The 288,358-nt window shown below is 44.9% G+C and overlaps 2 protein-coding genes and 3 long non-coding RNA genes across 18 annotated transcripts; 3 read left to right on the top strand and 2 right to left on the bottom strand.

Moving 5' to 3' along the window:
- Nucleotides 1-24,460: 24,460 nt before the first annotated feature.
- On the top strand, nt 24,461-53,434 carry LOC309605587 (small acidic protein). The gene is made up of 5 exons (XM_082341680.1): nt 24,461-24,675; nt 29,626-29,709; nt 50,112-50,172; nt 52,128-52,237; nt 52,967-53,434. Exons 1-5 carry the CDS (start codon nt 24,613-24,615, stop codon nt 53,195-53,197), a joined length of 549 nt encoding a protein of 182 aa, XP_082197806.1. The 5' UTR covers nt 24,461-24,612; the 3' UTR covers nt 53,198-53,434.
- A 411-nt stretch (nt 53,435-53,845) lies between these two features.
- Nucleotides 53,846-67,758, bottom strand: LOC309605627. The gene is made up of 2 exons (XR_014231452.1): nt 66,903-67,758; nt 53,846-55,423 (listed from the first exon to the last, which is right to left on the bottom strand). It is a non-coding gene; the product is annotated as an uncharacterized lncRNA (long non-coding RNA).
- A 4,167-nt stretch (nt 67,759-71,925) lies between these two features.
- Nucleotides 71,926-279,988, bottom strand: PLEKHA7 (pleckstrin homology domain containing A7). 14 transcript variants are annotated; one of them, XR_014231391.1, is made up of 28 exons: nt 279,846-279,986; nt 279,653-279,729; nt 279,500-279,557; nt 155,360-155,443; nt 142,115-142,226; nt 141,239-141,343; nt 138,735-138,807; nt 137,233-137,333; nt 133,445-133,620; nt 120,008-120,478; nt 111,038-111,560; nt 110,186-110,272; nt 107,516-107,569; nt 97,740-97,808; nt 97,484-97,564; nt 96,410-96,559; nt 95,742-95,843; nt 90,625-90,733; nt 90,231-90,457; nt 86,323-86,511; nt 86,113-86,230; nt 84,147-84,250; nt 83,390-83,590; nt 80,413-80,571; nt 78,094-78,227; nt 76,781-76,923; nt 75,833-76,101; nt 71,926-73,314 (listed from the first exon to the last, which is right to left on the bottom strand). XR_014231391.1 is itself a non-coding variant. In XM_082341396.1 (28 exons), the coding sequence occupies exons 1-27, from the start codon at nt 279,929-279,931 to the stop codon at nt 75,224-75,226; spliced, it is 3,894 nt and encodes a 1,297-aa protein (XP_082197522.1). In that variant the 5' UTR covers nt 279,932-279,986; the 3' UTR covers nt 71,926-73,319; nt 75,214-75,223. The 14 variants fall into 14 exon arrangements, 12 of the variants coding, with proteins under 12 accessions (XP_082197522.1, XP_082197523.1, XP_082197524.1 ...); XM_082341396.1 differs by lacking the exon at nt 75,833-76,101 and adding an exon at nt 75,214-75,324 and having other exon boundaries at nt 71,926-73,319; XR_014231392.1 differs by lacking the exon at nt 75,833-76,101 and adding an exon at nt 75,214-75,319 and having other exon boundaries at nt 73,301-73,319; nt 279,846-279,985.
- Nucleotides 204,335-227,385, top strand: LOC309605645. Its single transcript, XR_014231471.1, has 2 exons — nt 204,335-204,534; nt 205,865-227,385. It is a non-coding gene; the product is annotated as an uncharacterized lncRNA (long non-coding RNA).
- LOC309605804 lies at nt 243,753-265,041 on the top strand. The gene is made up of 2 exons (XR_014231551.1): nt 243,753-263,416; nt 263,677-265,041. It is a non-coding gene; the product is annotated as an uncharacterized lncRNA (long non-coding RNA).
- Nucleotides 279,989-288,358: the final 8,370 nt, after the last annotated feature.

Raw genomic sequence — 288,358 nt, 5'->3', positions numbered from 1 at the left:
TTATACTCCATTTATAGTTATTATAAAATATTGGCTATATCCCCTGTGTTGTACAATGTATCTTTGTAGCTTATTTTATATAGAACTTGATTCTACCTCTTAATCCCCTACCCTGTATTGCCCCTCCTGCTTCCCTCTTCCCACTGGTAACCACTAGTTTGTTCTCTATATCTGTGAGTCTGGTTGGTTTTTTTTGTTATATTCACTAGTTTGTTGTATTTTTTAGATTCCACATATAAGTGATATCATAAAGTATTTGTCTTTCTCTGTCTTACTTATTTCACTTAGCATAATACCCTCTGAGTCCATCCACATTGTTGCAAATGGCAAAGTTTCATTCTTTTTTATGGCTGAGTAGTATACCATTGTGTGTGTGTGTGTGTGTGTGTGTATAATATATCACATCTTCTTTATCCATTCATCTGTTGATGGACACTTAGCTTGCTTCCATATCTTGGCAATTGTAAATAATGCTGCTATGAACATTGGGATGCATGTATTTTTTCAAATTAGTGTTTTTGGGTTTTTTGGATATTCCCAGGAGTGGAATTGCTGGGTCATATGGTAGTTCTATTTTTAGTTTTTTGAGAAACCTCTATACTGTTTTCCATATTGGCTGCACTAATTCACATTCCCACCGACAGTGTACAAGGGTTCCCGTTGCTCCACATCCTTGCCAACGTTTGTTATTTGTGTTCTTTTTGATGATAGCCATTCTGACAGGTGTGAGGCGATAGCTCACTGTGGTTTTGATTTGCATTTCCCTGATGATAAGTGATGTTGAGAATCTTTTTATGTGCCTGTTGACCATCTGCATGTCCTCTTTGGAAAAACATCTATTCAGGTCTTCTGTACATTTTTTAATTGGGTTGTTTGTTTTTTTTAATGTTGAGTTGTATGAGCTGTTTATATATTTTGGATATTAACCTCTTATCAGTCATATCACTTGCAAATATTTTCTCCCATTCAGTAGGTTACCTTTTCATTTTAATAAAGGTCATATATGACAAACCTACCACTAACATCATACTCAACAGTGAAAAGCTGAAAGCATTTCCCCTATGATGAGGAAGAAGACAAGGATGCCCACTCTCACCACTTTTATTCAACATAGTATTGGAAATCCTAGCCACAGCAATCATACAATAAAAAGAAATAAAAGGAATCCAAATCGGAAAGGAAGAAGTAAAACTGTCACTGTTTGCAGATGACATGATACGATACATAGAAAATCCTAAAGGCACCACCAGAAAACTACTAGAACTCATCAGTGAATTTGATAAAGTTGAAGGATACAAAATTAACACTCCAAAATCTGTTGCATTTCTATATGCTAACAATGAACTATCAGAAAGAGAAATTAAGAAAACAATCCCATTTATCATCACACCAAAAAAAGTAGGATACCTAGGAATAAACCTACATAAGGAGGTAAAAGACCTGTACTCGGAAAACTATGAGATACTGATGAAAGAAACTGAAGACAACAGAAACAGATGGAAAGATACATTGTGTTTCTGGACTGGAAGAATTAATATTGTTAAAATGGCCATACTTCCCAAGGCAATCTACAGATTCGATGCAATCCCTATCAAAATACCAATGGCATTTTTCACAGAACTGGAACAAATAATCTTATAATTTGTATGAAAACACAAAAGATCCCAAATAGCCAAAACAATCTTGAGAAAGAAGAACAGAACTGAAGGACTCATGCTCCCTGACTTCAGACTATACTACAAAACTACAGTAATCAAAACAGTATGGTACTGGCACAAAAACAGATACAGATCAATGGAACAGAATGGAGAGCCCAGAAATAAACCCATACGCTTATGGTCAATTAATCTATGACAAGGAGGCAAGAAAATACAATAGAGAAAAAAGATAGTCTCTTCAATAAGTGGTGCTGGGAAAACTGGGCAGCTACATGTAAAAGAATATTAGATCATTCTCTAACACCATATACAAAAATAAACTCAAAATGGATTAAAGACCTAAATGTAAGACTGGATACTATAAAACTCCTAGAAGAAAGCATAGGCAGGCCACTCTTTGACATAAATCATAGCAATATTTTCTTGGATCTGTCTCCTAAAGCAAAGGAAACAAAAGCAAAAATAAACAAACAGGACCTAATTAAAATTATCTTCCATTTTTAAGCTTTTCATGTAAAAATATCTTTTTTTTCCTATTCATATTACAAACTCCTTAATGGCAGGAGTTGTTCTTCAAAGACCTGAACATTTCCCAGAGTTTTTATATCCAGCTGAGCATTAGCGCTTAATAAATATATGTTGAATAGACCTAACTGATTCTGCCTTGGAGAAAATAACAGAAAAGTATTCTAAGGAGAAGTTGCCTTGAATCATTATTAGAACAAGGTAGGAGTATTCACTAACTTAAAAATAAAATAAAATACAAACATAAATATATAATATACATATACTTCCAAAAGGAAGTCTAGTTTGATCTGAATTTCTCAGTCCCAACCAACCCATGGTCTTTCCTTAGCATATGAGAATTCAAGGGATTTCCCCCAAGCTAATAAATACTGGGAGTTCTCTGGACTGGCAGCACTAGCCCCAAGCCCAAAAATAATCCATTTGACCAAAGCAGATATCAACTTACATGCTTGTGATAGAATGATATACAGTAGGAAATCTGGATTATAGGTTATACCTATAATGCCCCTTGACCACTACAGAAATCAAGACCATTTGAGCACCTAGATTAGTGCTGTACAACAGAACTTTCTGCCATGATGGAAATGTTCTATATCTGTCTAGCCACTAGCCACTTGTGACTATTGAGAATTTGAAACATGGTTAAGTGAGACTAAGAAACTAAATTCTGAATTTTATTTAATATTTGTTAATTTAAATAGAAATTTAAATAGCCAAATGTGGTTAGTGGCAACCAAATTGGATAGCATATACCTAGATGTTTTGATTTCCTTGAAAAAATTTTTGATTTTTTTATAAACTTGATTGTGAGTTTTCTAACTTTGTATACTATTATTCTCTTTCAGTTAATTACTCATTATGCTGTAGCTTTTAGTGTGAAGTTTACTTTAAAAACACAGCATGCCTCAAAAAACTAACCAACTAAAACTGAGACCTAGAGAGTTACTTCCCTAATGTAGAGCAAAGACAAAAACCTATGTCTTCTATTACAATTTCAGAGCACTTCAAACTATATCATACTATGTTATCATCTCCTACATTATAAATTCTAAATAGAGAATAAACTTTTCAGATGTGACATATATTTTTTTCCCTATTATTGACTTTAAAACACACTTATCTAGTTCCTAGAGTTAGTCTATAAATTTAAATATTTAAAGAATTTAATTATTTTAAAGTGTTTATGAAATGAAGAAAATATTTTATTAATAATTTGAGAAAATTCACAAATGATTTACAAACTAATAAAAGAATTGATGGATTATCTGTCTAATTGTATTTTTTATTATAAAATATCAATTACATATGCTAATGTTCATGCAATTTTGCTAGCCACTATATATATTTAAAACAAACTCCCGAATCCTTATTATCTAAGATTTTATATTCTAAAGAAAAGCTTCCATGTATTTTTTAAAAACACTATGCTGGTGTTTATTAGAAGAGATAATTTCTCTGAAGTGCTTTAACCCTTCTATGAAATAGAGCCTATATCCCTGTACCAGCAATTAATGAGTATGCTACTTGAGGAAAACACATTGACTATGTAAATTGTTAAACTTACTCTATATGACTTTCTGAGTCAGACCATTGGAAAACACTTCTACAAACATCAGAACCTTCCTCTTACAGACCTTTTTCCAGTCCAAGGACACTGGCTAGCTCTGAAGTTCAATCACTTTTTTCCACTAGTATCCTTCGTTCCCTCTAGGCATGGAGAATTTGGAAGATTCCCTATTCCAAGCCCACTGGCCAGCCTTCTTGTTTTCCTGAGTCCCCAATCTTCTGAAGGTGTTTGATGTCCCAGACACCTTCAGAAAGCCTGTGTTGTACTGTAATATTTTATGAACAAGGAAAGAAAAATCCTGAATATTGGATTTTACATCTCAACTGAAACAGTCCACGTCAAAGAAACTACCTATGCAATAAACATATATATAAAATTCTTCTCCATACATCTGTTTAAGGAATAGGTTTCCCTTGAATGTTTAGCAAATAAATAAATAATAAATAAAACAATTATTATAAGGTCACAAATGGCATGAAATTTGAATTTACTTTCCTGCAGCATTAAAAATATACCTTATTTGCTTATGCTTTAATAAGTTATAGAGTGTGTCCATAGAATGTGTTACTACATGATCAAATCACACTGATCAGTGTAATATAATACATGGAAAATATATAGTTCACAAATATGGATTAATGACCATGAGGGTGTCACAAAATATTTCATATGTTAATGTTAAATGATTAAATTATACTTGTAAGCTGGTCACTGTAAGATTCTCTGAACACCTGGTAATGAAACATTTAATTATTTTATAACTGCCAGAAACATTCTTTTAAATTTTGTTTGATTAAAAAAATGGCTGGTGAATATTTTTTATGAAAAAAATTATTCAAGATAGAAAGAGACCTCTGTGCCAGGTTCTAGCCCAGAGGAATTTTTAATTACAAAGACTTATTTAAATTACAAAGGCCTTTTTCACTTTTGAGTTTCTCAAAGTGTTTCATAATAATATAAACTAGAAATATAAGCTGGAAAGTAGAGGGGAATGCTAATGGAAAGCTTGAGTGCTATAAAATAAACTTGATATACGTTTGGCTTTTACTTCTCCCCCCATCAAAAACAAACTTACTTTAAAAAATGTATCTGTGCTTAGTTGTTTATTTCATCGTTTTTATAACGTGCTCAAACCTGATAGCTTACGCTTTAAAATTTTACCCATGGAGCATCACTTGTGAATTATAACACAGAGGAATTTTAATTTTGCTCAAAAGTATCACTCTGTGATACACCTTGCAAATAGCTGTCATACAACTATAATTTTTCCGTTTTTCTCTCACCAGCAGGTACTCAGTAAACACTTGTTGAATGAATGAATAAATCTCAATGAAGTGCCTTAACTTCTCTTGCCAATTATATAACTTCCACTTTAACCTCTCACCTTTAAACAGTTCCCATGTCAAACCAACAAGTCTAATTTGCTATGGAAGGAACCATCAGTTTTACTCAGATTGAAAGGAAATAAACAGGTTGTAATACTGGAGAATGGGAAGAGAAGATCCAGAATCTCAGATAACCTACAATCTATATGTATCCTTAAATTCCTACCACTTGAAAAGGTAAAATAAGAGAAATCTTATACGCATGAGTGCTTGGATAATAAAGAATTCATTAAAACTCTGACTCTAATCCAACTAATATCTTCAATTTTACATGGAGAGAAAAAGGGGGTAACATTTAGATTATATTACATTGTTTAAAAGTACAACTCTGTGACCCAAACTGATCACCTAACTTCAATAAACTAAATTCAGCCTCTTATTTCTATAGATAAGGCTCAGAGATAGCATGTACTTTGTTTTTCTAAAATTATAAACTTTAAATTGTTTTAAATTAAACCAATGAAACATTTTATTCTTTTTGATAAATTATTTAGCTGTTTTAAAATACTTTTTCTAGTCTTTCAATTTATAACATACCATTATAAAACCATTTTTTTCCTACTACACCTGGGTGACCATAATTAATTATTCCAGGCAAAAATCCTCTTATCTGTGCATTGATTCTTTGTCAACCTCACGGTCATTCCTTTTTCCACATTACTGGTTTATTTTGCTTCTGGGTTTTTTTAGTTTCAGAAAGACAAAATACACATTGGTGAACAAATGTATCTTTCCATATACTATTACCACTTTAAAAAAACAAAATAATTCAATAAAAGATGGTTCTTCGTGTTTACATCCCAGTTCCTTACTCTTTCTCAGTACTCCAAAATAAATGCTAAATGAAATCCTTAATTTGGAATTTCAGTTTAAACACTCACAAATTGTGCAAAGTCAGTGTTTAAAGTAAGTCACTTTTTCCATTTTTTGTTTCTGCCCTAAGAAAAGAGATATAGTTAATTTTAAATGTAAAACGTTGTGCACTATGCAAATCATGTCTGTGTGTCTAAGAAAATAACAAACTTAATGAGGAATGTTAAAAAAAATCAGAACCCATTAGTTTAAAGATACATAGGAGCAGCCAAAGATGACAAACACGCATAAAATTCAAAACAGTGGGAAAAGGGAATAGGCACTGAAACACATAAATCAGTGTTTTGAATTCTTTTTCTCTGTGGGTATAATTGTACCTTAGTTTCTTATAATGATTTATTGAGGTAAATATTCTGTATGGTTTAACAGCTACAGCTTCAAAGTGTCAGGCACAGGCTCTCCTTTATTCATGAGGCAGCTGAGTATTGGGATGTGAATTCACTTCTGTATTCTGGGACTTGGCAAAGTTTGTTTTTAAGGTCCTTATAAAGAATTCATGTTGATGCAGTCTATTCAAATGTGAAAAACACTGTGCTGTAATGAGTGAAATAGAAAATCTTTACAGTAATTCTAGAGAAAAAAGTAAATAAATTGAAATAAGCCACACAGAATTACTTTCAGCAAAGTAAAAAATGCCCCTGAGTTCATTTCAACCATTTTTTCAGGTTTAGGGATGCCTATAAACCCCATCATTGGATGGGCTACTAACCTGGATACTAAATCTAATATCATACAAAAAGAAAATGATCAGAGAGAAATACATTTAAGTCTCAGTTTGTAATATCCACATAAGGAAGTCTTGAGGGTTGATTTTCAATTTGCACATGCTATTGCTCTGGGATTAAGGTCTAAACAACAGAAACCAGTAATAACAGTTGCACAATAGATGATTAAAGTTACCATATAGCAACTTTATAGTTTGGAGGGGGAAATGAATAATTTACCAAAAATATTTCTTTTGAAAGCATCGTGCCAAAAGAAGTTACACATGGATATTTAAGGCACAGAGCCCTATCTTGGAACTCATTGATCTTATGCTTGTCTATGCCAAGATTTTGGCAGGAAATTCAGATTTTTGCCAAGAAATACATGTGCCTTAGATGTATAAGTTCAGCATGCAGTGGAAATTCAGCCTTCCTGGACAGTGGTTCTCTGGTACATGCATACTCCTACCCAGAGTGGCTTTATGATTCCCCACAAGATTGTTTCCCAGTTTAGGGGTTTAGATGTCAACTAAAAGAAAATTTTAAAAAACTTTTTTTTTTGTAATGAGATTCTCTCATTTCCAGTTAATATAAACTAGGCTTTCAAATTTTGTTCAATTGAGAGAGCATTTCACATTATTAGAGAGAGATGACACTAAAAAGTGGCTTTGCTTTTTCACGATTTTTCCTTTAAAATTAAGAATTACCTAAAAATTCTGCCTGCTAAAAGCCACTCATTAAATTATAAACTTTTTAGTTATCCTCACAGAGTCTAACATAGCCATGCCTGGGGTAGATGATCAGTAAATAAGGACTTAAATCAGATATTAGCTTATTAGTTTAAAATGGCTCTAAAAAAGTGTTACTTTTCAAATGACATCTTTTTTTTTTCCCAGAATAACTTTTTCACCCAAAAACACACTAAATAAATATACCATAAGACGTGATATTTTGATATTATACTTTCAGGCAAAAATACTCACTAGTTTACTGAACTTAACAATTTCTAGTCAGACAATATCATCTGGAAAATTCTGCATTGTGTACCATGACCCAAAATGTTCTGCCTTGCTAATGAACAATGAAGACGTAGCATCTTGTAAAACTCTAAAAGTGTGCCATATGTTCATATTAAATTCATGTGAAGACGAGATAATTATGAGCCCCTAAAAGGCTAAAAAGTTGATGGGGAAATGGTACAGAAAGAACATACCTTCCAAAGAATGAATACCTCCTCTTCCACCAGCCACCATCCATTATCCATTCTTCTTCTCCTCCTTCAACAAATACAATAAAACTTTATTATTTTATAGTTTATGTATAATCTACATTTATTTGCTTTCAAATGTTATCTATCATTTATACAAACTTGTTTTCATTGTTCCTCAAATAATATATTTTTTTAATTTTTTTTTTATTTTTTTTTTTTACTTAATTTATTTATTTATTTTTTGGCTGTGTTGGGTCTTCGTTTCTGTGCAAGGGCTTTCTCTAGTTGCAGCAAGCGGGGGCCACTCTTCATCGCGGTGCGCGGGCCTCTCACCATCGCGGCCTCTCTTGTTGCGGAGCACAGGCTCCAGACGCGCAGGCTCAGCAGTTGTGGCTCACGGGCCTAGTCGCTCCGTGGCATGTGGGATCTTCCCAGACCAGGGCTCGAACCCGTGTCCCCTGCATCGGCAGGCAGATTCTCAACCACTGCGCCACCAGGGAAGCCCTCAAATAATATATTTTTCTATCTGTAAAGAGCCTGGGTATCTTGCGTTGGGATAATACATATCATAATTTTTACCATTAAAATTAATGGAAATATTTTTTATTTTATGGCTTTTCACTAAACAGCAGAATTTTCAGAAACAAATTAACATCTTTAAGCAAGGGATAGGTATACTCTATTTAAATTTTCAAAAGGCATCACACACCTAGAGAAGAAAGAAATTAGTATCAACTGAGTATCCCAGATTTGTCAGGCACAACTCCAGGTAAAGACATGTTAGTTCATCATGTACTTCACAAGAGCTGTGTGAGAGAAGTATTGTTATTCCCCTTTCCGAAGAAAATTGAGACTCGATAATATGAAATGAAGTGTTCAAGTTCACACAGATAGAAAGTAGCAGAGCCAGAATTCAAATCAATTGTTGCCAAATCCAGTGGTCATTTCTCTGTGCTCATCTTACTTGCATTTCTCGTCAGCATTCAACACAATCAACACCTCCTTCCTTCTTGAAACACTGATCTCTTCACCTATGAATACCATACTCTCCTGGTTTATTTCATCCTCACTAGCCACTACCTCTTAGTCTCCACTGTTGAATCTACCTCTTCTACCTGACTTGTAAGTTCTAGGGTTCCCCAGACCCAGGCCAAAGTCCCCTGAGACTTGTCTCTTTTCTTGGAATAGTTCACCCATTCCCATGGATTTAAATACTATCCTTACGCTGATGACTTCCACATATGTATCTCTAGCCCTGACTCATACGAATTTCAGATTTGAATATTTAATTATCTACTCTGTTTCTTGACATCATCACCTAAACATGTCAAAGACATTGAAAACTTATTGTGTCCAACATAGAAATCGGAAAAGAAATCATGATACCTACTCACCCAAATCTGTTCATCTTCCCCCATCTGAGTAAAGAGAAATTCTGTCTACCAACTGTTCAAGTCAGAAACCTAAGAATCATCTTTTATTCCTTCCTTTCCATCATCCCCAATGTCCAATCCATCAGAAAGTTCTGCTGTTTCTAATTCTAAAATATATCTTAAATTTTTCTACATCTCTCCATCTCCACCATACCACCTTAACTCAGGTCCTCATTATTTCTCAACTGGACTGTGCAAAATCTTCACTTCTACTCAAACCTCCTTAATCCATTCTTTATATTGTAATAAGAGTTAGTTTCTTAAAACATCAATCAGTCTTCTGCTAAAAACGCTGCAAAGGCTTACCATGGCACTTAGGATAAAATCCAAACTCCATAGCATGATCTACAAAATCCTGCCTATCCTTCCAACCTCATCTTATGCCATTCTCCTATCTTTTCACTACACTCTAATTCACAATGCTCTTCTTTCAGCACCCAGAACACACTAGGTTCTTCCCAGCCTCAAGGCCTTTTCAGATGCTGTTCCCTCTACCTAAGACACTTCCCTATTAATTTTAGCTCTTTTTCCTCCTTAGTCACAACCTCAAAGAAACAGTCCCAAACCACGCTGTCAAGAATCCCTTGTTTGTTTCCTTATGGTACTTATTAAATTTTGTAATTGTTTTATGTACTTGTCTTTTTGTTGTTTACCAAAACAGAACATAAGCTCTATAAAGGTAGAGACTAATTAGTTGATTGATTTATATTGTTTATTAGTATTTCCAGTGCCTGGCACAATATAGCTCTCAATAAATACTTGCTGAATGAATGAAAACCAAATGTGTCTGATTCTAAAACCAATATTCTTTTCACTATATCATGCTGCCACCTTAACGGATCTTAGAAATTATCTAGTCCAAACTTCTCTTTTTACACAAGTAAAAACTGAGATCCAGAAAGACAATTTATTTACCCAAGATCACACCATAATAAGTGACAGAACCACAATAACTCCAGGCTTTCTTACTTCTGATTCAGGCTTTTTCTTCTAGACCACATTGTTTTATGCAGATAGCCCCATCCAAAAATATGACTAAGAAGTTTTCCACAAAGTGGCCAAAAATACCACTAAAAACTTTTGCAACCATTTACAACATCAGATAATGCAAGAAAGGAGTAGATATACATCTATATATTTGTACACACACATACGTATATAAAATAGTGGTACACAAAGCATTGATTGTCAAAATCTTTTACATAATTGTTTTTGTTTTTAAAGAAAAATTTGAAAATATAGACAAATGGTTCTCTATTTTACATTACATAAATCACTTACTTCACAATATAAACAAAAAGTTTTATTTCATATGGATAATACATCTAGAATAAACTTTCTTAGGGAATCATACTTTGTCCCTAAAAATTTACTGTAAGTTTTCCCAATAGCCAGTTATTCTCTAAAATTCATTCAAAATATAAAATTCATGTAATTTTGAAACTAAACAAGAAACTAAGCAAAATATGCACAGTTAGTAATAACCACAGATAAAAGAAGAAACAATCAAACCCAGGAATCCTATACTGCCTACTTCTGGAATCTAATTTCTGGTTTGAAAGCATTTAGCCATATCTCTACCTACGCAGTTCATGAATCAATGCAGTCTACACTGTCACAACTACATACTACCTCCAGCTCCTTCCACTCCTCCAGAACCCAAATCAAATAGCTACTAAACCATCTCAAGCTGCGACTGTCACCTGGTGACTGATGGAGAAAACTTTGATCCAACTTTTCTCACCAACAACTTTTACTTCCCTACTAAACACAGAGTATCAATACTCACTATTCTGTCTACTTGTGTATATATATTTAAATTTCCATGATAAAAATTTAGAAAAATTAAGCTCTATCATTAACCATTTAGTCCTTAAAAACAGCTTTGTCATCATCTACCTCCTTCCTCATCTTCTAAAGAATTCTACATAATTTTTCAAAAGTATTAAAAACTATAAAATATAAATCTTTTACTTTTAGCATTATAATAGTATTTATTACTGCAAATGATAACTATTTCAGCTATATTACAGTTCAGATAGATTTATGTAGGCTATCCTAGTGAACAAGACATTATTTATAGCATTGTTCTCAAAAAAACAATCTGCTTCTATGGAAATTTTGTTTGAGTTCCAACTTCCCTAAAGTTACTATGCTAAACTTTCAAAGTTTGTCTTAGTCCATTTGGACTGCTATAACAAAAATATCATAGACTCGGTGACTTAAAAAACACACATTTATTTCTACCAGTTCTGGAGGTTGGGAAGTCCAAGATCAAGGCCCCGGCAGATTGGTGTCTGGTGAGAACCCACTTCCTAGTTCATAGATGGCTGTCTTTTTGCTGTGTCTTCACATGGTGGAAGGGTCAAGGGAGCTCTGCCCTCATGACCTAATCATCTCCCAAAGGCCCTACCTCCAAATACCATCACACTGGGGATTAGGTTTCAGCATATGAATTTGGGGGGACATAAGCATTCAGTTTACAGCAAAGTTATTTTCATATAGTCAGTCATGTCTATTGTTTTTCCCTAATTAAAATTTCACAGTTATTATATAACCTTTGTTATTTACCTACCAGTTGCTCTGAATGTTGTATCTCTTAGTTTTCTTTTTTTTTTTTGGCTGTGTTGGGTCTTCATTGCTGCACTTGGGCTTTCTCTAGTTGCTGCGAGTGCGGGTTACTCTTTGTTGCAGTGCGCTGGCTTCTCACTGCGGTGGCTTCTTTTGTTGTGGAGCACTGGCTCTAGGCACGCGGGCTTCAGCAGTTGCAGCACACAGGCTCAGTAGTTGTGGCGCATGGACTTAGTTGCTCCACAGCATGTGGGATCTTCCTGGACCAGGGCTCCAACCTGTGTCCCCTGCATTGGCAGGCAGATTCTTAACCACTGTGCCACCAGGGAAGTGCCTATGTCTCTTAATTTTCATTAGGTCTTTTTAGTCCACCAAATGTCTCTCTTGCTGCTGTTCATTAGTATGCAAATTACTTCAGAATATACTGGACTCCTATAGGTTCAAGGTTCTGATTTAAAAGTTGTCATTTAAACTCTGGCAAAATAGTCCTGTTGGAAAAGTTTCAAAAAATAAATTTCAGTGGTAGAGTTCAGAGCTCTTTCTTATGCACTTTAGAAACTCAAAATCCTATATCTCAAACATAAACTAACAACCCACTATTAGTATACATTATAGTGGAATATAGCTAAAAGCATGAGTTAATAATATCAAGTTTGTACAGCACTGAGCACTCTCCCATTCTATCATGGAAAGCGCCAAACCTGTGCTGTCCAATATAGTAGCCAATAGCAACCTGTGGCTTATTGGGCTACTGGAAATGTGACTACCCCTAACTGAGATGTGCTATAGTATAAAGTACACACTGGGGACTTCCCTGGCAGTGCAGTGGTTAAGAATCTACCTGCCAAGGCAGGGGACACGGGTTCAAGCCCTGGTCAGGGAAGATCCCACATGCTGCAGAGCAACTAAGCCCATGCGCCACAGCTACTGAGCCTGTGCACTAAAGCCCGCGAGCCACAACTACTGAGCCCACATGCCACAACTATTGAAGCCCATGCGCCTAGAGCCTGTGCTCCGCAACAATAGAAGCCACCGCAATAAGAAGCCCGTGCACCACAACAAAGAGTAGCCCCTGTTCACCACAACTAGAGAAAGCTGGCACTCATCAACAAAGACCCAATGCAGCCAAAAATTAATTAATTAATTAATTAATTAATTAATTAAAAAAAATAAGGTACACACTGGATTTTCGAAGACTCAGTATAAATAATGTTAAATATCTCAATAGTTTTTATATTGATTGCATGTTGAAACAGTAATATTTTGGATATACTGATTTTCATAAAATTCATTATTAACATTGTTTCTTTTTACTTTTTTTAGTGTGACTACTAAAAATTTTAAATTACATATGTGACTCATATTTGTGACTACTTTTTATTTCTATAGTACAGCACTGGCCCAACTGTAATAAACAGAGTTCTACTGTACCTAAACTGTTTATCCCTCCTCCTCTTACAAAAAACTAAATTCTCCTTATGGTGATGATGATCATTATCATGATCATGGCAACACTTTAAATTTTACCACGTTCTTTCAAATACAACATTGTATAAAAGAAGCTAGATATAAAATTATACATACTGTATGGTTCTATTTAAATAAAACTCAAAAACAGGGAAAATTAATTTATGTTCTTAAAAGTCAAGATAGCTATCTTTGGGAAGGAAGAGAAGGTAGTAACTGGGAGGGAAGACTTAAGGGGCACTTAAAATATTTTATTTTTCTTTTTTAAGTTAACCATTTTATTTATTTATTTATTTATTTTTGCTGTGTTGGGTCTTCGTTGCTGCGTGTGGGCTTTCTCTAGTTGCGGTGAGCAGGGCCTACTCTTCATTGCGGTGCGCGGGCTTCTCATTGCGGTGGCTTCTCTTGTTGCAGAGCATGGGCTCTAGGCATGCAGGCTTCAGTAGTTGTGGCACACGGGCTCAGTAGTTGTGGCTCACAGGATTTAGAGCCCCTGGGCCAGGGATCGAACCTGTGTCCCCTGCATTTGCAGGCAGATTCTTAACCACTGCACCACCAGGGAAGTCCCAAAATGTTTTACTTCTTGACCTGGGCAGTGGCCACATAGATATGTTCATTTTGTGACAACTGAATTATATACTCAGAATTTGTACACTTTTCTGTATATCTATAGTATTTCCATAAAAAAATTCAAAAAATAAAATTCTGTGGTCACACTAAAATTTCATTTTATATTACTAGTTAAATTAAGACATCATCTGAAACTTAGGAATCTTTTTTTTAAATTGAGATTTGCTTTTTAAAGAGGATTTTATCCTTAACAATACTTTCACAGTTTTTAAATTCACAGAATTACAGAGCTTTGCAGATGGAAGAAAAATAAACTAGTTTGGCTCTAAGAGAGTTTAGGTGACATGGCCGTGATTAAATTGATAGCAGTGATAGGACTAAAATTCAGAACTTCCATACTACGTGGAAGGACTTTAAAAGTTTTTAAGTAGAGTTAGACTCCATTAGAGAGACTTGGAGTCCCTCTATAATCTTGATGGTTTATAATGCTAAACAGACAAAAACTACAAGTCGGTCGTTCATTCTTCCTTTTCTGTTATAATAAAATAATGAATTAATCATAAAACAAGGAAGGAAAGTCATACTCAGCCATCTGCTGAGGAACTTTATAAGAACTAGCAATCCATGTCCTTTGAACATTTTTTTAAAAACTTACTCTTTATGAAAACATACAGAACATTTGTGTTCAACCAAATACTGTATTAAAAACAGAATAGTCTCAATGCACATTGCCTCTTTCTCTTTCACTTTTGTAACTTGTGCATAAACCAGTTTAGTAGCAACAAAATCAGAAAGTGTTGATTCCTGCTGGAAATGCAGCTACATTTGAGCTACCAGCAATTCACAAGATTCAAGGCTATAACCACTTATTCTCTTTGTTTCCTTCAGACTTTGAAGCAATTCTTCCTCTTTGTTCTTTCTTTTCTCTTTTTTTTCTTTCTTTCTCTCTCTCTCTCTCTTTCTCTCTTTCTTTCTTTCTTTCTGTCTTAAGAAGAAGCCATTCTTCTGGATCAGAAATTTAAAATAAGCTATGGTAACATCCTTTATGTCTGGTCTTTTCCTGTTTAATCTCTTTTTTTTTTTTTTAACTATTTTGTTTGGGGGGAGGGGAAGGAAGGAGAGTTCTAAGAAAAGCTTTCATAACAGGTTCAAAAGTATAAAAGCCATTTCAAGCTCCAGACATTTGTAGCCTTTATTTCTATAGTCCTTGAAAGGGCTTTTTAAATGTTAACAGCTAGGATAGGACTGCTTTACTATACTGATTTTCCAGGCTTCATTTCCTTTGTAGTCTTGGGTTCTTCCCCACCCTTAAAATCCCCCAATAACCTCCATGCCAGCTTCTTTTCTAAAATAAAACAAAAACAATTTAAAAAAAAAAAGATTTCATTCATCATGGTAATGTGTATAGGCATACTTCTGAGATCCCATACAGAGTGACCATCTCTCGAATATAGAGTATTAAAATATTTTTGCTTTAATTTTTTCTGTATTTGGTGCTTTCATGTGCCTACTTAACATCCTTTCATTTTTAACGTAATGACATGTCACCTGCAAAGTTATTAGAACTAAAATTGCTGACAAGAAGCTTTGTTAGCGCCCTCTCCTTAGAAATGCTGAAATACAATCTTCAAAAACTAAATGTCAAAAAGGTGCTCATTTATATACCCTTAAGTTTAAAAAAAAAAAAAAGGCTTAAATCATTTAAATCAATACGGGATACAATCTTATGCTATTTTAGAAAAAAATTAAATAAACACAAAATATAAGTCTGAAACACTGAATTCCAAAGTCATAACAGTTATTATTTCTGGGCGGTGAGATCATAAATGTTTTTAATTTTCTTCTTGCTTATGAATATATTTTAATTTATCTTACGTGTACATGCATTGTTTGTAATAAGGGAAAATGCTACTCTTAGTTTAAAAAACAAGAGCTGTTTTAATACTTTCAGCACATCATATGTGTACTTCTTAAAAATTCATATACATATATGCTCACATTTAACTATTTACACATGCATTTTATAAGTAGTTAAAAATTCTAAAGTATAATTTCCAAAATGGTAAAATCATGACTCTCATATAAATACAAACAACAAGAACAGCAATCATGAGTTAAAATGTTAAGTGTCAGGGATTTTATTTAACATATTAACGAGGAAACCAGTAAGAAGTGAAAATCAATTCATAATAGAATCTGACTTACAGAGATTTATATTCTCTACTGGAAAAAAATTGTTTTGCATTGCCAAGAACAGGAATCAATTACATTGTTATGGGCAGAAAACATCTGCATTGTTTTCAGTTTTCTACAATTTAACTTTTATCCCTACAGAGCTGTAAAATAGCCTAGTCAATCAAACATGACAAAAAGTACACACTCATATAGAATCAGATAAACCCTCTAGAGCCCCTAAACATTCAGCATTCCCTTGAAAAGAAACCCAGTGATTTTTTTTTGTCCATTTCCAAGTCTTTGACAAATTTTTCTGATACATTTTACTAATTAGTAAACTGAATTAAAACTATTACAATTAAAATTTTAATTTCTTTAATTCTCTTTCTTATGCATCCCCTAGAAATGTTTAGTAAAGTGTGCTGAATTTAATGTGTATATGGTCAAGGTATATCACAAAATATTTGAGGTAGTACAAGCTTTAGAAACTTCAGACCAGTCTAAATGATAAAACATTAATAAATTATAAAACATCATGAAATACTGATATACAAAATAGGAAAAACTGTATAAAGAAATGATGAGTTGGGGGCTTCCCTGGTGGTGCAGTGGTTGAGAGTCTGCCTGCCGATGCAGGGGACACGGGTTCGAGCCCTGGTCTGGGAAGATCCCACATGCCGCGGAGCAATTGGGCCTGTGAGCCACAACTACTGAGCCTGCGCATCTGGAGCCTGTGCTCCGCAACAAGAGAGGCCGCGGCAGTGAGAGGCCCGCGCACGGCGATGAAGAGTGGCCCCCGCTCCCTGCAACTGGAGAAAGCCCTCGCACAGAAACTAAGACCCAACACAGCCAAAAATAAATCAATAAATCAATAAATAAAATAAAATTTTAAAAAAATTAAAAAAAAAGAAAAAAAACCAAGTGTTGATGACTAGTCCTCTAAAAAAAAAAAAAAAATGATGAGTAATTCAATATAAAATCATAGTCCCAAACACAAATGTCCATAGAGACACAAGCTGTCAAATAAAGCATGATCAACTCTGTTTTTCCATCGGTAACTTTTCTAAAGTTGAGAAAATTTTAAGGGAGAAAATCTTAAAACTGAGAAAATTCCATCTGCTGAACTAAATTCCCCTTCTCAACTAAAAAATGATTTTCATCATCTGAGTATTACAATGGAACAACTAAATCCAAATCATAGAAGCATAGTTTGACTAAGTATTTCAGTGACACTCCAAGGTCATATAACTACTTAGATATTAAACAATACTTGCTGTTATACAAATTATAATTCACAGTAGTCCTACCTTACATAAAACATAAAATATCATAAAAACATAAACATAAAAATATTTTAATAATTACTGGACATGGTAATGAATGAAGTGATTAACTACTAGACACAAGCACATTGAAGGAATCCTTGATTTTTTAGATTATTGTCTTGAAAGAGAACAATTATTTCTTGGAACTGAGCATCACAAATTTGTAGGAAATTGATTATTTGCAAGTTTTCATTCAATAAATATCCTGTATGCCATGTGTGAATTAACTCTACATGTAGCAGCATAACATAGTGATTAAGAACATAAACATTACAGCCAGAGCAAGCCATCAGCTCTACTGTTTTTAGATACATGATCTTGAGCACGTTATTAACCTTTATATGCCTCCATTTCCTTGGCAAGTTACTTAATCTGTATATGCCTCAATTTCCTCATCTGTAAAATGAGATATTAACATATATAAAACACTTAAGGAAGAAACTGGGCACAAAGGAAGCATTACCAACATGTTTGTCAAATCACTGGTTCTAAACATGTGGTCCTCAGACCAGCAGCAGCATCCAGAAACTTGTTACAAAACCTTCTGACACATCACAGTCCTAACTGATTAAGAAACTCAGGTAGGGCCCAACAATATAAGCTTTCACAAAAAATCTTCCAGGTGATTCCAATGCGCACTAAAGTTTGAGAGCCATTGGTGTAAATTAATAAGATTTTATCTCTTTCTCTCTGGACTTTAATACAATGTCATTCATATACATAGCCATTGGTATACTTGGTGTTTTGCACACCTCATTTTTTATCACAAAACATCTCAAAGATTTGGTTTCAAAACTGAAGGTAACTTCACATCTACTAGGATAGTTATAATAAAAAAAACCAGATAATAACAAGTATTGCCCAGGCTGTGGAGAAACTGGACCCTTCAAACATTGCTGGTGAGAATGTAAAATGATGCAGTCACTTTGGAAAACAATCTGACAGTTCTTCAAAAAGATAGCCACTGAGTAACCTCATGACGCAGCAATTCCACTCCTAGACATATACCTATGAGAACTGAAAACATGTTCACACTAAAACTTGTACATAAATGTTCATAACAGCATTATTCATAATAGCCAAATAGTGGAAACAACCCAAATGCACATGAAGTGATGAATGAATAAACAAAATGTGGTATATGACACAATGGAATCCTATTCAGCTATAAAAAGGAATAAAGTACTAATACATGCCACAATATGAATGAACCTTGAAAACGTTATGCTAAGTCAAACTTAATCCCAAGAGACCACATATTGTATGATTCCATTTACATGAAATGGCTAGAATAGGCAAATCTATAGATTCAGAAAGTAGATTTGTGGTTGCCTAGGGCTTGGGGAAGTGGAAGGAAAAACTGCTGATGGATACATGGTTTCTTTAGAAGATGATAAAATTGATTGTGGTGATAATTGCATAACTATGACTATATGACAAAAATATTTAACTGTGCACTTTAAATACGTGAATTATGTGGTATGTGAATTATATCTCAATAAATCTGTTATTTAAAAAGCCTAGGGCTTCCCTGGTGGCGCAGTGGTTGAGAATCTGCCTGCCAATGCAGGGGACACGGGTTCGAGCCCTGGTCTGGGAAGATCCCACATGCCACGGAGCAGCTGGGCCCGTGAGCCACAATTACTGAGCCTGCGCGTCTGGAGCCTGTGCTCCGCAACAAGAGAGGCCGCGATAGTGACAGCCCTGCGCATCGCGATGAAGAGTGGTCCCCGCTTGCCACAACTAGAGAAAGCCCTCGCACAGAAACGAAGACCCAACACAGCCATAAATAAATAAAATTTAATAAATAAATAAATAAAAAGCCTAAAGGCTATGCCAAAATGTTATTGATGGAAAATATTTGTAAAATAAAAACTGATGCAATAACAAAAATCGGTACCTAAATCCTAAATTATATTATCCTGAAAGTGAGGGAGGGAAGAAAAGGGCAAAAGGAAAGGTGTTAAATTCTTCACACATTTGACAGGGGAGTCAGGAGACACTGAGATATTGTTTTAATCTTGATTAGAGTAAAAACTAAAGTTTTTATATAAAAACTATAGTTTTTAAAAACTATAACCATTAATAATATTGAAAACAAAATGTATATCCTCCAAATTAATAGAAAAAAGAAACTAGAAGGATTTACATTTAGATGTTAACTAGTTACCTCACAAATATGGCACTATGAGTGATTTTTATTTCCTCTTCATTTTCCACATTTTCTACAAAGGGTTGTTTTATCTTCGTGTAAGTCTGCTTACCTTTGTGACTCTGACTTTTTTAAAATCTAATTTTATTTACTTATGTATTCACTTATGGTTAATTTTTAATATGCTAATAGATTCAGGTAATTTAAAATTCAAAAGATACAAAAAGGATGGTGAAAAGTCTTGCTGTTACCAGTGTACTCAGCCCCCAGCCACCACCACAAGCATGGAGTCTACAAATAGTAGCAGTTACTTCTTGGGTATCTTTGTTGACATATTTGATGCACATATATTAATTCTTTTCCGTCTTTTTAATACAAATACAGTGTAACATATACACTGTTTTGTATCTTCCTTTTTTCATTCAACAATATATCTTAGAGATTGTCCCATATCAGTACCTGCAGAGCTTCCTCTTTCTTTTTAATGGCTACATGGTAGTTCACTGCATGGATTACCATAATTTATTGAGCCTCATATTCACATACTACTTTTATAATTGGCAAGAACAGCAAAGTGATTTTGGAGAAAAAACTATCTATCTTTTAATCTCAGGCTCTTCTTCCTCATTCTTTTTTTTTTTTTCCTTTTCCAAGTAACTGTCTTCTACATGTTCACTGGGTGAATGCAATCACTCTACTAGTTTGCCCATCATATCTAGATGGGTGATTTCCACATTTATGGCTCTCTCCTAACTTTGAAGCCCATATTTCTAACCGTCTACTAGACAACTTCACTTGGTATTCCACTAATATTTTAAATTTAACATGTCTAAAATTAAAAACTTTTTACCACATAAACCTGCTCCTCTCTCACCACATCCATTCATATATTAATACAATAAAATTTTATTGAATCATGGCTTATACACAAGACATGGTGCTAATCTTAGATCCTATCCAAAAGAATCTTACAGCCTAGAATAGCCAGCAAGACATATATCTTTGTTCATACCTCTGTGATAGCACATATATTTTTGTTGTAAATAGTGATGACAGACTAACCAAGATAAATAAAAGGTAGCAGTAGAAAATAACATTGGAATGGATGTTGAGGTCAGAATATAGACCCTTAATTATAGGCTTAATTATATCAACTTAAATCTGTATAAAATGGAAAGCTCCAGAAATTTTTGAGCAGGAGAGTGTCTACATTCCATTTTCAGATGATGGATCCGGCCATGATGTGTAAAATGGATTTAACGGGGGAACTATTCAAGGATGGGAGAAGGATATAATAAATCTATTAAACAGATGATTTGAACCTGAACAGACATAGTGGAAGGCTGAAACTCAAGGCTTTGATCAGGCTGGCTTTGATCAGGCTACAGAGTTTTGTCTCGGAATATGATACTTTTGTGCTTATCAGGTTTCAGTCACACAAGACACTAACCATTCCCAAATACATGCCCCACCCTGGCTCCACTGTTTTCCAAGGCCTAGCTCAAAAACTTTTGAGGAAGAATTTCCCCTTTTCCCTCAGCTAAAATGAACTGCTGTAACTTACTGGTGCCACTTAATCATTCTTCCCCCACCAAGCTGTAAACTCCTTGAGGTAAGGGATTACCCATTATTTACTCTGGTTTTCCAGAAATTTAGCATACTGCCTGACACATACTAAGCACCCTATATAAATGTTGACTTATACTGGCACAGTGGAAAATGCATGGGTTTTTGGAGTTTGACAGACTTAAGGACTCAATCCCAGCTGAGCCATTCGCTCGGTAGCTCTATGCTTATGGGCAAGTATTTAACTTTTCTTAAGCTTCATTATCTATAAAATAAAAATTCTTGCAAATTGTTGTGAAGCTTTGAGATCAGTTATTTAAAAAGCACCTAGTAAAGTATATAGCACATAGTGGATATTCAATATATAAGTTATAATAATGGCTCCAGGAATTTTTTTTAGTCTCAGGTAAAACAGCAGATTTTTTTGTACAGAGCTTTTATTTCTTCTTTAGGTTTGTTAACTATGTTCAGTTATGACTCCCCTTAGTTGAGGAATATCAATGTATGCACTCAACAAACATTTATGAATGCCTACTACATGCTAAGCATTGAGTATACAAAACTGAGGAAGGCATGGTCTCTATACTCAGGAAAATTATTTTAAAATCCTATTAGTAACAGGGTCTCCTCTCCTTGTCTTTATTTTCCTACCCAAGAAAGAAGGAAACTGCAGAGTTTCTGGGCCTTATATGAGATACAACTCTGTTACATTGTATAATTTCATATTTCCTATATTAATTAAAAAAATATTAACTACCCTGTGGCAGGCATTGTTCTAGAAGATACAGAAACAAAAAAAATGAAGATGAAACAGTTACAATCCTGAAAAAGGTATTTTAGAGTATCTTCTTCTTGTTTTTAAAAACAAGTTAGATCGGGCTTCCCTGGTGGCGCAGTGGTTGAGAATCCGCCTGCCAACGTAGGGGACACGGGTTCGAGCCCTGGTCTGGGAAGATCCCACATGCCACGGAGCAACTAGGCCCATGAGCCACAACTACTGAGCCTGCACGTCTGGAGCCTGTGCTCCGCAACAAGAGAAGCCCAGATAGTGAGAGGCACGCGCACCGCGATGAAGAGTGGCCCCCGCTTGCCGCAACTAGAGAAAGCCCTCGCACAGAAACGATAGACCCAACACAGCCAAAAACAAATAAATAAATAAATAAAAATTAAAAAAAAAACAAGGAAGAAGAGTATTACCGAGTTTTTCTGCCACATATGCAGTTCTATTACACTGCATAATTTCATCCTTACCTATAGCCTTCTGTATATGAAACTGAATAAAATCTGATGAAACGATCCAGATTTTATTATCTCCTGCGTTACTTCTTGGATTTTAATCTTGTTTTATGATAACTTGAAAATTTAGCCATCCAGGTACCAACAATTCTGGTGAAGAAATAAAAGGTCACTAGCTCATTAAAACTTTCTGGACTTTCATCAGTTAGTAAAGTTATAACTATTTACTAACTACTAACCTTACTGATGGCCCTTTTTAATTTCAGAATTCTTTCAGAAGTCTACATTACCTATTCAGCCATCCTATTTGTTCATTGATAACAAAAGTAAGGATTCTAAATTATATATATTATAGTCTGTCAAACCCTTTGAGTATGAACTGTAGTCCATCCTAGAAAATTCTGTAACTTAACTGTACGTCATTGTAGTTATGATAATAGAAATTTGGTAGAATCATGGAGTTAGGCAAAATATTATAAATAATTTAATTAATAGTAAAGAGCAAGCAACCACTTCCCAAAAATACCTTTTCTCCTCATGGGTTTACTCTTCTCCTCCTTGATTTAAGGTTTATTCTTACCACAGAACTAACTGATAAAGATACCCTTGCTTGGTTATAATATATGACCCTACCTTAGATTTTTAAAAATATTATCCTAATTAGAATTGTTATTCCTTTGCTTCCAAAATAAAAGAGCAAACTTTGAATACATGACTGCATAAATTAAAGAACTCTCTTCCACTAGTCACAGTTCTATAAAAGATTCAGTGATCATCTGAAATCTAGGAAAGTAATACTATTTCTGCACAGGCAGTCAAACTAGAGTAATTGCTGAGATCAGAAGCTAATAGTTAAGTAGTTTCACAGGCTGCTCTCAGTACCAAAATGCACTCTTCATCTGTATTGTCTGTAAAGACTGTACTTACTTTTGTTTTAAAACAAAATTAAAATTCTGAACAAGGTCAGAAAGCTTCAGAATAAGTAAGGAAAAAGGAGGTTCAGGTTCAGGCCTAGTTAAAACTTCAGATACCTTGACACTCCATGAATTAAACTCCAGTATCCTAGTAATACCTATAGATTCAGTGCTTTCTTTCTGACAGTTGTTGGTGGGGAGAGGGGAGAAGGGGGAAGGGCTGCTTAATGGGTATTGACAGTTCCTTTTGGGGTGATGAAAATGTCTTGGAAGTAGGAAGAGGTGACGGTTGCACAGCACTGTTTATGTACTAAGTGCTACTTAACTGTACACTTTAAAATGGTTAATTTTTTATAATGTGAATTTCACCTCAATTTTTTTTTAAAGTATCTCTTAAAAATAAAAGAAAAAGATACAGGGCTTTTTCGCAGAGATGGACTTCACTTTGCTAAGGCCCCCAAAGTACAAAGCCTACATACCAGCAGCGAGGTTGAAGAGGGTCACTCCCACTTCACATAAAGCCGCGTAGAAAGCTTACAGGATTCCCTCAAATGAACCCTAGTTACAATAATGGCCAATTAACTGGCATTTAACACCAATATGAACTCATTTCAGTGAGAATGAGAAAGCGGGAAAACGTTTGTCGGGAGTTTTTTAAAAGCTGCCCCACCGATTTAGAAATCACCTACGAGCTATAGCGAACACCACGGGAGAAACGGTAGGAGCCATATTTTTTTCTGAACGGTTTTTGTCTTGCGGTGACTGTACTCGTGAGGATTCAATAAGCCTCAAACATTACCTTTAAACCTAGGTGCTTAACTATAACGAATGCATTTGTCAATGGGGCAGCGTCTCACAGGGAAATGCGAAAACCCAGCATAAGCCTCTTTCTGTAGCGACGAAGCTTGAGCCCAAAGCTCACCGCCATATCCACCCGCGGAAAAGCTCCCTCCACCAGCCGAGAAAGGCGGAGCTTCGGCGGGCACTCCCGCCACACAGCGCGAGCTGCGCTGCCGGGCTTCCTGGGATTTGTAGTTTTAGTCAACCCTCCATCTCCTTTGTTCAGGCGGTATGTGGTGAACCAGAAAACTACAACTCCCAGAGCGCTCCGGGGTGGAGAGCGCCCGCGGCGGTGACGACAGTGGCGGAGAAGACCCGGAGAGGCTCTGCATTGTGGAGTGGCGCTGCTTGGGCTGGTGGCAGACTGCAGGCTGCTGGCGACGCGGTTGAGGAGAACGGCGAGTGGGTTCGGCATTTCCCGTTGGGGTCTCCGCAACGATGAGTGCTGCCAGAGAGTCCCATCCGCACGGGGTGAAGCGTTCAGCCTCCCCAGACGACGATGTAAATAACAATGGCGGAGTGGTGGAGGGTTGAGGCCTACTAAAGGCTGGGGTAGGCCGGGAAGGGTAGATGAAGACGGAGGAAGCGCCTGAGGTGACCTGAAGGGGGAGGGCCGAGGGGGAGGACCCAGAAGAATGGGAAATATCCCTTTTTCTTAATTTGAGTTGGAATGTTTGAAGAGGTCCACACGCTAAGAGCCGGATGCCTGCGTAGGAAGGGGAATCGAGGAAGGAAATCCTGAATGGTTGAGAAGTGAAAGAGCTTAGTCAAGGGACCATGTTTGCCTGTTCGGGGGCTGATGAAGCTTCTTTATGGGGCCTTTATATTCAGTAGAAACGGCAAGATCCTCCCTGTTTTAGGCTTAAAATGCTCCTGTGATAAAGTCAAGATGTTCATGCAAATTTGGACAGATTTTTCTGGCCGGGATTATTTTTGCAATGTACTATTAAGAGTTAAGCTTAACTGTACTAGTAAGAGTAAACCAAGAAAATATTGAACGGAAAAATGGTACCAGGGGAATAATTTGGTACTGGCGCACCGTGCTGAGGCCTAAGACGTTGAGACGTAGAAGCCCGTTTCGATGTCAAGTACCTCTCTTCCCTCTCCTCCCTCCCCCTACAGTTGCCAGTTTAAATTGCAAAGCATTCATTCCTTAAAGTAAACCATTAAATATTTACTGCTGCGCCAGGTGTTGGGAATTCAAAGATGAATAACTGTGGTGTTTATCCTAGGCCTTTTGTGTATTTGTACTAGCTCCTAGCGCGGTGTTATGGACGCTGCAGTAACCAGTAAACGTAAAACTAGGTCCTTCATACAATGGATAAATGCCATGGAAACGTTGATGGGGAAATGGGGGGGGGGCGATGGAGAGGTCATAGTTAAGAGTGATGGAGGGAGGACATCTAGTTTTCTTTAGGTTGTTTAAAGCGCTGTCAGTTTCTGAATGTGTAGAGTTTATTTTCTATAGTGCAGTTGAGCGCCTTTCATAATATTTTACTTTGCGAACCATAAAAAGCTTACTGAACACTGTTAGTGCATCAGTTGTAGCAAATGAGATGATGTTAAGACTCATCCTTCTTTGGGTAAGTGGTGGGGTTAGGTCCAGAATAGTAAGGCTCTTTACTGAAATTGATTTTAGCTGTGCAGAAAGATTAGTAATCAGTAAAGATTTGGGGGTAAATAGTTATATAGTGAGATTTATTCATTCCCGCTGTTCCTCCCTACAACTGGCTTTGAGATCTTTTCTTGTTAATATGGTAGGCCAGTACCTACCAGGAATGTTATCTAGGCTTTTGAGTAACCTGGGTGCCCTTTTAAAAACTATTACATTGTTTTCCTCCTGGTATTTAACTGTGACTTGATTGCTAGAATGTCAAGCACCTGTTTTGCTAGAATCAAAGAAATAATATTTTAGTTTGACAGAAAACTCTAGGTGATATTAGGTAATTTAACAAAGTTAAAGGGATTGAGTAATTAAATCTCTACAGCTTTTGATGGGATCAGTTTAAACTAGATGACCTTTAAGACCTTTTCCAATCCTATAAGCATTCCCTTTGAAAGAGGTGGTTACAGTTGCAATTCAAGATTAGGTCCTAGGACCTTAACACATTATCTGAAAAGGATTATGTTGCTAATTCTATATTTTAGTGCAATACAGTAGTAACTTGTCCCTTGACAGTGATTTTTTTTTTTTAGTCAGTTTCTTTAATATTAATTTTATTTTTGTTGGTAATTGGGAGTTATCTTTAAGTGCTTGTGTTTTTAATCTTTTAAGCATAATATATATTTTAATAGATTTTATTTATTTATTTATTGGCTACGTTGGATCTTCCGTTGCTGTGCACGGGCTTTCTCTAGTTGTGGCGAGCGGGGGCTACTCTTCGTTTCGGTGCAAGGGCTTCTCATTGCAGTGGCTTCTCTTGTTGCAGAGCACAGGCTTCAGGAGCGCAGGCTTCAGTAGTTGTGGCACTCGGGCTTCAGTAGTTGTGACTCACGGGCTCTAGAGCGCAGGCTCAGTAGTTGTGGCGCACAGGCTTAGTTGCTCCACAGCATGTGGGATCTTCACAGACCAGGGCTCGAACCCGTGTCCCCTGAATTGGCAGGCGGATTCTTAACCACTGCACCAGCAGGGAAGCCCCAGAATAATACATATTTAAGTTTTTAAAATATATGTCTACGTTTAGAAAATCAACCAGTTGTAGTGTGTAGTTTGGTCAACAATTTCTAATGAACCTCTGCATGTAAAAGATAATCAAAGTTTTCTTTGCCCACTGACCTCACACATTTAATGGGGGTAACAAATCATTGAATCCAGTTGTAGGAAAATGCTGACAATGGTAGAAATAAATTCTAAGAGTTACTACAGTGTGTACTGAGGAGGAGGTAAATTGACTGCTGTTCTATAATAAAGGTATTAAGGATGAAGCCAACTTAAAAATGGTTTCATTGGTTTGATTTGAGGGGAGAATTGAAAGCTATCTTTCAGGAAGTAAGAGGAATGGGGAGGTTAATTTTAGTAACTGGTGGAGAATCTCTAAGAATGTATCAGGCACCCATGTGCTTTTTAGAATGCAGCACTTGAGCAAGGTACTTGCTACTCTATGCCAGGTCCAGGGAACAGTGATTTAGTGAGAATCAGAACTTAAGCTTCACTGGTACTTTGGTTTTTGGTTTTTTGTTTTGTTTTGTTTTGTTTTAACTATATTGAGCCAGAAACAGTTAAGAACTAACTAGTCTATGAAAAAATATGAACTGTCAGATGGAAAGAAGTAGAGATTTGGAACTTAGGTAGCCAAAATCATGAGAGCATGCCACCAAAAGGAATAACCATAAGTGGGTGTCCAGTATGGTACAAATACTTCAACTCTCATATGCCCAGGAGGGATGGTCATCGTTGTTTGATGTATGTATTATTCTATTAGTCTTTTATGAATAATATTCAGGAGTGAGAATAAAAGGATAGTAAAAACAACTTTATTAGAAATTTTGATATGAACTTAACCATAGCAAACCTAGTTTTCTTGATTTTTCACTATATATATATATATATACCCAAAATGTTTAGCATTCTCTGAATATAGCTAACAGCTTATCAGTTGTCATGTGTGAAACTGAAACATATAATTTCAGATTTCAAATCTGTTTCTAATAGATTTTAGCTTTATTTTAGTTCTTGGATTTGCATCATCAAAATATGATACTTGAAGAATTTTTTTGAAGCGTTTTCATTGCTCATAGTTTTGTGTCAAACGGGGTTTGTCTTCTTTGCTCTGTAATTGCAAAACATTTTCATTTTTAGATTATAAACTCAATTAGAATGATCAATCCAATGAATGTTTTCATTTCTATATTCCTTCTAGTCACCTGCCCTCAGCATTTGTCCACTTACAAACCATATCAAGTAAATTTTGGTGTACAAATATAAAAGATGATATTAAATAGTCACATACCTCTTTAGAAAAATGGGATGGTCCAGGCTGTTGTTGCAATATTGCAAAATATTGCAAGATGAAGTTCTTCCTGTTGAATGGCTTTCTAGATAAAAGTACCATATTTTTTTTGTCTTTTTTGTCTCTCATTGACTCCCGGGTTGGAGAAAAGTTATCTAGTATTTCATCATCCAAAAACTCATAGTTTAATTGCAGTTAAGTTTGCCATTATCATTAGTTTAGACACTACCTGTCATTTTGCGTTCACCTTGTTATTTGTCTAATAATTGTGAAATGCCTCCTGTCAGTTTTCAGTTTTTTACTCGGTTGTCATTATGAGTAGAAATTAAAATTTTCAACAAAGAGAGCTAGAAGCATACAACAGAGGGGTGATGTCTTGAAAGATGATGCAGCACTTTGGACAACACGATGAGAAAGCTTTTCTACCACTTTTCTATCTTACTATTTTAGTCATTTTTAGCATATTTTGAAATGATTAATGAACTATAATGAAATAATTCTTAAATTTGTTTAAATATATAGGGGAAAAATACCGCTAGGATTTCATAGTATATATTAGATTTATAAAAGGGTTCAATAGACCCATTTGATAATTACAAGATAAAATGAGTTTTATTCTATTCTTTTTAAAAAAAATTTAGTAAATTTTCTCTTTGTTCTTTGGAAGACCTTTAAGTAAGAATAAAAGTCCTAACAGGGACTTCCCTGGTGGCACAGTGGTTAAGACTCTGCACTCCCAATGCCCGGGGCCTGGGTTTAATCCCTGGTCAGGGAACTAGATCCCACATGCATGCCACAACTAAGAGTTTGCATGCAGTAGCTAAGGAGGCAGCCTGCCACAACTAAGACCAGGCCCAAACTAATAAATATTAAAAAAAAAAAAAAAAAAAAAAAAAGTCCTCACACTTCAGTCCTTACAAATAGGGAAACTGTTCAAAAAAGAAACTGAAATTGGGTCCAGTTGACTCTGATATTGTATTGTTCTTTAGAATATCACTATAGCCAGAGTTTTAAGTTCAGTTAACAGCTGTAGCAGCCTCCTGGGTTCAAAGTATTAGGTACCCTAGGGCCCTGCAAGGCTCTAAGGCAGTAGGTCTCAAAGTGTGGTACCCTACATCAGCAGCATCAGCATCTCTTAGGAATTTGTTAGAAATGAAATAAATCTTCAAGCCCCACCCCAGATCTGCTAAATCTGAAACTCTTGAGGTGTAGCTCAGCAGTTTGTATTTTAACCAGCCTTCCAGGTAATTCTTATAGTATAAACTTTTGAAAACCAGATCGCTGGCTGCAAAAGAACTAAAGGAATTTCCCTTAAGGTAACAGAAAAGGAGTATATTCTAATTCGAATATTATGCATATGCTTAACTTCCTAAGCAAGAGTTGAGTCCAGTTTATAGTGAAAACTGACAGGAGGAAAAAGCTTGGGATTTACTGGTAGACTGTAAATTTTTAAATATTTATTACTATGCAAAAAAGATTAATTGGCTAATTTCTTTTCCAGCTTGGATCTAGCAATTGGGAGGCAGCAGACTTAGGTAATGAAGAAAGAAAACAAAAGTTCTTGAGACTTATGGGTGCAGGAAAGGTAAGCATCAGACAGAATACGTTTTTATCTTTTCTGTGAAAATAATGCCTTTTTTTATGTATGTTAAGTGAGAAGGAATGGATACACTTGGATCCCGTGTTACTGTTCTGCATGACTACTTTAGGCTTTCGGAAATATAGCTGACCTCACTGAGCTGCTTCTAGGATTCTCAGTGCCACTGGGTGGTAATGTTTAGAGACTGCATAGAGAAAAAATTTGGTTTGAGGAGACTCCCGTGGAAGAAAGAAAACGTGGAAGTTCATGACTTGCCATCTGTTAGCCTGATAATTTGATACAAGGTACTTCTGGGCAGACCATTTGGTAGGTCTTTCATATTTTATAGCTCCTTCCAGCCCTTGAAGTAGTAGCCAAGGGAATAGCCTTTGTCAAAAACTTAATTTTAAAAATGTTCAATATATTTTGAAATCTTTTTCAGTTCGATTAACGTAATAGAAGATATAAAATATAGGGGCCAGGAAACATCACCTGTTGGAAAAAACTCTTGTTCCTAGCAATTAATTTTTACATGCAAATACAGTGATCTCTAAATACTGATTTTTTTGTAAGCAAGTACATTTATTTTCCTAACACTGTCCCAGTAGTATTTCTGCAAACCTGATGTGGAAGAAAAAGGAAAACTTTTTTCTCTTTTAAGCTCTTTAGAAAGAAGTTCTGCCCTTTGTTTTTGTTATTTATGTGGGAATGCATTTTACCAACAGCTATTGACTACTACATGCCAGGCACTGTACTAGGTCCTGGATGGGGGGGGGTCACGTAGATCAGTAACGTAAGTTTGGAGCTGTCATGTGCTGGAGGAAACTAGATAATAACAATATAGAATTATAATTGCTGTGGGAGAGCTATGCACATAATGCTGTGGAATCAACAGACAAGGGAAGCTCACTCTGGCTTAGCAGCACAAGAAAGCTTCCCAGAAATAGAATTGATCTGAATCTGAGGGGATTAAGAGTTAGCCAGACTAGAACAGTGGATTTGGGCATAGGGAGATATCATGTAAGATGTTAAGACCTATACAAAGGAAGCATTTGTATAATATCACATTAATCCAGATTTCCCAATAATTTGTGATTTGTCATAGAAAGTAGTCTGAAGTTTCTCTTGGTTCATGCAAATAAAAGATTTTGTTAAGGATATATAAAGTAATAGTTTAAGGGTATGCTCAACCTAGTAGGATCACATTTCTTTAAGTACCTAGGAAGAACACCCTAACATAAAATGTATGAAATTTTGCTACCAGTAGTCAATTGTATCTCAATAAAACAGGGTGGGGGTGGGTGGAGAACAGATTGAACAATTAAAAAAAAAAATTTGGCTGCCGATAAATGGGCATAGCATATGTTAAATTCTTTGCTAACAAGGGCAAAGATCATAGCTTTGATCTTTTACGTAGGCTGTTGAGATTTATACTGTTTTGTGGCCCCAAAGTACATTCCTAATCCTAGCCACTGAGTATTCTATTGGTCACAGGGAGAACCAACTGAGAAAGTATGATAGACCAGTGCAATACTATCATCTTAGAATAACTTGATGCCATTATGTATATTCAAATCTTGTTATGAGGTGTCTTCTGCAATCTAAAGGAGCAAACTACTGAATTGTTGATTGGCTTTTGTGCTAATAACATGTAAGGCAATAAGCATTAATGCTTGAACCTTTTCAGGAGTATCATCTTTGGGTATGGAGAATGTGTCATGATTTCACAATAGGGTGATTTGTTATTTACTATGTATCTTCACAGATAATTGGTTAAGATTGCTTTGCAAAGTCAAATTTAATCTCACTTTCACTCAGTTTTAGTGAACAATTTCCCCTTTTTTTCAGTTGGTTTTTTTTTTTCTTAATTGAGGTATAACTGATTTACAATGTTGTATTAGTTTCAGGTATACAGCGAAGTGATTCAGTTATGCATATATATAGATAGACAGATATTCTTTTTCAGATTCTTTTCCATTATAGTTCATTACAAGATCTTGAATATAGTTCCCTGTGCTATATAGTAGGACCTTGTTGTTTATCAATTATATATATATATAGTAGTTTGTTAACCCAAAATTCCAAATTTATCCCTCCCACCTCCTTTCCCCTTTGGTAACCATAAGTTTGTTGTCTATGTCTGTAAGTCTGTTTCTGTTTTGTAAATAAGTTCATTTGTATCATAATTTTTAGATTTCACATATAAGTGATATCATAATATTTGTGTCTCTCTGTCTGACTTCACTTAGTATGATACTCTCTAGGTCCATCCATGTTGCTGCAAACGGCATTATTTCATTCCTTTTTATGGCTGAGTAGTATTTCATTATATGTGTGTGTGTGTGTGTGTGTGTGTGTGTGTGTATATATATATATATATATATATATATATATATACCACTTCTTCTTTATCCATTCACCTGTTGATGGACATTTAGGTTGCTTCCATGTCTTGGCTGTTGTAAATACTGCTGCTATGAACATTGGGATACATATATCTTTTTGAGTTAGTTTTCTCTAGATATATGCCCAGAAGTGGGATTGCTGGATCATGTGGTAACTCTACTTTTAGTTTTTTAAGGAACATCCATACTGTTCTCCATAGTGGCCACACCAGTTTACATTCACACCAACAGCATGGGAGGGATCCTTTTTCTCCACACCCCCCTCCAGCATTTATTATTTGTAGACTTTTTGATGATGACCATTCTGATCAGTGTGAGGTGATACCTCCTTGTAGTTTTGATTTGCATCTCTCTAGTAATTAGTGATGTTGAGCATTGTTTCATGTGCCTGTTGGCCATCTATTTGTCTTCTTTGGAGAAATGTCTACTTAGGTCTTCTGCTCGTATGTTAATTGGATTGGGTTGTTTTTGTTTTTTGTTTTGTTTTGGGTATTGAGCTATATGAACTATTTGTATATTTTGGAAATTAATGCCTTGTTGGTTGCATCATTTGCAAATATTTTCTCCCATTCCATAGGTTGTCTTTTCATTTTGCTTATGGTTTCCTTTGCTCTGCAAAAGCTTTTAAGTTCAATTAGGTTCCATTTGTTTATTTTTGTTTTATTTCCATTACTCTAGGAGACAAATCCAAAAAAATAATGCTGCAATTTGTGTCAAAGAGTGTTTGGCCTGTGTTTTCCTCTAGGAGTTTTGTAGTATATGGTCTTACATTTATGTCTTTAATGCATTTTGAGTTTATATTTGTATATGGTGTTAGAGGATGTCCTAATTTCATTCTTATGCATGTAGTTGTCCAGTTTTCCAAGCACCACTTCTTGAAATTAGTGGGTTTTTTCTCCATTGTATATTCTTGCCTCTTTTATCATAGATTAATTGACCATAAGTGCATGGGATTATTTCTGGGCTTTCTATCCCGTTCCATTGATCTCTGTCTGTTTTTGTGCCAGTACCATACAGTTTTGATTACTGTAGCTTTGTAGTATAGTCTGAAGTCAGAGAGTGTGATTCCTCCAGCTCTGTTCTTAAAATTGTTTTGGCTATTTGGGGCCATACAAATTTTAAAATTATTTGTTCTAGTTCTGTGAAAAATGACATTGGTGATTTCATAGGGATTGCATTGAATCTGTAGATGGCCTTGGGAAGTATAGTCACTTTAACAATACAGAGTCTTCCACTTCAAGAACACGGTGTATCTTTCCATCTGTTTGTGTCATTTTTAGTTTCTTCTATTAGCATCTTATAGTTTTCACAGTACAGTTCTTTTGCCACCTTAGGTAGGTTTATTCCTAGGTATTTTATTCTTTCTGATGTGATGGTAAATGGGATTGTTTCTTTAATTTCTCTTTCTCATATTTCATTGTTAGTGTATAGAAATGCAACCAATTTCTGTATATTAATTTTGTATCCTGCAACTTTACCTAATTCATTGATGAGCTCTAGTAGTTTTCTGGTGGCATCTTTAGGATTTTCTATGTATAGTGTCATGTCATCTGCAAACAGTGACAGTTTTACTTCTTCCTTTCCAATTTGGATTTCTTTTATTTCTTTTTCTTGTCTGATTGCTGTGCCTAGGATTTCCAGTACTATGCTGAATAAAAGTGGCAAGAGTGGGCAACCTTGTCTTGTTTCTGATCTTAGAGGGAATGGTTTCAGCTTTTCACCATTAAGTATGATGTTAGCTGTGGGTTTGTCATATATGGCCTTTATTATGTTGAGGTAGGTTCCCTCTATGCCCACTTTCTGGAGAGTTTTTATCATAAATGGATGTTGAATTTCATCAAAAGCTTTTTCTGCGTTTATTGAGATTGTCAACTGAAAAAAATGCACAACCTAGAAGTTGAGAATTATGTTTTATTTGGTGAATTTTCTGAGGACTTAAGCCTAGAAGACAGCCTCTCAGATTGCTCTGAGGGACTGCTCCGAAGAGGTAAGGGAGGAACCAGGATGTATAGGAGTTTTGCAATAAAAACCGGATAGTTGGAACATCAAAAGATTACTGTTAATTAAAGAAGCTGTTAAGGGAAACCAGACATGTCAAGTTAATGAATTTAACACTTTTCTACACGTAGGAAGATGCAAGACTGGACTCATTGAAATCATTCCTTTGATTTGCACCTTAACTATCTAGGGCCAGTATCCTTCTTTTCTCCATTCTGAATCCCCACAGGGTGCACGGTTGGGGGTAGCTGTAGTGGCTGCTGGTTTGATGGCTGCAACATCCTTTGTTTACTGATAGGGCAGCATTTTTCATTCACAGTGCTTCCCCTTGATCATAAATTCAACCAACGTTTGGGAGGCATTTCATGACCAATTTTGTCCCACAGTGCTAGGAAGGCTCATTCCTAGATCGGGCGAAGATTCTGTTGATAGGCCACTCAAATTTTTGGATTAGGACCTGTTAATAATCTAAAATTCTCTGGGTCACCTATCTTACTAGTCTGCTATGATCTAGAAAATGTTTTCTCTTGTTGCTTCTTTCCATACCGAGAGTTGAACTGTTACAGTTATCCTGTGTAGAGTTTTTTATATACATATATATATATTTGCGTGTGTGTGTGTATATGATCAATTGTTTCAAGACCTTTAGCCATCATTAATTTTTTTGGAGACCTGGTTACACATTGGGTAAGAGACAATCTTATAAACTAGACAGGATAATTAATATAGTCAGTAACATTAATAAGGTCATAGTACAGCAGAGAGAGACACAGAGCATAAACAATTCAGGAACAAAGAGAACAAATTAAAACAATGATTAATGGATAACTAATAAGAACCTGCTGTATAAAAAAATAAATAAAGTTTTTAAAAAAACAGTGATTAGTATAACTAGTTGTAATCTGGTCACAGTAAACCATCAAGTCCATAGGAGAGCCAGGTGGAGAAGCCAAATATGGAAGGATCAGGTAGAGAGGAAAAAATATGTTTTATTTTTGTTTGTAAAAGAATACTTGATCAACTTGTAGGTCATAGCATAATAGAGGAAAAGTTTTTCTGGAAAACAAAGAGGAAAAGCCAATATATTTCCCCGAAAAAGTCATAAAGTTATAAATCATATTTATAAATTCATTCAGTCCCATGTAATTCCTGTTGATTTGGATGAAATAGTCAGGTTTTACATTAGTTTTGTCATTTCTTACAACATGACATTTCTTGTCATACCAGTTCAGTGGTATGATCTAAAAGTTATCAGAAACTTATATTTGTTAAAAAGTCCTTTTTATGAATCTTCTTGAAGATCTTCCTTTTATAAAAGCATCAGAATAAAACAATGACTATTTATAAATGACAGGACTTAAAATGGCATGGTTAAAGATCTGATTACAATGCAGTTGACAAGGAACTTGGATATTTCGATAATAACTAGAATTATGATTGATAACATTATACCAGGGTATCTCAGATTTTAGTAATTTCATATAAATTTTGGAATATCTGTATTAATGACATTTATACATACAATATAACATAAGGTTCATCACTAGTTACTTGGCAGTGCTTTGCAAGTATTGGGTTGGCCCAAAAGTTCGTTCGGTTTTTCCACAGGCTGTCTCTAGTAGCGCTTAGTTGTCTTTAACTTCATTCGAAACAGTTTTGTTAGATTGTATTGTGACAGTTGTCATATCAGTGTGCATTTAAAAAAAAAACTTTATCAAAACTGGTGAATTTTTGTGTAGCCATTTTAATATTGAAGATGGAAGAAAAACAACAATTTTGGCATATTATGCTTTATTATTTCAAGAAAGGTAGAAACGCAACTAAAATGCAAAAAAAGGGGCTTCCCTGGTGGCGCAGTGCTTGAGAATCTGCCTGCCAATGCAGGGGACACGGGTTCCAGCCCTGGTCTGGGAGGATCCCACATGCCGCGGAGCAACTAGGCCCGTGAGCCACAACTACTGAGCCTGCACGTCTGGAGCCTGTGCTGCGCAACAAGAGAGGCCGCGACAGTGAGAGGCCCGCACACCGCGATGAAGAGTGGCCCCCGCTCGCCGCAACTAGAGAAAGCCTTCGCACAGGAACGAAGACCCAACACAACCAAAAATATATAAATAAATAAATATTAAAAAAAAAATAAAATGCAAAAAAAGATTTGTGCAGTGTATGGAGAAGGTACTGTGACTGATTGAATTTGTCAAAAGTGGTTTGCAAAGTTTTGTGCTGGAGATTTCTCGCTGTATGATGCTCCGTGGTCAGGTAGACCATTTGAAGTTGACAGCAAACAAATCAAGACATCAATTGAGAACAGTCATTGTTACACCACATGGAAGATAGCCTACATAGTCAGAATATCCAAATCAAGCGCTAAAAAATCATTTGCACCAGTTTGGTTATGTTCATCGCTTTGATGTTTGGGTTCCTCATAAGTTAAGTGAAAAAAATCTTCTTGACCATATTTCCACATGCGATTATCTGCTGAAACCTAACAAAAATGTTCCGTTTTTAAAACAAATTGTGACGGGTAATGAAAAGTGTATACTGTACAATAATGTGAAACGGAAGAGATCATGGGGCAAGTGAAATGAACCACCATCAATCACACCAAAGGCTGGGCTTCATCCAAAGAAGGTGATGTTGTGTATATGGTGGGATTGGAAGGGAGTCCTCTATTATAACCTCCTTCCAGAAAACCAAATGATTAATTCCAAAAAGTACTTCTCCCAGTTAGACCAGCTGAAAGCAGCACTCGACGAAAAGCATCTGGAATTAGTCAACAGAAAATGCATAATCTTCCATCAGGATAACGCAAGACTGTGTCTTTCTTTGATGACCAGGCAAAAACTGTTACAGCTTGGCTGGGACATTCTGATTCATCTGCCATATTCACCAGACATGGCACCTTTGGATTTCCATTTATTTCGGTCTTTACAAAATTCTCTTAATGGAAAGAATTTCAGTTCCCTGGAAGACTGTAAAAGGCACCTGGAACAGTTCTTTGCTCAAAAAGATAAAAAGTTTTAGGAAGATGGAATTATGAAGTTGCCTGAAAAATGGCAGAAGGTAGTGGAACAAAACAGTGAATACATTGTTCAGTAAAGTTCTTGGTGGGACTTCCCTGGTGGTCCAGTGGCTAAGACTCCACACTCCCAACACAGGAGACCCAGGTTCGATCCCTGGTCAGGGAACTAGATCCCACATGCCCCAACTAAGAGTTCGCATGCTGCAGCTAAAGATCCCGCATGCCACAACTAAAGATCCTGTGTGCCACAACTAAGACCCAACACGGCCAAATAAATATTTGTTTATTTATTTATTTATTCATTTTTGGCTGCATTGGATCTTCGTTGCTGCACGTGGGCTTTCTCTAGTTGCAGTGAGGAGGGCCACTCTTTGTTGTGGTGCACAGGCTTCTCATTGCGGTGGCTCCTCTTGTTGCGGAGCACGGGCTCTAGGTGCATGGGCTTCAGTAGTTGTTGCTCGTGGGCTCTAGAGTGCAGGCTCAGTAGTTGTGGTGCACGGGCTTAGTTGCTCCGCGACATGTGGGATCTTCCCGGACCAGGGCTCGAACCTGTGTCCCCTGCATTGGCAGTTGGATTCTTAACCACTGTGCCACCAGGGAAGTCCCTAAATATTTTTTTAAAAATAAAGTTCTTGGTGAAAATGAAAAATGTGGTCTTTTGTTTTTACTTTAAAACCGAATGAACTTTTTGGCCAACTGAATAACATCATACCAGATAAGCTAATTAGTTTGACATTGCTCTCTGAGGTGTCTTGGTTCCTTTGAAGCATCCCAGAGTTAGCTGGAGGTCAAGAACTTTAGAATTTGATATTTGGGAAGTTTGTCAAAAATATCAACACTTGGTCGAATAGGATCATATGTCACTGTGAAATAATACTTAACCACAGTGACAAAATATTTCAAAAGCAAATATAGATCACTTAAGGGCAAAGAAAACTCACACAATCAGTTGTCAAAAGCAGTGTTCTAAGAAACCTTTGTTCTTTCAACAGAGGAACCAAATCCAGTCGTGTACCAGCCTACTTTTAATAACAAAATCCATTTACGTTATTACATTCATTTTGAGTTTAGTCAGTACTGACCGTGTATAAAATTCTTTTCTCAGGGTTCCTTTTCCACAATCCTTCCATCACTTTCTATATCCGTATTATTTTGTCTCTTACTTTTCTCATCTAGAAACAACTAGCTCTAGGACAAAATTATTTTCTTTTCCCTTAACAAAATGCAAATCCACTCCTCATACCTTCTTTGTTCACAACACACTTCTTAATTTTCTAGTGTACTGAATTGTTTTTCTGTATTATTTCTAGTAGCTTTAATTTCATATTTAAATTAGAATTCTCAACCCTTAAAAACTTTGATTTCTAGTGAATGCTAAGAAGTAAGCAATTATGAACTGTCTTTTATATTAGCATTCTGTAGATTGGTGAACATAAATACCAATTTTTATAAACTTTCATCTCAATTCTGCCAACTTTTACACCTTTGATGTTAGTTTCTCTTAGGACCCAATCAACAAGTCTTGGTATTACAAGGAGTCCTAGAAGCTTTCCTTTCTTTTATTCTCTGACCATTTTATCTATTTTGTATAAAAGGCTCTGGGGTCCCCAGTGAGGGGTTGAGCCAACTGACTCAGGCCATTTTGTCAACTTGATTAATTGGCCTAATTGTTGCCCCAAGTAATTGTTGGTCAGGTACCTCAGTGTAATTTTCTTCCACCACTTAAATATATATATTTTAAACAGGGGTAAATAGAGCAGACTTGCTTGGGGTCCTTTAATATTGGGGACCAATACAATGGAGGGGGGGGTTTCCATTTGGCCCATTGAACCTTAGGTAATGTTGTATCAAAACGTTTTGTTTAATCCCATTAACATTCATTTCATTTATCCCATTTTAAAATAATCATTTATCTTAAGATTTCTTTATCCATTTAGGATAAGTTCCTTTAAAAGGTTTACGTTGTGGGGAAAGAGTCTCTAGACTTTCCCTTTAGTTTTTTCTCTTATTTTTCTGTTAATCAACCTAATTAATATTAATTATTCTGATGTTTTTATTAGCATGTGTAAGATCCATTGAGGGGAAGCAGAAACCACAATAAGGTTTCCCAAACCAGTTTTTTTGGTTTGTTTTAAACTAAAGGAGTTCTTAGGTTAACCATTATATATTTTTTTCCCACCTTTAATTTTTTTTTCCCATAGATATCAATAAAACACCTGTTTATAATGAGAGTTCTCTAAAAATTTACCAATTTAGAAGATTCTCCAATTTAAAGGATCTGTCATTTGTCCATTAATGAGATCTATGTTAATAGTGACTTAAACCAATAGGATGCAAGAGGCTTCCCCACAGGAGAGTGTGAAGGATGCGACTTAAACAGATCGAGAAAGTTTACTCCCAAAAATAGTCTAAGAAAGTAAAGGCCCTCACTAAACAGGCTGACACAGTGCAGGTTAAGATGGCAAAAATTCAGACAGAAGCCTGCTCAGAATCTCAGTCTGTTCGATTGGCTGCTAAATGTACACCATATGTGTGCCTTTTGGATGACAGAGACCAAGTGCTCAGAACACACACACACACACACACACACACACACACACACACACACACAGCCTGAAGATCAGATAAAACATTTACATCTCAAAGACACAGGAGGAGGAATGCAAGTTCCCCCTTGAAGGGCTTTTGTTTTTTTAACATCAGAATTCTGAAAATATGTTTTTATCAAGCCAACTTTTTCTAACATAGCTGCGTATACGATACAAGAGCTCCATTTAGTCATTTTCAGGGCAAGATTTCCTTTATTTAGTTGCAGGTATGAGCTCTGTACGTACATGAATCTGGCTGGAGTGTTAGTTGGAGGTTGGCTTTCTGACACCCCTCATTTCTCTGAGAGAATCTGTTTCCCATTTGACCTTGAATTTCTCAGGCATAAAATTTTATTAGTGCACTTTTATCCTGACACATTCTTGTCAAGATAGCCAATTTGAGGAAAATGTCAGGTAAACCTCTTACCTAACCAACCGTTCAGTTGAGACTGCTCAGTATCTTTCAAACTGAGGAAATCCCAGTGTCTTTCAATTGAGTTACCCTAGTATGTTTCAGCTAGCGGGCACTTTCTCCCAGTGTCTTTCAGCTGGGCTCCCCTAGTATCTTTCAACTAGCAGGGGCCACTCCCCAATATCTTTCAACTGGGAGCCAGGTACCTATTAGACACCGCCAAATAAAACTCAGGATCATCAGCCGGTAATCGGGAAATCCAAGAACCAGGAGAGACTCACCCAAATTCATCTGGACTCTCTGCGGAGCCGGATGGGCACAACAGGCCTCTGCTGGTACCAAGGCCCCAGTTCCTTGTAGAGTTCAGGCAAAGGAGAGACGTCTGCTCTGAGTCCCTTCCTGGTCACCAAAACTGTCAACTGAAAAAAATACACAACCTAAAAGTTGAGAATTATGTTTTATTTGGCGAATTTCCTGAGGACTTAAAGTCAGCCTCTCATATTGCTTTGAGGGACTGCTCCAAAGAGGTAAGGGAGGAGCCGGGATATATACGCATTTTGCATCAAAAACTAGGTAGTCGAAACATCAAAGGATTACTGTTAATTAAAGAAACTGTTAATTATGGAAAACCAAACATGTCAAGTTAATGAATTTAACACTTTTCCACCTGTGGGAAGATTCAAGAGTCTGGACTCACTGAAATCATTCCTTTGATATACACCTTAACTATCTAGGGCCAGTTTCATGCTTTTCACCATCCTGAATCCCCTCAGGGTGCACAGTTGGGGGTGGCTGCTGGCTTGATGGCCACAGTATCCTTTGTTTACTGATATAGCAGGCCACATTTCTCATTCACAAGATGATCATTTGGTTTTTATTCTTCAGTTTGTTAACGTGGTGTATCACACATTGATTTGCAGATATTGAAAAATCCGTGCATCCCTGGGATAAATCCCTCTTGATCATGGTGTATGATCTTTTTAATGTTTTGTTAGATTCAGTTTGCTAGTATTTTGTTGAGGATTTGTGCGTCTATGTTCATCAGTGATATTGATTGGCCTGTAATTTTCTTTTTTTGTGTTATCTTTGTCTGGTTTTGGTATCAGGGTGATGGTGGCCTCATAAAATGAGTTTGGGAGTGTTCCTTCCTCTGCAGGAAGTTTTAGAAGGATAGGTGTTAACTCATCTCTAAATGTTTGATAGAATTCCCCTGTGAAGCCATCTGGTCCTGGACTTTTGTCCGTTGGAAGTTTTTAAATCACAGTTTCAACTTCAATACTTGTGGTTAGTCCCTTCATATTTTCTGTTTCTTCTTGGTTCAGTCTTGGGAGATGGTACCTTTCTAAGATTTTGTCCATTTTTCCTAGGTTGTCCATTTTACTGGTGTATAATTGGTTGTAGTAGTAGTCTCTTACAATCCTTTGTATTTCTGTGATGTCAGTTGTAACTTCTCCTTTTTCATTTTTAATATTGATTTGAGCCCTTTTTTTCTTGATGAGTCTGGCTAAAGGTTTATCAATTTTGTTTATTTTTTCAAAGGATCAGCTTTTAGTTTCATTGATCTTTTCTATTTTTTTCTTATTTCTGCTCTGATCTTTATGATTTCTTTCCTTCTATTAACTTTGGGTTTTATTTGTTCTTCTTTCTCTAGTTGCTTTAGGTGTAAGGTTAGGTTGTTTGAGATTTATCTTCTTTTCTGAGGTAAGCTTGTATTGCTCTTAACTTTCCTCTTAGAACTGCTTTTGTTTCTTTTCTGTTTTTTCTCATTTTGTTTACTTATATATTTTTTTATTGAAATATAGTTCAGTTACAATGTGGTGTTACTTTCTGGCGTACAGCAAAGTGATACTTTGCTGTACTTTATATATATTCTTTTTCATATTATTTTCCATGATAGTTTACTATAAGATACTGAATATAGTTCCTGTGCTATACAGTAGGACTTTGTTGTTTATTTTATTTTTTATTTTAATTTAATTTTTATATTATATTAGAGTAAGGTTGATTTACAGTGTTGTGTTAGTTTCAGGTGTACAGCAAACTGATTCAGTTATAGTTATACATATATCCATTCTTTTTCAGGTTCTTTTCCCATATAGGTTATTACAGAATATTGAGTAGAGTTCCCTGTGCTATACAGTAGGTCCTTGTTGATTATCTGTTTTATATATAGTAGCATGTATATGTTAATCCCAAACTCCTAATTTATCCCTCCCCTCCCACCTTTCCCCTTTGGTAACCATATGTTTGTTTTCAAAGTCTGAGAGTCTGTTTCTGTTTTGTAAGTAAGTTCATTTGTATCATTTTTTTAGATTCTACATATAAGTGATAGCATGTGATATTTGTCTTTTTCTGTCTGACTTCATTTAGTATGATAATTTCTAGGTCTATCCATGTCGCTGCAAATGACATTATTCTTTTTTATGGCTGAGTAATACTCCATTGTATATGTGTGCCACATCGCAATATCATATGAGATTTCTCTTTCTCTGTCTGACTTACTTCACTCAGTATGACAGTCTCTAGGTCCATTCATGTTGCTGAAAATGGCATTATTTCCTTCTTTTTAATGGCTGAGTAGTACTCCATTGTTTACATGTACCACATCTCCTTTATCCATTCCTCTGTCGATGGGCATTAGGTTGCTTCCCTGTCTTGGCTATTGTAAACAGTGGTGCAATGAACATTGGGGTGCATGTATCCTTTCGGACCATGTTTTTCTCTGGATATATGCCCAGGAGTGGGATTGCAGGGTCATATGGTAGCTCTATTTTTAGTTTTTTAAGGAACCTCCATACTATTCTCCATAGTGGCTGTACCAGTTTACATTCCCACCAACAGCGTAGAAGGGTTCCCTTCTTTCCACACCCTCTCCAGCATTTATTGTTTGTGGATTTTTTGATGATAGCTGTTTTGACTGGTGTGAGGTGATCCCTCACTGTAGTTTTGATTTGCATTTCTCTAATAATTAGAGATGTCAAACATCTTTTCACATTGGCCATCTGTCTGTCTTCTTAGGAGAAATGTCTGTTTAGGTTTTGTATTGCTGTATTCTTTTAGTTTTCACTTGTCTGGGAAATTCTTTATCCTCCTTCTATTCTAAATGATAATCTTGCTGCATAGAGTATCCTAGGTTGCAGGTGTTTCCCTTTTAGGACTTTGAATATATCTTGCCACTCCCTTCTGTCCTGCAGTGTTTCTATAGAGAAGTCCGCTGATAGACTTATGAGGGTTTCCTTGTAAGTAAATCTTTTTCTCTTGCTGCCATTAGAATCCTCACTTTAACTTTTGCCATTTTAATTATAATATGTCATGGTGTAGGTTTGCTTGGGTTCATCTTGTTTCGGACTCTCTGTTCTTCTTGTACCTGGATATCTGTTTCCTTTTGGTTTGGGAAGTTTTCAGCCATAATTTCTTCAAATGCATTTTCAATCCCCTTTATTATTTCTTCTCCTTCTGGGATCCTATTATGTGTAGATTGACTCGCTCTATTTTATCCCATAAGTCTCGTATATTGCTTTCATTTTTTTTTCACTTGTGATTTTGTCTGCTGTTCTGATCGGGTGATTTCCATTATTCTATCTTCCATATCACTTATTTGTTCTTCTGCATTATTTAGTTTGCTATTTATTGCCTTTAGCTCAAGTTTTGTCTTGGCAGATGAGTTTTCTAATATTAATTGGCTCCTCTTTATAGTTCTAGTTTCTTGTTACAGTGATCTGCATTTCTGTTGATAGTCTTTGTTAATTCCTTTAGTATTTTTATTACCTTCTGTTTGAACTTGGGGTCTAGTAGACTGGAGAGGTGTTTCATCATTTGTACTTCTAGGGGATTTCTCTTGTTCTTTTAGTTGGGAGCAGTTCCTGTGTTTCTTGATTTTACTTATGTTTCTCTGACTCTATGACTTTAGGAGAAACAGTTATCTACTGTGGTCTTAAAGGGCTGTTTTTATGTGGGAATGTCCCTGTGTAGCCTGAATGAGTCTAATATTTTTGGTGCAAAGGCTGTTTTTAGTATGGATGACTGCCACGTCTTTCCTCAGTGTGTGCTTGCCCTTATCCCCTTGATAGGGGGTGTGATTGGTGTTGTGGTGACCAGAGCCTGCACTGGATGTTGAACAGGGGTGTTGGAGTAAAAGCTCTCAGATCTGTTGCTAAAGTGCAATGTGAGGTAGATGGGACTGGAGTGCTCCCACTGGGAGAGGAGCCCCTGGGTATTCCTCCCAGGAGCTGTCCACTGGAAAGTATGCTCTGTGATGTCTCCTGTCACCTGTCATGAGTACTCACAAAGTACACTGTTGTTGGCACTGCTTTTGGCCCCGCTTCAGCTGTGGGAATGCAGTCAATTGGCCCAGATGCCCTTCAGGCGCAGTTATCAGAAAGCAACCAGTGCATATCTGCCGAAGTCAGGCACCAGGACCCACCATAATCGGGCACCTGGACCCACCATGGGAGCTACGGAATTAGCCCAGACCCCGACCCTTCCTCCGCATGCACATGCCTACAAAACCCACAGCTGCTAACTCTGGACCCCCCCTAACCACAGAAGCACCAATAATCTGCTTGGATGTCCCCCAGGTGCTGAGCTTACAAAGGCACCAGAGGCATAAATCTGCCAAAGTCTCAAAGCTGCTGGCTGGACACAGCTCATATTTCAGCCCCACCTCTGTGTGTAGGCAACCACCAGGGCTTGTCTACTACCAGAGCTCATAAAGTCAGAGTTGTGCCCACTGTGAGCACAAGGAGAATGAGGCTGCTGTGGTGGGGTCCTGACCCTCCCTTCATGAGCACATTACCAGTGGGGCTTCTATGGTGGACCTAGGCATCCTGCCCACACCTTGTGGCCCGGGCCATACTCCAGTACATTTTGGCTGTCTCCGCGCAGTCAACCCCGGTCCTCTCCCCAGGTCTGTCCCCTAAAGCCTGAGTTTTAGCACCCAGCCCCCTCGCACCAGCAGACACACATCTCAGGCTGGGGAGTAAGTAGAGCAAGGTGGCCAGGACCATCAGTGCTGGTCTCTTTGTTCTGCCTGCCTAAAGCCGGTTGCTGCACTCCTCTGAGCCAGTGAAGCTCACTTTCTGTCCTGGCTGATTTTTCCCAGCTGGTGAAGGGGGTTCCCAGGGTTAGAGAACCTTTCCTCTTACACAGCTCCCTCTCCCAAAATTGTTTTGGATTTGTTTTTTTTAATTTTTTTTTTTTTTTGGAAGTGTAGAGTGATTGATTGATTGATTTTTGGCTGTGTTGGGTCTTCGTTTCTGTGCGAGGGCTTTCTCTAGTTGCGGCAAGCGGGGACCACTCTTCATCGCAGTGCGTGGGCCTCTCACTATCGTGGCCTCTCGTTGCGGAGCACAGGCTCCAGACACACAGGCTCAGCAGTTGTGGCTCACGGGCCCAGTCGCTCCGCGGCATGTGGGATCTTCCCAGACCAGGGCTCGAACCCGTGTCCCCTGCATTGGCAGGCAGATTCTCAACCACTGCGCCACCAGGGAAGCCCCCTTGGATTTGTTTTTGTAGGTCTTTCACCTTTTGTTCTCTTCTCTTGTGATTCGATGACTATCTCTAGTGTTGTGGATAATTTTGTGTGTTTATCTATTATAAATTTTTAGTTTGTGGTTACCATGAGGTTTTTGTAGAGCAGTCTATATGTATACGTGATTGTTTTATGTTGCTGCTCTCTTAATTACAAATGCATTTTTTAAATCCTGCGTTTGTACTCTCCTCCCCTCACAATTACTGTTTTTGATATCATATTTTATATCTAATTGCTTTGTGTATCCCTTAACTGCTTATTGTAGATACAGATAATTTTTCTACTTTTGTCTTTCAACCTCCCTACTAGTTTGCATGTGGATTATTTCCTACCTTTATGTTTGCCTTTACCTGTGAGCTTTTTCATTTCTTAATTTTCTTGTTTCTAGTTGTGGCCTTTTCTTTTTCACCTAGATAAGTTCCTTTAGCATTTGTTCTAAAGTTAGCTTGGTGGTGCTGAATTCTTTTAGCTTTTATTTGTCTGTAAAAGTTTTGATTTCTCCATCAAATCTGAACAGGAGCTCTGCTAGGTAGAGTATTCTTGCTTGTATGTTTTTCCGTTTCATCACTTTAAATATATCGTGGCACTCCTTTCTGGTCTGCAGTTTCTGTTGAAAAATCAGCTGATAGCCTCATGGAATTCCCTTGTATGTTATTTATTGCTTTTCCCTTGCTGCTTTTAATATTCTCTCTTTTATCTTTAATTTTTGTCATCTTGATTACAATGTGTCTTGGTGTGTTCCTTGATTCTTTGCACTTCCTGGACTTGAGTGACTGTTTCCTTTCCCAGGTTAAGGAATATTTCAGCTATTATCTCTTCAAATATTTTCTCAGGCTTTTTCTTTCTGTTTTCTCTTTCTGGGACCTCTTTAATGCTAACATTAGTGTGCTTGATGTTGTCCCAGAGGCCTTTGAAACTGTCCTCATTTCTTTTCATTCTTTTTTCTTTTTTCTGTTCAGTGGCAGTGATTTACAGTACTCTGTCTTCCAGGTCACTGATCCATTCTTCTGTATCACTCAGTCTGCTATTTATTCCTTCCGGTGTATTTTTCATTTCAGTTATTGTATTTTTCATCTCTGTTTGGTTGTTCTTTAAATTTTCTAACTCTTTGTTAAAAACTTCTAACTTCTTGCTCTGGCATCCATTCTCCTCCCAGATTCTTTGGTCATCTTTACAATCATTATTCTGAACTCTTTCTCAGGTAGATTGCCAATCTCCAGTTAGTTCTTCTGGGGTTTTATCTTGTTCCTTCATCTGGAACATATTCCTCTGCCACATCATTTTGTCTAAGTTGTTATTTGTATTTTTATGTATGTGGTAGGTTAGTTACATTTCTTGACTGGAGAAGTGGCCCTCTAGGATGTGTCCTATGCATCCCAGCAGTGCACTCCCTTCTCGCCACCCAAGCTATATGCTCTAGAGTCTCCTCCTAAGAGGGCTGTGTGGGTCCTTCTGTTGTGGTGGCCTGGCTATGTGGGTGATCTGGTGGGCTTGGTTGGCCCCTAGTCTGGTTGGTTGCCAGGCCCTGCCTTATGCGGATGCTGCTGGCTGCTGTTTAGCAGGCCCTGGTCATGAAGTGGCTGCTTGCAGAACCCTAGGGGGCCCCAAGGCTAGTGCTGGCTGGGTGGTCAGAGCCAGGTTCATGAAGACTCTGGGGCTGTTGCCCACCCATTGGCAGGTTAAGCCAGATTCTGGGGACAAGTGGGCAGTCAGAGCTGGTTCCTGGAGTCTGGCTGCAGGGCCCCTGGATCCCAGAGCACATATAAGATTTGGGGTTAGGAGGTGGTTCTTGACACAGTTGGTTATGGGGTCCAGGGTGTCCTGAAGGTTGCGTTGGCCTGCTAGCAGGTACAGTCTGGCCTGCTGTGGGCAGACTTGGTCCTTAGTCTGCGGGAATCATATTTTTCTTGCATCTGGTGTCTGCCCCCTGGGTGGTGAGGCTGCTCTAGAGGCTTGTGCAGGCTTCCTGGAGGGAGGGGCTAGTGTCTGCCCACTAGTGGGTGGAGCTGGGTCTTAGTCCTCTCATGGGCAGGGCCATGTCTAGGGGGCATATCTTGAGGTGGCTGTGGGCTCAGTAAGTCTCTGGGCAGCCTGTCTGCTGAGGGGTGGGGCAGTGTTCCTGCCCAGTTAGTTGTTTAGCCTGAGGCGTGCCAGCCCTAGCACCTACAGACTGTTGGGTGGGATAAGGTCTTGGAACTAATGAGCCAAGATGTCAGCCACCAACAGTGTTCCCCAGTATTCTGCCATCAGTGTCTGTGTCCCTAGGGTGAGCCACAGTCCCCCCACCACCCTGCGTCTCCAGGAGACTCTCCAAGACTAGGAGGTAGGTCTGGCCCAGGTGCCCATCAAATTACTGCTTTTACCCTGTGTCCGGGTGCATGTGAGATTTTGTGTGTGCTCCCTCGAAGAGTGAAGTGTATTTCCCCCAGTCCTGTGGAGCTCCTGCAGTTAAGCCCCACTGGCCTTCAAAGCCAAATGCTCTGGGGGCTCATCTTCCTGGTACCAGACCCCTGGGCTGGGGAGCCTGATGTCGGACTCAGAACTCTCACTCCTGTAGGAGAACCTCTGCAGTGTAGTTATTCTCCAGTTTGTGGATCACCCACCCCAAGGGGTATGGAATTTGATTATATCCAGGTTGTTGTGGTTCCTTCTTTATGTCTTTAGTTGTAGAAGATCTTTTCTGGTGGTTCCCAGTCTTTTTCGTCGATAGCTGTTCTGCAGATAGTTGTGATTTTCGTGTGCTCGTGAGAGGAGGTGAGCTCAAGATCTTTCTACTCTGCCACCTTGGCCAGTCTCCCAAACAATTTATTTCTTTACCTTGTGAAATTGATGCCGAAAACTCGGCCTCTGTGCACCAGTATGGAATTGAATCTCGGAGACAGAGTTTTGGGTGAAGTAGAAGAGAACAGCTTTTATTGCTCTGCCAGGCAAGCGGGGGACACAGCAGACTCAGTGCCTCTCAAAACTGTGTGTCCCAACCTGGAGGGATTTGGTGAGGAGTTTTATAGCAGTGGTTCAAAGGCAGGGTTGCTGATAAGGATCAGGGTGTGTGCAGGGCCTGGCTTCAGGTGGTCTGATGAGTTTCTGTGACTCCTTTAATCTGGCCTCAGATGGTCTCTTGAAGAGCTTCTCTGGTTCCTTTAATCTGGAATAAAGAATGCTAACATCTTACATTTGTTGGGGGTTTTCATTCTGTAAAGAACTCATTGTTATGTGTATCCCTTCAGGCAGAACCAGGACCCTATCCAAAGGCTACACTGTTGTTTCTTTTTTTTTCTTTAGTTTTTTTGTTTGTTTGTTAAAAAAAAAAGTTAAAGGGAAACCAAATGGAAGGAGGCTGTTTTTTTTTTTCTTTAGTTTTTTTGTTTGTTTGTTAAAAAAAAAAGTTAAAGGGAAACCAAATGGAAGGAGGCTGTTTTTTTTTTTCTTTAGTTTTTTTGTTTGTTTGTTAAAAAAAAAAGTTAAAGGGAAACCAAATGGAAGGAGGCTGTTTTTTTTTTTCTTTAGTTTTTTTGTTTGTTTGTTAAAAAAAAAAGTTAAAGGGAAATACACTGTTGTTTCTTGACTGCTCCTCCCTTGTCTCTGCATCACCTCCCTTCCCTGTTTAGCAATAGTTCGAATCTGCCCTTTGGAACTCAGGGAGTGTCATGGAGGCTGGAGTCTGTTCCCTATAAACAAGAAACTGGGGACACAGAAAGGCTTCCATGCCCAGGAGCCCCACAGGCTCCTGCTCGGTTTCAAAACTAAATATGAACCATGAAAAGTGGATTGGAACTGATAAATTGAGAGTAATTATGTAAGCTGATTAGTTGGTAACTTTGAGTGAGATTTATTTTTATGTTTTATAGAACTACATTGTTTTAAGTTCTGTGCTTTTTGATAGTTTGAAAGTGGGTGTTTATTGTAGTCAAAAGTAATGAGCTAGCTATTTGTGGTATGTTGTTAAATAGTAATGGTTATTTTTATGTTTTATATTTTAAATTTCGATCACTTTGTTCATTATAAATGTATTATTTTTATTCAGTTAAATAATCTCATTTGCTTTCTTTCCATGATATATGCCTGAGACATCAGAAAGAGAAGGTGGAAAAATTAAAGCAACTCATTTAACTGGCATTTTAGGAAAGAAAATGTTTAGATTGATCCACTTTTCTAGCTATTTATCCCATTTAAAATTCCAGCTTGACCTCTACATACTTTCTATCCCCTTCCTCTGCTTGGTTTATTGTAATTACACTGCCTTCAGACATACTATAATTTACTTACTGATTTTGTGTCCCCTCCCCATCCCTATCCATGCAAGAATGTAAGTTCCATAAAGACAGGGATCTTAATTTAGTTCTTTTTCTTCACTGTATCCCATAAGCCTGGAATATTGTCAGGCACATAGTAAACACTTAATAATTATGTTGAATTAGTGGTCTCAAAGTCTAATAAATTTCCTGCCTTCTTACAGAAAGAACATACTGGTCGTCTTGTTATAGGAGATCACAAATCCACATCTCACTTCCGAACAGGTAAGAAAGTAAAATATAATTAAAGTGGAGGTGCTAAATTTGGAATATGAAATATTTGTACATATTTTGGGATATTCTAGCTTCCGTTTATAATTGTTGATTAGTTCTAATGACTAATAAATATTAGAAATATATGTAGTATATGTAAACATGTTACATATATCATGTAACAGTTAGTATATACTGTCATAAAAGATTTGAGAGTATATATACATCAATATGATATTCTAACCAAGAAACTGACCAGTTTCTGTCTTCATTTTTACTAACTCACAACATGTAGTATTTTAATTGTAGTGAGGTTTTATGCCTCATCTTGCCAACTGTAGTATCTAGAGTTTACATGTATTTTGTAAATTATTTAATATACAGTTATAGTTGGCATATTATACTGGTTTTTAGTTTATTCACTGAGTTTTGCTCTGAAATCTTTGAAGAGTATAAACTCATTGGAAAGCCTGAAGAAATTAATTTTTCTTTTAATTTTGGGGAAAAAACTTTAAAAATAAAAACTGAAAATGAATTAGAATTTGGATTTGAATTCAGTCTGCTGAAGAGTAAAGTTTTATCCCATTTAAAATTGGCCTTAATCTTAGACATTATTAATAACAGGGCATAATGACCTAGATTTTTTTTTTTTTTTTTTTTAAGGAAAGAAAGTTTTTTTTGTTTTGTGTTTTTGGTTTTTTTTAAAATTTTTATTTATTTATGGCTGTGTTGGGTCTTCGTTTCTGTGCGAGGGCTTTCTCTAGTTGTGGCAAGCGGGGGCCACTCTTCATCGCGGTGCGCGGGCCTCTCACTATCGCGGCCTCTCTTCTTGCGGAGCACAGGCTCCAGACGCGCAGGCTCAGTAATTGTGGCTCACGGGCCCAGTTGCTCCGTAGCATGTGGGATCCTCCCAGACCAGGGCTTGAACCCGTGTCCCCTGCATTGGCAGGCAGATTCTCAACCACTGCGCCACCAGGGAAGCCCTGACCTAGATATATTTAAGAAAACCTTTAATTATATCATTTAAATTAACTTTATACTGACCTAGAATATGTAGCACATTTTAGAAATTAGTATGCGTTTTATATTTCCAGTGTTGAACAGTTATTTCAAATTGATTTGCACTTCTACAAAAGGCAAAAGAGTCCCTGAGCTTTGGCAGAATAGAAATATATTTAACTGTTGCATTCATTCTTTTAAAATATGAAATTCTTCTTATATTTACAAATTAAAATGTCATGTACAGAAAGCTTCAGTGGTATTGGTAATGTTCTACTTCTTGGGTGGTAAGTTTATAGGTGGTTGTTTAGTATTCTGCTTCATGACATATATAACAGAATATATGTTAAAAATAATTTATATATCAAATGTTGCATGGTAAAATTACAAATAAGTTTATGTTGGTGCAGTAAACTGATATGCAAAGAAAGGCATAAAGGGAAGCCATTCCAAGGTCATTTTATTTAGCCATTCTCTGAACAGAATTGTGTGCCTTTTCATTATTTCTGTTGAAAGACAGAAGCTTTTGTTTGTTGGAGGATTTTTTCTACATGACTAGGAGGAAACCTTCAGGAGAACCATTATCAGACTATAAATAAACTAAAACATCATGCCCAAAGTTCTTAGTAATTAATATTTATAATATGTAAACTTAAGCAGTTCTGAGATTCCTGTATCTGGTTTGAATTATTACATGGGAAAAATTGAGTTTTTCATCTTTAATAAACCAACTTGTGCTTCAGGGGGTTGGTTACTAAAGAAGTAATCATAAATACATCCTTCAATTATTTTATCTATTGGGTAACTACCTATGGTTTATAAACCCATCCACAAAATTCACTGTAAAATTAGTCACAGTTAGAGAAATCAGCCCTGAATATAATAGCATCTGTATTGTGGGTTTTTTGTGTAATCAAATATTTTTATTAATTTGACTGAAACATAATCAAAGTACACTGGACATACAGGGGAAGAAGACAAGAAAATTAATGAAGAACTGGAGTCTCAATATCAACAAAGTTTGGACAGTAAATTATCAGGAAGATATCGACGACATTGTGGACTTGGCTTCAGTGAGGTAGTAATTACGTATTTTCATTAAGTGGGAAGATAATTTCCAATTTGATTATCATTTATTTGTGTTAAATTACTCTAGCAATCAAGAATCCTATGTAGAAAGCTTTCTTTATGCAGTTACTTAAAATATTTTTACATGCCAAACTAGGTCTTTGTAGATAATGAGAATAGATATTTTTGAGAGTTTTAGAAATGTGTTTTCTGATACTAGCTTAATGTAAATTCTGCTTAGATAAACATTAGGGCACATCTTAAGTAGGCATGAACAACATACAAGGTACATGAAATATTTCATGTAAATACAAGTTCAGGAGAGTTTTCTTGGTTGTTTCCTACGTCATCTCTTTTCATATAATAACTATTGGTCCATTACTCCAAAGTAATGTAATATGCAAAACATTGATAACTTTAAATATTCCCATGGATCAGTGGTTAACTTGCCTTATTTACTTAAAATAATGTTTTCATCAGGAAGATAATAATATATTATTTTCAAACTAGGGGGGAGGGGAGAAGGTGTGTGGTCTTCAGAGCCCTTTCTTAAACCAAAATCCTACTCAGGTCCCAGTGTATAAAACACATGGAGGTGCCCGAGTCCTCATTTCTTCCCTAGGCAGCCTCTGATCTTAAACTTAATTTAATGGCTAGGGAGTGAGACAAAAATTTTAGGGTCTTTTCCAGTTTTTTTACTGGATAATGTATTTTAATAGCTGTTGATTGATGTTTTTAGGTAGATGATCATGATGGAGAAGGTGATGTGGCTGGAGATGATGATGATGATGATGATTCACCTGATCCTGAAAGTCCAGATGACTCTGAAAGTGATTCAGAGTCAGAGAAAGAAGAATCTGCTGAAGAACTCCAAGCTACTGAGCACCCTGATGAAGTGGAGGATCCCAAAAACAAAAAAGATGCAAAAAGCAACTATAAGATGATGTTTGTTAAATCCAGTGGCTCATAACTCCCAAACACTTAGTCTTTGTATTAAAAGTAAGCCTTATTGTTATAATGCACAGTGGAGGACTGCTTATAGAGCACAGACCTTTGTATTATAATTTTTAAAAAGGCCCTTTTAAATAATTACAAAGAGTGTTTGCTTTCAGATGCCATGGGTTACACTTTTATGGGCATGACTATAACCATTTTTGTAAACAGTAAGAGTTGTATAAAATAAGAAATAAATACAATACTCAACTTCCTTTCATGTTAGCATCATCAAACTTCTAATACTACCTTTTTACCCCTTCAAATACAGTTATGGGGGAAACAGTATTTTTTGTGTGGTAGCTGTTTATCTTTTTTTGTTCCTTCATGTTTCTCTCTTATACAAGTTTATCTGGTACTGTGATGTGTCCATAAAAATATTCTTTTATTATACTCTCTTATAGTAGAACCATTCATGGATATTTCTGCTGCCAGTAACAATCTAAATTAATGCTGGCAAAAGATTAGGTACTTAGTTTACTCTTACTGAATCAGCTCTACTCTTTTGGACCAAAGCAACATGAGAGCAAATACTTTTCACACCAGTTAGGATGGAGTTGCAGTTGTCATATATTTGGAGTGTTATGATCGCAAGCAGTCTTTACATAATTTGAATGACACTGTAAGAGTTTTGATAAAATTGGCCAATTTTTACAGAAGAAATTTTTTCTCTGATCATTTGGTCCTATCTATTTAGGAATATGTAAAACTGGATTTTTTTTTTTAAGGTAATATGTGACCAAAGTTAATTTTCTTCTTAACACCTAAATAAAGAGAAAGCAGTTTCTCATATGTGGTTGTGATACCTTTATCCTCATTGTCTGAAAATGAGGAATAGGCTTATTGAACAAGAAGCTGAAACAAGAAATTCTCTTCATTTTATCCCAGTGCTGTTATCCTGATTATCTAATTACAAAAAGGAGTATTGCTATATGATTTTATCGCCACTTCTGTTGGAGTAAGATCTGACTGTTATTATGTGGTTAATTTGTACAGCAGATTAACACAAACTGCATTATGGGCTAGTCAATGATCTTTGAGTAATTGGGTTCAAAATCTTAATGTTTAATTGACATGTTCAAAGACTTTGAGTTAAACCTTTTTGTTTGCTGAACTGTTACACATCTAGATACTTAAGTATATGTTTAATGTGTTGGATTTTTTTTTTTTTTTAATTCCTGTGTCATTTTGAAATTTAGAATGTTCGAGGAATGTAGCAAATAGAACAAGTGATTTCTGGATTATGCAATCCATCCTGAAATTTTTTTCATATATCAGACCCCCAACATTTCATTTTTTCTTATTTCTCACATTGTTTTATAATAGGTGCTACACTATATAGTAAAATACTGAGTCAGTGGCTAGCAGAATGTGTAACATTTAACAAATAGTATCTGGTTTAAACAAGTTTGGCTTTGTTCAAATTTCAGTTTGGCCACTGATTGTCAAATAGCTAGTCTGTAGGGTTGCTTATTACAACTAATTTAAGTAGAAAGTGAAGACTGATATATGTTTAAGAATGGAAGAGGGAGAGACCAGTATTATGTTTTAAAAGGTATTTTTATCAATTTATTTAAATATGCTTGGTTATTTATAAGTCTTGGTTCTTATATGTAAATAGAAGAGCCTCCTTCTAAAATAACTACACTGGAAGACCTTTTTTCTTCATCTTCAGAGAGAGAAATTCTCATTCCAATTCATATATTATTGGACATTAACAAAATTCAGGGTTGGAATAAATTTAGGTCTGTTGGTCCATGTGGCCTAGTGTCCCAGCACCACATTAAATATCATGGCTGTCTTTTAAGCATGAACATTGGGTTGGTTTTTGTTTTTGTTTTTCCTTATCAAATTGTGTGTGTGTGGTGGGTGGATTAAAGGAAGAGAGATGCCATGGCATTTTGATATCCCTACTGAAGTACCAGAAGGGAAAACACAATTTTTTTTGGTGCAGTGAGACATGCTATTGAGGGGAAAGTTGAGTGGCAACTTTTTCCTACTATTGATAATTTCTTACCTGAAATACACTTCTCCCAAGTGCTTGACTATACCAGTGATCCAGTGATCTTTCTATTGTAAAGGTTTTCAGGAACACAGATTCCAATTTTGTGTGTATTGATAGGTAAAAATCCTCTTCTCAAATCTAATTTTTTAAATCCGGATGAATTGCAGGTACAGAAGAAAGTCTGAAGTGATTGCTGTTCTGATTAAACAACAGTTTGAGAGCAGAAAGATAGGTCATATTCTTTCAGTAAATTTTGAGGAAATAAATTGCAACTACCTGGTTGACATCAGTGGCCACTTACGGGGCTTTAGTTCCATTACTCTGTCTCCACAGCAGCCACATCTTGGCTACTTTTAATATCCCAAAACAACCTTACCTCTGAAATCACAAATGTAGAAACCTCACCTCTGACCATAACAGTTGTATTCCTTTACACAAGTTCAAATCAGGTCATTATCTGTCTGTTTTCACCAGTTCCATAAGCCCTGTCCAGATTTTTAAGTGATATGTCAATTCAGTGTCATTGTTCTCAGTATCCCAAATAACCCTCCCCAGTGTCGTAACCTTTCTGGAAAATACAGCCCTAGATGTATCCAATTTACTATGGATTATTTCTGGTGAAAGGCCACCAACTGTACAAATCAATATTACTAAGTGTTAATTAACAACACTGCATGTTATCCTTACTGTTTCATCAACTCTTTTCCTGCTCTTAACTGTTGAAAACCCCTGTTCTCAAACTTGTGACCCTCTCTTTTCTTCTTCACTCTTATGTCCTTGCGTTCTGGCTTACATTAAAGAGATTTTATCAGGCAGAAATTCCCTGAACTTCCACCTAAATTGACACCTGTGGAGAAGTGCTTCAGTGCTCTAGGTGACATCCCAGCTCTGCCAACTTAGTGATAAACTCAGTGACCTTGGGCATAACTAAATCTGAGTCTCCTTTCCTCATCTATAAAATGAGAATATCAGTAGCAACCACGTTGTATCATTATTGTGAGAATTAGTTGAAACAGGTAAAAAGCTTTATTTAGCACACTGATAAAAAACAGCTCAGTAAATGCCAACTACTGTTAACCCTTTGCATCATCTTGTGAACCTAGAACTTTTGATTATCTTGTTTTAGGAGTCTTCAACCTCTCAGTCTGTTGATCCTTTTTTTGTCAACATTTCTCCCCAAGTCCCTAGGTATTTCACATCTTTTTTAAAAGATTTTTCCTAGATACCATATGCTTTAGCTATAATCCTATCTCCATTTTTCAGTATTCAGTTTTAATAATATTTCTATTACTGTCTGCTTCAGTACCATCCCCTTCCCCCTCAATCCACTCCAATATAGCTTCTACCCAACTTTTTTTTTTTTTTGTTTTTTTTGGCTGCGTTGGGTCTTCATTGCTGTGTGCGGGCTTTCTCTAGTTGCGGCGAGCGGGGGCTACTCTTCGTTGTGGTGCACATGCTTCTCATTGCGGTGGCCCCTCTTGTTGTGGAGCACAGGCTCTAGGCGCTCGGGCTTCAGTAGTTGTGGTTCGCGGGCTCTAGAGCGCAGGCTCAGTAGTTGTGGCACACAGGCTTAGCTGCTCCGCAGCATGTGGGATCTTCCCAGACCAGGGCTCGAACCCGTGTCCCCTGCATGGCAGGTGGATTCTTAACCACTGCACCACCAGGGAAGCCCTACCCAACTTTAATACAGCTGTATTGAAAACTACTTCATCAAATCAACAATTCTTATTTTCCTAAACCATATTTTTTAATTCATTCCTTGCTTGACCTGATAGCAGTGCTTGGCATTGTTAGCCAGTAGTCTTCAAATGAATATACACTCCTGGGATACATGAAGGGGTTCAACAGAATCAATTTCCCGACACTGTACATTCATATGTATTTGTTCTAAATTGATCTCTGAAAACTATTCCTTTCACTGTAACCCTTCACCCGTTAGAAAAAAGGAAATACCGCTCATCCATCCCAAAACTCACTGTGTTTATTCTAGGGAGTAAAGCCTCCAAACAAAGGGACAATTTGAAACGTTGATGTTACGGTCTGAATGACTCCTTTTGCAAGTCAAACTACATTTACTGAGTAGTTTCCAGTTACATGCCCTCAATAAAATTGGTAGAGAACTGAATTGTCAGCTGATTCCTTAGACATACAATTTGAAGAAAGATCCCTATGATATTTGGCCTAAATTCCAAGAGTTCAGAGGATTAAGTGATGTTTCTAAAATCTATTACTGACTTCATGTGAGCAAGGTTTCTCAGTGCTTTGATCTATAAAAATAGAAAATAGAAATTTTCTCCTTTAGAAGCTCCAATTATGTGCATGTTACATCTCCTATCTCCATGTCATTTTTCTTTATTTTTATGTTTTCTCATTGTGATTGAGCACTGTATACTCTATCAATCATTCCAATTTTGTATTCATTTTTATGATTATTATGTAATTTTTTTCCTTGAATTCTGCCAGCTCATGTTTCTTCTGTTTCCTCATATCCTCTTGTATTTCTGATGTCGGCACTTTATCGAGATGTTAAGATACTAAGGTTGTCATGAGATCTTTGATTATAGTTTCCAACGATCTCTTGAGGCAACATTTTTCTGGTGAGTGCTCTTCACCTGCCATGTATTTTTCTTGATCCTTTTCTATTTTAATATCCTCCTCCAAAGCCTGTGCCAGTTTTTTTTTATTGTTTGGTCAATTGCAAATATTTTCTCAGCACCTACTATGCGCCAGGCACTGTTCTAACCACTGGGAATACAGCAGTAAACAAAATCAGTCCCTCCTTTAATGAAGCTTACATTCTGATAGAGGGGAGACAATAAACAAATATATATGATTTGTGATAAATATTAAGAAAACAAGGTAAAGGGATGCAATGAATAATAAAGCTAGGGGCAACAGAGGGTTGTGAGATGAGTTCAAAGAGATAGCAGGAATAAGATCATTAGAGTTGTGACATGAACTTTGGATTTTATGCTAAGGAGAGTGAGAAGACATTGGAGAGTTTTTATTAGAGTGATATGATCTAACAAAGCTGTAGGGAGTCAACTATGAAAATGGAGAGCACAACTGTGAAATTATTGCAAGATTCTAGGTGAGCACAGGGGCTCGGACTAGGGTAGTCATAGTGGAAGTAATGAGAACTAGATTCTAGATTGGATGTAACATATGAGAGGAGTCAGAAATGAGCTCCTGGAAGAAAGGAATTTCTGTTTACCTGGATGGGGAAACAGATGACTCGTCTTTTAAATGAAGTTCTTCCCAGGTGTTTGCAGGGTTTTCATGTAGGGGAAAGGTCAAGCTGGCAGAAAAATTTATCATGGTCCAGAGTTATGTGTGTGAACCATTGTAGCCCTGCCAGTGAAGATCAGATGCCAAAGGGCTTTTCACACCACAGGGGCCCTCTTCCCTGCTGCTCTAACAGACCTGTCCCACAAATAGCCTCACCTTAAAGAAGACACTAGCTAGGTTTCTCAGATCCTGCAGAGGCAAGCATAGCCCCTGTACTCTCCTTTGACATTTACTACTTTTTCAACTCTTTCACCCATTTTAGAGTTAAGAGTTTCAGATGTCTCCTAGTTTTGTTGAAGCTGGAGTCTGAACTTCCTTTTCTCATTCTCCTTATTGCTTCTGGGTGATTTTCAAGAGAAGAGAGAAAGGACTTAACTCTTCTGTCTCCAAACTTGGAAGTACACATTAACTTTTAATACCCAAATTACTATGCCTTGAACCCCTACTCACTTGATTTCTGAACTTCAGCTACTTACCCCACTCTCAGAAAGCATTCCACAATTACTACGGGCCTGAGAAAAAGCAAAGGAATACCTCCCATATGCTCCCCACAAGATACGCCACCCACAGTTACCCAACAATGCCTTCCCTCTTCTCCCCAACTCCCAAAACCTGCCCTCAAAGCTGGCCTCAAGTAGCCTAACTTGCACTACTGAAAATGGTGCCTCTTGTGCCAGTACCAAGATGTTGCCTCCTAAGGCTTTTTCATATGGAGACACTCTACCTGCCGGTCTTTTCAAATTATGTGAAGCCATTTCCTAAAAGATTGTTATATTAGAAGTAAGATCAGTCCTGAAAACTGAGGCTCACAGTTAATGTAGTAAATACGAAACTTAGCTTTGAGCTTCCCAACAGCCAAAGTCAAAGGAACACACACCTGTGTCTCTAGTTAAACCGGTGATGTGCTTTCTTTCACAAAGCAGGCCATTGGTATTAAGTTTCAAGTGGGTCTTTCTCGTCTGGAGTACCATCCTTAGACCAATGGTTGTCAACCAGGAGGGATTTTGCCCCACCAGGGAACATTTGGCAATATCTGGAGATATTTTTGCTTGTCACAACTGGGAGGTGCTACTGATATGTACAGGGTAGAGGCCAGGTATGCTGCTAAATATGCTACCATGCACAGGACAGACCTTCACAACAAAGAATTATTTGGCCCAAAATATCAGTAGTGTTGAGATTGAGAAACCCTACCTTTAGACCCAGGTAAGATGGGCTCCTGCCTTGGGGCCTATGTGTTAGAAAGCCCTGCATATCACAAATAGGTTTTTATCAAAGAGCATGTGGGTGCCTCAGTCACTCAGAATTTGCCACTGAGGACTAGCATAATGCAGCCTATAACCTTAAATATTTAACCTTGTAACCAGGAAAATCCTCCACGTCTTTTGCCCTATGTCCTTGAAACAAAAGGTGGCCATGTCCCAATTCCATGAAGGTTTGTGGGTTTTGTCACTGCTAATGTCAGAGACAGACACTGCTTCTTAGTACAGGGAAATTCTAGTGGCAAAAGCATTTCAGTAAGAGAAATGCTAGTTGATTTGTCAAATCCTTTTCACATGGATGTAATGGATTCTTGCATAATATACTGTTTCCCAGGAACGGAAAAAGAGAGTAAAAAGGGCTAGAATTCATATAATTGGAGTCCCTGAAAGAGAAAAGAGAGAGTATGGAGAAAATCAATTTTCAAAGAGATAAAGGTTAAGAATCTTCCAAAACTGACAAAAGATACCCACACGTAGATTTGAGATCTACAAATCCTAAGATGGATAAAGACAAAATCACATCTAGGCATATTACAGTGAAAGTGCTGTGACCCAAAGAAAAGAAGAAAACATGTACAGACAGAGAAAAAAAAAAGGACACGTTAAGGGTGCAAGAATAAGACATTTAACTTCTCAACATAAGCCAAAGAAGCCCGAAGACAATGTAATGATATCCTCAAAGCACTGAAAAAAATAATCACCAATTTACAATCCTATCCCAGTGAAAATACCCTTCACGAATAAAGGTGAAGAAATCCGTGTTGGCCAACCCATATAGGGCTTCTAGTCATTGAAAGGGAAGCACACGCATTGAGTCCCACATTCCACCCAGATTTCTCCCTGAGATCATTTTTCAACCACAGTAAAGGAAACAAGCACAAACAGGTGGCAGACTCGCTGGGTGGAAGAAACAGACAAGCATTCAGGGCTGACAAGAGATTGCAATTTCGAGGGAAGAGTACCAGAGCCGAGAGAGCTGTAGAGCCCCCAAATCTACATAAAGATACTCCCCTGGGTCCTTGACTGACTCCTAAGCTGTACACAAACATAGTGAGACTAGGACAGTCTATCAAAAAACAGCTCAGGCTCTCACAGCCAGCAGCTTTTGGAATGGACAATCCACTTCAGGAGGAAAAGTGATACCAAATATTGACCTCATGCTTCCTATTTTTCCTCCTTTCCTCTGGATCTTGGCTCCATAAATTTTCACAGCTTTGATAGCTCTCCATTGCCTTCAAATACGTATTTTCAAAAATATTTTAGCCTCCTTTTCCATTTGTTCTCAGTAGGAAAGTTGGTTCAAAGCATCCTTGTCTACCATTGCTAGAAGCAGAATTCTTTTATTTTTTTCTATAAAATATTTTGTAGAGAAATATTTAAAGGTTTAAATAAATGAATTTATCATATTCATAGATTAGGACACTCATATTGTAGAGATGTAATTCTCTCCAAAGTAATCTACATGCAATGTAGTCTCAATAGAAAAAAAAAATCCAATGGAGGATGGGGAGTAAAACTTGACGTTTCTTCTAAAATTTATAAGGAAAGGCAAAGACCAAAACTAGCCAGGATAGTTGTGAAAAATAAGAACAAGAGAGACACATTGCTTTTCCGTGTGTCAACACTATAAAGTTCCACGAATTAAAACAGTGCGAGGGGCTTCCCTGGTGGCGCAGTGGTTGAGAGTCCGCCTGCCAATGCAGGGGACACTGGTTTGAGCCCTGGTCTGGGAAGATCCCACATGCCGCGGAGCAACTGGGCCCGTGAGCCACAATTACTGAGCCTGCGCGTCTGGAGCCTGTGCTCCGCAACAAGAGAAGCCCAGATAGTGAGAGGCACGCGCACCGCGATGAAGAGTGGCCCCCGCTTGCCGCAACTAGAGAAAGCCCTCGCACAGAAACGAAGACCCAACACACCCAAAAATAAATAAAGAAATACATTTAAAAAAGAATCTTAAAAAAAAAAAAAAATAGTGCGATATTGGCACAATGATAGACAAACAATGGAACAGAAAAAGAGATTCATACGTATACAGATACTCGATTATGACAAAATGGCACTGTACAGCAGTGGAAAGGAAATGATAGATCCTTCAATAAGTTGGGCATCTACGTGGAAAAATGAAACCTGATGCCCACTTTACACCTTACTTAAAAACCAGTTCCAGGTAGATTGTAGATCTGTGAAAGGCAAACCAAGAAAGCTCCTAGAAAATACCAGAGGAGAAGATTTTTATGACTTAAGTACAGGAAGACTTTTTGAACAAGATGCAAATAACCACAAACTACAAAGGAAAAGACTTACACACTTGCTTACCTTAAAATTAGTGATGTCTATTCATTGAAAGTCACTGTGAAAAGACAAGCCCGAATGGGAAAAGACATTTGCAATGCATATCATCTATAAGAGGCTATGTGTCAGATATTCCTTGTGCTCCACTGCACATCCTCTTGGCACCCATTTTATTCTAGATATTACTGCGGTAGGATCTCATTTTAGCCACACCTCTCACGTGATGCCCCAGGGCTTCTTAGCTGCCCCAGTGTGGGCTTCATATGGGAATCACTCACACATGTGGGATCTGGAGATGTGAAGGATTTAACACCCCATGGGGAGCCCTTGGTCAAGGGGAGGCCCTTCAGCTAGAAGATAAATGCTCTTCTCTTTTATAACACAGGTGGGTAATTTTGAGGAACATTTTACATGGCTCTTCAGAAGGTCCCAGTGAGACTGAGACCAAGTTTCCCACAACAGTGACCAACTTGAGAAGGCATGCTTCTATTGGTTTCCCCTCCTTTCCTTTCTACTTCTGTTCCTTGGATCATTTCCCAAATTAACTCTCTGCCTGCAAGCCCTTGCCTCAGGCTCTGCTTTCTAGGGGTAGCCCAGGCTAAGACAGGCTTACATCTAGAACCCCTACAAATCAACAAGAAAAAGATATATAACCCAACGGAATAATGATAAGAGTCCTGACAGGTACTTCACAAAAAAGGAAATCCAAAAGGTCAACAAACATTAGAAATGTTTGTTGCTCAATATCAATAATATCAGGAAGATGCTAATAAACCTAATTCATACACATTGAAAATGGCTACAATAAAAAAAAAGTCTTGTTGAGTATATTAATTATCTATTGCCATGTAACAAATTACCCCCAAAACTTAACAACTTAAAACAATAAACATTTATCTCAGTTTCCATGAATCAGGAATCTGGGCTCTGCTGGGTGTTTCTGGCTGAAGGTCTCTCACAAGGTTGTAATCAAGGTGTCAGACAGGGCTACAGTCATCTCAAGGGTTAACTGGAGGCTGGGAGGACCCATTTCCAAGCTCACTCATGTGAGTTCTCAGCTCCTCACTGGCTGTGGGTCAGAGACATCTGTTCCTTGCCCTGTGGGCCTCCCCACAGGTTAGCTCACAACATGGCTTCCCTCACAGTAAGCAAGTGAGAAAGCAGAGGGCGCCCAAGACAGAAGCTATAGTCTCTTTGTAACCTCATCTTGAGAGTGACATCCTGAACTTTGCTGTACAGAACACAACATTGTAAAGCAACTATACTCCAATAAAAAAGAAAGAAAGAAAGCAACATCCTGTTATGTTCTGTCACATCCTATTCATTAGAAGGGAATTGCTGGCTCCAGCCCACACTTGGGGGGCGGGGCTTACAGAGGGTGTGAATGCAAGAAGACGGGGATCACTGGGGGCTGTCTCAGAGGCTGCCACCACAACGAGGATCTGAAGCAACTCACATATTCATGGTAGGAGTATAAATTAGTACTACTTTGGAAAACAGTTTGGCATTTTCTACCTAAGTTGAAGATATGCTTACTTTATAACCTAGCAACTCTACACCTAGGTATATACCAAAAGAAATATGAGTGTATGTGGATCAAAAGTTATGTTTAAAAATGTACATAGCAGCATTATTTGTAATAGCTCCAAACTGGAAACATCCAAATGTCCTTTAACAGTAGAATGGATAAATACTCCTCGAATATTCCTACAGTGAATACTATACAACAGCAAAATGAATGAAACAGTTACATGGATGAATATCATAAACAATGTTTAGTGAAAAAAAGCCTGGCACAAAGGAATGCATTATTATTCCATTCTATTATTCCATTTGTACACATTTCAGAGAATAAATAAAACTAAGAGTATCTGATGATGCCTGATTAGACAGAAAAACTATAAAGAAAAAGCAAGTAAGGGACTTACCTGCTGGTGCAGTGGTTAAGAATCCGCCTGCCAATGCATGGGACATGGGTTCGAGCCCCATCCAGGAAGATCCCACATGCCACGGAGCAACTTACTTAAGCCCGTGTGCCACAACTACTGAAGCCCGCGCACCTAGAGCCCGTGCTCCGCAACTAGAGAAGCCACCGCAATGAGAAGCCCGTGCACCGCAACGAAGAGTAGCCCCCACTCGCTGCAACTAGAGAAAGCCCAGGCGCAGCAACGAAGACCCAACGCAGCCAAAAATAAATAAATAAATAAATAAATAAATAAATTCATTTTTTAAAAAAAGGCAAATAAGTAGTAACAACAAAAGTCAGGAGGGTGGTTATCCTTCGTGGGAGAGGGAGGGCCTACTGAGCAGGAAGGGGCACCAGCAGGGCTTCCTGCATCCTAGCAAACTTGAATTTCTTGACTACGGTGGTGACTGCAGAGATGTTTGTTTTCTGATCATTTACTGAGCTGTGTGCTGTTATTTTATATACCTTCTACATGTATGTTACGTTTTACCATAAAGAAAGCTTTCACAAAACTACACACATACCCACATCCTATTATCCAATTGTGCACAAAAGGGGGCCCAGCAGAGGGCCTGGCCTGAGGTAAGCGCTCAGTGTATGTGAGCCAGTATCCATTTCCAGGACCCCTTCGGGTGGGAAATCCTGTCTGCCCCCTCTCTTTGACCATGCCAGGCCCTGGAAGGAAAGAAAGGCAACAGGGCTGTGCCTCCTGGAAGCCCTGCCATTTGCAGCAGGGTTTGGCCTGGAGGGGCCGAGGCCTCTCTACCCGTTAGAGGGCCCAATCTTCTCCCACGTTCCCAGCAGGAGGCAGGAGTGGGGCTGGCTGGGGGGACCTCGGGCCAGGGGTCAGGGACCAGGAGCCCTTTTGGAGCAGTCACTGGAGCTCAGCTCTAAGACAACCTGCCTGCCCCACGTGACTTCAGCGAGAAGACGCAAAAACCCTCTCTAACCACCTCCCCACACCCCCCGCACACACACACACACAGAACTTCAATGAAAAGGTCAAGGGAATTTTCCTCCCCTGTAAGTGGAATGAATCTTTCTTGGGCCCAGAAAGAATTATTTATCAGGTGTTCGTGGCATTCCGAGTGCCTTTACAGGGCCCAGCTGTGCTCTGAGGCACAATAGACAACTTTCTTCCTGAAAGCTGGGTTTACAGGCCAACTTCAAAGCCCACGTCCTCAGGGCAGGGCATGAGACTCCAGTGTGGGAACTGACATCAAAGGCGCCCGCAGCACAGGTTGATCTGATGTCGAGGTGGACAGCCGCAGGGCTGCCAGGGGAGGCCCCAGAGGACTCGCCTGTCCTCAGCCCCTGGAGAATTCAGGGAGGCAGCCTGGTGGTGGCATGGCCCTGTGAGCCCAAACTTCAAAAGCCCTGGGCCATTGCGTTACTTGCTGCAGGCAACTGTCTAAAATGGCAGACGGATGGTGGAGGGCAGAAGACTGGGGTGGGCGATAGCAGCTGGCCCCAAACCCGTTTATCCTGCCGAGCCGGGGAGAGGAGACAGGGTTTAAATGTGGAAGGACTACCTGGAGCCTTGCTGTTCGTAAGGATCATACATGAGGGCAAACCAGCACGGTGACCACTGGTTGGGTGTCCCTGCCAGGGATGGCGCTTAAGGATGATCTCCTTTAGTCCTCACATCACCCATGTAAGGTAGGTGCCGTTATTCCCATCTTTCAGAGAAGGAAACTAAAGCTTAGGGAGGTTCAGTGACTTGCCTAAGGTCAGAGTTAATAAGGGTGGGTTTGCATTCCACAGCTCCTGCTCTTACCTACTACTCAAGAAACTTAAAAATAGGGTACTAGGGATGCTCTCTGGGGGCTAGAGTATAAAACATGCAACAGAGCAGAGAGAGGCCAAATCATCTGAAAAAGAGAGAAGGCTCCCTGGGCAACAGCCCTTGACTTCTTTCATTCCCTCATTCATTCAACAAATTATTTCTCAGCACCTTGTGGCAGACATTGTTCTGGGCACGAGGGATAATATAATGAACAAAGACAATGCCCTTTCTCTTAGCAAGCTTATATTCCTGTGAGGGAGACAGGCAATAAACAAGTAAACAAAGAATGAGAATGTGGTATGTGTTAAATAATTATAACTTAAATGTAGGTAAATGAGAACTTATATGCCATATTTATTCTAGTGCTTCCTATGGGGCCAGGAACCATGCTTAGCATTTTCTTTTTTAAAAACAAATCTTTTTCTTTCTTTCTTTCTTTCTTTCTCTTTCCTTCTTTTTCCTTCCTTCCTTCCTCCCTTCCTCCCTCCCTCCCTCCCTCCCTCCCTTCCTTCCTTCCTCCCTTCCTTCTCTCTCTCTCTTTCTTTTGGCTGCGCCGGGTCTCCTTTCTATGGGGTCAATCTCCTAAAAAGGGACTGGCCAGCCATGGTCACAGAGAAAGGGGGCACCTGAGGGTCAGTGCCATCTTATTCTATCCTGAGAGAGGAAGCCCTGCTCTGGAAATGTGGGCCCCAGGTCTGTGGAATGGGGGCATCCTGCAGTGGAGGTGGGACCTCGGGCTGCTCAGTGTGCTGCTCAGTGACACCAGGATTCCTCAAGACTGGTCCTGGGACTGCCAGGCCACCTTCCAAGGAAGACTTGGCCCCTGGAGCAACAGGGGTGGGGGCGGGGTGTATGGCAGCGAACACAGTAGCTTGGCAGTTGGGCTCTCACTCAGTTTCCGCCATGCGTCTCCCGAGCCCTGTCACTGTGAACATAGCCCTGAGACAGCCCTGCTCTTGGTGGTGACAAATCCAGTTTCTGAGCTGCAAAGCCCGGGGACCAATGGCCAGGTTAAGTGAGCCAAAGTGATGCCCCTTCATGGGATCCCCAGGCTGTCCAATCATGGCCGTGGGCGCAGCTTACCTCCGCTGAGCTGAGCACCTCCTGCTCACCAGGCACTGTGTTGGGCGCTTCCCCGTGGGTCTCTCTTCATGCTGTCCATGAGCTCACTGTCCTCACCACAGGCAATGCTACTTCAAGTGACCCAGAATCCAGGCCCACAGGACTGTCTCCCCCCCCAACCCCATCTCCTCTTCCCAGGGTAACAGCAGCCAATGCAGTGCTTAAAGGCTCTCTGGAGTCAGATACAAGCTCCAGCTTCAACTCAGTCTCTGACTAGTCACGGAACCATCATGGCTCAGTTTTCTCATCTGTAGTACGGGGATCATGATACCTACAACCTGGGTAGGCTAGATTATGCAACAGTAGAAAATAAAGCCTAAAATCCCAGGGGATGAATACATCAAAGTTTATCTCTCACTCATGCGAAGTGAGCCGTGGGCCTCGGGGCCTCTGCTGGGTAGTCCCCTTCCAAGTGGAGATTTAGGACCAGTCGGCTTGCATCCTGTGGTTACTCCATCCAGAATATGTGGCTCCCAGGTGTCCACTACAGGGGAAGAGAAAGCTGGGGCGACTGCACTGGCTCTTAAATGCTTCAGTGGATGTAGGAGAATGAGGAAGGAGTCCTGTGGTAGATAGTCTCCAAGACGGCCACCGTCCATCCCCTCCCTCTGCACGTGCACGCCACTCCACCCATCAAGGGGTAGAATCTATTTTCCTCTCCTTTAAGCTGGCTGGCCTGTGCCTGGCCTTGGTCAAGAGAATGTGGAGGAAGTCACCCTGTGCCAATTCCAGATCTACGCTTCAAAAGGCCTGGCAGCTTTGCTGCCCTTGGAAGCCAGCTCAGGTAAAAACTCCAACTACCCTGAGACCTTCACGCTGTAAGACGGAGCAGCCACGTGGGGAGGCCGTGTGGAAAGATGGAGATGCCCAGCCAGCTCCCAGCTCCCCAAGCCATCCCAGCTGGGGTGCCAGACATGTGAGTGAAGAAACCACCCTGGACACCCCAGTCCCCCCTCACCACATGGAGCAGAAGACCTGCCTAGCTGAGCCCAGCCCAGGCTGCAGAATCATAAGAAATAACAAATTGTTATTTGGGGTGAGGGAGGAGGAAACATAGAGAACATGTCTGAGCCCCACAGACAGGAGACCTGAGCAGAAGCTTGAAGAAGTGGTTCTCCCCAGGGCTCTGGGTGAACCGGAGCACACAAAACCTGCCTGGGACCCGAGAGACACAGAATTAGGGAGCAAAAGTTCTCCTACGTGCGTGCAGACTGCAGCCTGGGCTTGGCCGGGGAGGACTCGCGGTGAGAAACACTCATCAGGCACTTCGAGGGTCTGCAGCGCCGGGAGAGGGCTGTGAGCTGGGCAGGGACGGTCCCCTGGGGCGCAGGCAGTGGCTTCATGGTTTGACGACATCCAGGAGCTGCAAGTGGAAGAACTGCAGCTTGAGAGGCCTGTGGTGAGCTCACGTAAGATATGCCTGGGGACCCCAGAAATGACTGGGGAGACATGGGCACAGGACCTTGACCCTCACTGTGAGCAGATGGGGGCAGCGGCCATGAAACCTGAGTTTTTACTGTCAGTGGAACTTCACTGGTGTCCACTGGGTAGTGTGGCCTCAGGAAACACAGATAACAGCAGGAAGGCCCGAAAGTGACAGCCAAAAACACTAATTTCAGAGTGTATGTGAGACACCCTTGGGGGCTCCCACAAGAGGCAGGAGGAATCTGAATGGGGCTGGTGTCCCCATTTGTGGGCAGAGAAGACTGGGTATCTTCTACCATTTGTTACTGCGATTCTGACCCCATTTTGACCTTCCCAGGCCAATCTTCTAGGCTGGAGATTTGGCAAGGACACTGAAAGGATTTTGCTGAGATGCCCGAGTCCTGGGTTCTTCCAGCATAGGACCTGATTTTCCAGCTCCTCCCTGGGGTGATTCTGCCTCTGATCTCGAATTCTGGGTCTAGAAAGGAGGTGCTTTCTAGATCCAAGGGGCCTCTGGAGGCAAACAGACCCTTGGAACTCATTCAAAGGTGGCGGCTGTGTGCCTTCAGTGGGCCAGGAGAGGCCCCTTGTGTGGAGGGAAAATGTGACTCTGGATGCTTCCAAGGGCCCAGGCCAGGATGGCAAGAGGGACCACTGCTGTGGCCCACACACAATCAGCAAAACGTCCCAAGACGTCAAATCAGTTGAGGATTGGGATGCAGCTCAGGGCACAGCAGAAAAGCCTCTGCAATCGTTAAGTGATGTCAAGGGCTGAGGACAGTGGCAGCTTCTTTTCTGACTCTGAGACCTCAGCCAAGGGGCTGTGCCTCTTATCCCTTCTCAGTTCTAAAACACAGTGTAAGAGAAAGCGAGTGGCTGAGTAAGGAGCCCCTTATTCCCAAGGACAAAACCCTCGCCCATGGGAAGGGGCCCCTAGCAAGTACTTCTCAGCTCTCCACATAAAAGCCTTTGAGAAGCTCAGCTGGGAAACCTCCTCCCTGTCTCCTAAGCTGTCCCCAGTGAGCTCAGAGAGATCCTTTCTGGGGTCTGTGTGTGCTGCTCTGCAGGCTCGGCCTCTCTCCCCAAAGCTTAGCCCTTCCTGGGCTGGCCTGCACCCTCCAGCCACGACCCGCGCCCTCCACTGTGTGGGCACGTCCACCCCACGGGTGCCCTCGCTCCATCCTCATCTGCATTTAACATCCCTTGTTGGGCTGTGGCAGAGAATACTCAACAGACTCGTATTAAAAATGCCCTTTAAAATTCAAAAGCTTTGAACTAAAGAAATACCTCGAGAAGTTTTCATGGAAAGTTCAGTTCCGCTGGTTCAATTCACTACACTTAGATGCACCTTTTCAAATAATAGGAAAAAAATGTAACAAGGTCAGACCCAATCAATATGCTTGTTCAAACAGAATTGCGGGGACTGTGATGTGTGCACATTTTGTACTCTGCCTTTGTACCCTGCCACTCGCTCTGAAGAAAGGTTTCTTTGCTCGGAGAGCAATGAAAGTGGTAGCCTTTGGAGTAGAGATGGCAAAGCAATGGCGTGTTTACCGGGCCGGGAGGGGCTGCCATTTTCCCATCCCCCCAGCCTCATCTCTTTGTTCTTTTTGTAACGGCACGCAACCCACACGGGCAAAGTCCCTCATGTGCCCCAGTGTCTGATGCTGAATCGGAAGCAGAGGGCTCCCAGCATTTGCCTGCCTCGTCTCAGAGATGTGATCTGTGGATTAGACAAATAATTTGCTGCTTCTTTCCCGCCCTTGGTGCGAACACAAAAGGATTTGCCATAGAGTTCTGTACCACAGCTGGGGGAAACTCCCAAAGCCTAAAATGGGCTCTTGTCCAGCTGAGTCAGGGTCCACATCCACTCCACACCCCCATGCCTTCCATCCCCAAGCTGACCTTGGGCAGATGGAGGTTTCCCTGGCTTTAGGCTGCAACCTACAACAGCCAGGAGAATTCTGGAGAACCCAGCTTAAGTGAAGGTGGCCAAGGGGTCAGAGGGAGAAGGGACTAGTTGCAGATCCCATCCCCCGAGCCAGACACAAAGGTGGGCAGAAAAGTGAATGAAAGGGAGCAAACAAAAGGCCTGCTTTCAACATCCGCATCAGTCTGGGCACATCTGCCTCACATGCACTCACAAATGCACACACATCTCAACTTCAATCATTTAAACAACGCCCTGGACATGTTGAGAATCTGGGCAGTTCAGAAGGGTCAAGTGGGCATTAGGAAAAGATTATTCCCAACCCCTGTTAATACTAGATCCTAAAATGTTCTTGTTGGTTCTTGCTAAAATAAGATAGACATCCTGGGCTCGACCGGGACCTGGGTTAAAGTCAGGAACGGACGTCAGCAGGGGTGCAGAAGCATGCTCACGCTCCCTCTGCTGACTGCAATCCCATCGTTTCAAACTCTGCTCAGGCCCCGTGGGTCCCGGTAAAGAAGCAAAGCCGGAATCGTTGGGCCACGTGGTGTTTCCCAGTGGCCCCCCGCCTGGAGGGTCCCTGGTCAGCCAATCCTCCGCAGATGGCATCTTACCTCAGGTAACAAGTCCTCTCCAGGGGGCGGAGAAGGGGGCCGGGCCACGTGCCTGCTCACACATGACATAGCCGGAGGGTGCCTCTTCCAGATCACGCGTGCTCTTCGTGAAGTCTGAGGTGAGGGCCTGTCACGCTCTCTGTTTGAAATTTGGGCCACAATTCTTACAGAACAGGCTACCCCTCCTCCCGGCTGGAGTGGAGAGAACAGTCAGGAGTCACCCTGGGGGGAGGGGGGGGGAGGGGGGCCTCCTGTACCTTTTTTCTTGCCTTGCACTCAGTTATGGACAAACCCTCCTCCCCACCGTCCCTGCCTCCCTTTCATCGGTTATGGAGATAGCTCCAAGTAATGCTTAAAACCGGAGAGTATTTTTCATTTTAAAATTCAAAAAGAGAGCAGTAGCTAAAAAAGCAGCAGCGTTCCCTCTTCAGAATGCCTTGGTATCTATTTTCTCCAGTTTAACTAGTTGGAAAGTCACTCTAAACTGAGGGCGCCCTTCTTGGCAACAGAGAAAAACTGCCATAGCAACAAACTTGGAAGCGCACGCATCCCTAAACTGAACTGGCCTCTTGCCTTCTGTTTTAAGCATATATCACAAGTCAAAACGAATTAAACACAAGTCCAGTTTGCAATGGTCCGTCACTAACCCGCCTCATTGGAGCGATCTGGAGGCATGTGGGCTGGAAGAGGGCCTGCAGAGTCCCTCCCTTTGTCTGGGATTGCAGACCACCTGCCAAACCAGCCCCGCACAGGAGTCCACAGCCCGGCGGCCCCCAGCCCGGCTGAGGGGGCCGTCCTGAGCGGCTGCTGAGGCCCAGCCAAAGGCCCAAGTGCGCAGGCCTTCCTCCCTCAGGCCTCCAGAGTCAATCAAGTGTCACGGAACTGTCATCAGGAGAGACTTCATAGGTGAACACCGCAGGATCCAGAGCTGACACTGGGGGTTTTCCAAAGAAATGGAAAAAAAACTAACACAGGCCACTCAGGAGAATACAGCCAGCAAAAAGCAGGAAGCATATCAGGTTAATATTTTAATCTGTACATCACATTTTTTTTTTTTTGCAAACCATTACAGTTTTATTTAAGTTAACTTTTTCTTGCAAAATAGTCATTTCATTTTTTCCAACAAAATCTTATAAAGGCAAAAATAAAATCTTATTTTGGCAAATGTCATGAAGTCGATACTGGCAGCATATGGAGTTAGTTAAAAATAGACGGCAACTTCTAAATATATTCAAGATTATTTTTCTGACCATAGTCAAAGACAAATTTTCATTTAAAGTGTGGCTCCACCCAATGGAGTTGTTTTTTGTTTGTTTGTTTTTCAACTTCATTTTCCGAATGCAGAATATCATGAGCTCATGACTTACATAAAGGGCCACAAACACTGCGCCTGGCTTAACAGCGCCCTCCCCGTTTTAGGCTGGAAGTCAAGTCATAGTCCTGTCATCGTGGCCCTGCTGGCCATCAGGGAGGGTAGGGGCCCGCTGCCTGCCCACCTGCCACCTGACCCAAGTCCTGGGTAGGCTGACCTGTGTTCTCAGGGGCCAGCCGCAAAGACCCCAGGATACCTATCACAGCCTAGTGCAGACTCAGGGAGTTGTAGGTAGACGCCACCCAGTGTGACATTTATTGCTTATGATACAAATCAAAGGTGTTTCTTCTCACCTTTTCTGTATTTCAAAGTGTATTTTTTTTTTTTTTAATTACGGCGAACTGTTTTTGTTTTGTTTTTTTTTTTGAAGAGCCCTTTGCTGAGAGAACCTCATGGGCAGGTTGGGAACCAAAGTTCTTGGACACACCTTTGGGCCTAAGCCAGACCCAAGGCCGAGGCTCCACGTGCCAGCTCGGTGGAGTTTCACCCTACAGAGCTGGTCATCAGGCCAGGTCAGGGTCAGCTGATCACTGCCCTGGACAATAGACCAATGAGCCCAACACTGGAATCCACTGGAAGTACATCTCCAATCCAACCTCACCTGAGTTCAGCAGATGCTGGACTGGCCTCTGCTCACCCTGCCCTTCGGCTCCCACCCACACCCACCACCCAAACGGTACCTGAATCTGTATGTGCAGCTCCAAAATCCTGCATCCTCACCTTCTCAGCCACTCAGCCCTTGAGGTGAACATTATAAAATATAGCCTGATTCTAAAATACAGAGTCAGTATTTTACAGTGTGTATTAAAAGTGCCTTTGTCACATGTAAAAAGGAGTCTGAACTAAAACAAGCGTGGGTGTTAGGCCCTAGCCCTGTGGTGAATGCCCCCACAGCTGGTGGTGCTCTGTCCTCCAGCCTGAACCCCGGCTCAGCTGGAAGGGGAAGAAGGATCAATCTTCTCGGAGGAAACTGGTTCCACTGGCCCCTGGCTCCAGACTTCTCTGCACGCTGGATCACGGGTCAGTCACTGCCTGGGCTGGCAAAAAGCACAGGAGACAATGAGAGGCTGGCAGGACCCCAGCCCACGTCTGGGGAGCAGGCGGTGGGCGTGTCTGTGCACACGTGACAGGGAATGGCAGGCTGACAAGACAGAGAACAGCAGAGCAGGGGGCTGGGGCAATGCGGCCGCTGCTGGGGGACCCTCGGCTTCGAGAACTAACGGGCATCCCACCTTTCCTCCACCCTCACCACTTCTAGGAAGTTTGCCAGACACATGCTGGCCCCTAGACTGGGTCCCTGCTCTGATAGGGCAGAAGGCCTGAGCAAAGAGGACTCTGGGGTCCAGTTCTGGCTCTGCCCTTCATTTGCTGAGGGACTCTGGGTAACTCTCTCAGCCTTCATGGGCCTCGTTTTCTTAATCTAAAAACAGGGTGACTGTACCAATCTCCTAATGAGGGTGCTGGAAGGGTACAAGGAAATGTGTGTGTGCTCTGAAAAGAGCATTAGAGGCCTATCTCATGACCACAGGGGCACCAAAAGCAGAGAGGAACACAGCCTCTCCTCTGCCTCTCTGTGGCCTGGGGTGGCGTCACCACACTCGATCTCCAGGAGAAAACCATACACACTCCCGTGGCCCCAGAAGACCCTGCAGCCTTTACAAAAGACCTGGCTGGAGCATTCCCTGGGGTTCCTCAGTCACGGGGTCCCTACTGCACACGTCCCGAGAGCCTGGCCCAACAGGCCGACCTCCTCCTGCCACCCTCAGGACAGTGAAGCGTCCGGGCGGGTGGACACTTGCCCAAGACCATGTCTCCGTCCCAACCACACACCGCCATCCCTCACTGCACTCCCTTCTCCAAACATCTAGAGCCCCCGGGGGTGGCCCAGGTGGGCCAATGGAGGTGGCCCAGGTGGGCCCAGGGTGGCGATGGAGAACAGAGGCTCTGAACTCGCACAGAAGGGGTTCGAACCCTGGCTCTGACACAGCCGCAACTCCTTGGGCAAGTCCCTCAGGGTCTCTGAGCTACGCTTCCTCATCTGTAAAATGGGGTGAATATCTCCATTGGGTTGTTGCCAAAGGAGATGATCAGCGCGATGCCTGGCGCGGAGTAGGCGCTCAGCAACGTTAACCACAAGTGCGTATAGAGGGATGAGAGGGGAAGCCCTACACAGTCGTATGAAGTGGAACGTCAGGGAAAGGGCTGCTGAGACTCCTGATACGCCCTCCCCGTCCAGGTGAGGCAACAGCCAAGAACTCAGAACAACAGCCTGGACTTGGCCCCGGCCTCCCGACTCCTGGTCCAGCACTCCCTCCCTACTCCCATGCTGCCTCCTCTCACCATAAATGCCCACGTGGAGAGGACTCAGAAGGGGTGGTGCTGGAATGTTCTGCAGGGGTGAGCGCCATCACCCCGGGCAGCCTCCTCCTGAAGCTTCCCTTGTGACTGGAATGAGCCCCCATCCCTCACAGGGCCCATGTCCTCATCTGCAAAACTGGTTTTTCTAGGCTTCCGGTTCTTCCATTTCTTTGGCCAAAGCCCTGACGGGGAGAGGCCATGATCTAATTCTTCCTTCCCAGCCAGCGCCCCCCCTTCCCAAGCCCTCCATCTGGCCTGCCCTGGTCCCCTGGGGCACTGGGCCGCCTGCAGGAAGGACAGCGGGGCGGGAAGGGGCGCAGCTCTAGCTCCTGAGATTTCAGGGAGCCAGGGGGCTTGGATCACACAGTCTCTACTGTATCAGAGCCGCTGAACGTTGAGTTCCTAAAAATCATCAGCCCCCCACCTGCCTACCAGTCCAGGAGGGGTCTCCCGAGCAGCCGCTTTGCCCATGGAAGGAAGCGTCAGCAGGTGGCACCGCAATCATCTCGGCAGCAGAGGGGAGGGGCCATGCTCAGCGCCAGGTGAGGGCACACGCCAGGAGGGGGCTCTTACTTGGAAGGTGTTAGACAAAGGTGTAGTGGAGTCCGTTGCTTAAGGGGGGGTAAGGTGGCACCGTCCTGGAGGACAGGGGGGCTTTAGGCGGGAGGAGGGCCAGCTGCTGTGCTAGACGGGCAGACAGGAATTAAGTGGTGCGTTAGGCTCCTCGTCTGCTCCTGCAGCACCAGACGCCCTGTGCGGCAGGGCCGGGGTGCCGTGGGCCCCGCTGCCCACCACTAACGGCCTGGGCTTGCGGGGGGCACATCCATGGGGCCTGGCGGGAGCCTGGCCTGCAGTTCCCAGAAATGTCTCTGAGCTGGAGAGAGGGAGCAAGAGTGAGGAAAGGCTGCAGCAAAGGTGGCCACTGAGCAGGGACGTGACTGCGGGGTGTCGGGGTGTCAGGTCTGGGGCACGCTCGCCTGCTGGTGGTAAGGAAGCCGAGGACAGTAGGTCCACATAGGTAGAGCAAGCACAGGCCAGAGAGGAGGGCACTTTACGCAGGGAAGGTGCCCCTGCTGGAGCCCTTGACATGGGGAGGAATTCAAAATCAGGGAGCCCCAGGATCATTACGAGGAGGGGCCCGGGAAAGCCGTCTGCTGTCTCCCCAACGAAGACCCCCTCTCAGCCCACGCACATGTCCTCAGGGGAGTCAGCGACTCTGTACGGGATCCGAGCTGGGAGACAGAGCACAGGCTGCCCCTTGTCCTCGGTCACACCCATGGCTCTGCTTCCCAGGGCCAGCCACTTCCAGGTCCAGCAGGCCCCACCCGTGGTCACTTCTAGACCCTTTGGCCAGGGTTGGAGGACTGGTGGGGACTGTGACCCCACTTCAGGCTGGTGAGAGACCACCCCTCTCACACCTGGCCACAAGGGCACCACCTAGACATGCAGTGGCGGCTGCATCTGGGGAGAAACAGCACAGGTGAACCGTGAGAGCTCACACAGGGAGGGCACAAGTGGGTGGAGAGAGGAGCCAGGAGTCTCCTTCCTGGCGCACACACACACACACACGCACACACACACACACGTGTGCGCACACATGCACGCACACACGCACACACACACACACACACACACACCCTCCCATCCCATGGTGCTGGTTTTTTCCCACTGGACAGCAAAGTCCCACTTCCCAAGCCCTGTTTTCTGGCACAGGCCACTCTGATAGGTGAACAGTGACTTTGACTTGGGAACCAAAGCAGGGACCCCAGGGAGGGTTAGAAGGGCCCCATTCTGCCTTGTCCCAGCAAGAAATCCAAGCACCAAAAGGCTTTCCTGCCCCTTCTTCGTGAGGCCAGAAACCTTAGCCATGACTCCTTAGCTCAGGAGAACAGGAAAAACCTGTTCTCAACCCACAATCTCAGAGAAAGCGGAATAGCAGTACCACTCCCAAGATTTAAGAATGAGCTCTACACCCTCTCCCGGGACACTCCTGAGCCCCAGTGCCCCTCGCAAGCCCTGCAGCGCGCCTGGGACAGGGGAACATGCCACCGTCCCTCAACGACCGACAGGCCATGCCAGGCCCTGAGCCCAAGGAGCAGGGGGTGGGGCCCAGCCTCAGAGGCCGTCCGCGTGGCCTCACCTGCCACCTGCTTGCTGCGCTGCGAGGCCTCGGAGGCCAGGGCGTAGGAGATGTTGATGATGCGCTCCTGCTCCTGCAGCTGCGAGCCCAGGCCGGCCACGCTGTCCTGGTCCTGGCCAGACACTGGCTGCAGGTTGCACATGCTGCGGGAGAGCCAGAAAGCAGGCTGTGGGCCTCGCCACCCCAGGCACCTGCCTCAGGAGAGCAGGGTCTCCCTGGCCTGAGGATCTCACCCTTTTGGGGGCATCAGATAAAAATGGTGCACCTTGGGGCTTCTCTGGTGGCGCAGTGGTTAAGAATCTGCCTGCCAATGCAGGGGACACGGGTTCGAGCCCTGGTCCGGGAGGATCCCACATGCCGCGGAGCAACTGGGCCCGTGCGCCACAGCTACTGAGCCTGAGCTCTAGAGCCGCAAGCCACAACTACTGAGCCCGCGTGCCGCAACTATTGAAGCCTGCACGCCTAGAGCCCGTGCTCCGCAACAAGAGAAGCCACTGCAATGAGAAGACCGTGCACCACAAGGAAGAGTAGCCCCCGCTCGCCACAACTGGGGAGGGCCCGCACGCAGCAACAAAGACCCAACGCAGCCAAAAATAAATTAAATAAAATAAATTAAAAAAAAAAAATGGTGCACCTTCTCTCCAGACAAAGGTGCACATGCTTCTCTCCAAACACCTAGTCACAGCTTTGTTCCTCCTTTGGCGGATCGCAGACCTCAAGATAAGGGTTCCAGCTCTAAGCTCCTATTAAATCCAGGCGTGAAAAGGCTAACCGCTCTCTGAAAGGGAGGCCCTCAAATACCCGGTTTACGTTTCTGAGGCTACAGAGGCTGATGCAACAGGAAAGTCACTTCCTGGGGTCCCATCCTGGCCTCCAGGGATGTGGGCAAGGCCTCTGGCACCTCAGGACAAGGCTGGGCCCCTGATTCTGGTCTAGGGGTCTGTGTGAGGGAACATGGGCCCTAAGGCTGGGAGGGCCATCCTTGGGGCCTACCTCCAACTGTGTCCACTTCACCACCACACTTGGCTCCACTCCCCACACTAGCCAGGACCACGGGACACAGATCTGGGGGCAAGGGCCTAGGATGGCCCTCTGAGTGCTTTAGGACCTCCCAGATGACCTGGGCAAGCTTCCTCGCTGATCTGTGGGTGACGTGCTGACAGCCGGCCTGCTCCTCACAATGAGCAGTGCTGGTCTGAGACGGAGGCCTGACAAAACACTCCCCGGCCAGCCCAGCCCAGGGCCCATTCAGCTGAGACACCCCTGGGGTCGGCCTAGCAGGTCGTCAGGGCTCAGGCAGCATGAGGGCTGACCTGGACCGGGCAAGGATGTTCCGGATCTTCTCGGCTTTGCGGTACCGCGCCTGCAGCTCCTCCAGGCTGGGCGGCTCTTCAGGATCCAGCTCCACGTAACGCTCGGGGATGGAGACCTTCTCTGGTTTGGAGAGCTGAGGAAAGGTGGTGGGAGGCATAGATGTTGGGTTTGGGACCTGCTCTCCCCATCCTGTCCCCCGCCATGAGGCACGCGGAGGAGCCCGCAGACTTCAGTAATTTGCTAAGATCACAATGGCAGTTCACTGTGCAGTCCCGATCTGAATCTGGGTTTGACTCCAAAGCCCGTGTTCTATCTACCGTACCAGGCAACCTCCTACAGGCCAAGGGAAGGGAAGGGGGAAGGCAAAATAACTAGACCAGTAAGCCCTGAGGATACAAATGATCACCGTAAAAGCTACCCTTGATGTGATCTGACCTCTCCAGCCACACTGACCCACCTCTGCCCCCGCTCTTTCCTCTGCCTGGGATGCTCCTTCCTTGGGCTCCATGGCCTCTTTCTCATCCTCCCACCCTCACCTCCAGAAGGCTTCCCTGACCCTCCTTCTCCCATCCACCCACCCCTGCCACTCCCTCCCGTTTCCTGTTTGTTTCTCCACTGTCTAGAGCAGGGACTTGGTACTTAGTAGCCCTTCAGCAAGCACTCCTTGGATGGGTGGCTGGGTGGCTGGGTGGCTGGGTGGAGGGATGAAAGAAAGTGGTAGTGCTTTCTGTCCCTACAAAAGACCCAGACAGGAGGCAGCCGCTTGAATCTACTGCTCTCAGGAGGAAAATGACCCCAGCTCCTCCCCACCAGTCTCTCATACAAACCCAAAAGAAACCTCAGCTTGGTGAACCTTTAAGTGGGCCAAGAACGCTAAAGGCAACTTTTGCACACACCTCAGGGAATTTTTTTCTCCCTTGAACTACATTAAAATGGGGTTGGTTGAAACTTCCAAAAACAAGCTAAATCCAATCCCAGGGCAAATCTGGACTTGAATTTAAGCCCATGCAGACCTTTCATTCTGGTGAAAGATGGCAAGAAATAAGCTCTTTTCTGTTATTTCCCATGAGGGCAGATGCAGAGGAAGGAAGCAGATTACATTGTAGCAGGAGGGATTTAGGTTAGAGATAAGGAAGAACTTTTTCCCCTGGCTGGCAGGCCAATTAGGACACCGCAAAATGCACTTCCATTGCCAAGGCAGTGTGTAGAAGCTTCTTTTGTGGACCTGAGAAAGCACGGACCTTTGGCTGTTTCAGAGGTGCCAAAGGGAAAAGGTCTGAAGGCAGGGGACTAACCTCGTTAAACCCTGGAGCCCCAGCTGATCCCAGAACCCAGCAACTCCACAGGAGTCAATTTGCCCCCATCCTGTCTGATCTATCCTTCATGTGGTGAGAGCATTTCCTCTCATGCAGTTTCAGGCCAGGCCAAGTCCTCATACAAATGTGTTTGGGATATCTGTGGGCCACTGTGCACTTCATTCAACAGAGTCGTCATTCAGCAAATATTTACGGAGCATCTACTGTGTGCCAGGCCTGGTGCTGGGTGCACAAAGGTGAACCAAACAGCCAAAGACACTGCTCTACAGAGCTTACAAATGGCACAACATAGGCCACAGGACACCACCCTATGTCTTGAAGACCCTAAGTCTGTCACGCTCTGACTCCCCTTCTCTTCCCTTGCGTAAGAGACGGTCCTGACTGTGGTTACTTGCTTTTCTGGGCCTGCCCGGCCATGATGCATTTGAGCCACCAGAGGGCGAAAGAACCCAGACCAGACCTATCCAGGTCTCCTAGCCTCTGCCATAGCTGGATATTTCACCTGTGATTTCTAAACCTGCCCTGCCTTTTCCCCAAGTCTGACTGCCCAAATTGGCCTGACTGGCCAGATGCAAGACCAACCCCTGGTTTTCCAGGGAACATATCCTAACAATAACAACTACCTCATCACATGCCTACTATGTGCCAGGCCCTGTGCTCACAGCTTTGTGATCATTGCTAACCGTTAGGGCAACGTGCTGAGTCACTTAACGCTCCCCACAACCCACATTACTGCTGAGGAAACTGAGGCACAGAGAAGTTAAATGACTTGCCACAAATTACAAAGAGAGACAGATCTGAACCTGCATCAAAATGCCTGGTCTCCTCTTACTACCTCCAGGTGCTGTTCATCCATCCTCCTGGGCCACACTGAAACCGAGTTGGTCCTCATTCAGGGCAACACCCCACCACCCCTGCCCAATGCCCCTGGGAGGGTTGGTCAGGCTGGCGTCTGAAGGCTGGGCCTCCTGGGGGCAGCGTGAAGGAAGCCCCTGCCCTCACCTCTCTGCTGATGTCCACGTCATAGTCTTGTGGTTCCAGGTCCAACTCAGTGACAGGCACAGCCCGCACCTTCAGCCAGCCATTCTCCTCCTTGTCCTTTCTGTCCCCTTGTACGGCCCGTTCCAGCAGCTGCAGGTCAAAGTCCTGCTCACGCTTCCACTGGTAACAGAACAAGAGGGTGAAATGTAGTCACTTCCTGACTATTCCTTTTGGGTAGGTCTTGCAGGCACTGGGGTCCTTGGGAAGATGGGCCTGTGACTCATTAGGGAAAAGCTGTGTGACCATGGACCTCAACCTCATCTCTAAAACAAGGCAGCAGCAATTCTGTGACACAGATGGTCTTTGCTGTGTTCTGAAACTCTGTGACAGAGAGAACAAGGCCTCTGCCCCTTTGATACAGCCGGACTCCAGACTGCTGATTTCTCTCTGATATGGGCCCCAAAGTGTCCAAACCTCCCAGGCACAGGTCTAAGATCCACGACTTTAGACTCACAATGGTCCCCAGGGATACAGGAGGCTCCCAGGTCCAAGAAGGTGACCCTAAAACAGAAGCTGGGACAGAGCTCAAGAGAAAAGGTTTGCCGCTTCTGTGGCATGACAGATCACGGAAGCCCTTCTGGTTCGGGAGCCATATGTTCCAGCTCAGAAACAATGGGAAAAACAAACCCTCTGAGGCCCTGGTAAGCAAGTGGAATAGCCAAGAGCCTCTCTAGTGGGCATTCCCAACAGGACACAGTTAAGGGTGGGGAATAATGCCCCCACCGTGGGACTGGGGAGGTGCAAGCAGGAGCAGCTTGCGGCCAGTGAGGCAGGTAAGCTGCTGCGTATCACACATCTATTTGGGGCAGATGTTTTAAGTTAGAAAAACCAAAAACATGTAAAATTTAAATGTTAAATCAAATGCAACATTTCCAACTCTGTAACAAGCAGGCTTCACAGAAGGAAACTCTAACCCAGCCACTTTAAGATCCCAGCACAATGGTTTGGCTCTGCCGTGGCCTTCCTAATCACCTGTGGCCTGCATCCCCATAGGCCTCGACGCTGAGCAGGTTGTTGAGAGGAGGGAACGGGCCCAAAGCCTCCCTTTTCTTGAGCAGAAGCCAAGCAGACGCTTCTCCATCCCAGGTTGCCTTCTCCTTCCCACCCCATCCACCTCACAGAACCCCAAGTGGTCACCGTTGTCTTTAACGCCCCCTCAAGCCCTCACTCACCCAAGCCCCAAACCCACGCCATAGCAGCACATTTCACCCATTCGTGCACAAGCTCTCCATACTGACTCTATGTCAACGTAATCGCTCTTAGGTGATGGTTTCCAATTAAAGTGTAAAAGGATTAGGCAGTTGAAGATTCAGGGATGAAAAATTAATTTAATGATTCACAAAGAAAACACACATTTTCTTACACGCTCACCAGTGCCCCAAAGAGAGACAAGACCTCACATAAACCCAGCCTGATTGTTTCCACAAACAGAAAAAGTTCACTGGACTCTACAATGTATCCTGGGGAAGAACCACGCCAATCCATTATCATTAAGCAACACGTTTATTGGCGCTGAGGCAGAGACTTACACAAGTCTTTTTTTTTTAAAGAAAAAAATTACAAGGTATTCAAGTTACGATTTTTAGATCATTTTTCTACATTTGAGACATCAGGTTGTGAAAAGTCAGTTTTACCTCATCATATGACATTTACTTATAAAGTTTAAAAGTTACTGGCTTTGCAGCTTTTCAGGATATGAGTATCCTGGGTCTGACCCCTATGGTGTCTAACAGCTGCAGAGAGGCCCTCTGAATACAGATCATAATGTATCTTGCTACCTGTTCAAGTTATTAAATACTAGAAACACAAAAAGTTTTCCATAAGAAATTGTGCCGATGGGGCCGGAGGAATTAAAACTGAACCACCTCAGACTTGGCAGAATTTATTCCAACATGCAATCTCTGAAGTCTGTGTCTACTGTCCAGATGTGAGGCATGGACTTTGATAAATTCATCATGCCCAGACCTCTGACAATGACCACGGACGGCCCTCAGGCAGTGGGGCTGGCTCAAACTTGCAGGGCAGCTTTTGGGATAAGGGAATTATGAGTCAGTAAGCCTGCATACAGGGGGCAGCAGAAAGGTAAGTCACACATGGGAGTGCTCATTAGGCTATGGAGAAAACAGCTGCTATTATAAGCCTGGTAACAAGAGCACAGGCCAGTTAGAGAATGGTTGATGCAAATTAGAAGCGTCTGTAGACACAATCAGGCAGGATTAGAGAGGCAATGAGCGATAACGCTAAAAGCAAAAGAGCTTGTGCAGTGAATTAGGGGAAGAGCAGTCAGGCTAGAGGTCTAGGGAAACATTTGATTTCAAACAACAGGGAAAAGTCAAATGGAATGTTTCCATAAGGGACCCAAGGCGACAGTGGGCAGGGTGCAGTGCCTGGAAGCACCACCAGGGGGCAGCAGACGCCCCGGCTCCCCTGGGGCATGGGGAGGCCCGTCAGCACCGCAGCGGTGGGAGAGCCCCAGTCCTCAGAGGTGAGGGGCACCACCCTCTGCTCAGTTGCCCCACAGGGCACCCGCTTGGAGGTTTGGGAGGCTGGTTGGCTTGCACTCCTCCTCCTCAAATCATAGCACCATCTTTCTCCTCCACTCCTCGAGCCCTGTACTTCCCGAGTCCTTGGTTCAGCTGAGAGACTCCGAATGCTTACAAAGGCCTCCCTCAAGCTCGACTGCAGAACTGACTGTGGACATTCTCTCTGGCTCCTGGGCTCCTGCAGTGACATCCTCGTTCCTGCTCTAGTTCCGGGGTGCCTTCTGACCAAGTCACACATGCGTCCCGGCTTGTGGACACACAGCCCGTGGGGTGTTCTCTGAGCCATCCAGGTCGACAGCCCACTCTCTCGGGGTTGAGAAGTGCTTGTGTCTGGGGGACTCGGGGAAGCTCTGCTCCCTGTCCCAGCCCCGCCTGCCTGGACCCTCCTAACATACTGAGCCGAGATCTCCAGGGAGTGGTTGGCTGAGGTAGCGGGACGAGGGCAGACCCGTCCTCTCTCCTTGGCTCAGCGTCCTCTTGCGCTCCCGGACCAGCGCCTTCTGGTGCCGCTTCATGCGCTCGAGCTGCTCCTCCGCGCTCATCTTGCCCCGCTGGTGGTCCCCTGAGTACAGGCGCTCCAAGGCACTCCTGGGTCTCTGAGGGGCAGGAGGGACAGACAGGGCAGCTGGGCTGGGAACACAGAGGGCAGCCGCCCCGCTGGCTTCATCCCCGTCTCTCTGTCTCTCTGTCTCTCTCTCTCTCACACACACACACACACACACACACACACACACACACACACACTCCAGTTGGGCTCCTCCTGGCCACTGAGAAGCACCTCCTCTAAGCACACTCGTGGACATGATACCGCTGGCCCTCACGGGCTCTCTGGGCAGCACCCAATTCTGCAGATGCAGACACTGAGGCCCAGGCCTGTCCAGTTGGGCACAAGCACATCATGGGCCACAACTCAGGGTGTGACTCACTGGGCGAGACTGGGGAGAAAGGCGGGAGCCCCTTGGGAAATGTGGAGGGCAGTGTGATGCCCTTCTTGGTGGGCAGTGGTGAAGGCATCACGAGCACATGGTGACAGGGAATCTGAGCTCTGGAGGGGTCACCTGACAGGATCGCCAGTTACCGTCTACCTTGGAGCCCTTCCCTCTGTGCATGAGGGAGCAGTGAGCCCCTCAAGAACTTCTCAAGGCCACTCACAGGGTAGGTCACCTTGCTGCTTTCGGCATCTAGACCCCTCTGAAGTGTGACGTAGGGAGCAATGGTGGACGACTGCTGGAGCCTTGACGTGGACCCTGAGAGCCCTTAGTGAGGAAAGAGAAATGCAAGTGGATTTGTGGTGAGGAGGACAGGCCACCAGCCCCTTCTTGATCACCTCCCACTCCCGTGAGGGGACCACAAGGACCCAGCCAACAACCCACGCTTCTTCCTCCCCAGGGCCCGGAAGAGCAAGGCCCCAGGTAGGGAATGAGGGGCCAGCTCACGGGTGCCCTCTGTCCGCAGAGGAAGATCTGGGGACTACCCTCGTCTTCCCCCACATGCAGAAGGACCTGGGCTGCTTGGCAGGAGGAAAGGATGGAGGGCAAGGAACGCCCTGCATCACTTCCTCCTGATGAACTCCTATGCGTCCTGTGTGACCCAACTTGGCTGCCTGCCCGTGAGAAGCCTTTTCAAACGCTCTAGGCAGAATCAGTTACTCCCTGTATTCTTCAGTGTATTCACTGGTTACTGCACTGACCACAGTGTCAACATGCCTGTCTACAAATTCAACAATGCCTGGTTGAATGAATAAATGACTGAATGAATAAATGAAGAATGGAAAGAAGAAGGCACCAAGCATTTACTGAGTACTTACTATATAACAGGCAGGCACCGTGCCAGGTATTTCATATAGATTTTGTCCCGCTGGCCCTACAAAGTAGCATTACCTAACCACTGTGGAGGTACGCAATCTAAAGCTCAGAGAGGTTAAGCAACTTGTGCAAGGTCACATGGAGCCTCAGCCCGTGCTTTCTCCACTAGCAACATTCTTATCAAGGCTGGTCCCTGACATCTGGAAACGGGCATCACACTGACTGAGGACTCCACCAGCATTTAGCACATAGGAAAAAGAATGATAAATGTCCTGCAATGCCCAGAGACTCGTGAGCGACACAGAACTGTCCTGCCCACAGGCCACTAACACTGCCATTGATGAACACCTCTAGGCTGTAATGAATGAAGGGAAAAGGGTCCGCAGGCACAGTGCCAAGGGTTGCTGTGGCCCAACTCAGCAAAAGCCAGTCCCCTCCAGGGACCAGCTCAGGACACAGCAAGCCTACACAGCATCGTGGGCTGGGAGTCACATAACCCCATAGGAGTCCAAATCATGGCGGTGTGGCCTCCTGTTTCCACACCCTGTCAACGGGGGAAAGCGCCTGACCTCCCACCAAATGAGGGAGTGTGGTCAACCTGCTTTGGGGTTCCAGATGGCCTCCTTTTAAAAGGATTTCAGAAAGAGGATCTGGCTATGGGGAAAAACAGGGCATGGGTGAGCCTAATGGCCTAAATCTGTTCCTACCCCCATCTCAAAGGGACAGGGGAGGAGAGTGAGAAGACTCAACTGAGGAGAAAGGTGTGTTTGTTTAAAGAAAGGACTCATTGAGTCTTAGAGTGACACAGAAGAGGAGAAAAGCCTCTGGAAGGCATGAGATGGGATGGCCAAGCTGATGACAGTCACCCAACATCCCAGCCTGCAGGGTGGGATTCTGGCTCTATCACTTATTGGCTAATTGGCAAGTTGTTTCATTTCTCTGGGCCTTGGTTTTCTTATCTCTAAAATGGGGATAACAATAGTACTTCCCTCACGGGATTATCACGAATCTTAACTAAGTGAATATAAAGTGCTTAAAACAGTGCTGGGCTTTATAGTAACTGCTATTATCATTGTTCCCGGGGTCGGGGGGGGGGGGGGGGCAGATGTAATAAAAGAGGATGAGAATCAGGATGTGAGCCAGAGGCAGGAAGGACAGGCCCTCCCTACAGCCCAGAGTCCGCTGACAGCTGCTACCCAGGCTGAGGCCCCATGCTGCAGGCAGAAGGGCGTGAGGACCGGGCAGGGCTGGGGAGCAGTGGTGTGGCAGTGGCGGGGATGCCCAGGAAGACTCCATGGAAAGTCTCGCCTTACCTCTGCCTGGCAACGTCTGGTACCTGCTCTCAGAGCCCATGAGTCCCAGGGAGGGAGGGGCCATGTCCCCACTGAAGGTCGCCAGCTCAGGCTCACTGACGTATGACCGGAGTTCCACCTGTGGGCAGAGTCTGAGGTCGTCATACCTGCCCCGCTGCCGTCCCTCTCCCCACACACAGCGGGGCAACCCCAGGGGTCCCCCCTGCTCACCCTCGAGTCCCCGTTCACACACTGCCCCTGCTCCCGGTCTCGCTTCCTCTCGTCCGACTGCCGCTTGAGGCCCCTCACTGAAGTGTGCCGGATGATGGTGGCCTCCTTCGGTAGAGGTGGCACGGCCGGGGGCTGGTCCTCCGGGCTGTAGAGCTCAGGGAGCGGGGGCCTGGGAGGTGCCTCGTCTTCCTGCTCAGAAACAAAACCAGAACCAGTGCCCGGTGACAGGATGCTCAGTGGCACCATCACAGTGGTGGCCCAAAGGGAAGGAGCAGGCCACCTTGGGTCTGCAGGGAGTGACCACTTCAGCCCAAAGATGCCAACGTTTCCCCTGGTTGAGCTGTGAGGTCGGGAGACGTCTCTGCTCCAACCCCATCCTTCCCTTTGATTCACACATCCTCCATTTTTCAAAGTGTGATCTACACACAGTCCAGAACTCAGGACACGGGTCCATGCTCTCATGCCACTGGCTCGGAGTGCACCATCAGGGGAGGCAGGCTGGTAACTCTGTGTTTACCTGTATGTTTATGACAGCACCCCACCACCGCCACCCCATCCCACCATGCTCAGACGGAGCCAGCCCACGGTCCCTGCACCGTCTCTGGATCCTTCAGCAGGCTGGGGATCTGAGCAAGGACCATCTACATCCTCCTGCCCTTTCTATCAGAAATGCACATGGTTACAAAATATTTCCTCCTTCCTGACTCAGGCACAGAATAGGCAGTCAGGATGGGTGACTCACTGCCTTCTCCACAGCCCACTCCCTGGGCTGGGATGAATGTAACTATTTTCCTTGAACCCCACTGTCCACAATGCTCTCCGAGAGCTGTGGCCTCTGATTGCTGGCAAAGTCCTATTTCTTAGAGTCACAGACATAGAGAACAGACCGACAGCCTGGCCCCTGACTGCCATGAACACCCACTCCTGGCACAAATGACCACCCAGACTCCTTCCTCCTAACCGCCCCCTTTCTTAGCCTAATTTTGCTTTGTTTTTCAGAGTTCAGGAAAGGGTGCTGTAAGCTTGTTTTGCAAAGGTTTATCAGCACTCTTCTAAAGCAACACATTTCATTACTGTGTGAAGTTTAAGCTGCCTACCTAAGATACCCAGAGGCTCTCTGAGCATCAGTGGTTTCCAAACCCTGACAAGATCTTGGAATCACCAATTCCTAAAAAAGCCCCCCAGAAAGATAAATGCAAACCATTGATTGCCTTTGATTGAAGGGAATAGAATGTCTGGAGACAGAGGGTGGAAGGGAGACATTTTATTGCATACTTTTTTATATCCTTTGATTTTGTACCCTTTCAGAGTATTGTTTAATAAAAAAATGACATTAAATTTAAAAAGCCAAATAAAAATGAAAGAACTATAGCTACATGCAACAATATGGGTGAATCTCACAAACATACTGTTGAAAGGACGCAAGATACGAAAGAATAAATACAGTATTATATATGGGCTAAACAGAAGTGTTTCGGATGCAAATATAGGTAGTGAAACAAAACAAAACAAAAAAGCAAGGAAATTATCAAAAAAGTCAAGATAGTGGTTACCTCTGGGAGAAAGAGAAAGGGCCTACACTGGGAAGAGACCCACAGGCCCAAGGGCTTCTGATTGCTGGCAAAGTCCTATTTCTTAGAGTCACAGACGTAGAGAACAAATGTATGGATACCAAGGGGGAAAGAGGGTGGGGTGGGAGGAATTGGGAGACTGGGATCGACACATATACGTTATTGATACTATGTATAAAATAGACAACTGATGGGAACATACTGTACAGCACAGGGAACTCTACCTAATGCACTGTGGTAACCTAATGGGAGGGAAGTCCAAAAGGGAGGGGATATCTGTATGTGTATGGCTGGTTCATTTTGTTGTGCAGCGGAGGCTAACACAACATTGTAAAGCAACCATACTCCAATAAAAATTAATTGAAAAAAAAAAAAGTCCTATTTCTTGGTCTGAGTGTTGGTATGAAATGGGTAGTCTATTATTATTTACTAAATTATATATTCATGTTTTATGTCAATTTCAGGATGGATACCATTGTTTCACAAAAATAAATATAAAACAAGCAACCAACAATAAAAATGGTAAAACTGGGGCTTCCCTGGTGGCGCAGTGGTTGAGAATCTGCTTGCCAATGCAGGGGACACGGGTTCGAGCCCTGGTCTGGGAAGACCCCACATGCCGCGGAGCAACTAGGCCCGTGAGCCACAATTACTGAGCCTGCGCATCTGGAGCCTGTGCTCCACAACAAGAGAGGCCGCGACGGTGAGAGAGGCCCGCGCACCGCGATGAAGAGTGGCCCCCGCTTGCTGCAACTAGAGAAAGCCCTCGCACAGAAACGAAGACCCAACACAGCCAAAAATAAATAAATAAATAAATAAATGGTAAAACTGGTGAACATATATACAACTAGAAGGAGGGGAGAGAAGACCCACCCACCTTGGTGACCCTGACGCTCAACCAAGTTGAAAGGCCCTGCTTCCGAGCCACAGCAACCAAGCTATGAAGAGGAGCCTCTGTCCTCATCTATTTCAAGCTGCTGGTTCTGCACAAGGGGAAACTGAGGATGCTCAGAGAGGGCATGGGCCTTGCCTGAAGACCCAGAGACAGACAAGGGCTGGAATCCACGCAGTCCTGCTCACAGGCCTTTTTCCCTTTGCTCCTCGTCCCAGGGGGCAGGCATCTTGCATTATATTAGCACCTGTCTGTCCCAGCCACTCCTGCTATTTGTTTTGCTATTTTCTACCTCTTGTTTTGTGGCTGGTGCTCCATGACTCTTAGATCTGGGAGTGGGAAGGAAATCTCAAGATAAAGAAGTTCACAATGACCCTGGTTCCCTGCGCCTGTCTTCCAGCTCTGGACTCTAGACCATGGCTGGAAGCAGGTGAACGGTGAAGACCAGGTATAGGAACTCATGTGTTTTAGCCAGCACTGTGCACTGATCTTGTCAGACGTCCTAAGCATACACGGTGCCCAGGCAAAGCTCCTTCAAGCCCTTGTTGGCAAAAACCTAGAGGTCTCCATTCCAAGGTCCCCTCTGCTATAGCTTCCCTGACACTTGGACCAGGCCCCTCATGTTTTCCAGCCAAGGCTGGCCTGCCCTGGAAACATGAGCTATCACAGTACCTGACCTCTTCTTTTATTTCCTTAGAGCCTTCTGTGCTCCCAGACTCAGCCAAGGGCTTGGCCCCTCTCTATGCCAGGCAAGCCAAGGTGTTGGCCCAGGCAACCACACGGGCCACATACCTAACCTGAGGACCAGGGCTGAATGTCCAGTTAGATGTCAAATGGCACAAAGAATGGTCAGGAGATGTGGATTGGATTTACTAACTAATATGGAGACCTTATGCAAATTTTAACACCTTGGGCCTCAGTTCTCTTATCTGTGGGATGGAGATACTGACCTTCCTGTCTATACTCCCAGAGGTTACTGTGAAGACCACATGTATCCTCACAACCCAGCACAATCCTCAGCTGCAGGTGGAGATAAGGACACTCTTCTGCTAAGGGGAGCTCACTGCCCAAGCTGCAGGTTTGCACGGAGCCCTGCATGGGGCAGCCACACACTTCTCTGCACGATGCAGATCACAAATTCTGCCCTACTCAGTGCAGTCACTGCCTCTTGCTAGGCTTCAGTCTTCCCAGCTGCAAAATGGGAGAGGTGGGCTAGATCACCTCTAAGGGCCCTTCCAGTTCTGGGAGACTAAGCACAATGGCAGGGGCCCCTACCTCTCCTTAACTGCTCATGGCTCAGGAACGCCTCAGGACTCTGGCTGGTCTGTCTCCCCAAGCTTCCCTAAAACCTTCTCTCCCAAGAGAAGAGGACCTGAGGACAGAGAAGGACAATCATCTGCCAGAGAGGAAACGACAGCGCCCAGCTCCTGGTCATCAATACTCACAACTTTGGGCTTCGTCTTGGTTGGTGACTGAAGGGGAGACGTCACCTTCCTCAGCTGGGGCGGGTGAGGTCGGTACGGCACGTAGGTTTGCAGCTGGGGGAAGAGTCGAACCTCCAGAGGGGTCCGCATGGGGCTGGTGGGCGGGCTGGGCTGCAGGGGCGGCTTGCTCTCAGAAGAGGAGATTGAAGGCACAGGCGGGTGAGGAAGCAAAGGCACTGTTTTCCTCTCTGAGGGGTGTGGAGAGAAGCAAAGGGTGCGATGGAACAAAGACCCTCTTCCTCGGAGGACAAGGGGAGTGACTTAGGCCACGAAGACCCGACCTCCCCAGGGGCCATCCCCCAGCTCCAGGCGCTGGCCTCCACCACCCCCACCCCCAGGAAGATGGCCCGCTCACCCGGATTTTTGACCGATTCCACCAGGATTCTGAAGTTCTCTTTATTTGCACTCAGGCCTGCAATGACATCTTCGATCCTCCAGAGATCCTTCTGTATCTGCGATTTCTCCTGAGGAAGATGAGGTAGTGGGTTCATTTCCTTCTTAGCTCCTCACCAGAAGTTTCTTCTTAGGACTTGTGCTGTCATTCAGACAGAGCCCCTCACCCTGGGGGGCAGTATTCCCTTTGGAAACCCCACCAGGTCTAGAGCCAAGCCTGCTTCATGGCTTCCTGGGCAAGTGCAGACGTGAAAGATGCCCAAGGTCCAGGGGAGAAATTTCAGAGAAGCTCTCACAGTCTACCTTTCCTGTTTCCACCTCATTTAAAAATAGACTCCCTTAAATACTGTATGATTCCACTTATGTGAGGTTGTCTAAAGTAACCAAATTCAGAGACAGAAAAATAGAAGGGTGGTTGCCAGAGGCTGAGACGAGGGGGAATAGGGATTGTTTTTTTAATGGGTACAGAGCTCCAGTTTTGGCTGAGGGGAGGGGGGAATGCAGATTGTTGTTTAATGTGTACAGAGTTGCAGTTTTTCAAGATGAAAAAATTTCTGGAGATTGGATGTACAACAATGCGAATACACTTAACAGGACCAAACTGTACACTTAAAAATGGTTAGGTAAAATTTTATGCTACGTATATTTTACAATTTAAAAAAAAGACTGTCTTAGGCAACCACGGCAGAAGGGAAGAGAAGGCAAGGACTAGAGGTTACACCATCCCTAGAATATAAAGAGCATCTTTTTGAAGACAGAGCTGAATCTTGGGATTTTGGATTTAGTATAAGGGGCAGTGGATATTATTTGGCAGTAAAAAGGAATGAAGTACTATGTCTGCTACAACATGGATGAACCTTGAAAACATTATGCTAAGTGAAAGAAGTCAGACACAAAGTGCCACATACTGTATGATTTCATTCATACGAAATGTCCAGAATAGATTAAGTCCATAAAGACAGAAAGTAGGTTAGTCGTTGGCTAGAGCAGGGGTAGAAAGTTGGGGTGGGGATGGGGGGTGACTGTAAATGGGTACCGGGTTTCTTTTGGGGCTTGAAGGAAATGTTACACAACTGATTGTGGGGATGGCTACCCAACTCTGTGAATGTGTTAAGAAAAAAAAAATCAGTGAATTACATACTTTAAAATAGTGAATTTTATGGTATGTGAATTACATGATAAAGCTGTTATTTTTTTTTAAAAAGTACGATGGGAAAAGAGGCAGGCTACACAACCATGCGCAAACTCTGAGAAGCTACACCCAAACCACCAGGGAAGAGGCCCTAGAAAGAGGTGAGCAGGGTCTGCTGTGATTAAAGGGTCGTGGGCACCTTTTAATCGAGTTGTGTAAACATCAGATATGGTATTCTTTTAATTTAAAAATTATCATGGTCCCACCCCATGGACTTAAAAAGGAAGGCTCCACACCCCTATCTCCTTTCCAGGTACACTGCCAGCCTCAACTGGAAGAGTTCTCACGTGTGTGATATTTATGGACCACTGTTCCTGGATACATCCCCACAGGGCTGGGCAGTGAGCAGGTTCTCAGTACATGTACGCTGAATAAATAAAGGACCAATCACATAAAATTCCCTGATCAAATACTATCTAACAGGCATAACAACAGACGTCTGAAGCCTCCCTCCTAAGGGGAGCTCACACTCTCATACTCTCTCCACCCTTCCAACACCACTGCACATCCTCAGGGCTGATAAGCAAATAACAGGCTTAATGCTCAGCTCCACACTAAAGAACGAGTGTCCTAAAACAGACATGTTACTGAGCTAACAGGATTATCTCTAGAGCTGAGGTCCCCAAGCAGAGTGTTGGGAACAGGTGAAGAAGGAGCATGGGGTTAAGGTCATCTCTCCCTCTTTCTCTTTCCTCCCCTGGCAGTCTACCTGGCGTACTTCTACCTGTCAGTTCACAATCCTGCCCCCATTTTGCCTGTCACCTCAACATGTAAGAGAAGAGCAGAGAGAAGCAAAGGCCAGAGAACTTCAATCCAAGGACGATGGAATTTCAGAACTTAACGACAAGGTGAAGGAAGCTTTTGGGGAACACGAGAGTGGGGTTTCATACCTGTATCCTCACATCACACCGAGCAGGAAGGCTCCAATGTACTACATTCAGCAAAGGCTTGAACTCACTGTCCAGAAGTAGGGACACCTACACGTAGCCTCACCTCTCACTGACTCTCAGAGTTACCTGGAAGTTCTTTTATCCTCTGGTTTCCCTGCTTGGGTGGCCATGAGGATCTTCATAAATAAAGCTACTCATCTTTACTCAAAAGGCTATGGGTTTTCTCACAGCCAAACCTGGCTAAAGAGGGGTGAGTTTCCAAGCCCCATTACTGAGAATTTGCATATGGGGCTGCAAGCCTATCTCCAGTGTCAATGATTTATTCAGGACTCTAGCAGCTTGCCTGGTCTAGAATTACACCAAAGAAGTTAGCACAGAGCCTGCTCAAAGAAAGGCTTTGTGAGCTTCCCAGGTCATCGTGGCACTCAGGGAAAGCATGAGCAATGCCACTAGGCTAGGTGGAAATCAAGCTGCAGGGACCAGGCTTCAAACTGGCCTATCTCCTAGTAACTTATAGGGCTAAGTTCTCTAGGAAGTCTGTAACAAGACCTATACATGGCACCCATTTGTTTTTTGGAGGGAAAAAAGGATTCTGGGCCTGCTGTATGTTAAATTACCATGAAATAAGGTACAGTAGAAATACAAATAGCCAATAATCATAAAAAAAGACGTTTAACCTACTAGTAATTAAATGAATGCAAATAAAAACATGATGTCCTTTTTCAGCATGCAGACTGGCAAAAACTAAGAAGACTGATAACATCAAGTGTTGGCAAGGATGTGGGTAAACAGGTTGAGTACTCTCATGCACTATGGGTGGGAGGGCAAATAAGTGCAGCCTTTTAGAGGGTGATTTGGTGGTATCTGCCAACATTTAAGATGTACACTCATGTCAACCCAAACAAGTCCACTCCTAGGAGCCTATCTTAGATAAATGCTCATAAACAAGCTCTAAAGGCAGTTACATAGATGCTCACTGTGATACCATTTATAAAAGCAAAACACTGCAAATAACTTAAATGCCCATCAGAAGAGGAATGGCTAAATAAAGTATGGGATATCCACACTATGAAATCTGTAGCATCAAGACCAACAATGTCTAATACAATTCTGAGATTATGTAAATCTTCTATAATCTGTGCTGTCCAATACAGAAAGCCACTAGCCACATGAAACAATTCTGGTGTGACTAAGGAATATATTTTTAATTTAGTTAATTTTAATTAATTTATGTTTAAATTTAAATAGCTACTATACAGGGCAGCATAAACTTGGGGGTATCTTTCTTGGAAAGATTTCCATTACATAAAGTTATGACAAAAAAGCAAGTTACCAAACAATGTGTAAGTATGATTCCTGTTTAAGTAAGCCCAACTCCCTCCCCCAGATAAATTATATGATACTATGTACGTGCATACGTTTGGAAATGCACAGAAAATGGTCTGGAAGGCAACACTGCAAACCGATGGCACTGATTACATGCTGGGAAGGGGAGGGACTGGGCAGAGAAGGGAAGGAGGGAGGAGGAGCTTTTGTGTCCTGTTTTGGTTTTGCTTCTCATTGTTTGGACTTTTCAGGGAGATGCATTTGTGTGTTTTCTGTATAATTAAAGAAACATAAGGAATGAAAAGCTAAACAAAAAATTATGGCTGAAATTAATGTGGATGGTTGAAGTCTAAGAGGATAAGTCTAATGAGACCGAACAGTTCAAGGAACTAGTAACTAGAAACAATTGTTTAAAGGACTTTGCCAACAATATTCACCTATTTATTTTCAAGCCACTATGCTAAATACTGGGGATACAAAAAGAAGAGGAAAATGTTAGCTCAAATGAAGAGAAATTATGGGAAAAACCCAACAGCCACAGGAGACAGACAAGTTCTGGGTGACCTCATAGGCCAACCCTGAACTACAGGCAAGAGTCTCCTCCACATGCTCCTAGACCAGGCTCTCTGGGACCAGCTCTAAAGCGGCGAGTGGAGGTGAGCGGAAGCATAGCAGGGCCTGGGAAAAGCCTCCTAGTCCACAAACCTAAACCTCCTCCCGAATTCCTTCAGTTTTCTGGGGTGATGCTGATGTGAAGAGAGTCAACACATTCATTAAATCACTTGAATGAAGAGGCTTGGCTAGAACTAGTTCATCAATTAGCAAGCCTAGCTCCCATACTGGCCCAACAGGGTGCCTTGTACACAAGAACCCTCAGTTAATGCTTGCTGAATTCAAATAAATAGAATTTATGTCAGGGTCCTGAAAGAAGAGACACAGATCTGAAGTTAGGTTCAAGAGCAGGTTATTTTCCATTTTCAAAACTTTGAGGGTGGGGTGGAAGCCTGGTTGGGCACCCCAATGGGGGAACACTGGCAGCTGGAGGACCCAACCTGGAAGAAGGAAAACCACACATGGCCTTTCTTCCTCTCAGCTTTGGAGGCAGAGGCAGCTATCAACGGGGCAGCCTGATTTTAGGGCAGAGAAGGCAGGGCTCTTAAGTCTGCCTTTCCTGAGTGAGGCAGGGGCCACAGCAATGGGTATCACCCCACCTGGCCTGAATTCACACTACTGATCAGGTGAAAGCTTGATAACATCTATCCTCAGGAGTCCGGGAGGGAAGGAGGCGGGGCTTCCTGCTGCTAAGTGAGTAGCTAGGAACCCAAGGCAGGGCCAAGAACCAGGAACACAGATCATCCTCAAGTATCTGCAAGGTTCTCAAGGTCACTACTGTCTCCTCTTGGGGCTGTTTCCCCAAATGATCAGTACTAAAACCCTTAGAAAAATGCCCAGGATCTTGTCTTTGAGAGCAGAAAGGCAGGGGGAGCTGAGGTGAGGCTTCTCACGACAGCCTGGCTGGGGCAAGGGTTCCCCAAGGGAGAGCTTGGGGGGGCGAGCAGGCTGAGTCCAGGTGCAAAAAGAGAAGGCCCCTGGGTAGGGCTAACATCCCCCACAGGTGAAGACTCCAAGAAGAAATCAGAGCTCAGAAGGGATGAAGAACCCTTGGGTCACCTGGAAAAAAAAGGCTCTTCTGTGTTGCTCCTGCAGGGTCTGCTTCAGCTGCTCCACATCTCTCTCTAACTTCAGGTATTCATTCCAGGCATTTTCCATCTCCTGTTGGCCAAGGAAATGCTTCTGATTCTTAGTTATGCCACGCCCACCCCTCAGAAGGCCCCATGAGCACCTGTGCTCCTGACCACTGCTGACCCGACAGGGCAAGAGGGAAGGGGAGCCTGGTGGGTCTCAGGCAGGCCTGGGGAGAGAGACAGGCCACCTGCACCGTCCCCTCTCCCACCCTTGGGGATGCTTTGGTTCCCAGGCTCTGGCAGAAAGGGCCTGTACCACGTCAGATAGACAAATAAAAGAGTAGAGATTCTGATGTCTCAGAGTTAACTGCGCACAGATCAGGGGAACAGCCTTGCAGGCTGCTCTCAAACATCTGACCCCTTGGGTGTCACTGTAGCCACCCAGGAGTCAATGACAGAAGGCACCTTACGGCACCGGTAGAGACAAGGTAAGCTACTGTTAGGAGGCAGCCTGGAGGCGTTCTGCTATGCCAAGACTCTCGCCCCCGGCCACCAACTCCACTACAGCTTGGGAGGTGAGAAAAGCAGCCCCCTGGCCAGCCCATGCTGGGGAGGGCAGGGGAGCGTCTGCCACCCTCCACACCCTCTACGCACAGTGGACTCTCTGGAGAGCTCTGCCCGGATGTGGACAAGGTCCTCCTGCAGCAGCCTCTGCTGGTAGGCAATCTTCTCCAGGTGCTGGGGCTGGTCTCGGTACTGCTCCATCTGTCTGTGCAACACCTCCAGCACGGATTCCAGCTGATCCTGCACCAGACAGACCGGGGCCAAAGAGCAAGAGGATGGCAGAACACTCCCGGAGGCCGTCCCCTCCAACCCCGCCCCGCCATGCCAGGAATGAAGCAAACCTGCTGGATCTAACCGAGGCTGAAGGGGCCAGCGCCCAGCTAGGGGCCTGAGAGTCAAGGCCTCTGATTCCAGCTCTGACTCTGCCCGTTGGGTGGCCTCCTGGGACAAATCACCTAACAGCTCTGTGCCTGTCTCCTCATCTATAAACTGGGCATTAGGCCATCCACTCCTTAGGGGATACACTATGAGGCTAAATCAAAGAAGAGATGGAAAACTCTCTAAGCACTTGAATAAAAAGGCCATGTTATTTATAAACCTTGAGAATCACAAATATAATGCCTTGTTAAAATGCAGAAAAGAAAAAATTCACACGAAGTGTCTAAGAGACCAAACATCAGTGGCTACCAGCCTATTCCTCCCCTCCCAACCAGACTTGCTTCCCCTATGGCCCAGATCCTTAGAGGAAAGGAGATTTAGGAAGTGAGAGCCTCTGCCCTGCTATGACTCTGGCCATTTTCTCCAAGGCAGCCCCCGCTTCCCTGGGGTTCAGGAGCCTGGGGTCATCACTGCAAGTCAGTGGAGCCGTCCTCTCCCAGGCTCACCTCACAGGGCTTCCAGGGAGAGGCGGGGGTGGCCCAGAGCAGAATCAAGGTCAGGGAGGTGGTACTTGGGATAATAAGTAGGCTGAGGTCTCCCTGTAAGGTTTCCTCTGCATTCAGACAGAAACCCCACAAGAAATACCCTTTAAATTCAAAGACATTGTTCTGGATAAACTAACATCTGCTGTCCAGTACTAACATGAGAGTCCAGTCTATACTGAGGAAACACAGGATGACAAAACCCCTGCCACCCAGCCCAAGATTACGCAAAACCGATACATACTTTGTTCTCCTTAAGGGCTCGTATCTTGTCTTCCAAGTCCTGGAGGATCCTGTCTTGTTCACAGAAGACGCTCAGTTTAACCTGTGAACAAGAACAGGTTGGAGAGGGCCTGGGATGATGAGAAAAGGCCATGGCCTTGGAGCATGATCCAAAAGCCTTTGGCTACAGATCCATCCAAACCCTGCCTGAAGCTGCCCACCCTGGGTCTGGAGGCAGCAGGCAGGTGAGGGGTGAGCCCGTCACTCTGCTCACTCACGTCAATGTCACTCTCGGCAATCTTCACTGGCTTCAGACTTCGGTCCTTGAGAAGATCCCGGCCTGTCATCTGGGAGGTGAACAATTTAAAGGAGGTTTAACCACGGGGTTCGGAAACAGAAGTCAAGAAGGAAAGTTACCCCTACAACGGACAGGTGTGGAAGTCTCGTCAGTGGCAGGTAGGGGCACGGCATGGAAAGGGCAAAAACTTGGGCAATACCTGCTTTATTTTTATGCTTATTTCATTTCAGGGAAAAAAGAAAACCTTTCTGAGATCCTTTAGTAGTACTTGTAAATTTCTCAAATTGAAGAAAACACAGACTTTCAAGTTACAGTATCATCAACTGTAAAGGCTTAAATTTGCCCCAAGTGAGTTCAGTATGAATCTTGGAAGATTTGCCACTGATAAGAGAGTTTTGCTACTAAACCTGGGGTCAAACATAATTAACAGAAGTCCATGACCCCGCCCAGGGCCATAGGATGGGTAGACCAAGAAGAACTAGCAAATCCCTTGGGCATCGTTGAGCCTTACTTCAAGGAAGTCTGAACAGCCCACCTCCCCACGACTAAGATCAGCCTTCCTCACTCTTCTGATATCTGGGAAGAGGATCTGGCCAAGAGAAGAAGAAACCTGGATTGTTCCTGGCTGAGGTTTTCAACTGATCCCTGAATAGCTGTACTTGCAATACAAGTTATAAGCTACCCTGTCCTCTCAAGAAAGGAAACCACAAAGCAGTAGACAAAAATCACCCAAACTTGAAGCCAGTGGAATTTCACAACATTTGCCATCTTTCCCTAGACCCAGTGTGGGCGACACGTTGCCCATCTCTCACTGACCCCTACGAAGTTAAACACTAACTCTTTTAGTCCATGTTTTCATTTCCTCCTCCAAATCTCCTTCTTCGTCAAAAACTGTGCAGGGGCGGGGGAACCTTTTTCACAGATGCACCCCCATGGCCAAACCATGGTCAGGGATGGCCAGGTCAAACGTGCCCCTTGTACGGGAGGCCGTCTTGCTGAACTCCATTTTGCAGATCTGACCAGAGAAATGGAGGATGGAGCTAGCCATGGCAGAGTCACTATGCAGAGGGTCCCAGTATGGAGGGACACACAGCTGCCGGAGAAATGGCCCTCACTTTCTCCCTACTCCATTAAGTTTGTGAGTGTGAATCAGAAGCAGAGATATATTAGCAAACATTCCCCTCAAAACTCAAGCCAACCGTGTGCCCAAATCTAAAGGTCAAGGTGAAGGTCAAGGGAGAAGCCCTCTCCACGCCTTGAGCTGAAGGCTGAGCCTGGGCTGCAGACCTGCCCCCACCCATTCCCCTGCTCCCTTTGGCGGCACAGTAGAGGACAGGGACCACTGTCTTCTTTATCTTGGTAAAGTCAGCCCCGAACGGAAGGCCTGGCACACTGGAATGCACTCGGCAAATTGCTTATTGCCTCACAGGCAGGTGAAAGGGAAATACATGTAGGTCAGTCCTAGAAAAAGTAGAACTCCAGCCGAATTCTGCTCTTCAAACTGGCAAATTATGTGTACATACAACCATACACACAGTCACAGAACACACTGACCACAGCAACAATCCACAAAAAATGCTGGCTCCTGCAAGGGTAGGGGGCGCAGTGGGGGAAGCGAGGAAGGGGAGTTGATCCTGGTGAACCACCAACACCAGGCAGGTTTTGAGTTTCCCAGGCAGGACTCGGGAACCTAGCAGGTAGAGGTAAGGGAGTCTTCACTCTGTGTCACAGTCCTTTGCCAAAGCGAGGGGCCGTGAGCTTGTCTACCCTCCAAGGGGCTGACCCTTGCCTCGCTTCCTAGGAAGAAATCATTTTCAAATTGAGATAATGCTTTGGGGACTTTTCCTCTTAGCAAAACTCTTCCCTTTATGTCACTGAAGCTTTTTCCAAATGATATGTTTTCGATACTGAAATAGCAAGGCAGAGAGTCTAACTGAGCAATGCCTCATTTATCCAGCACCATCAGGCAAGGAATGAGGTACTTCTGCACAAAAAGGGCACTTTCAGAAAGCTGTCTTTTAAACTTTTTGATGGAAAGCTTTCTAAAAGTATGTCCTTTACTACCTTCACAGAACACTGAATATAAATTCAACCTTTTGGGGGATGAATCAGAGTCATTACAAAAATCAGTAATATAGAATTTCTTAGACGATCGTGTTTAGGACTATTTGCCTATCTAGCTAAATGCTCCCAAATTTCTGCGCTTTCATTTCCATTTCAGATTGACTTATAATGTTTCTTCTCTCTCTCAGGATATGAGCACTCCCTCTTTCCTAAGAAGTAACTTCGTCTTTGTCCCCTTTTAAGGTGCTATGAATTAGGAGTTCAAATGACTGAGTCTATGAGGATTAGAAACTCAGCAGAAGGGACACACTTGCTGCTCTTCCCTGTCTCCCTCCCTCCATCTGGGTTTGGTACCCATCACAGGACATCCTCCCACCCCTTGTGTCTGCCACTATTATGGGCCTTAGTAGATGATCTGTTCTGCCTCCCCTCACTTGACAATAACCTAATTAGGAGGGACTGTGGGGACTGTGATGTATTTTCTCTGTATCCTCAAAGCCCAGCCCAGGGCCTGGCGTATTGAGGATATTTGAGAAGCGTTTGCTTAGTGAGTCTGTGAATGTGACAAAACGAGGTGAGCTGGCTGTGCTCAGGGCCTGAGACCTCTTTCTGTGGAGTAAAGGCCACAGGCTTTAGAGCAGGGGCTTCGTGACAGTGTTTACACAACTCATAGGCCCTTTAAGCTTCTGAATTTAGCTTTGTTCCAGAGAGCTGAGGCTTCTAAGACACAGCCACAAACAGTATATTACATCTAATTTTCCTTTGAAAATTGCACTTTGTGATAGCTATGTTTAAATCCATTCAAAACATCAACTATGGGTCCCCAGCACCTCTGTCACCAGAAAAAGTGAAAGTTAGTGGGCACTCATCCATTTGAAAGAGTCTCCACATCAGAAAGCAATTAAAGGCCTCCCAGGCATCTTACTCCCCTCCAGCACATCCCAAGACACCTATATGCAGGGCCCAAGATGACTGGATACAGCTTCTGCTTTCCAACCTGCAGCCTCCCTTGGAATGCTATAAAAGCTGGCCACGTTTCGGGCACTACCTCTGCATCCCTCAAAGGGGTGGATGGTGGGGAGGTGGGCGTTTTGTTCTAGTCCAGCTCCAGAATGTTTTCAAACATCAACACCCTGCCCTGAAGAAGAGCCACCCTAATCCCAGGGCCACGGTGGAATCTCAGGACACCCCAGCTCCTCCAAGGTGACCAGAAACTGCTGCTCCCTCCCAAGGAACCCAGGCTCTAGGGCAGCCCCCACCATGAAGGCAGACGAGCGAGAATGGGGACATAACACAAGCTGGTGGCAAGCTAGGCAAGCCCCACCCCCCGCCCCCAATGGCAGCACAAATGATGGAGTCACAAAACACTACGGATGAGAGGCTCAGCCTGGTGCACCAGCCAAAACGCTGAGGGAGCTTCAATAGACAGAAAATAAACCGAAATGACTCGCAGGAAGCCTGGGGGCGGTCAGGAGAGCCCCTGGTGAAGCAAGTGATGGAGTCGGCACTGAGCCAGAAGCAATGGAATGGCCCCGCCTGGAGATACAGATCAGATCATCTTACGCTTCTCCTGGGCCGACAGCCCCGTGCTGACTTCTTCAGCACTTTGTAAAGCACGTTGATCAAAGGTTCATTATTTTTTATCTGTTCCAAACAAAAAGGCAAATACAACAAATCGTAACAAGTAAGACATCAAATGACATTTGAAGGAGCCAGAATTTGGGGAACTGGCAAGGGGAAACCTTAAGGAGGATGTGTGTTGTGCAGTTCAAATGAGTGTGTCTCAGTCTGGTTATGCGGCCTCCCAGCCGGTGGACCTTTCCAGACTTCAGTTCCCTCATCCGTAAATGGGGGATCATAAGCGCTGCCTGAAGGATCTTCGTGCAGGCTAGTTTACGTGAGAGTGCTGATTTCAGTGCCCATGTCCTTCCTGGTTCTGCCACTGAAGGCAAGAGGGGACTGCTTCTTCCTCTGTCCTCCCCCCATCACATACTGTAAGATACTGAATCTGTAGTTTAGAGTGGAGCCATGCATTAGTCTCAGCCCCACCCACCTTTGGTCCCTCAGACCCTCGCCTCCACACCTAAACCATTATGTCTTACCCATGATGCCAAATGCTTCCAGCTCCTTTGAGAGGGAACTGTCCCCACCCACTAAGACAATGGATCTCAACCCTGCCTCCACCACTGAGATCACCCAGGAGCTTTAAAAGACTGATGCCTGAGTCCCACTCCAAGAAAACTTGGATGTAATTGGTCTGGGGTGGGGCCTAGGCACTGGGATTCTGAAAAGCCCTCCTGGGTGAGTCTGATGTGCAGCCAGGAGTGGGAAGCACTCCACTAAAAAATGGTTCTCACACTTGAGCATGCTTCAGAATCATCTGGAGGGCTGGGAATATACAGACTTGCTGGGCCCCACCTCCAAAGGTTCTCACTAAGCAGCTCTGGGGTGGGAGCCAAGATTGCTCATTTCTAACAAAGCCCCAGGAATTGCTGACACTGTTCATCTGGGATCACACTTCGAGGACCACTGCTTTTAAACCATGTTTCTCAGCCATACCTACACATTAGAACACCTAGGGAGTGTCTTTCTTTCTTAAAGAGTAATACCTGAGTATTACCAATTAAATCAGAGTCTCTAAGGGGTAAGACCCAAGCATCCATATTCATTGCTCTAGTTCATGACCAGCGTTAACAATCTCTCTTCAGAATAAAAGATCTCTGCTTACTGTGCACAAGAATCACCCCAGAGCTTGATTTTAAAAACACAGAATTCTGGGCATCATTTCCAGAGGTTCTAATTCAACAGAACCCTCCAGATTTGCAAGTTTTTATCAAGCTCCCAGATCATTCTGAGATAGATGGTATTCCAGACCATGACTTAAGAACTCTGCTCCAGAAGCTAACTGGAAACAGACTCTGAACAGAGAAGCCCAGATCTCAGGCTCTGTCAGGAAAAGTCCAGAGGCCAGGCACCTGGAGCCACTGATGACGTCCCTCACTAGGGACAAGAGCCCCTTTGGGGCTGACTTCAATCTGCTCCACCTAAAAGGCACCACCTGTGTGGCTGCAGGTGCCCTCCCCCCCACCTCACTTTCCCAGCTGTGCTTCCCAGATGCATAAAAACAATTCAAGCCGTAAACAACAGCGAACCTTCATACCCCCTTTTCAGACCTGGCTCCGGTGTAGGGTTCTGAAGAGCAGAACATTAATGCCAGAAATACAACTCAGCGAATGCAACTTCAGGGCAGATGAGGTACATGGCACACGGAAGAAAGGAGGCAGGTGTGAAGTTAGTCACAGGGTTCGAATCTCAGCTGCATAACTTTGCAGAAGTTACTTCTCTGATACTCGGGTTCCTGATTAGTAAGGTGCGGATAATAATTCTTATTTGCTCAAAGGTGCTGAGAGGATTAAGTGAGATAATGAACAACAGGTGCCCCAAAATTGCCAGGCAAGAACAGATGCTTAATCAGCATGAAATCCTTTCCACCCTGGCACTGCCAAGTAAACTGCCAGGAAAGTAAACATTTCCAAAGAGGACACTAACACAGAGCATCTTCTAAGAGAGTGGAGTCTGCTTTTATTTGCTCATTTGGCACCCCAGCAGGAATGCTCACTTCAGGAGACCAAGCTCCACAACATGTGGGCAAACACCACCAACGGGTTCTGGAACCCAAGCATCAGCTGATGGAGGCGGAGGGGACATGGGCTCTGGATCCTTAAGTCTGTGGCCTTTGGGACAGGGACGCGGGGGACCCTGTGCCAACCTGGTGGGGGCAGGGAGACCATCCTTCTCCAGAGAGGCTTACCTCTCCCCACAAGGACCCAGGAGGGACCTCTCACAAGAAGCTGGTCACAGCGGGGCTGTGCTCGGTGCCATCTCCACGCCCAGGCTGGGCTACAGCGCCCATTTAATTGTGTCTTCCGAGGCCCTCGTCTCAGGGACCCCCACTGGGCTCGTGGCAGCTCATCTTGTCTAGCACGTCACAGGATCTCAAGAGTCAACGGGCCTGAGGGTTTTCCTGATCCGGTCACTCATCCCACTCAGTGCTCACCTGGCCTCAGCTGCACCGCAGTGATGGGGAGGTCACTATGACCTGTGGTGGCCCTTTTAGAGAAGTCTTTCTTCTACTCAACTAAAACCGGTCTACATGTAGCTGTGATCCACTTGTCTTAATCGCCCCTCAGAGCCCCGGAAGACACATGGTAACATTTAGAGCTTTACAGACTGTCTCTATGTTTTGCCTGCATTGCCCCTTCCTCCTTCAACCATCCGCACTGTAGCTGTGCTGCCTGCTGCTGTGTTTCTTGTGTCTGCCCAGTCTGCTTTCCATTAGGGAATCCCCCACCCTTCACTCCACAGGGAGGCTCGGCTGGGATGAAGCCAACATGAGTGTGCAAGTGGCCACCTTTCTTCCCATGTGGAAAGCAGAACAGTTGGTGGCGTGGCCTGAGTTCCTGGAACGCAGCCCTGGCTACGTGAACCAGTATATTCCCCTTGTGGCTCAGCAGGCTGATTTGGGTTTCGGATACCTGCCAACAAAAGCATCCCGCCTAATACACTCCTCAGCCACAGTTCTTGCAGCCCCTCATCACCTCTCCTTTGATTCCAGCCCTTCCCTCGTCTGGATCCTGAAGTGAAACGTCCATGTGGGAACTCTACACCCCAGCTGGGTCTGAGCAGAGCAGGCCCACTGCCTCCCTGATTTGGAGGGAGGCCTGTCTCTTGGAGGGAGGCCAAGGTGATGTCAGCTTTTCTGAATGATGACTCACACACAACACAAACCCCAGCATCTTTTCCCACCCATGTTGCTGGTAAGCCAAGTGTCTCTCACCTGCTGGTGCTGTTATTGGGGGACTGGTTCTCTAAGAGGAGCTTAGCAACTGGAGTAGCAGCTATAAGACCAGGGAAATTCTGGTATCAACACAGCTGTTTTTCAAGATAAACACTGACAACTTCCAATCACTAGTTAATGTTTTGGTCACATACGGCTCCTAGCTGGTGAAACACCCCAAGGATGCACCTTGTCTCTATCACAGCATAAACATTTCCTGGCAGAAGGACCCCAGTTCAGCTCCATAAAAAACTTAATCCCTTTGGGTCCACAGTAGTAGAAGCAGCACTGTAAGAGCGGCTGGGAGGCAGGGTGATTAAGAGCACCAGCTTCAGAGTCAGAGCTGCTCCCAAGTACTGACCCCCCGTAACTACTAACATGGCCTTGGGAGAGTCATTTACTTCTCTGAGCCGCAGTCAGTGAAAAAAAGATAACACCACCTCCCTTATAGGGCTACTGCCGCGGGTACATAATTTAACAGAAGTAAAACATGGTGACTGACACACATTTTACCCTCTATTGTTATTCCGCTTCTGTTGGCAGTGAGGACACAGACTCCTGGCTCTACTCTGCTATCCTATGCCTCAGTTTTTCTCTCTCTCTCTCTAAATCCCTTTTATTGAGCTCAAGTTCTATAATCTTTAAATAAAACCAGCCTGAGCTGGATCTTCTCTCCAGGACCAACTGTGAGGTCGGCTATCTCACACAAACAGGAATCAGAAGACAGGTATTTCCTGTTACTCTGGCTCAGGCACTTTATTAAGTTCCCTCACACCGTGCACCAAGCACTCTGAAGAGTGTTTTGTGGTACACCTGTGCTGCTGTGAGCCACGCCTCTCCCACAGGCCTCGGTACATCGTGGATGCTCTACAAATACTTCTGTGTCACCTGCATGGCCCCGGGCATGGTGAGGCCAGGGAACAGGGACATGGTGGTACACAGGGCAGATGGAGGCCCGGGGCTGCTCCAGGTCAGATGGGGGTGGTGGGCATGGTGGAAGGACCTACCCAGGTTCAGAGTGCAGGAGGGAGGGCTGGGCTGCACATCTGGCCCACACCACCACGTCTGGGCACTGAGTCCTGACTACCATACTCACTCACTCATGCTCTACGTGACCTGACTACCACATAAGCTAGAAAACGTCCTGGTTTTGAGAGAACCCTCCTTGTGTCGCTCATGTCTGAAAGCCAAGTCTGACTTTTCTTCACTGCACCTTCCTTCCTAAAGCCTAGAAAGACTCTGGAACCTGGACAATCTGCCCCCACTTTTCCAGCCATGGCTCCCACAGTTCCCTTCCCTTTAACGTCACCCAACCTAAACCCTTGGCTCTTCAAGGCTCTGGACACACGCCACCTCCTCCAGAAGGCTTCCCAGCACTGCAGCCACAGTCATCCTCACTATCTCAGCTCTGAGCACTGGGCCAGACAAATCTTTATACGCTCATTGCAAAAAAGTCTGTGTTATTTCAGGACGCTTTCTTTCCCCAACCCAGAACATCTGGAAGTTTCTCAAGGCCAGAGAGCCTCGATTTTTCTCTTCCATCCCCCCTAGCTTCTCCAGAGCTGGATATAGCACAAGTGCTCATTACCAGATACACTAAGTTAACTGAGGGATTCCTAATCAAAGGTCTTGATCTTGCCTCAGAGTGGGGAGGCCCCTCCTCTGCTGCCTTAGGACCTAATGTTCATACCCCTGCTTCTACAAGGTTGGACGACAATCCCCAAGTTAAAAATATCTCAAGCCAGGTACACTGGGGACCGAGGGAGGCATGCCCCCGCCGCAGTCACCTGGGTGTCCTCCCGCAGGGCCCTCTGCCCGCCCTCTCACACCCGCAGTTAATTAAAGGTCACATTCCTTCAGTCTAAGTCATGGCTCAGGCATAAGAAGTGCTTTTCACAGTGGGAGCTTTTGGAGAGCTGTGGGAACAGAACAATAGCAGCCCTCTTCCAGGCAGAATGCCTCTCGCTTCTCTAGCAGCTTTCCCAGCTCTGTCTGTGCTGTGGAGGCTGATTTAGAGCCTGACCTTCATCACCTACAGGGAGGGGCCCGACGTTCATCTCCTAAACACGGAGGGGAGACTCCGGTACCCCTCAGAGCCCTCCGGTACCCCCCAACTACAAAACCAGACAATCCACCAAACTGCTTGTGCCTGAAAACACACATCAGTGGCACCCTGTGAACCAAACACACCCCCGCCCCACTGGAGGCTCTGAAGAAGCAACTGGTTATTATTTGGAGGAACCCTGTGGTTCTAACCAAGGACAGGAAGAAAGCAAGATCTTGTGCCCTCATTCTGGAAGCCAGAGACCTTACAGCAGAATTCACAAGAAACTGAGAGAAGCCCAGAGTCTGAGGCTACAAGAAATTAGACTCTTCTGAAAGGTACAAACTTCCAGTTATAAAATAAATAAATCATGAGGATGTAATGTACAGTATAGTGACTATAGTTAACAATACTGTATTGCATATTTGAATGCTGCTAAGAGAGTAGATCTTAGAAGTTCTCATCATAAGGAAAAAATAACCAAGAATGGTGATAGATGTTAATTAGATTTGTGATCATTTCCCAATATATACAAATATCATTATGTTGTACACCTGGAACTAATACAATGTTATATGTCAATTACATTCAATTTAAAAAAGAAATTTCCAAAAGCCACAGCAACCAAAGAAAAAAATCAAAAACCCCAAAACAAAAAATCCCCCTTCTGATTCAGACAGGAGACATCTTCATTTGAAACCCAGATTTGTAAGACCTGCAAGGCCTTTGGCTTTGGGGCTGGTCTCCAATGAGGCTGACACTCTCCGAAAGGTAAGTGTCCCAGGAAAGCAAGACCCCTGAGGCCACTCACCTTTAGGTCCAGGTACTCCAGGTCTTTCTTCAGCTGGAGGTAGGTATCGTCAGCCTTCAAATGAAGCAGAGAGAGAAAAAAGCCAGTTATGAACACCGAAGGTGTCCACAACTCAGGGCTTCACGTGTGACTCATTTACACCTGTGCAGCTTCGGGGACAAGAGACCACAGCAGACCAGCACATCCAGGCCACAGAGGAAGCACAAATGTCTCGGTGCAGCTCAGGGCTCTCTCAGCATGGTGGATCTCACAGGTCTACCATGTGGGGAAAGCCAGCTTGTTCCCCCCATTGGCTGGGGACAGTTTGATGAGGAGGAGGGAGACAGCACACATCCCACCAGAGGACCAGGACAGCAGAGCAGCTGAGGCAGAGGCGAGCTCCTGAGACAGAACTAGAGAGGTCTACCTGGAAGAGGACATGCTACGCTCCAAACCTTTGCACTGGGCCACTTCACATGCATGAAGGAAAATGACCCCCTGATTGGTGTGGACGGATGCCTGGAAGAGGCACGGAGATGACCTAGGTGACCCAGGGAGGTTCCCTCTTGACCTTGGGTTCTGGAACGATAAGCACCAGTAGCTGCAGAAAGTTTCCTGGAAGTTTTGGCTCCGTTTGCTGAGCATGGAGCCAAGGTGGCTGGGTCAGGAGCTAGATAAGGAAGGTCCAGGCAGACCCGACTGCTTGTGTCATCTCTGACAGTCTGTTGAGTTCTTCAGTATAATTACCAGGAACAGTGAGAATAAGAAAAAGACTCTTTGATTTCCTAGAACTTGTGCTTCCTATGTAATGGATCACAGAAGCTAACTGTGAGGGAGAAGGGCTACGAAAGCTTAAGAAAAACAGTCCAGGCACTTTCTCAGCCAACTAAGAGGCCTCTCAGCAAGCCAAAGCAAGCCAGGGCTAGGAAGGTGATCCGAGTTTAGAGCTCTGATGTAAAACAAACAAAAAGAAATAATGCAAAACGTTCAGGCAGTGCTTTTAAGCATGAGAAGGCCTGAAGGACCACTGCCAGGGACACCAGTGGTTTGCAAGATCTTATTTCTGTCCCTAAACTGTCTCCTTACCCATCCCTACTTCCTCAATCAGCCCAGTCCTGCAGCAAGAGGGACAGAGCAATGTTATTAAAAATCACCCAGATCCACAAATTAGGATTTTTGCACGTGCTCCCTTATATTCATTTTTCCAAATACATTTCCTGTAACTCTCAGGTCCCACTAAAATAGGACAGGTGAGGAAAGTGACAATTCCCTCAACCTCCTCATCTGTCCTCCACCTACTTCTGTGCAGCTCGGCGGACCAGGCTCGTGTGGACCAGCATCTTCTTTAAGACGCTCGGGATGCCCAGGAGAACGACTGTCTGTCTACTCCTCGAGGAGCTTGCCTGCAACCCCTCATGTCTTGGAAACAGTTTAGAACACTGTGCCAGACAGGACCTGGAATCTGGCTCCAGCCTGCATTCCACTAGCTGAGGGATCCTGGGCAAGTCACTTTCCCACCTGTCCTACCTAACCTCTCCCAGGCTACTGTGAAGTTCACTGGGATAACGGGTGTGAAGATGCTCTGACAGTCAGCAGGGCACTGTCCAGATGAGAGGGCACCATGCCTTCTCCCTCCAGGCTGACACACACCTCTCAGCATCCCAAGGAGTACCCAAGGTGGCAACAAGGATGACAGCTAGCACAGCCCTTGGACATGACCACACACCAGCCTGGCAGTCATTACTCACAGGCAGAGAAGCCACAGTTCCAGTCCCTCACACCACATGCAGCCTCCTCCCCAGCAACAGGGGCGTGGGCCCCATGACGGCTGCACGGTGTCTGGCAGTAGCATCCAGAAGCAAACAGGCAGGAACAAGGGAGAGAGCCAGACAGCAGGACAGACTAGAGCACGGGCACGAGGGAGCACGGGCCAGCATGTCACTCCCCTGTCCCCGGGGTGGCCCCCAGCCCTGAGAGAGCCCACCAGCGCTGACCTGGCAGGTGGGAAAGGTCAGCTCGTGCTGCAGTAACTGGCCGATGGCGAAATTTCGCACCCTGGCCAACTTGGCCTGGTGCCGCCGTAACCGGGTGAGAAGCAGTGAGAGCTCCTCCAGCTGCAGGTGTGTAGACACATCATGAGGAAATTAGCCACCGCAGGAGCACGACGCTATAATTACTCTTCACCCCGGTGCCGGCACAGCATTGATGTAACACCATTAAGTAATTATTGCATTAATTCTGTCATTAGGACAAGTAAAGGCACCGGCAGAAAAGGGGCTGCAGGAAGTAGTTTTTATCAGGAAACAGCCACCAGCAGTGCAACCTCACCCAGACTTGAGTTTTGAAGACAGTGAACTAATCAAAGCAAAGACCAGGAAGAAAGGAGAGGAGCTAACCGGAGAAAAAGGCAGGTGGCTGGAAAATGCTGCAGACAAAATGCTGCCCCAAAGAGAATAAACACCACGTTCTCCTCCACTTCCCCCCCCCGCCAGGCTCTTCCGCTGACCTCAGGAGGTCCCAATGCCAGCGGGATGGGCCTGAGCAACTCATTCGACTTCTCTGAGCCTCAGTTTCCTCATCTCTAAAATGGGGATTGCATCTGACTGGCTCAGGGGAGAACCCTGACGAGATTAGCCCTTTGCAAGCTGGATAAGATCAGTCACCTGGAGGGGGAGAGGAGGTGCTGCTTACCGATTTTCCATGTAAACTGGGAGCACTGACAGTGTGGGTCATGTAACCCATGGAGGGCATGGAGCGTCGGTCCACATGAGAGGAGTTCTGCAGGAGGGGAGACAGGAAGTCACACCGAGAGCCGGGCGTGGAGGGGGGCGGGGGCCAGAGCCTCTGCCACTCACTACCAGGGCAGCCAAGCACATGGCACGGCACCTCTCTCAGCCTCAGACTCTCTTCATCTGTCAAACTGGGATACACATCTTTCTCACCAGGTTATGACAATGACAAACTGTGAGAGCCCCTCCGGAGTTAAAACTTAAGTCAGGTTATTATAAATAATTGAACTAGTTAAACACAGACATCTTTCCCTGCCTTCCAAGCTGCAAGGAAGCAGACTTCTAGTTGTGTGACCCTGTGCAAGTAACTTCATCCCTTAATGCCTAAGAGTTCTCACGTGTGAAATGGGCACACGGGTATCCCCTGCTTTACAAAAGTTCGCTTTATGCCACTTTGATTTTACAAAAGACCTACCTTTAGCACCTGTTTTTGATAACCAAAATCCAAAGGGGATTTTCACTTTCACAGAAAATGTAACTGCTTCTTCGCTTTCTGCCACTTTGGCTTACTAAAGGTTTCATAGGAACACTCTACCTTCAGATAGCGGGGGAAACCTGAAATAATAGCACCTACCTCATAGGGGTGTTGTAAGAATTAAAGCCTTTAGCGCTACACCCAGCGCTAAAGTACAGTACTACATAAGTGTTACCTGTCATTATCCTACATCGCTCAAGTTTGTGTTCAAACCATGTGAGGCTCCTAACGTCCTAATGCTGGGCCCCCAGCAGCCTGGCAGGGCCTCCGGAGTCTCACCTTGGTGGTGTGGCCCCATGCCTTCCTGGGAGAACCGCCCAGCGAGATGTCCACACTCCTTCTCTGGTCCGGTGGCTTCACAGTGACCCTCTCTGCTGGCGTGTGTGGCCGCCGGGGTGGGAAGGCCCTCAGGGGCCCCGGGGGAGGGATGTCCGAGGGAGATGGAGGCACAGAGATGGAGCGGGGCACCTCTAACATGCTCCTGCTCCGGCCCTGGTCGGCGAACTCTGGGGAGCCCGCACAGATGGGCGCCGTGGGGCTACCGTGCCGGAACTGCTGGCGCTGCTGCCACTCGTAGAGCTGCCACACGGTGCCGTCCCGGTGTGCCCGGCGCTCCTCACTCGACATCTTCAGGTGGCTGGCTCGGTCCTGCGCGTACTTGTAGTCACTCGGCAGGTTGCGGGGAGGGGGTGAAGAGCCCCCTGACGGGTGTCGGCTGCTCTTGGGAAGAGTCTGGTAGTTTTCTGGGAAGGACAGGGATTGGCTGGGACCCTGGCGAGGAAGGGTCTGGTCCAGGGGCAGGCTGAGGAGAAAGGAGAGGACAGGTAAGAGGACCAGCAAGGGGTCTGCTGGGCTTCTGGAAACACAGCTAGGCAAAGCCACAAAGCCAGGCACGTGAGGGAGCCCTGTACGAACCCCAAAGAACAATCAACGCAGACACCCAGGACTTCAGTCGCTTCTTCCCTTCGCAGAGGATTCCTAAACCACTTTATCCATCAACCTTGGAGTGTCAACCCCCCTACCAGGCTGACTTGGCTGCCCCACTTCAAGTGCAGCATGATTAAACCTGCCTCGCTCTCTCTTGCCATCAGTCAGCTTTTCCATCAGGTGTGCACATCTCTAGGAGATGCCTCACGATTCTCCCGGTCACCAAGATGTTCCCCAGCACCAAGTCCTGGAGGTTCTTAAAGGAAGTGGCTGGCATCAGTTCCTTTCTTTCCCTATTAAGGGGTCTTTAATCCAGATCCCGATTAACTACCTCCACCCCGACAACTCTGAGACCTTCCTAACTAGTTTCCATGCTGTACAGAATCAGCTGCTTGGATCTAATCACTCCTGTGCTCCAAAACCATCAATGGCTCCCTAATGCTTACGAAATAAAATCTAAACCCCTTCTCCTGATACTCATAGCTCTCTAGCACCTGACCTCAACCCACCTTCCCTTCCTGCTGTTTTCTCACTGCTCCTCCTACCCGGGCCAGGATCAAATTGGGGCAAGTTGGCCGTCAAGGGGGCACCCCCCTCTCAGGTGCACCCCTGCACTTGCTGGAGCCTGAGTGTAAGGGCCTCACCCTAATCTTGCCTGGCCTCCTACACACTTGGACAACTTTCTGCAGTAGAAAAAGCAGAGGAAGTCTGACCTAGGGTTGAATCCACTGGCTGTGTGACCTTAGGCAGCTTACCTGACTGCTCTGAGCCTCATCTTCCTTACCTATAACATGAGGACAGAACTACCTGCCTCCTAAGGCTGTCCTGAAGAATAAATGAGACAGGAAGAGAACACAGGCTCCTTGCCTGATACACAGGCGGTACCTTCACCAGTGGGTGCTCCCTTCCCACTTCTCTCTCCTTATTCTCAGAATACTGTTCCTCCTTCCCCTACCTATATGGGCTCACTTTGCCCTATCACCAAATCTCACTCATTCTCCAGGACACTGTCCCATGCCTCTTCCACAGAGGCCTTCTGCAATGCCACGGCCCTCAGGGTTCCTGCCCTGCTCTGACCTAGTTACTGTACAGTCTGTAACTTTTCCAAGGTCCTATATTGATGTAACCTTTTCCTACTCGTAAGCTGTCTCTTCCCCGGCCAAGCTGTAAATCCTTGCGGGGCGGCAACTGTGTCTTACATTCTGCGGTGTTGTCCGCGGTCTGAGAAAGTGCTGACACATCACCAGCCCTTCAACAAATACTCCGGCACACAAAAGCTGGATAGGATGGTGAAAACTACTACCGACCAGCCATCTTATTTTCTGAAAGAAAAATTCAGCAAGGGCCAACTACAGTTTTATTAAGCTCTAAGAGTCTAACCTGAGAGGCAGCAGGATGTAAAACGGACAGGTTCTGGAGCCAGGCCTGGGCTGCAATCCTGACTCTGCCTTTACCTATCAACTTTACCTAACGAATCTTTATACAGCAGCGCTCACCAGACCTTGTTCTAAGCTCGAAGTGTAGTCCAGCAGCATCAGCACCACCTGGGAGCTTGTCAGAAATGCAGGTTATCAGGCCCCACCTGAAATCAGGAACCCTGCCGGTGGGGCCCAGCCACCGGTGGTGTAACAAGCCCTCCAGGTGGTTGATGTTTGAGAAGTGCTGTTCTAATTGTTTTTAAACTCATTGTATCACTCTCCTTACTGTAAAATGGGGCTACTAAGAACCATTTAATAGATTGTTGTGAGGATTAAAAGTAGCTGTCGTTCAAAAAATGGTGGCTTTCTTCTCCCTTTTTATCGTTATCTTTGCAATTACGGGAGGTACTTTTAAGATCTCTTCAGCTTGCCCAGCTTGTCTCCTTGCCACCAGGTGGCAGGGTTTGCTATGGATTTCCCAGAGTCAGAGGGGAATGTGTCTCTGAGGAAGGCGCAGTGCCTGAACCCTCAAACAGCAGTGGTGGCAATGGCAGAAACCAGGCTGGGGGCTTCCCCCGGGGAGTTCATGACTTTACTGACCATTGCTCACTCTGCCTGAAGCAAAATGCAAACGATGCAAAGCACATCCCAGCCACGCTCGCTCCATACACCCCTTCAGTCTGGCTCTGCAGCCCACTCCCCATGCCTGCCTGTGGTGTTCAGGTGGTCAGAGCCCACCGCCGCTAGGGCAGTGCCCCAAAGCCCTCAGCTTATCCTCTAGCCTGTGCCCTCTGCTTATGCACTGCCTGCCATCCTCCCAGAGCTGGCCATTTGGGGGTGACCCCAAAGACCCCAGTGCCAGTGGTGAGTCCTGGTGCCAGAGGCCAAACCACAGTAACTAACGGATAGTGGAGGGAGGGACACAGGAGGTAGGGTTGTAAGATGAGGTAAAGGTCACCCTGGAGCAGGCAGGAGCGCACAGAGCCGCTCTGTCCTAAGAGCAGATCCATTTGCTGGCCCCCAACCCCAGCTTTATCTAAAAGAAGGCTCGAGGTCTCCTGCCCTCAAATCCCGCTCTGTGCCATGGGGGGCTCCCTTTCCAAAAGGCACCTATATATTCTGATATAGCCCCTATAAAATGGTCATATCGAAACGTGAAATCAAGTTTTATAACCAATTACTTATGCAGCAGGCAGTCCTCACCTGAGCTTCCACATCGGTTGTGCAGGACTTCCATGTTTTATTCTGCTCCTCGTGGTAATGTTTACATCCCTGACTCTACACCCACCCCTGCCATTTTATTTTACAAGTATGCATTACTTTAAACACCAGGGAAAAAATAGAAGGCTAGAATTTCAAAACAACCTCATAGAATGTGGTAAGATTCTAAGGGTGTATCAGTCTGTCCTTGCAAACCATCATTCTAAAGGAGTTTAATAAAGTGAAATATAATATACATCTCCAAGTACTGAAAGAACAATTAGAAATAATTCCCTGTGTGGTCTAGAGCCGAGAATATGAGATCATATTACAGTTCAAATAACCCTCCTTCCAATGTCTAACGTGCTCCATCTAACGAGATTAGCACAGTCTCAATCATACACAGAGCAGGGATATCCCTTTCCTGTATTATCAACAGGAGGAAGTTCCTTTATTAAGCAGCCAGAACTACTTATTACTTGACTGTAAGAGATTACAAACACATCTTTAAGGAAAAAAAAAAAAAAGATAACTCTGATATGCAATATGCAGTCCTTCCCAGATACGAGTGAACGATCAGACATTGAGCACCCTGCTTACACAGAGGCTGATGGCTTTCTTCTCAAAGGGTCGTCTTCAATCCCTCACGTTTACTTTTCAGCCCCCTGAGAACTACTTCTATCACTAGACTGAGATTCCTCTTACTGAGTGCTCAATGACCTCCAAGGCCAACAAACTGTTTTCATTTACAGACCTAATGTCTCCCTGCCCCTTAGATAAGAAGGGCTCGAACTCCCTCCTCACATCCTAGGGACAGTCGGACGCCTTCCCCAACCACCTCTTATCTCCTTGCAGTTGACTTCTCATCCTTTACCTCCCCCATGTGCCCCCAGCCCCCATTATGTGTAGCAGAATAACGTAGGTCTGTGGGCTGCCAGAGTTATGTAGAGACATTTCACAACCACAACTTATAACTTACATAACTTACAACTTAATACCAGCGGTACGGCTTTGCAAAGTCCTTTCTGCACCCCTGCCACAAAGGGTTTCTCAATGGCCATGCCTTCCTTCTGGTTCCCTTTGTCCTTCCCCTCACATTACTCTGCCTCCTGACTTAACTTCAAAATTCTAGCTCTATTAAGAAGGTCTACTCATCTAAGCCCATCAAGAAGTTCAGTGGAACCAAAGGCCTCTGCTACTGAGCATGAGACCAGCAGAGAGACCCTGACATTCCAAATTCTCCTTCCGTGGTGCCCAGCCTCCTCAGAAGGCACCACATCCAGGGAGCAGTCTCATGCTGCCAACTGGACTCCTTCCAGATGAACCTTCCCTCACCACACTCTCGTTTTCCTCCTCCATCTTCTGCTAGACTTCTTTATGCAGACTCTGCTTTTGCCCACCCCCTTGGACTGGAGACCCTCAGGGTTCTGCCTTTGGCCCTCTGCTATTGTTCTAAGCTAGTTATTCTCAACCCTGATTACATGTTAGAATCACCAGGGGTAGGGGGGTTTTCGAAAACTCCTGATGTCCAGGCTGAAATTCGGATCATCAGAATCAGATTGTCCAGCATGGGACCCAGGCCTCAGTAAATGTCAAACCCCTCTCATATACTGGTATCACCTGGGGAGCTTTTAAAACAGACTGATGCCCTCACCTTGCCCCAGACCAAATAAGGCAAAATCTCTTGAGCAGGGCCTCAAATGACCAAATTGTGCGGCCACGATTAAGAACCACTGCTCTAAGCATTCAACCCTCGGTGATCTTGACTACTGCCAGGGCATCAGTTACCACCTCTAGGGCGATGACTTCCAAATCTCTCCCTAAGCTGAACCCACATTCCCTATAACCTACTGCTTATCTCCACCTGGCCACTCCACAGGTACCACATTCCTCTTCAAGCTCATTTCTTTCTCCCATGCTCACATCTTGTGCACAGCGCCACATCTACCTATTAACCAAGTCAAACTTGAATGTTAACCTCAACTCCATCTATGGCCCTCCTCACCTTCCAGCCCTGGAGGAATCAGTTTCCCAAGCCCTATACCTACCCAATCTCAACATCTGTGTATCCTATCCATCCCCTCCTCACAATCCTCACCATCTTTACCGCTTTTGTTTAGGTCTTCCTCGCCTCCTATCCAAAATATGACCACCTCATACTTGGTCATGTTCTTTCCAGACTCTTCTCCATTTAACCATCTTCTATATGGTCACCAGAGCAAGCAGTTAACCTAAAATAGTAGTTTTCAGAGATGATGTGGGGTGGGGAAACAGGGACACTTTTGGTGGGGTATAAACTCAAACAGCATTGTTGAAGGTCAATTGTGTAATATCAATCAAAATTAAAATCACATATATCCTCCGACCTAGTTATTCCACTTCAAGTAATTTGTTCTTCAAGTATACCTGCACTTGTTTGCAAAGACAATTGGGCACGGATATTCACAGCAGCATAGTTTGTAATAGCAAATGTTTATAACCAACCTAATTATCCATCAATAGGGAAATGGTATAAAGATCACTGTAGATGCATACAATGCAATACTCTGCACCATTTCAAATTAATGATATGTCTATATGTGCTGATATAGATAGCCAAGATATATTAAAATATCTATTGATATATTTATTGATATATTAAGTGGAACAAAGCAAGATGAAGAACATGGATTTTTGTTTTGTTTTGTTTTTAATATAGTGGTTGGTCTTTGGGGAGTAGATCTAGGTTTCTGAAATAAAATAGGAGGACACTTATTTTTCAGTATTTACCCATTGGTCTTATTTGGATTTTTTACCTTGTAAGTAGATTACTGATTATTTGAGGGTACTGAGCAAAGAGAGATTTACACATCCAGCTATGAATTTGGTGATGAATTAGTAATGGGTACAGAGAAAACTAAGCAAGCTATAAGCATGAAAATTACCAATACCAGAAAATAAAAAATTGTACCACAAATGGAATTTAATTATTGTATACTACATGGCCCAGCTGTGAATATTTATACTTCACATTATATAATAATGTAAAAACTGACTAGTGATCTAAACAAAAATTATGCTATAACTATATTATGAAGCTGGGATAAGGGTAAGTGTGTCTTTGGAAAGGAAAGGTAGAGGGGGGGGAATAAGAGACTTAAATCTTTATCATCTAGAGTAGAATGTCGAGAGCTAACTAAAACTGAAAACTCAAGAAACAGCAGTATAAGTATCTTATTTGGAAATACAGAGATAAATACATAAAACTACTAAAAGAATTGAAAGCGGTTGCCTCAAAGGTGGTGGAATCCGGAATAGGGATGGATGGGGTCATACTACTTAAATTCTTAAAACTATATACAGGTATTACTTTAATAAAAAAAAGTTTTTTAAACAAGGGGTAATTAAAACTGCCATTCTCATTTTGGGCGGGGTACATCAGAATAGCCTGGGAAATTTCTTCACCATATTCATGGACCTGCTATGTGAGAACTGAGATGAGGTAAGGAATATCTAGTCTGAAAAATCTCCTGAGGCCTCTTCCCTGCCAACACCCTTCAAACCACCCTCCTAAATATTAGAAACTATCATGCCATGCTCCTGTTTTAAGTCCATCAATGGCTTTCATGGGCCTTCAAGATTAAATCCAGACTCTTCAGTAGGAAATACAGGCTTATCAGGGCCAAACCCATGCCCTTCCTATCTGCTTCTATTTCTGGTTTCTCCTGCTTTTACCTGCCCTAGTCAGCCCCATACTGACTTCAGTCCCTAAGAGTTGTTATCAATACATATAAAAGGAAACAGCTAACTTATCACGAGTAGCTTCTCTCTGACACACTGTCTCCTCTACTGGATCCCCCTTCTGTTGCTAACATCCAAGTTGGGATACCGTTTATGCACTGATTGCTCCCAATCAGCATGTCCAACCAAATGTCAAACCTCCACACCACAATCCACATCCAAGTGCCTAACCTAACACCTCCCTCACTGGATAGTTAATAGGTTTCTCAAACTTAAAAGTCCCCAAAACGGAAATCCCGATTTGCCCCCAAAACTTGTTCCTAAGCCTTCCCCATCTCAGCAACCACCTGGTTGTTAAGTCAAAATTTAAGGGATCATCCTTGTTCCTCTTCCCTTTCTCTCATCCTGCACATCCAATTCGTTGACAAGCTTTTCTGTTTCAACCTCCAAAATGTACCTCAAATCTATTTCTTTCTATTTCCACTGGCACCATGCTGGACTACTGCAACAGCCTCTTCCCTAGGCTCTTATCTTCTTTGTGAATCAGATCACATCATTTACCTGTTTAAACCCTTCCAGTGGCTCTCCCTATTGCTTTTTCAAATAAAATCCAAATTCCTTACCTTGGACTATGAGGACCTGCACGATACAACCCCTGCCAGCTTTCCAATCTCATCAGCAGTAAGGTCACTTAGAACTACCTCCTAGGGGGTCTACCTAGCCCAGCACCAAGAATAGCAGCTTCCCTCCTCTGTGTCCTTGGGCAGTAGCTATTTTCAATAAAACACAAAATCTGATCAAACAGAACTGACACCTGGTCTGTCCCAGGAGGAAATGGGAAGGTATCTTAGCTACAACACAAAGGGCCTTCCTTCTCCTAGTCTGACCCACAACAATGTCTACCAACTGCTCAGGGAGTTTCCATTAACTCCCAGTGAGTTCTCCACCATCTAACCTCACAATAGCCCACCTGGACCAGATTAAAGAAGTTACACAACCCACACATGCATACAACACCCACATATTCACAAGAGCCCCACCCACCTAAAAAGAGGCCTAGCCTATTCCCCTTGGAGCACCACCGCCTCCAGACCCCACAGTGGAAAGTGTGGGCCTCACAGCAGGGAGAATGGAGAGCGGCACTTTAAAGCATGTGTATCAGGCCTGTGGCAGACTTGGCCTGGGCTCTGACACATCCACTGTGGCCCCTCCAGCCCTTGGAGGGCTTTCTGAATGCACCACGACTTTGCTATCTCGTCTCCAGTCTGAGGTTTGTTTTAGAAGCCTGAGGATGGCGAGGGGGATTTGCTGTCTTCAAAGTGAAGACAACACACAGTGGCTTCTAAGGACAATGTGGAAGCTGAGTGACCCTGAATTCTTCACATTCATAAATGTGTCCTAATTAATCTAAAATTATAATAAAATACAGATAGTGCTTTGCAAGTAGCAAGAGATGCATTCCCTCTAAATAATTAAAACCATTTCTTGAAGGAATGGGTATAATAAAGCTTAATGTCAACAGTGCCTGAGCACTTCTCTACGTGCCTGGAATTAAAAATGGATCTGTATTTACTCTAGCTGCTACAAATATTTCCCGGATGCAGAGAAGTAGCTAAGTAAGAGGAGAAGATCAGTTACTGTCTACATGCCGCCAGTCTCGGGCACGCTCCCTGGGGAATGGGAAACCCTTACCCCCGATATAATCTCTTGTGCACTTGGGAGGCTCATGGACTGAGTCTAAACTCTGCCTTTGCCACTTATCTGTGTGCCCTGGGCAGGTTCCCTCACTTCTCCAAGCCCCAATTTCTTTGTTTATAAATTGAGGCTATCACCCCTCCTTGCAAGGCTGTTGCAGGGATTTATGGAGATAATGGAGGTAGAGAGTTTAAGGCCGGCATGTACCAGCATGTGCTGGGTAAGTGATAGCTACTCTTATGACATTTTTATGCTCATTAGCGGCAGCGATCCTGAGTCCATTACTGACCTCCTGCCGTCCGCCTTCTGGGCCTTTGCCCACTGCTCCACGTGCGCCAGGCTGCTCTTCCTCTGGCTGTGCTTCTCAGGGTTGGTCCTGGAAGGAAAGGCCCGCTGGTACCCGCCAGTCCCGTTCTGCTCTCCTGGGCCAGATGTGACAGGCAGCACACCGTTCCTCTCTGCCCTTTGGGGCTGAGCCTGCTGGCCTCTCGGGCCACTGGGTAAATCCACGAACAAGGCATCCTCTTCGGCTGGCGAGTAGGGGGACCTGGCCTTGCTCCTGTCCCGCTTGCCCTCCAGTGGGTCCCTCTGGGACCGGTACCGGTCTTCCTCCTGCTCCCGCCTCTCGAATCCAAAGGAATCCTCGTGGTTGCGATGAGAACAATCCCTTGCATGTCCGGGTCCCATGCGGCCACATTCACGACAGGACTCTGTGTGGTTGGCCTGGGGGACCGCCTGCCGCTCCACCTTCTCCATGTCCCTGCAATGACAGCAGCTCGTTCAGCCCAATCCAGACTGGAGCCCCCGGCCAAGACTCCCCAAAGGGTACACTTTACACTCCAATTACCTCCAGGCCTTTGCATGGGCTCTTCCCTCTGCCTGGAGCTCTTTTCATACCCTATCCCCTTACTCTGCTGGCCTAACTTCTACTCCTCTGGGATCTGGCTTAAATGTCACCTCCTCCAGGAAGCCACCATACACACACACACCCCCAGTCTAGATCAGGATCTCAGCTGACCCCACTATCACACTAATCACACTGGACCATAACTGCATGTTTACTCATCTAGCGCCCAAGTAGACTATGAGTTCCTTCAGGCCAGAGGCCCAGCTGGCCATTCATCGTATGCCCAGAACTTCCATGAAATAACAGTACAGAATAGGAGCTCTATAAATACCGATGAACAAATAAATGGTACATGTGATATTCTCATGCCTTTCCCTTTTGCTGTTTGTCCACCTGTCTGTCTGGGACAGGTCAGCTTGGATAGAAGGCTCCTGAGCCCAGGGTCTCTCCCACTGGCATCCAGCACAGCCCAAAGTACAATTAGCAGCATAATTAACATTCTTCCAAGATGGTGAGTAGAGAATTGGCACAGCAATCTCTTTATGTGACTACTTATCTTGTCAGGGAACTGCTCAAACAGGAACGCAAGAACACTGACCTGACAACAATTCTCTGAAGTATTATTAGTCAGATTTCAGAGATAAGGAAACTGAGGCACAGAGAAGATAAATGATTTGCCCAAAGACCATACTGCTGGGAAAGAGAGACACCAGGGCTTAATCCCAGGCAGACTGCAGAGCCCATGTGCTGTAGCCACTGCTCTCTACTGCCTCTCCAAATGCATGTCCATGATCTGCACATATGCAGACTTGGAAACTGCAAAGGAGAATGGGGTGGGGGTGACAGGGGAGGATGTGAACCAAGGCTAAAGAGCTTCTGGGGCATAGACAAGGGCAGGTTTCTTTCATGGCCCATCTCGCACTGGAAGCTGCCTTTCTCCCCACCTCCTTGGGTCCTAGTTATGTCTGCCTCCTCATTACCTGACACCAGAGACACAGCAGCAGCAGCTCCATAAGCTTAGCAGAGTTTAGACTGGGGAGGCAGGGGAACCCACTCCAGCCTAGCTCAGAAGGACCAGAAAAATTACCAGGGAACCTTGAATGGGCAGCTGGGCGACTTGTGCTCCTTGGTAAAAAGTTCCTGGTCTAGACATCCATCACTCCTTGAAATGGCCAAGCCTGAGGGTTCTCCATTTCAACAGAAGAATGAACAATGGAAATGCTGTTGCATTTACATCTCGGTGGCCAGACCTCAGGTGTCCCTGCAACAACCTCAGAACCTCAGCTACCAATAATCAGCACTGATTCAGGGCAGATCAATCCAGTCAGGGAGCTGGTTAAAATGTCAATGTAAAGTGAAAATACAAACCCTAACACAGGTCTGCTTCTTAGTGTGTGCAGGCCGAACTGTTGGCCTTCACTTAGGCATGGAAACTGAGAAAAGCAATCTCACATCTCATGTCCATGTACTCGTGACTTCTCCATGAAAACCCAAAGCTTTGAGGTGGGGGGGAGCTTGTTTGGACCTCCTTCTATCCATCACTAGGGGACATCTTTCCCCCCATCTCCCACCCCTTCTTCTAACAGTGTTTCAATTTTCATTTGGGGATCACCCTCCCCCACGCTCAGTCCTTGTGGTTTAAAAGGTGCTGCTGACTCTACAAGTCCCTGTGGAGCTGAGGCTCCAAAGTCTCAGTGACTGGCTCAGAGGCTGACACATCAGCCAATCCAGGCCAATCAGAGTTAGCTCTAGGACTGTGGTTGGAGCTGGTCTTGAGTTGCTACAACTACATGGGAAGCAGCTACTTGAGAGTGAAACCAACACCAAGAAAAGCAGACGGAGAGAAATAGAATCTTAAAGACTTGGCCTGAACTCCTAGATTTAGCCATACCTAAACCAGATATATCTTTGGACTTTTTGGTTGTGCATCAATATATTCTGTTTCTCCTTAAGCTAGTCTGAGTTTGGTCTCTATTACTTATAGCAGAAGGAGTCCTATTACATCATTTTATAATGACATATTTAGATGGTGATCTCCAAGGACCCTTCCATTCCTAAAGTCCAGTGAGTCTATAAGCTCAAGTAGTAGGAACATATGGGAAATATTCAGGGGCCTGCACTTTAAGAAAAAGCAATTCTTACTGTAAGTTTTTAAAGGGACAACTCTGTTCCACAATGTACACATTACAGGTTTTAACCTTTGTCTTTCTTTTCTTCCTTTAATCCTCCCATCACCACATCAGTGTAACCCCAGCCTTCAAGTCATCTAAGTTGGCCTTTATCTTCTCTACTGTTTCTCAAATTCAGGAAACCACCCCTTAGTGGTGCGCTTAGGCTGCTGTCTAGAAGATTAAAGCTCTGGCTGCCCTCTGGGTCACACCCCAGCCAAGATACTGAAGCTTTATAACCTGGTTACTCTGATTGTGAGACCAAAGTAACTGTACCTCCTTGTTATCACCACCACAAAGATAAACAGCCCCTTGTTGTAAAAGCCATGTAGTAAAACAAATATGCACCTAAATGGATGACATCAGAATTGAAGGGAAAAGAGGGTTTCTTCAATCGACAGATGAATGGATAAAGAAGATGTGGTACATATATACAATGAAATGTTACTCAGCCATTAAAAAGAATGAAATAATGCCATTTGCAGCAACATGGATGGACCTGGAGATTATCATACTAAGTGAAGTAATTCAGAAAGAGAAAGACAAATACCATATAATATCACTGATATGTAGAATCTAAAATATGACACAAATCAACTTATCTATGAAACAGACCCACAGATATAGAGAACAGACTTATGGTTGCAGGGGGTGGGGAGGTGTGGGGATGGATTGGGAGGCTGGGATTAGCAGATGCAAACTATTATATATAGAATGGATAAACAACAAGGTCCTCCTGTATAGCACAGGGAACTATATTCAATATCCTGTGATAAACCAGAATGGAAAAGAATATGAAAATGAATGTATATATAACTGAGTCACTTTGCTGTACAGCAGAAATTAACACAACATTGTAAACCAACTATACTTCAATAAAATAAATTTTAAAATAAAATAAAAGAGGATTTCTTCAACTTCAGAACCCGGGGGTTGTGGGTACAATGTCTTAGCCGAACCAACTGTAACGGGGATTTTTCTTTCTTTACCAATCAACTTCCATGTATTTATTGAGAACCTATACATCCCCACTGGTACAGGCACTAGGGGATATAAGAAAGTAATAGAGAAAATAGCCTCTGCTGTCAAACCCAGACAACCCTAAAGCCTGATTTAATCATGGTGACCACATTTAATACCGTTCTCATAAGCTGACCCCAAATCATGGAGTTTGCCAGTCTTTTCTAACCTTGGAATTAACTTATAACTACAAATATTAGTCCCTACTGTGCGTGTACATATGAGTGTACACACTCCAATACATGCCAACACGTCCTGAATATAAAGTTGATTGAGAAAGATAAACCCTTTTCTCAGATTGACACCAGCATTTGCTGCAAAACAAACCTTTAGAGGATGGCTAAAAGAATGGTAGTCTGCTTGCTACCTGGCAGCTTTTCTAGGCCCTAATACTCGGGGTTACGAACAGCTTCTATTTCCACAGCTGCTGGGACTCACCTCAGATAAGACGCCTTTGTGTCCAAAACGTTCAGGCTCTGGCTGCAGGTAAGAAAGGTGAAGGGAATGTTCCCGACTCCCCCACCTTACCTGACAAACATTTAACTTAGTAAGTTACAGGATTTAAGGCAAAAGTGTTTTTTGGTCTTCTCCCTGTCTCCTTGCATTCCCACCAATGTAACACATGACTTCTCAAATCAGGAGATCTGTCACAAGAGATCTGCAATGCTCAATTTAGCACAGTGGTGGGAAAGAATGAAGTATCCCTTGGCTTTCAGTGACGGTGCCATTCAGAGAAGTTGGCCATGCAGGGCACAGATGTTCAGCTAAGATGACACAAGCCTTTCTTGTGCAGGTCATTACTATCATTGTGAGCACCTGGAATCAGTGACTATTCAAAAACACAGGGAATTCCTGACATTTGACCATTTTGGCCACATGTGTCACTTCTCAAGCTTGACAAACCCAGAGGGCATAGGATTAGAGCCAGTCAGACCTGGATGCAAGAGCTGGCTCCAGCCCATAGAAGCTGGGTGACCTTGGGCAAGTCCCTGACCTCTCTGGTCTGAGGTTCCTCATCTGCAAAATGGGGACAAACTCCGCCTCCTTGGGTCATTTTGAGGGTTAAAGGAGACAATGCACAGAAAGAGCACAGCACCGGGGCTGGCACATAGCGTGTCCTCAAATGCAAATGTACTGGCTTCCAATATCTATTCCCTCCTTCTTCCTTGCCCCAGTTTTTTCAAAGTGGCAATGTACCCAACAAAAAACTTACATTTCCTAACCTCCCTTGGAGCTGACGGTGTAACATAAATCTGGCCAATAAGATGTGCACAGAAATTGCTGGATGGGTCTTCCAGGAAAGCCTTTAAAAGAAGGAAAGCTTAGCTCTCTTAGCTAACCCTTCCCCTCTTCCTGCCTGGAATTTAGACTCTATGCTGGATTGCAAGATGACAAAAATGAGGATGAAAGCCACCTGCCAAAATGTGGGTAGAAAGTGAGAAAGAGCCTGGCTCCCTGATAGCATCATGGAGCTACTATATGAGCCCAAATTAACCGACTCTGGATCCCTGCTAGTGAGAAAACTAAAACCCAATTTGATTATGCCACCCTAAGTTGGGTTGTTCTATTACTGGCAACCAAACGCAATCCCTAACTGAAACAAAGGGCTGAGCCCATCATTAGCAGGGACTGGGCCCCCCCCTCCCCATTTTCAGCACATCACAGCAATGCTTTATGTCTGCTTAGAGAAAATCCTTGTTTTCCCCTGTAAGTGGGAAGAGCACCTATTTCAGACTGACGATACTTCTATCTTATTCCTGTCCCTCACATGAACTTGGAAGTAAAACAGATCATACCAAGCAGTTGTACGCTATTATTTTATTCTGCCTCCAAACCCTTTATCTCACCAGGAAATAAGGAACAACATTTACTTCTATCTTGATGTTAAACACACACACACCTGAAATCTCAAAGACTTGGGTGAGAAAAGGAACGACAGCTTATAGGAGCTCAGCTGGACCTTGGTCCTGTTGGCAGACACAGCCTTCCTGTCGCAATCCCAGTGGAGGATCCCTCCCTACTCACCATACCTAAATGACCAAACTAATAGCCCAAGAACAAGGGTCAGGCCACTGATATCCTTAGAGAGTTTGGTCTGCGCCAGGTCAAGGGCAGAAGTTCCTGAGCACTGACCCCAAGGCTCAGGAGGACAGTGGGCTCAAAATCTAGAACCCACCCTGAGCACAGTCCACAGACTTGTATAAAAGGCTGAAGAGAATGGGCCCAAAGTCTCTAGGGAGCATGAAGGCAGGCTTGCTCAGCTGAATTAGTTCCTAGATTTGAGGAAGGAAATGGCTGGAGAGAAATGGAGACAGGAATTGGTTTCTACTTTTCCCCAGAGTTAAATAGGGCAGTTCCCCTGGGATGGGGGAAGATAACTTGCTGCCTTTCACGCTCTGCTCTAAATAAACAAGAAGAGGGCCTGTCCTCCCCCAGAGAAGAGTGAGACTGAAGGATAAATGAAGCACCAGACTCCTACCTGAGGCCATCACGTGCCTCAGCAGAGCGGCTATTGGCAAAGTCCCCTGTGAAGTTTTAAGGACCTGACAAACCAGACGAAGAAAAAAGGAAAGATATATAATGGCTGCCAAGTCTCCTCACTTTGTTCATTCCTGCCCGGAGAATCCTTCCCTCTTCCTTCTAGCTGGGTAAGTAACGCTCAACTGTCACAGCCCAACCTGAGCCAGTCTGGAGTTCTGGCACACACCAAGCTCACTCACTTTCCATCTCTCTACGGCAGTTAGAGAGTCTGGGTCATTCATTTTTTGTGGCCAATGCTTGGTTATTATATGCTGCGTCCTACTGTGTGCCAGGAACCTGACATAGTCCATCTCTAATCCCTACAACAATCTTGCAAGGTCAGTACTGTCAAGCCCAGAGAGGCTGAGGGCACTCACATGAGCACCAGATTACTTACAATAAATTGTCTCTACTGAAAGACAGGGACTATGGTGAGCACCTACTAACTGCAAAAGTAAGTTACGCTAAGCACTTTAAATATATTGTCTCTTCTTATCATTGCACAAAGCTAGAGATATTATTGTTTCATTATAGGTAATGAACGTGAAACTCAGAGAGGTTAAGCAGCTTGCTCTGGATCATGCAACCAGTGACATAAGCAGGACTCAAATTCCATCTGATCCAACTCCAAAGCCCTGCACCTGGGCTGAAAACATGTCTATACATTACTTCTGTCAAGGGTCCAAGGGGCTTGTCCAACCTCAGGTGTTGTCCTGCCACACTTTAACCAAAGTGATCAGAGTTTGGAAGGCCAAAGATTCCATGCTCTGAAGAGAGTGCAGATAGCCAGAGACGTGTGGGCCACTTCTGAGCAGGCTGATTCCCCACAATCAATCCCACAGCAGTGCTCAGACTGCTCTCAGACACCCCAAGTCCTTATGTGAACATCCTACAGGTAGAAGTTTTGTTCATCCATCCAACCATCCACACCCCCATCCACTAACTGAATGCTTACTACGTGCCAGGACTATTCTCATTTTCAAGGAGCGTACAGTCTAGCAGGGTGACAGTGAGAAAGCAGGCCAACATAACTTTAACATGAAAGTTCTATGCATAAGGAACGAAAGAGTGCTATAAGCAGAGGCATCTGACACACTGAGGGTCAAAGAAGGAAGAAATATGCATAGGCTAGGACCTGAAGGCTGTGCTGAATTGTCCTAATAAGGGTGAGGACCAGGGGAGCAGATGAGCAAGGCCCAGAGGGATCCTGGGCCTCACGATATGGACCTCCATCTACCTGCCAGAGCTTATCACAGTCTCTTCTCCCCCTAGCTCACTTTGATTCGGCCATAACTCCCTAGCTTTCTGTTCCTTGAATAAACCAAGCTCATTCCTGCCTCAGGACATTTGTAAGTGCCTTACCTTCTGCCCAGAACACTCTTCTTCGAAGTTTTACATATGCAACTTTCTTGCATCAATCAGGCCTCACCTCCACACGTTCCCCATATGGAGGCCTCCCCTGACCACCTAAACAAAAGTGGCTACTCCCTGCCCCTTAGTCCCTCCCCATCTCATCATTCCATTTTACTGCCTTCATGCATAGATCATGACAGAAAATCATCTTGTTGATTTGTTTGCCTGTATACGGTCTCTCTCCCCCTCACCCACCCAAAAATGCATGGGACTTTGCCTCTCTATTGAAGACTGCTGTATTTCTCAGTGTGCTTAACAGTGTCTGACACACAATATGCCCTCAATAAAGAACTGTAGAATAAAAGACTAAGTGGACAAAAGTACAGACAAATGCACCCAATTCAATAATTTGAGTATGGCTGGGGCCGAGAGGATAAGGAATAGCATAATGTGAGCCAAAGGCACCTGCAGGGACCAGACTCAGGCAGGGATCAAAAACCCTACTAAGGAGATTGGATTTTATGCCAAAGGTGACTAGGCTATAAGTTCCTTCAGTCCCAAGACAGGACTATAGTTACACCACAGACCAGAGAGGTTCGGAAACCGATAAAAAGAGATAAGTTGTCTTCCGATAGGCCCTCCTATCTGAACTGCTTGTCAGGTTTGTGAACTGTAACACCAAGCTGACCTCCTTGCTCAGTGCTTTAGCTTACTGGAAAGAACAAGACATCCTTAGACAAGAGAAGAACAACCAGTTCAACAGGGGGGAACTCAGAAGACAAATTTCAAGGAGGCTGTGGAGAATCAAAAACCAGAATCCAAAGTCCGGTAAGTGGAGGAACATGGAAATAGGGGAGAAGAAATTACGGACAGAAGGAGGTAGAGGGCAGGCTCTGGCAGCAGTGCTTGGTGCTCCTTACAGCGTAGGGCTGGGGTCTCAAGAATACTTGTCTATCAAGAGACCCTGAAGCCTGTGTAGGAAACAAGAGGAGAAAGGGAGGAGGTGCAGCAAGGGTGCTCAGCTCCCTCTGTGGTTAGAGGATGTAGGAAGAGGCTGGAGGAGGAGAGCGGCGAGGGGCAGGCTGAGGGGCAGTGCTGCAGGGAGGCTGGGTTGCTGAGCCACAACTCCCAGTGCTAGGGGATGGGCACAGCCTGGCAAGGGAGAGAGTATGATTTGCTCACAAGAGATTCATCATCAATGTAATCCAGAGGATTAACGATGAAACTGGAAGGGTGCAAAGGAAAAAGACCCAATGACATTGTTAAACCAAACCCTATGGAAGCTAGCACATCTGAGATGGAGTATCAACTATGTCTTAGGCAACGTGCGAAGTAAGCACTTTATACACTCATTTAATCTTTGCAAAAACCCGATAACTTCGAAAAACTGAGGTTTAAAAAGCATACCTAAATTGCACAAGTGACACAGCTAGAAAGTAGTAAAGCTGGGATTTAAACCCCGGTCTATCCAACTTCAGAGACTAAACTCTGGGAGGGGTTAGTACTTAAGGCAAAAGAAATTGATACAGTAGGAAGTGGCCTGGATATTGGTTGCTTGCATCTCGTTTACCACATCCCATCAAGTCATTTCTCCTTCCTCTGCCCATAACCCTAGCATTACTTGGGAATCCACCCCTACCTGGCTCTCAGTCCCCATGGTCTAGTTCTCAGAAGTGAAGCATGTATCCCAGGTCTGTGCCAATCAGTACGTGCATTCCCTAGCCACAGTATGTGATTTTGGGAATCAATGTGACCTAAGCCTGTCTAATCAGAATAAGATCTCAGAGCTTCTGGATAAGACTCTGGCTCTTTCCTGCTGAACTTAACTTGGACAACACAAGTCTGGGGCTACTGTAGCTATCTAGCCACCAGGTCCTAGATATGCCACGGACCTCCACATGGAGTTTAAGAATGAATCCAGCCCAGGCAGGCAGAGCCTGAGAGAATGACTTGTAATGATACTGTCTGAGCCTTGAACCCAACTGTTTCTAAAGCTAGAAGCTATCCTGAACTTTTCATTGACATGAATCAATAAATTCCTCCCCCTTTAAGGTAAGTTTGCGTTTTCTTTTACCTGCAATCAGAAGTCCTAATGTACCACATTCATAAAGAAAACATTTGCCTGTATGAATAAGGATAGAAGCTTTTGGGTGAGAAACAAGGAGGGAGAGAACAAAAAGCTATGGTTGGGGCCACCCACGTAACAGAGATGGAGGTTTTGCAGAGCATATCACCAAAGTGGAGGAGAGGCAAGATGTAGTCCCGCATGATGAATACTTCTAACTAACCAAATGTCTGAACATCTTATTCTGGTAAAATAGAACATTTAATAAGTCTGAATTTCCTTGGCTGACAATTTCATCTCTCAGAAAATTAAGAGGAAATGCTATTCTGCTTTTCGTCTGCGTCAGAAGGTATAACAAGTTTTTTTTTTTTTAAAACGGGGAAGAAACCTTGGGCAAAGATGATAATGGGATTTTAAGAGTTTATTAAGAGCATAGTAAGAACACATTTTAAAAGTTCAGAGAAAAGCTAGGGACAATACAAATGGCCTGAGATCCGGAAGGCAGCCCAGTGGAGAAGGGACGGAGCCCCTCTAAAACAAAAATCTGATAGTTAATTACAAAATCTTCAGGTAGGAAAAAGTAAAAAAAAACAAAAAAAATTCCTAATCTCAGCGAGCAAATTCATCCTGAACGGTTGAAGGCAGACATCACTTATCAATCACAGCACTTTTTCCTATTAAGCCTGATCTCATTCTCAAGTCATCTTTGACCCAGTGCCCTAGTCAGGCAAAAAGAACTGAGCAAAGCCGGGACACAAGAATGAACCCATTTAACATTGCTAGTAGAAAGAAACCAGTGTAAAAACACAGGGAGCTCTCAGAGCTCACGTTATAAAAGGACACAAGAAATGCATCAAGCAGAGATAAAATACAAATCCAGTGGAATGGGCCTACATGAATGACTACAAAAATGGTAAAGTCTAGAAGGGACTGAGGTTTGTTTATTTAAAGCAAAGTAAAATAAAACAAAATTTTCTATTTTCTATGAATTAAAATAAAGAAGGGGAGAACTTTAAAAAAAATATGAGACATAGGTATCTCTGCTTGGGAAGATGACCACAGCACAAATAAAATTGAATTCTTCAACTTCTGGATTTAGTTCCTTATCTTCATCAAGATGAATGAACTTCATCATGAATAAGAGAACAACCTTGGTTAAGAGAGACTGAAAGACCAAGGTGGGGAGGAAGACGGAAAAGGCCCAGCTGTTAGCACGCCAGGGCCCTAAGGGAACTCGGAGATGGGCTCAAGAAACCTCTCAGGTGATCTCTGAGGAATCCAAGAGAACAGGGAAAATGCCAGAATATTACAGACTGAATAACAAGACTGGAGAGCCTATAACCAACCTCTGCAATAGGCTAAGCTGCATTCCTAACTGGGCAGATATCAGCACATGTAGGAAAGAAAGCACTGAGGAAAAGCAAGCAACTCGGTAGAAAAATGGGCAGAGAACAGGTACCAGCAATTCAGTGCAGAGGAAATACAAGTGGTCAATAAATATAAAAGGTCCCTACCATCATGAAAATACACATTAAAATAACCAGATACCATTTATCTACACACAGCTCAGCAAAAATGAAAAAGATTAATAATATCAACTGTTGGCAAAGATGTGGGGAAATGAGCGCTCTCACTAGTGGAATATACAGCTTTCTTTAAAGGGCAGTTTGGTGGTAATTGATTAAAATTAAAAATGCATTGTATATTGACCCGGCAATCTGAAAGCCTCACACATGCAGAGGCTTGTAGAAAGTTTTTCATTACACAACTACCTACAACAGTAAAAGAGGACAAAAAATAAACTATCCAAGATATGGCACATGCTTAAATACATTATGGTACCTCTACCTTATGAAGTACCATACAACAGTCAAAAATAAAGGTAGCCCATATACACTGATACAGAATGATTTTCAAGATCAATATCATTCATGCTATAAAAAAAGCACAAAAAACCCCTCTACATTTATATAAGCTCATATACGCACATATATGAATAGAAAATAGTTTAAAAGGATCCCTGTTAACTTGGTAACAGAGGTAACCCTGGGAAGGTGACCAAGGATATTTCTCTTTATTTTTTGCATTTTTTAAAAATTTTTCTTGCCTTTATTGTGCTGATTTTTTTTTTCTTTTGGCTGCACCACGTGGCATGTGGGATCTTAGTTCCCCGACCAGGGATCAAACCTGCGCCCCCTGCATTGGCAGTGTGGAGTCTTAACCACTGGACCGCCAGGGAATGTCTTCACTGATTGTACACATGTATGTATGTGTGTATAAATAAATAAATAAATAAATAAATTTTTTTTAAAAAAAAGAATGAACAACAAAAACTAGGAAACAGTGAGCATGTAAACTAGGAGTAAATCGTGTCAAACCTGCCCAGTTTCCTTCTCCTAGGATGAAGGTGGAAATGCCAATGTCACTCTGAACAGAGTACCTGCAGGTTAATGGCACAGGCTTTCATATCATCATTATGGACACAACAGAAAAATTCAGGCTGGATGACAATGCTAAGAAGCAGAGGCAAACCTGACTGAATACCTGTAGTTAAGAGTTACTGATTCAGGGCCCACGGGGAAACTTCCAGGACAGTCTTTGGTCCTGTTCTGTTCAACATATTCATTCATTCTTCCAATCTCTCACTTACTCACTCAACAGACACTTGAGAGCTTATTATATGTCAGGCGTGCAGAATATACAAAGATGATTCCCACCTGAAGCCTAGGATACTGAAAAATAGACAGAAAAAAAAAACCCCAGCATGACAAATGCTTGACTGAGTTGCTAGGAAGCTCCAAGGGTAGAGCCTGACCCCAACCTGGCCTCTTGAGGGAGGTCACTATCTATATCAAAGGTCTGATCGTCTCAGGAAAGATATCATGAAGCTAGGAAGTACCACTAACACCAAAAATCACATACACATGAGTTGGAAAAGGTGGACAATATAAAAACATCCATGTGAAACCCATTTGCAGTTACTGACGAATCCTGTCTTTAGGTTGCTGGAGGACACTACTCTTGTTCTGAGACCTCACTAACAGACCTTTGTCAGAGGCCTCTAAGCAGGGCAAGGTGTCCAGAGAGTGAAGAACGGGGCTCATGTCAGATGAGGACCCTAAAGGCACCCTGACTTTCTAGGGCTACCCCACCTTCTCCAAGCCCATGACTCCACTCATGTTTCTCCTCTGCTTTCTCACAGGGAATCACCCACAGTCAACAGACTCAGGAACTTCAAGATCCCTGATGGTACCCTGGTTGGCCCACTCGAGGGAAGAGGCAGCTGGAAGACAGCTCCCGAGTCAGCTCCCAACAACAAGGTGGGCCATCGGTGGCATGTTTCCAGTTTGCAAGATCTTTCTTGTCTGTCCGCTCTCTCCTCCCCAATCTTAGCCCCAGGGTTTTCCCTTCCAGCACACGCTAGAGGAGAAAGACTGAGAAACGTACAACCAGGTACCAAGGCTGTCTATCCCAGGCAGTCATTTCACCCTCCCAGCCCTTCCTGTTTCTCTGTTTAATGAGGACAGTGGGCTAGATAATTCCTAGGGGACCTTCCAGCTCTGCCTGCAGCATGTGTAGGCTCTGTAAACAGTCTCCTCCTGGAAGAAGTCACCATTTAAAAGGACTTCAAAGAGAGGGCAATGCTTAATACGAGTGAGCGAACGGTGGAATTCTGGGCATCCAAGAGTTCTTACTTGGGTTCCCCCACCTGTGTAGGGAGCGCTCTGGCAGGGACCCTCCATGGGGACTGACCTCTTCAGTGACGATCGAGATAGCACCTGTGCAGCCTGGTTCATGGCCCTGACCCAGGCGTTCATGTCCTCCTGTGTGTCGGCACTGAAGTAGTAGGTCCTCATGCCCGACTGCTCGGCCTGAGAGCCCCGGGTGGAGCTATTATAGATGAGTGCTCGCATCCCCATGTGCACGGCCTGGAAGGAGAAGACGGAAACCCACGTCAGAGAGGTTAGTGTGCATCTCGCTTCCAGGAGCAAAAACCAGAGACACCCCGGCCAGGTTCTCCCTTCTTCCAGACTAAAAGCCCACGCACCACCCAGCTTATTTCCACACCTGGAAAAAAGTCACGGGCTGGATTCCCTTTTCTTGGTGAAGCCAGGCCTAGGAACAGCTGTGTCTGTTCCCCACAGAAAAAGCCCCGCAGCTGTACCTGTTTCCTACTTATCTTACTCCCACTTAGGGAGGGGCACACAGTCAATTCAAGGTTTATTTGAGAAAGAGATTTTTTTTTACAAACCCTCATTCCATAGAAGCAGACTCTCGGGAATCCCTGTTTTGGTTCTTCTGAAACACCTGCTGACTGGAATTGATTCAAAAATCAGCTGCTCAACAGCAGGCAGCTCGGTGCAGATATTCACTCTGCTTCCTGCTTGGGCATGAAACACGATGTACGCCCATCAAGGAAGCTGCTCTTTTGTCTCGCCAAAGAGGCAATACAAAGTTCAGCTGAGCAGTCCAACACTTGACTGAAGACCCTGGCACACCTACTATACGTCAGGAAGCCTCAAGGTGCTTTCACATGTTCCACAGGTACTGGGAAAAGCAACCGCAATGGACTGCGACAAGAAGTTTTCCCCCTTGTGCTCTGATAAGCAAGGTCCTTTACATTTGCAAGGAAAAAGCTCACCAAATCCACATAGGAAAATGATGTGGAAATAGGAAGATTTACAGAGCGCCTACTATGTGTCTCCTAGGTACTTCCGTGACTTTAATCTCATTTTAATCCCAACAGCCTTATAAGGAAGGAACAGAATCTCTTTTACAGATGTGGTAAGTGAAGCTCTGAGAAGTTAAGTAACTTTCCTAGATTTCCACGCTTGGTCACAGATTCTTCACAGCACGTATTACCTGGCATTCTTTATTTTACATGCTTGTTTATCATCTGTCTCTTCCCTGCAGAATATAAACTCGATGAGAGCAGGGACTCCGTCTATTTTGTTCACTACTATATCCCCAGGAACAGTGCCTGGTACATAGTAGGTGCCCAATAAATATTTTTTGAATGAATGAAAAGTTGGAGGCAGGATTCACACCTAGGAATATCTGACTCTGAGTCCAAGCTTCTCTGTACAGTGCTCTCAGGCTCTATCCAGAAATGAGTCTGATACAGATCACTAGTCTGATAATCTGGATCCAGAATGACAGACAGATGCCATGCAAGGACCAGTCAGAGAAAGCAAAATGAGAGAACTAAACAGAATCTGGAAAATGACATGTTTCTATCACCAATGGTCATGGATAAAACCTCTCAGATGAACTGTCAGCATTCGCTTCTCCACTCACATGCCTAACATCCAGGTCCAAAAACGTTATTAAATACGGGCCTGCTTGTGACATTCACATATCTGAATCCATCCAGCCCAGTGCCAAGGGAGTCCAGGCAAACTCGGCCTTCAGCTAAGGGTTCCACAGCGGCTTCTGGGGCAGGCATTTACTTGAGTAAGCTAAGGTGATTCACTGAACAATCACTGACTTACAGAGGACTAAACATGAAACAGAAGTAAGCCTGAACCGACCTTAACTTGGGAAGTATAAGGAGTGTCATTCACCACAACTCCTACTACAAATGACTGCTCCATGGTATCTGTTTGCAGAATGGGACTAGCCCCATCTACCCTGGCAGAACTAGCTGATGGCTAGTTTTCCTGGAGAAAGCTCTGAATGGGTAATCAATCATCTATAGTGCAGTGATACCAGACCTGTGGATGTTCAGAAGAAAAGTACCTAACCCATCCGGAGGACTTAAGGAAGGCTTCCTAGAGGAGGTGGCCCCTGAGCAGACACCTGAAGGACAAGTAAGTAAGAGTTGGGGAACTCTTCAGGGCATTCCAGGCTGTGACTAAAGCTCAAGGGGGGTGGGGGGTGGGGGGAACGATGGCTCCTAAGGCCACCGAGAGCCCTGCTTGGCTCATCCTGCAGACCTAGCGGAGCCTCAGGGCGCATCTAGCACCCTGGCTCCCTGACAATGCCTAGGAGCTGCCTGGCTGCGAGTACAGTTAGAGAAGACAGACAAGAGAGGACCACATAACCCTTTAGGCTCTGCCTATGCACCACTACAGATACTCTGAACAATCTCAGGCAAGGTGCCCTAGCAACAGTCAGAGAATTTCAGCTCTGCAAACTGAGAAGAACTGACATCGGAGGCAAGCATAAGGCCCAGGACACAAAATACTGCACACTCCTCAGTATGCCCAAGAACATGGATCCTGAACTGTCCCAGGGCCCATCCTCAGGTTCCTAAAAGAATGACACTGCAACCCAAAGGGAAGGGAACTCTTTCACACTCAGGAAACCACAGCCCTGTCTGGAGAACCACCTGAACATCACCCGTTCTGTCTGCAATAGCTTTTCTCCCTTCTCAGACCCTGAAGACCCCAATCATCCCCCCAAACATGCATGCCTTCTGTCTCCCAGAAAAAATATTTAGGGAACACTCTTGGTGAAGCCTATTTAAAAAAAAAAAAAAAAAAGAATGTACGACACATAAAAGATGTTTTCCTAGACTGTATTTTCACACCTCCCAACGAACTGTTAAGATGAACTATATATAGTTATTATAATCAGTTACTCTGAGGATATCCCAAACGCTGTCCCCCCACCCCCCAAATTCACATGCAACAGTGTTATCCCAATTGTTTGCCCAGTAGCAACACTAAACCCTAGAAAGGAAGGTTTTTCTGAGGAAGGCTTTCAGGCTGCAAAAGACCAGTGTGACACCCATCGAACAAAATGTTTTCAGAGCCAACAATAAGCAACAGAGGCTCTGAACAATTTAACAGAACAGTATTCCTAAAATGATAGCAATAAACATTAATTGTAACCACCTCCCACCTCCTGCAATGTGTATACGGGTGACCAGAGTAAGACATGGAAGAAAAGCAGAGAAGAAGAGAAAGAAATTGTCCTCCTTCCCTGTAATGCAACTGAAAGAGGACAGAGTTCAGGGTGGAGATCTGCCTCCATCATCTTCCAACTTTGGGACTGTGGGCAAGTTTTTTCAGCTCTCTGATCCTCGTGTTCCTAATCTATAAAATGAAGCTAATGATCCTGACCTCACAGGCTCCCCACAAGCATCAAATGAGGTAACACGGATAAAACTAGTTCTCAGTCACAAAAGGTTTTACAGAAATAAGGCAATACCATATCACGCAACATGAAGCGAAGGAGGATCCAGAATCTTCAACCCACAGCAACTCTGGAGTCACCGGGGACAGTGACAGCAGTAAGAAAGCATGAGAAGGGCTGTGCTGATACTAGTCACAGAAATAGCAACAGGAAAAGAGGGGTCTAAATACTTAAGCAAGGCTGGGGGACTCGAAAGCTCAGATACAAATGAAAGTACCGTGATGTGATATTACTCTTGTTTAAAGAATTTATGACTTTGTTAACATGAGTCTGAAACGCTCAACCTCTTAACTTCTTCCCCCCAACCCTCCAACAGAAACAACTGCTTTTGTGAAGCCATGTTGGGGAACACAACGTTTCTTAGGATGGAATTGCTGCACTGGAGGAGCGGGGGGCAGTACCTTAAAGGAATACTTGCGACTTATGCGATCCTCGGGGGCCACTGTTGAGATCACGTAGCTGGGCAGAGGAATGCTCCCAAGGACCACTTCTTCTCGGCTGTCTTTGAATGGAAAAACATATCACAATAACCTTCTGTGGCACCTTCCTTGGGCTGGTCCATCCCACTGCCCTAGTTCAAGGCTCCTCATCTCTCCCAGGATGACTGCAATCACGGATCGCCCATTCAGATGCTCTGGGGACCTTTGTGCTAGTGCTGGAACTACACAGGTGAATCAGACAGGGCCCTCTCCCCGAGGACGGGGACAGGCATGTAAACACGCTCTGCTCGACCTGCTAACTCCTGAAATACAGAGGCATACCAGGTGCTGCAGGAACACACAGACAGGAGTGGCACACAGCCTGGGGAAGTGGAGAAGGCTTCAGAAGGTGACATTTAAACTTTTGTAAAGGATGGGGAAGGGAATTCTGGGTGGTACACACCTCATAGGCGACGTTAGAGCAGGTGTGAAATATCCTACCTTTGATGTCTATTCTCTTCCTCCCCCAAACCGTCTTCGTTACCAGAGGTAACTTCCTAATGACAGAATTGGTCCCACTGCTCTCCCACCCAAAGGCACTTGCTGACTGTCCACTGGATACAGAATGAAGCCCAACTTCCTCTGCCTAGGGTCACAGCCCTTTTGCATTTTGGCTCTTATCCACCTCCTGAGCCTTATCTCCTAGTGTGTGCTCCGTGCAAGACTCACTCTGGCTTTGCAGGTCTGTCATTCCACTTTCTTCTGCTTCTAGAACTTTAATCAAGTTGTTTCTTCTGCCTAAATGCCCATCTTCCCCCTACACATGGGCAAAGCTCTACCCATCCTAAAAAGCCCAACTCGAGCCCTAATTCTTCTAAGGAGCCTGCCCAAGTTCTCCAATATGGAATTGGCTTCTTGTTCCTCTTGAACTGCCTAAGCACTTTGGATGTCTTCCAAAGCCTAGTCTTGTCTTAAAATTAGACTATCTCTTCCTCCATATTTTGAGCCTTACTTCCTTCTCACCTTTGCACAGCCCCTAATTCTATGTACTGGGGCTCCACAAATGTTCATATGGCCAATTTAATTCACCAGTTGCCCATCCAATAACAGGGGATAAATCCAGATAACAGGTTACAAAATATAATGTTCACCTATACTTCCCATCTCTCCAGATTGAATCAAAGGTGTGCCTGTGCCCCAAGTGAGGCAGAAGCTGGAAAACCTCCAGATCTTGAGACCTTAAGTAGAAGGCAAACCAGATTCTATTATTTTAACTCAACAAGTGGCACTTCCAGTGCTGGGACTGGTAAAAATGAAATCACCAACCATGCACATATGTAAAAGTGAACACTTTGGCAGGTTAACAGGTTATCAATTAGCTCAGGCCACTGGTCCATGCACTGGATTTGAGAAGACCACCATTTGCATCACCTCACCACCCCCTCTGGCACAAAGACCCCTTGGTGGCCTGAGCCTCAGCTCACCTTTATAGTAAAACAAGCAATAATCAGCCAGCACAAACCACCTCCTTTTCCACAGCCTCATCCCAGAACTGTCCTGCAAAGCAAAGGAAACTAATCAGGGCAATATCTGAGCATACCATTCCCCCTCCCCAGTCATGTACAACCTGATTCTGGAACCGAGACTTGCCCATATTCACTCTTTCTTTCAATAAATTAGTAAGTTTTTACTGCATAGCCATTCTTTGAATAGGACATTAAAATTTAGATCCAATGATGGCTTATCCCCAGGAAGTTTTGTTTCCTATAAACAGACTAATATAGCATAAGCATCCTCCTATTAGAAAGGAAGATATGAATTCAAAAATACAGTTCTCGGGCTTCCCTGGCAGTCCAGTGGTTAAGATTCCACGCTTCCACTAAAAGGGGCGCGGGTTTGATCCCTGGTTGGGGAACTCTCACATGTCGCGCAGTGTGGCCAAAAAACCCAAAAATACAGTTCATCCGTTAAGAAAGAAATCAGTTTTTAACAAAAGGGAAGTTATTTATTTATTTATTCCTTCCTTCCTTCCTTCCTTCATTCACTGATTCAGGTGCTACACTGTAAAATACCTTCACTTATACTGATTAGAAAATTGGTTTACATAGTATGAAACAAAGAGTTTAAGTTAGCTAATTAATCAATGAGGCAAAGTTCTCATTTGACTAAGTTCAGTTATCTACCACAAAGGACCGATTTTGCTGTGTTTTTCCTTCCTTTCAACAGAAAAAAACCTGGATTTTCTTGTGAAAATTTTTTAAAAATATGGCTAGGGTAGGAAAATAGTAGTTTTAGGGTCACTTTTCTCCCAAACCTAGGAAAATTCCAGAGCCATTTTTAGCTGTTAAAATTGTCTTCCTTCTGCAAAAGTTTTTGACAGGCTTAAATTTTAAAAATTTTTATTCATTCTCCATTTACTAAAGTGTTAAAAACTTGCTAAGCTCCTGCATTTCTTGGTTTTATCTTCTGCATTGACCAGGTGATCTGGCGTATGATACTTGCTTTGTTTGAAAAGCTCTTCTCCATCCTTCCACATCTGCTTCAAATGTCACTTCCTCTGGAAAGCCTTTCAGGATTCCCCCAAGCATAGCTACATTCTCTCTGCTGTGTGCCCACAGCACTGTACACAGACCTTGGTTACAGCTACAGCACAGCCAAGGAGCCGAGGGGCCTGGGCCAGGGGGTGTCTGTTGGGGAGAAGGATTATTTACAATACCTTCCCTCTACCTCCACATTTCAAAGGAGTTTTGTTTAACGGAGACGGGGATGCAAGTGGAAAAAGTCAGAGGGTTAGATTACTCAGGTTAGAAAAGGGAATGAGAACAGAGCTGTGAGGGAAGAGGGAATCATTAAGAGAGGGTGGTGCCAGAGGAGTATCGGCCAGAAGAGGCTGGAGAGCTGTGGGAGCTGCCATGCGGAGCAGAACTGGGGGGAGAGATTTCAAGGGGACATTTAGGAATTTATTCTGTGTGGTGTGAAAGGTGATGTCTTCCTCTGTTTTCCCACAAAGCCTTTAGTAAAAATGTACATCATTGCTCTCAGAATTTGTGTGTTTTTGGATACCATGCTATGTGAGAGACTGTGCTGGGTGATGACATGACACGTGAGAGGTGTTTCTATGTTTCCCCCTGCAGACTATGACATGAGTTCCTCAAGGGCAGGAACCACATGTTACTTATCTCTTTGTCCTTGCTGTGAGAGCACTTAGAACATGGCAGGCACTTGGTGGGTGGGTGGGTAGATGAATGGATGGATGGCAAGAAGGGAAGGAAGGAGACAAAAGGGACGTGTTCTCTGACCCTGGGAGCTCACAGCCTATCCAAGGCCAGAGGACCAGAGGCAGAACAACCGCCTCTGGTGAAGTTGTGGTGAAGCGCAGTGAAGCTAGAGATGAAGGATGGCCTGTGCGAGGAGGAGCAGCTGGTGATGGTGCTGAAGTTTCTAACCTGGGTGCCTAGGAAAATGGTGGTACCCCACCAAGATCCAGAAAAAAACAGGTTAGGGGAAAAAGACAGGTAAGGGGTCAGGAGACAATGAGCTGAGTTTGGCTGATTTGGAATCTGAGGTGCTAGGATGCTAGGTATGTGTGTTAGACTGGGGGAAAGGAAAAGATGGGATTTTTCAGGCAAATGATAACAAAGGCTCTTTCGCACCAGGAAGGCAAGTGCTGGCAGAGGATTGGCGGTAAGGCTGGATTCATACTGACCCACCCACACTTGGGCCCGAGTCCCAGGACAGCCAAGAGCACTGGGAACCAAAGCGGTTAAGTGGGTTTGGGGAAGGAAACTGCAGCCATTGAGCAGACTGCCGACTCACAAAAATGAACAGCAAGTCGCTTTTAGCACAGTGGGCAGAATCTACTGGCCTCAGACAAACTCAGGAACGGAAAGCTTATTATGAGCCTGTTCCCAGTTCCCAGGGGTCAGGGTAAGGAAGGAATTCAGCAAGAACTACCTCCCTGCCACCCCTCCCTCCTCAGTCTCCTCACCTGCTTGTGCAACCAGCCCCTCACCACCACCGGAACATTGGGGTTCCTCCGAATGGCTTGGTCCCTCTTCCCAAAGCTGTGGACTTTACTGCTGGACTTTATGATCTAGGAAAGAGCAGACTTGAACTCTAGCAGCAGGGGGGATTTGGGGAGGCCCAAAAAGCACTTGCATGATAGGAGGGCTGTAGGCTCCCTGTGCCTTCATCTATGCAGCAGTGCCCTCTGATCAAAAGAACAGCAAGAAGACAGAGAATGGGCGTGCACATGGCCGCAGCATCCTAATTAAAAGGTGGGTCCAAGAGCTAGCAAGCTTCCTGTTTGGGTCACAGAGGAAAAAAAACGTAAAGGGATTTTTCAATCAACTTTCACCAGCAGCTGCTGGCCCTAATATGTCCTATGGCTTTCTGGAGCAATGCTACATTCTGGTCACAGAATTTGCCCATTTCCAGATATTTACCCCTCCTATCTGGTTCACTCCTCAGCACCCTCCCCCCTTCTCTACAATGCTGGTTCTCTTCCCTGCTCCTCAGTCAGTGGTTCCATATCGTGGGCACAGAAACCTCTGGGCCCTTCTGTTGTGAATCTCACCATGCGGTCTTTGACACACATGTGAACAGAGGTGTGGCCCTCCAAAGACATGACAGGAAAATGAAGAATGCGGCCAAGGCCGTAGATGTCAGTCCTGGTTCTGTCAGCAATCACCTGTTTTCTTGGACGTGTGACATAACCACAATTGGCCTCAATTTCCTGATCTGTCATTTGGGGAGAATACTTATTACATGTTTCCCTCACAAAACTATGGTGAAGATCAAATAGGTTTCTGGCTACAAAGGGGCCTGGCAAAATACAGAAGAGGGGAAGTGGCCAGGAGCTCACCTTGGGGCCAGGCTTGGCCTCCATGGTAGAAGTGGTCCCGGCTGTGGACGTTTCACTGACCATGCTGGACGGTCTTTGGTTTCCCTCTTGCTTCGACATATGTGGATTTGGCCTGTGGGGAGACAGAAGGGAATCCAGTGTATAAGTGGCCAGGCTGCAATGGGAAGTGGAATCTGAGATTTATTTCAGGTTAAACTGGTTGATGGACCTTAAACAGCCCAGGACAGATCTTCTAGACACCACCTAACTCCAGACTGCCGTTAGAGGGCCACGACACCCAGCCTACCCATGTGCTTCAGGGAATCAAGAGCATGATAGATGGGCAATCTCCACAACCTGACACCCCATGAAGGGGCCAGGTCACTGCGCCTGCTGTCCCAAGGTCCCCACCTTTATTTTCTTACTCGGGTGTCTGTGGCAACTGCCCCATCAGATGGGCACACACAGTTTACCCCACTCTTCACAGCAAAAGCAATCCACACTCCTTACACACACACACTCACACCTCCATTTCCCCTGGCTCCCAAAAGAAGCTGTTTCTAATTAGTAACAAGGAACCACTTGCGCACACATCCACACCCCCAGATACACAGAATCGCTTACATAAATGCCAGTGGGGCTTGCCTCCCAAAATAGTTTACTCAACAAAGAGTCTTATTCTAGGAACACCCCATTAGCCCCAAAATAGAGCCATTGAAGATATTAACCCCTTGTGCCATGCCTGGAGAGCAGGAAGAAATGAAGCACACCTGCATCCCCAGTGAAGTTCCCCTTGATGTGTCCCCGTCAGCCTCCAGCAACGTCATGCGTCCCACCAAGAAGGTCCACCTGCCCTGGGAGGGCCAGTGCCCTGGGAACATCATGGTATAGCACTTAAGAGCCATCACAGAGAACCCTTCTTACCTGCTTCCACGGAGCCCCAGCATTTGCCAGTCTTTCAAAGCAGCAGCGGCAGCAGATGACTCCACACAATGCAATCCCTATCCTTAAACAGCTCAATGCTTGATTCCCAGACCCTGCTAACTCTAGGATCTGTAAGCCTTCCTCAAAGTGTTAAGTCCCAGCATTCTATGGCTGGGTTGTCTGCTGCTCTGATGGGCAACAGGATCCAGGTAGCTGCAGTAAACTGCGGCTTTTGGCTTGAGGAGTGGAGAAAATCTGATTTGGAGGCCTGGGCCGGGGCCCTGAGGAGATGGAGATGGAGGCAGAGGATCCAGGCAAGACACATCTGAGGAAGACACGCTCTGGATGTCTGGTCGCCGGGCTCACTTTTACACAGGTGCTACGAGGGAAAATCCTAGTTTCCACCCTGGAGACATGCTGCTTCCTTCAAAACCACTGCTGCCCAAAGGATAAGTGATCCTTCCCACACCCCAAGACAGAGACCTGACACCCTGTACCATTAGGGAAGTCCTTCGCGGAAGTAGCTGTGACCCCCGTGCTCTCTGAGCTGTACCAGCAGCAGGACCACTGCAGCGGGCACCAGCTTTCCAAGGGGCTGGGCCCTGCCGGATGCTTGGCAGCTGGAGGTGCAAGTCCCACCAGGCAGAAAGATCACTGGCTCCTTGTCAGCTCAGGCACTTACTCCAGATTCCCCACTCCCGGCCTCCATCCCAGCCAGACTTTTGTTACTGCTCCCCACTTAGAGAATGTCACCACACTTAGAGCCCGCTCACTGTTGGCAGAGGCTGTGTGCCGCAGAGATAATCGCCAACCGGGGGTGGGAAGGGGCTCTGAGAGGCTGCCTTGTCCAGCCCCTGCCTCCAGACAGAACTATGCCCGAAACGTCTTCCTGGAACCTGGTCTTGCCTGACTTCAGAGTTACAGAGGTTGAGACAAGGAAGAAGAGTTCTCAGATTATCTCAGTCATGGCAGCTGTATCTCTAAGCCAAAATTCAGGACACAAAGTCCAACAGTAAGAAAGGTTTGTTTGGGATTTTATCAATTTTAACTGGCTCCCATTTAAGACACTGATATGAGGATTATTACAGAATACTTGAGAAATATAAGAAAAAAGCTAAAACGAAAGAAAAAAATCACCATAGTCCTGTTACCCACAGGAAAGTCATTTTTAAAACTTGGTATATTTACTTTCATTCTTTTTTATATGCCTGTTTTTTTTTGGGGGGGGGGAATGTGTGCTTTTTTGTTTTTATATAATTGTGATCATACTGTGTTTATGATTTTGCAGCTTGATTTTTAAACTTATTGTAATATAAACATCTTCTCCTTTCTTCTTCTTCTTCTTTTTTTAAAAAATATTTATTTATTTATTTGGCTGCACCGGGTCTTAGTTGCGGCATGTGGGATCTTTAGTTGCAGCATGCGGGTCCTTAGGTGCGGCATGGGGGATCTAGTACCCTGACCAGGGATTGAACCCACGCCCCCTGCATTGGGAGCATGGAGTCTTAACCACTGGACCACCAGGGAAGTCCCTCTCCTTTCTTTTAAACTCATCCATGTCATTTTAAATGACTGCATCACATTCCATCAACTAGATATGCCATCACTACTCTGTGGGACAAAGAGAGACTATCTGGATTTGTGATTGCTCAGGAAATCCAGGACAGATGCCCACCACTTTTGCCATTTCTGCACTTTACAATCTTGAGCTCTAACTGTAGTCATCTTCCTGTATTCTAACCCCATGTCCCCTCCCTACACTAGCTGCTGGGATGCTGGCTGGCCGGGGAGCTCCTCTAGCCACAAGTGCAGGAAGAAAGATGACTTCCTTGCAGCCTGGGGTAGGTGAGGAAAGAAGGTACGACTACCACCTAGAGAGCCAGGTATGAACAGATTTCAGCTGGAAAAGGACTGTTTGTGGCCCCAACACTGAACATTAGTGAGGGACGGGACGCGGGTGGGGGGGGTGGGGACAGGGAGAAACATATGAAGACAACTTCATTCTCCACGACTATAGAGACCTCTGCTCAGCAACATCCAGAGAAAGCTGCCTTCTTAGGAGACAGGACTAAAGTCCAAACTAAATCTGCCCCAGAGAGCGGACCATGTCGTCTCTACAAACGGGGAGCGTGTCTTCACCAGGACTCCCCACTCAAGCAAAAGACTCAACCATTACCTGACCAGGTCCCTGACCTGACTCTTTGAAAGAACAAGGCGCACACAGCTACCCACTTGGCCAAGTAACAAGATCTGCATTCAGAGGATGTTCCTCTGAATCTCTTCAGCATGGGCAATGGTCTCTTAGGTCCTCCAAGGGTGACTATCACTTCTGGAAATCACTAGAAGTTATGTGGAATTTCAACTGGTTTAAAACAAAAAAAACCCAAAAAACGACGGTGGTCACGCTTGGGACACCATTTGGTATTCAAAAACGAGGATATGAAAAATGTCTCAAAAACAATTTTCTCACATGGCTGAAAAGCTGGCTCTGATGGAAACTTCTAGAGGTCGTTTACCACATTATTTTGAGCAGTGGGAACATCAGTGGAGCATGTGTGTAGCCTCCTGAAGAGACAACTTTGAAAGGAGCAACAATCACTTGGATGTGGGCATTCTGGCACATTTGCTTCAGCCAGTTACGTCTTACAAGTGTGTTCCCCACTTAAAAGTCTGACAGGGCAGACACTGATTTGTCCTCAACTCCCCAGACTCCTGACAGGTTTTACTCAAGAACGGCGCCCTCCCCCAGAGAAGAGAAGAAGAGCCTGTGCCCCTGAGCCGAGCAGCTGTGAAGGTGGTTTGGTTCCCAGCAGCATGCCCTCAGGCACATGAGTCACACAGATGCCGGCAGAGGCGACAAAAAACTGCACACACTAGGGGAAGGCAGACTCTTAGTGTCATTCAATAAAATCTATTACCTTAAAAGCCTGTTTGCCAGGTTTCTGTGCTATCCTGATTCCCAAAGTACAGTGGGATGATTTGAACAAAGACTTCTCTTTCCTTGACTTGGGCTACATGAATGCTGATTATTCTGCTGGAGGGGTGTGGGCTGAAGTTCAAAACAGTGAGCTAGAGTTTTAACTCAATTGCCTCCCCTCTGAAAAGAACAAAGGAAGTCAGAACCACACAAAAATCAGTCTGGAGAAGCCCAGGAGGAAAGTGACCTTCATTCTACTCCGAACTTCCTCAAGGACATGTCAGGTGAACCTAGGCAGGAAGTCATTTTCTCTGTCCCTCAATTTACCCATCTACAAAAGGAGCTGCTTCTGCTTCCTACATTTCCAGGAGCAAATGCATATAACACGGTCAGACGTAGTAAGAGAGAGAAGTTATAAATTCAGAAGCCACTCCTTTCTGCTGGGTCTGAATTTAGGTGAGTTTGGTTAATGGGCTCCTCAGCTGCCTCTCAGTCAGCATCAGGAACTGGAGCAGACTGAAGCGGCAGCACAGCAAGACCCTATTGCTGTTGCAACAGGTAGGTCGCCAGGCCAAGAATCACCAACCCTTAGGGGCGGGTACACAAGGTCAAGCAAGCAGAGGGACCAGGCTGTATTTGTCCAGCACCTGCTATGTCAGGCACTTTGCCTGCATTATCTCACTTACCCTTGCAAAGCCAGTTTTACCTTCTCCATTTTGTCAAAGAGGAAACTGAGGCTCAGAGAGATTAATGACTTGCCCGAGAGAGAAGCTGGACTCCATAACCTAGGCTTCGCCACAGAGATACCATCCCATGGCAAGTCCCAAGGTCTGGCAGAAACAGGCTTTTGCTCTTCTCAACCCCAAGAGCAACCCCCAAACCAAGAAGATCCTGGGGTGGTGGATAGACCATGAGCCCAGAATAACGGGATCTCTACAAAACTCTGCAGCTTACTGACTCTCCAAGAGTCACGTCACTATTCTGGGCCTCAATTTCCATTTTTGCAAAATGAGGTGAAAAGAACTCTCGTCTCACAAGGTGGTTATGTAGACTGAAATGACGCTTTGAACACCACAAAGCACTGCACTCAACGAAAACCACTGTTTGTCCCTGTTACCAGTGGAGACTCCAGAATTTAAATCTCAGGTATACTTTATTTTTATTTCTAAGGCACTTATCTCCAGAAAGCTGAAGGTACCAGACCATTAACTTCTGAACAGCAATCATTTCGTATAAACACCTTCGCTGGGGCTTCTTTAACGTGTAATAACCCTGTGGCTGGGGGATTGGCCTCCCTTTCTTTCTCCAGGAGAAAGATAATGTCAAGAGTCTTCAAGGCTATGATGGGAGGTTCGAAAGCCATGAGAAATCAGTAATCTCTTACAAAGAAGACATCATTAGATGACATCTGTGTCCCATTAATTCCTAGAAAAAGAGGCACCCCCAATTCATGCTCTATCCTCAAGGATTCTACATGAAGAACTCAGCTGAGATTACTGGGTGCATGAGAACAGGCACACTCACAAATAACCAGCCCAACCAGCATTTTTTAAGGCGCTCACACCCACTACCCTAAGGGGTTTGGGGAAAGCAGTACACAGTGAAAAGCAGGAATAAAACAAAGTTCTTGTCCCAAAACAGGCAGACAAATCCACACCCCCTCTTCCCAGAGAAAGAGACACACAGACGGACCACCAACGCTCCCTGTACACACTCCCAACACCCCGGGGGAGGCTGTCTGACAGGGGTTTTCATTCAGCAACTGTGGCCTCATTACTCAGCTAAGGCTTTCTGCATTCCTTCCCCTTCTCCCCCAACTCCTCTCTTGAACACAAGCTCCCGTTCCTCCCCCTACTCCACACCACCTCGGGAGCTGGAAACCAGCCCAAACGGCACCCCTCACCTGGCACAAAAACAAGCCAGCGAGCTTCAAGGGCTCCTCTCTCCCACCTTCAAACCCAAGCACTGTCCTGAACTTGGCCTGAGTCCCGCTCTGCCGTATGAGCCTGGTCCAGTCTCTTCTGCTGTCCAGACTCCATGTCTCTGTCTATGCCGAGGGAGAACCAGACTTTGACCTCTATTGTCCTTTTCACCTCTGTTCTGCTGTTTCAGAGATGCTACAATTCTAACCCCAGCCTTTGGCAAGCCCTTTTCTAGCATATCTGCTCCTCCTGGATTACCAGGCAGCCACTTAACACATTAGAAAATAGCCTTTTCTAATGGAGATCTGGGTACTTCCAAGACTAGGAGGAGGTAAAAGAAGAGGACAAGGAGGGAAGTCACAGGAAGACAAAAATCACTGTGCAAGCAGCAGCTTCCCTTCCACACACAGCAAAGCCACCACTGCAGCATCTTCCTCAGCACAGACAGCCGGAGACGTGGTTGCTGTGTGGCAACGAATGCATCCCCAGTGCCAATGCCCTTCGAAACATCAACATCAAAAGCCAAGCCAACACCCAGGTGTCTGAATGAACTAAGGACACCATCATCACCTCTTCCCTTACCTGTGATTGTCACCAACACCGTCTCTTAGACCAGGAAGGAAAACTGAACAGTCAAGTTTCTGCATCTGCTTGCCAGGTGTTCCCGTTTTTCCTCATTTTTCTGCTGCTATGGCAACCAAATGCAACAGGCAAATCTAGCCCAAGACTGCCAGTCTGGAAAGACAAGGTGCTGGCTGTATCAGCCGCAGACAGCAACACATCAGCCTCACAGCCCGGGGCTCAGCAGATGAGCTACAGGACGGACTCCTTCTCCGAGCTCAGAGTTGTAGCGCACTCCCTCTGCCAACCTGGGCTCTTAATCTCTCACTGCGAGCTTTCACCAACTTGAAACTGCAGGAGGAAGGGAGACAGCCATCTCTAGCAGCAGGAGATACCCCACCCCCAGGCATAATCAGCATATGCCTTGGAGAGTCTTGCCCTGCAGCCTGCAGAGTGAACCCCCAAAGAGGTCAAAGGTCAGGACGGTAAGTCTAACCTTCAGCAAGATAGTATCTTTTAAAGTCTTATCCTCCAAACACCACTCATGAAATTCTAGGCAATTCCAACTGTGGTTTTTTTCTAAGCAGTCCAATGAGAAAACGAAGGGCTGCTCAGACCTCAATGGAGGGAACAAGCTAAAACTTCCTAGGTTGCCCAGAAAGACAGGCCAGGCAAGGGTCCTCTCCCCTAGTTAGGAAACTCCAAGGCGATCTTGGGGGCCTTGCAGCTGGCTTCTGAGCAGAGCAGGCTTCTGAACTTCCAGAGCGCATACTCTCTCAACTAGGCCCCACCTCATCAGCAAATGTTTGACGGAGCCTGGGGATCCGTGTACGCAGCCTGCTGTCAGTCAGCTGCCAGCCTTACGGCTCCGGAATGCTTCTGTCCTCTTCCCCAGGAGCTGCAGAGGCGTCTGTCAGCGGCTTCCTGGGCATCCCAGCACTGAGGAGAAAATGCTCCTGTGCACGGCACCAACCAACAAAACCACAGCCTGGGAGGGAGTTCTCCGTGCCAAGGCTTCCGCCTTTATGAGGGCCTCTGGGTGTGGCCCTTTAAGCCACAAGCTCCCAATTCAAGAAAATCACTGAGAATCAGGAAAGAGGCCTTCAGAAGAAGAGACCACATGATCCAATCACTGTAACTGAAGCCCTGCAAAAAGGCTTGAGGATGTTTTCTGGAGAAGAGACTACCGGGGAAGCTGGCGCCTTTCAAGCAAGTGTGAAGTTATTAGATCAAATTTCATTACTGCAAATACAATTACAATTAAAACTTCTAAGTAGCAGTAGCCTACTTAGTCAACACATTAACGCCTAAGTACAGCCAAGGAAGGGGAATGTCTCCTGAAGACCACTGAGATGAGAGGCAGTAGGTGTAGTAGTTAGAGGCATAGCATCTGCGGCCAGACTACCTGGATTCAAACCCTAACTCTGCCACTTATTAGCTGTGTGACTTCTGGCAAGACTCTTAACCTCTCTGTGCCTCAGTAGCCATGATAATAACGTTATCTTCCTCAAAGGACTGTTGTGGAAATTAATATATGGAAAGCACTTAAAAAAGTACCTGATAATAAATCATAAGGGCTCTAAGTGTTAGCTATACAAATAATAATAATATCAATATTATTATTAATGGAAAAAGCCAACTCTTATTCTAAGAAGTAGATTACTTCACTTAATGTTAAAGATGAAATTCTAGATCTTGAAACAAGGGATGATAGAAAATCTCCTTCCTAGAAAATTAGAGACTGAGCTGAAATTTGCCTGCCTTTTACTTTTACTCATTGATCTGATGCCTGCCTTTGGCAGCCACGTGATAAACATACCCCACTTCCACCTGCCAGCCCTTCTTGAAGACTTACAGCACATCCTCCTTCATCTTCTCTCCTACAGACTAAACATCATCAGCCATAGGACAGGGTTTCCAGAGCCCCTTCCATAAGGGGATTCCCCTCCTCAGGGATATCTCAATTGCTCAACATCCCTCTTGAAATTTAGTACCCAGATCAGAGCGTCTGGGGCTTGGCATGTCCTTGGGGCTCCATAAACTCAGAATGAATTAATGAAGTAGTCCACAAACACCATGGTATACCAGAACTATTCTCCCCCTTCCTCTACACATTATATTTTTATTAATGCAGCCTGGGCTTATATCAGCTCTTCCAAGAGGGATTTCCACATGCCTGTTGGCTTGGGTATGCAGGGGTCTCCCCTGGGGGTCAAGGCTGCAGGACCTGTTGACTGATACCCACCTGCCTTGGGGGTTCTGACAAAGAACTCAGTAGCATAACAGAAAAGGTGAAATGAAAAAACAAACGCTAGTCATGCAACAAAAGATGCTCGTCAGCGACAGTCTCAAAAGGCCCTGCTTCCCTTAATAAATCTGCACTGTGGGTTATTAAGCGTAGTCATTAGTGCTGACCAACAAATATTTCTGATTCCCTTCCCAGATGCCTGGTAGAAAAGCACTTCCCTGCCCCCTTGGAGTTAGGAGTGGTTATGTGACTCGCTTTAGCCAATGAGATGTGAGTGAAAGAGCCAGTGCACAATTCACCAAGTTTCCCTTTTCTGGCTTTTGGCAATCATGGAAGCACAGAGATGCAGGTCCTTCAGTAAAGGTGACAGAGCTGAACCCCTCATAGGACCTATGATGGACACATGGGGCAAAAGTGAGAACCTTAATTGTTCTAAGTCACTGAGATTTTATTTGTCGTTATTACCAGAGCAGACCCTAGACTATCCTGACTGAACCTGTATTACTGAAACAGAAACTAGAACATTCAGAGTTTATGTCCTCTAGATCCACCAGATCATAGCTTTCACATTATTTCTCTTCTCCATGCTTCTAATCAGTAAGATGGGAAACAATCTTTTGGTGGGCATGCACCTGGTATACCAAACAGCTCAGGTGAGCCCCACCTGCCAGCAGTGCGGGAGATGGGTTATCTGTTCACATCAGTAATGCTCTAAAGGAAGTCACCATGGAGAATGTTTTTTTTCTTCTCACAGGATAAGGAATCCCAAGATTATCTGACTAAAATCCATCTGAGATTGCCACTGGAGCCCAAAGAATGATGGGTTATCTGGAGGAGACTTAAGGATAAATAGAAGAATCTGGGAGTAATTCAGGAGGGATGGGAACAGCAGGTTGTTTAAATCAGTGGTTCCCAAACTCTTACCAGAATCAGAATCACCTGAAGGCTTGTTAAAACACAGTTTATGGGGGTCCTACCTCCAGAATCTCTGATTCAGTAGATCTGGGGTGGGGCTTGAGAACTGCATCCCTAACAAGTTCCCAGGGGATGCTGGTTCAGAGACCACACTTTGAGAACCACAGCTCTAGAAGTGGTGAAACCGAGGCAGAGGCTCTGGCGAGAGGAGTCAATGTGACTGTTAACAGACCTTTGGAGAAGGAAAAGAAAAGAGCCAGTTTTCCTTTTTCTACCCAACACATTAATCTGAGAGCTGATATAAAGACACAAACGGTCATCTCAGCCTTTTTTTTTCTCACCACATAACACACTACACAACAAAATTAAGCTCTTCTTAGGGAACAAAGTGGAAATCATATTCCTTAGCACAGTTTTAAAAAATGGTTTCTGGGAAGGCAAATCATGCCTCACTCACCCTCCAGAGCTCCCCCAGGATTTACCTGGAGGAAAAGTCAAGTCTATTTCAGGAGGAAGCAATTTGGATAATTGGCTGCATCCTCCCTCTCCAACCTTATCTCTCCTTCACAATCCTCCATTACATGTCAGTCTTCTTCTGGAAGGTTGCCTATCTCCACTTCACTGAGTTGTTTTTCTGGGGTTTTATCTTGCTCCATCATCTGGTACATAGTCCTCTGCCTTTTCATTTTGTCTATCTTTCTGTGAATGTGGTTCTCGTTCCACAGGCTGCAGGATTGTAGTTCTTCTTGCTTCCACTGTCTGCCCTCTGGTAGATATATAGGGTAATGTCTTATTTCTGCTAGTGTTGGAGGGTCTCCTGCAGAGGCGGGGGCAGCTGTGGCTCACCGCGGGGACAAGGACACTGGCAGCAGAAGTTCTGGGAAGTGACATGTCAGTCTTCTTGCCAAGGCTGGTCACACTTCCCTCAGCTGTGAATGACCCTCACACTCGTGCACACTTATCTTCATCCTCCCCCTTCCTCCAGTTTAGGTCCAGACACTTCAAGAAAGTCTTCCCTCTCTTTCGTCCCCATCACAGCCAATCAATCACCAAGTCCTGTCAATTTTACCTCCCAAGTATCTCCAGAATCCACTTGGTGCTCTTCGTTTTTCATTCTAACTCAACTAGTATAGATCCCCCATGCTCTCCCCTCTCGGTCTTTGCACAAGTTGTTCACCTTGACTGGACAGGTCTCAATTTAAAGAACATCCTTTCCCAGCATGGAGAGGCCTTCCACAATCCCGGAGCCAGGTTACAACCCTCTTTTATCAACTCCCTTTGAACCCTATGTTCCCTCTATCCTGAACATTTATCACATTTGTCATCTCTTGTTTAATTATCTTCCCTACACAACTGTAAGCTCTTTACAGACAGGACCACATTTGTCTTGTTTGCTGCTATAACTGCAGAGTCTGGCATAGCCCCTGACACATGTATGCACTGACTAAGTATTCAATGAATAAGTGCAGCAATCACCACATCAGTTCATAGGAATCATCCCTTCCTCTCAATGCCTAAAGCACATTCTGTCTGCTTCAAGGAATGTCTGGCCATATAGTTGTACCCATCATCTGAAATGAGCAAGCACCCCTTATGACATTCAGGAAACGAGATCTAGAGGGAAAAAGTGACCCTTGAAAAGAAGGAATATCTTTTCCTTGGAAACTGGATGGAATTGAGATTAGCTGCAGAGATATTTTGGTAGGATAAAGAAGCTACCTTCTCAGAAGTGGTCAAGGGATAAAGTCTTCTGTTAACAATGAGAAAAAGGATGTGTGTGACAGAGGTGTTTAGTGATGGAAAGTGTGCATTTCTCCAGAAGCTCTTATTAAAGTTGGTAACTTCTCAAGCTAAATGTTCTGATGGATTCTACATCCAGACCTTTAATAATGACAGGCGCCCGTGTCTCCTGGATGCCTAAGGAGGGGGGCTGAACTCAATGACCTCCCAAGAGCTTCTAACCTTCAGGATTCTATAAACAAACTCAGTCCAAGCTGGAATTCGGAGAATCCACATTCTGGCTTTGTCTTTACACAGCAGGTCTTTTTCAATGTAGGAGACAAGACAATCTTTACCTTGCATCCCCTCTTTCTCTAATAGTATTAATGCTTTCAAACACCCCCCAACCCCCCACAAGCCCCACAGTCTGGCTGTCATGTCCTGTGGGCCACGAGCACCAAAATAATTGAGCAAACAGCTTCTGACTAGGGCAAGGGTTAGACCTGACCAAAAAGAGATCAGGCTGGGATGACATCCTGGCTTTTCTACTTCTAGCCAGGCAACTTTGGGCAAGTGACGTGACTTCTTTGGGTCTTAGTATCTTCGTCTCTAAGATGGTGATGATGGTCTACCTCTCAGGATTATTGTATTAAATGAGATATGCATATAAAGTCCCCAGCACAGAGTAAACATGCAAGGAATGTCAGTGTGATCATAATTACAGATTTTTAGTTTTAAAAGTTCTGTTGGATAATGATTCTAAGTTGAAAACACTATTGAGATGAAATAATATGTTAGGAATTTGCTTCAAAATAATCCAGGGGTGAGGGGGAGGGTATGGATAAAATAAAATCAGCCATGTTTTGGAAACTGTTGAAGATGGGTAATGAATATATCGGATTTATTACTGTATCTCTCTACTTTTGTATATGTTTGAAATTTTCCATATTAGTTTAAAAGTTTAAGTACTGAGAGAGGGAAATGCTGTAAAAATATAAATACTGATAATTTAAGAATATATTTGAACATATCTAGGTGATTGAACAGAAGAAAAATGATTTGAAGGGGGAAAAAAAAAACCCTTGGGAATTCCCTGGCGGTCCAGTGGTTAGGACTCCGCATTTTCACTGCCAAGGGATTGGGTTCAATCCCTGGTCAGGGAACTAAGATCCCACAAGCCATGTATCGCGGCCAAAAAAAAAATTATATATATATATATACACATATATATATATACACATATATATATATACACACACACATCATACATATATATGTATGTGTGTGTATATATTTTTTTTTAAAGAAAAAAAAAGAAAAACACTTAAAGCCAATGTCTCTATTAGTTTCTCGGACAGAACTGTTTTCTTCAAACAGAACTGGCTCAAATGATCAGAAGGGAACACAGACACTTGCACACATTTCTCTGCCTTCGTTTTTGGGAGAACACCTCCCCAAAATGTATGCATGGGCTGTACATGCATTTTTAAGCAGACAAGCCCTGGGTGGTACAACCTACCTCTGAGCACCCCAGAGGCCCTGGTGAAATGGGACTGAGGGGCAAGAAGGTGCCCATGTTAGGGAAAGCAAGCAGAAAGGACTCAAAATGTTCAGGGACAATGGGTGCCACCAGCCCTCCTCTCTTCTAAGCCCTGGCTTTGGGCTCCTATATGAGGCCCCCTCAGGAGGTTGGTTCAGCTGGACCTGAGGCTGTATTTAAGGTAACTCTCACAACAGGTGAGTGGGTCCTCTCAGAGCACAGCTAGTGTGTTAGGTGATGCTCGAGGGGAAAGGGGTCATTCGGGGCAAGGGAGCTTTGAAGAGGCTCTGACAATAACCATCACAGCACATCCCCATATCACCTCCCCGCTTCCACATCTACCCGCTGAGAGAAGTCTAGAGATTGACAAACAAAATTCTCGAGTTTCACCTTGAATCAAACAATCCACGCCAAGCCCCTATGTCTGAGAGAGAAAACAGTCCAACAAGCTTTGTTTTAAGCAAATGCCTTTAAGCTCCCAAGCTCTGCCTGGAAAAGGAGAATATACAAATGTACTTACTCTTCTTGAAGAATAAATTCGCTATTTTCTGGAGAAAACTGCCCACTCACAGGATGCCTGAAGGCGGTGGTCTGCTGGTTATGGCTAAAGAGAAAGAGAGATAATGAATGAGAAGTCCTGTGAATGGAAAGGCTCACAGACACAACAACAGGTCATTAATGTCTGAGGACCCCCGGACAACACAGACTCCTCCCAGGGTGAGACCACTCCAGAACCCAGCTGCATTGAAAACCCAAAACCTTCCAGCTCAGGCGCCAAAGCCCGCCCAAGACGTGGGGATTTCAATTCTAGGCGAGTCTTGCCTCCAAGACAGCACTGTATCTTAGAGAGACAGTCCATGAAGGGCTAACTCCAACAAACTGACTCACTCAGCGAAAAGTTACTTTAAGATGGCACGAGCTGAAAACAAGAATGAAGGAAGGCAGATGGTACTTTCAACAGCTTCCAAAACTCATGAACCAGGGAAAGAATCCTAAGAATTAACACCCACCCAGAAAAATCTATCTTCTTAAAATTCTTCTCCCTACTACAAAATGTCTTCACTTCAGTGATGGGATAGAAATGTATGGGCATGTCTCTGCAACATGACCTGTACAATTTCAACACTGTGGAGTTTCTATCACCCTTTTGAAGTGAGAAGGGATCAGCTTCCACACCGAGTTGACAGACACAACCGAAGTGTGTAGGTGTTTTGTGTATTCATAAAGGCTGCCTGGTTCTTTGAAAGGAAGGAGGAGTTGGCTCTAGAGGCTGCTGCTCTGATCCACGAATAAACTAACCTAACCTCCTTTTTCTATTCTTTAAAGAATATGATTTATGTTAAAATGTTTTTCTCAATCGCGAAATCATAGTTATTTTAGAAATTTTAGAAAATATAGAAAGAAAAAAGGTCACCCATGATCTCACCACCTAGAGATATAGCTGGGTATCTTCTCCTTCCTAGTTTTTTATTTTTTTATCATTTTATTAAAAAAATATGATTTTACTGTATTTAGAAATCTGTATCCTGCTTTTTTCACATCCAATTAACATAGAAGATTTCCTAGGTCATTAAGATGTCTTCATTTGAAATAGGTGAATAATAGTCTTATCATATAGATGTAAAATTTTTTTCATATAACTGTTCAAAAAATGTTTACTGGCCATCTGTGTGCCACGTACTGTCTGAGGTGCTAGAGATACAGAGTGAACAAAAAAGTCCTTACCCCGCAGTGCTTACATTCTAGAAAGATTTACATTCTTCTAATGCTGGACATTTTAGGTGCTTCCCCTTACCCCACCCCCATTATTATAATCAATATATCTTTGCATATATGGGCTTTTTCTGCAATTCAAATTATTTCCTTGGGTTAAAGTCCCAGAAGTAAAATTACTAAATCAAAGGGCATGGTCATTTTTTAAGGCTCCTTATACAGACTGTTAAAATGCTTTTTCTTGTCAGAGTCAACATATCACCTCAGTTCGATAGTGTTAAGATATCAGTCCCGTCCCCAAACTGGGCCCTGACTCACCCCAGAGATTAGTAGGTTTAAATGAGCATAGCATAAAGGTTAAAAAAAAAAACAAACCTCTAAGCCTACAAAGTTTGCCTTACTCTGCCCTGGGGCTGTCAGAGCGTCCTGCGTTCTGGTGTCTGGGTAAAGCTGGCACTGAGGTCTGAGCAGCCTGAATCCTAATAAGCCCTACGTGAAATAGGCAGAGCCATCAGGCCGGTCTGCTCCCTGGCCCTGCAACTGCACACCACCCCTAGCACCCTCTCAACCCTCCCAACCACTGCCAGCCTCCGAATTCCCAGCTCCTGGTTCCAGGCAAAGCCCTTGGAATCCTATGACCTCACCTGGCAGGCAGCAGACTGTTCTTCCCAAAAAAATAGAGTTGAGGAAAGAGCGTCTGGATAAGGATGAGAAGCAGGCCCCCATAACACCTATTTCAGAAATCCTTGCATTGTGTTCATGGGTTAGGCTTTATTTGCACCCAGTTTCTTTTAGCCATCTCCATTCACCAGGGAATTTGAAAACACTCTACCTAAGCCTGCCTCATTTCTACCTAGAGGAAAAAAAAAAAAATGCTCTGCTCATAATGGGAATAACAATAATTCCTATCCACGATTACCTCTACAAAGCCCTTTCTTACACATCTTAACTATTAACACTGTCGACCCCTGTTTTATGAATGAGGAAATGGCTCAGAGAGGTTAAGAGACTTGCTCAAGATAACTCTGTCAATAAGTGATAAGACTGGGACATGAATCCAGGTCTTCAATTTCTAAATTCGATGCTCTTTGCATGATAACCTGCTGTCCCCTTCCCTTAGGAGTCTGTGGGGCTGGCAGCTTCCTGGTCAAGATCAGAAGTCCCTAAAGACAAGGCATCTGAAAAACAGCAGCATCTACTGCTACTCCCTCTCCCTCCCCACCTCCTTCCTTCCCCTTATGCCCAGGGCCAAATTTCTGAATGACAACACCTGTGTGGCACTCAGTAGCCCCCAAACAGCCTTTGGTCCTATCCCAAGGTCAGCCTGGTGAATCTCTTGCACATGTGAGCAAAGAGCAAATCTTCTATGTTCTTGGAGCAGCATCCGGCATCCAGCAATGCCTTCATATACACTGTACAACCTGAATAGCAACTCCTGGGCTCCCCACACCCAACTTGTACCAGCTTAAATAAGCCCAGGGTCTTGGGTAAATGAATCCTGAGCTGGAAGGTGTAGGCACTGTGATGATTTTCACATTCTAACATTAGAAGAAAGATAGTTTTTTAAAGTGGACAAAAATATAGCTGTCATTTGATCAGACCTAGAGGCAGCTCCTCAACCTTTCTTCCCTAATATGGACGCTGCCCTTTTTGCTAAAAACAGTTATCAACCACAGCACCATCACCACCATTTCCTGCATTTACATGAAGTTTTAAGTGTGGTCACATTCATTATTGTATTTGACCCTCCCAAGTACCCACTGAGGTAGGCAGCACAGATATTTTTATTCCTATATTATGCAAAAGGAAATGAAGATGTGGGTTATGGGATGTTATTGGAAGACTAAATTTAAAAAAAAAAAAAAAAGGACTCAATACATTGAGAAAAGAGATGAATCAAAGCAATGCCTCCTGGGGAACTTCCCTGGTGGTCCAGTGGCTAAGACTTCAAGCTCCCAATGCAGGGGGCCCAGGTTCAATCTATGGTCAGGGAACTAGATCCCACATGCCACAACTAAGAGTTCGCATGCTGCAACTAAAGATCCCACGTGCCGCAACGAAGATCCCATGTGCAGCAATGAAGACCCGATGCAGCCGAATAAATAATAATTAAATAAATTTTTTTAAAAAGTAGTAATGCCTCCTGAATACTGAGGTCTTAAAATTCGATGGTTTCTGATCAAACTCGCACAGCTTGCTAATGGCAGAGCTTCTGGTTCAGCACTTTTTGGCAAAGGAAGAAGAGTTAGGTCCTTGGACTACTTCATTCAATCTGCCTAAACACCCAGCAGGGCAGGCTATGTTTCGTTACATCAAGCCACGGGTGAGGAAAGGCCCAGAAAGGGGAAATGACGTGCCCACAACAGTCAACTCCTGTGTTCCTGCACCCACCACCTTTCTTATCTCTTTCTACCACTCCAGGCTCACCTTCACCAAATGGAGGTTGCCTATTGAACGCTGGATTCCCCCACCCATTGGGAGACTGCAAAGTCCTCTGACTTTTCCTGCTGTCCTTAACCCCTCGGCCCAAAAGCCCCCAGCCTGCCCCATTTCCTGACTTTTGATTTTCTAAAACCCATGAAGAATCTCATGTCCTATCACCCTATCTTAAGATGAAGTTAGCAGGCACAGACAAATCCCCTGAAATACCTGTTCTTAAACCTGAATTGCCACCTTGCTCCCTGGCAGTGATGGAGGTGACCCGGCCGGGAGCCAGGTGGCTGGTTTCAATGGAGCACAGAAACTCTCTCTCCTCCATACAAGGGCTTCTGTTGCATTTCAAACTACTGATAAAGTAACTCGGCAAATGAGGTAGAGCAGAACCTAGCCTTTATTTTCAGATCCCACTCTTCCTCCCAGGAGCAGCCCTCCAGGTTGAATGGCAGCCAGTCTCGCCTGTGAGAGGACCAGGGAGCACGGGTGGAAGATGGCAGGGAAGGACAAGCCCCATAAAGGCGGGCCATGGGTAACCATCCATGTAAACAAGCACGTCTTCACAAGCCCTGGGCTGGAAGGACTTGGGTTAGGCCCTAAAGAAGTATGACAGCCAACACAGGAGACTTGGTAAGAGAACAGAGTGAGGACCAGGGAGAACCGGAGACTGATTTGAGCTCACTAGAAGGAAGAGCCCACCTACAGCCACAGACAGGGCTAGTCAAAATGTAAATGAGTCCTACAGTTTCTTGCAACATTTTTGCAAGATTAATTCTTCCATTCATACAGACTTTGACTATAATGTGAACAGTGACTCTGGCTGGTTAAACATAAAGGTTCCAATTTATTTAGCACAGCCATTTTTTTTGGCATGGCAAGAAGTTCTGGAGTTATGTGAATGGTGCTCAAGAGTGGAGGTCGGAGCAGCCTGATAAATCTGCTTTTCTGACAGTGGTGGTATTGGTATGCTGAGAGTGTGACAGATCTGCTCTGTCAGCACTAGCTCTTATCTGGCCCCTGCTATAAAGAGGAGAGGAAACAACTTAAAATGTAAGGAAAGTATCCGGTCTTGAAGCCCACGGAGGGACTCTATCAAGGCTCTTCTCATTGGTATGCTTGGCGGCAGCTGCCACTCTAGACCTTCTGGCTCCTCAATACAGCTCTCAGAATGCTATAAAACAGTCACCCTGCAGACCTCCAGCCACAGTCAGCACTGCCTCCAGACTTGTTAAGGCACTTACTATCTTTGTTCTAAATCCCAGTGTCTCCAGAAAGCCAAGGTTCCAGGTAACCTACTAATGCTCCTAGTTAGGTCCCCAAATTAATAACCGAAACTCCAAAAACACAAGAAATTGCCTCCCCGCCTTCAGCTCCCATTTGGGCTGCAGAGTAAAGAGATAGCGGCCAACAGTCGAAATGGCATCTCTACATTCCCCCAACATTTCTTAAGAAACTTTTGTTTTATTTTACTTAACATTTTTACAGAATTGCTCATTTAGTACAAAGTGTCACCGCTATTCATGTGGCATTTCATAAGGGGGCTGAGGATGTTACTGAAGTGGTCTTTGGAGCTTGCACTATTTGAAAATGTCAAGCAGCTCACTGCACACTGGCATTACTCTGACAGGCCCTTCTTCCAGAAGCATGGGAATCAGGCCTTGATGAGACAACATATGGTCCCCATCCACTCTCCAAGTGAGTGCCATCAACACAGTACTAACCAGCTTCCTTCAATATCCACCCTGGGCAACAAGTCAGCCCAGAGTCCTGGGGTCAGAAGATCTGGGTTCAAACCAGAACAAGCCACCTCAGGTCTCTGAGCCTCATTTCTTCCATTTGCAAATAGGAAATAATAATAATATCCTTCCAAGAGGTTGTTGTGAGGATATATGAAAGGGCATCACACAACGCCTAGCATGCAGAAGGTACTCAATTCATGTTTGTTGAATCTGGCTGTGTCTTTTTTTTTTTTTTTAATTTGTTTTTTGGTTGTGTTTGGTCTTCGTTGCTGCATACAGGCTTTCTCTAGTTGCAGTGAGCGGGGGCTACTCTTCGTTGCGGTGCGCGGGCTCTAGGCGCGCAGGCTTCAGTAGTTGTGGCGCACGGGCTTAGTTGCTCCGTGGCATGTGGGATCTTCCCGGATCAGGGCTCGAACCCATGTCCCCCGCATTTAAAGGCGGATTCTTAACCACTGCGCCACCAGGGAAGTCCCCTGGCTGTGTCTCGACAATGGCAATGACTAACAGGCATCTAAATTTTAACAGGGCAAAAATAGAATGAATCTCCTCCCCTCACTCCTACCAAATCCAATACTCCTCCTCCAGGTTTCCCTATGTCCATTATCAGCATCGCTATCCAACAACCTAGGAGTCATCCTTCACTTCTTTACCTTAACGGCTACACACCATATGCTCGCAAGTCCTGTTGCCTCCATCTAAAAAACATACTCTGAACTCATACGCTTCTTTTCATGTCTACAGCCAGCACCCTAGTCATCACAACAGCCACCTAACTGCTCTTCCTGCTTCCACCCTGGCCTCTGTACCCATCCTCCTCATCAAAAGCCTGATGAATCTTTTAAAATGTCAGTTAGATCACACTCACTCCTCCTTTAAACCCTACAACAGCTCCACATCACACATAGAGTAAAATTCAAGCTCCTTACCTTGGATTACAAGATCCTAGATGATCTGACCCCTGCCTAGCTCCATCCTCTTCTTGCACCACTATCCTCCTTCCCCATCCTGCTCTGGCCACATCGGTCTCCTTTCTGCTCCTTGAATACCAAGCTCTCTCTTACTTAACAACCTTTGTACTGGATGCTCTTCCCCCGTACTCTCTAACTGGTTCCTTGTCATTCAGACCTCAGCAGAACTATCATCTCAGAGCCCTTCCCAACTACCCACTGAAGTAGGCTCCCAGTCACTTCATATCACATCACCCTACTTTAATTGTTACTGTTATTTTTCTTACTTATGTCTGTGTTTGATGATCATCAGTATCCCGGACTAACAGTGTATTCCAGGAGAGCAAGGACCTTGCCTGTCTTTTTACTGCTATTATCAGCTTGTAACAGAGTCTGGCTCTGTGATATGTGCTGAATGAATGAATGAGAAATAATGATTAAGGAGACTCCTACTTTAAAGCGAGGCCATGCCTCCAAATAGGCTAGCTAACCCTACTGAAGTCTGGACTTGGGTCACAAAGAGACAAAAACAAGGGTCATAAGCCATCAAAAGGCAGTGGCTTCTGCTCTTACTACCTGAGGAAGGAAGCATCAGACACCAACATGGTAAGAATGCTTAATCCTTGGCTCTCTCCCAACTGTGTTACAATATAATTTGGAGAAATTAACCCTCCCCTGCGACTCCCCTCCCCCTCACTGCTGCAAAGGAGAGGTAGTACACTCAGCAGAGAGAATCAAAGAATGGAATGCAAACACCCTAGAGGCAATTACTGAGTGATTAAAAACACACAGGAGGATAATACAAACACCACCTATATCTCCTTTTTGTAAACTTGGAGAGTATTTGGTGTGAAACCTAGAATTTGGTGACTGACTATATGCTCTCACATTGCTCTCTACTGTTTCATGTGTGTTTGCTCTCCTCCCCCTCTCCCCCCACCTGCAGTAAGATCCTAAGTTCCCACGGGGCAGGGGGCAGTCATTCACAGATTTCTCATGTATCTCCTGCAGCACAGAACAGCAATACCATGGAGCAGGCACCTGAAGTCCTTTATCTCAACAGCCTGAGCACAAACACACGCCACCTTCAGGGAGAGGCTGTGCAGAACCACTCTCATCTTCTGATTTCAGCAGCCCAAGTATCACACATGCCCCAGAGAGAGTTGGGGAGGCAGGGGCCCCCAGGCCCTGATAAAGGATCCTACACCCGGGCTAGGAGACTCCACCAGCCCTGGGGAGCACGGTGTAGACCAAGGAAGGGCCTTCCCGAGTCCCACACTGTCCACAGTTGACTCACTCACACACCCAACTAGGCAAAGACACTGAAATCCAGCCAAACCTCAGACCCATCACCCGGAGGGGCAGTCAGTATCTGCTCTCCTTGCCCAAAGGTGCCAAAAGGGGCTGAGCCTGGCACAGACAGAGCTGGGCTCAAGGGAGTCACAAAATTGAGTGAACTGAAAGCTCTCACATCCTGCAAGAGGGAGGCCTCTCCTTTCCAAACACTGAATTTAACTGACTGAAGTCTTCCATCATGATCTGAAAAGATCTGTTTCATTAGGCTCTCCACTCAGTGGCCAACTCATTTCATAAATTACCTCTTCTGACCCAGTAACCCACACTGCAAGCCTCTCTTCTCCCCAAGCCCCAACATGGGGCTCCAATACTTAGAATTGATGGTTAATAGGAAGTTTTAATTGTGGCTCCACAGGACTTCAATAACCATGAAAAGACTAAAGCCAAACTCCTGACTGAATGAGGAAATCAAACCCAGATAGCCTCCCCTCCCCTAACTTTTTTTTAAAGGAAGTTGGCAGAGAAGCAATGTAATAGGAGCCGAGGTACCAGCTCTGTTACTACCAACTAGTTTCATGCCCCTGAGCAAATACACAACCTCTCTGGGTCTTAGTTTCCTCATCTGTCCAATGAGGGGGTTAGACTCTCCATCAAGGCCACACGCAGGCTTCAAAGCATGAAGCCCAGGCTATTCAGTCATACAGGCTGCAGTTCAAACCCCAGCTCTGCTGCACGCTGGCGGTACCTGACCTTGAAAGAGTTAATGACCTTTCTGAGTGTTGGTTTCCTTATCTGTAAAAAGAGGAGACAATTCCAACCCTGCAAGATTGTTATAAAGAGTACCGATAATGTGCCTGGCCTATGGCAGACACTCAGCCTTCAGTGCCTGTTATATTTTTCTTTTGCTAGCTCTAAAACTCCACTCTAATAGAGTTGTTTTGTCTTTTTCTATGTTGCAAACTCCCGTATTATTAGCCTGGCTCAAGAACACATTTTCTTCCCTTTGAGTTAAGGCAAAACAACCAGCCTCTTGTTTAAACTTAGAACTCGCCTGCCAGGCAAAGTAGTTTCAGATCAATAAGCACCTTCCTTCAGCCACACTTCTGTCCCTCATTGGGTCGAGCCCCATGGTTCAGAAAGCGCAGCCCAAGAAAAAACAGCCTTCCCAGCAGGCTGTGCTGAGCCAGGGACACACACTCTACAGAAGTTTTAAAACTTCATGGAAACATTTTCGACCTCAGAGAACACCCAGTTTTATGCTTCTCCTTAATGCTCTTCAATAAGTCAGGTTCCTCAAGTGTAAAATGAGAAGGCTAGACCAGGTGATGTTCTAGGGATCTTCCAGCTGTAACATCTTGAGACCCTGAGGTTCATCTCAGACTACTGCTGGAGCCACAGACTGAAATGTAACAACACTGCACATAATTGAAAACACAAAGGAAGGAGGCAGAACAGCTGTCCTCCCCAGTCTCACTTGCCAACAGAATATCCTTTGTAATGACATCGGGGAGGTGTAGTTAATGATACTTTTGTCCTGTTTATTCCCAATCAAATTGGGTTCTTTTTTTTTTTTTTAAACTGCAGACGCTCCCAACCAACCCATCGAAAACTCCCTTTCTTTGTTATTACTTGACTTTCATAAATCAGAATACATCACGGCAAACTGAATCCCAGTATAGTAACCAGTATAGGACTAATCTGCTCTCCAGCTCTGTTCTCGCTGGGAAAGACGGCAGACACACTCACTCTCTCCTCGAGCTCCATGCTGTGTCTTCCCACCCCGGGCCTTATGAAAACCCCAGCTCAGGTTAGACTGGGAGGGAGGGCCCGGCCACCTGCAGAGGTGAAGCAGAGGCTCCCAGCCGGCCTACTCTCTTTCAATTTCGGTTCTGGAGCAGCTGCCTCCCAAGGTGTTACAAATCCAGCAGCCACTTGCTCCTACTCATTCATTCTCCTTTCTCCTCGCCCACCCCCACGCAAAACCTGGCAACTATGCAGGAACACAGTTCCAGCTGTGAGTCACCGCCGCGCTGTGGCCAAGTGGAGCACTAGCTGGAGGTAAACACTGAGGCAGGCACTTTGTGTCTCCAGGCCCCAATTCTTCTGTTCTTTGAGACCATGGGGTTGGCTGCCCCTCTGGTAGCAGAATATGAGAAACACCTCCACTTGTGAGCCCCGGAGTCAGAATGAATTGCTCACTCAGTTCTGCTCTGCCACACTGTGGCTGAAATCAGCCCCAAAGCAGAGAGCCTTTGGTGGAGAAATGAAGGCTCCTCTATCACTATCTCTCGTGGTCATGGCCAGGAAGAGGCTGAGCAGTTACAAGCCATCACGCTCACTCCCAAATCTATGATTCTTTCATCACTGCTTGGGATGGCTACCAAGAAGGGCAGGGGGTTAGAAAGGCAAACTAAGGTATCAAAGTGCCTTTATCTCCACGGCCTCAGAGCAACACTGTGGCTCTTCACTGCATCTGTGTAGGTCTACAAGTCACAATGCAGGTGACAAGGACTTCTGTTTTCACAGCTATGTTCCAATGCCTACATAGTGCCTGGCACATAGTAGGTGCTCAATAAATATTTGCTGAATGACAAAAAAACAAAGAACAAAACAACGGGGTTTTGTTCTGAGTCTACTTGGAATGACAGCTTTACTAAAACCTGTATCCATTAACATCATTTTTTTCCCTTTTAGAAATGTCCATATCCTTCACAACTCCCACCCCTGCCTGTAGGGAGTATTCTATAAATCTTAAAATGCAGAGATGATTTATTGTGAGACTAAGGAATTTCAAGTACTAGAGCCCTTCACTTTCACAAGCCCCTTCCAAGGCCCTAGAAAGGGGCCTAGCAACGTGTGTACATGCTTTCTACAATTGTACATATTTTTAAAGAAGACCTCCCAAATTTTATAAACATCAAGCCCCACAAAACAGATCTGCCACCGTAGAATGAAAGAATGAAGGACTCAACAAGCCATCCTGACATATCATCCTAACAAGGGCATTTGAATTGACAAAACTTGTTTCAACCACAGAGAAGTTAGGCTCTCAACTACAGATACATCCTAGTTGATCACAAGTCAACTGTTTGTAAAGGCTGGAGTAGGTTTAAGAGCACAAACTCCATTCATCCAACATTTATTTAGCGCTACTATTATGTGTTCTGCGCTGAGTGTTTTGGGCTAAAACAGTGATTAGAACATAATTATTCCCACTGAAATGGAGCTTACAATCCAAAAGAATAGACTGATATGGTCATAAATAGATACAGTAAGTATTTTATAATATTAAACATAAATAATATAAATATATATAACTGCAGATCAGAGTGAGTACCACAATGTAAAAGTACAGCAAGGCCCACCAACTTGCTATGTGTCAATCTGCTGGGTACAACAACCCTAGAAGGTAAATCGTTTTATCCCCATTTTGCAAACATGAATATTGAAGCCCAAAGGGGTCAAGTGCCACCCCAAGGTCACATAACCAGTAGGTGACAAAGTCAGACTTCAAGCCCATATCTGCCTGACTCCAAAGTATGGGCTTGTTCTTAGCGGCTACACTTCAGTCAATGGCCAGTTGCTCCACAGATCCTCCAAAATGTCTGGGGAGACATGCTGGCAGCAGAGGTACAGGAACCACATCGAGCACCAGCAGAGGCTGGCCAACTTCCAAAGCCCACATTCCTGAGAGTGGAGAAACGGGAAGTGCCATGAGCTTATGCACCAGGTATATAGCTATAACCTTCATTCACCAGGCAACACCCTGGCAGGGATCAGTGACAGCTACCTGGGAGCCCAAAGAGGCCACATGAGAGGCTCCCACCCTGTAGTCCTGCCTCCAAACTCCCTCGTCCTTATTGCCAGACTGATCATGCTGGAGCACAGCTCTCGTTCCACTATGTCCTGGCACACACCCTCCGTGGCTCCTCACTGCTAAAGCCTCCTTCTCTCTCACCACTTCCCTAGACCCTCAGTTCCTACCAAATTTAAGCGTTTATCAGTCCCCACATCACCCCGTCTTTCCTACCCCTGGGCTTTGTCTCCTACAGTCTTCTTCCCTAACGAATTCTACCCAATCTTCAAGGCCTCTTCTCTTCCCAGTAGTCCTTCCTGATCACTCCAGACCACTCTGCCTTCTTCCTTCCTTGTACTCTCAGCACTGAAGGCTTACACTCTTTATACGGCAATTATGCTTTCCAACAACTCTTTTCATTTTACCCTACAAAAATTAAGTACAGCTGTCCCTTGGCATCTGTGGGGGATTGGTTCTAGGACCCTCCCCAATTCCAAAATCCACAGATGATCGGGTCCCTTATATAAAATGGCATAGTACAGTGAGCCCTCCTTATCTGTGGGTTCTGCATTCGCGGATACAGAGGGTCAGCTGTATTCCGTGTTACAGACAGGTATAAACTAAAAAGCAGAAGGTTCCTTTCTTGCCTTGAATTCAGTGTCAATCTCAGAGGCAACACCTTTACCAGTTTTTTGTGTATTCTTTGTTTTTGTTCTTTGCCTTTATGAAATTTTTATGCATTTAAAATTTATATACACATCTTTTTAGAAAAAAATTTACATAAACAGAATAAAACTATACATATTATTCTTTAACTTGCTTTTTACTCTACGTATCTTCGATTCCTCCATATCCACATGCAAGGATGAACATAAGCGGCCCCTTCGACACACAGCTCCTCTAGGACCACCCCACCAAACCAGACCAACCCACAGAGAGATGATCCAGGAGCCCATCCCATATGCCAATCTGCCACAACATGTATAAGAGGTTTCAAGTTGATTACCTGCAAACCAATTTGTCCCCAGAATTCATTTTATTTGAACCACACAGATTTTTTAAATTGAGCCCAAGTTTAACAACAGGAAGTTTTCATACAAAAACCCAGCTCATCTTGGAAAACCAAACACTGTGGCAACAGCGGGCCCCCATGAGAGGTGGGATGGCCCTTCTAGTTCACTGCAGTCCCCACTACTCCCTAATGCTTCCTGATGTTGAGGGTGTACGTCTAGTGCTATTTGTCATCACACCTTTATTTCTAATTTCCCTACAGGACAGAAATTTCTTCATATGCATATCTCAACCAGAATTAGGGAAACAAAAGATAAACAGAGAGGACGGAGTATTCCTAAAACAAATTGGAGAGCATACACACAGTCTGGTTTTTTGTTATCTGCTAAGCCTCTACAGACATTTGAGTTTGCAACACCTATCTTGTACCAACACCATTGATTCTAGAGAAGCTCTTCCTTTTAGGAAGGAGATCTGTTTTAAAGAATAAAGATTTCTTACATAAGAGTAAGAATGGAAAGAAGACAGCAAAAATAGGCCAAAAAATTTCCCTATCACAGAAAAACTTAGAAGAATCTTCCCAACAATAACGGCAAGTGGACTCGCCTTTAGCCTTCCCTGACTGGTCTCCTGAAAAGGTGAACCCCATGACAGCCAGCAGACTGTTTCTTGCACAGAGTGAAAAATCCAGAGAGGCACTGCCAACAGTCTGACCCTAAAGAATACAAGAAGAGTGGTGCCAGTGGCTGCAGCTCCTTATAGACACCCACAGTGGCCACTGAAGGCAAGCGGGGGCTCCTGTAACAGAAAAGCATCTGACCAGGTGCTGTCTGGAGCAAGATCACAGACCTACCCCAAGCTGAAAAATGCAGTCTCCTGTGGTGTTTAGAGCACAGGCACTGGAGTCCAGCCCTCACAGCCGCCTATTTCACAGATAAGGAAACTGCTCCAGAAAGCAACTTCGGAACACTGCCACCATCTTTTAAAAATAATTGCTTCTGGGTTGGGGGGAGGAAAGAAATAGGTGAGGGCGATTAAGAAGTACAAATTTCCACTTGCAAAATGAGTGAGTCATGGGTATGAAATGTATGTTCACAGTGTGGGGAATACAGTCAATAACTAAGTAATTCCTTTATATGGTGACATATCGTAATTACACTTATCATGTTGATCATTTTGAAATGTATAGAAAAAAAACACTATGTTGTGTAACAGGAACTAACATAGCATTGTAGGTCAATTATACTTCAAAAACAAACAAAAGCAAATATGCAAACAAACCTACAGAGAAAGAGATCAGGTTTGTGGTTACCAGAGGCGGGGGTGGAGTGGTAACAGTAGGGTGAGTGAGTTGTGGGAGGGGGAATTGGATGAAGGTAGTCAAAAGTTACTATGAACTTCAGTTATAATATAAATAAGTACTAAAGATGTAACGTACAACATCATAAATATAACTAGCACCACTATATGTTATATATGAAACTTGTTAAGAGAATAAATCCTGAGTTCTCATTACAAAAAATTTTTTCTATTTCTCTAATTTGTATCTAGACAAGATGATGAATGTTCACTAAACTTATTGTGATAATCATTTCATGATGTATGTAAGTCAAATCACTATGCTGCACACCTTAAAATTATAGTGTTATATGTCAATTATATCTCAATACAACTGGAATATAAATAAATAAAAATAATTGCTTCTGCTAGGTATACACTCGGGAGGAAGCTTAACAGGCCCACAATTACTAGATGATCAGACCTGAATGATACTGCATTACTTGCTCCCAATAATGATACATAAGTATATTCGTTCACTCATGCAACAAATATTTAAGAGCCAACTAGATGCCAGTCCTGTAGAGTCTCATACTACATGAGTAATCGAGAAGAGGGAGGGGGTGTGTCGTGGCTCAGACTCTATATCCTGTCAAAGGTGAACAGAAGGACAGGGTTTTTCGGATTTTCAGATTCATGAATGATTGCGTTCTTAGTCAAGAGCTGTAAATTCTCAATCAGTTTATTAAGGCAACTTGAGCCCTTTTATCACCAAGGGTAACCCTTGCTTTCCAGAAATCACTGTATTAAGAATTTTAGAGCTGAAAATGACCCAGAGGTTCACTCACCTCATCCAATCTCTTTGTTTTACACATGAGGAAATTGAGGTCAGGAAGGTTAGAGAATTGCTCAAGGTTCTAGCTATTACTAACCATAAATTAACACTAGGTTCCTGAAAACAAGAATTATGGAAAGAAAAAAAAAACAAAAAACATCATCATCACACTGTTTTAAAATTTATTTTCTGCCTTAAAAAAAATCCATCTTCCAGTGACTAATTTCTGCTAACAAACATGAAAAATATATTTTAGAGAGCTGGGAATCCTCGTGTCCAGTCAAAAGACCTTGCACAGAAATCCAGTGCCGTTGGTCTGGATTTAAGTAGCATATAAAACACATACAGGGAGAGATGGTCATGTGAAGCCAGAGGCCAAAAGTGAAGCAATGCATCTACAAGCCAAGAAGTGCCAAGAATTGCCAGCAACCACCAGAAGCAAAGAGAGAGGCATGGAATGGATTCTCCCTCAGAGCCTCCAAAAGGAACCAAGGCTGCAGGTGCTGTGATTTCAGACTTCCGGCCTCCAGAACTGTAAGAGGATAACTTTCTGTTGTTTTAAGCCACCAGGTTTATAGTAACTTGTTACGGTAGCTCTAGGAAATAATACAGAATTTGCATTAGTTTAGTGATTTACCACAAACCCAATTAGTATGGAAAAGCTGTCACAAAGCCACTAAGACCTTGGGACTCACTCAATAGTAGTACAGAGTCTAAGACAAGGGGGGTAAAAAATGTTCTATTTTTAACTGATCCAAATATTGTGTTCATTTCTGGTAACCACACCTACAGGCCAGAGTGGAAAGCTGGAGCATGTCCAGGAGAGAGAAGCCAGGGCTGTGAAGGGTCAAAGCCACATCACTGAAGGAACTGGAGTTTTATGGCCTGGGAAGACTCAGGGCACATGACCGTTGTCATCGCCTCTGAAAGGCTATCATGAGGAAGAGTAATTTGATTTGTTCCCTGAGGTCCAAGATGGTAGAACTAGGATCAGTGGGTGGAGTCACTGGGAGGCATATTTTTCAAGGAATCAAGTGTCAACAATGTCACAGTCAGAGTGGCCTCTGAACATCAGACTGGCTGGCTGTCTCCTGTTGGTGGATGTTTTCGAGCCCAGGCCAAAAAACCCATTTGGCAACATGTTGCTAAGGAAAGAACATAAACCCCAAGCCTGCAATCTGCCAAGATGACCTTATGTTCCTCTCTAGCTCTGTGAATCTATTAATTCATGAAACACACCATTTAGCAATTATGTGAGTCAAGAGATTTCTGAAATACATGGGTAGGATGATGAGATTCTGAGCATGAGGAGATACTTCAGTGGGAAAACAAAGAAACAAGGCCCTGTACGGAGCTATGGCTGAGAACCTATACCCAACTCCCAGGAACCTGGCCACAGGAGCAGGTGGTCACAGTTCTACAGTGGAGGCTGGGTTAGGTTCCTTAGCCCCTTCTCACAGGAAGCTTACACTGAGATTGACAATACCTATGTCAAGCTTTTTCTTTTAGATCCACAGCTTTCATAGTTCAGTGTACCCAGTATCCATTAACAAACCACTGGGGTTATATTCAAAGTAACCGTCACCTTTTCCTGAATACCTACCACTGTGAGTAACTGCCTGAGATGCTTGCATGTATTACCTCTAACGGTCATTTCAACACTGCAAGGTATTATCATCTCAGGCTGAGGTTAAGAGGGGTTAAGTCATTTGTCCAATGCCACACATTTCAGGATTTAGGATTCCTGCTGGAATCCAGATCCAGAAGCCAAACTCTTTTCCTGCATCATGATGATGTCTCCTCTGCATCCTACTTCAGGCATTTAATTTGTTCAAGGTAAACAACAATACCACGCAAGGGAGAAGCAAGCAAGCAGGTAGCTTTCCCTCTCTGGGCCTCAGGCCTCTCGTCTGTAAAATGGGAAAAGGTTGGAAATGATGAGCAGAGGGAGTCCTTCCAGCTCTTGACACCTGGTGCTGCTCGACTAGATTCCTTTACCCCATGTCCCCTTCCAGGCTGCGAAAGTGGTGACAGGAAAGGCGGTTAATCTCTGGTACTCACAACAAGGGGGACATGGCTAGCAATGTTGTTTTGCATGCTGCCTGGAGGTCAGGGCAGTGATGGAAGGAGGAAACCAAGAACAGGCCCATAGTCAGTTGTATGAGCTCATGCGCAGGTGTGCAGTGAAGAATGGCCCACATAAATCTTGACGTTTAGCACTTCACTCCATAAACCAGGGCTGTCCTGTGAAGTATCAGCACACAGATCTGAGGGCTACCTGTGCCAGGACCCAGGGGATGTCCATGAGGAATTAAAGCCCAGGGTCTTTGTTTGGAAGTTGTTGGTGGGGGGTGAGAGGTAAAGTAGTCCAGCCACATTCCAGGGGGAGGAGCCTCCTGCAGCTGCTCTGCACGGCGGCACCGCCTCCACGGATGCGGTCCTGAATCAGGTTAGGACGCCCGTCCACCCTCCACAGCTGCTTCCTCACATGCCTGCTCGGGACCGCCTAAGGCCACCTATTTCCCAACTGTCCCTCTGGGGTCTTCTAGCAATGGTATTAACAGAGCCAAGGGACTCCGGATGCCTAATCACACAGCGTGACTGGCCCAGCATCCCTCCCTGACCCAGGGAGGGGGGACCATCCCAACTTCAGTGCTGGAGTGCGGGGCGGGGGGAAGGACTTCAGACATCCGGTCAGGGAGGGGCTCTCTCTATTTCACTTCTAGAAATCCCCCCACCCAAACCCATTTCCTTCTCAATTTCCTAGTGATGCCCATTCAGGAAGGGAGTGGAGCCTCAGGTCGAGGAGCATAGCAGGAAGAAGGAACCTAACCCGCAGGACCCCGAGTACTCAGACTTTCCAGTAAGCACACCGCGGAGCCCAGACAGAATATCCTGACAGGCCTTTCTGGTTCTATTCTACTGTTTCTTTCTTTCTTTTCTTTTCTTTTCTTTTCTTTTGGTGGGGGGAGGGGCAGGGGCAAAGCAGGCCTCAGAGGGGAGAGACATCCAAGCCAGTGGAAGACTGTGGATTTGGAGTCAGAACTGGGTTCCAGTTCCAGTCCCACACTGCCAGTGTAGGTTCTGTGAAAGACCTTCTAAATGGTGTCTGGCATCAGGAGGTGCACAATAGGGTAGCTGGTCTTATCGAGGTCCCCTCTCCCTAAAGAAAACCGACTAGCTCTCCACATCCCTAAATAGAGGGCCCACCATGCCGAAGGGCCAGATTTCTGCAGATAGCCAAAAAAGTGTGCGGGGGGTGGGGGGGGGGGGTGGGAGAGGGTTGTAGATAAAGAACCACATAAGATGAGAGAGATGCATAACAGTAATTGCAGCAAGTATATCATATATCATATCATATGTTCCAGGCACTCTGCAGGTATTCTATATCTCATGCCTTATTACAATCTTAGGAGGTAGGTATTATTATCTTCATTTTATAGATGTGGAGACTGAGGATGAGAAAAATTAAGGGGTTTGTGTAAGATTACACAGTTAGGTAGGGGCAGAGCCAGGATTCAAACCTAGGTCCTTTGACTCCAGCTCTGGAGAGGCGGATGATGAGGGGTCCACCATCTAAAGTGGACTCTGGAGTGAAAGGACAGACTATTCCCCATGAAGGCAACACGGCAAAACTGGCTCCTTATATTTCTGAGGGAAGAAGAAAACTTTGGTATAGGGTAAGAGCTTACTAGAAGCCAGTCTTACTAGAATCTTCACACTCTGAAAATAAATCACCAGCCCTCCACATCCCAGTCTGAAGTCCCAACCCCCTGGCGTGGGTACTGGCGGAAGACCTGAAGGTTAGAGCCTAGAACTTGTTATCTTTAACCTGGAATGACTCCTACATTTGAAGAAGGTAATGTAAAGGAAATGGGAGTGCAAAGCCTCTTGGACCCCTTACCATCCACCTCTCTAAGCACCCCTACTTTGGAGACAGCTGCACATCACTGACTCTGAATCACACATTTAAACTGTGTTTTTCCAGATTCAGACTCAATTCCCCAACGTCAAACTATGTCAGCAGGGAGGGATGCAGACATCAGAGAAAGAGCTCAGTGAATCATTTTCTCTGCTAGTGATGGTATCTGATGCATGTTAAACGCCTCCCTGCAATTCCTCAAGTGTCTATTAATCAGTGAACCAAGAACACAGAAGGCACCAAGGAAAAATCTGCCATTGCAGGGAAAAAAGCAAATCATGAGAAGCCGCCTTACTAACGCACAAAGACTTCTAAACCCAAGGTGAGGCAGTGATAGTAACAGCCCAGTCATTGAGACGCTTGGACCAACTGGCCACAAAGAAAGACATCAAAGAGCCCTTCAAAGCAAAGGGGCAAAATCCACTTCTCCCCAGCCTCATCTGGACACTGGCTGGGCCAAGGGAGAGAATCTGCCAAAATTGATAAAGAGAAACTTGGAAATGTCATTTGCTCTTGCAGAGCTTCAGTTTCCTCTTCCCTGTAGACCCTGGAATACTATCTGTCCTCCCCAGCACACAAGATTAAACAAGATACATGATGGTCCCTAAAGTTCTGCCATCCACCTGCCCCTTCTCATGTTAAGTATCCTCCCTGGAAAGCTCCTTAGCTGCCATAGGTATGACTCCTAAAGCTGTATTTCTAGTACTGTCCACCCTCTTGTGCCCTGGATCGCTAGATCCAACTGCTTACACTTCTACCAACATGTAAATCAAACATAAAATCAACATATTCCACAATGGAACTCTTCCCACCCTATTTCTCCTCTTTTATTCCCCATGTTGGTGAAACCACCATTTCATGGTTTTTAACCAGGGGCATTTGGAAAAATTACAGTGACATTTTTGTTGCCACAATAACTAGGGAGCATTTAGTGGGCAGGGAACCCAGGATGCTGAATGATACTGTCCTGCACAATGAAAATCTGTCCCTCCCAAAATGCCAACAGCAACACCATTTAGAAATGCTGAAAGTCATCCTACAGCTTTCCCTCATTCCCTCTCAGTCAGAGACTTGTCAAGTTCACTTCCTGTTTCACCAATCCAGTCCGTCTTCTCCATCCCCATGGCCACTCTGACTGGGATGACTGCAGTAGCCTCTAAGGTCATTACCCTATCTCTGTACTCACCCATCTATTCCCAATTAACTTTCATTAATCCTCCACACAGCTACCACTTATATTTCTAAACCTACAATTGTGTCACTCCTTGTCTTAAGATAATCTATAAGCTCCCCCCACTTCTGGATAAACACCAGCCTTTATCTGTTCCCTGCCTCACTGTTCACTGCTCGATAGGCTCCAGTGGTGCCTCCATGTCTTTGCACATACTGTTCCTTCTTCTTGAAGGCTGTCTCCCTGTCTCTCTGGCTAACTTATACCCATCCTTCAAGACTCAGTGCAAGGGTCACCTCCACCTAGAAGCCTTCCCTGACAGCAAGCAGAGTTAAGTGCCTGCTGGTGCACACTGGAATCACACATTTCCATCTTATTCTTTTTTTTTTTTGGGCCATGCCGCACAGCTTGCGTCATCTTAGTTCCCCAACCAGGGATTGAACTCAGGCCACGGCAGTGAAAGTGCCAAGTCTTAACCACTGGAATGCCAGGGAAGTCCCATCCATCTTATTCTGACTGTTGTTCTCGCCCTGCCTCTCTGTCGACTCTGATTCTCCAGCACAGAGCCTAGTGTACAATATGAGCTCAATGAATTAGATTATACAGCACCTACAGCTGACAACGCATCATCTCAAGCAATACAATGACCTGGAGAGGGAGTTACTGTCAATGCTACAGTTTTCTGGAAGAGGAAACCAAAGTTAAGCTCTTGCCCAGGTTCACAGGGCTAGCTACGAGGTGGAGCTAAGACTTGAACCAGGTTCTCTGATGGCAAATTCTTTGCTCTTTGTCACAACACCACTCTACGTGACAGGTTATAGAAGAGCTGTCCAGTTGGGGGTGGGAGGTGTCACAAGCCTGTCTTCTTCACACCTGCAGACAGAGCTCTGGAAAATCCATCCATATTACCCAACCCCACAACATCATTCTTCCCTACCTCCCCTTCCTACACCCCAATCACACAGTGCAGAAACCCCAAAGCCAGTAAAAGAGCCTGGTTTTACTGTCAGAAACAGCCACACTCTGCCTGCATGCAGCCTGATGGCTCCAGTGTGCCGGCTGGGTGCAGGGCGGGGAGGACCAGTGGTAAATGGCAGCATTTAAAGTTGCCAGGCATTAAGCACAAGCCTCGTTCAATGGGCTGTCCACGGAGAAGGTGTGTCAGGCAAGACTTCTGAGTGCCTGGAGGGGGGCAGGAGGGCTGGGACAGGGAGGAAGCCTCCCAAGCTGTTTTGCTGTGCCACGTGAAAGGCTGGTAGCTCCTGATTACTTTCTGAGAGTTTTCATGAGCACCTCACATATGCCATTTTGCTTCAGGAGCACAGAGTAATTAGAAATGGGGTTTCAGACTTTATGACTCTAACCATGGCTACAAGCAGAGCTCATTCCCTCACATGCGCACATGTATGCACGCATGCACACAGCTGGCTCAAATTCAAATTTAAGGCGATTAAGGAACTGTGCAGTTTGGTTCTGCAGGCCTCTCAGGGGGCAGCGAAAATGATAAATGCTCATTTCGGGGCTCTGGATGGCAATCACTACCCACTTCAGCAGCGTCATTCAGACATCACCATGACAACCACCGAAAGGCTTCCTTCCTCTGTGGCAAAGACAATAGAAATTTTAATTAAGGCCATTCCTTTTTTTCTTCTGACCAATGGACGAAAAACATCAACAAAATGTTACCCAGAAATACAAGACCAAGAACACTTTCCGAATTCAAAATTCCTTCTGCTTTCCACAGAGTCACGTGATCTCCATCCCCAAAGCTGCCCTCCTGCTCTCTCAACAACACATTTTATAGATCTCATAAATTCCAAATTGTCTAGATCTTTTATAAAACATTATAAAACTAGGTAAACATTCCAATTTAATTTTCTGCTATGACTGCAAACAGGATCTTCATCACTTTTATTTCAGTCATAAAATCAAAAGGTCTAGCACGTTTTCACGAAGTACGTCCAATAAACTCTGAAACAACCCGAGATTACACAAGTGTTCAGCGGCCTTTCGGCAGGAGCAGATCTAAATGTGAACTAGCTTGGTTCCCCTGGGGGACCTTGGGTTAGTTACTTAACTTCTCTGATATTTAGTTTCCTCACCTGGAGGATAGAAGTAATAATGCCTACTCTGGAGCTTTGTGAGGAGAAGTAATGAAGACGGTAACGCGCCAGCACTTTGCTTGGTACACAGTGAGTTATCAACAAATGGCAGCAAGTGTTATTCTTCTTCTGCCCTGAAAGAATTAATAAGGCCCCGTCCACTCTTCCTAGGAGATGTCTCTGGCATGTCTTGGCTCCTCTCCCTTCTCACAGTCCTAAATCCAAGCTTTCGTCTTATCTCACCTCTTCACTGACTTCCTTGCTTCTAGACTCTGCTCTCTCTTGGCCTCATGGCCACCTAACCAATATCCTTCGGTCTGTGAATCTCTGACAGGACTTTCATGGAGAAAATATGGGCTTACTGAAAAACATGTTAAAAGGCCTAAGTGAAAGGAGAGCTGGAGAACCCCAATGTCATAACGATGTTGCTTCTTCCCTAAATTAATCTATAAATTCAATGTGAAACCAATCAAGATCTCACAGGGTTTTTCATGGATCTTCACAAACCGATCTTAAAATCTAAGTGAAAGAGTAAAAGGACAAGAATAGCCAAGAACATTTCATTATCATAGAAACTTCTACAGGACAGGTTAATCTAGAGTAAACAATTTTTTGTTTCAATGGGTTTTATTTTGGAGAAATGTGTTCAATATAGACTAAAATTTAGCACAAAAATAGGTAGGTGGGGGAGAAAATATTTTAATAATACTGACAGGGGGCCTCTGGAGGTGGAGAAAACTGGGTTACTTTCTCTGCCAACCCAGTGTAGGAATCAGGTGAGGGAAAGGGGAGACAAAGAAGAAAAGTGGATTAGGAAAGAGGTAATGATCTTCATTAAAGGCTTAATGTGTCTCAGGCACTGTGCTATGCATTTTCCATATGATTTTCATTTAATACAGGCATACCTCGTTTTATTTCACTTCACAAATATTGCCTCTCTTTACAAATTGAAGGTTTGTGGCAACCCTGCATTGAACAAGTCTATCAGAACCATTTTTCCAACAGCATTATTTTTAAATTAAGGTATGTACATTGTTTAAGACATAATGCTATTGCACACTTAACTGACTACAGTACAGTGTAAACATAACTTTTATATGCACTGGGAAGCCAAAAAACTCGTAAGATTCTCTTTATCACAATATTTGCTTTATTGCAGTGATCTGAAATTGAACCCGCAGTATCTCCAAGGTGTGCCTGCATCTGCCATGAGCATGGAAGGTAGGTAGCATTATTTCTATTAAAGATTAGGAAAAGCTTAAAAAGGATAAGTGATTTGCCCAAAGGCAAAGAGCTCTTGTAAGTGGTAGAGTGAAGACCCAAACCTTGCTCTCTGGGATTTCTCTTTCTACCATACGTGTGAGCTATTCCAGGCCTGCTCTTAAAGGTCCCAGGTGTCTGCAGGAAAAGAGAGAGCCCAGGTGCCAGGCGCTGTGCCGAAAAGTGCTGGCAGGCTCACTGGGTAAGGTGGGGGTCAGGTACCTAGCAGACCTGCTCCCCTTAACCTTACTCCTCACACCCCTTTTACCTGGAAGGCACCTGGACCTTACTTGCAGACAAACACACATGCACACAGTAAACGAGAAGACCTCAGGGCCCAAAGCTTGCCACTTCTAGCCTGAGAAATCCAGGTCATGTTCCAAGTTGCCCACTTAATGTGTAATGGGAAAAGAACTCTCCATTTAAGCCTCTCATGGGTTGTAAATCCTCAGCTTTACTCTGATTGCTTGACAGCAAATTCTGCCCTCAAACATACAGTTGGATCTCAATACATTTCACTTCACTGATCCATAAATCCTGTTAAAAAACAAAACAAAACATAAGCATGGTCTTATTAGCTCAGGTAGAAAGGAGAGGGCTACAGTGAATTCCCCTTCTGTGAAGGCCTTGTAACTTTCATGAGGTATTTTACTGGGTTACGAATAGACTATGAAATGCTGGCATCAGCAACGGAACAAATTACCTAAGGGCACAGACCCCACTACATTTCTTCCTTTTACTCATATTCAATTTGACCATCCATCACCACCCCCCCTCTCCCCTCCCCCCCAATCATCTTTCCCTTGTAAGGAAAGTTGTGCACAAAACTGTATACAACACTGTGATCATTAACAACTTGGTGGTCCTTGGACAGGCACAAAGAGCAAGTAAGAAATGAGATAGTGAAAGGCAGGAGGCTTTGAGGAATGACTGGATTCTGATACCAGCTCAATTCAGGGACACACCCTTGTGGTACCTCTCACTTTTTTTTCCCCAAAAATATTTCTTCTAGGACAAAAATAATCAAACAAGTTCAAGTGGCACAACATGTAGAAGTCATGATGTTCTTTTTGCATAACCCAATGGAATACATATTTCATGACATACTTTATTTTGGTTTCCTACTTATAAAAAGTAATATATACACCTTAGAGAAAAACTGAAAAACCCAGAAAAGTAGACAGTTGAGAAAAAAACCACCTCTAGGTCCACCAACCAGACAATCAACTGGGAAGTTTGAGCTAAATTCCACCATTAGCAATTTGTTTCTTTGGGTAAGAATTGTCCTTCCCAGCTTTTCTTCTTTTTTTTTTTTTTTGGTTTGGTAACAACTTAGTGAGACATAATTCACATGTCAAACAATTCACCCATTTACAGTGTACAATGCAATGGCTTTTAGTATAGTCACGGTTGTGCAACCATAAGCCCACTCAATTTTAGAACATTTTCATCACTCTAAAAAGAAACCCCATACCCTTTAGCCGTCATCCCTCCCAGCCCTAGAAAGTAGATTAGGCAACCACTAACCTCCTTTCTACCTCTACAGATTTCCCTATTCTGGACATTTTATATAAATGGAATAATACACTATGTTATCTTTTGTGACTGGTTTCTTTCATTTAGCATAATGTTTTCAAGGTTCATCCTTATAGCATATATCAGTACTTCACTCCTTTTTTTTGTCTTCACTGCCAAATAATATTCCATTGCATGGATATACCACATTTAATTTATCCATTCATTGGTGGGTGGACATTTGGGTTATTTCCACTTTGGGGATATTATGAATAATGCTTCTATGATCATTCACATATGAGTCTTTATACAGATATATATGCTTTCATTTCTCTTGGGTATATACATATACCTAGGAGTAGAATTCATGAGTCATATGTGACTCTATGTTCAAACTTTTGAGGACCTGCAAACTGGTTTCCAAAGTGGTTGCACATTCTCACCAGCAGTGTATTAGTGTTCCAATTTCCCCACATCTTTACCAGCACTTTTAAAATATCTATCCTTAAACTACAAAGCTACAGTAATCAAGACAGTATGGTACTGGCACAAAAACAGAAATAAAGATCAATGAAACAGGATGGAAAGCCCAGAGATAAACCCACGCACATATGGTCACCTTATCTTTGATAAAGGAGGCAAGAATATACAGTGGAGAAAAGACAGCCTCTTCAATAAGTGGTGCTGGGAAAACTGGACAGCTACATGTAAAAGAATGAAATTAGAACACTCCCTAACACCATACACAAAAATAAACTCAAAATGGATTAAAGACCTAAATGTAAGGTCAGACACTACCAAACTCTTAGAGGAAAACATAGGCAGAACACTCTATGACATAAATCACAGCAAGATCCTTTTTGACCCACCTCCTAGAGTAAGGGAAATAAAAACAAAAATAAACAAATGGGACCTAATGAAACTTAAAAGCTTTTGCACAGCAAAGGAAACCATAAACAAGACCAAAAGCCAACCCTCAGAATGGGAGAAAATATTTGCAGATGAAGCAACTGACAAAGGATTAATCTCCAAAATATACAAGCAGCTCATGCAGCTCAATATCAAAAAATAAACCAAACAACCCAATCCAAAATGGGGGGAAGACCTAAATAGACATTTATCTAAAGAACACATACAGATTGCCGACAAACACATGAAAAGATGCTCAACATCACTAATCATTAGAGAAATGCAAATCAAAACCACAATGAGGCATCACCTCACACTGGTCAGAATGGCCATCATCAAAATATCTAGAAACAATAAATGCTGGAGAGGGTGTGGAGAAAAGGGAACCCCCCTGCACCGTTTGTGGAAATGTAAATTGATACAGCCACTATGGAGAACAGTATGGAGGTTCCTTAAAAAACTACAAATATAAATACCATATGACCCAGCAATCCCACTGCTGAGCATATACCCTGAGAAAACCATAATTCAAAAAGATACGTGTACCACAATGTTCACCGAAGCACTATTTACAACAGCCAGGACATGGAAGCAACCTAAGTGTCCATCGACAGATGAATGGATAAAGAAGATGTGGCACGTGTATATACAATGGAATATTACTCAGCCATAAAAAGAAACAAAATTGAGTTATTTGTAGTGAGGTAGATGGACCTAGAGTCTGTCATACAGAGTGAAGTAAGTCAGAAAGAGAAAAACAAATACCGTATGCTGATGCATATATACGGAATCTAAAAAAACGGTACTGATGAACCTAGTGGCAGGGCAGGAATAATGACGCAGACGTAGAGAACGGATTTGAGGACACGGGGGGATGGGGAAGCTGGGATGAAATGAGAGAGTAGCAGTGACGTGTACACACTACCAAATGTAAAATGGATGGCTAGTGGGAAGCTGCTGCATAGCACAGGGAGATCAGCTCGGTGCTTTGTGATGACCTAGAGGGGTGGGATAGGGAGGGTGGGAGGGAGGCTCAAGAGGGAGGGGATATGGGGATATTTGTATACATATAGCTGATTCACTTTGTTGTACAGCAGAAACTAACACAACATTGTAAACCAATTATACTCCAATAAAGATGTGGAAAAAAAAAAAAGAACTACCATATGATCCAGCAATCCCACTTCTGGGTATACATCCAAAGGAAATGAAATCTGGATCTTGCATAGATATGTATACTCCCATGTTCACTGCAGCATTATTCAAAATAGCCAAGATATGGAAATATGGAACAACTTAAGTGTCCATCAACAGATGAATGGATAAAGGAAATGAGGTTTTATATATATGTGAATATTATTCAGCCTTGAAAAAGAAGGCAATTTGGCCTTGAAAAGAAAGCAATCCTGCTATTTGCCACAACATGGATGAACCTGGAGGACATTATATGCTAAGTTAAATAAGCCAGACATAGAAAGATAAATACTGCATGATTTCACTTATGTGGAATCTACACGAATCAAACTCATAAAAGAAGAGAGGAGAATGATGGTTGGCAGGGGATGGGGAAAATAAGGAGATGTTAGCCAAAGAGTACAAAGTTTCAATTATACAGTGTGAATAAGATCTGGATATCTAATATACAACATGGTGACTGTCACCATGGTATACTTGAAATTTGCTAAGAGAGCAGATCTTAAGTATTCTTACCACAAAAAAACAAAAAAGGTAACTATGTTAGGTGATGTGTGTCCATCATTTCACAATGTATACGTATATCAAAACATCATGTTGTATACCTTAAATACATACAATTCTTATTGGTCCATTATATCTCAATAAATCTGAGGGAAAATAAAAAGTCAAGGTCTTTGCTATAAAAAGCACAGCAAATAAACTTAAAAATAAAGGTGTATGATTCAAAATAATGTAAAAAAAAATAAAATAAAATATTTGTCTTTTTGAATATAGACATCCTAGTGTGTGTGAAGTAGTATCTCTTTATGGTTTTGATTTGCATTTCCTTGCTGTCTAGTGATGTTGAGCAGCTTTTCATGTGCTTATTGGCCATTTGCATATCTTCTTTGGCCCAGCTTTTGTTTTAAACTGCAAGTACCTCTGGACAGGGATACTGCCTGAATTCAAATGTACTTATTCACTGAATTATCTTGGGTAAGTCACTTAACTTTTATTAACTTCAGGTTCCTTATCTGTAATGTGGAGATAATACTACTAAGCATGTAATAGAGGATGTGAGAATTGAGAGAAGGCATATAAAGGACTTAGCACACAGCTGGGCACTGAGTAAAAGGGCAGCAAGTAACAGCTATTATTATTAACAACGGACTCGACCATTAACACTTTACAATCCATTAATCCCAGAAAGGAACAGTCTAAAATCTGGGACAGAGAAGTTGGGAGCAGGGGGCAAGGGGAGTTCAAAAGAGGGAGAAAAAGGAAAAAGAAAATGTTACGTTTTCAGAGTCTTGTTTTAGGAGTCACTACCACAGGCCAGCTTAGATCTTGCTCCTCCACCCTCTCAATAATGATGTAAGCACCTAATCCACTGTATTCAATCCATGCCTGTTTCGAATAGCTAGTTTCTCATTACTGCCATTGAACCCTGACTGAAACAGGAAGGAAGTCTTAGTCACAGCTGTGTCACTACAGCCTTGACACTGCATGACGTATAACATTATAACATTAGGTGATCAATCAAATAGAATAAATGAGTGAAGGAATGAACGTAATGACTAAATGGACAAACAGAACTATGTATGGGATGTATGCTCAGCCAGGTGAATGAGGACTCCATTCCCCAGAGGGTCCTAGGAAAGGCTAAGAAACAGCACAATAGGACCCAGCTGCCGAGCTTCTCCCTGCCCATCCACAGCCCATCACCACCACACAGACGTCTACATTAGAATATTTTTCATTTCTTCGCTGCCAACACTCAGGGATTATAGAATCTAAAGAATGCTGCTTTCCTTTATGTATTTCTTGAAGTTGTGAGTGAGAAGGTGGAAAGGCCTCCACTTGTGCTTTCTGGCATGTAAATAGCTCACAGCATAAAGAAAAGGGGAGTCAATTGTTCCAAATTCAAAATAAAGACAGGCTGTTCTGACAAGGTCCAAATTACAGAGCGCTCCAGGCACAAATAGAGACACTTTTTAGAGAAATTCTATTTTCCTATCCAATTCCAAAAGAGAGAGTTAAGCCAGGAAAACCGTCGCAGCCTTCCACAAACTGATTTGGTTTCAGCAGCCATTTGGGCAGCACACAGTCAGACAACAAACCACCTTTAGGCTTTTGTCCTTCTTGCCATGTCCCCTTCCTTCAGAAACTGGAAAAGTATCAGTGCCACTTGATCCTTCAATGTGGCACAAAGACAGAGCAGCTCTACATTCTGACTGTACAATTTTGCAAATCACTGTCTTCCCCCAATACTTTTCATGGCTGAAATTGCAGAACCCTCTCAAAAACCTTGAAGCTATCAGGATATGACAGGTTTGGATTTTGCAGTCCATCCTGAAGTCCCTCTTGACAGGTCTTCACTGCTGTAAAGCATTCTTTATTCTTTCATGTTATCATTTATTGGAATCATTTATAGAACACTCTTTCACTCATGTCCCCTCATTCACTAAGCACAAGCAACTGCTGCGTGCCTGCTACATACCCATCCATTGGATGATGAATTTTTTTTTCCAATTTTTTTTTACTGTGGTTAAGTACACATAATATAAAATTCACCATCTTAACTTTTTTTTTTTTTTTTTTTTCTTCCCACTTTTGGCCATGCCGTGCGGCTTGTGGGATTTTAGTTCCCCCAACAGGGATCAAACCCAGGCTTTCGGCAGTGAGAGCATGGAGTCCTAAGCACTGGACTGCCAGGGAATTTCCATGCGTACCCATCCATTGGGAATAGAATTCCTCTAATCTCTGGACTGATTTTTTCAGGGTTGACACTTCCAAATGCTGTATTTACTTAGTTGTACATCCTGGCATTATTTTAACAGTGAAAACTGGAAGTTACCTAACTGTCCGATCATAAGGGAATGATTAAATAAAATAGTGTTTCTACTTGATAAAATATTCTACGGTTATTAAAAACAAAGTTTATGAAGAATCTAAGCTTAATAAATGCTTATGTTAAATGAAAACCAAGTAGGACCCACAACAATATAAAATATAATCTCAACTATGTTTATAAAATGCAAAGACTAAATAGTCAATAAAAACAGGCCAAAATGTTAATTCTAAGATTATGGACAATATCTACTCAGCATACTTCTCTGAATATTCCTTCTCATTGTAGAAAATTTAGAAATAAAAGCATAAGAAATAAAAATAAATATATCCACACAAAACTATAATTCAAAAAGATACATGCACCCCTATGTTCATAGCAGCACTATTCACAATAGCCAAGACATGGAGACAACCTAAATGTCCACTGACAGATGAATGGATAAAGAAGATGTGGTACATATATACAATGGAATATTATCCGGCCATAAAAAAAGAATGAATTAATGTCATTTTCAGCAACATAGATGAACCTAGAGATTATCATAATAAGTGAAGTAAGTCAGAAAAGAAAGACAAATACCATATGATATCACTTATACAACATAAATGAATTTATCTTTGAAACAGAAACAGACTCACAGACATAGAGAACAGACTTGTGGTTGCCAAGGGGGAAGGTGGGTGGGGGAGGGATGGATAAGGAGTTTGGGATTAGCAGATGCAAACTATTATATATAGAATGAATAAATAGCAAGGTCCTATTGTATAGCACAGGGAACTATATTCAATATCCTATGATAAACATAATGGAAAAGAATATGAAAAAGAATGTGCATATATATATATATATATAAAAAACTGAATCACTTTGCTGTACAGCAGAAATTAACACAGCAATGTACATCAACTATACTTCAATAAAATAAATTAAAAAAAATTTTTTTAATAAATAAAAATGAAAGTCACCTGTGATATGTCACCACCAATTACCACCAATTTGGTATTTTGCTGTCCATTTACGTAAGAATAAAAATTTTTAAGTATATTTTTGCACCTATTGCTTGCAAAATTTTTAAAACCTTTAAAATGGGGAAGAATAAGACATTTAGACATGTGAAGATCAAGTAATGTTGACTGAAAGAGTCAAAATCATATGTACGGGGACTTCCCTGGCGGCACAGTGGTTAAGACTCCGCGCTCCCAACGCAGGGGTCACAGGATGGATCCCTAGTCGAGGAACTAAGATTCCACATGCCACACAGCACGCCCCTCCGCTCCCCGCAAAAAAAAAAAAAAAAACGTGTGAAATGACTAAAAACATGTTCTATAAAGACTTATTTTTCACTGCTTTGTACCCTGTCGAATGTGTGCCATGTTACATACACCTATTAAAATAAATGAAAATTATTATTCCTCCACCTCCCCGCAAAAATCCAGAAGAAATGCATTATGGTGAAATGAATATGAGCGCTCTTTACCCTCTTCTCTATTATCCAATTTTTGATGTAATGTAGTTATACTACCTTCATGATGAAAAAAAATTTTTTTAATTTTCTGCTTTCCTCTAGGTCACCATAATCCAAAGGATCTATTAGCAATTTCCCTTTAAACAACCCAAGTCCGCCCCCAAGCAGCCCTCTTTGCGCCAGGGAAAAGCAGGGTGGGCCCTGTGGCGAGTATCTGCAGGGGGACCTACAGGAACCCCTAGTCCTCCATCAGTGCCTGTGATCACTCCCTCCAGAGCAGGTAGGGAAGCAGAAACACATCCACACAGGGTGCGTTGGCACTGCATGAAGGAGGAAGGCTGGGTGAGAGGGCCTTTTAAATGGCCGGCAAATGGAGATTAGTCTGCTTCTTCTTCCCCAAAGTGTCCCTACATTTCATTCCCTTGAACATTCTCCCCCAGGCTCCCACCCTCCTCTCCTCTGGAATCATGATGGTGATGTATAGGTGCTGAGTAATCATTAGTCTCACAATCCCACCTAAACCCACAGTTTATAAACACTTTCAATATGAAGTGTCTAACACTCTCAAAAAAAAGAAAATTTTGAGACAGGAATTGCCTCCACTTTATAGCCAAGGGAGATGAGGCTCCAGAAGGTTAAGGCATCCAACCAACCAAAATCCAGGCCTTAGTCTCTAAAGGTTGCGCCTCCCTTGCCAGCTGGCCTCTAGGTTCCTGAGTCAGGGACAGCTCTTCTCATTCAGACTCTTGGCACAGCCTGAGAGGGAATGCTCGGGGGGCAGGTGGAGAGCCACCCAGTCAGGACAGCTCTAGAGGTTCAAACTGGCCAACTGAAGCAGGTCCTCGAAGGCCTTGACGCTGGCTAGAGAGGAGAAGCGGGCTGGTGGGGTTCACAGTAACTGCCCCCAAGGGAGTCAGGAACTACAGATCAGGAACGAGCCTATTCAGGCTTCATCAGTTGGAAGGGTTTGAATCTCAGCTCACCCTCCCACTCTGTGAGCTTGAGTAAGTTCCTTAATCTGTTTCCCATTTATAAACAGAGACAGTTATAGTACCCTCTCAGTAGAGTTTTTGGGTGGATCAACTGAGATGTGCATTGTGGTAAACACATGCACTGGCATACAGTAGACACTCAATAAACAGCAAGTATTAATAACACTAACAATTAATATCAGCAGTGATGACGATATAGGAGCACATCATAGTGGGAGAATATGTATAGCCAAGGGATGGTGTTCGAAGTGGCTGAAGAAACAAGAGGGGCTTCAGTTTCTCAGTCTTCTTCGTCTTCAATATGTTCACAGAGAAACTGGTGTCTTTTCCCCTCAAGATGTCCTGCTGTAAGAATCAGCAGAAATCACACTGTGTACTGTGTTGAATTCTGGTGAAGTTCCACCCATAAACTACTGAGCAAAAAGAGATGATCTCACAAGACCTATCAGGCAATATCTGAAGTAAAACAGAGGGGAGCCACAGCACCCTGGATACGGCGTGGGGCCTGCTCCCCCCACACCGTCCAATCAGCAGGCTGGACACGCGTGAACATGTGCCGAGAGCCTCGGCCGGCACCTGGAAAGCCTGGACCACAATCTTACTCTGCCCCTGTGATACCTCAGACATGTTCCCTCTCTGGAATCAGTTTCCTTGTCTGCAAAATAAAGTGCTGGACTAGCCGAGCTTTGCTGTGCCAACAGCTCAGAGACCTTTAATCTCCAAGTTCATTTGCATGCAACTCTTTACAGACTAACGCTGGCTTCACCGCCTGCATTCAGGCCTCATGTACCAATTACTATGCACTTCCCTGGGTGCTGGCCATGAGGGAAAGGAAGGTGACACTGGTTTTGATTTTCATAAACTATTTGACGGCCCTTCTGAAACCTTACCATAAAAAGAACCCAGCTCTTGCCAGTCACAGGTAATAAACTAACAACCAATCTTGCAGAGACAATGACCCAAAAGAGGTATCACAACGGCCAGTAAGGAGAAGGAGATTAAATTTAAAGTGAGAGGGGGAAGATTAACTTTATGGGCAGAAACACGACAAGGGTAACATACTTGGCCAAATACAAGTCTAGAATTGATTGCTGTGCTGAGTTCCGCACTCTTGAATTTGTGAAAACCTGAAGTGCTGGTAATTAGACCTGAATCTTATCATCGCCACTTAATATATGAATAATGTTTTATAAACACTTCCACATTCAAGGTGTCACTTAATTCTCATTCAAAACAAACATTTATTTCTATCATAATCAGATGAGGAAAGGGGCTCAAGAAGGCAAGCGACTTTCCTCAAGATCCCACAGCTAGGACATGCAGGCCTGGCAGGCAAACCGTAGACTAGAGTCCAAATTCAGTGGTCCTTCCAAGCTTACCTGTCTTTCCTCTGCAGGCCAAAACAGAGGAGGAAAGAGCTTATATTCAGCGTGACTTCATTAATGTGTGCAATCCAGCACAGTAGCCAAGTCGGGTAGAAGCCAGCTATGCAAATTTTAAAAGTGAATCCCTAGATATAAAAATAAATGTTGTAGGATGCTTTTAGGGAACCTCCCTGACACATGGCTTTTGCAGCTAAAGCTGTGGTTCTCACCTGGGGTGACTTTGCCCCCCAAGGACATTTGGTAATGCCTGGAGACATTTTTGATGATCACAACCGGGGGATGCTACTGGAATCCAGGGGGCTGAAGCAAGAAATGCTGCTAAAAAATCCTACAATGCACAGGACAGCTCCCCACAGCAAAAAGTAATCTGGTTCAAAACAGACGATGAATGACACTTTCCATCTTAGCAAACTAGAGGGGCAGAAAGATGGGCTACGATTTCAAAGAACAAAGGTCTATACAACTATGAGGTGATGTTAACATTCTGGACTTGGCTTAGGTTCTTCCAGCTTGGCTCCAGCCCGAATTCACTGCGTGATCCTGGGCAAGTCACTTAACCACTCTGTGTCATACTTCCCCTGTAAAACAAAGGGGGTGACTTTTTTTTTTAACAAAGTGATTCTCAAACATTCCTGTACCTGATAATGGCCTGGGATTCTAGCTAAAATGCAAATTCTTAGGCTCTAGTCCCATATATTCTGCATTTTTAACAGGCACCCCAGGGGAATCTGTTATAGACAGCTAGCAAAACTGCAGTTTGAATAGCATGTGAAAACTAGAAATAAATAAATAAAATGTGTGTAGCTTTTTCTAAGCAGGATTTGTAAGTTTGAGGAACAGTGCCATTAGCACCCCAGGGGTTAATCTAGAGGCCACCTCACCTCTGATAAAACTACACGGGGCTCTCTTAAGGGAGCTCCAACTTCTCTAAGGCTGAGAGGGCCTGGAAGTGGCCAAACCATGAGACAGAAGCCAAGGAGCAGCTGAAACCACAAAAGCAGCCCCTCAATCTGAGAGGGTGCTCATGGAACAAAGGCCCAATCACAAGCACCCCAAAGAGGGTCAGGGAAGGTATAGGACTTAAGACATCAAGTCAAATGCATTAGTCAACAGGGGCATAACCATCCTCGAATCACATAAAGGAACCCAGAGGCAAACCCAAATACCCTTAGTGAAAGGGCTCATTCACTCATGGCAATAACTCAGTCTCCTATTATCTCCTCTGGGAAGAGGTAGCTACAACATTCAAAAGGAAATTAGCATAAGTGAGGCCTTAGGGATCCCAGCCTGCAATGGGTAACCGAGAGCCATGAAGGGTTGAACGTTCACTGCAGGCACCCACAGCTTTGACCTCTCTGTCCTCTAGCCTGAAACTGAACGCCATCCTCTGCCATTCACTCACAGCCCTGTTCCCCATCCGTCCCGTCTGCCCCATGTTCCAAACGTTTGAGAAGAAGGTGAACCCAGGCCCTGGCTAATGAACCGAATATAAACAGGCTCATTGCCGGTTTGTTCCTTTTTATCTTTCACCTTTACTAAAACATCCTCCTCCTGCCCAGGTCCCCTGCTTAATTACCAGGCAGACTGACAGCCAGAGCACATCTTGGTAACAGAAAGGGATGCTAGGTACATCCACAGGGGCTTCCCATCAAGCCAATACCACCCACGAAAGCCTGTCACAATCCTCTCATTTATCATGCTATCCTTTCTGCTTCCATAAAGGATGTGAGCAGCCTAATGCTGCAGATATCACAGGCTTCTAACACATCTTTCCATAAAGCGAAACTGCTGACATGACAGCAGGAATGAACATCTTACTCCGTATTCTGGGAAAATTACTGAACACTAGAATCACCTGTGGAATGTTTTTTAAAACAATGGTGCCACAAAAACAGAAATATAGATCAATGGAACAGGATAGAAAGCCCAGAGATAAACCCACGCACATATGGTCACCTTATCTTTGATAAAGGAGGCAAGAATATACAGTGGAGAAAAGACAGCCTCTTCAATAAGTGGTGCTGGGAAAACTGGACAGCCACATGTAAAAGAATGAAATTAGAACACTCCCTAACACCATACACAAAAATAAACTCAAAATGGATTAAAGACCTAAATGTAAGGTCAGACACTATAAAACTCTTAGAGGAAAACATAGGCAGAACACTCTATGACATAAATCACAGCAAGATCCTTTTTGACCCACCTCCTAGAGTAAGGGAAATAAAAACAAAAATAAACAAAGGGGACCTAATGAAACTTCAAAGCTTTTGCACAGCAAAGGAAACCATAAACAAGATGAAAGACAACCCTCAGAATGGGAGAAAATATTTGCAAATGAAGCAACTGACAAAGGATTAATCTCCAAAATTTACAAGGAGCTCATGCAGCTCAATACCAAAAAAACAAACTACCCAATCCAAAAATGGGCAGAAGACCTGAATAGATGTTTCTCCAAAGAAGATACACAGATTGCCACCAAACACATGAAAGGATGCTCAACATCATTAATCATTAGAGAAATGTAAATCAAAACTACAATGAGATATCATCTCACACCGGTCAGAATGGCCATCATCAAAAAATCTACAAAGAATAAATGCTGGAGAGGGTGTGCAGAAAAGGGAATCCTCTTGCACTGTTGATGGGAATGTAAATTGATACAGCCACTATGGAGAACAGTATGGAGGTTCCTTAAAAAACTAAAAATAGAACTACCACACGACCCAGCAATCCCACTACTGGGCATATACCCTGAGAAAACCATAATTCAAAAAGAGTCATGTACCACAATGTTCATTGCAGCTCTATTTACAATAGCCAGGACATGGAAGCAACCTAAGTGTCCATCGACAGATGAATGGATAAAGAAGATGTGGCACATACATGCAATGGAATATTACTCAGCCATAAAAAGAAACGAAATTGAGTTATTTGTAGTGAGGTGGATGGACCTAGAGTCTGTCATACAGAGTGAAGTAAGTCAGAAAGAGAAAAACAAATACCGTATGCTAACACATATATATGGAATCTAAAAAAAAAAAAAAAAAATGGTCACGAAGAACCTAGGGGCAAGACGGGAATAAAGACACAGACCTAGGGGCTTCCCTGGTGGCGCAGTGGTTGGGAGTCCGCCTGCCAGTGCAGGGGACACGGGTTTGATCCCTGGCCCGGGAGGATCCCACATGCTGCGGAGCGGCTGGGCCCGTGTGCCACAACTGCTGAGCCTGCGTGCCACAGCTACTGAAGCCCGCGTGACTGGAGCCCGTGCTCCACAACAGGAGAAGCCACGACAATGAGAGGCCCACGCACTGCAGTGAGGAGTGGCCCCCGCTCACTGCAGCTAGAGGAGCCTGCGCACAGCGGCAAGGACACAACACAGCCAAAAAAAAAAAAAAAAGACACAAACCTACTAGAGAATGAACTTGAGGATACGGGGAGGGGGAAGGGTAAGCTGGGACAAAGTGAGAGAGTGGCATGGACATATATACACTACCAAACGTAAAATAGCTAGCTAGTGGGAAGCAGCCGCATAGCACAGGGAGATCAGCTCGGTGCTTTGTGACCACCTAGAGGGGTGGGATAGGGAGGGTGGGAGGGAGGGAGACGCAAGAGGGAAGAGATACCGGGACATATGTATATGTATAGCTGATTCACTTTGTTATACAGCAGAAACTAACACACCATTGTAAAGCAATTATACTCCAAAAAAATGTTAAAAAAAAAAAAAAATGATGGTGCCAGAGCCCCAACTGAGACTAAATAAATCAGAATCTCTGGCACTGGCTCCCAGGCATCAGTATTTTTAAAAAGCTCTCCAAGGGATTCTAACAGGCAGCCAGGGATGGCATTCACTGGGCTAAGTCCTCACAGTGGGGACACTGGGCTCCAACTTGTCAAGGTAAAAGTACCAGCAATATTCAGCTCCAAAGTGCACAAGGGATAAAAATAAGGTGAGGCGGGGAAAAAAAGCTCCCCCTATTCAAAAGGAAGAAAAACCATCTGACACGGAATTTTCAATGGGGGCTGAAGAGCAGAGAACTAGCTTTTTTACTGAGTGCGTAACACCACTGGGTTTTGCCTCATAAATGCTTCTTTCATTTCAAGCAAGCACTAGCACTGTACCAGGCACTGAAGGAAGGAACAGCAAACAGGAAACAAAGCATCTCGTCTTCAGAGTGCAGACCTTCTGAGGAGGTAAAGCTAGAACATCAAGCAGTTCATACTGAGGCAGGATCTCCTGGTGCTGACATGGAAGGGACGGCAAGGAGCTGGAGGAGGTCAGCCAGCCTGGGCCGGGCCCCAGGGACACTTCAGGCTCCAGCCATGCTCAGATACTCCCACAGGTGCTGCAGGACTCAATCCCCAGTCTGTTTCCTGTACGACTTGGTCCACTCTGCTGGCCTATTGCCAGCCAGCTCTAAAAGGCCTAAGTGAGGGACACAAGGGGCCTCTAGCTACCCATGAAGTTGCAGCTATATTCATTTCCCTTCCAAATTAACATCCTACTGCCCCATAAGAAAGCTGTCAGCTCTCAACAAAGGACTCTGGCTAAGAAAGGTAGTCAAGGCTCTTCAGGTGGCGGGCACAGCAGCTACTTGATGCCAAAGGTGGGAGGCCCAGGGTGGGACCCTACCCTTTCCATACTGACAGTGGGCTCCCCCATCACCAGAATGCACTCAAATGCCCCTCCCTGCCTGGCTGAACTCCTTCACTGCAGTTACCACTTGGCCAATGCACTTGGGACTGAAACACAATTAATCCCTGCTTTAGCCACATTTCTTTTTTCCCAGAGAACCAATCTGATAGACCCGCATTGTCAATAGGAGAGCACCACTCTGAATGCTAATTGCCCCCACGAGTTCTGCAGAGGGCACGGGAGAGGCCGGGATGCTGGCCTCCACGCCATGGGCACTCTCAGGTTTGGAAACCCTACCTGGTGTTATCGGCAGCAACTCGATGCAGGGACCGCCCTCCTAGTCGTGACAGCAGTAGCCAGAGACCTTCAAGTTTCCTCCAGGGTAACATAAGGCTGGTGGCCGGAGCTGCGGTGGTCAGGCAGTGGGGAGAGAGGCGAGTGGGCTGCCTGCAGCAGGTGCACAGCTCCGCTCCGCTTTGCTCCACTCCCACTGAGGGGAGTCAGCGGCGGGTGAGGATTTTAAATGCAGCAGACGAGATTTAGGTTAGATTCACAGATGAACTTCCTGACAGAGAGGGAAGCACTGGAGAAGCTGACCGATTACTTAAATTTCACTGGGGAGCTACAAGGGGCTGATTGTACTGTCTGCCAGGAAGTGAGTGAGCGGTGAGGAGGCAGCCTCCTGTGCACAATGGTCAGAAGCAGGGACCTCACCCAGCTGGCCCACAGCCGCCTGACACGCCATAACATTTTTGCTTTAAATATAAAGTAAACAGAACAGTCCGATAATCCCCACCAATATGCACTTTTAAATGTACTGATTCTTTGGTCTAGGAATTTCCAGTTCTAGGAATCTAAGAAGATAGTTTAAAAAAAAAAAAAACCAACCATAGTCAAATATTTTTACATATTTTAGGGGAAAATACGTATTTATGTATTTCAGTAGTTGCAATCTAAATGCCCAACCTCTGAATGGGGAATGATTAAGAAAATTATGGTACATGTACCCAACAGACTATTATGCAACAAATTAAGATGTTTCTAAGGAATATGTAATAATCTGGGAAATGCACATGATATGTTAAGTGAATAAAGCATATTCAACTCTGTATCTTGCGAAAAAAGTATATGTTCATTTCAAAAAGAATGGAGGGAAATACACTAAAATGTTAGCAGTAATCATCTCTGGGTGTGGAAGTAAATGTTTTTATTTTTAAAAAATACTTTCCAAATATTCTAAAATAACCACTACCTTAATAACCAGAAGATGTAGACATTCAAAAAAAAGGAACAGTCTATTCTTTGAAATACCTCAGCGCCATAAATCTACTTTATCTGCACGGCCATTATTCCCAGAAAGCAAAACAGTGACACTCAATCTTGTACTTGGCAAGATGAACACAGTCTCGCTTCCAAAATGGCCCAGCAGACCCAGTGCAGCCACCTGAAAACCACCTGTCACCATTTCTCGCTGGGAAGCACAGGGTCTTCCCCATCAAAGAGTCACGGGTCTCTCATTCTGTGGCCAGACCTCCCTTCACGTCCAATTACAATGTGCCTAAGTGAGTCTGAAAGGCAAGGGAGAAAGGTGGAATTTCTGCAAAGAACTGGAATCTGTTGGATTAACCCTGAGAAGTCTCAAACAGCCAGCTTTAGAGATGGTCCCTATTTACTGAATGTCCGCTATATGCCAGGAACTGGGCAGGATGCTTTCACATACTTTGCAAAGTAGGAATCATTAGCTCTATTTTACGCATGAAGAGACTGAGGCTCCAGAACTCACATCAACCTGCCTCAAATCACGACATGCTGCTCGCCCAACTTCCATGTCAGGAAAGTTTTCCCCTCAGTCACCTCTAGCGTTGGCATCTTTGCAGGGAACACAATGCAGACTACACTTCTTCCTTCCAGACTTACATTCCCACTCTCGGTACCCTGAGACAGGCCACTCCCTGTCTCTTGCCCACTTTCTATCTCTACCACCACCCACAGATGCAAACACTCTAGCCCCATGTGGACACGTCAATGATCCACTGTGGCCAAATTTCCCAACCTGCCTCATGACCCTTAAGGATGGCTAGTACTGCAAGATAGGGCTCACTAACAAACAAGGACCTTTCTGGAGGTGTCTGAAACTCTGGTGAGAGGAGAGGACTTCACAGCAAAAACACATTCCTTCAGCATCTCCTTTAGGCTCACAACATCTCTGAAGCAGGCAGGCCTCTTATCCCCTTTCACAGATGGAAATACTGAGGTTGAAGAGTAGATTGACCTAAATCTAGTAAGAAGCACAGCTAGCACTAGAACTCAGCTCCTCTGATTGCTGACCCAGTGATCTTCCTACCACAGAGGAGAATACTAAGAACGAGGGCTCGAAGGCCTGAAGGCCTGGATTCAAATCTCAGCCCCACTACTTACAAGTTATGTGGTCTTGGGCCCACTACTTAACCTCAATTTTCCTCAGTCGCAACATGAAGAAAATAATAGTCCCTACCTCTCACAGTTGTTGCGTGGATTAAATGGGAAAATATAAGTGAAAGACCTAGCAGGTGCCCAAGATGGTGTTAGGTCTATCATCACACAACCCTGAAGGCGTAGCACCAGGACTTTTCCATCTTAGTTCCCACTGTGCAAGGCTTTAGTCTGAACACAGGGCCATGAGGACCTGCACCAACTTAATTAAACCAGCTTTCTGCCTTGGAAGGCCTGGCCAGTCGCCTCCACCTAGTTTTCAGATCTTATTGAGATGACCTTGAATATGCTCTTCTTTCTCCATAAAAGCTCTTCCCGGCCTCCTTCATCCCCTAACTCCAACTCTCCTTCAGTGGCACCTCTGAGGTCAGCTCATCCAAGAAGTTTTTCCCCAGGCTGAATTCCCTTATCTCCCACAGATTCCTGAACTTACAGCCCTAACGGGATACTTATCACTGTTATCAAAATTGGCTCTGTACTTGCCTGTCTCCCCCACTGGACTGAGAACCACTGAAGGCAGGCAAGGACTGTGCTATGTTCATTGTTTGATCTTCAGTACCCATCTGGTATCGGTTTGTATTATATTTGTGGTGTAACAAATTACCACAAATTTAGCAGCTTAAAACAACACACATTTACCATCTTACAGTTGTGAAGGTCAGAAGTCCAAAATCAGTTTCACTGGGCTAAAACCAAAGTGTCAACAGGGCTGCATTCCTTCTGGAGAACCCATTCCTTGCCTTTTTCAGCTTCTACATTCCTTCCTCACAGGCCTGCATCACTCCAACCTCTACTATAGTCATCACATTTCCTTCTTTTCACTCTGACCCTCCTATAAGGATTCCTCTGATTACACGGGTCTCACCCAGATAATCCAGCATAATCTCCCCATTCCTCACTTAATTACACCTGCAAAATCCCTTTTACCACATAAGGTAACACTGACAGGTTCCGGGGATCAGAACACGGACACCTTTTGGAGAGGGAGCCATCTTTCAGCCTACCTCACTATCACAGCTCTTAGTGCATAACAGATGGGCAGTGACTGACTGCCTCCTGCAAGAAACCATGCTCCACGTGGTCCTAAACCACTGAGACGTAGAAGCTTCTCGACAGGTTTAGGAGGGACCCAAAGCCTACAGCCCCTGTTCTAGCCAAAATCTCCCAAAGGAGGCCTTCTCTTCATAACCTGCAACTCTGAGTTTCTTCAGCTAACGTGGAAGCAGCCCACACACCTCCACCCTAGGTAAAAACCTACTGGTTGATCCTCTGAACTCTGAAAATATGGATAAATGAATCAGTCTCAAACATCATTTGGTAATTGCCCTTTAGATAGACTGACAGGCACAGTCTATGTCTTCTTGGAGCTCACAATCCACACAGCGTCATCACAATGTGTACAGAAGCCAAAAGGCAGCAGGATAAGGATTTTACCACTTACCAGCATGAGTCAGATTTGATAAATACACATATTATAGATACAGCACATTCTTTGAAATTCTATCAAAATCAAGCTTTAAATTAGCAGGCTACAGCAGCAACCTAGCAACCCAATCACATTCATTTCCACTTGAGCCTGGTACCTGAACAAGAAAGTGTCAGAACCCTGGACAAGGGCAGGCTGGGTGCAGGGCACACCCACCTTGTGGAATGTGGCAGGTGTCAAGGAGGAGCAAGGGAAGGAGCCCAAGCTGGGATCTGAACTCTCACTCTCCAATCTACCCTGTGTGACCATGGGCTTGTTAATCAACCTCTCGGAGCTTTCTCAATATACAATATACACACAATGAACCCATTCATACTGACCGACAGATAAAATACCTAGTAGGTAATATGCTTCCACTAGGGTCTGGCCCCCTTCTTCCTGCTCCTAAAAGAATCAAGTTGATAGGGCAAGTAAATCCTCTCAGAGAGTACAACTTGGTGTATCCGCGCTGTTTCCCTAATGTCATCCACACATTGCCCGCACACCGCCTCCATGATTCTGCCACCTCGCTGTCCAACCTGTACGTCCACTTTTTCCTTTAAACAGACAGCACAGACTTTAGACACATCCTAAGCAACAGTAGCTGCCAAATGATGAGTTCAATATTCCAGTCACATTTCACATGAAAAAATCATATACTCAGGTATAAAACTATTAAAATTTAAAATACTCACCCCTGTATTATCCCATATCCTGTTACATTTTGGGAAACTCTGGTGAAAAAACCTGAGTTCTGGTCCTGACTGCGCTAACAACTATTAGGTATGTCCACGTGAGGTCCCTTCTCTGAGACTCAGTTTCCCCCAAGTAAGAAAAGAAAGAGAATGATCTAGACAACCTTTCCATTTCCTCCAGTTCTGAGGTTATGAGATTTATTATCAAGTGGTCCAGATAAGCAAAAGAATCCAAGCAGGGAATTTTTGGAAAAGGTAATGAATACCACTCAAAATTATTAGAATCATTTATCATAAAAGATGACAGAAGAAAAGGATGAGAGAGAATGACAAAGAGATAAACGCCATACCTTCCCTCATCTTGAAAGACTCTGACTTCGTGCTTCTCTTTTAAGGGATTTTCAAAAGAGAGGGCCCTTGGTCTTAAAATGGGACAACCTGGATTTGAATGTCAGCTTGGATGGTTGTTAGTTTTATCACCTTAGGCAGGCCATTTAACCTCACAGTTTTTCTACAACTGTAAAATGGGTAACACCTCCTTCACAAGGTTGTCTGGGGATTAAATGTGAATAACTTGTCTAAAGCACCTGGAACAGAGCTGGATACAGTTGCTGTTTGCTATTACTATTACACCTGGACTAACTGGTGGAGTACACATCTGCCTCTCCCACTTAATGATAAACTCTCTAAAGGCAGGAATGCCTTGCTCATCTTTCTCTCCCCCACCGTGCCTAGCACGGTGTTTCACATAAAATAAAGAACTTGGCCTGAATTTGTAGGGAATCAAAGCTTACAGAAAGAGTGCCTGCTCCAAGACAGGAAACTGAAGATGCCCAGAGATGTATAAATAACAAGCAATTCTTCCCTGACAAAGACAAACGTTCCCTTCTTCCTAAAACAAAAGTCTTTAGAATTCACCAAGATGTACACAATGCTTGGGCCATGATTCCCTGCTTCGATCTTCCTTTATAATATTCTACATTTTCCATCATGTGTCCATAATAGGAAAAATTATTTAAATTGTTACAAGGATAAATGAGACTGCTTGCCTCTGACTCAGAAATTCAGAGACCTGGGGTCCAGTCTCCAGCGTTACATATCTGGCTACCTGACCTCAGAAAAGTTACTCCATTTTCCAGTAAAATGACAGGAACAATATCCCTCTGATGACATCACCAGGCTGCTGTGGGAACTAAGGCACCCAGGTCCGTGCTGTGAAAAATCTCTGCTAACGAGAACTCTGGAATCTTCTGAGTATGCCCGGAGTCCCACCAGTTGCTTTTCACTTTTTATTCCTAACCAGACCTTTATTCCTTTACTTGTGTTATACGCCCATAAATGTTATTCCTGTCATAAAAAGAAAGAATAACCCACAAAGCTGCAGCCTTTTTCTTATCATATAAACATGCTACAAAAGTAATGAGAATAAATTTGAGGCTGTGATCATAACTCTGTTAATGAGCACCACCCGTGTTTGAAACACCACCAGCCGTGAGTCCTTATTTTCACAGGCTGTTTGTTTCTTTCTTCCCTTTTTTTTTTCCCTAACACATTTAAAACTTCAGACCTGAGTGCTCACTGGCAGCTGGTTCGGAGCAGAGGGAAGGACTCAAAATAGCTAACCAGAACCATTAGAAAGAAAGATGGGACCTTGAAAACTCCAAGCCTAATGGTTGGCTCTAAACCAAACATTTCCTCTGCCTAAAGTCAAATCAAGCTAGCAACCTCTTTATTTCTTTCTTTTTTGTTTTTATATCCACAAACATTTAGTTTATTTACATGAATTACACTCAAGTCAGAAGGAGATACAACTGATCCTCAGTACCTAAGTATTGCCCAGCATTAAGGCAAGCTGATGTACAATCCTTTTTATATATCTTGCATTACTATCCTAATATCAACTATCTTTGATCCACCAGCAACCTCGTTCTTAAAAGGTACCACTAAGTGAGTGAGCCCAAGAGGATTACAGTGCCACACAAATGACACTTAAAAGTAACAGCCAAGAAGGTGCTGTGTCTATAAGCCTCACAGAGCCTATGGATGAAAGGCAGAGGGGACAAGAGAGGGGCACCGAAAAACCAAAATGACCAATAAGGACCTCTTTTACTCATTTTACAAACATATCCAGAGTTAGCTGGAGATGTTAGAATAGGTGGATGGAAGAAAGGCAGTATGCAAATGTACTTGCAGAAACTTCAGTTTATTCTTACTCTGGGAGGCAGAGATCTTCAGAGGCATGATTTCCACAGGGGGTCAACCACACAACAGTAACAATTCCTAATAGTCAACTTCCTCGTCAATAAAATGTGGGCAATAATTAACTGCACCATAAATTGTTGTGAGAATTAAATGAGATAATATATGAAAACACTTAGAACAGTGTCTGGTACATAGTAAGCTGCATTACATTACTGCATTACAGTTTTGCATACACTATTCCATTTAATCATAAGAGGCAGGCTTTATTATTCTCACAGAACACCAGTTCAAAGAGACAAAAGGACTCGTCCAGAGTTACAGAGATAAAAAGTGCCAGGTGTCTGGTTGTTCTTGGGACTAACAATTCACAATCCACAATCATGGCTGGACCAGAGATGGCTGCATTAGCAAGAGTTTGAGGCTGCTACCTTTCCAGCTCAATTATGCTCTGTGCCTGCAGTCAGGGATTCACAGGTCTCCAAGGCCTCTTTGAATAATCTGAGACTGGAAAACAGACTTAATGTGAAGATCAGAAGAAACTCTTCCAGGACAGTTCTCATATCTGACCCTAGAAGCCCAGGTATGGCCTCTGGGGTGGGCACAAAATGACATTTCTGACATTCTCATCTTCTGTAAAATAAAACAGCTCTCTCAGCTGCTGCTCCAAGGATCCTCTAGTTACTTTTAATTAAAAAAAAAAAAAAAAACCTACCAATTAACAAGCACTGTGTTCAATCCTTTACAAACGTCTTGTATAATCCTCACAATTATCCTACTGGGGGGAGGGGGTGAAGAGAGGTACCCTTATCCCTGTTTAACAGGCAAAGAAACAGACTCAGAGAGGCCCACAAACACAAAGCTAGTAAACAGCAGAGACTGAGTTTGAACCCAAGTGGGCAGAGAAAGTGCCACAAACCATATGCCTCAACTAACTCCTCGTCATTCTCTCTCCCCTCACCTGGAGACGCAGGGGGCATAGGCCTGGAATAACTAGCCTCTTTTCTCTTCACCAGAGACAGTACAAACCCTAGGGAGGAATTTTGTATTTTACAAACCAAGACTGCAGAGACTGCCAGGGTCTTTATTGTTTCTCCCCTTGATCTTCTGTGATTCAGAACAAGCCTTCAGAAGCACCTCTCTCTTAAACTGGGTACTTTCTCCAGCTGCCCGTCCCAGGAAGACGCTCCCTGCCAGAGCTGGGGCTGAGGAACACAGTAACAGCCACCATTAAACCCAGCACCTCTGTTAAGAGGGAAGGGAGAAGTCTAGGAGCTGGTGTACAGAGAGAAAGACGGACCCTTTTCCCAGGTGGCAGTGGCGGTCAGGTCCCAGAACAGAGGCCTCAGCTGATGCTGGACTCTCCACAGCCCGCTGTGCCCAGCATGGACATTAGGAACAGGACACATGGGGGACTTTCCAAACCAGCCCTGCTCAGCCCTCTGACCCTACCACTCACAGTGACTCTGATCTCTTCCTGTTCACCCCACAATTCCCACAGCCTTTATAACAGCTGCCTCACTTTGCCCACAACGTCACAATCCCTGATGACCTCCTGTTCGCTTCACAGTGCCCCCAGGGACCCACCTACTCTTTACAGAATCACCTTGAGTAGCTTCCCAGGCAGTGGCCAGGCCATTATCAATAAGTATTCAGCTATGACCAGTAGGCTGCAAGTGAGCAAACATTAGATGGCAGACTTCCCATAATCTAAAAAAAAATTGTTCTTAATCAGGACCATCTCCAAATCCTCAACTCGCAGAGTGCCAGCAGATCACCAGCAGCTCAGGGCACTGCTGGAGAAGGTGGCACTCTAAAAGCATGTGAGTTGGGGGAGGGGTGCCACTGAGTGCACATACCACAAACCCAGTGGGAAGACAGGTGGCACAGACTCCCCAGTAACCCAGGGTGTCAGGATCAGAGGCCTCTCTGAAGCCAAGCCCTCCTTCACTCATTTCCTCCCCGGAAGGCTGGGGTGAGATGGGGACTAGGTGTCCCTGGCAGCCATCAGAACAGTCCAGCCCTGGAGACCAGAGCCAGGAGGAACCCAGGAAGCCAAGCCACTGAGGTAGGGGACAGACAACTGAAGGGAGGGATGTGGGGTACAACAGCCTGTCTCAGCGAACCGCTCTGATACAATTCACAGCCCACAGTTAGAGCTAAAATCCCCCTCCCTGCACTCCTCACCCCTATAAGCCCATCCTCCTCCCCACATTCCTCTCCCCCCCCCCATAAGCCCAGACCCCTCTTGCACCCTCAAGAGTGTCAGCTTCCAAGGCAAGCTCATCTTCTCATCACAGATCTGCCAACCCTTCAGTTTACAAGGCTGAGTCCTCTATCCTAAACTGACAAAGAACAAGCAGTGTCCCAGGTCTCTAAGGCACAATGCTGCCAGGAGGGCTGAGTTTGACAATTCTCCTCAGGCCCCAGCTGGGGCAAAATCTCAGCCCTCCAGCCAGCCCAATCCGCCAAGCCAAGCCTCATCCACAGCCGTCCGTTTAAACCTGGGCCCTCCCATTCTTATTTATTCACTAGCACACACAGAGCACACCTGGTGAGACTACCAGTTTTAGAATCCACCTGCTCCCATCCAGCTGGGAGGGAAACTGAAACCACAGCAAGAACTCCGCCCTCAGCTCTTCCCCAACCTTGACCTCCTCCTTCCACTTGGAGCTGAGGGAACTGGGAGAGGCAGGTCAGGTGACCACCTGACAGACACTTTTGCCTCGGCCCACAGTCCTACAGAGCAGGGGACTGAAAATATACCCCAGGGCACTTGCTGAGCAGGGCGGAGGTTTTCAGGCACTGAGGCCGGGACAAGGCAGTTCTTTTCTGAACGCTTCAGACTACCGGCTGAGGGCTCAGGTCTCACACACCTGAGCCTGGAAGCTGCTCTGAGGCAGTTGGTGGGAATGAGGTTGGTTTCAGAAGGCAAAGGAGGAAAGGTATGGGCCGGTTCCAAAGTAGATAAAAAACAAAAGCTGCTCCCTCTGTGCCCTCCGGGGGGAGATGGGACTATCCCACAGATGGGGAAAGGGGGTCCCTTTCGTGGAGTGCCGGTCACTGGGGGAATGCCAGCATCCTTTTCAGGAAATAGGCTGCAATACCCTGGGCTTAAACCTTGATGGCCAACGCCAAAAAAGGGAAAGAAAAACCTGCAACCCACCAATCTCATTTCCAGATTCCCTCTCTCCAGCCTAGACACATTAATAATTAACTTGCCTACCCGGAGCTCGCCGGCGTTGCTATAAAAGATGAGTAATGGCACTGGAGTCCCGGCCCGATGCCCGCGGGCTTCTGGGCTCGGGGCTGGGACGGGCACTGGAACAAAGCCTCCGCGTTCCTCCGGGAAGGTGTGTCTGAAACTAGACCTGTCAACGGCGAGAAGCTGACCCCTTACCTCCCCCATAGCCGGCTCCCTGCGAGAAGGGGTGGGGGGAGGGGCCGGCGCCCCGCCGCGCGGGGCGGAACGGGTGGACAGGTCTCCTTTGCCCACTTCCCCTCCCCCGCACCCCGACCGACCGGTGCCCCCAACCACAGCCCATTTCGGGAAGCCGCGCTGTCTGCTGAGAGATAATCCTGTTACCATGAATGCAGTCTGTACTTGGAGACCAATTCTCACAACAGCAAGACAGCTCCCTCGGCGCCCTTCCCGATGAGTAACCCAAAGCCGGTCGCCGGCTCAATGAATTCTGTCGCTGAAACTCCAGCGGCGAGCTGCGGCTCCCACGCGGATGGCCGGCCGGGGACGAACCGGCTCCCATCACGCCAGCGCCCAGACACAAAAGCATCCCTAAATGCAGCCCGGGCACCCTGAGCCCTACCCGCCCAACAGCCCGCAGCCCCCCGAAAGTTACGGCGCGCGGACACACCTGCAGGGCCCCCGCGGCGGCCCCCTCCAGCCCCCCAGGGCGGCGGGGCACGCGTCCCCGGACGGGCAGCGCCGCGGCTCCATGAGCCCGCTCCGGGAGCCGGGGCCGGCTACCGGTCAGCAGCGCGGGGCGGCGGAGCGCGCTGGGGCCTCAGCTCGCCCGCGGTGCATCTCGCTCCCTCCTCGTCCTCGCCCGGCCTTCCCTAAGAGCCCACACCCACTTGACATAAGCGCGGATCAAAGCACTTGGCGCAGCGCCAGACGGCAGACCCCGGAGGTCCAGAGCGCGACCCGGGTGCCGCCGCTCGGCCAAGACCGCGCGTCCGAGCGCGGCACGTTCCTCTTCTTGCAGAGGATGCTGCAAGCGGGAGTGGGCAGGGAGACGGAGGAGGTGGGGGGGAAACCGGCGGAGGGGGCAGGACCTGCCGCCTAACAGCAGCGCTGCTCTGGCGCCCAGCCAGCCACCAGCAGACCTTACAGCCGTTGCCGCAAGCGCCCATCGACTGTGAAGACCAGGTCGCAGGTGACCTGGGTTGCTGTCCTCTCCCCGCCAAGGTGAGTCCTGACCTTGAATTCTCTTCCTCAGAATGACTCAAGGAGGCTCCTCTCCAACCACCTCTACGAAATTGCCGGGGCTGATTCTGCCAAGCCAGTAATAAATGCTTGATTGGATGTGGGTGCTGACCCCACCACCCAGGAGGCCGCAATGGGGCACCCAGGGAAGCAGACCATACCCTCTGGCTTGTGGCTATACCAGCAGCCTCAACTGGGTCTCCTTTCTCTCTCTCTTCTCTCAATGCCTTTGGCAATAAGGGACAGCTCTCCTGGTTCTGCAGGCAATCAAAAACAGCACCACCCAGCAGCTCACACACACTTCTAATTCACTCATTAGCATCCATCCAAATAGTCAAACATTCGAGCATTTATTAAGGCTTAGTATATGCCAGGACCAACAGAAGATAAAACAGCATTCCTACACTCATAGAGCCCTACACTCATAGAGAAGATAGTCTAGTCGCTGAGACAGATATTAAAAATAAAGCAAGGTAATTATAATTGTGACAAGGATATTAAAGATAAGAGGTGCTACAAGAATGCACACAGGTACCCTAAACTATCTTGGCAGTCAGGAAAGGCTTCCCTACGGAAGTGACAGTTGAGCTGATGAGGAATGAAGAGAAGTCATCCAGGGGAAGGCAAAGTTCAGGCAAAGACCCTGGTTATTAAAGTGTAGGTCTGCTCCCATTCACACGTGGAGATAATCAAGCAGACAGTGAAATGCCATGCCCGAGACACCTAGGTCTTTGTCCAGGAGGGGCGTGAGGCAGCTTACAGGCCCTGGAAGAGAGCCTGGCCATCTGTCCAAAGAGGCCCTATGTCTGCTTTCTCATCTCCCCCTGAACTAGGCTGGCCCACCTCATCACTGAGCTCTGAACAGGTAGTCGGGAGCCTTCACTCTGGCTTCAACTCCATCATCAATTGGCTGTGTGGCTCTAAAGAAATCCCTTCCAACTCTCTAGTTTCAGTTTCTCTATCTGAAATGAGGGTTTGGATTAGAACAGTGTTTCTACACTTTTTTTTTTTTTAAACCATACTCCCTTTTGGATAAACATACAACTGTCATTCCTGTTCTGTAGTATCTATGATGACAAGACATCAAATCATTTTCCAAATCAAAAATTATAATATTGAATGTGCTTTTAAAGCTATATATTCCCTTTAAGTATTCACCATTAAAAGATCTCTGCTGAAGATAACTTGGAAGCAGGATTAAAGAAATGGTGTCCAAGCTCCCCCTTTTCCTGTTATCTGTCCCCATTCCTCCAACAGGAACCTAGCCACAAGCACTTATCATCTCCAGCCTCATTTCTTTTATTCTTTCCAGGATAAATTGGCCAGGCAATGAACAGAAGCCGTAGGTCATCCAAAAGGCATGCTGTGGAAGACTCTTTTGAATGATAATTTCCAGTGATGCTGGGAAATAGACACTTTGAAGGAAGCACATAATGTTCCTGGGGACAAATTAGCTATATGATTTAAAAGCCTTAAAAATGTACTATCCTTTGAACCATCAATTCTCCATCTAAGAATTTATCCTCAAGACATAATTATGGATGAACACAAAAATTTATACACAAGGATTTTTATAACAGCAAATGATTGGTTAATAAACTGTGGTACATCTTTGCAACTGAATATATGCAACTTTAAACCTAATATATAGAATATTTACTGTTGAATAAAACAAAATGAAGGTTACAAGACAAATGATCCCAATTGTGTGTGCATGTGTCTGTGTATAGGTTTGAGAGGGGTGGTAAGCACCTATGGTGGAACGGTACTGTGTTCATTTTTCTTAGGATGACTCAGAACCTACCCCTTGGACCAAAACGTGACGTCACTATGGCTTGTCATCCTCACAAGTAAATCTATTAACCCATATGAAAGTTATAGAAGTTTAATATTAAAACAGAACAGAATAAACCTTACAGACAGGCAAGAACACAGTTAAATTCTCCACCGCCATCCACTTACCATTAGGGATTTGATAGTAATCTTAAAGGTAGAAAGGTTTTTCCCCCAGACTTTTCATTTCATATAGATTTTTTTTAAGTCGTTCTTTCCTTGAGTCTAGTTCAATAGTTTCCAAACTTTAGAGTGCATAAAACTTACTATCCATGGTGTTTGTAGGGTAATCTTGACTTTGGGATTCTTTTCCCTTACATTCTGAGTTTAGAACCTCATCACTGTATGACAGTTCAGAAAAAAAGACTACCAGAAGGATATTTAGCAAAATGTTAACAATACTGGAATTAGAGTTGATTTTTATTTCCTTCCTTGGGATTTTCTGTGTTTTCCAAGTGGTCTGACAATAAATACATACTACCTTCGTAATCAGAAAATAAAATGTTGCTTAAGTGGGTTAAAACCCCTCCAAAAGATAAAAGAAACTATGCCTTGACTTTCAAAGGGGTGACTCCGACCATGCCTTTCACATGCCTTCTCTCTGCCAAGTTCTCGTACTGCCCCAGTTGGTGCCCCAATACCCAAGGACAGACAGTACATTGTCGCTAGGATACCATACAGGAAAAACTGGCAAGAAAATTATTTTTACATTTACCTCCTGGGGTGTGCTTATAATAATGCTTAGAAGCTTAGACTAAAGGGTCCAAAATGAAGCAGCCATGACGATCCGCTAATGGATCTCCTACCCATGAAACTCTCTACCAAATATTCTAGGTTCTTAATAAGCTGAGAACATATAAGGCATATACACCTTTGGTCCTGAGGACCAAAAACTATTCAGCTTGCTTTTCCCAGACCTGATGGTGCCACCAAGCACACTGGCAAGGACCAGCAGAAAAAGGACAGGCCATAAATCAGACTGCGCTCAGCCAGTAACCGATGAGTGATCTGTGCCTCAGTTTCCCCTCTGTTAAATAGCCTAATAAAGGCTCTACTTTTCTTTTAAGGGTGGATATAAAAGCATTAGGATAAAGCGAACAGTAGTATCTCAGTGTAGCATGTTATTATTTAATGAAAGTATATGCTAGGACTTTTGGGAAGAGAAGGAGCTGGCTAGTTGTGAGTTCTTTGGCACAAGGGCAGTAAGCTGCAATTTGCCTCATATGTCAAGCTTTTTGAGAACCTAGAGTGCTCACAAACCAGATGAAGGATGTGAGGTGGGAAACATAACTGTGCTGACTTTCTCTTGTGGCATAACTCATGAACTCCTGAGTCAAGGACAGAAGGTGGGTTAGATGAAAAATCCAAGCTGGAGGCCCAGGTTTCTCAATACACAATAGCCAAAAACCATCAGGGCAGCATCTAAAGATGAGGAATGCTCATATTATCTGGCCACTTAAATTCAATAATCATTAAATCCCCCACCAGGCGTAGCAACTTCATTCTCTGCTCAAAATGAAGCACATGACTTCCAAGCCAGACAGAGATGCCATTACGTTACATTTTAAATCTATCTAGAGTCTAATAAAGTTAATTTTACTGTTATGGCATCTATTAAAACATGGGGCCTTTGTTTAGAGAGTAAACAGAGGGGAGGGAAGCACAGACTTGAAGATCTGGGAATTTTGATTATTCCAGAATTGTTTCTGGAAAGGAGGTAACAAGAACAAACTTGATTTTAAAAAATAATTTTAATGGGACCAAGTGTATAAGAAGGGCTGCTCTTGTTCAACTATCCAGCCCCCTTGAGAACAGACCAGCCTCCCCCTCCCCCTCCCCCACCACACACAGCCAGGCAACAGCTCAGGGACAAAAATGAGGCACCCTGCTTCACCCAAGCAGGAAACATTGAACACACTGACCACGGTAGCCAACTTGGGTCTGGAACTTGGAGCCTAAGAGTCATTAAGAATGGGAAAAAAGCCTACTTGCTCCATGGTCAGAGACTAAAAGCCATGCAAATGAGTTTTGATAAAATGAATAATTAATAAGCAAATATACAGCTTTACACATCTTTTAAAAATCAAGAACAAAACCAAATCACAAAACACCTAATTAGCTAGAATACATGTCTATGACCAGTGATCTTCATACATCCATTTTAATCAAAATAACCTTGGTTGACTGTAAAAAAGCAGATGCCAGGGGTCCACCCCTAGAGAATCTCATGCAACAAGTCTAGGGTGAGCCCAAGAATGTGCATTTTAGCAAACAACCCAGGTGATGTCACTGTTTGTGGTCTAGAGACCACACTTTGAGAAATGTGAAGCTACAAGGCCAGGAGGGCCTAACGCACCTGGCTCCACTTACCTTCTAGCAGGTGTCACCCTCCTGGACTTGAACCCTCCTGGACTTGAATCAATTCATAATGGAAGCTGAATGAATACAACTGATACATCTTGTGAAACCTCAACAAAATTGTAACAAAACTAGGGCGTGATGAAGAACGCCAGAAAAAAAGAAAATAGGAAGCACTTAGCACATAGGAAGTGCTCTAAAACTGTTACCTTTTAGAAGAATGAGGATAGTGAAATTTTGATACCTGTCTAGTCTCACCTTGTACTCATAAGCCAGGTATAAACCCCCTAAATTCACTAGTGTTATCACCAAAAAACTGCACAGACTCAGCCAGACATGAGTTAAAAATCTGGGCTCACCCACTTGCCAGCGGTGTGGCCCTGGATAAGTTTTTTCTTCTCTGAGTCACTCTATCTGCTCAACTCTAAAATGGGTTTAAAAAAAAATCTATCCCCTTAATGTTATGAGGAAGAAATAAAGAATTGTGAAAATGTGTGGGACATAGTAGGTACTAAATAATTGGCAGCTATCATTACTTAGTCAATGGATAAACATTTACTAAGGCCTTTTATAAATCAGGCACTGTCAGCACAGGTGATACAGTAGTGACAAAAGAGACAGAGGGACAAAAAGACAGATAACAAACAAGTAAATAATTTCAGAGATTGATGTCTGCTATGAAGAAAATAAAACAGTGATGTGACAGAGTGAAATGGTGGTTCACAGTATGTATCAGGAAAAGCCTAAGATGTGGCATTTAAACTAAGATCTTGTGGAGGAGCACTTCCAGCACGAGACCAGGTGGGAACAAACCAAGCGCATTCCTGGGAAGGAAGGACAGTAAAGCTAGAACTCAGTGACCAGTGGGATGGGCGGTAAAAGAGGAAACTAGGGAGTCAGAGAGCGAAGGTTATGGAGGCCGTGTAATACCTAGTGAGAGTTTAGATTCTCTTCCAAATGGCAATAGGAACCATAGAAGAATTTAAAAGAAAAGATCGTGCCATGGAAGAGGCATGATCTGATTTGCCTTTTTAAAAGACTTTTGTAGCTGCTATTTGGAGAATGGCTTGGGGGTTGGGGACAAGCCATTAGAACTGTCCTAAGAATGTTACATGTATGATCTCTTTTAATCCTCATGAAAACTTAAAAAAAATTTTTTTTTTATTTTTGGCTGCATTGGGTCTTCGTTGCTGCGCGCGGGCTTTCTCTAGTTGAGGCGAACGGGGGCTACTCTTCGTTGCAGTGCGCAGGCTTCTCATTGCAGTGGCTTCTCTTGCTGCGGAGCACGGGCTCTAGGCACGTGGGCTTCAGTAGTTGCAGCACGTGGGCTCAGTAGTGTGGCTCGTGGGCTCTAGAGCACAGGCTCAGTAGTTGTGGCGCATGGGCTTAGCTGCTCCGCAGCATGTGGGATCTTCCCAGACCAGGGCTCGAACCCGTGTCGCCTGCATTGGCAGGCAGATTCTTAACCACTGCGGCACCAGGAAAGTCCCATGAAAACTTTTTATATGAGTACTATTATCATCCCGATTTTACAGACACCAAACCCAGGCATAGAAAGATTAGGTAACTTGCTCATCACAATAAGTGGAGGATCCAGTATGCAAACCCAGATGGTCTGACTGCAATGCCTCTCTACTGCCTTTGAAAAGAAGTAGGGAGAACTAGCAACACTAGGTAAGGAGACTACTGCAGGAGTACAGGCAAGAGAGGGTGGGGGCTGACCAAGACGGCAACAGAGAAGATGCTGAGGGGGATTCAGCTGTGCAAAATGTCTTGGTAGCAGAGCCAACAGGACTCACTGATGGGATTTATGACAGGGGTGCAGGAAACAGACAAGCAAAAAAGACTCCCAAGTTTTTGATCTGAGCAACAGAGTGGATGGCAGTGCAGTTTCCTGAGATGATTAAGACTGGGGAAGAAAAAAAATCAGAGCGGGGAGGCATTAAAATCAACCAAGAACTCAGTTTTGTACTTGTTAGGTTTGAGGTGTCTATTAGACATCTGAGTGGAGAAGTCCTGAAGGCAGTGAGCTGTGTCAGTCTCCACTCAGGGGAAAGGTCAGGGCTGGAATTGTAATCAGAGGCATCTCATCATCACGTGACTCCTTACTTAGTGTATGTGTATTTGTGAGGGTGGAAGAGGAGGACTCTTCCAGCTACGGACCTCTGGTTTGTTGTAATAAGCCAAGGCAGAGCTGCATTTCAACACAGGACTACAATTTGCTCTGAGGCTGAAAGCACCCTGCCCAGCCTGCCCTCTGTGATCCAGTAAAGTCTGCATGCCAGCCCCATCCTCTAAACTAGCTTCCTGGGAGCCTATGTAGACAGAATTCTTTCAAGATGACCTCCAGCATGCCAGATCCCCGGAAGGCAACAGAGGCTGGAGGTCCTAGAGGAGAGGCTGGAAATAGGAGCCGTGGAAGGAAGTTTATCGGGCATCCTGCCAGCTTGTGAGAAAATGACTTCTGCCTCCCTCTTCCACTTCAACACTCCTTTTTTCGGTCCTCCTATCATCGAAGCCCATACGGGTGCGAGTCCCTGGAATTGCTCACAAGGGCCAGGGTGTGATAATAATAAAAGGGTTTCCAAAATAGCCTCCCACATTCAGGCTTCCCAAATGCCCAGCTGACCTCCAGGCTACACCATTTCCAGAAATATAGCAACCTCGTTTGATAAAATACTTTCAGTACTGACACCACCTTGGCTCAGAGGAAGTGGGTGTGTGCTAGAGGTCAGGTAGAGGTTGGAAGGAAAAGAAAGGCAATTTTTAAAGTTCAGCTGAAATGTCAGGAACACGAAGCTGCCCATGTTTACACAGAGCTTTCCAAAACTGAGAGCAGCTTCCAAGCAGCTTTAAAAAAATGGCTACACCAACCTGTCCAATGAAGTGGCTTTTTAGCTTAACAGAAATAGTACCAGGCTGTTCTCATTCTCCTGTCTCCTTAGGCTTAATCTCCTAGTATAATTTATATTCTTGCTGGTGCTGATTGTTTTCTTCTTCATTCATATTTTATGCCTTTCTCATAAGCTGCTTCGAATCCACTGTGTAACAGGATAAAGCAACAGATGAATAAACAAATAGTGCACAGTCTTGACATTCCTGGATACTAAACTTTCAGATTTATGTAATCAATAAAGGTTGTTTACCATGGATATTAACTGGAGGTTAGGGGGAGGAAATGCCCTAATTAATATGTAAAACCCTTAAAAATTTTGATCTCTTGTTTAAAAAAAAAGAGAGAGTGAGAGAGAATCTGGTAATAATTAGCACCTACATTTTTTCATATTTTTTGTCCCTAAATGCCTGACCAATAATTTATAGGGCAAGTGGGTGAAATCTTATGTCCTATATCTGTATGGATGATTTTGTGGCTCTTACCATTCAAACTAGGAACAACAGGATGCTAGTTCAATAACTGTGCTACTTCATCTTCCAAATAAGACTTGTCAAAGCCACTGAAGGAAATCAGAATAAGACTCAATCTAAATCTAACCACAAACAAAGCTGGAATCTGTCAGTCATTTTCTGGCATAGAGAGGTAAAGGCATGTCAATGCCCACTGCTATTCTCTCGTGTCCTTCTAAATGCAGAAACAAGCTTTAGAATATGAAATAGCCAGCAGCCTGGGAACACAACTTTGGAGACATAAAAATTATTAGGTTTTCTAAATCACTGCATGAGCCAAAATCCTTACTGAGACTAGTGGGACATTTACAAGCATCCCCTTAAATGCCTTCTTCAGGAACACTCTCTAACATAAACCTGAATATAGCAATTATTCAGATCCCCAAGTGCAGGCAGCAAATGTTTTTGAGGAGGCTCATCCTCAAGGGAGCAAAGGAAAAGTGCTATTTTTTTAATCACCAGAAGTCGCTGGAACCAGTATGTTCGCACTCTAGAGCACACAGTGATGACAGATGCTTATAAGGCGCACGCTGAGGACTTGTAACCTTGTGGAAGAACAGACAGATCAAATTATGCCTTGTTGCAGTTTGAAATGTGTTTTACTGCCTTCTAATTTTCTGAAGATTGACATTCCATGCAGTACACGGTAGGTGGCAACACTGAGCTATAAGAATCTCCCACTTGCCAGCCTTGCGGAATAGACAAAGTTTAATATAATAATAAATCCCATTCTAAAAATTAGGTCTCTATTAAAAGAATGACAACAGGCAACAGGCACAAAGTAATTAAAAATACATGCCTGACAAATTTGGAATCAAACGCACCATCAAACGTTATGTCCTGGCATATTGTCACTTCCTGCCTCCACTCTCCCAATCACTGGGCGAATCCAATTATTCCTGAGACACCCTAATTGTGCCTCTCTTCTCCCTGTCCCCCTAGTGACTTTTAAGAAAATAATATTCAACTTTAATGCGCCTGCACTTCAGAAGACACTGTGACAAGAGCAATAAACACATTCTCTGTGTGCAAAAGCCAGGACAAATGAGTTCTGAGACTGCCTTGGCCAACCCTAGGTGTGGGCTTTCTTTCCCCAACTCAAGAGAGACCGGAATGTAACAGCTGTCAGAAAGCAGCAACGGCCTGTGCCAGAAATACCTTGCTGCGCAGCTCTAATTGCCAAGAGATAAGAACCCATAACTCACACAGACACTTGTGGCTCAGGCTCAGACACAGCAGGCAGAAAGGAAACAGCATGCACTTGTGTCAGAGAGGCCTACACTCTGACTCTTACCAGCTATGCGACCTTGGGCAAGCCCTCCACTTCCCCTGAGCCTCAGTTTCCCTCATCTGGGAGGACGAGCATCAACGTGTACCAAATGCCTACTACAGGACTGGACTTACAGCGGGTGCACAATGCCCCGGAGTTATTATTATTAACAATCTCTGAAGGGTACAGTGGAGTTAAATGAACTTGGAGATACTGCGAGAACTATGGTAGTCAAGCTCTCTGGACAAGAGATTTGTACCTTTGAAAGAACCTTGATTTTCTGTGAGAGCTCTGTAAGAATCACATAAAATCCCTGGCTGCTCTTGCCTATTCATTTGTTCAAACAAGTATGTACCGAGGGCTCACAGTGTGCCAGGATTATGCCAAGCACTGAAGACAACATGGCCCTGGCCTCATGGGACTTAAAACCTAGTGGAGAAGACAAGCTTTCAAAATAATCTCATTAGTAGATGTAAATGTACATCTGTGATAAGTACCACAAAGGAGAGTTCCATGGCCATCTGTAACATGGCCACCTGAAATGAGAAAATTAGTCCCGTCTGAGGAGCTGCAGGATGACGAGGACTTAATAAGACAAAGAAGAAAGCTAGAGGACACTGTTCTCCATACCCTCAGTGGGCTCGACGTAAGAAATTTAACTTAAAGGAACAAACTAGGAGGCATTTAGTTTCCTCTTAATGACTAGGGTGTTCTTCTTCTCTAACAGTAAAATCCAGAAAACCTACTCTCTTCCCTTTTTTGTTTTGGCTACCGGGAAGCTCCAAGTCAAATGTGAAGCTCAGCAGTAATGCAGACCCTTAATGCATGCATATTTACACTCTTCCCATCCCCCTTGGTTTGTCTTCTTCTTTTTACTTATATTTTCCCTAGTCCTGATTTCAAATTCCTATTTCTATTTTATCATTGTATCTATTATTCATGAATCCTTGGTGAAAGGAGACAGGACACAAATAGAGACTTATTAATACTCTTTCTAAGGCTAAGGGGCTGAGCTGGAAAGAATTAACAAGCTTGCCCTTTGTGTCCCCGCCTGGTGTGTTACCCCAGAGGCAGAGAAAGACATGTGGCTTGGTCCACTTTTATATAAGCAGTGCATTCCTTGTGGTTTGAGTGATCTAGCACAATAGTGCTTTTTTTCAGAGACACTTTATCACGTTATATTTCTACCCTAACAAGCAGCTTTCCTTTTGCTCATTTTTCTCTGAAACATTCAATGACCTATATTTACAGTGAACCTACATTCTGGATATTCCAGGATAGGTGCCCCCTCTCTTTCTAAAAAGTTTTTTTTTTTTTTTTTTGCAATTTTCTGTTTAATAAAGGCAACTCATGAAATATATAACTGGACTTTTCCTTTTATACCTCTGAAAGGCATGATATATACACATAGATTCTTCATCAGACCATATGTCATGATTTCTGGATCAGAAAATAGTCACTCTCCTCTTAATGATGAATTAACGTTCACATGGTAAAGGCTGAAAACAGGATAGAGATGAGGAGGAGATGTGGGAGAGACCATTACCAGTTTTCAGTTTATCTGCACCTCATTAAAAAAAAAAAACAAAACAGGATGTTTTATGTGTAAAAAGTCCATTTTTTGTAGAAAACTACTCCACTTCCTGGGAAGATGAAATCTTTGTAAATGAAAGTTAGGCATAATTCCAAGAACTGCAAATTGTGGCTCTTCTCCTTATTTGGTCCTGGCCCCCTTTACATGATGAAAACTTGAACTGTCTCCCCCAGGAAAAAAGACATAAACACAATTTTGGCCAGTTTTAGGGGATTTCAAAAAGCTTCTCAAAGTCCATTCATGAACTTCGGAGGCAGAATTTCCCCAAGAATGGAGCAAATAAATACCTGAGGGTACCTGAGATGGCAGTGCGGCAAGAACACTTGAAAAAATATAAATGCTATAAATAATAGTTATACATAATGTAGCTAAGAACTATGAAGGCTAATAAATATGAATATAAAATCATTTTTTTAAAATCACTTATTTGTTTTTTTTTAAGTGAGTCAATTTTATATGGCTATTATAAAAATGCAGAGGTGGAACAGGAATGCCTAAAGTTTGAATGCCTGAAGTTTAGGGAACACTGCACAGAGGAGTCACAAAATCTAAATTTAAAACACTGCAGATACATTCTGAAAGTCATTAAACATTTGTCGAAACCCATAGAATGTACAGCACCAAGAGTAAACCCTAATGTAAACTATGGACTTCAGGTCATAATGATGTGACAATGCAGGTTCATCAATTGTAACAAATGTGCCACTCAGGCGGGGGATGTTGATAACGGGGGAGGCTGTGCACATGTGGAGGTGGGGGGGATATGGGAAATCTCTGTACCTTCTGCTCAGTTATGCTGTGAACCTAAAACTGCTCTAAAAAACAGTCTATTTTTTTTAAAAAAGTCACTCTCATAAAGCAGCTCATTCAAGGACACTGGTTTTTCCTTTTCTCTCTCCTCATGTTCTCCCAGACCAGCTGGCTTGGCAACACATACCCCATGTCACTCTTAGCCCTCCTCCCGGCTTTCCTTCTATTCCCAGCCAGAGGATTCCAGTACTGCTGCAAAGATTATGAAGAGTTAAAGGCTGCTCTGGCGCAGGCGGCATGTATGGGGTGAAGGGTAGGGATTTCCCTGAGCTGCCTGTACAGAGGTAACTGACCAGGGTGAGGCGACAAAGACCAGCTGCATTTCACTGACACCCGGGATCTGATGAGACCCAGACTTCGCCATAGGAAGTGAGTCAGAAACCGAGGAGCTCAGACAATGCGCCAACAGAAGCCAGGGCCACTGGAGGCTGGGACAAGAAGGGTAGGGAAGAGCCACCATTCAGACAGCCTGCGTGGGTCTGTCTCCCCTTCACAATCACGACCTTAGAACTACTCACTCAATGCCCCTCTCCCCTTCTGGGCTATAACTTCCAAGAGAAGGACCACTTATATCTTTGCTCAGCCCCGTATCTCCAGGCCCTCGCACAGTGCCTGGCACACAGTAGGCACTCTGAAGGAACGGAAGAAGAGTGGCTAGCACAGGTGCTTTGTACCAGTAGATGCTCAGGAAATGGTTCTGTTAAAGCAAATAAGCTGTTTATCGTTAAAAAAAGAAAAGAGCAAATGAATCCAGAGAACACAGTCCCTTTGCTTTTTCACTTCCTGTAGGCAAGTCCAAGGTAGCAAACAAAATGGAGGAGTGATTGAAACCAAAATTAAAAGCTGGCTGTGGCTTCCCCAGAGCTGGCCGAGTGGTCCAGACATAGGTGTGCTCCTCCATTAGCCACTTGGCTCTGAAGTCATTTCAATCTACTCCATCCCCAGAAAAGGGAATTTAAGGATAAGTATGGCACTGAGACTCAGGTACCCCCACTCTCTGGATAAACAATGTGGTAAAGGAGTGACATGCCTCTCTCCGACTCAACCCTAGCACCTGTGTCCAAGAAATAAATACACTCAGAAGAAAAAGTATTAGCGGCAATGTCAGGGTGAGTGCCCCTCCTGGCTGGGTGGGGCAGCAAGTCTCTTGAAGTCACAGCTGCCCTTTAGAAACGGGCGCCCCAAGGTGTTGGGATGATCAGGTACCCCTCGCTAGGGTTTCCTTACCTAGATGGACCAAATGTTGATGACCAAACAAAGGCTCCATCAACTCAGCTGGAAGCAGTCTTCAAAAACAACGAACCCAAGAACCATCCCTTTACAACATCCCTGCTGACTGTCTAGCTTGGACAACCCCAATGATGAGGGACTCCTACCTCTTACCTCTCAAGAAAACCTTCTCCATCTTTGGGAACCTCTACTGAAATTCTGGATCTCTATTTTTCTCTAAAAAGAAAGGATTCCAAGGCACTCCTGAACCACCTAGCCCGTGGAGAGAGGCATCACAGGAGAACATGATTCAGTTTTCCCTTACACCAGCCTGGGGAACTTTCAGTTTTACAACCACTGACTTCCAGAATCTCCAAAACTAGAAGTGATGGCAAAAATAGCTAACACTTAGAGAACACTTACTACGAGTCAAACATGCTACGAGCTTTACAAGCATTGTCTCATTTGGTATAACACTGAATGCCCACACTCTCCTTTGTGGAAGACATTATAACTTTAAAAAAAAAAAGATAGGGCTTCCCTGGTGGCACAGTGGTTAAGAATCCACCTGCCAAGGCAGGGGACACGGGTTCGAGCCCTGGGCCGGGAAGATCCCACATGCCGTGGAGCAACGAAGCCCGTGCACCACAACTACTGAGCCTGTGCTCTAGAGCCTGCGAGCCACAACTACTGAGCCCACGCACCACAACTACTGAAGCCCGAGCGCCTAGAGCCCGTGCTCCGCAACAAGAGAAGCCACCGGATGAGAAGCCCGCACACCGCAACGAAGAGTAGCCCCCGCTTGCCGCAACCAGAGGAGAGCCCACGTGCAGCAACAAAGACCCAACACAGCCAAAAATAAAATAAATAAAAATTAAAAAAAAAAAAGATAGTATAACTTTTTTATACATGAGGAAATGAAGCCTTAGAGAGTTAATATAACTTGCCCAAGGTCACACAGTGAAGAGGTAGGTGAGCTAGGAATGAAACCCAAGGTTTTGTATTTGCTTTGTTTTGTTTTGTTTAGCAGTAGAAAACTTTAAAAAAATAGACTCATTGTCAAAACCCAATAAATAGGGCGATTGGGATTGACATGTATACACTGATGTGTATAAAACTGATGACTAGTAAGAACCTGCTGTATAAAAAAATAAATAAAATAAAATTTAAAAATTAAAAAAAAACATCTGGCTCAGTTTTGGCTTCCAACAATTAAAGTTGCACAGTAATGAAATCAGTTGTCTCACAAAAAAGTAGTGAGATCATTGTAAATGGAAATATACAGGCAGGTGCTAAAAACTGTGAACTGTAGGACTGTCAGTGTTTTTCAACCCTAAAATAAAATAAAATAAAATAAAAAACCCAGTAAATAAAATAAAGCAGCACTGTGCATGCAGGTCCCTAAGGTAGTGACATACTCTGATTATACTTAATAAATATACCTTGAATTCCTCTACTAAAAGTACCTCTCTCAAAGAGAGTTTTACTGCTTTGTTCACTGCTGTGGCTCGTGCTTAGAACAGCACCTGGCACATAAAAGGCACTCAAAAATATTGTTGACTGAATGAATCCAATGTTCATAGAGTATTTACTATCTTCCAGGCACTGTTCTAAGGACCTTCCAGGTATTAGCTCAATTAACCTCACAACAGATCCTATTGTCCCCATTTTATAGATAAGGAAACTGAGGTACAGAGAGGTCAAGAAGCCTTCGCAAGGTCACACAGCTAGTAGGTAGCAGAACTGGTATTCAATCTGGGGTGAGACTTTGTGTCCTTTTAACTATATTGAACTCTTCTATTCCCTTAGTTTATAATAGGAGAAAGATCTGAGGCCTACAGAAGGGAGACAGTTTGCCACAGAAACAGTAAATGGCAGGGGACCTTGATCTCCCAGGATTTTACTATTAACTATTTGTGTACCCTGGACATCCTGCCCCTCCCCTCCTTTTTTTTTTTTGCCATGCTGTGGGGCACGTGGGATCTTAGTTCCCTGACCAGGGATCAAACCCACACTCCCTGCCTTGGAAGCTCGGAGTCTTAACCAAGGACCACCAGGGAAGTCACGTGGACATCCTGCCTTTTAATTTCTCCTTTTTACTTCTCATAATCCCACCATGAGGTAGACACAAGAGGTTTTAGCATTGCCACTTTGGCGATGAAGAAAATGGTCTGAATTCCCAGGAAGGCTGCCATTTAGGGAGAAATTCAGTGACCAGTGCCCACTCCAACTTGGCCATTGCTTAGGAGCTAAATCTGCTTTTCTTAGTCTCGCTGTGTGAATGCCTGGCTGGGCCTCACACACTGTAATCACCAAACAATATCAGGGGAAGAGAAAGAGAAAGCGGAGGGCTAGAGAAAGGCCAAAAATGATTAGGAAAAAGGGTAAGCAGTGCTTCTATTGCTATTTCATAGCAGTTTCATCCCAAGTCCACAGTTAAAAAATGAACTGCAGTGTCCACTATAAACTGCGGTCTTCTGGCTTTGCAGCTCTGCAATAAAAATCCAATCTGAGCAAAGCAATTTCTCGCTTAGGTTTCCTTCTTGCCCCTCCTAGAGATGTTAGAAGACTCTCTTTTAAAACAGTAGATAAGCCACAAATGCCCTTCAGACCAAATTTCATGAAATTCCCACTACAAAAAAAAAAAAAAAAGCACCAGTGATAATAATACCGCAAATATTCAAGGTTGAGTTAAATGATTCAGAATAACTGTTCTGGATGGTCACCTCAAATATAAAACATGGGGCTTTCCTGGCAGTCCAGTGGTTAAGACTCCACGCTTCCACTGCAGGGGGGTGTAGGTTTGATCCCTGGTCAGGGAACTAAGATCCTGCCTGCCATGCAGCGTGGCCAAAAAGAAAAAAAAGAAGTAAAACCCAGCTTTTGAATTTGCAGGGTAAAGACCATGAACTTTTTGAACTGGCCCCCAACACTGACTTAAAACCTAAAGCAACAGTGTCTGATGAAATATAATGCGAGCCACATATGCAATTTTAAACTTTCTAGCAGCCATATTAAAAAGGGTAAAAAGAAACCAGTACAATTAATTTTAATAATATACCTTAACTCAATATATCCAAAATATTATCATTTTCAACGTGTAATTAGTATAAAAGTTATTATTGATATATTTCACTTTTTTTTTTAGTATTAAAAATAAATCTGTTATGTATTTCAAATTCACAGTACATCTCAATCCAGACTAGGAGAATTTCAAGTCCTAACCAGCCACATGCGGCTAGTGGCTACCTTTTTAGTATAGCACAGACCTCAAGCTTTCAAGTCCCAATCATAAATGCCTGGCATGGTCTCCCCTCCACAGACAGACCAAAGCTCAGAATCAGAGGCTTTTTAACGGCAGAGAATTTGCTCTTAGGCCAAAGCACAGGCCTTTGTTACTTATTTTACATCATTAAATCCTATGAGAATCAACTGCAGGCTTAAAAGATCTGTTGTATTGCAGTGGTAACTCTGATTCAATCATTAGGGAAGGAGTGGGACTGGGAAAAAGGGATTATTATAATGAATAAATAGGAATGATAATCCCTTACTTTTACTGAGCCCACATAGAAGTGTTCTCACCCACCATCTCATCAGATGCCCATGCCTGATAACCCTGGGACTACCAGAGCCTTAGTGACCAAGAGGTCACCCAAGTAGACAGAGGCAGCACCAGGAAAAACTAAGCCCAGGGCTTAGCCTCAGAGTCCTGATTCTGTCCTGGGTTCCCTAACTGAGCCCCAAAGGAGAATTACCTGGAGGTACTTATTTAAAACACAGACTTGCAGGCCCTGTCCAGATATACTGGAGCAGTTTGGGGTAGGGCAGAAAGGCAGAACCCAAGGATCTGTATTTTAAAGACATTTCCCAGGTGATTCTGATGTTGCCTATCTTTGGGAACAACTGCACCAAATCACCTTACAGGTATTAAAATGCCTCTCCTTTAAAAAAAAAAAAAAAATCCAGTGTGCAAAATCCATACTTGATAAAACAGCGTGTTACTCTTCACCCAGCAGGCTCCTTTCACTGATGAATTGAACTGCTGGAGTTACTCCTTTCACTTATGCTGAGGCGTGTTACAACAGACAGGTTCATAAGACTTGTTGGATTCACGCTGAGCAAATTGTTGGAGATGTTTTTCTGTGCATTTTCAGTGACTTCCCTCCAAGGATCCTGGAGAAATTTTCTTCTCTGACTTTGATAACAATTACAAAAGCCAATATTTATTGAACAGTTACTATGTTCCACAAATATACATTATTTCATTTAAACCTAAACAACAATCCTATTAGGTTGGTGCCATTATTATGCCTCACCCAATTTACAGATGAGGAAGTTGAGGCTCAGAAGAGTTCACACTTTGAATCAAGCTTAGTTTGAAGTAGGTCTGTATAATGCAAAAGCTTCATTATCATTATTCTTCCTAATACTAAAAATCACTAGATTTCTTCCCAGCATCTAGTGTGTTCTGACCTTACAAACACTGGATGGCCATTAACAGATTCAGCTCACTTTTACACAGGTGCTCCTCCTCTGTTATCCCACAGTTCACCAAACTTGCCTCTGTACTTGACTCTTGTCTGCCTTCTCCAACAGCCTGAGAGTTCCTTAAGGATTATACACCTGTCACACGTATCTCTGTACCCTTGAACTTCACAAAGCCCTGTAGTACTTGGTAAGTGTAGGACGAATGGATGGATACAAGCCTGATAGGAGAAGAGGGAGATCTAGATCACTGGACTTTATCAGCTGAATAAACGGAAGCTCCATATGGTTTCTAAGAAGGGGACAGGATAAAAACTTTGATCCAGGAGTATCTGGCACTATCTAGAGGTGAGGGGCTGTGTGGGGACATGTGGCAGCAGGGAGCAGGGTTGGCCCTACAAACAGCATATCTGAAGGGAAGAGGGCTTGCTTCAGCAAAGGTCATATTAAAGGCAATTTCAAAGGAATCAGGGACCTGGGTCTAGGAAAAGGCTGGACCATGGGCCCAGTAGGGACGTGATCAGGAGCAAAAGTCCTACAAAGTCTTGTACTTTCACTCTCTGGCTCAAAGGACATCCCTACTTTGCTCTCTCATTTAGTTCACGGGCGTATTTGGCTTTATTTTTAAGGGAGTATCCTTAAGGGCCATCCCTGTCTGCTTATGACCAAGCCACAGACAAGAACCAGCCTGATTCCTTCCCTGGTGGTTTCCTTGGCCTCCTCATTTACAGGAAAGCCAGAGCCTCCACCATCGGGATGTCGCTCGCTTTCCAGAGTCCTCCTCACGGGGGCAGCAGGAACCATCTGTGGCGCCACCCACACTCTCCCCCTTGGGGTGCATCAGCTGCTGGCTGCTGCCAGAGACCGAAAGGGAACTGGCACCCACTTGAGCCACAGTCCAGTGGGCCCAAAGCTGAGGCTTCCAGGTTTTCTCCCAGGACCTTCTCCCAAACAGTACAGTCACTGGATAACCAGCCTGAAGAGGACTGGACACCCGCCGGAGCCAAAACCCTGAAAACCAACCCCTCCACCTCTTAAAGTGTGAAACCCTCCTTCTTCACTTCACATCACAAGGCAGGATCAACCTTAAAGTGAGGATGGACAGGAACTTTGAAATTGAACACTGAATATTTTTAAGGGTTAGGAATCACTGGGATTTTTGTTTGTTTGTGTTGACTTTTTTGATGTGTTCAAAGAATCTCACTTCAAGTGTCTCCCAAGAGGTTCACAGCATCGGGATGCACAGAGGGCGCCACAAACCTGCCCAAAAGCCTGACTTCAGTGCCTGATTAGAATGGCAAATCAGGGTATTTGAAGGCAAATCAGTTTGTGAAGTGAAATTTCTGTAGAAAACAGCAAAGAGTACTCATTACTGACAGGCCCCAACTTGCTGTGGGTCTTAATGAGCATTCTGTTAGACTCAGGCTCTGGCAACACACACCCACCATGCAGAGGAGACCTGGGGGAACATTCCCTCAGCCACCTCTCTGCTCGGTGATGGACTTTCCTCTCTGCTGATCAAAGTGGAGAAAGAAGGAGTCATTCTCAAGTTAAAAAAAAAACCCATCCCAGCTGAGGAATTCGCAGGTCCTTAATCCCTTGGTAAAAGGGCAAAGCTACTGGGTCATCTGCGCTGATGGTTCCAAAATGCAGCTACATCAGCATCAACAAGCTCCCCTGGGAGCTTGTAAAGCATACAGATGCCAGGGCCCCACAGGACCTGAGGAGCTGTAGCATTTGTAAGCCCCAGTGGTGACCACTGAAGAGGCTACTGTATTTTCAAGTAGCTGGCTGTAAAAATATATCTGAATGTATCACACTGCCTCGCCCTCTATTTCCCTCACACCAGGAAGGTGACAGCAGTCATAGCAATGAGAAGAAAGGAAAATAGTAGGACAGCATCTGCACAAATACATATATATATATACATATATATACATACACACACACACACACACACGGCTGGGTGAGCTGTGAGGCAGGATGAAGGACACACACACACACACCAGCCTCTAGCAAGTTCACAGGAGCTGGAGAAGATTAAAAAAAAAAGCACAGACACTTGAAACAAGATACACTTTCACATTAAACATGGATCACACCTCTCAGAATGGCCATCATCAGAAAATCTACAAACAACAAATGCTGGAGAGGGTGTGGAGAAAAGGGAACCCTCTTGCACTGTTGGTGGGAATGTAAATTGATATAGCCACTATGGAGAACAGTATGGAGGTTCATTAAAAAACTAAAAATAGAACTACCATATGACCCAGCGACACATGTACCACAATGTTCATTACAGAACTATTTACAATAGCCAGTACTTGGAAACAACCTAAATGTCCATCGACAGATGAATGGACAAAGAAAATGTGGTACATATATATAATGGAATATTACTCAGCCATAAAAACAAATGAAATTGGGCCATTTGTAGAGATGCGGATGGACCTTGAGTCTGTCATACAGAGTGAAGTAACTCAGAAAGAGAAAAACAAATATCGTATATTAATGCATATATGTGGAATCTAGAAAAATGGTACAGATGAACCTATCTGCAGGGCAGGAATAGAAAGGCAGACGTAGAGAACGGATGTGTGGACATGGGGGGAAGGCGAGGGTGAGATGAATTGGGAGATTAGGTTTGACATAAATACAGTACCATGTGTAAAATAGATAGCTAGTGGGAACCTGCTGTATAGCACAGGGAGCTCAGCTCAGTGCTCTGTGATGACCTAGATGGGTGGGATGGGGGGGGTGGGGTGGGAGGGAGGTCCAAGAGGGAGGGGATATAGGTATACATATAGCTGATTTACTTCACTGTACAGCAGAAACTAACACAACACTGTAAAGCAATTATACTCCAAATAAATATAAATAAATAAATAAATAAAACATGGATTGAAGTGTTTTAGGACTTGATCATGAGCTCCAGGTTTCCCACAGCCCTCTCCACGAAGCCCTTTCCCAACGTTTTCTCCCTCCACAGTCCCCAGGGATATCCTTAACACAGAGGGAGAAAGGCAGGCCCTGCAGGTGACCGGTCCACACAGATGCCCACACTCCCGCTTCCTCAGCATCACCTTTAGGGTAGGAAGTCACCACTCCTCAGTATGGTGTTCAAGCCCTCATGACCTGAGTCTTTCATGTGCTTCCCTTTGTATATTTCCATCCAGCCAACCCAGATCCCTTGTCATTTCCACACTCTGGATTTCTCACCTCCATGCCTTGCTCACGCTGTTTCCTCCTCCCAGAAAGCCCCCAAGCACCCTTCTCATTACCTTCTCCTCGTCTCTACTTAGCAAGCCTTATCTGTCCATCTGGTTCAGGGTAACCCCCTCACCTCCTTTGTGCTCCCCTCCCATTCATTACTTTCCAAAGCCATGCGTTCCACCCAAGCCTCAACTCCCCCACAGGTGGGAAGGAGTGGACAGGATCATGCTCACCTTCCAGACTTCATCTAGAAGACATTCATGCTTAGCAGCTGAAATGCATTTAAGATTGGCTCACTATCCATTAAACCAGGAGTTCTCAAATTTCAATATGAATAAATTCACCTGGGAGGGGGTTAAAAATGCAGGCTCCAGAACCATACTCCCAGTGATTCTGGTTCAGTAAATCTGGATAGGGCCCTAAAAACCTGCGTTTAAAAAAAAATACCTCATTATACACACATGAATCTGATGTAGACGGTCTGTGGAAAACACTTTGAGAAACATGACTATGCAGTTAACTTACAACAAATCCCCCGAAAACTGTTTGTTCATTCATTTATTGCAATGTCTGACTGCCCACTGTATGCCTGTCCTCGGCACTTGGGGGAGTAAAGAAGAGAGTTAAGGATCAGATCTTGCCCTGAGAGTCTGGCACAGGAGTTAAAAGATAAGTATAAATCACCAAAGTAAACCGAAGTACAAGAAAGAAAGTAGCAAATGCCATCAAAGTACGGCGATCATAAGCCATAAAAATTCAGAGGAGAGAAAGCAACCAAACTGGAGATAGAGAGTAAAGGAAGGTGACCATTCAGAATGATCAGCAAAATGAGGTTCTGAGAAAGACAGTCTGGTCACTAACGTCAAACTCTATAAAGATTGGGGGGAATTAGGCCTGACAATAGCCTTTGGACTTGGTGAGTAGGAGGCCAAGCAGATCTCAGAGTGGAGGGTGAAAGCCAGACAGCAAATGGTTAGAGTGAGTGAGTGGAAGCAGAGGGCCACAGAGAAGGGAGGGAGGGAGGGAGAGCAGAGAACTAAGAATGATTTTCCAGGTGCTGAGAAGGGTTTTTCCTTTTGCTATAGGCCATGCCTTAGCATCTGTGAGGTGAGACAATGGAGAACAAGTGGGCATGGCCCTGACTACCATTACAGGTGAAATCTCAGGTTAAGGGAGAGTAGCCCTCAAAGGGATGGAGGAAGAGCTCCCACACCAATGATGCGAAGAGATGCCCACTCTGGAGAAGGTTCCAGGGATCCATTTCTTCCTGGTAAAAAGATTTCCCCTGATGTTCCTAAAGACACAGCTCTGTGTGTTTGGGGTGGGGGTGGGTAGGAAGGTGATCCTATCCCCTGTTTTCTGGAATACAGACAGGATGTCTGGAGCTCAAGCAGCCATCTTGAGCTTTGAAATGAAAGCCATGTACTAGGGATGGCAGAGCAGACTAGAGCAAAATTAGAATTCTTGGGGACCAGGAGATTTTTGAGGCCAATCTAACAGATCTGAGATGATTACCTCCAGACTTTTGTGTAAAATAGAAATAAATTTCTTTAATTAAGTCTCTGTTATGTCAGGTTTTCTATCATTTGCAACTAAACATAACCCTAACTAGAGCAAGTAAGAATAATGATTTTTAACTTTAAAAAATTCATAGACCTCCACTGTAATGGTTATACCTTTAGTATTTTTTACTGTAAAAATACAAAAGGACAAAGAGCTACTATGAATTCAGTAAGGCATTTTAATTAATTAAATTCAAATATTTTAATTTCATTTTTCACAATGTCATCTACATACATTTGAAAAATAATATTTTTGACAAATGACATATTGTTTATTCAGTCTGCAGATAATGTTTAGTATCCATGTGAATTTGCTGAACCTCTGCAATAATTCTGAGGTTCCTTTCTAGGAATCTACAGCCAAGGTTGGGGGATCCACTGCCCTGAACAAGACAGGGAGGTTTGAGCTATGCCTTGAAGGCTAAGGATTAAGTTACCACACGCACAAGAGGGGACAAACAAAGGGCACTCCAGGCAGAGGGAACAGCTTATGTAGAGGCACGGAGATGATACTATTAGATCCCACTGGATTATACATTCTCATAGACTATTCTTAAACCTTGGTCTTCATCATAGTAATCAGCTAAATGCCTTGTATTGGTTAAATGACTAAATGAATGTAAGAATATATGAGTATGAAGAAACCAAAGAGGGACTTCCCTGGTGGCGCAGTGGTTAAGAATCCACCTGCCAATGCAGGGGACACAGGTTTCATCCCTGGTCCAGGAAGATCCCACATGCCGTGGAGCAACTAAGCCCATGCGCCACGACTACTGAGCCTGCACTCTAGAGCCCACGAGCCACAACTACTGAGCCCATGTGCTGCAACTACTGAAGCCCATGCACCTAGAGCATGTGCTCTGTAACAAGAGAAGCCACCGCAATGAGAAGCTCGCGCACCGCAACAAAGAGTAGCCCTCGCTCTCCGCAACTAGAGAAAGCCCGTGTGCAGCAACGAAGACCCAACGCAGCCAAAAAATAAATAAATAAATAAAATTTTAAAGGAGAAATCAAAGAAAATTATCAGAAAGGTCTTGTGAGTTCTAGAGTGACTGTAATCTACAGGAAGCCTGCCAGTTCAAAAAAAAAAAGAATAAGAGCAATTATGCACACCACCCCAATTTAAAAATTTAATAAGCTTGACCAAATGGTGAGGACCAGGGCTCTTCAGAATGGTAATAAACTAAGACCTTTGGTCACATGATTGAAATATAAGATTTCATTTTATGTTCTATTTTTGCACCAAAATAGACAGAAGAATTTACACTGACAAAGTTTGCATCAGAGCTCTTTACTGGTTAACTTTTAGTGTTTGAATAAATAGTACTGCATTTAAGGGCACAACTTAAGTTACCTCCTAAAGATGAATTTACCTGGTTGATTAGACAATGTTTTTCTAATTTGTGTTTATTTTATTTTACTTTTTTTGTTCAAATAAATGAAAAGTCTATTACTTACTCTGCAGGAACATGCAAAGCAGATTTAGAGGGCGCTTACTTTTCTTTCTCTTCCTCCTCAAGAAACTGGAAAGACGGGAATGTGACAAATCACAAAGGTTTATAAAAGAATAATTTGGCCTTTATCATGATCAGAAAGTTGACTCACCAAACATAAACTTATATAAAGTTCAGAAAATAACCCCTCAGACCCACAGGAAGCTAAACTGATTGGAGAAGTCAGAAAGGAAGTTCTGGGCTTCAGTAGGTAAGAAGAAAACTTAACACAAAGATGAGGTACCTCCACAAGTTAAGAGGGATTTGTAGGGTTTCTCACCCTATATATTTTGTTGAACAATAACAAAATAATCATTAAATAAAATAAAAACATCACCATAAATGTTCTTTTATCCAGCACTATCAGAGCACAGAATAAAAAACTAATAATTATAGAATGCCGTAGTTACTTGAAAGGTCACAGAAATCCTCCAAATAAATTTCTTGGGAAGAGAACAAAATAAAAACAGCTAACAAGAGAGGTAAATATTAGGTACACACCTTATAGTTGTCTCATGCTTTATTTCCATATACATTGTTTCACTTGAAATTCAGTTTCTGCCAATGTCAGAGTAATTTTTACTTCCCTTACCTATCAGATGGATTTTAATTTACTCAAATACTTCCCAAACAACTGTTGCATACAAAGCACTATGCTAGACACCCTAGAGAATATAAAGAAGAAAATTTAAACTAACAAACCATGGTGCCTGAACTGTGGCAGACTAGAAGGAGCGACTTGCTGAACAAATGAATGGAATGAAAGTTTTTTTCCAGAATACTCTTCCCCTACCCATCCATATGGCAACATCCTACCCATCCTTCGAGGCCCAGTTCAATGTTGCTTCCTATTGAGCCTATCCATGGAATGAACTGCCCTCCCCTCTGTGTTCCTGTTGCATTCTATACAAATCCACAAGAGGACACTTGTCCCATTGCAGTTGTTTATGTATCTGCTCATCCCCACTGGATTGGGGCATCTTGAGGGATCATGATTTACTTGTCTTTGATTCCCTAGCATCTAGCATAGTGTCTGGCACACAGCAGAGGTTCAGTTAATGCTTGAATTAATTGAATACGTCAGTCGTTTACAGACTATTAGAGAAGACAATGTATACACTTAAGCTCAGAATCAATAAAGCTTAAAGAAAGTTACTGATCTACATAGATTCGAAGGTTTTTTTCCTCCAAGCTGTGTCAAACATGAGCCAGCAGTCTATGATGACCATAAAAGACAGTCAAGACTACCTCTAGAAAGCTCTAGAATGGTGGTCAGGGAGCAGGATGGAACTGTAAGGACTGCTCCCAGTTATATCAAGTGAAGGTAGGCCTAGTGAGCCCACACAAGGGATCTAAAATGACTGAGGCATGGTTAGAGACCCAGTCATCTAGAAAAGGGAAGATTTCAGGGAACATACACAGCCACTTAGAAAGCAGGGTCGGGGGAAAACCATACCCAGTGATCTAGTTTGTAGGAATATATTCTTTTTGGATAATTTCCATAGGGACCAGGCAAATAGGCACATTCTATCATCATAAGGGAGTAGCTCAGAGAAATGTATGTGTATGTGTGTGTGTGTGTGTGTGTGTGTGTGTGTGCGTGTGCACATGTGTGTGCCCAAACTTGTTCATGTTAAGGCTCACTCTGCCCCAGGCACTGTATGGGGAAGAGTCATCAATGATGGTCTAGCAAGTGCAATTCTGAAGGGGTGCTAATGCCCAGGGCAAGTCAACACCCACCTAAAGTACAGACAACCTGATTCCTAGAGGGTAGCATGTCTTGCCCAACGTCACACAGCTAATTAATGGCACAGCAAAGCTTAGACCTCACTTCGGTGTTTCTCCCATCAGCTCGTTCTGTGTTGTGCACTCACTCTCGCTCTCTCTCTCCCCACAGAATCAGCCAAGGACCCTTCAATGATCCCATGCTCACAATGCCACAGTAAGAGTCAAAAGTAGCTCACATTTTAATAACACCTAATCCAGGTCTGTGACAGGGATAAAGGAACATCCTGGCAGTCTTGGATATTGCAGATCTGAAGTCTCTCCATGAAGTCTGCTCCTGGCTAAGGCCTAATCCACAATCTGTCTACACAGAGCACCTCAGAGCCAGGCTTACGCTGGCACTTCTTGCACATGGATGAGGACAGGAAACAACAGCTTTTACCTGAGGTCTCTCGCAGCTACAAGTTCCACAAGCACTGGCCAGCCCTGTCAACTAAATCTAAAGCAGTTTAACCAGTCTCTGCAAAAGTTACGTTGCCCTTGAAGAACAGAAAGATTCAGCAAAAACAGCCCAGATGATCCCAACGGAAGTGGCAGGTTTAAGTGCTACCTTCTTAAGCGCTACCTTTGTGTCATGTGAGGTATTATCACCTTGCATGGTTTAAAGCAGCATTAGTCACCCCTACCAAAGAATGGCTTTGATAGAAGATATAAAACTATCAAAAAAGCAACAGGGAGACCGAAGGCTAGAGGCTAGAGTCTTTCATTCGAGGAGACAAAAAAAAGAGTTTCTTTCATAACCATTTTCAAACTAAATTAACACGGGATATTCAAGAATGTGTGTCCTTGCTAATCTGAAATTTTTAAAAAGGTTTAGGCACAAAGATGTTCAACACATTATTACTTGTAGGCATTAAAAAAATGGAAACAACCTCAGTGCCCAAAGATAAGGGATTAGATAAATTATGGTATATCCATATGACAGAATCCCAGCTCCTTGATGATGACACCTTACGCTGAAGACCAAGGGCCTGTTCAGATAGATCCATACAAGCATACTATGAGCCAATAAAAATCAAGTCTCATGTATGATTCCATTTACATGAAATATCCTGAACAGATAAATCTATAGAGACAGAATGCAGATTGGCTGGTTGCCAGAGGCTGCGGGAAATGGGGAGAAATTGCTTAATGGTAAGGAGATTTACTTTAGAGGATGGAAATGTTTTGAAACTAGATAGAGGTGCTGGTTGCACAACACTGTGAATGTACTAAATACTACTGAGTTGCTCCCTTTAAAATGGTTAATTTTATATTACATAAATTTCACATAAACAAATTATTTTTTAAAAATCATGTCTCAAAGCAAAACTTCATGTCATGACACACATTCATGGGATATTTTTAAGTAAAAAGGGAAAAGAAAGGATGTCTGTATATGCGTGACCCCAATTTGTGGTGAGAGATAATGTGTGTATACGCTTGAGAAAAGAAAGACTGGCAGTGTACACATATAGACAGTCACAAAGAGTGGTTCTCTCTGGATGGAAAAATAATCAGTGCAATTTTTATTTTTCCTCTCTGTGCTTTTCCTCTGTATTTTCCAAATTTTCTACAATCAAATATGAATTGTTTCTATAATAATAAAAAGAAATAACTATCCTGCAAGTGCAAGATATATAGACTTATGTATGAAGAGTGTAAGACCGCAATAATATTTTTAAATGCCCCCCAAAATCTAGAAGGAACTATGCTAAGATCTTAAGTGCCATTATCTTGGGGTGGCAGGATACTGGGTAACATATTTTCTTATTTGCTAATTCCTTAATTACACAGCAGATATAACCAGAGAAAAAATATTGAGAAGAAAAAGAATCATGAAGTCTCTCACCCAGAAGCACAAGCAGTGTCTACTGCAAGAATGGAAGCCTCACGGCTGGGGGATGGGGGGATGGGCCTGGGGCCCAAATCGCTGCCTGAGCCAGGAAGCTCCCTGTCTTTACACTTGGTGACCTGCCACCAGCCATGGCAGCCTTTCTTTCCAACTTTCAGCCTGGCTTCCCTTCCACCATTGTCTGATTCCTTTCCAGTCTGTATGGAGACAGAACTGTAAGAACTGATGGAATTATTCATAAATATGACAATTGGAAAGAACTTTTGAAGCCCATCTTGTTTGTGCCAGATTACCTCAGGAAACTGAAGAAAACACGTTTGTAAATGTTTAATAAAATTCAGAGAGCCAAGAAAACGTGCCTACATTCTTGGGTTATCTTTTTCCAGGCTCAGCACCCTACGAGGGTGATAACTGAGAGAGATGCCAGGCCAGTAGTTAAATCGAGTTTGAAAAACTGGACCCAGTGGGGCCATAAGTAATAACATCAGGGCTGAATACCTGGGGTGGTAACAGACCAAAGTAATGAACCTGAATTGGCTCAGTGAAACCGTAGCAGTATTGAAACCACGGTGATTAGAAAGGCTCCTGCAACAAAAGGCCCACTCAGTTGAAATCTAATCTGTGTTAATTAACGCCCCCGAGAATGAAAACACTTTTTTATCAGTGTGCAGTTCCTGGCTCCAGCTTTCCCATAAAACATGGCTCCTGGGTGGAGGGGCCCTGCCAAGCCACACAGGCCTGCACCTCCATACGTGGCTCACCCCAGGCCAAGCCCAGGGGGAGGAGCCCAGGTGACACTGGTGGATTTTTAGAGCTGAAACCTACTGCCCCCAAGGCACCCACTGATGACAAGAAGATGAGTGCCGGCCTGGCTTCCGGGTTCCTGTGCACCCCATGCCCCAGGCCTCTACTCTCCAGCCCAGATCAAGCTCATGTACACACCCTCACCCCTCACATCCATCCCCCGCCACATGGCTCCACCAACCATAACCCTTGCTGTGAACCGGCTTCTCTGTCCACCTTGGGCCACAAGTCCTTTCAGTTTCCTTCACTCCTGGACGCTGGCTCCTGTTTCCTTTTGTCCCGTACGCAGCCACTGGCAGCCCCCCAGCCCCACTCCCGCAGCCATCACAGCCTTAAGTCCCACCAGTCCTGGAGAAGCCGGCACAGCCACCAAGTGGCACCCAGAGCAGAAGGCATGGGCACCCAGGGCCTGAGCCGAGCCAGGAAACAGTAATGAGATGAGAAGCCACTGAAGATCTAGATTCCACACACAACGCCCCACACCCCGCCCGTTTACTCAAATGTTTCCTGAGACCTGGGTGCCAGGAGAGTGAGGTTCAGGCCAGTCCCTGGTGAGGGGGAAGAAGAACAGAAGAAGGCAGGGAGAGGGGAACATGCACACACACACACTGCAGAAACCAGCGCCGCAGGAGTCCACAAGAGGGGGGAAGAGCTTCCCTGGGGATTCCAGGAAGGCTCCCTGGCTTCCATCACTAACCCATGTGAAGCATCTGGTGCAGTCCCGGTAAGCAGTAGGCGCTAACTACAAACAGGTGATTGCAGGGTCCAGCGGAGAAAGGGTTCCCACAGCCCAAGGTGATACTCCACTCACAGGCCCCTGGTCAGCCACAGGAGAGGTGCTTAAATAATAAATAACGACAACAACGACTGTGTAACAGCTACACCCCCGAGGCTGAGGCTTCCCGATGCTCCAGGGGATTTCACCCCCAATGTACAAATGGGGACACTGAGGCACACAGAGGGCTGGCCCAGGACAGGGAAGAAGCTCTCACTCCAGTTACCTGCCAACTCCTTGAACCCAAACTTGTCCTCAAACTTTGGCTTCCTTTCATCACTCAGTCCCCGCCGCCCAGCTCTGCAGTCTGTCCTCCCCAGGAACAGACCCAGCCCGCAGCTCCCCTCTGCACTCCTGCAGGACCCACTGCCGGTTGTTGCCTCTGGCGGGGTCTCAGGCTGAACAGCCTGATTTTCTGAAACATATTCCTCCTCACTTCCAGGTTACAGCTTTTTCCAAACCCCAAACACAAAGCCCTCAAGTTTTAGAAAAATCAGGTCATCGAGCAAAGTTTCCTCAGCACGGTCCCCAAACTACCCCCGCCCCAGGCTGGTTTCTCTGACACTCACCAGGATGCCCGAGGCTCCTAAAGAGATGACAGAATCTCAGCAGCTCAGCCAGAAAGGGCTGCAGAAAGGCCGTCAGCTCCTTCAGGTAATCCTGATTCCAGGCTCCGCAGCTCATGGGAGGACAAGTCTCAGAGGCAGAGGAGCACCTGCTTCTCACACCTGTCCTGGCCCCTCAAAAGCACTGACCCTGCCGCGGCTTCCAACCGGCAGCCAAGAGCTCCTTCCAGAGAGTTTACAGTTACGGCTACAGGCAACCTGAGAAGTGGCCCAGAAAAGAGGCCCTTAGCCCTGCACCCACCCCTGGCCATGCCCAAAGGGGGCATCCTAGCTGTTACTCTCCCCAGGGCAGGATCTGCAGGACACCTGGGGGAAGCATGAGGACCCTCCTCACCCACCTCTACCCACAGCATCTCTCCCAGAAAGGGCATGTGTTGTTTCAACCTTGGCCCTCAGACCTACCCTGGCATCATCAAAGCCGGACATAGGCTTTTGGCAGAGCCAGGAGCATGGAAGGTCATGGCAGCCCTACTGCACCCTCCTGGAAGAGGGTGGAAAGGCCAGAGATTTTTTTAATCAGGTGGTCCTGAGATCAAACTGAGGTTCTGCCATTAATTAGCTATTTAACTTGGGCAAGTGGTTCACCTCTCTGAGCCTCAGCTTTCTCACCTGTAAATTGGGAGCAGTAATACCTAACTCACCGGCTGTTGAGAGATACTATGAGTGAAGCACCTAACATAGGGCCTGGCACATAGTAGGTGTCTGATAAATATGTCCATGGTAGGCCTGACCAAATGCAAAATGCAGAAAGCAGGAGCCTGCATGCCACTGTCAGGCTGACATCACCCCCCATCCAGCAGGGGAGCAAATAGGGGAAGAGCGGAGCAATTTTTATTCCGTCCTTTTTCCCAAAAAAGGAGGCTGTGGGAGGAGGAGCAAAGCCCTGAGTCCTGATACTGTGCCCCAGGTGAGGAGGCAGCCCTGTGGCTTTGACAGAAATGACTGACTCACACGTAGCGAGGTGCACAGGCCCTGGAGACAGACTGCATGGGTTCAAATCCATCTTTACCTCTTGCTGCCTGTGTAGCCCTGAGCAGGATACTTAGCCTAAGTTTTCTCACTCTAAATGGGCACGATCACAATATCCACCTCATGAGGTTGTCTGTATAAAGACCCCTGGAGACAGGCCCAAAATGCAGTAAGTACCCAGTATCTTTCACTATTATTATTGTTATTATTGTCTCCATGTAACACTCACTTCCTGAAACAACTATAAGTCCTGCAAACTCAAGTTCTATCTGTGGGAACAGGCACCTTGATGTTGCCCTTGTGCATCCTCCCTTGAACCTGTGTTTCTAAGAATCTTTCATGCACCTGGTCTGCCCAGTGCCCAGGACCAACAACAACAACAAAATCAAGTGCCCAAGATGCGGCACTTGGCTGCTGGAGCCTTGGGAACTAGGTGGCACCAAGGGTGTTTCTGAGTTAAAGGCAGCCCTTGCCAGGAGATCCAAGAGCTAAAGAGGCGTTCTGAGAGAGGGGGTAATGAGCAGGGGCAGCCACTGTGACCCGGGGGACATTTGCCAGCTGCCTCCCCACCCCAGGGACAACTCATCATGAAAGACAAGGCCTTGTACACAGTCCATTCCTCCGGGACGAGGGTGACGTTGTCCCTGTACAGCTGCAGTACTGGGACAGGGTGACAAAAACAGAAAAGCAGAGAAGCAAGCACCTGAACAAGAAGCCATATTTGGTATTTTCCAGATTTCAGCACCTTTTATTTTTAGAAGTACTTATTCCAATTTGGTTGAAGTATTTTCAGGTTCCACGTACCTTGCTTAATTCAGGACATTTTTTTTCTTTTTTGGTGGTGCGATAGTTGTTAACTACAGCTTCTCTCTGCCACCCCTGGAATCTAAGCCCTAAATTTAACTGCAAAGAAACCTGTCTGCCCTACTTCATGATTCCAGCCCTCAGAGAAAAACCATTACCTGCTTCTGAAAATCTGAGAGCTCTCACAATGGAACACCCAGAAAGGTGTGTCCTTGATCACAGGGTGCTGGGCTGCAGTACCAGAGCTGTCATCAGCTGACTAGGGAGAGGGCAAAGAAGGGGGACAAATGGCCCTACTTCATGGCCTAAATCTTGATGACCATTCCCCTGGGGGCCCTGGAGAGCTACCTGTACAGCCAGGGCGCGGCCACAGGTATCCCATTCTAGCAGCCCTAACGCCAGGCACAGGTGCCTACAGGGAAAGGGACAGCCTGGCATCTGATCGGCAGTGGTAACACATTCAGACGAGGAATTAACTGCCTGTCTCTCCACCCCAGCCCCCAGCCTCCTCTCCTTGCTTATTCTTTTTTTTTAAAGTTTTTTTTTCTTATTTTATTATAGGTACAGTGTTGCATAACCGTCACCATTATTTATTTCTAAAACATATTTATTACCCCAAACAGAAACATTATAATCGTTCATTAGCAATAACTCCCCATTCCTCCCTGCCCCCAGCCCCTGAAAACCTCTCATCCTTCTGCTTCTCTGTATTTGTATGTGTCTATCCTAGGTACCCCGTGTATGGAATCATACAATATTTGCCCATTTGTGTCTAGCAGCATGATGTCTTCGAGTTTCATCCATGATGAATGAATATATCAGAATTTCATTTCTTCTTATGGCTGAATTATATTCCATTGTATATATATCACATTTTATTAATCCATTCATCTGTTTAGATAGACACCCGGGTTATTTCTACCTTTTGGTTACTGTAAATAATGCTTCAATTAACATTGGCGTACAAGCATCTGTTCCTGCTTTCAATTCCTTTGGGTATATACCTCGAAGTAGAATTGCTGAATCATATGGTAATTCTATTTAGATTTTTGAGGAACTGCCAAACTGTTTGCCACAGTGGCTGCACCAGTTTACGTTCCCAGCAGCAATGCACAAGAGTTCCAGTTTCTCCACATCCTCACCAACCCTTGGGCTATACCCAAGCCCCCCGAAAACAGCCCTTCCCTTGTACCCTAGGAAGTCTGAAAGCTACTGGGGACTGAATGAGGGGCTCAGGAATAACAGCAAAGGACTGCAGCCAGAGCAGCATCTAGGAGAGTTTCCCCCTTAGCTCCAGGAAATTTGGTAAGAATTTAAGCAAAAACCATGAGGGCTGGAAGGGCTGTGCCTGCCTGCTTTGCTTCTGAAAATCAGAGCACCTAAAAATGGAAGGTCTAGGTAGATATGCCCTCTCTCACAGGGCACTGGACTACAGTAGCAGAGCTAGATATGCCCTCTCTCACAGGGCACTGGACTACAGTAGCAGAGCACTTATCAGATAACTGGCGGGACGCAGGGGTCTCTATAGTGGGGCACACTCAACCCTGAGGTGCTCAAATGACCCACTTCAGTTCAGGAAGAAAATATTAGAACATCTATTCAGGGGTCTCTATAGTGGGGCACACTCAACCCTGAGGTGCTCAAATGACCCACTTCAGTTCAGGAAGAAAATATTAGAACATCTATTCATGTTTATTTTTATATCATCCTTTTAAGTGTGCATGTGTATGTCTTATAGGTACATTATCACAGCAGTTTATGAATATAATTTATGAGTGTGCATATATTAGGGAAAGTGAGGACACACAGGGACCAAAGGGGTGGGTGTGTGTGTGTGTGTGTGTGTGTGTGTGTGTGTGTGTGTGTGTGTGTGTACACTGAACACAGCTGTAAGTAACCACCCCATGCATTCCACGAACATCCACTGAGTAACCACTGGTGTTGGGCACCTTGAGGGATATAGGTACAAGGCGGGCAGAGTCCACTCTCTGAGCTCATTTCTGTGTGCCACACTGTGAACCACAAGCCCACCAGGGTACCAGAGAGAGTGAGCAGGGCACAGGGATGCTTGGAGTAACTAGCCAGGGTGTGAACGTGAAATCAGAAGCCTGAACTAGGGAGGGCCTGAGATCCAGGGCCTCTAACAAAAGGTACCAATCTCCTGCAGTAACACACACCACTCGGAATCCAAGAGGAGCTTCCGTTTCAGTTTCCCTAAATTTTCCATTCAGAGATTTTTTTAAAACCTCTTCTCTTTTCCAAAGCAAACTCTGCAGAAGGACTTTGTCATCTCAGATACCGGACTCCCTGCTTTATTCCTTGCATCAGCCCCATCCCTGTTCAGCCATGAGGGTTTTATCCACCCGTGTGTGCCTGAAGCATCTGCCTGCATCATGATTTGCGTCTCCCTTTCCTGCTACAGCCACCTTCACTGGGCTATCCCACCAGGGGAAGAGCTGCCCCAGCTCTGCGGCTTTACAAAGTGGTGAAATGGCCTCCTGGTTCATCTACTAATGCGCAGCACAGTAGATTACTTTTCAGGGCCAGGGAGCCTGGCATCAGGGCCTCCTAGAAGGGCCACTAACGATAACAGGGGCATGGAAACCCTTCCAGTTAGCACAAAACCACTTATTCCAACAGAAACACTGAAATCATTCCAGGACACACATGTTCTCAATGTCCTATTTTTTAAATTCCCTACCTTGTTTTTTAAATTGGCTGTTAAACTTCAGCTCAACAACTCACCAGGTACATTATTAACTGCAAACACTGCTATGGCTTTGCTAGTTAAAGTTTAGAAAAGAACATTCCCATTAAAATATAATTTCACCAGCAACCCCCAAGAATAGCCTAGAGTGCAAATCTCATTAGGGCAAATCTCAACTGGCACCCCTGCTTCCTTCCACAGGATTTCCCCAAACTGGCTTCTGTTCTCCTTATAGCAGAGATAAGGGAAAATCTGGACAATTCAGATTGACCCTTGGCTGGGTATCTGAGGTCTGGGCAGTGCTGATCAAGGACAAGCCCTAAAGAGACACTCATGTATGTCTCTCTTCCCAGCTGGGGAAAGGGAAGGGAGAAACAGCTCTGCTTAATGCCAGGCGGCCCTCCATGCTTGGGTCCACCCTTTACAAGCCACAGTATGAACACAAGTCACCTCCTGCCAGGAGAGAACGGCCGCCAGCTATCACTTCTGCTCTGCCTCACTCCACTAGCGCCCCTTCTCCAATGCATAGGTGCTCTCCACACTAGGTTCTTCTGGTGTGACAGGCCAGGAGCCCAGAATGAGACCCAGACAAGCATTTGTCTTGGGCCCTCCAGATACCAGCATGATTTAGGCGTCCACGTTAGACACACAGACTTGCCAGCCTGCTGCCTCAACACCCAACCCCTCAGCAGCCAATCACAACACTGGACTCTAGATCCTTCTTTGGACCAACTGCCCAGGAAGAGGGGCTCATCTAAATACTAGGACAGTGCTCCCTGTCTAACCAAGCCCCAAACTCCCTTGGGGTAGAATGGGGGCTCAGGGCATGCAGGAAAAGGGGAAAGAAGTGATGCAGACAAGGAAGGAGAGAGAGAAAGGGAGTGGGGAGACAGGGAGAGGCAGAGACAAGAGGACAAGCAGGGAGAATCCCATTCAGCCCAAGCCAAAATAAAAAGTCCAACGGGAATCTGGTGCAGGCAGAGGAACTAGAGAGCTACTGGGCTCTACCCATAGGAAGTCATCTGGATGTCAAAAGACAGGCTGCCAAAGCATTGAGCGGTTTGACCAACCCACCCCAAGGTGAGGAGGCCTCAGGCACCCCTAATGCTCATCAGCAGAGAGACCTGCCTCCCTCTTCTCCCCAGCAACCACTAGGGAAACTGCTCCCAGACTCAGATCTCGACACAAAGACACACACAGCATACATGAGGCTCCATCAGACCCACAGGGCGACATGCGAAAGGCCACTCTCCTGTCTCATTCCTGCCCAACTCACAGGCGAGCCAGTGCCTAGATCAGGCCTCCTCCCGCCATTGTCTGTGGTCTCAAGGCCTGCCAGGGCAAGGCTCCCCCCACTACGCTCTGTTCCCCAGGGCTCCTCCGGATGCTGCTGCCCAACTCTGCTTCTGCCGGGCCATCTGGGGCGGTTCGCCCTGTGCTGCATCAGATGAGTGTGACACTCTGCCAGAACTGCTGCACGCCCACCCGCCCTCTCTGAAGGGCTGCTTTGTGTTTCTTGCTAGCGAAGGAAGAAAACTGTTTTTGCAGCTGAACAACACAGTTTGGAGTCTTCAGTAGAACGACGGAGGCCAAAAGCCACCCGGCACACCCATGCCATGCCCCCAGCTACCAAGACTGCCCACGTGCAGGGGCTGGCACGCTCGACCAGCAAAACCCCCAGAGGGCTCATAGGGACTTCCAATCCCCTACTAGCCACGCTACAGCACTGCAGACTTCTCAGGAACCTGCTAATGCCCGAAAGCCTCTGGAAATGGACCTATCACGTTCTCTAGAATACCCACCCATGACATGAAGTGAGTAAAGTCTAACCTAGATCCTTCCTACTTCAACTTAAGTCCATCTGGGGCCTCGGTAGAAAAGCAGACTGCACGATGCCCTTCCTGGTGACCTCTGACACACTATGAACCCAGAAGGCTGACCTCATGGGCCAGGAAAAGGGAACTTTAGAGTTTTGTGGGGACAAGGGAAGGCAAGAGAAGATTCTGGCTCTTTTGATGCAGGTGATTACCTGGCTCTATCTCATTCCCTCATCCCTCCCCCGCCCCTCACCAAATGTCTATCACCTGATTGCAGAGAGCACTGAGCTGGGAGGGAGACCAGTGTGCCTCACGACAGAATTAGGGCTCAAGGATCTCAACAGGCTGATCCTCTGGACCCAATACAGCCGTAGGAAATCTACAGGGATAAGCTTAAAGACCTAACATGAATCCAAAATCTCCCAGCAGAGGTAGCACAAGAAGGGAGAGACAGACTGAGCACTAGCCCTTGATGTAATATGGTTACATAGTAAAAGGGAACCCATTTTGATTTTAGACTACATTAATAGGAAGTATAATGTTGAGAAAAAGAGAGATGATGAACCCACACTCTTCTGAGCCGGCCAGACACCAGCTGGCACACAGTTCGATTCTACGTATCACAATACAATGGGTTTGCATTGCTCACACGCATCCCTCCCTTAGGAAAAGCCGTACCTCCCCATCCTGTCGTGCTGCAACTGTCAGCCAGCATGTGCCACTCCTAGGGGTGGGCCCCTGATCCCAGCAGGGACAATGAGAATCTTCTCTAAGAAGTGATCTATAGATCCTGAGAGAGTGAACATCTCTCTGACAAGGGGGTTAGAAGAATTGAAAGGAGAGAGAACAATGCTGTCAAAGTGCCCTTCGAGCACTGGGGTCCAACAGTGCCAAGACCAGGTCAGATGTACCCTTGAAGTTTCCAATTACTGGAGCCAATATATTTCCTTTTCTGTTTAAGCTGGTTTGAGTTGGGTTTCTGTCACTTCCAACCTGAAGAGTTGACTAATACACACACTTCAAGATGATTACTGATAAAGTGGAATATGCCCAGAGTGGCATAAAAGACAGTAAGTTAGTAAAAAACCATGTTTCCTAAAAGAACAAGGACGATTTAATTTGGAAAAGGGAAAGCTTAGAGCCACATGGGAGCCTCTTCAAATACTGAAAGGAAGAAGACGTTCTATGATGGGGCAGAGGGCAGACCCAAGACATCAGTGGAAGTCACAGAAAGTGGAATTTCTAGGAAGTCTGAATAATACAACAAAACTGATGAATCTGAACCCATCTCCTACTCTATTCCCTCAGACTCACTGGATTAAAGCAGTTCCCTTTACCATTCCAAAGTAGTTTCTTATCTTGAGCAAACTGCAACTTTTATAAACCTCAGCTTCCAATGTGTACAATGGGGATAATAATCCCTCCGGTACCAGCTTCAGGGTGTTATTTTAAGGATCAAAGGAGAAAATGTAAATGAAGGGTGCATTATCACAGGCAGATATCCTAGGACCCATCAATGACTCTTCTAAGAATTTATCCTGAGGAAACAACCAGATGCTAGTAAAGACAAGGGTATTTATAACAGCATTATTCATAATAATGAAAAAAATCAATTAACAACCTAGTGTCCAATAATTCAGAATCACTCATAAAAACTAGATACTGTACATCCTCTGGAAATCATGTTGTAGAAGAACAATTACTGACAGGGAGAAGGATCTAAAACAGATTAGTAAAAGAAGCAAGAATCAAAACCATATGTACAAGGGACTTCCCTGGAGGTCCAATGGTTAACACTCCACGCTTCCACTGCAGGGGGCATGGGTTTGATCCCGCATGCTACATGGCGCAGCAAAAGACAAACAAAAACACATATGTACAACATGGTCCCAAGTTTATAAAATTTATAATATATCTGCAATGAGAAAAGACAGGAAGGGGACTTCCCTGGTGGTCCAGTGGTTAAGACTCTGCATTCCCAATGCAGAGGGCCTGGGTTTGATCCCTGGTCAGGGAACTAGATCCTACATGCCGCAACTAAGAACGTGCATGCTGCAACTAAGACTCAGGCGCAGATAGATAGATAGATAGATAAATGGAAGGAAGGCGGGAGGAAGGGAGAGGGGGAGAGAGAGAGAGAGAAAGAGAGAAAGAAAAGACAGGAAGAAAAAGTGTTAACAGTCATTATCCCTGAGGGATTATAAATATTTTTTCCTTCTCTGGGGTTTTCCCTACTTTCCTAATTATATAATAAATATGTATTAAAAAAATTATTTTGCTGTTGTTGAAGTATAGTTGTGTACAGCAAAGTGATTCAGTTATACATATATATGCATATAACTGTATTCTTTTTTTTTGATCCTTTTCCATTATAGGTTATTACAAGATACTGAATATAGATCTCTGTGCTATATAGTAAATCCTTGTTGTATATCTAAATAACTATTCCTTTGAAACTCAGAAAAAAAGTTATTTACAAGTGCTTTATTAACTGTAAAGAGCTATAGAAACAAAGTAACATGGTTGTCAAACAGGTCTCTGCCTCACTTGTCTTTTTTGCTCTAAACATAGCAACTAGCCCTTGATTATAAAATGTCTTAGTCTCTATTATTATTTTTTTAATAACAGAAACATATGAGGATGGTGAGAAACACACTGGATTCTTATAAAAGACCCACATCCAAAATTCTGTGTGACCTTTAGGCAAGTCAATTTCCTTACCAAGAAAATGAAGGGGGTGATAGTACTGCTTTATACGTTTGTGGATTTAAACATTCATTGAGAACCTCCAGATGCCAACATATTTCATAATTTTCTTTTATCTACTAGGGCACAGGGAACATTTTCCATATCACTGGTGGATATTTTACAGCACCATTTTATTTATTTATTTATTTTAAAAATAAATTTATTTATTCATTTATTTAATTTTTGGCTGCACTGGGTCTTCGCTGCTGCACGCAGGTTTTCTCTAGTTGCTGAGAGCGGGGGCTACTCATTGTTGCGGTGCACGGGCTTCTCAGAGCGGTGGCTTCTCGTTGCAGAGCACGGGCTCTAGGCGCGCGGGCTTCAGTAGTTGTGGCTCCCGGGCTCTAGAGCGCAGGGTCAGCAGTTGTGGCTCACGGGCTTAGTTGCTCCACAGCATGTGGGATCTTCCCCGACCAGGGCTCGAACCCGTGTCCCCTGCATTGGCAGGCGGATTCTTAACCACTGGGCCACCAGGGAAGACTCACAGCACCATTTTAAATAGATGCATAGCAATTCATTGTATGAAGGTACCATGACTAATAAAACCAAGAAGTGGTAAGTTTTTTTTCCTTGGTTTGATTTCTGAAATAGAAATAATCTCCTCAGCAACCCTTTGAGCTTAGGTATTCCAAAGTGCCAGAATGTAGTGTGCACTCAATAAATGTAAGCCATTATTACTACCATAGCCACTATTACTATTACCACTCAGGTTCCAGTCAGTTATCCAAGTTCTGTTGACTATCTTAAGTTTTTAAAAATGTTTCTCTGGAAGCCAGGAAAAAATGCTGTTATAGGTATATTTTAAAATCACCTCCTTGTTTTCCAAACACCTCCAAACATTCTGATGAATGGGTATTAACATATCAGTACACATGTGCTGTCACTCAGCAGCTAGTTTTCATAAATGCCTGAAAAATTAGAAACCTTCTGGCCAGTAACCATACACCTTGCTATAATAAAACAAAGGGTTTCCCAAAGAGGCATAAACCCAAGGTCTCTAGCAAATCCACGGACCCAGATGGTTTTGCAGAAAAAAAGTAGACTGATAGTCAAAAGAGAGAGGTCCAACTCTGACTCACTCCTTTGAATCAAAGACTCACTCCTTTGAATCAAAGACCCTCTACCTTCTCAGAGCCTCCGTTTCCCCAACTATAAAACAGGAATAAGACTGCCTGGGCCATCTGCCCTATAGGCTGGATGGGAGGATTGGGTGATCCCATGTCTGAGGCACCCTGTGACCTAAAAAGCACCAGGGATCTGTAAAGAATATCACAGTCTCCCTCTGATCCATCCAGACACTTACCAGGCCCCATATCTGCTCTCTTCTAGTCCTCACCAGCCCCTCCCTCCCTCTGGGTGGGCAAGGGCTTTGGCCACATAAACATCGACTGCAATGTTCAAAATTAGCAATCATCTCCACACAAGGTAAAGAGATGTGGGGACTGGAATCCCAGTTAAAGGGTCACCAGCATACAAACATCAGACTCAGCAGGGACCGTAGCAGGGAGCCCCCAGGTCAACCACCTTCACACTAGCCTCAAACTCACCTGATGACAGCATGGAGGTGAAGTGAGATGTTTCTCTTCATGCATCTCCTAAATGCCCTGCACTGTGCTGAGTCCTGGGGTAAAAGAACCAACTTAAGTGTTTATGGTCTCACCACATGGTTCTCAGCCCTGGCTGTACATTAAAATCACTGGGAGCTTAAAGAAAACACTGCCAGGGACACAGCCTCAGAGATTCTAATTCATGTATTTATTTTATGATCAGCTACCACAAGAAAGATACTCCCTTTTAGAAAACAACCCCCCAAAATCTCATCCATTACTAGTTAGGTAAATCACAATACAACTGTATAAGGACATACTATGCAGCCATTAAAACTGATGAGGTAAATGTTAATTAATGATATGGAATAGATATCATTATTAAAAAATACGAAATAGGGGCTTCCCTGGTGGCGCAGTGGTTGAGAATCTGCCTGCCAATGCAGGGGACACGGGTTTGAGCCCCAGTCTGGGAAGATCCCACATGCCGCGGAGCAACTGGGCCCGTGAGCCACAACTACTGAGCCTGCGCGTCTGGAGCCTGTGCTCCGCAACAAGAGAGGCCACGACAGTGAGAGGCCCGCGCACCGCGATGAAGAGTGGCCCCTGCTTGCCGCAACTGGAGAAAGCCCTCGCACAGAAACGAAGACCCAACACAGCTAAAAATAATAAATAAATAAATAAATAAATTTATTTTTTAAAAAAATACAAAATACTTTAAACTGTATTATCCTAGTTTTCTTAAAACACACACACATAGATACACAACAAAATGTTAACAGTGATTATCTCTGGGTGACAGGATTACAAGAGATTTTTACTCTCTTCCTGTTGCTCATATACATTGTCTAAATTTACAACAATGAACATGAACAACTTTATAATACGAAAAGTAATTTTTTTAAATGCTTGGAGTAAAGCTCCAGTTTTGCCACCATTAAAGCTTCTAGCCAAAATTGTGTCCTCCCGCTAGCAAAGTATGTTGGGTGGGTCTCCATTCTAGGACACATTCTATTCACAGGCGCAGTACAGCTGCTTGTTGGCTGGCCCATCCCACCTGGGGCAGGGGCTGTACTGCCAGCTGCCTCCCTGGGCCCCGGGGCCAGCCCTTGAGTGGGTGGGGCATCTGTACTCAAGAAGGACCTGAGGCTGCAACCACAGCAGGGTCTGTTTGGCCAGAGCCCCAAGGCTCAAGGGAAAGCCTCTGGAATTTCAGCAAGGTATCTGGCCTTCTGAAGTGAGTGACATCTTGGTCCCCACCACCTAGGCCTTCAGAAACAAGGCCTTCGGTAATGAGTTACCGAACCGCAGGCAAGGTGAAGATCTGAGCCCAGCCGAAGCCTCTCTGAATCCCTGATTTGGGGCTTCACAGAGGAAGTGAGAGTGTTCCTCCAGAGCTTGTCCTGTTTGAAGTATTCTCCTTGTTCCATTCTAATGTCCATCCTATCCCCTTTTTCTCCTCCAGCTCCTCCTCCGATCCAAGGGCAGAAACCAGCCTGGAAAGACAGGCTCAGCCAGAGAAGAGCCAGCGTGGTTTGGGCAGCAGCGCTGGGAAGCAAGGATGGACAGAATGTGCTGTATAGCTCTAAGGAATTCCCCCAACGTCTGGGAGACCCCACTGTTCAACTCACCTCTAAGAAAAGGGAGCTGCTGTCTAAAACCCCACCCTCTGGGCAAGCTCTGTCCAGGAGCTTCCTCTGTAAGATCTCATCTCTGCAGTGAGATGCAATGTTTTCACTCTGGTGGAACAACCAGGCTATGGAGCACATTGTCTTCTTAGAGCAGCTCCAGTTTTTTTTCCCTGTCATGTTTTTTTTCTCACATGACATATACTTTTAAAGCCAGACCCAAGGAGAGGATCAGGTCTGTTTCACTCACTACCATATGCCTAGCTCGAGTGCCATGGTAGACACTCAATAAATAACTGTTGAATGGATGCACACATGCACACCAACCGTTCCTTAAGCTGAGCACCTGGCAGGATGTGGTCACAACCCTCCCACCCCCTGGACCAGTGCACACACAGCTATCTGTTTCCTTCTACTGTCAGGACCATCACACACCCATGTCAAAGCAGACCTGATAGCCCCAGTCCACCTCAGCTGGGGTATCCCCACCCCTCCCATCACTACTCTTGCAGATGAGTAAACATTCTAGAGAGGTGAGGCAACTCCTCCTCCCTGCCTCCATCACCCCACATTTTACAGGAGGGCCAGGTACATCGCCCTAGAATTGTTTCCCTCCATGTCAACTCCCCGTCCAACAGCCTTCAGTGGCTCCCCATGACCCAGAGAATCAGGCGATGCTCCTCGGTCCAGCATCCAAGGCCTCCCAACCCACCACCCTCCTTGCTTCCCAACCAAGCTCCCACTCACTCCTCACCTCCAAGAAACCTCCACTTCAGCCCAGACCCGCCATCTTCACACCATTGCTCACGCCTCCCCCTCTTCTCCCCACCCGCTCAGTCCTGCTGGTTGCTCCTCTTCAGACTTCCTCCACCTCTTGTTTTCTGTGCCCCTATTCATCCCTCACCACCCCTTGCTGTAGCTCTCCGTGTAAGAAAGAGTGACTTCAACCAGATGGTAGACAAGGACAGTGTCATCCTGGCCTCTTCTCTGTGTCCACTCAGGGTTCAGCATCATGCTGCATACACAGCAGATATGAAATACACACCTGACTGGTTAATCCTCACGCTGCTCCAAACTCAGAGCCTTCTACCCTTCGCTCAGCGTCCAAGGCCAAACGTGGTAACAGTGCCTAACTGCCCAGACTGTGGCCCAGTCCCTGCTCTAGGACCACTGGCACCTAAGGCAAAGCACAGGGGCTTGAGGGCAGACAGACCTGTGGTCAAATCCTGGCTCTACTAATTCCTAGCTGGGCAAACTAAGCAAGTTATTCAACCTCTCTGAGCCTTGGTATCCTTGTCTGCAAACTTTCCTTCCACTTCAGGCTGCTGTGAGGACGAAACAAGATAATACAAGGTGCTAGCACCCAGTAGATGTAAGGCAAAGCTTTCCTCTCCCCCTTTGCCACCCCAACAAAAGCACACCGGCTCAGATGTGCATGAAACCTCATCTCCCCTCACCTCTAGTTGGCTCCCTAAGACAGGAAACAAAGCCTGAATTTACTCTCACCCACCCCCTGCCCCCAAAGCAGCTAGGTCTCTGGAAGAGGTCTTTGTTAACACAACCTTAGTTTAAAGGCTTCTTTATGGGCCAGATACACTGTTTCTGTTTGTAAGAGGGAGGGAGAAAAAAAGGGGGATGAGGGAGAATCAGCCTACAGCTTAACATCACTTAATGCTGATAACAGGCCCTTTGTTCACATCCTTCAATTAAATTCTACAGTAATTAGCGGCCACCGACTCCTGTTGCTTGAGGGAAACAAGGGAGCAAGAACAAGGCATGGTCCTTGTTCACAGAGACCCAGACACAAAACAGTTATCAAGTAACATAAGACAGAAAGTCACACACAGGGAAAAAGAGCAAACCCAACCTTGACCGTCACTGACGAGTCATGGAGAATAATGGCAAAGCGGTAGCAGGCTAAATGCTGTGCATGTGTTCTTCTGTTCTTTCAGTTGATATATGTGTGTACCTTGCTGTGTTCAGAAAAAAAGACCCGCAGCATCATTTTGGGGATGCATGGCTCCATAATTTAGTTATCTGGTACCTGACTGTTGGACAGCTAGGTTGTTTTCAATTTCCTAGTCTTATATACAAGGCTACAAGGAACATCCCTGTACATGAACCTCTGTGATTTTGTCTACCTACCCTGGAAGGATAGAGCCACTGTGATGGAACTGCTGGGTGTCTGTATTTTTGATTATCTCATTAAACAACAAAACTATCCTATGTGCATACAGAGGGTTTTACCCTTTCCCAGAACATATAAACATGCACTCACACACATACACACACAAATGTGCTTCGTGTCCTCCTCTGTGCCCAGTTCAGGCCCATGTCATCTCTCACTTAGATCATCACAGGAGTCCCCTAGCAGGTCTCCCTGCCATTCGTCAAGTCACACCCTGACACGGACACCAGAATGAGGTTTGTAAACTACTGACCAGATTCTGCACTCTGTTGCCTCAAGTCACTCTACCCAAGGCCAACACCCTCAGGGTGAAACCCCAAAACACCTAGCCCACCTCCTGCCTGGTCCACAGGGCGGCCTCTCCCCCACATGCCCACAACCCCACCTTCACCCCTTGGCACAGTCCTACAATGCCAAGGTGTGTCTGCCTCTAGCTGGCGCCTCTACCTTATACCCCTACCTTTCTTATCTCTGCCCCACTCAAGTGTCACCAGTTCTGGGAAGCCTCCCCTGACCTCCCAGAGTTGAGTACCAATATACCTGCTGGGTGCTTCTAGCAAAGCACTTGCCAGACTGCCATGTTCACGATATCCACCCACTCACACATCCCTCCACCATCACCTCCATCTCTGGGCTCCACGAGGAAGGAGACTACATTCTATCCATCTTTAGATGCCTGGCTCTGGGACACAGTAGATCTAACAGAGGTTGGTTGGTTAAATGAATAAATATGAATGCACAAGAGCACGTGATCTTTAACTCCTGAAAACAACTCTGGGAGGCAGGCAAAGCTAGATGGTTACTCCCACTTTACAGACATGGAATTTGAGGCCAGCATGCTCAAGGTCACATAGTCAGTCAGTGATAGAACCAGGATAAAGCCCCAGCTCTCCTGACTATTGAGCCCAATAATCAGAGAACTGAGGTGACACAAACCATACATCACCATAGCTCCCTGAAATTAAATCTTCCATTCTTTTCTCTTTCTAAGGCCTTTCAATCATTATCATTGTTTTCAATGAGAGGTATTTGCAAAATACTCAAGTCTCTGAGAACTTGGCCCTAATAAACTCAGCAACATGAAAGGAAGACATATTCATTCTCCCCTTCTTGACCAGAGATTGGTTATCTGGATAATCTCAAATCAGAGCAATTTTTTTTTTTGTCTATAAATAATTCCCATTCGGATACCAAGTATCCCATTCACAGGCAGGCAGGTCTATCCGTAAGCAGTCTGTGTACATGGGGTCTCTACATCTTGTGAGGCTACCCCGTGTCTGTTACCCAGCTGCCACCACAAGGAGTGGCTACATCAATGAGCTAAGTCAGTGGCTGAGAAGCAAGGGATCCTGCCAGGGACAGATTGAAGCGAGGCAGGAAGTGCCAGGCAGGACAAGGAACCCCTGGGACCTCCCTGATCCACTGTATGTCTTCGATTCCTGTTACCTTCAAAGAAATCGGTCCAGTGCTGAGCCTACAGAGAGAAATACTCCACACAGAAAAATGCTGTATCAGACCTTTGGAAAGAGTTGCAATGGCCGAAACAGCTAACATGTGTTGAACACTCACAGTACATCAGACATTGTTCTAATGCTTTATGAGGATTAACTTTTCACAAGAAACCTATGAGGCGGGTGCTATTCTTAGGGCATGTCTAGGGCCACACAGTTAGTGGTGGAGCAAGGATTCAACCAGAGTCAGCCTGGGTCCTCAGGGGATGGTGGTTAGGGAATTCCCAAACTCTCCCCTGGTGTGGTCTATTCCCCTGGACCACAGCCGCCACCCACAGGGCATTCCTGGCAGACGGCAGAATGTACACAAAGGCATGGAGGATGAAAGCCAATGAGACAGCAGGGAGGAAAACTGTTCTCTGAGGTAGAGTTATGCTTTTCTTTGGCTTGGTTTTGCGGGGTAGGGGAGAAAAGACAGGCAAGATAGAGCCAACTGATGAAGGGTCTTACACAGACTTTGCACTTAATCTAAATTAGTAGAGGTGCACCAAGTGCCCAGGACTTAGCCACAGTAGGCCTTCAATAAACAAAAGTTCCTTTCTCCTTGTGCAGAGAGATCAATGGGGACTCACTTAGGTTTTCTAAGCCAAGGAGTGACAAAATCAAATTTGCATTTTAGAAAGAATGTTGCTCTGTTCATCTTGTAGTCTCAGATGAAGCCTTGAAGGGTGAACGCAATATTGATGATGATCAGAACACAATATTAAAATGACATAGGGCTTCCCTGGTGGCTCAGTGGTTAAGAATCCGCCTGCCAATGCAGGGGACACGGGTTCAAGCCCTGGTCCGGGAGGATCCGACATGCCGCGGAGCAACTAAGCCCATGCACCACAGCTGCTGAGCCTGCGCTCTAGAGCCTGCAAGCCACAACTACTGAGCCCGCTTGCTACAACTACGGAAGCCCGCGTGCCTAGAGCCCATGCTCCGCAACAAGAGAAGCCACTGCAGTGAGGAGCCCGCACACCACAACGAAGACCCTACGCAGCCATAAATAAATAAATAAATTTTAAAAAAATAAAAAATAAATAAAATAACATAATACAATGATAAATGCATTTCTGTGGTATTTACTATGTGCCAGGTACTATCTTTATTACATTATGTATGTTAAATTAATTTAATTCTCATAACAATCCTGTGAGTTAGACACTATTCTTATCCCCATTTTGCAAATGAGGAAACTGAGGCCCAGAATGGTAAGTGTTACCACTGGGATTCCAACCCAGCTGGTCTGACTTTATAGCCAGTCCTCCTAAGTCCCAGGCAGCCCTGTCCAAGGGGAGGAAGAGCTTCTTATATATAGCACCTGTGATGATACTCCAGCCCAGGTTACAGGGATGTCTCCCAGCCACCTCCAGCCCCTCACCCCAGCACTCCTCTCTCCCACCATCGCCAAGTTAGCCAAATGCAAACCACACCCCAGGCTGGAAACACCATTTTCCCACAAGAGGCTGGTAATATTAGAGGGGAAAAAAGGAGCTGCAATAAGTTGGCTCTTGAGCCACAAAGAGAAAATGAAGGAATGAGGAGGAGTGGGCCACCAGATCCCCTAGATTGCAGGGTGGAAAGTGTTCAATTAAAATGCATTCTGCCCGAGCTCGGCAGCAGCATCTCAACAGAGCCTCCATTGTTCCTGTCTAAGCTGCTGCTGCCCACAGCCCACACGCGGCAAACGGAACAGGCTGTCGTCATGGAACCGGAATGTGGGGTCCTGGCCCTCAGACAGCACCAGAAACACCACTCTGTTTACCCACGTTGCCCCTATTTAAAAACAAAACAAAAAACCCCACTCCACCCTTGGACCTTCAGCATCCAAGACCCCGGGGAAGGACAGACGGTGGTGGGAGGACGCTCCTTAGGCCGGCTGTGCGCGGCGGGTCTGCCAGAAGATTCCCAGTGAGCCAGCCAGGCTGGGAGAGACAGGCCTCCCCCAGGATGCTCGGAAAGTACCCTTGGGAATATATAAAAATCAGATACAAACAGCCATCTGTGTGGGGCATAAACCTCCCTGGAAGGATCCCAGGCCCCTTCAAAAAATCTTTATGCCCGAAGAATCTGGAATGTTTGGCCAAGGGCTCGGAGTCCAGGCGCTGTTCATGCAGGCTCCCTGCATAAAGAGAAATCCTGCAGGGCAGAGACAGGGCTGTGTGTCCAGCCAACTCTGGGACAGAGGCAAGCTGAGGCCGGCCGCTGGCCATGGTTACAGTGTTCCCGCCTCCACCCCAACCCAGGTAAGGGGTGCTCCAGAGGCAGGCAAGGGCCTGAAGCCAGGCTCATCCAGTGCGTTGAGCTCAGAAACATGATGTCAAGGGTGACTGGCACATTCAAGGTGCTGACTTGTCCCCGCTCTGCTCTACAGAGGTCCCAAGGACAGGTTTAATCAGTAACTCCAGACAAGAGCAAGAAAGAGAGTTTGAGGTACTCAGAAACCCATTCATCAGTTCTAGGAGAATGTGAAACCTGTGCTACCTGGGCCCCCCAATAAACCCATTTTTAAAACCCATTCTCCTAGGTAGCCCTCTGACTTCAGGTTTGTGACCCTTGGCAGGTCACAGGTGGCCCTTCACGCTCTGGCTCTGGCCTACCTCTCAGGCTTCACCTCCCTTATGACGCCCCCCCCCCCCCACACACACACACACTCCCTATTGCTCCTGTGATACGAACTACCTAGAGTTCCTGGACTCTACATACTATTAGAAGACACTGCCTTACCTTCTCCTAAAGGCTTTTCTCCCCTTCCTCATCTGGCTAACTCCTCACCCTCAGGACCCCACTCCAACTTCATGTACTCTACAAAGCTTTCCTTCACCTTCCCAACTAGCCGATCACTCTGAGTAATAGAGGAAGAACTACAAAGAGCCTCTTGGGACACTAGTAAACTTTTTCCTAATTGGGAGGAAGCGAGGGGTAGGGGATAAAAGGGGTGAGAGAGAATACAACTAACTCCCTGTATTTCAGAACTAAAAGCAATGAGGGAAGTCAGGACATAGAAGATTTCAACTCAACCTAAAAGGGAACTTTCTAACAGTGAGGATGTGACAATTAAAGGAGGGGCTGCTTGGTCAGGTAGCAGGCTCTTCCTGTTATTCAAAGGAACCCATCAGAGGCAATTTGATCAGCACTGCTGCTGAAGGGATCTCTGTACGGGGTGAGTGGATAAACTGCATCAGAGACCACATCAGCGTCCCAAGACCTCTCCATAAAGGCCTGAGATTTTGGGGGTGGAGAGAGGGGGGAGAGATGCTCATGAATGAATGAACGCTCCTACAAGGTAGGTGTTCTTACTAGCTCTATTATAGATGTGGAAACAGAAGCTCAGAACAGAAACAGAAAAGTTGACTCACTTGTCCAAGGTCAAACAGTCAGCAAGGGGGCTTCCCTGGTGGCGCAGTGGTTGAGAATCTGCCTGCCAATGCAGGGGATACGGGTTCGAGCCCTGGTCTGGGAAGATCCCACATGCCGCGGAGCAGCTAGGCCCGTGAGCCACAGCTACTGAGCCTGCGCATCTGGAGTTTGTGCTCCGCAACAAGAGAGGCCACGACAGTGAGAGGCCCGCGCACCGCAATGAAGTGTGGCCCCCGCTCGCCGCAACTAGAGAAAAGCCCTCGCACAGAAACGAAGACCCAACACAGCCAAAAAAAAAAACAGTCAGCAAGGGACAAGATGGGATTAAAAACCAGTCCTGTCTGAAGGAAACAACCTAAATGTCCATCGACAGATGAACAGATAAAGAAGATGTGGTATATATATATATATATATATATATATATATATATATATATATATACATACAATGGAATACTACTCAGCCATATAGAAGAATGAAATAATGCCATGTGTAACAACATGGATGGACCTAGACAGTACCATACTAAGTGAAGTAAGTCAGAAAGAGAAAGACAAATACCATATGATATCACTTATATGTGGAATCTAAAATATGACACAAATGAACTTATCTACGAAACAAACAGACCCACAGACATAGAGAACAGACTTGTTGTCAAGGGGGAGAAAGGGTTGGGGAGGAATGGATTGGGAGTTTGGGATTAGAGGATGGAAACTATTATATATAGAATGGATAAACAACAAGGTCCTACTGTATAGCACAGGGAACTATATTCAATATCTTGTGATAAACCGTAATGGAAAAGAATATATATATGTATAACTGAATCACTTTGCTGCATACCAGAAACTAACACAACATTATAAATCAACAATACTTCAAAAAAAAAAAAAAGTCCTGTCTGACACCCTCCTTAACTCTGTGATGCCATCTTCTTTGACCAAAAGAAGTGTCGGGGCATCCTACACCACAAATATTCTCGGTGCCAGCAGACTGGGCACCTCCTCACCCTGTCTACATTTTCCTCCGTCTGGGCTCCTCAAGGCAGATGCCTCTGCCCCATTCACCTGGAAATGCCCAGCACCTGGCCCAGGGCTGGCACACAGCAGGTGCCCACCAGACATCTGTGAATAAATCAACCCACTTCGAGGCCCTTGGTCCATCCTTATATTTTTATTTCTTTATGTACCGCTTCACATACTGCTCTTCATTTTACTGGATATGAGAAAGGGCAGAAGTACATAAAAATTGAAATAGAAATGGACCTTGCCTTGAAGAAATCTATAACCAGGTGAAGGGGGGAGATGTCGACACAAATAGTAATATGAAGCAGGACAGTCACGTGAGCAGCACATACAGCGCCGGAAGAGTGAGGGGGAAGAGTGCGGCAGGGGGTGGCAGGGCTGCACACAGGTAGATATGGGCAGGTTAGAAGGGAGAGGAAAGTGGGAAGCCTGCTCATTCCCTCATTCATTCAACATTAACTTTTAAGGTTTTCTTTGACAGACACTGTGCTGAGTGCTAAGAATACAGAGATGAATGAATAAAACATGAGGAGAACTCACAGGTTAATGTGGAGACGGAGAAGCATTAGTGTAAACTGAGGTGATAGGTAGCAGGAGAGGATGCTAGGATATAAGCTCCACGAGCACAGACACCTTTGCTTCGTTCACTGCTGTACTCCCCAGCACTTATAACACTGCAGGCTCATAAAAGCTTCTCATGACATACTTGATGAATAAATGAATGAAAGCACCAACAAAGGGATGTCACAAAGCCTCAGTGGAGGCGGGTCAGGGAAGGTTTCCTGAGGGAATGTCTGAGTCTTAAGGATGCATCGGAGTTACCTGGATGGAAAGGGGGCATTGCTGGTGCTGGGAACTGCAAAAGCAAAGGCACAGAAGGAAGAAAGTGCTACAAACACTACGATGTTGTTGGGTTGTGCTCAGGCCAAGGCGAACACTGTGATCCGATAGGACACAGATCACATATATAGAAGCCCCAAGTTAAGAACACCTTGGGGGTTTCCCTGGTGGCGCAGTGGTTGGGAATCCGCCTGCCAATGCAGGGTACACGGGTTCGAGCCCTGCTCTGGGAGGATCCCACATGCCACGGAGCAACTAAGCCCGTGCACCACAACTACTGAGCCTGCGCTCTAGAGCTCGTGAGCCACAACTACTGAAGCCTGCGTGCCTAGAGGCCGTGCTCCGCAACAAGAGAAGCCACCACAATGAGAAGCCCGCTCACCTCAACAAAGAATGGCCCCTGCTCACAGCAATTAGAGAAAGCCTGCGCGCAGCAACGAAGACCCAATGCAGCCAAAAATAAATAAAATAAATAAATTAAAAAAAAAAAAAAGAACACCTTGGAAGGCCCTGATCTGGAGGCACGTTAGGATGAGGTCTTTGGGCCCCTGGAGAGAGGACAGGACCAAAGCAGGACAACCATTCAGAACCAACTGCACGAGTCCAAGTTTGAGCTGGTGACGTCAGGGCCCTCAGTAGGCACCAGAGCAAGGCACTGTGCAGGAACCTTCACCAACCACAGATGCCAGACCCCACTGGGGAGGCAGATGGCCAAAATGAGCCACAAAACACCGTGAGCATGCGGGAGAAGGGCAGCCCCATCACAGCCCTCATAGGAATGCTGCAAAACTGCTTGGGGGAGATGGGAGCAGAACCATGTCACATCTTGTACACAAACCAAAGCAGGGACTCCTGTGACTGGCTGGGGGCAAGGAGGAAGTCAGGGAGAGAAACCAGAAAAAATGCCCACGATTTATTTCATTTGCACTTTGAACACACGAGAACCGGGAAGACACCCTGGCCCAAGAGTGGAGAAACCTGGCTGCAATCCCAACTATCACCAATGACCTGAGTGACCTTGGACAGGTTACCTCACCCCTGGAGCTCAGCTTCCCCATCTATAAACCGAGCTGCCACCATGGGCCCCAGCCCATCCCACCCCTAACAGCATCCTGGAAAGGCTCTAACAGATAAATACCAGCTCTGTATGGTACTTTATAAAGCACCTACTGTGTGCTCTTCCTTGTACCAGAGGGGAGGCAGGAAAAGGACATGCCCAGCCCCTGCCCCCAGGAAAGGTTTTAACAAGGGTCCCAAGCAGGCAGTGCGGGAATCCAGGGAGAGCATTCTCAGGACATTCTCCGGCCAGTCTGACTGCCCATTCCAGCCCAGGGAGGGGGAGAGGAAGTAGTGAGCTGTTTTACAATCCGTCAAATTAATTGCCCCAAATGGGAAATTTACAGGCATCCCTACAGCCTCCTGTGTATCCCATAATCTCCCACGGTCCTAATCTCCTGAGAAAGAATGTGTGGGCTGTAATCTTTCCAGCCCACTGTTCTCAGGGGCAATGCCCTGGAAAAACCTCAGTCCCTACCAGTGGTCACCCCCAACCAAAAGTCCACCAGCTGGGGGCCGGCCAGGGCCTGACTCCACCCACCAGGAGCCAGCTCAATTGACCTTGACCTAAGACTCTGGCCTCAGCAAGGAGACCTGCCCAACCAGCCCCTTTGGTAAATACAACTTTGCTCTCTCCTCCTTTACCTTCTTAAGAGGAATAGCCTGCCGGGAGACAGAACCAGGAAAAATGTCAACTGGGCTGACTCATCCATGGAGTAAGGTGAAAACCTGGAGGAGGTGTCAGGCATTGGTTCTAACCTCAGCTCACCCTAAACCTGCTAGGAAACCCTCTTCCCATCTGGGCCTTACCTTCATCTGAGAAATGAAAAGAATGTAAAACAGCCTCCCCAAAACTTCTCACCCTGCCTCTTCCTGCCCCATGTTCCACCAGCAAACTGCAGTAAACCCGGGTCCCTTTCAACCATGAGAGAGCTTCGTGCTCTATTGCCAGGAAGGGAAGAGTCTTCCAGCTGGCAGGCAACACCCCACCCCAATAAGGAGACTCCCTACCTACCCCAGCATCTGACTCTCTCCCTCCATGTCATTTATACCCCACACACGCCTTTGACTCCTCCAGGACCTTGCCCCCTTCCCTGCATAATGAAATCTTTGTCTAGGCCCTACTCACATGTCACTTCCTCCATGAAGGCTTCCTGGATCTCTCCTTTCTCAACACCTATCCCAGTCTCTCCTTTTGCCTCCTCCACTCATGGGCCTTGAAGGCAGGGGACTCTCTTGCTTATCGCTAGTGATGGGGAATTCACTTTATCACAAAATATTTCACAGGGCTCCGCACAAACCTGGAGTCAGTTCTCCAAAGCACCTCACCTAACAAGTCCTCGATCACCACTGCGTGAAATTTCCTAGACATGGAACGGCCAAGCTCCTTGAAGTTGATTACACTCCTGGTGGCCAGAGCTGCACCCATTAACAACCAGTGTTTGAACCCTCTCTCCTTGACAAAGCATTTTCTCACTCACTACCTGATAAAAGGCCAACAGGTGAGGGCCTGACATGATCCCCTTTACAGAGAGCAAATGCATGTCCAAGGTCACACAGCCGTAAGGGGCTGAGCCAAGGTTCAAACCCAGGTCTTCTAATTCTGATTCTAACCCTGTGTTTGCTCCACCACCCCTGGAGGCACATACAACCCTGGAGTCTGCTGAGGAGATCTGGGTTTGGGAGAGCTACAATCTAAACCCTTCCCTTCTGTACCCCCTCCCAGGACCCATACCCAAAACAGCAGACACAGCCACAGTCAGGGGCTCTGGGCAGAGGAATGATAGAGGGCATTTAGTCCATACTCTCCACTGCTTCCATCTGTGCTTGATTACCTCTGGGGACAGTATCTCACTACATCCCGAGATATGTTAGAAGGTTCTGTTATAAACCTGGAACCAAAACCTTTCTCTGTAGCTTTCCCAGAGAATAAGACTCTTCTACGTGACAGCCCTTCAGATATTTGCAGCCAGCCCCCATTTTCCTGTGGGTCTCCTCTTCCCCACATGAAACACCCCCAGTTCCTGCAGATGTTCTTCAGGAGACAAAGTTTCCAGTGCCCATGACAGTCAGAAGGGCTTAATCTAGTCACATCCCTCTTTAAAGGGTGATCTCAGAAGGGACCCCAATACTCCATCTGTGATCTCCCCCAAGCAGGGCAGCACCACCATCTCCCATGTCATGAGCACTATACTTCCATTAACGCAGGCTAAAACAAAATTAGCATTCTGGCTGGTCACATCATCCTGGAGACTCCTATGGAGTCCATGGTCAATAAACCCCTTTGCCTAGAGCTGCATCTCCAAGAGGACCCTGGCTGTGCTCGGGCATGGACGAAACTCATTCTCCTCAGATGGATAGAGCAGAAAGCGCAGGAAATTTGGAGTCAGACCTGGGATGGAATCCTGGTCCTGCCACTTATTTACTAAGTGACCCAGACAAATTACTCACCCTCTCCAAATTTCAATTTCCTCAGCTACAAAATGGAGGAATATTTTTACCTCAGCAGGCCGATTTTAGGAATAAATAAGATAAAGTATGTAAGCATCTAGCCAAGAACAAGAGCTTGCCCAAGGTCAAGTAACTGGTTGGGTTGGGATAAGAGTCAAACCAAGCCTGCCAACCCAAAGCTTTGTGGCCTTAGTCACCATGCTCCAGCCTCACCCTGTTTTCTTTGTCCCGCAGCCTTTCCATGCTGAATATCACCCTTGGTTTGTCTTTCTCCCTGCACTGGACTGTAAATTCCTTGACGACATCCTTGTCTTTGTAGCCCCAGAATCTGGCATGGTGCCACCTGGTAGGAGCTAATGAATGCTGATGAACGAATGATCATATGAACAAATTAACTGAACTAATATCAAGAAGACAGGCCCTTTCTCTAATTCCACCAGCACGGGCTGGGTAGCAAGAAGCATTTATTTCATAAGGGTTTTAAGATACTGAATCATGCCAGCACTACCCACTCCCCCTAAAACAGGGAAGCCCATTTCACAGTCCCCATTCTTTCCTCAGGCTCCTCCCCTACCCAGGATATAACAAAGTTCTGCCTTCCCAAACACAAAATCTCCAAGACTGGTGAGGTTTGCTCTAAGCTGCTCCCAGAGCCAGGCTGAGCTGCATGCACTCATATGAGCATTGTTTGGGATGGTCCCTGGTGACCCCAGGATACACAGGTCCTATGTGGGGGGAAGGTTGGTGCCAGGGTTTCTCCAGACCCAGACTGCTGGGGCTTCATTAAAAACATCTTCTCCCTCTTCTCAGGTAATTAATAATGGGAGAAAAAAAAAATCTGTTCATATTCAACAGGCTGTCTTAAAACCATCCAAGCCACACCTGATGGAACATTCCTGTCTCTCCATCTGTGCCACTGCTTGACGCCACACTGCCCCTGTGACTCATATACTAACCGTTCTTTACAGCCTGGTTGTGAGCTCCCCTTTAGAGCCTTTCCTAGTTATTCCCAAGGCTCTGGAGTCAGTGAGAGCCTTGATTACATCACTTCTGAGCCTTAATTTCCCCCATCCATCATAGGGGCACTCAATCATCAACCTCAAGGTTACAACATGGTTAAGAGTGAAATAACCATTGCGACCACGTGCTACAAACAACAGGTGTTCACTGAACCTCAGTTTCTTTCCTTCCAGTCTATTACATCCTGTGCCCTGAATCAGACTGTTGTCCTGGGCATAGCTCAGCTCCAACTCTGCAGGGAGAACCTCGAGAGATGGACACCATCTCCTCTGGCCACCGCAAGTATTTGTATGGCTTTGAGAACTCAAAGGGCATTCAAGTACCCCTCATGGTTAGTTGGTAAGCCAACCCATTTTAATTCCCCATAGTCAATGTGGACAGGCATGATAGAAAATGTCTATTTTCAGATGATTCCCCAGAAGGGGTGACTGGAAGCCAGCATGGAGATAAATAAGGACACCATGTGGTCCCCACACTGGGGAGGAGTCTCTGGGGACACCCGAGACAGAGCACCCAAGGCCTGTGCCTCTTAGGCCATAGCAGGGAGGCACCACTCAGTGGTTGACGGGCTTCTCAGGCAGAGTCCCAAGGAAAGATTATCACAGAGTTCAGTGAACCATTTAATAAATTCATCCAACACTTATTTTCTCTCACCACACACACAAGAAAAGTAACCATGTGAAGTGATGCATCTGTTAACTACCTCGATTGTGGTGATCATTTCACAATGTGCATGTATATCAAAATGCCAAGTAATACATCTTAAATATATACAATTTTTATTTGTCAATCATACCTCATCAAGCTAAAAAAACTATTTTCTGAACACCTACTTGTTCCAACCACTATTCTAGGCACTAGAGGTACAGCCTTGAACAAAACAGGCACTATTCTGTGTCATCACGGACGTCAAATTCTAGTGGGACTACTGGGCATATACCCTGATAAAACCATAATTCAAAAAGAGTCATGTACCACAATGCTCACTGCAGCTCTATTTACAATAGCCATGACATGGAAGTAACCTAAGTGTCCATCGACAGATGAATGGATAAAGAAGATGTGGCACATATATACAATGGAATATTACTCAGCCATAAAAAGAAACAAAATTGAGTTGTTTGTAGTGAGGCGGGTGGACCCAGAGTCTGTCATACAGAGTGAAGTAAGTCAGAAAGAGAAAAACAAATACCGTATGCTAACACATATATATGGAATCTTAAAAAAAAAAAAAAAAAAAAGTTCTGAAGAACCTAGGGGCAGGACAGGAATAAAGACGCAGATGTAGAGAATAGACTTGAGGACACGGGGAGAGGGAAGGGTAAGCTGGGACGAAGTGAGAGACTGACATGGACTTGTATATACTACCAAATATAAAACAGAAGCAGCCACATAGCACAGGGAGATCAGCTGGGTGCTTTGTGACCACCTAGAGGGGTGGGATAGGGAGGGTGGGAGGGAGATGCAAGAGGGAGGAGATATGGGGATATATGTATATGTATAGCTGATTCACTTTGTTATACAGCAGAAACTAACACACCATTGTTAAGCAATTATACTCCAATAAAGATGTTAAAAAAAAAATTCTAGTGGGAGACAACTAAACAAGTTAAAATTGTAATATGTCTGGGTCGAGTTGAGAATTCTAAAAATAAGAAAAAAAGAAAGTAGGGTTAAGGAAACCTTCTCTGGGGGAGAGGAGTCAAGAAAGGCCACCTTGGCACAGTGGTTAAGAATCTGCCTGCCAATGCGGAGGACACAGGTTCGATCCCTGGTACGGGAAGATCCCACATGCCGCGGACCAACTAAGCCCGTGCGCCACAACTACTGAGCCTGCGCTCTAGAGCCCGGGAACCACAACTACTGAGCCTGCATGCCACAACTACTGAAGCCCGCGCACCTAGAGCCTGTGCTCCGCAACCAGAGAAGCCACCACAGTGAGAAGCCCACGCACCATAACGAAGAGTAGCCCCCACTCGACACAACTAGAGAAAGCCTGTGCACAGCAACGAAGACACAATGCAGCCAAAAATAAAATAAATTAAAAAAAAAAAAAAGAAAGAAAGGCCACCTTGAAGGGGTGACACCTGAGCAGAGACCTGAAAAAAGTGAGGGAGCAGTAGGCTGTGGGAATATCTGAAGGAAAACATCCCAGACAGAGGGAACAGTGAGTGCAAAGCCCCTACAGCTGGTTGTGCTCACGTGTTTGAGGAACAGCAAGGAGGCCAACGTGCCTGGAGCAGAGTGTCAGGGAGAACAGGAGGAAATGAGGTAACGGGGTTCGGGGGGGAGCAAATGACACAGGGCCTTGAGGGCCTCTGTGAGGACTCTGGATTCTCTGTGTGAGATGGGAACCCTTAGGTGGTTTGAGATGATCCAACTTCCACTGTAGAACAATCTCTGGCTACTAATACCAGGGGAGGGGGAGAGAAACACAGGGACCAGCTAGGAGGGTACTGCGATAGTCCAGGCAACAGATAACAGTGGTGAGGACTAGGGTGGTAACAGGCTGTGAGAATGGTCTGATTCTTGACATATTTCGAAGCAGAGCCAGTAGATTTTAAAACTTCCCTGAAAATGTGTCTGATGCCAGGTAGTCCTGAGCTTTACCGGCTGCTTGTACTGCGAGACCAAAAGACAAATTGAATTTGGTCTACCAAGCCCCAGCACGGGCATACAAGTGTGGAAAATGCATCACTGCAGGGCTGCAGGCAGGAAGCCACGTGTCTGTGTGCCAAGGGAGGTGGGGATGCTGTCACCTGGCCGGAGGGGCCTCTCCCAGCAGGACTCACCACTACTCCTACCTCCCCGCAGACCCCACCCCCATTCCACCCCCAGCCTCTGAAGGGCTGGGTGACTCAAGGGCAAACTGCTCCTGGCGTTTCAAGGTGGAAAAAGAACTCAAGGAAGCCCAGTGAGGCACTTGGGGATCTGGGTCCAAGCCCGGCTCCTACCACCTCCCACTGTGTGACTCTGGGTAAATCACCTGTGTCTGGGTCTGAGTTCCACATGTGTAAATGAGAATCATAACACACCACCTTGTGAGGGGTTCTTGTGAGGTTTAAATGAATTAACATATGTATCATGCTATGCAAAAGATGGCTTAGAATCACAATACACCAGCCATTCCCAGTCGTGAGACCCTGGACTCACAGCCTCCCTGGGCCCCTGTGTTCTCATCTATAAAATGGGGGGATATCCTGTGATAAACCATAATGGAAAAAAGTATTAAAAAAAAGAATGTGTACATATATATAAATATATATATATATACACACACGTATAACTGAATCACTTTGCTGTACAGCAGTAATTAACACAACATTGTAAATCAACTATACTTCAATAAAAAAATAAAAAATAATAAATATATATAAAGTGGGGGAGAATGACACCTTTCAGGGTTACCATGAGGATCAAAGCAAATAATCCATACAAAGTGTTGGCCACAAAAAAGCACCTCAATGGCTGTGAAATCCCCTCCAGGCCTCTAAGTGATATTTGATCTGATCCTCTGGAATCCTCTTCCATGCCATCATCTCGTCCCTGCCAACTCTGTCCACCTTTCCCACCTGGGAGGAAGCGGAGGCATCAGGAAGACCCTTGGCTCACATTCTCCCCTCGTGCCACATTCATGTCAGGCTCTGAGCACCGGGAGCCCACTCCTACAGGCTCAAAGTTCCCAGCAATTTTAAACGTGGCCTCGGGCTCCAATTCACCAGAAACAGCCAGCACCTGTGGGTCATCCATGGAGGCTTTTGCTGTCTCAGTTCTGGAGGTTCTCCCTGCTGCTGGCACGGACCTCCCAGAGCCGTTCAGATGAAGGACCAGTGAGCACACAGTAGGTGCCGAAGAAGTGGTTGTTCTGTGGTTACAGAAACAAGCTTGGGGCACCCTCCTGACTCAGGATTGCAGACCCGAAAAACAACACCAGGGGCCACGGTTCCACGGTTCCACCTCACATGACTGCAATGTCATTTCCACACAATTTCCATCATACCCACAACCTCAGTTAAAGTTTAAAAGTCCTGCGCAAGGACCTTCAGCAGATCCTGCATATAAATCATCAACCACAGAAATAAGTCCTGAAGGCCTCAGAGAAATCAGGACGGACCAAAGAAAAATGAGGCAGAGGGCCTAAGAGAAAAGTGAAAGCCTTCTCCATTTTCCTCTTTTCTACTATGCCAGGGTGGGATTTAAGGAAGTTGGGAGGGAGAAGGAACGAGGGAGTAAAGGGTGTTACTGTCTGTCAGATAATTAAGTCTGTGAAGAATTATGATGCGCTGTGGGGAACAAAAGCCTAAATATAGAGTTTTTCCTCAAAGTCTTCTTCATTTGGAGTTACATTTAGTTCCATTAACCTGAGTCCACTAACCTATTTTCATTCCCTTATTTCTCTTACTCTCAGCCCCCGTACCCTTTCCCAGAAGCACACGGGCCTGCGAACCAGACTTCCTCTGTCGGTGGGATGGGGCCGAGGCCACCTGGCGACAGGACTTCTGCACACAGCACAGGCTGAGGAGGGACGAGGTAAGGAGAACAAGGCCGCCCTTGGCAGCTGCCCCTTAGAAGGCCCCAGCGTTTGAGCGAGGGTGAGGGTGGCTCTCGCACTTCCAGGGGGTCAGGTTTTAACTAGGTCACCCCTTGGACACTCACACCACCACTCTCTCTTTATCTCCATCTCTTTCTATTTTAAGGCAGGAGTGCTGCCAGGCAGTGGTGTGGGTTTCCCAGCTTCTCCTCCTCTGGAGGCCAAGCCCTCACCTGCCAGGTGGGATGTCTTTCAGGCTTCAACCTACTTCCTCCAGCCCCACCTCTCGGGACTCCTGAGCCAGAGTCTGGGAGAGTGACCAGCACACCCAGGATATCCCACCTTCCTCCCTCACAACCCCGGGGGCTCCATTACACCCCTCCTTAAGCCCAGATCCACACCACCCTCACGATGAAGCCCCAGCTCCTCTAAGCAGCCCTTCCTGCAGCCTCCTTCCTCTCTCAATGTCCTTGAACATGCCACGTTCTCACCTAGCTCTGCCCATGCTGCTTCCTCTCCCTTGAACATCCAAACTCTCTTTCACCACCCAACAAACCCCTGCTTGTTTTCCAAAGTCCAGCTCAGGCTCCCCGCACCTCCCCCCAGGAAGCTTTCCCTGGCCACCCATCTCTGTGGCCCTCTAATCCCCATGCTTCCCTTATCAAGTCATTTGCACAGTATCCTCTAGTTGTTGATGGCTGTGTCCCCACCAGAGAACAGGCTCCTAAGCTCCTTGAGGCCACCAATGGCACTTTGATTCCTTAACTGAATGCCTACCATTTACCAGATATCTTCTGAGAGCCAGCAATATACCAGTGAACACAACCGACAAAATGCCTGCCCTCATGGAGCTCATATTCTAGTGATAATAATAGTGAACACTCAAGAGTACTTTAGTCAAGGGACTTCCCTGCTGGCGCAGTGGTTAAGAATCCACCTGCCAACGCAGGGGACATGGGTTAGAGCCCTGGTCCGGGAAGATCCCACATGCCACGGAGCAACTAAGCCCGTGCGCCGCAACTACTGAGCTTGTGCTCTAGAGCCCGCAAGCCACAACTACTGAAGCCCGCACGCCTAGAGCCCGTGCTCTGCAACGAGAAGCCACCGCAATGAGAAGCCCGCACACCGCAACAAAGAGTAGCCCCCGCTCTCTGCAACTAGAGAAAGCCCGTGCGCAGCAACGAAGACCCAATGCAGCCAAAAATAAATAAATAAATAAATAAAAATTTATTAAAAGAAAAAGAGTACTTTATTCAAGACTCTTCTGAGTACTTAATGTTAATTCATTTTATCTCCACCACAATTATTATTATCCCCATTTCACAGAGGAAGAAACTGAGGCTCCATATTACATAATTTGCTCAGGATCCACAAGCTAGTAAGTGGTAGGGCTTGGATTCAAACCCAGGCAATCTTCTGCTAAACCATGCTCCCAACCACTGGGCCTTTCTGCCTCCCATAGCTGTTTTCTCTACTCTGCTTTACCCATTTTGGTATCCACAGTGCCCAGGCTAGTGCTTGGCACACACTGAGAGCTCAGTAAAGGTCTGCTAAATGAAGGGACTGCCCCCCCCCCCAGTAATGAATGCTGGTCCCCCTGCCTGAGGCACCCACTCCTCCTCTCATCCCCACCCAGTCCAGCTCACAAGACCCCTCAGTCTTCCCTGACTCATCCAGCCACTGAATTATTTCCTCCTGGACGCTCCTCTCCATGCTGTACCTGCACTACTTACCTGACACTTAATCACACACCACCTGACCATCCTATGGCCTGAAACTGTGTGGACATCTTGTTTCGCCACCTCCCTGATATCCCCCAGAGTACAACAAATATGGTGCCAGGCACACAGCAAAAATGGACACAGAAATACTAAACTGAATCTTGCCTCCCCTCTCCATTTTTCCATTATCACGGGAGCTATTTTTCCCCTTGCCCAGGGGAAGCAAGCCAGAGCCCGGGTCAGACACAACCTTTGCTGCAACTATATCTGAATTGCCTAAATGCATAAGCTGTAACAGCCACGGTCATAATTAGGGTGCAGCTATGGTTAAAACCAGCAAGTAGAGTGGGCCATTTTTAACCCCTTGGGCAAAATACATCAAGCTGTTCAATGCCCTCTATTAGAAAATGCCCATAACTGAGAATCTGAGCTAGGCAGTACCCACAGGTACCCTCTGTGTATATCACAAGACAAGAGTCCCTGCTGGATGTAAGTCAAGGAATCGCCCAAATACGCTTGGACCAGTGCAGCTACTACAGGAAAAAAAAGACAAAATACCCACTGTTAATGGAAATACTTGCTAAAATTGATCGAACTCTAAAATGTTCCAGGGATTGAGTACTTTACATGTATTATTCTCATGCAACCAGTGCAAAAATCCCATGGGGCAGATGCCAGCGCTTGCCCCATTTTATTTAGAGGTTAAATAAAACGACGTGGTCACAAAGTTGGGCTGCCTGTGCGCTTGCCCACAACCCCAGAGCTGCCCTATCTAAAGTCTGGAGTGGAACAGCTGAACTGTATGTGAGCCTGAGTCCAGACGGAAGCACTTAGCACTCAGGGAGGTGGTCCCTCCACCTATCCCACCTGCTAACAACACCCCCGACAGGTACAGCCAGGGCTGGGAGGGGAATAGGCCTGAGGCCACATCCAGCTCCAGAAAGGCTCAGAGGGGCAGGGTTGGGGGGGGGGGGGTAGGGAGGGGATATCAATCTTCGGCGGGAAGTAGGCCGAGCTACCAGGCCCTTTTCTCACGTCACACAAGCATGGGTCCGTTGTGGATCTGTCAGAACCCAGTGAGATTGCCCTGCCCGGAGGCTCTGCTTGTGAGCCAAGGACATTTCTGCTCCCTCCCCCAGGTGGCCAGTGCTCCCATCACCACTCCCCTTACAATAACCCTGAGGCGACTATGGGGACAGAAAAGCCAGCCACCTTCTCCCTGCTTCAGCCCACAGACTGCCTCCCTCTCCTCCCACCAGGAATGTCTGAGGACAGGGGCCTGAGCAATGACCCGGAGGCTGCAGGAAAGTACTAGATGTGAGGTTTTCATGCTAACTCTCCTCAAAAGGCCAAACCTTTTCACTATGAAGGGGAGTTGATTTTCAAAATCTTCTTTCCACTTTGAGTGGGACTAGGGGAGGGAGGTGTCCATCCCTAAAAGGAGTCAGGTCCAAAGGAAAGGCTGTTGGTTAAAAGGATCTCTTTCCTCTCCTAGACCCCATGCTCCTGCCAGATGGGGGAGGAGGAGCGGCTCAGGGAGCAGGGGAACCTAACCAGCCCGTGGCTTTCCTCTGTCACTGGCACTCTGGGCAGAGAAAGATGGTGAAGACCTGGGGGCCTGCCTCAGCCAGTCTCTGAGCTCAGGATATGGTCCTCTGGACAGAGTCTGTGACAGCCATTTCCAGGCACACCCTCTCCGGGAGGGACCACTGCAAAGTCCAGGGGGTTCTCTACAATTGGATGTACGTGTGTTAGCGCAGGGGGGTGATAATTCCTACCAGACCAGCCAGGGCTCCGTCCAGGAGCTGACGCAACAGAAGGCCTGACATGGTTTGCTCCCAGTGAGTCCTAGGCCAACAGCCCAGACCACATCCTTGCCTCTCTCTCTCCGGCCACAGCCCCTCAGTGACGTGTGTGAAGCTAGAGCTTTTCCCTGAAACAAAATGGAGACAGCCTCCACAGCACGGCCCACCATGGAATGTGGTGGAGACAGGCCAAGCAGGGCACAAAGGGACCATGAGGACCCCAAATAAGGACAGCTGGGGTTGATCCCACCCCTGCCACCTAACATCTGTGCCGAGAGTTCCGTAACCTCCTCATCTATGAAGTGAGGATCATAACAGGACCTGCCTCATAGTGTTGGTACGAGGGTTACATGAGCCCACATCTGTTAAGCCCCTAGAACAGCGCACATAGTGTGCGCTAGATAAACATTTATAAAACAAACGAGTAAATAAGGACTCAACAAAAGCAACTGGCTTCTCACTGTGACAGTCCCCCTGCCCCAGCACTCAGCTTACTGCACCCGAAACCCAAGGAAAATCCAACAAAGGCCTTAAAGAAAAAAAGAATTCTCAAACCCTTCCACGAACTCAAGGAGGTAATCCAGCACCAAGCAGGTCCTCCCTGCCCCAAGGAGCAGCCTCAAAAGGCCCAGCAAGATCACTGCACAACATGATTATTATATCTTAAATCACTGTGCTCCTCAGACACATGGAGTTTTTGAAATAAAAAGAGTGTGCTTTGGATTCTAATTTAAATTATGTATCCATTCACAGACTAGGAAGTCAATTACTCTTCCCTCCCCCAAAGAATTAATATCACCCGCCCAGAGTTTTAGAAACCATATGGTGCCAAACACACCAACACATCCATGCATTCTCAGGTGAGGAGGGCCGGCGGAAAGTCAAAGCAGAGGTTGAGTGAGCTCTCTCCAGCTCCCACCTACACACCAGGGCTAAAAAAAAATGTAATTATTCAAAGCCTCGGCAAATGGATGTAATTTCAGGTACCGCCAATTCTGCTTAGAAATACATTAATGGGTACAGGGATTATAGATATTCAGCTTCACAGCATCCACGTGTCTATTTTTTTAAAATCCCCAGGTCAAATGTGTTGAGAAATCTTTCCAAACACTCTCATGGGCAGGGAAGGGAATGATTTGCCCTCCCTGGGATGCTGACCACTGACTTTGTGTCCCTCCTCACCCCTTCAGCTTACAACCCCAATTTACTCCTAACTCCAGTCAAGCCTCTCTCCTTGTGTGCCTGCCAGTGTCAAGAGGGTCATGCCAAACGTCAGATCAACAAACCCACGCTGATTTGGTTGAGCACCGACTCTGTGCCTGACACTGTCCCCAGGGAGTTGGTGAGCCATTCACGGCGCTGAGTCACAATCCTGCCCCCACCCCATCTTCCCCAGGAGCAGCTCAGGAAAGACTGCAACACCAGACTCCTCTAAGACTCATCATCACAACTGTCTGCCGGGACACATTTATTCTTCTCCCACACAGAGGAAGCATTCCCATTTCTCAACTTAATTGCAGCTGCTTGCCTGTTCTGGCTATCAATGTCAATCACTCAGAACAACCCTCCCCTCACCCCAGCCCCTCCTCTGCCCTCAGGAGGATCTCTAAGTGGTCATGGGGTTCTGAGGTGTGGAATGGCTAGCCCACCCCCCAGGCAGACAAAGTCCCCACTCAATGGTCACCCAAAAGACCAGCCACACTGCCAACTTGGGGGCTGACAGCATCGTCTGGGCAGAGGGGAGGAGAGCGTATTCCCAACCTCCACGGAGGAAACCAGAGGTCCCAGGGAGCCTGGCTCTCCAGGATCTAACTGGGGTCACGGGCTGGGCATTACTGATAGCTGTACCCACTGATGCTCTCTCAAGGCCTTTCTCGAAGCTCCATCCAATGAATCCTGACAGACGTCCTCTCTAAATGAAAGGGCTCACGAGGCCTAAGCACCTATTATGTGCTAAACAGCATGCTAGGAGCTTCAGATGGGCCATCACATTTAATTCTCACATAACACTTGGGAGGAAAGTAGCGCAGCCATCACTGCACAGATCGGGAAGCTGAAGCTCCGAGACGTTTTCATTTTCAGGGTCCATAAGAATCACCCACGGAGCTTGTAATAATGCTGATTCCCAGTCCACCCCCTAGAAGTTATGCCTCAGCACAGAACACAGCTTCTACTTCGTGTCTACCCTCCCTGCTCCCTCATCAAGTGTTTTAAGACAGATACCAGGGTTATTGCTTCCAAAACAAAGAGCTCAGATGCCCTGCCAGGCAGTGCAAACACTAATACTAATACCTGGGAACCCTCTCCCTGGTGGTGGTGGTGGCAGCAGGGGATGGATGGGGAGGAAACCAAAACAGCCCATTTGGAAAATGTGTCCAACACAAGTACAAGAAAAATACTCATTTTCTCTCAGGTTGGACACAGCCAGACAGGGCTTCGAGGAATCATTTCTTTGACATTTAGCAACAACCATTCAGTGCCCAGCTTCCTTTTAAAGACAAGTCTCAACAAGAAAGCACAATTCTGCCTCCTGTTAGCCTGATCTCAGGAGACTTCCCCCAACAGAACGAGCTCCTTTGACTGGGCCACATTTCCCAGGCTCCCTTTATGGGAGCGGCAATGGTTAATAGTTAATGCTAGTTATTATAGAGCATGGACGATTTGCCAGGCACTGTTCTAAGTTGGCAGTACAGTCACGGTCCCCATTTTACAGATGAAGAAACAGCTGAAGACACAGAGAGGTTTAAGTGACCTGCCCAAGCTGGCAGCACAGCCAAGATTTCACCCCAGGCGCTCGGACTCCAGAATCTGTGTTCTGTAACCCCCACGCAGCACCACCCCTCACATGTAGAATTTGGGGAACCCCTAGGCAAAATCCCCGATTACGTCACTCTCCTAAAGCCCTGCTACTAGTCAAGTGCGGTACCCAGGTCAAGTTCCTACTACTCAACTCGGTGCCAGCCTCTTCAGGACACAGACAGGCACACACATACCCTCAGCCCCAGCTCCTTCGCATTTCCTCCACTGGCCTCTCCTGCCTCGGGCTGCCCACCACTCCGCTCCACAGCTGCCTGGCCTTCCTCACACTCACCCTCTGAAGCTCCCTAGGGCGCCCTCCTCAGGCTGCCAGCCCCAGTCACCCACACTGAAACTGCCCAGTATCCCTCTCCTCTCTTGGACTGGACACTGCTGGAGGTCGGAGACAGTGACCTCCGTTCCTCTCCACATCGCCCAGTGGGGAGATCGGCATATAGTAGATGTTCATCAGAGTCTAGATGCATCCTGGATCAAAAGCCATCCAGCCTGTGGTTAAATGCTCCTCCAGCAAGGTGCTATCTGTGGACACACACAGAACCTATCCTCTCTAAAGTCGGTTTGCAGAGGACAGGATTATTGCAGAGGTTCCTGCCTTAACCTACAATACTGCTCTGCTTCCACACCTCCCGGGACGGAGATAGTCTCATCTCTCACTTCACCCAAGGGGAGAGAACACAAGAGGCTGTGCAGCCTGGGCCCAGGCACAGGGCTGGAATGGGATCTCTGCTCCCTTCATCCCCCGAGCACACTGCCCACCTCCCCCCAACCCCTCCCCGTGCTGCAGTGTTCCAAGGAAGCACAGGAGGTAGCCAGCAGCCCCTGGAAGAGAATGCATGCTAACCTCACGCTGTCAGACCTCAAGAGGGTGAGGGCTCTGCCTTGGCAGGAAAAGCCCCTGAAAAACCCTGAGAACACTGACTGTGACGTTGGAAACACTCTCCTGGCAGAACCTTGAAAGAGAAAGCCTGGCTCTAAGCAGGCTTAAGAGGCTCATCAGCCCCTAAGCTGTGGTCAGCTGACATCTGGGGGAAGGTCGGGGGATCTACTCCCCCAGAGCACCAGGGACCCAACCCACTGCCCTGCCTGGGAACCATCTACCCTGCCCATCGTTCTTCTATCCTGCGGGGGACTTTCTGAGGGAGGCCCAAGGGGGCGTCTGCCTCAGGGTCATCAGGGAAGGTACAGAGGACCAGTTGTGGGGAACAGACTGTAAAGGGAGGATTCAGGACAGAAGGAAAGGCGCGATGGGAGCCAGAAGACACCTCGCACCATGATAGAAACAGTACACAAATTTGTAGCCAAAAGGACCCGGGTTCAAGTCGCAGCTCCTCCACTGATGTTCTGGCCTTGAAAAGATCTTTTAACCCTTCTCCCACCCCCTGCCTCAAATGCTTGCTTGATCTGTAAAATGAGGACAAGAAAATAATAAAAATACCTGCTTCTAAAAAGAACGTACGTGTTTTTCAACAATCAAGCACCACGGAGATTATTACTGTTGACATCTGTGGCCCAGGCAGCACCAGACAATGTCTGTCCTTCAGCTGTCAGAGCCGATAACCAGGTGGCCACCCAGATTAAGGATCAGACATCTGTGCAGCCCTCTAAATGCCCAGGAAAGAGACGAACCAGGAGCCGTTTTCATACCTCATTACTCAGGGATCTTGGTCCCCAGGTCCCGACAGCCTGGACAAGGTACCCATGGCCTTGGGACAGCATAGCTGCTGTTGGACAAGGATATATAGTGGGTTTTTTTGTTTTTAATTAATTTATTTATTTTTGGCTGCGTTGGGTCTTCGTTGCTGTGAAGATCGAGAAATAAATGTTTTGACAGCCACTTAAAAACAACAGACAGATAGAACCATATTCCCCCGTGCCTTTCCCTCTGCCAATATTTACTTAAGACACCCTGCCAGTCTGCTGAAATGCTGCTGTCTTACACTGAGCAAAAAAAGACTCAAACCCATGCTCTTTTCTGAAGATACAGAAAACTAGAGTAAGCACCTCACTAAATCACCAAATAGTTCCCATCATGCAGTGTTTTCTTAAATAAGCTCCTTTTCCCAAAGTCCTCAATTTAGGAAGCCCAAAATTTACTCCCATAAATATCAAGAGAATGATACCTACACCCACCGTCTTCACATACGCACTGCACTGCAAATCAGGGGTCACACCCTCACCACCCACCCACTGTCCTTTCTCTGAAAAAAAGAGCCTTAAGAAGCAAATTGCCACCATTTGTCTTAAAGAGGTTTTCCCAGATCTTTTCTAGGTTGGTTTTGAGACCGTGGCACAAATCACGGCTCTTAGTCCTCCCTCCGGCTCTCTACACAACACTGCTCTTGTTCCTTTTGCACAGAACCTAACATTTCAATCCATGAGCCAGTTTTCACCCTTGATAAAACAAGCAGGAAATGAAATATAAAGTGTGGGATTAGGCCAAGGCTTGCCAAGCTGGGAGAACCTTTTCTTAACCTTCAACAACAAGAGGTTTCAGAATTTCCCTTCTAAATAGATGTAAGCTGCTAGTTTCCCAGAAATTCTTTGTGGAACTGCTGCTTTCTGGTTTGAAATAAAGTTGCTGGGACTGCTGTTCCCAGCAACACCTCAATGAGAAAGATGACAAATACTCGAAATAGCAGGCTGGCACGCTACAAGACAAATTTCACTACCATGAAGTTCAACATTTGTCTGGGGAGGAACATGTGGCAGACAGGACAGATTTCTTCCTGGGGTGCCCTGGAAGACTATCCCTTGAATGATGGCTTAATTAAACCTCAAGAGGGCAGCTTCCTGGGCCATCCAGTATTCACAGGCTTCTACACCTGGTACCTATGGCCATCTGGGGTCCCCACCTGGACATTCTGTCGCCCCTGGTTCAGCCTTCACTCCCTAACTCCTCTTCTCTCCCTTTCAGACTGAAGGATGGGCTTTTAGAATAAAAAAGACACACACTCTAGATATTTAGCATTATTCCAGAGGAGTAATCCTTCTGAAGGAGACTTGAAGCCTTGCTTCACGCTTGGTCTCCACTCCCTGCCTCCATAAGATGGGTTCTTAACTGCCCACTCCCAGCGCCCTGGAGCACCAAGCCCTGCCCAGCACTGCGGCTCCTCACTCCTGTCCAGGGGGCCTGAGCACTGGCACCCTCACCCCGTGGTGTCTCGGAGTGAGGCATGATGGTGGTGATTCAGCCTATGAGGTCGATGCCCTGATGTTTGCATTTAAAGCTTTATATTCCACAGTATAGAGATGAACCATAAGATGTATGCTAATACTTTAAATTTCTAATTTTTTAAAACTTAGAATGACATTAAATAGCAAATAGAAATGCCATAACAAGTTGAGGGAAAGCCAGCAGAAGACAGGAAAGCGCTTTATACTTTAATACCTTTTTTTTTTTAATTGATTTATTTTATTTATTTTTGGCTGCATTGGGTCTTCGTTGCTGCATGCGGGCTTTCTCTAGTTGCGGCGAGCAGGCTTCTCACTGCGGTGGCTTCTCTTGTTGCAGAGCACGGGCTTTAGGCGTGCAGGCTCAGTAGTTGTGGCTCACGGGCTCTAGAGCGGGCTCTAGAGCACAGGCTCAGTAGTTGTGGCGCACTGGCTTAGTTGCTCCGTGGCATGTGGGATCTTCCCAGACCAGGGCTTGAACCTGTGTCCCCTGCATTGGCAGGAGGATTCTTAACCACTGCGCCACCAGGGAAGCCCTACTTTAATACCTTTAATGGCACTTTTTTTTTTTTTTGAACAAGAGACCCTGCACTTTCATTTTGCACAGGGTCCTGCAAATCAGGTTGCCAGTCCTGACCCAGGATCTGCTGCGATCCAAAGGGCTGGGGAGGGGAAACTGGCCTTACTACAAGCCTTACTCCAGTACCCACAAAGAGAATGGCACCTACACAGCATGGCCTGAAAGGCTCCAAAGCTAAAACTGAGGGGGACTTAAAGTTAGAAGAGACCTTGTACAATCAGCTGTTTCCCACCAGGACCCTGGAGCCAAGTTACAGCAGACACCAAGGCCTGGCAACCAGAGAGGAAGGGAGGCCTGGTCCAAAGGCCAACAGATGTCCCGTTCCCCAGATGCAGAGCATGAGGTTATGAGGTGAAGAAGACAAAGGAGGCCAGGTTCCCGCTTTGAGTGCTGTTCTTGACACCAAGCAACTACATCCAAGAAGCCTGAGGGCCAGGCACCAGCCCTGACAGGTGTGGTTCCTGGCCACTTTGCTTCCTTCACCTTGCCCAGTTTCCCCTATTCCCCTGATCTACTTCAATAAATACCAAATGCCTACTCAGTGCCCAGTGCTGGGCTGGGCACCAAAGTCTCAGAGGAGGCAAGACCCCTCCTCTCTGCCATTCATCCTCCTTGTCGACTAGATCTATTCAAAGCCTGCTGTAGGGAGAACCCAACCCACAGGGTTTCATGAAACCCTGAAGCCCAGCCCACTGTAACACTCTAGCTCCCAAGGCCTCTTCTAGAACTTTTCCCTCATGGGTTTCATGTTTGAAAAGGCTGTGTCTGCCAAACTGTTTTTACTAAGTAATAATGGGGAATTCCCTGGATGTCCAGTGGTTAGGACTCCATGCTTCCAACTGCAGGGGGCACAGGTTTGATCCCTGGTCAGGAAACTAAGTTCCTGATAGCCACGCGGTGCAAAAAAAAAAATTAATGTCTTCCACTCCTTACTAATCAGAGACATGCACCACCACCAGACAGCACAGGACACCAGGGCTGCTGACCTTCCAAGGCACTTCAATCCCCAGCAAAACAAAGAAGAGGTGCGGCCACGTGAGCCCTGGGCAGCTTGACTCGGAGCAGTGGCACGTGGCACACAAGGCTCCTTCAAGTGTCAACGCTGGCTCTCACCTCTGATCTGGGGTAGAAGCCACCACCACCATGGTGACCATGAAGACCTACAGTCTAGTCCCAGCTCTAACACTTCGGCCAAATCACTGAACCTTCGTGAACCTGAGTTTCATCATCTGAAAAATGGGATAATCCCCGACCTGCTGCTTCTAGGGACTGTTAGAAGGATCAAATAAGAAAAGGTACTGGAGAAAGCCAACTGCCCTTTGCTGCCCGAATGCCCAGAATTATACAAGATTCCACATCGGTAAAATGGGACTAGTAACAGTTCCTACCTCATCAAGTTGTTGTGAGAATTAAGTCAGATAATAGCTATAAAACAGTTCCTGGCATTCTTCAAGGACCCAGAAAGATGAAGCTATTACATAATCGCTACTACTAGTATTGCTGTTGCTGTTAATGACACTATTATCACAACTTGTTACCTGGCTAAGAGACTCATGGGAAAGCAAATAAGTTTTAGAGTACAAGAGGTCTTCTTAGGAGATATCAATCAGCATCACCTAGTCTAGAATTGGGAGAACCACGTTTTGTCCCAAGTTAATCCAAAAATGAACCAAAAGTGCAGAAATCAAAACTAAAATCCACCTGCCTTAGCTCAAGGTTTTCTGCTTCAAGAAATTTTTCTCTGTAAAGTATTCAAACACCTGCTAAATATCAGGAGCAACTGATGCATCCTGAAAACCTCACACAACTCTCTGGTCCGAGGATCCAATGGGGAAAATAAAAGCAGCTGTGCCAATGCTTTGTCCCTCTAACTGAGCCCTATTAGAGGAGGACCAAAAAAAAAAAAAAAAAAAAAAAAATTGAACACTCAGAAATGCTCGTAGCGAATCTAAGAAAGCAGAGTGAAGCAAAACATTTTTTATGTGGGGAAAAGGAGAACAATTACTCCCAAACCCTTAAGTCTCTCAAGAAATTGTCACGGGAGGTAGGAAATATAATCAGCTGCCACAGGGTCTCAGCTTCCCCACATGGTTCACCTTTGAGTGTGGGGACACTGTCACATCCTGCTTTCCCCTAGGCCTGGGAGGACACAGCCTAGGCCCTGGGGGGCAGGGAGCCAGAACTTGCTGTAAGATGATCACCAGGGACTTGACACACAGTTACCACAGAAGAGTCAGCAAGAGACAGGAAGGTTGGGAGGCTGTGACTATGGCCTATAGAGTCCTACACACCCCTCAAGTCCCCCAGCCCAAGACTTTGCCTAGTACCTCATGAAAAAGACCGAAACTATCAAACAGGAACACCCACCTCTCCCCTCACCAACCCTATCAACCTCCTTACATCAGCTCTGGCACTCAGCCCTTCCTTTCCACAAACGGATGAAATGCCCTGTTCCCATCTGAGACCAGTGAGACTTAAGCCCTGGATGCCTTCCCTCCTACCTTCTCTGAAACACTGCTCCAGTAATTGTCCCATCTCTTTCCTGCATCATCTATTTCTCCATCTCTTCTGGATCATTCCCATCCAAACAAAACACGCTCTACAATCTCCCTCTAAAAAAAACCACCCCCCTCCAAATGTACATCCTCTCCAGTTCTCACCTAGTTCCTCAACTCCACTCTGTAACAAAACCACCTGAAAGATTCACCTATACTTACTGACTCCATTTCCTTACCTCAGGTGTTCTCTTCCACCTGTTCCACTCAGGATTTGTCCTTCAGGCTTCTGGGAGCCCTCATTCTCCTGGGTTTTCTCCTACCTTCTCAGTCCTTCTCCTTTGCCAGTCTCCAAATGCTGCTCTGTCCCAAGGCTTAGGTCATCTTTCCTGTCTACACTCTTTTCCTAGGTGATTTCATCTAATCCTGTGGCCTTGAATAACACCTATAATACCCAAATGTATATCTCCAGTCCTCTCTCTTTCCTGGGCTCAGATTCACACATCTGACTAATTGATATATTCACATCTCAATGTAACATGGCACAACGAGATCTCATGCTCTCCCCCACCCCAAACCTGCTCCTCCCGGCCTTCCCATCTCAGTGATATGAGCACCATCCACTCAGGTGCTCAAGCCCCTGGGAGTCATCTCTGACCCTTTTCCTTCTCTCGCAGACTGCAACCCAGTCACCAAGCCTGAATCTGACCACTTCTCTCCAGCTCCGATGCTACCTACCACCCTCAGTCAGGCCATCAATGATGCTTGCCTGGACGACAGCAATAGCCTCCTCCTACTATCCCTACAGTTGCCCACCTACAGCCCACTCTAGAACAGGCAGAGAGACCATTCTGAAAATGTAAATCAGGTGATTCCCTGCCGGTCCAGTGGTTAGGACTCAGAGCTTTCACTGCCGGGGCCCAGGTTCGATCCCTGGTCGGGGAACTGAGATCTTGCAAGCCGCCAAAAAAAAAAATTAAAAAGTAAATCAGGGCTTCCCTGGTGGCGCAGTGGTTGAGAATCTGCCTGCCAATGCAGGGGACACGGGTTCGAGCCCTGGTCTGGGAAGATCCCACACGCCGCGGAGCAACTAAGCCCGTGAGCCACAACTACTGAGCCTGCGCGTCTGGAGCCTGTGCTCCGCAATAAGAGAGGCCGCGACAGTGAGAGGCCCGCGCACCGCGATGAAGAGTGGCCCCCGCTCGCCGCAACTAGAGAAAGCCCTCGCACAGAAACGAAGACCCAACACAGCTAAATATAATAAATAAATAATAAATAAATTAAAAAAAAAAAAAAGTAAATCATTCGTGTCACTCCTTACCCTGGCTCACAAAGCTGTGTACCATTCAGCTCTCTCCTGTCTGTAACCTCTTCTCCTGCCACCTTCTCCCTTGTTACCACATTCCAGACACACCGGCCTTTCTGCTCCTTGAACTCGAAGCTCTTTCGTGCCTTAAAGCCCTTCCACTGGCAGTTTCTCTCTTCCGGAAATGCTCTGCCACCTCATCCACAGAAGGATGGCTCTTTCTCGTCATTCAAATTTTACCTTAAATGTCACCTATTCAGAAACACCAACACTAACCTCCCAATCCAATGAAACTACCCAGTTACTTATCACATCACCTTATTTTAATTTTCTGCATAGTAGTTACCACTATCTGACATTATTCTTGTTTGTTTTTTTCATTTTTCGGTTTCCTCCCCTCCCCCACTCAACTGCAAGCTCCCTGAGCAGCCGACCAGTGAGTGTCTGCCTCCTCACTTCTGTAGTCCCAATGCTTACAACAATGTGTGGTACACAGGAGAAATCTAATAACATCAATGGATGCAGTTATGAGCCAGAGAGGCCCACTGACCAAGAGGTTTGAGGTCCCAGCCAGCTCCCCAACTTCTCTCTCAAATACAGATGTGAGGTAGGAGAGCAGAACCACAGTCACAGGGCTGGTGCTCATTTCTATAAATCTCATCCATCAGGATTTCAACCATCTGTCAGAGCCCAAACCGGGAGGGAGGCTCTGGGATGTTCTGCGACCATCCGAGCTTCGAATATGCTGCTCCACTACTGACTAGCAGTGTTTTAGTTGGTGAAGAAAGGAATTCTGACTCAGAGTCCCCCAAAATACACCAACCTCTATCCTTTGCCTAGTTTATTCATTCAGTGAACAAACATTTACTGAGTGCCTACTCTGTGCCAGGCACTGGGGCAAAGGATCAAAAGCAGTTTGTGACCTCATGGAGCTCACCTGCGAGCAGGCAGAGGGTTGCAGAGAAACGCTGCAACCCAGGTACACGCCCAGAGTGGGAAATTAAAGACTACACTAGTGTTAGCGTCAGAACGGCGCCTTAACTCACCGCCCCTCGATTTCATTTCTACAGACCTCGGTCTAGGGTACCTGACGGCTGGGGCAAGGCTCCCGAGCTTCGGCGGAAAAGCCACTGATTGACTAGCAGAGGCAGGAGTGATAGTCCCGGTAAAGCGCCAGCTGAAGACACCGAGTGGTCGAGGAATGCTATTGGCTGACCGGTTCCCCTCCCCAGCCCCGCCGCTCCCCCGCAGGCCCGCGCTTTGGAGAAGCGGGGCTGCGGTGCCGACCTTCCACCACCAACCCGGACAACGTGGCCGAAGAGAAAGACCCCCAGACGAGATGCCCTTCGTCTCTTTCCCCACCCCCCTCTCCTCCCCAACCCCAGTTGCCTGACCCAGGTCAGAACCCCTACTTCCGCTCTTCCCACCCCGGGCCATCCCGGCCCCGGCACCCGCCAGACTCCGCGCAGCCCGAGAGCCCAGCGCGGAGGTGTGTCCGACCCCTCACACCAGCGCCCCAAGCCCGCCCAGTCGCCGCGTCCCGGGCGCAGTTTGAAGCCCCGGCGCCCGCATCGGGCGGGATACCGGACCCCGGCCCGGGCCCCCCTGCGGAGATGCGGCCCCCGCCTCGCCTCCCCCTGGAGCCCGCCGCACAACTCAGGCACAAAATAGCCTACATGAGTGCGGCCGCGGCGCAGTGCGCGCCAACTCGCCGGACCCGCGCGGGGGGAAGGGGGGCGGCGGCGCGGCGGGAAACGGGTCGGACCCCGAGGCACAGGTGAAGGCGCGGCGCCCCCGTCACTTACTCGATGAAGTAACTGGCGCCCTCCTCCGTGAAGCCCTCCTCCCAGCCGCGGGGCAGGTCTGTGGAAACGCGAGAAAAGTCCGGTCAAACTTGGGCCACCCAGGCGCACGACCCCCCTCCCCCGAGCGCCCCACCCCGCCGGCCTGGCGCCCACCTGAGCGGATCATGTGGCCGGAGTTGACGGGTTCCCCGGTGCGCGGGTGTAGCCAGGTCGTGCAGCGGAGCTGGTCGCTGCGGAGAGAGAGATGCACCTGTTAGAGCCGCCGCCGCTCTGGGGGCGCTCGCCCGGCCCCGCACCCCCGCCCGGCCCGCGCCCCAGCCCGCGTCCCCGCTTTCCCGCGCCGCACTTGATGAAGAAGACGCGGCCGTCCCGGCACACGCCGTAGGACCAGTGCTCAGGTAAAGTGTCCCGCCCGACCGCCGCCGCCGCCATGTTCGCCGCGCACTGAGTAGCCGCGGCCGCCGCGGGGAGGGAGGGAGGGGGCGGAGGCGGGGGAGGGGGCGGTGCGGGCGGCGTGCCGGCGGGCTCGGCCAGCGCGGGCCCGGACTGCGCCCCCGGGCGCTCCATTGCGGCGCTGGCTCCACGGGGTGCGGGCGTGCGGCGGCCAGGGCCCGGGCTGGCAGAGTCCCGGCACCGCCGCGGGAGTTCGCCGCTGCACCCGCCCGCCCCAGCGCGGTAGCCGCGGCCTTTGTCCCCGCGCCTTCCCCGCCCCCAGCCCGCCGCGCGCCCCTTGGCCCCTGAGGCCGCGAGACTCGAGCAGGGCGGGGGCCGCCTTCGGGGCGCGGCGGGCCAACTCCTGAGACAGGGTGCTCCCCGAATGCGCCGGTAAACCCCACCGGACCCCCAGGCCACAACTCTCTCCAGGAACTGTACTTCTTTCTGAACCATGTAAACCTCAACAGGTTACTTCCATATTCCTTCCGAGCCTCGGTTTCTTCCTCTGTAAAATAAAGTTAGTAATAAATACTACATGGGATTGTTCTGTAGATTAAATGAAATAACAGTGGTGTAAAGTACTTAACTGGACCCGGGCACGTATAGGTGCTCTGTTAATCCCAGGTCAGCCATGATTTCATTTCCCCAAGTTTGCAGCGGGCGTATGAAGCAGGAGGGTGCAGGTCCTCCCCCGACACACCAACACATAGCCCTGAGGTTGGAAGGAATAACAGGTCTCTGCCTTCAATTCTTGTCAAGTGACAGACAGGTGCTGAGAGCTGTGCTGCATCTCATCCATCTTTAGAAGAACAGACCCTCCAGGCGGGGGGGAGGGGGGTGGTCTGTAGTGGGGACTCTGGAAGCTTCTTTGCATGGCTGGAGCCTTCTCAGTCTTTGGTCTCATCTCAGCTCCTGGGGGATCCCTCCCCTGACCTCACTGTCTAAAGGAGACCCTTCCCCTCCTCCACTCACTATTCCTTTACTTCTGTGCACTTAGTTGACATTCTTATTTGTGTGTTTGTTTATTGCCTTTTTGTTGTACATTATCACACATACACAAACACACCAGTAAACTGTCAGCTGGATGAGAGGAGGGGCCTTGTTCTGTCTCACTCACTGCCATATCCCCAGTGCCTGGAACAGTGCCTGACTCATATATATAGTCAATAAATGCGGCTTGAGTGCATGAAAAACACTCCACCCTGACATCCCTGCACACTAAGCATGGACAGAGAGGAAGCTGGGCTCTGGGAGATGTCAGGTCCAGCCTTTGAGGGACATAGGAGGTAGTTGGTGGGATGCAGCTCACATGAAAGTGAGACTGTAGGCTAGATTCAGAAAGGCGCCCCACTAATAAGAACCTACTGCATAGCACTTTACTCAATACTCTGTAATGACCTATATTGGGAAAAGTATCTAAAAAAGAGTGGATATATGTATAACTGATTCACTTTCCTGTACAGCAAAAACTAACACAACATTGTAAATCAACAATAGAGGAAAGAAAGGAAAGGAAGGAAGGAAGGAATATGCCCCAGCCAGGTGGAATTTGGCTGGACCCTGAAGGACTGGTCAGATTTGACTGGGAAGAATGCATCCCAGAGGAGAGGGATGAGAGAGCAAACATGGGATTGTGGAAGGGGTATGGGATGTTGAGGAGACCATAAAGGTCCCTTCCTTAGGAACAGACAGTGGTGTTTGGGAAGGAGGCCCATATGAGTTAAAAAGAGGGAGCTGTGATTGTGGAGGACCTTGAACACCTGTCCGAGAGGACCTTGAACACCAGTCCGAGAGGGCCTCCTCCCTTTGAGGAGATTCTTGAGCAAATTACAAGGGGAGAGTAGTGTCTTTGTTGTTAAACATTAATTTAAAAGAATGCATTAAGTGGGCAAAGGACATGAACACACAGTTCATAGAAAAGTAATACTTTTTTTTTTATAAATTTGTTTATTTTTGGCTGCATTGGGTCTTCGTTGCTGCAAGCGGGCTTTCTCTAGTTGTGGCGAGTGGGCTTCTTACTGTGGTGGCTCCTCTTGTTGCGGAGCATGGGCTCTAGGTGCATGGGCTCCAGTAGTTGCAGCATGCAGGTTCAGTAGTTGTGGCTCGCAGGCTCTGGAGCACAGGCTCAGTAGTTGTGGCACACGGGCTTAGTTGCTCCGCAGCATGTGGGATCTTCCCGGACCAGGGATGGAACTCGTGTCCCCTGTATTGGCAGGTGGATTCTCAACGAATGCACCACCAGGGAAGCCCAGAAAAGTGACACATTTAAACAAATGAAAGAATATTCAACCCCCTCATAATAGGAGGAATGCAGATTAAAATTAAGGTAAGATTTTTTAGTATCAGATTGGCAAAAATCACTTTGTAGAGAAAGACATTCTTGTTCATTGTTGGTGGGACTATAAAATAGTTGTCTCATTGAAGGCAATTTGGCAACAGCTATTATAATTTAAATGCATATATCTTTTGACCTAGCAATTCTTCTACTAGAAATTTATCCTATGTTAATGCTCACACAGGGGCACAAAGACATGTGTACAAGAGTATTCACTGCAACATTGTCAATAGTTACAAAAGACCAGAAACAACCTAAGTGTCTATCCCCCCAAAATGGATTTGTATGGTGACAGATGTTAACTAGATTTATTGTGGTGATGTTTTGCAATATATACAAATATTGAATCATTATGTTGTACGCCTGGAACTAATATAATGTTATATGTCAATTACACCTCAATTTTTTTAAATGGGTTAAATTATGTCATACTCCTACAATGGGTTGCTATGCAGCTGTTAAAAAGAATGAGATAGGTCTCTATATACTGGTATGGAATACTCTCATATATATTAAGTGAAATGCAAAACGCAGAACTGTGTATGTGGTATGCTGCTATTAATATATAAGTGCTGGGGCTTCCCTGGTGGTGCAGTGGTTGAGAATCTGCCTGCTAATGCAGGGGACACGGGTTCGAGCCCTGGTCTGGGAAGATCCCACATGCCACGGAGCAACTAGGCCCGTGAGCCACAACTACTGAGCCTGCGCATCTGAAGCCTGTGCTCCGCAACAAGAGAGGCCGCGATAGTGAGAGGCCCACACATCGCGATGAAGAGTGGCCCCCGCTTGCCACAACTAGAGAAAGCCCTCGCACAGAAACGAAGACCCAACACAGCCAAAAATAAATATAAATAAATAAATTTTAAAAAAATATATAGGTGCATCATGGCTGAATAAGATACCCTTAATTTGTGTCCTGCCTTCAACAACAACAATATGGCATCCATCCATGGACTCGAGTGCTTCTTTGGGAGCTGTGGGATCCAGCACTATATGCCAAGGGACCCAGGAGGAGTCTCACCCACACATATTTCAGGCAATAGACATACAAACCTTGGTCCCAGCTGTGGACCCTGAGGGGCCCACGAACCAACTGCAGCCCCTCTCAGACACAGTCTAGGAGCCGTGGCAAACCCTGTCTTAGAAAATCACCCGCAGACAAGAGGGTCTTTGTGGAAGTCCAGGTTTGGTGTAAAGTTCCAGCACACCACTGGAGCAAAAAAATACAAGTTTGGATGCACTGAAAAGGGCAGTTAGTAAAACCTAGAGGAGGGAGCTGCTCTTTCAAATGCAAAGACAGCAACACAAAACTTCAAGGAACATGACAAATCAGTGAAACATGACACCACCAAAGGATCACAATAATCTTCCAGTTACCAATCCCAAAGACATGGAGATATGCAATTTACCCAGTAAATAATTCAAAATAGCTCTGTTTTGGGACTTCCCTGGTGGCGCAATGGTCAAGAATCTGCCTGCCAATGCAGGGGACACGGGTTTGAGGCCTGGGCTGGGAAGATCCCATGTGCCGCAGAGCAACTAAGCCCGTGCACCACGACTACTGAGCCCACATGCCACAACTACTGAAGCCTGCACACCTAGAGCCCGTGCTCTGCAACAAGAGAAGCCACCTCAATGAGAAGCCCACACACTGCAACAAAGAGTAGCCCCTGCTCACCACAACTAGAGAAAGCCCGCGTGCAGCAATGAAGACCCAACACAGCCAAAAATAAATAAATAAATTTATTTTAAAAAATAGTCCTGTTTTAAGGAAACTTAATGAGCTACAAATAATAAATGCTGGAGAGGGTGTGGAGAAAAGGGAACCCTCTTACACGGTTGGAATGTAAATTGGTACAGCCACTATGGAAAACAGTATGTACATTCCTCAATGAACTAAAAATAGAGTTGACATATGATTCAACAATCTCACTCCTGGGCATATACCCAGATAAAACTATAATTCGAAAAGATACATGCACCCCTATGTTCATAGCAGCACTATTTACAATAGACAAGACTTGGAAACAACCTAAATGTCCACTGACAGATGAATGGATAAGGAAGATGTGGTGTTTATATATAATGGAACGTTACTCAGCCATTAAAAAGAATGAAATAATGTCATACACAGCAACATGGATGGACCTAGAGATTATCATACTAAGCAAAGTAAGTAAGAAAGAGAAAGACAAATACCATATGATATCACTTATATGTAGAATCTAAAATAAGACACAAATGAACCAATCTATGAAACAGAAACAGAATCAGGGACCTAGAGAACAGACTGGTGGTTGCCAAGGGAGAGGGGGAGGGGGAGAGGATAGGAGTGGGAGTTTGGGATTAGCAGATGCAAACTGGTATATATAGAATGGATAAACAACATCCTAATGTATAGCATAGGGAACTATATTCAATATCCTGTGATAAACCATAATGGAAAAGAATATGAAAAAGAATATATATATATATATATATATATATATATATATATATATATATATATGTATAACTGAGTCACTTTGCTATACAGCAGTAATTAACACAACATTGTAATTCAACTACACTTCTATAAAAAATAAATTAAAAAAAGAAAATATTCAAAAAAAGTTAAAAATTAAAAAAATGAAATTCATATGGGGACTTCCCTGGTGGTCCAGCAGTAAAGAATCTGCCTTCCAATGCAAGGGACACGGATTCGATCCCTGATTGGGGAATTAAGATCCCACATGCCGCGGGGCAACTAAGCCTGCACACCACAACTACTGAGCTCACACGCCAAATGAGAGAGCCCGCATGCCGCAAACTATAGAGCCCATGCTCTCTGGAGCCCGTGCACCACAACTACAGAGCCCGTGCACCCTGGAGCCCACACGCCACAACTAGAGAGAGAAAACCCGCACACCACAACTAGAGAGAAGCCCAAGTGCTGCAACGAAGAGACTGGGCGTGCCACAATGAAAGATCCTGCATGCTGTAACTAACACCCAATGCAGCCAAAAAAAATAATAATAAAATAAAATAAAATTCATATGGTACCAAAAAAGACCCTGACTAGCCGAAGTCATCCTGAGAAAGAAGAACAAAGCTAGAGGCATCACACTTTCTGATTTCAAACTATACTACAAAGCTACAGTAATCAAAACAGTATGGTACTGGCATAAAAATAGATCTGTAAACCAGTGGAACAGAATAGAGAGCCCAGAAATAAACCCTCACATAAGCTATCAACTGATATTTGACAAGGGAGCCAAGAATACTCAATGGGGAAAGGATAGTCTCTTCAATAAATGGGAAAACTGGATGGTCACACCCAGAAGAATGAAATTGGACCCCTATCTTACACCACTCACAAAAATTAACTCAAATGGATTAAAGACTTAAACATAAGACCTGAAAACATAAAACTAGAAGAGAACATAGGAAAAAAGCTCCTTGACACTGGTCTTGGCAATGATTTTTTAGATATGATACCAAATGCATAAGCAACAAAAGCAAAAATAAATGAGACTACATTAAACTAAAAGCTTCTGCAAAGAAACAGTCAACAAAGTGAAAAGGCAACCTACAGAATGGAAGAAAATATTTGCAAATCATACATCTGATAAAGGGTTAATATCCAAACTATGTAAGGAACTCCTACAACTCGGTAACCAAAAACAATCCAATTAAAAATGGGCAGAGGGGGGCTTCCCTGGTGGCGCAGGGGTTAAGAATCCACCTGCCAATGCAGGGGACACGGGTTTGAGGCCTGGGCTGGGAAGATCCCACATGCTGTGGAGCAGCTAAGCCCGTGCGCCACAACAACTGAGCCTGCCCTCTAGAGCCCGCGAGCCACAACTACTGAGCCCGCATGCCACAACTACTGAAGCCTGCGTGCCTAGAGCCCGTGCTCCGCAACAAGAGAAGCCACTGCAATGAGAAGCCTGCACACCGCAACAAAGAGTAGCCCCCACTCGCCCCAACTAGAGAAAGCACGCGTGCAGCAACGAAGACCCAATGCAGCCAAAAATTTAAAAAAAGGGCAGAGGGGGACTTCCCTGGTGGTCCGGTGGTTAAGACTCCCCGCTTCCACTGCAGGGGGCACGGGTTCGATCCGTGGTCAGGGAACTAAGATCCCACATGCCGTGGGGCAACTAAGCCCACGCGCCACAACTATAGAAGCCTGTGCACCTCAATGAAAGATCCTGCATGCCGCAATGAAGATACCGTGTGCCGCAACTAGACCCGGCACAGCCAAAATAAATAAATATTTAAAAAACAAAAAAAAAGCCCCTAGAGCTCAGTTGGGATTTCAGATCTCAGTAGGAAGGGCCTGCCAACAAGGCATCTTCATCTCCAAGGTGATTCCTGACTCTGATGTACACTGAGCAGGACTTCAGAAAGGGGACCAAGTCCTAGATGTGAACAATGTGGATTTCCAAGATATCAAGCACAGCAAGGCTATTGAGATCCTGAAGACAGCTGGCGAAATCAGCATGCATGTCTGCTTTTTTTCAGTACAATTATCAACATCAAAAAGAGATGACTGGGGGCTTCCCTGGTGGCGCAGTGGTTGAGAATCTGCCTGCCAATGCAGGGGACACAGGTTCGAGCCCTGGTCTGGGAAGATCCCACATGCCGCGGGGCAACTGGGCCTGTGAGCCACAATTACTGAGCCTGCGCATCTGGAACTTGTGCTCCGCAACAAGAGAGGCCGCGATAGTGAGAGGCCCACGCACCGCGATGAAGAGTGGCCCCCGCTTACCACAACTAGAGAAAGCCCTCGCACAGAAACAAAGACCCAACACAGCCATAAATAAATAAATAAATAAAATTAAAAAAAAAAAAAAAAAAAAGAGATGACTGTGCATTAGAGCATTGCAGCCCACAGCCCTCCACATGATCTGCTAGGACAAGCTGGCGAGTCCCCTGTGCAGCCACTGGGGAAACTGTACTCTTAGCCCCTCCCTGGCCCAGCAGAGTGGGGAGAATGGGGAGACAGACCACACACTGAGCCAGCCAGCCAACTGCATTACCCAAACCGTGCTGTGCTTTTAGTTGCCTAGTTTTCTAGGTGACCTTCATTCCCTGAAAGGAGAAAGATGATGGTGTCTAGGTACAACCTAGCCTGTAAAGAACCCTGCTAGAAAAGGCAACTGACATTTATTGAATACCATGTGCTAGGCAATTACATATGTCATATTTTCATTAGATTACAAAAATCAGTAGAAAAAAGAATCTTGGGGGCCTTCTATCTAATCTGCCTAGCCATCTCATCCCATCCTTATACTACTAGTTTCATACACTTTGGAGACTCCAGTGGGACCCTGCTTTCTTCCCCTTACTCCTCCTATCCTCTCCCCCCAAAAATAAAATGCAATATTCAGAGGAAAATATATATGTATATTTATGGATAAAATAATACAGTTCATCAAGAGTTCCAATAAGAGATACCATGAAATTATCTCAATAAATGCCAAAAGATGTATTTGAGAAAATACACTCATTTTAAAAATTATGTTAGAATCTAAAATGAAAAATAGTGACAATATCAAATGCTAGTGAGTGTGCAGAGAAACTGTCTCTCTCACACATTGCTAGTGGGAATGTGAAATGGTACAGCCATTCTGGAAAATAGTTTGGCAGTTTCTTAAAAAACTTAACATTCACTTACCATATGTCCCAGCATTCCCACTCCTGGACATTCCAGAGAAATGAGACATGTTCACATAAAAACTTATACGTGATTGTTCATAGCAGCTTTTTGTAATAGCCCCAAACTGGAAACAAACAAAATGTCCTAGAGTAGCTGAATAGTTTTAAAAACTGTGGTACATCTACACCATGGAATACACTTGGTAACAAACTGTTGGTATATACAACAACTTGAGTGGATCTCAAGGAATTATGCTGAGTGAAAAAAGCCAATCTGAAAAGGTCACATTATATGATTCCATAACATTCTCAAATTTTAAAAATTACAGAGATGGAGAACTCATCAGTGGTTGCAAGGGGTGAGGGATGGTGATGGGAAGGGGAAAGATGGATAAAAGAGTGGCATGAAGGAGATCTTTGTAGTGATGAAATAGTTCTGTATCTTGATT

This window comes from Balaenoptera borealis (genome assembly GCF_965194805.1).
Source record: "Balaenoptera borealis genome assembly, chromosome: 11".
Lineage (NCBI taxonomy): Eukaryota > Metazoa > Chordata > Mammalia > Artiodactyla > Balaenopteridae > Balaenoptera > Balaenoptera borealis.
This window is presented reverse-complemented; position numbering and strand designations above follow the sequence as displayed.

What these genes read in the sequence shown, in the direction of transcription:
- LOC309605587 (XM_082341680.1), top strand. Translation starts at nt 24,613, where the DNA reads ATGAGTGCTGCCAGAGAGTCCCATCCGCACGGGGTGAAGCGTTCAGCC. An exon ending in CAGCCTCCCCAGACGACGAT is followed by an intron (nt 24,676 to 29,625) that starts GTAAATAACAAT and finishes TTTCTTTTCCAG; the next exon opens with CTTGGATCTAGCAATTGGGA. An exon ending in CACATCTCACTTCCGAACAG is followed by an intron (nt 50,173 to 52,127) that starts GTAAGAAAGTAA and finishes CTGGACATACAG; the next exon opens with GGGAAGAAGACAAGAAAATT.
- PLEKHA7 (XM_082341390.1), bottom strand. Translation starts at nt 279,931, where the DNA reads ATGGCGGCGGCGGCGGTCGGGCGGGACACTTTACCTGAGCACTGGTCC. An exon ending in AGCTCTCCAGAGAGTCCACT is followed by an intron (nt 95,844 to 96,409) that starts GTGCGTAGAGGG and finishes CTTGGCCAACAG; the next exon opens with GAGATGGAAAATGCCTGGAA. An exon ending in AACATCCTTGCCCGGTCCAG is followed by an intron (nt 76,924 to 78,093) that starts GTCAGCCCTCAT and finishes GCTCTCCCGCAG; the next exon opens with CATGTGCAACCTGCAGCCAG.